General features: G+C 42.8%; 1 protein-coding gene across 1 annotated transcript; it reads right to left on the bottom strand.

Moving 5' to 3' along the window:
* Positions 1-14963: 14963 nt before the first annotated feature.
* Positions 14964-214927, bottom strand: BICC1 (BicC family RNA binding protein 1). The gene is made up of 21 exons (XM_053311857.1): positions 214170-214927; positions 167412-167458; positions 146772-146841; positions 75095-75174; positions 58987-59145; positions 57165-57218; positions 55199-55393; positions 53809-54060; positions 49803-49934; positions 40925-41111; positions 40017-40175; positions 39007-39200; positions 36863-37004; positions 36157-36313; positions 30769-30934; positions 28198-28237; positions 27175-27329; positions 23634-23787; positions 22796-22956; positions 20343-20442; positions 14964-17671 (listed from the first exon to the last, which is right to left on the bottom strand). Exons 1-21 carry the CDS (start codon positions 214747-214749, stop codon positions 17541-17543), a joined length of 3315 nt encoding a protein of 1104 aa, XP_053167832.1. The 5' UTR covers positions 214750-214927; the 3' UTR covers positions 14964-17540.
* Between the last annotated feature and the right edge of the window lie 39833 nt (positions 214928-254760).

The following is a 254760-nucleotide window of genomic DNA, read 5'->3' as shown; positions in this document are numbered from 1 at the left end:
TTGCCCCTCCAAGTCCAAACCACACCCCACCCCAACCCCACCCCAGCCAGCCTTCTCCCAAATTTGCTGCTGCCAAACAGAGTCCAGTTTTCTTTGCTTGCAGTTCCACTTATTCATTTGCTATTATTAATTTGCAGCAATTGTGGTTTCATTGTCTCTGTTCACTTAGTGGCCCCCCTCAGAGTCTGTGTGTTTGGTTCCCCCTCCCACCCACGAGTTTCTTCTTCTTGGTGGTTTTTGGTTTAGAAAAAAAGAGTCTTTCTTTTCATTGTTTTTTTTTAAACTTCTGGCTTGTTTTCTCTTGATATATATTTTGCTCCCCTCCTCCTCCTCCTCCCCCTGCCTGCCCCCCCACCCTCCCTCCTCCCAGACCCTAGCCCAGGCCCAGCTCCTCCCCCCCCACCCCATCCAGCTTTCGCTGCTGCTACCCAGAGTCCAGTTTTCTTTGCTTGCAGTCCCACTTATTTATTTGCTATTATTAATTTGCACCAATTGTGGTTTCATTGTCTCTGTTCACTTAGTGGCCCCCCTCAGAGTCTGTGTTTGGTTCCCCCTCCCCACACCCCCACCCACGAGTTTTTTCTGCTGGTTAGAGTCTTTCTTTTCATTGTTTTTTTTTTTAAACTTCTGGCTTGTGTTCTCTTGATATATATTGCTTTATATATTTTGCTCCCCTCCTCCTCCTCCTCCCCCCTGCCTGCCCCCCCTCCCTCCTCCCAGACCCTAGCCCAGGCCCAGCTCCTCCCCCAACCACCCCATCCAGCCTAATCGCTGCTGCTGCCCGAGTTGTTCCAGTTTCTCCTTTGCTGTTTGTTGTTGCCCCCTCCCCTTCCCCCCAACACCCCTCTGCCACACACTAGCCCCCAACCACACACACCCTCTGCTCCCCCCACCTCTTTTTCTCCTTGCCCCTGACTCTCTCCACTTACCCCAGGCCCCCTGCCACACACTAGCCCCCAACCACACACACCCTCTCTGCTCCCCCCACCCCACCTCTTTTTCTCCTTGCCCCTGACTCTCTCCACTTACCCCAGGCCCCCTGCCACACACTAGCCCCCAACCACACACACCCTCTGCTCCCCCCACCTCTTTTTCTCCTTGCCCCTGACTCTCTCCACTTACCCCAGGCCCCCTGCCACACACTAGCCCCCAACCACACACACCCTCTCTGCTCCCCCCACCCCACCTCTTTTCCTCCTTGCCCCTGACTCTCTCCACTTACCCCAGGCCCCCTGCCACACACTAGCCCCCAACCACACACACCCTCTCTGCTCCCCCCACCCCACCTCTTTTTCTCCTTGCCCCTGACTCTCTCTCCACTTACCCCAGGCCCCCTGCCACACACTAGCCCCCAACCACACACACCCTCTCTGCTCCCCCCACCCCACCTCTTTTTCTCCTTGCCCCTGACTCTCTCCACTTACCCCAGGCCCCCTGCCACACACTAGCCCCCAACCACACACACCCTCTCTGCTCCCCCCACCTCTTTGGACCACTGCTACTGCTGTCCTCCCCCACACCTGAATCCCCCCTCCCTGCTGCGCTGCGCTCCTCCTCTCTCCTCTTTCTCTCTCTCATCTTTCTTTCTCCTCTCTCTCTCTTTCTTTTTTCTCTCTCTCCTCTCTTTCTCTTTGTCCCTGCCCCCCCTCTTTTCTCTCTCTCTTAGTCTTTTCTCTCTCTACTCCCCTTCACTTTCCACCTCCTCTCCCACAGCTGCAGCCACACACAGTAGCCTACCCACCTGGCGGCTGCCATCGGTTTTTCTTTTCTTTTGATAGTTTTTGGTTGATTTTGTCTCTGCTTGGGGGTGAGTTGAGCGACACAAATAGTGTTGTCTCCTCACTTCTGCCCCTCCATCGTTGAACTACCCCGATTGCCTGTGTGCCTCGTGCGGCCGCCCTGCTGTGTCCCAGCCCAGGGTGGCTGGCTGGCGGCGGCGCATCTGTGACCAGCAGTGAGCGGCAGGAGAAGGACCAGAAGAAGAGGGGTTAGTGCGTGTGCTATTGTGCACCTTTTGTTGCCCCTTTCTCTCCCTAGCTGGCGGTTTTAAATAGGGACACCCCTATTTTGAAATGTATTTGGGTGTGGGGAGGAGGGAGGGAACCTTGGAGAGGAGATGTACTGTTGTAACTTGTGTCTTCATGCCCAATAAAGAAATTGCTGCTGTGTGTTGCATTGCATTGCATGCGTCTTGCAGTTGGTTTTTGAACAGGTGCCTTCCAGAGCGCTTCCTTGCCTCTGGGGCAGTCTGAGTGGGGTCCTGGGTTCTGATGCTGCCACTACATGCTGGGCCCATGCCATGCCAGAGTGCTTCCTTGCCTCTGGGGCAGTCTGAGTGGGGTCCTGGGCTCTGATGCTGCCACTACATGCTGGGCCAATACACACATATGATGATGATCATGATGTTCAATCCATGAGGCTGCCATCAAGTGTTTGCTGCTGCTTGCTTGCCATGGCATTGGGCGGGCAGAGTCACAGAGTGGGTGGGTTCAACCTCTGTGTAGGTGTGACTGGGTTCTGGTTTTGGTTGTGTGCAATTTAGAGTCACTAAATAGGCTGCATTGAGTTTGATGCTCCCCCCACAGGAGCATTACTTGAGAACCACCCCCCAGAACCCACACTTTGTGTTCCAGTTCACTAAATAAGGGTTTCCTCCTTTGATCTGCAGGTTCCCAAGCGTTGACTGCGTCCCTCCCCCACCCCCGGTAGGTGCTGTGCCCTCCTCCTCCTCCTCCTCCCCCCTGCCTGCCCCCCCTCCCTCCTCCCAGACCCTAGCCCAGGCCCAGCTCCTCCCCCAACCACCCCATCCAGCCTAATCGCTGCTGCTGCCCGAGTTGTTCCAGTTTCTCCTTTGCTGTTTGTTGTTGCCCCCTCCCCTTCCCCCCAACACCCCTCTGCCACACACTAGCCCCCAACCACACACACCCTCTGCTCCCCCCACCTCCCCCCACAAAAAAGTTAAAAACTTGCCACCCACACCACAACTACTCCACCCAACTGCCCGTGCCACCCTCCCACACCAGGGGTCCACCCTTTAACCCCCTATTTTTTTAAAAAAACCTCCCAGACCCATCTCCCCAATTGGCTTGGTGGTTGACTCCCAAATTCTAAAAGGACACCCTCCCCCTCACTTCAATTGGCTTCCCCCCCCCATATCAAAAAGTCTTCCTTTCCCCCCAATTGGCTTCCTTTTTTTAAAACAAACTTCCCCCCCGCCATCTCCAAATCAGCTGCCTTTTTTTTGGCCCCTAAGCCCCTCCAAATTATTTTTTTGACCCTGTCTGGCCTTCCTCCTAAAGTCTCCCTCCTTCTGACCTAGCAGCATGTCTGAGCGCCGTGTGGCGGGCAGGGCTTGCTCAAGGCTGGCAGGCAGAGGTGGGAGAGGCCAGGTGCGGGGTGCGCCTGCGGCACAGGGAGGGAGAGGATGCGGGGAGCCTGAGGACACCCCAGTTCTCCCCATTGGAGAATTCTTCGCTCCGGCCCCATCTTTGGTGCGCAGGATTCAGTTCCCCCCGCCTGCTGCCGCCAATCGCAGCAGAGGCAGAGGCACCGTTAGGGCTGTGGCGGGTCCCTCCTCGCCGGCGGCACCAGGTGCTGCTGAGGTACCGCCAGTTGTTGTGGTGGAGGAGACTGTGGAGTTGGAAGAGCAGGTAGAGGGCGGTGAGGACCGTGCGGCTGGCAGCGATGCAGCCAGGTTCTCCCTCCCTCTGGGGCCCCTTCCCCCTATCCTTTCGCCGCTCAGTGGGGCCCCCCCTCGTGAAGCCCGACACTCTGGTGGGGAGCGGTCTGGCGAGGTGGTGGAGGAGAGGCCTGCCTCTCCGATGCCAGTTGAGCCGGGCCCTTCCTCCGCTGTGGAGGGCGGAAGGGGCGGGTTGGGTGGCAGCAGTGGGCAGGCAGCAGCGGCCGCCCCCCCCAGGACTGCAGCCACCCCGCGAGAAACGGCCTAGGACGGCGCCCAGGGCACAGGAGGCCAAGGGCAGTGGTGTATGGTGCATTTTGAGGTCCCTCAAGATGCCCCATTCCACGCCCACTGTGTCCACTGCAGGATGCTTGTCAGCCGTGGAAGGGACCCTGCGCACCTGGGTACGACGCCTATGTGGAGACACATAGAGCGTCACCACCCAGGTCTCAGGGGACAGGCTGGCAGCGCTAGTGCCCCTTGTGCATCTGCCACTAGGGCGGGCAGCGGCAGTGTGCCAGCCAGCAGGCAGGCTACACTGCCCGTCCAGAGGTGGACGCAGTCCTCGGGCAGCCAGCGTATTGTTCGCGTGGACCATCATCACCTCACCCGCCTCATAGGGGAGATGATTTCCACCGATGACCAGCCGTTTCAGGTGGTCGAGAACAACGGCTTCCGCCGGATTCTCCAATACCTGGCTCCCGAATACGTCATCCCCTCAAGGACCACGTTCAGCCGGAACGTGGTCCCCTCCCTGTACCGCCGGTGCAGGGAGCTCGTGTCGGCCGAGCTGCGTGCAGCTCCGGCCGGGACAAGCGTGCATTTCACGACTGACCTCTGGACCAGTGTCAGTGGGATGCACGCTTCTTTCCTGGCCCTCACTGCCCACTGGTGGGGACCGGAGAGTGAGGGGACCTCCGCGGGCAATGCTTCCGGGTCCGGCGCGGCTCCCGCTGCACTACGGCACAGGTGGGCCGTCCTGCATGTGGAGACGATGGACACGAGGCACACCGCGGAGGTGGTGGCGGCCGTACTCGACCGCCAGATAGAGGAGTGGATTGGCGGGTGTCCACAGCTCTCCCGCGGCTTCATTGTCACCGACAATGGAGCCAACGTTACCGCCGCTGTCGAGACAGTCATGGACTGTGTGAACATACGGTGTATGGCACACACGCTCCATCTGACCGTCAGGGATGCCCTTGGCCTTAAGGAGCTGAAGGCGTCCCAGGAGAAGGGGGCCCGCCCCATCCCAGCTGCTGTTGCTGCCACGGCCACGCTTGTGGATAAGTCTCGCAAGCTGGCCGCCCACTTCCACCGCAGCGAGAAGTCCAGGAGACTGCTTCGCCAGAAGCAGGATGACCTTGGCCTTCCTCGCCATCTCATCCCTACGGATGTGGAGACGCGGTGGAACTCCACCTTCCTCCTGTTCCAGCGCCTGTTGGAGCAGGAGAGAGCCCTTGTCGCCCTGGCGAGGGACGAGTCCTTGGATGTCTGCGACTTCTCGAACGCAGAGTGGAAGCAGATGTCCGAGGCGGTGTTGGCACTCGAGCCCTTCCAGCTTGCCACGAAGGGCTTGTGTGGCGACACCACTCCCTTGAGCCAGGCGCTGCCCACAGCTGTTGGTCTCGAGAAGCTGATGGGTGGACTCCATATCTCTCTGACCACGCCAGAGGGTCGTGCTCTGGCTGGGAGGCTGAGGTCTGGGGTTGACAAGCGGCTCGTTGATGTGCTGGGAGACAGGGAGGAGTATGTCCTCGCTTGTCTCTGTCACCCAGCCCTCAAAGGCAATGCCGTGAGTGCCAACGAATTGCCCAGGTGGAGGGGCATCCTGGTCGAGAAGGTTAGGGAGGAGGAGGCCGCTAGGGCCCACAGAGACCAGGGTGTTGGTAGTGGTGCGGGGGCAGCCCTCGCGGCCCAACCCGCACCCAGCAGCAGCATGGGCGGCCAGCTGGCGTCAGCTTCCCCTCCCTCTTCCCAGTCCAGCAGCGTGGCATCCCAGGCGGCGCCATCGCAGCAGCCACTTGCTACCGACTCGAGATCCACCCAGTGGTTTCAGCGGTTCTGCTATGGCGCCATGCCTGGTATGTGGGAGGCTCGACCTGCCAGGCCCCCCTCCAGTGCTGAGCAATGCGTTGCGCAGTACTTGGAGGAGCCTGTGGAGGGAGACGGCGTGGACTGCGCACAGTTCTGGGCGAGCCGCCGCCAAGTCTGGCCGGACCTGGCGGTGGTGGCTGTGCGCCTCCTCTCCTGCCCCCCAACCAGTGTCCAGAGCGAGCGGGTGTTTTCACGTGCCGGGGACGTGGTGACACCCTCTCGCTCCCGCTTGGACCCTGGTCTGGTGGAGCAGCTGGTCTTCCTTAAGGTGAACCTCCCCCTGTTGGGCTACCCCAAGCTGGAGTTTGAGCCGGGCGAGTGATTACCGTGGGTTGCTGAGTGTAGATTGTATGATAGCTAATGAGATTTCCAATGAGACACCATGAATCCACTCTCATTTGCTATCACAGAATCCACACTCACTCAGAACACCTCAGAAAAACAACAGAACCATCACTCCTATCTCTACGGGGATTGCTGGGAGGGACTGAGGGCATTTTTGCCATGGCCCCGGACCCACTTTGGGGGTGCTGCCACCCCACAGAGGTGGGTCTGGGGCAGCCCCAAACCCCCATTCTAGCCAATGGAAAAAAAATTTTCTTCAAAAATTCACCAATAATACTAGGAGCCACCAATTGCCTTGGGATTTTTGGGGTGGAGGACACCCATGGGTGGCTACCACCCACCCCAGCTTTTTTGCCCCTAAGGGCTCCACATTGTGAGTTATGGGCAAAAATTAATGTTTTTAAAAAATTGTAAAATATCAGAGGAAGGTCCAATCGACTTGAAATTTGGGTGGCAGGTAGAACACAATGTCCCCTTCAAAACCAGCCACTTTTTTTGATCTGAACCGGTTTGGTTTGGATCCGAACCGGTTCGAAACCGGACCGGACCGGGGGGGTGGTCCAGGAAAACCAAAACCGAACCATCCCGGTCCGGTCCGGACCCGGTTCGGACCCGAACCAAACCGGGAGAACCAGTTTTATGCACATCCCTAAACACAGGTGATGATTTTTCTTTTATCTCTGTCAAAACTGGGCCAGACCCTAACCAGAAATGAGTTAGGATCTGGAATTCTGATCCTGAAGGGCCTGGAAGCTCAGAAGTATAGTCAGCCCTCCTGCTGGTGGGTTCTATCTCTTTAGCATTTAACTGGTTTTCAGGGGTGCCCGTTTCAGATGGCCTGGTTCTTGAAACTGAAATGAAACTCCCTCAATTTCAGTTATCATAAAGTGGACAAGGGCCACTTTATGATAAAGCTCATGTATGCAGCCACAACGTACATTATCTCTCTAGCTCAAAAGATGTCAGACTCGAATTACGAGAGCCAACTTCATCACCTAACAGATCCCCAGGAACGAGAGCAATAATTATTCACTAAAAAACCCATACCTCTGCCATCTGAATTTGACTTCAAACAAACTATTGGACTCTACCTCAGGTAGGCATTACAACTCGAAACAACTGGATACAATTACAGATAATTATCTGTTCTTAAACACATATAAACATGTTTAAATAAATAAATAAATAAATAAATAAATAAATAAATATGGGGTGAATATGGGGACACACTTCTCTTTCTGAGTACTAGGAAGCCCCAGGCTTAAGCATTCTTTCCTAGCCCTTGAAAAGTTGCCCATCAAAAGAGAGATCAAAACTCACTAATGGCTGCTACTGCGGTATAAACAGAAAGTATTAATTTATTATTTTATTTTATTTATTAAGAATTTAATATACAAACAAGAACAGCATCCGAGATTTAAATAAAAACAAAAACAAAAGGGCAAAACGTCTGGCAGAAATTAAATGCCTTCAATAAGGTTTTAAAGGCTAAAAGGGAGAAGGCAGACCAAACTGGGGGAGGGGGATTCCAAAGTGAATCAGCCCCTTTGACCTATACAAAGTGTGGGCTTCCTAGCCCTACAAGTGATTCAAGAATCTGAATAGAATGTAGTAGGAGTTCCACCTACTACATCTGTACAGGCCCCATGGTTTAGGACTTGTGCTCTAATGCTTATTTCCTGAATATCCCTTTGAATATAACACACCTCTTTCAAGGGAAAGCTCTCTCTCTTCGTCTGCTCATTAGGGTCAAACTATTTATGGGGGCTATTCACATACACAGACAGAACCAGGCTAGGAAAGTCCAGCCTGGTTTTGCCAACACGTGTGAACTGCTGGGAGCCGTGTGGCTCTTGTCGGCAGCATGGCAGCAAACCCGGTTAGGTGCCCCATTAGCCAGGGTTTAGGGTGCAAGTGGGCCCCAAACCCGGGCTAATGGATTGTGTGTCAGCGCTGCATGGCATCTACGCACAAGTAGCCTCCTGACCAGCATCAGGAGGCTCCCTATAAATGCACTGTGCACTCATGTGGTCCATTAGGGAAGCTCCAGGTGCCCCTGCTGCTGGCAAGAGCCGGCCATCATCTGTGCGAGTGATCAGCTAGGGATTGCAAGGGAAAGCAGATGGTCTACAGGGAAGGGAACCGTTTCAAGGCTTCCACCCCTCTCCCCTTTTGAGCCCTTTCTCCAGTCAGATCAGAAGCACAATGTGACATGGGAGTTAACCCCATTCCGCCTTGACACAGTCCCAAATTGCAGGGCTGCCCAATCCATTCGCTAGGGTCTAAAGAACACCTGCTCAACTTTGGTCCTCCTGCAGATGTTGGCCTACAACTCCCCATAATCCCTGGCTATTGGCCACTGTAGCTGGGGATTGTGGGGGTTGTCGCCCCAAAACAGCTGTGGGGGGCCTAAGTTGAGAAGGCCTGGTCTAAAGGAAAACAAAGCCCATCACGGCTAAGAATGCTTTTAGTATCGTGCAAAGTTTGGTTCTTACTGATGGATGAGCCCCCACCAGCTCTTGTAATTTGTTTGGTTTTCCTGAGATTTCTCAGATACTTCTTTGAAATAAAAACCAAGTTATTTACATGCCAGCCCATTCATTAACAACTTCACTGGTTTCTCTAGCATCCATAAAAGACTATAGCAAATGGTGAGAGCTTCAGCTTGAGGGCTGACCAAAACTAGAATTTGGATTTAATAACTGGCCTGCCTATTTGGCATTTCATTTGTAAGTCAGTCCATTTGTTAATGCAATAACTCCATTAACCATTCAGAAACTGAAACGACACCTTCAGGGCACAACTTCATGTTTCAATTTCTAGTACCAGTATGACATGTATGTCTATTTTCAAGTGTTGGTAGAAAGAGGCAAAATGCATTGCAACATGACATCACATATTTAAGAGTTAAATATTGGACTGAAATTTGGGGCGTGTTTCTGTGTACACCTGTCTTCCTTTGAAGTTTGAATTCCAGCATGACTTCACCACATCCATTTTCAAAGAAGAGAGGAAAACATAAAACAAATTCAGTATCTTCATTGAACATGGATGCACAGGAGAGAAAGTTGGGTGTCTGCGTGTTCGGGACAATACGTTGCATTACAGTGGCAAGGTCAATACCTGCACCTGTTGTAACACAATACAGTGGCACACAATACAGTGGCGCAACGGGGAAATGCTTGACTAACAAGCAGGTTGCCGGTTCGAATCCCTGCTGGTATGTTTCCCCAGACTATGAGAAACACCTATATCGGGCAGCAACGATACAAGAAGATGCTGAAAGGCATCATCTCATACTGCGTGGGAGGTGGTAATGGTAAACCCCTGCTGTATTCTATCAAAATAAAATCACAGGGCTCTGTGGATACCAGGAGTCAAAATTGACTTGATGGCACACTTTACCTTTATTGCCACTGAAGATGGTGCATGTGCAGCATGTTGTCCTGATCATGTGCACTTCAAGTTAGAACCCCAGCGTGCCCCCTGCATCCCATATGAAGAGGGCCAGGAGCTAGCAAGGCCTCTCAAACATTGTGCTTTACTAGTAGAGCACTGTTTAATGACTTGATTCTCTTCTGTCTTTTCCATCTGTTAGTTTCTGTGAGGTTGCAACAGCCTTTGGCACATGCAGAGCTATTTCCATCACTATTTATTCATCCTTTTCCTAAATAACAGCCTGGGATTGTTTAGTATCTGTGCCAGGGCAGTGTTTTCAAGCTCCGGTAATAAGAGAGGGACTGTTAACCCAGGCAACTTCGTTGACTCACAAAGAAAGTTCCACAACTATCTCTGTGGCTAAATTGCTTCAATTCATGAAAACGAAAAAATTGTAGGAAATCAATTCTCTGCTTCAGTTCAGTTACAAATAATTTGGGAAACGCAGCTTTTTGTGCATTATTCATCGGGTGCAGCATTTCCCAGGGCTGCTGTAAAAAGTCACTTTCAAGTTTCAGTATGGAACTTGCATATACTCACCACAACTTTAATCATTGTTTAGAGATACAAAACTCCAATGGCTACATGGAATTCTTTACATTGATAAAGATACAGAATCCCCACATATTAAGAGGTAGCAGAATATCATAGGGAATATTGGAATTTTGGAGAGAACATGGAGACTCATCACATTTTTCCCATCTTGAAATTATTGGAGACCAAAGTATCCCTCGCTGCTGTATGGCTCTGGAATATGGGGGTATGATATCTTTACTGGTTGGAAGTTAATGCAGGCTAAGGAGTTAAGAGCAATACAGGCCTCCCAACAGGTTTGAACACCTGGCGGTTTGGCCAGTTCAAAGGTGGGCGGGGCTAACTTTAAGGGTGGGGGAAGATACACTCCCCCCCAACTTCCCCTTCGGGAGCTCTGTGTAAAACTGGTCCGGCAGGGTGGCAGCATACCTACCTGCCGCCACATCCTCTCCTCAGACTGGAAGGGACTGGAAGTTACCCACACGCACATGCACATCGGCACAAGTGCGTGCAACTTGCGTTACTTCTGGTCTGAAGAGAGGATGGAGCAGCAGGGAGTTATGCTGCCACCCCGGTTTTACAGGTGGGGGAAACACGGTGGGGTGTATTTAAGTGCACCCTCCCCCACCCTTAAAATTACCACCACCCCCCGCCTTCAAACCGGCACCTGCCGGTTCTTTGCACATCCCTAAAGTCAGCTTTGCAGTTCAGACTAGATCTGGGTTTACTACTAACACACTCCAGGATACTGATTGGACTATTCTGCTATTGGGTGCAGATCACATGCATGACTGAAGACAGCCTTTCAAAAAATTGTATGTAGCAGAAAGACAGATTTAGTGTTTTTTTTCCTGGCTTTCTTAACTTGCAGGAGATGAGCAACCCAATTTGTTTCTCTGGTCTACTTCAGGAATTGCTTTCTTTCTTTGCTATGTAGATAAAATCAGATATTGCAGCGAGACAGCAAGAAATGGCCTTAAAATGCTGAGTAATACCCTGTTATGTCCAACTAAAATATGTACATGGTTATGAGTCATGTGAATTTATATTAGACAAATGAGTCATGTGAATTTATATTAGACAAATTTCCCTTAAGACACTGAAGATTCCTATAATTGCCAAGTGCAGGGTGTGGTTTTTTTTTGGTGCAACAGTACTTAAACATGTAGCTGTGGTATTTGAGGATCTGAGCCATTATATATTCCAATAATAAAGAAGCATGTACCAGATACTTGACACTTCTTGAGAAGTAAAACATATTGGTCAATTTATCAGAAACTATTAAATTATGAAAATCACACAATTATGAACGAGGTGGTAGATTTTCTGAGCACACTTTATATTTGTAAACAGCAGGTCCTAAAGAACTATGCTGTTCTACCAAGGGAATAGTTAACGAGGCCATTCTCATGAGCAGCAGGAAGTGGGCTAAGGGAGCCCAGCCCGATAGGGATGTGCATGGAACCACGGAGGCATGGTCCAGCACTGGGGGGAGTGTGGCTTTAGGGGCGGGGGGGTGTAGTACTTACCCACCCCCCAGCCGTCTTCCCCCTCCGGCGCTGGACTTTTCTAAAATGTTTTTTGGGCGGCAGAGTTCCTCCCTGCCGCCCCTGCCCCTCTCATTCTCTCCTGATTTTACAAGTAGTAAAAGCTGGCAACACGCATGCCCCTGTCGCGGCATGCGTGCACCTGTTGCTGTCGTGCACGCTGCGACGGGCACATGTGTGGTACTAGCTTTTACTACTTGTAAAATCGGGAGACGACGACGGGGGCAGGGGCGGCAGGGAGGAACTCTGTTGCCCCAAAAACATTTTAGCAAAGTCCAGCGCCAGAGGAGGAAGAGTGGCGGGGGGGGGGAGTACTACTCCCCTGCCCTTAAAGCCACACTCCCCCCCCCGCCGAACCGCCAGACTGGCCGAATTCCGGACCAGTCTGGAGGCCTCTTGCATGGCCCTGGACCGGTCCGTGCACACCCCTACAGCCCGGTTCTTGCTGCTCGTGTGCAGCAACGGGAGCCACGCAGGTCCCAGCAGCAGCTCTGCAGCAAGCCTGCTTATGAAGCCTGCCGCTTAACCCAGGTTTCAGGCACAAGAGCACCCAAAAACTGGGTTAAAAGATTGTGTCTTGCCGCAGTCCTGCTCCTCGCTACAGTGACTCACAAGTAGCCTCCAGACCAGGTGGCTACAACAAACCTCCTGGCATCAGGAGGCTTCCTGCAAGCCACAGTGCGGTGCCTTATGGAACTTCTGGGGGCCAGGAGGCCCCCAAACCCCACAGCTGGTAATCTTCTGGCCAGCCAATCCAGCCGCCCAGGGAGGGCTGCCTGATCATCTGTGGGGAGAGTGGGTTAAACCCACTCTCCTCGCAGACCCTGTTTTTGCTCTACACTCAGGTTGTGTGTAGAGCCTTAATTACTGCTCATCACCAGTTTTACGGTAGATAATTTTTACAGTTCTAGTTACTAGTTCTAGACTTTCTGTATAAAATATGAATATTCAGTGAATTGTTTACCGATGCTTCTTTTCCATTCCATGGCTACATCCCTACCCGCCCCCCGCCTTATAATTTCCAATCCCTGGAACGATCCAGGGACCTAGAAGGAACCTGAAGAAAACCCCCATATCTTTTACATAGAAGCTGCATCACGTATGCTATCTCCTGGTTCCTACTGGGTATTCAGTAAGGGATGGGGAGGAATCTGCCAACAATTTCAACACTCCCAACCTGACACCTGAGAGGGACCATGTCAGCCCTCCTAACAATCTCAGTGTTGGGTCTGACTGGAATCTGACATTTCGGGCCAGGAACAGGCCTACCGGGACCTAAAAAACAATGGCTGACATCCTGACTAATGAAGCAGAAGTGTATTTCTCAAGCATATTTAACCCCTTTACACTTTATTCCATAGTGGGAGTCACCAGCAACAGTTATTCTTGCCGATATTGTAAAGAAAGGAAGGTCACTTGACCTTAAAATTCTTTTTTGTTAACACCCTTTGCTCAAACAGCAAGGACACCGGAATATGTATTCACTTTTTGATGCATTCTAACATATTTAACTTTGTTCGTTCATCCTTTGTTACAGCTCATTTCTGATCCCTATTCTGGATCTGCTTATTCTTATATGCTCATTCCTTATGAAGCCGTGTGTGTGCGTGTGTGTGTTTCCATATTGTTTGTAATACTTTGGGACAGCCACCTCTATTATTTCATTCTAGTCCATCCTTTGTACCAACACCCCCTCAAAACCATGCTTCTGACATGTTTAGGAACTACCATTCTATATACAGGGCTTCTCCTTTTCCCAATGTATTTTGCTTTCCACAGAATGTTCTCTAACTCTGCTGAAATCCATCCTTTTGAAGTAAGTTCTCTTTGTTCTTGAAATTGCAACTCCTTCCTTGTCCAAGTTTAAATGTTACTGGTACCATATTCACATTTATATCCGTTTCCAAGATCACTCTAAATAGCAATGTGCAAAGTCAATGAAATGAAAGGGTAAACTTGAATGGGAATAAGTAACCACAAAAATATTTTCAAGTTTTAATTTGGATTTAAAAAGATTTAATGAACCATTAAGATTTGAATTTTCATTCCACAAATCTTTCTGGTTGGTAGTCAAATACTGTGAAGGAAGACAACATCCATTCACATGAGCCAGAAACATGCTGCTGCCTGTGCTCATAAGCAGTAATTTCTGTATTCAAATGCCACCAGAGTTCATCAAGGTGAGATTGTATACCAAGAGGAAATGGTGCGGTATGGGAACCATTTCCTCTTGAGATAGTCCCACCTTGGTGTAACTCCAGGGGAGTTTCTTTTGGCTCTGAAGAGTGATTCATTTGCAGTATTATAAAGAAGCTGTCTTGTAGAGACAGTGGGGTGACCTCAAGGAAAGCACAACTATTGGCAGAACTTGGCCTTATAGACCACCCCCCAAATCAGATGAGAGGACCTGTATGTACACACGAGCACAATAAAACTCTAATGGAACAGTTCCATTTCAGAATGCAGGGGAGACAGCCTGCAGCTGGGGGAGTCAGTCCCCACAAAGATATGTTTGGCTCCTTCCTCGAATGTTCAGCTTTCATTAGAAAAATCACTGGGACTTTTACTTTGAAGAAAGCCATGCAGACATTCTAGCCAATTGTTCAGTAAATAGACTGCAAATAGTTAGCTGTAGAGACACATACAGTACATGTTAAACAGCTTACTACATATTTCTGAACATTTAAGGTTCATATTTAGGGTTTGTGTTGTTTTGTAGCAACTTTGATACCTGTCCCTGTGTACTCTTTGCACAAAGGTTTTGGCTATGAGCATTGTGGTGGGTAACATGTCTGAATACTTCCCCCTCTTCAAAAATTGTGCCCAAGAAAGCTGGCACACTGAGGACAAGACCAGGCTAGAGTTCACCTTTCCCCAGCAGGGAGTTTTTAGGCAGGAGGCCAAGAAGCATTCAGCCATGTGATCCTTCAGCCTGCATTGAGAACTAGTGCAGTTCAAGGCGAATTCTTCCATCCATGTACTTTTTCTGAATATGTAGACTGACCATGAGCTGCTGCCCTTTATGGGTACAACCAACATTTGAACTTACATTGCAAAGGAAGAAAGGAAAGGTGACATTTATCCCAAAGGCACCCCCTTTTACATTCCAAAGGATGATCTGCACTCTTTAGAACCCAGTTCTGTTACCAAGCAGTTAGCCTACCCTTCTGTCAGTGGAGTGAGCCCTGTAAGATGATAGTGATGTTATCAACATCCATCCATTTGCTCTGCTTTGGGGGCAATTACGCCACATTAAGAGAACATGAAATCACATATGGAATGTGTCTATGTAAAAGATGACAGACAACATTTAATAGGCAGTGTAATAAGGGGGTTATATAAATTTATTCTTTTATGTAACATTCGATTAGTTTGGAAAATTCCCATTTTTAAATGTTTAATTCCATCTTTCATTTATTTATTCATCTTTTTAAAAAAATCACTAAAAAGGACCCCCTCCCTCCCAAAAATACAATCTGTATCTGCTCTATATTTACAGATAACTGGTCGCTACAAAGGCACAAAATTTAAAACAAATGTTTCAATAATTTTGTGCATAATACAATAACGACAATACTGAATATTGCATTGCCATATTTCCCTTTTGTGGAATCAAAAGGAGTGAGAAAGTTGTTTTTCCAGTGTGGAGTTTGTGTGTGAGAATGTGCAGCCTCATCTTTATTCTTATATCTGGGAAATTCTTCATTTCATAGACCATAGTAGCTTCCAGGTATAATACTGTCATAACACTTGGCATTTAAGTAAAAACTGAAGGAAATTCAATATGCACAGTTCTGTGAGAGAAGAATGCATACTTTGGGGGAGGGGGGCAACCGAAGCCAAGAGAGATTGCAGGTACTCAAAATAACTCTGGCAAAACATTACACTAAGTTATCTTTGTCTTTTTGTAAAAATTTACATGGGCAGACTGAGGTCCTGATCTGCTAACACAAGTGCTAGTTTCACACATATGAAGAGACTCATACCAAAGGGAGTATTCGTGGTTAAAAAAATTAGTGTTTTTAGTATCAGGACCTCTATATTGTCATATGTGCAGAAGTACCTGTTATGTTTCAAGTCTGAAGTACTTGCGTTCCCAGTTGAACACATAGCTTAATGCAAAGAAAAAAGCCAGCTGCAGTCCTACATGCACGAATCTGGTCCACATCTTTCCAAACACTGGGGAAAGATCAGCGGCATTTGAGACAGTTAACAAATGCTGATATGTAACGTTATTATTGCATCATCTATGCTCTCACACCCTTTAAAATTCCCTTTGTGTGTAAAGTTTTCCTCACCATAGAAAAGAATTATCCACAGAAAGTGTCAAAACTATTTCTCACCCCAGGTTTTGCATATATAAAAAACAACTATGGTAATTGGTTAAGTCTAATGCCTTCGTTAAGAGTGGTTTACATCCACCTTAAAGGGTTTGTACATTGTACATAAATAAGTCATTACAGTACAAGTAATTCACAATATCTGCTATGGGAATGGTTTTTTCCATTTCAATAAATTCATGTTTGGAAACAACATATTGCATCGCAGAGAGGCACTTCATGCTATCCTTCACTTCATAGATTTATACTTAGTCATTTGCAAAAAGACAGAAATAGTATAACCAGATTTCTTAACCTTTCACAGTATAACACAACAACTGTTAGCTCTAGCCATGTGCAACATGGACCCTTTCTGATCATAGTCAATACAGGTTTTGGAAATAGTTCATCTCAAAACTTCTGTAGCTGACAATCACAAACTTAAAGCAACCAAAAAATCCCAGATGTCATTGCAGCTATTTGACTCATGTTGATCTGCAACTGAATGAAGAGTCATGTAAGCAATATCCTTCTCAAAATAAATGCAACAGTGCTGTCTTGTCAAAAGAAATTAATGCGCTGTTTAAAGAAAGTGATGGCCCAGAGTTCTATTATCATGGATTGCTTTCCATTCTCTGTTTTCAACTTTTTAATAGATCCGTCTCATCTCTTATGCACTGTAAGTGTACAGATTCTAAAAATAAGGCATTTACTATAAATAAAGTGTCCTTTAGTGGCAGTATATACTAAAATAGTCCTTTGCTTTGAGACAACCATTAAAATCAGTTTTAGCATTCCAGGCAGCAGCTAAATAGGGTTAACTGATGGCAATAAGGTCCATTTTGGTCTTTCATTGCATCTTTTACAGTGTGCAAACTTAATTGCAAGGATTTCTTACACTGCCTCTCCAAAGCGAAAACAAGGTTGGTCCAACACTAAGAGACCTGATTGTGGAAGACTTTTCTACAGTTGTTTAAGGTGTGTGTATGTGTGTGTGTGTGTGTGTGTGGGAAAGAAATAATCAAAAATTGATTTTCTAGTACCATTTATGGCAAGATTTTTCATCTATTGTGGTAACACACCTGACAAACATTGATTTGTGTCAACAGAATTTTTTTTCCCTTGGAAATTAGAGGAAAAATGATAAAAATTTCCACAGGACAAGAAATCAGAACACGTAAAGTGCAGAAAGACCTAAGCAGTACCAGAAATACCTTCTTCATAAAAAACACATGCTATGCCCCTCTGGCATCCCAGCCCTTCACTGTTCATTTAAAGAAGTAAAAAAAATCAGTGCATACAATATAGTTATAAGTAATAAAATACTAAACAAAGAACCCTATATTATTATTATTGCAAATTCTGTCCAACCTACATGAGTAAAACATAATCCACATTTGGTGTTCAGAAAGACAGACAAGTGCTCTCTCTCTCTCTTTTTGGGCACAACTATTTGTGCAGAAAAGAAGGCTTTGGTCCTTGGTACCTAAACTCCCAAAGTGCAGAGGGTGGTGTGCAGCGATGGCTGTCCACAGGATTGCCATGTCCGTTTGTGCAGTCGACTGTGAGAATCTCCATTTACTGCTACCAGCGGCCACTCACACTAGCAATGTCTGAATGATACTGACGCGGCAGCCTTCCACTAGCGCCACCTTCCAGAAATGAGGCACGGACATTGGCAGGGTCAAACAGTTTTCTTCGGTTTTTATTCAGTTCTAAGTGAAGAAAACAAAAACACTCATTAAAAAAAAGAGAAAAAAATAGCTGTTGCATAGGGACTAAACATTGAATTACAGTCCTAAATGCAAATTCAGCCTTACACAAGGGGAGATTCTAAAATGCAAACTGGATTTCGGTAGGAAAGTAGGCAACTAACGACTTTTTGTTAAGACTCATCTACAGGATAACAAAAGTTATCCTGATGTTGCAGTTCTGGATTAATAGAATATAATTTTTTTAAGTATTGGAAGGGACCTTAGAAATCTTCTAATCCAAACTCTGGCTTAGTGCAGGAAACTGCTAAAGTGTTTTCCATTCACCTGTTAAAAAAGTATTCAAAGGACTTTGAAGAGGAAAACCATAATCATTTCTAGAAGTCCGGAGTTCCTAAATAAACTTCTTCAAGTTAAGACCCGGAGGACATATAATCAATTGCCTGAGGGGTTCTACATGCTCTTGGCCCATAAGCCATTACAGGGCATTACTGAGAGCTAGTGCAGGGCAGTGAGCAAGAGTCAGGAAGCCCCTGGTTCAAATCTCACCTCCACCATGTAGAGAGAAGTCACTCTCAACTTTCCCATCAGCAATATAGAGTTTATATTGCCTTGCAAGAGTAGTGATGAGGATTACAGAGAATGTATTTGAAGACCTTGAAGGTCTTCTCTGTTGTTACCCCCAGGCTCTGGAATGCTCTCTCCCAGTGGGTGTCTGTTCTCTGGTGTCGATGGCTGCTTTTAAGAAACGACTGAGCACACTTTGGCTGCATTTGCACGTAACATGAAACTGGAGATTGACAAACCTGCAGTTTCAATTTTAAACTGTAAATTGCATCACAGACGTTCATCCAACTGCAGTCGGACAACCTCCGGTTTCAGGAGAGGGGAGCCCCTCTCTCTTCCTGATCCACTGAGGCCAAACCCAGCAAGCTACGCAGTGTTTGTGTTGCCAGACTGTGAGTAAAACATCAGCACATCACCAGAGCACTGCCTTTGGCCACAATCTTAAATGGACGTGCTGAGTGCAATAGTACCTTTTCAGAACTGTCTGCCCGCAATGGAAAAATCATTTAAATTCCTTTAAATGCCATGCTACGCCAGAGCTCCTTCTGACAGCGATAGCACTGTGCTCTCTTAAGAGCCCCACAACAAAACATGTTCTACATCAGCATGATTTCGCGGGGAGGGGAAGGTCTGGGGGGCACTATTTCCCTGTTACTCAGGAAAGGAAAGGGAACATGATGATTTCCTAGAGGGAGATATGTATATGAAGGAGGGCAAAGGATCCTGGAGGGTTTGCCCTGCTGTGAACTAAGATGCTCTTGCGAGAGCTCATCCTGGCAAAGCAGTCCATGCAGACCAAGTCACACCTCCCCCTCCCTTGGCAGCTTGCGGCCAGCAGATTAGTAGTCTCATGAGGGGGCCAGAGTACTAGAAAGGACCATAGGGTAGAACACCCTCACTCTCCTGTCAGACTGCACGCTCATGAGTTGAGCTGAGCCAACAAAGGGGGCCCCATTTGCGTGGGGCCCCCACTCTCTCTGGTAAATGATAGACCCCCTCCTCCCCTTGGAAGCCTTGCATGGACCCAAAGGAGATTGTGGCACTCCATGTATCAGAGCCTAGCTGTGTGTGTGGATGGGGAACACTGGGTGTGGGACGGATCTTTACTCTCATTCAAAATTCCTGGGTTTGGGTTGGTGTTGTGCTGTATATGCAGATCTGCCACTGGAGGAAATCACGGGAGAGGGGAGCTCTGGGGCCCATGAAAGGGTAGACAAGTTCAAGTGGGCGGCAGAGGGCACGCTTTGACAGGGTCCTGGTGGTGGTCGCCAAGACAAGGAGAGCATTGGCAGGGTACCTGTCAGTGTTGGCAGTCCTGTTCCGCGTCCCTGTTGCTGGGCAACTGCTTTGTTGGATTAGGGACAGGAGGGGCAGGGCAAGTGTTCAGAGAGGCAGCCAGCGAGAAGCACCACAGCCATGGAGCGTGCACGACCCCGGGCAGCTCTGTGCCGCCATCTCTACTCTGCTTTTTGTAAACCTCCTTGGGATAGTTTTATGAAAGGCGGTATATAAATCAATAAAATTAATTAATTAATAATGTAAGTGTTATGCCTAAACACTACTTGTAAAAAAAGTTGCCTGATTAGTTAAAGTACATTGTTTAAAATTACTTATAGAAACTACATATGGCAAGTAATGTCCTAAGACATTACTAAGCCATCTTATTTATTTATTATTTCTCTATGTAAACCACCCTGAGCCATTTTTGGAAGGGCACCATAGAAATTAATTAATTAATAAATTAATAATAGAGGTGCCTTCAGAGGCACCTGTGGCAACTTAAAACACAAAATATGCTTTTCTTCAAAATGATTGTTTTAGTCATATGCAAATTTATGCAGATTTAATTACTCAACTATAGTCCATTTGTTTAAGCAACTAAGTATTGTATGCATGTGAAAATTACACATGCACACACACTTGATAAAATTGTACTAAGTGAATGAGAAAGTGTGTATGCACTTACTGTCAGATTCATTAAACAAAATAAAAACCCATTTGATTAATCAACTAAAATTTCTTCAGGTGGGTGACAGCCTTAATTGTTTTAATTCTGCCAATCAAGGAAAAGAAGGGTCAAAATATACAGAATTGCTGTTTGATTAACCTGAGATTGCAAGCAGCATTTTCCTTCGTGCACCAAAAGTAGTAATCCCAAGTTCTTTCAGATCCTGATCTGTGAGGGTAAGGAATGTCTGAAGATCAATCTAGAAAAAGCACAAAGAGCATATTCTCTAACAATTCAAAACATGAGTTTCACACCAAAATTCAACATACAAATTTTGCACAACATGGGTATGGTATAGATAACTTCACTGAAGCAACTGAAATTTGAATCTTCCAAACCACATTTTTTAAAATCATAAAAAAGATATCAGAAAAAGAAAAAGGTAGAGGGTTCTTGCTGCAAACTTCTAGTGCCTATAGTACTCAAATCAAGAGAATGATTTACAACAGGAAAATATTATTAATGTTTCCTCACTACGAAAATATCTGCTTGGAAATATCTACCTCTGCTAACTGAGCAAAGAGGCACCTTTCAATGTGGTGATTCTCTTTATTTAACAGGGGGAGAGTAACTGGCCCTATCCACCCCCAGCACAGTACATCCAGTGACTGTTGCTGGTGTCTATCTTGTTTTTCCTCTTAGATTGTGAGCCCTTTGGAGACAGGGATCCATCTTATTTATTTGTTGTTTCTCTGTATAAACTGCCCTGAGCCACTTTTGGAAGGGCGGTATAGAAATCAAACAAACAAACAAAGTAAGTAAGTAAATAATTAAATAATTCAAAAAGAGCTGTGAAGGAGATCTTACTATATACCTGTAGTGGCCAAGCACTGCTTGTGTGGTATAGTAACCATATAGATGGAAGAGTTTACTTAAACCTCATGTGTTGTGGGAACAGCCAGAAGAGTTATAGGAATGGTACTGACAGAAGTATTTGTAAAGGAAGCCTAAGTGATGGGAAAACAGGCTAAGAGTTGAAAGGCCTCAGGGTTTATTAACTAGGATCTAAAAATCACGTTCTATCACCCTCCCTCACAGCAGAGACCCTCAGTGTAAAAATAAACAATCACCATAGGTGAAGTGGCCCTGAGGTTGCCAGGCAAGGAAAGGCATATGCCCAAATACCTCAGCTCAAAACCAACTGCCAAGCAGTATTGATGTTACTGAGCTAAATGGGCGATTGGTCTGATTTTTTAAGGTTGCCATTTCAGAAAATGGCAAACCTTTAAGAGGGCAGAGCACAGAAGCAGATGCAATTCTCATGGCCAAATGAATTCTTTTAGCCAAGTACAATGCTCACTTTAAAGGCATTTTCACAGCAGACCTTTAAAGGGGCTCTTGCTGTGAACTTGCACTGTCTAAAGTGCTCATCTGCATTACAAATGTCTCTCCTCCACTTCATCTTCCACATCAACAAAGACTCAAAAGCAATGTAAACTCCAGGTGCAAAAACGCTTTAAAACAAACCAGTTCAGTTTATTAAACCTGTGAATTAGATCTTAAGTTAATGAATAGCATAGCCCTAACCATAACTTGATGTTCCAACATAAGTGCAAGATATCCAGATGCCTACAGCTACTGGTGTGCTTCTGAAATGCTTCAGATTCTTTAATGAGTACACTGTAGTTAGAGAGCTCCTTTCCAGGCCTCAGAATCAAGACAGTTAAAAATAAAAATCCACATTTACCACATCATGTTAGAAGTTTTTAGCCCTCAGGTGCACATGGAAGCACATCCAAATGCCTGACGTACAGTGCCAGGTTGCAGCACAAGGTACATAGTTGCAATCTGGTTGCATAATTTGATGGTTGCTGGCTCATTAGTATACTTTCTACCATGTATTAGATTTGCAAATTAAAATGCTTTTTGCCGGTCCACATGTCCATGGGAATGCAGGCTAGAGGCAACCAGTTCAGGATGCTGGGTATGTGAATGTGCTGCAGTACTTCACACTGAAGCTATAGATTTGGATTGTAGCCCATGCTAAGCGTGTCTCCTTCTCAAGCAGTTGAATTCTGCTCTCAACAGCACATTCTATGCTTTTTCGACAGAGCTGCAACATACACATAACCCAGGTTTTGCCTCTGGATTGTTGAGCTGAGAAGGCAGGAAGCACTGCAGTATGAGAAGAGGCAGAACAGGAATATAGGCCTGACCCTCTGCCATAAAGAGGCCCTCATGGTTTGGGATTCTGAGGCACCACAGCCCATCAGTGGATTGTGCCACTCACAACTCGTGCCTCCCACACACAGGTTGGCTATCCATGCACTTCAGTCAGCAGGTATCAAAACAGGATCAGGAACAAAACAAAAAGAAGTTTGGGGAGTGCAGACCCCAGGGAAGCCCAGATTGGCTTCTGTCAAGCACAGTGCTTTAAAAACATTCAGGTCTGAAAGCTGGCTAATTCCTACATTCAAGGAATGAATCTGTGGTCTTCATAGAATAGTCAATGGAAGTATGGCAGATGGTAGCAATTGAGTGATTTAGTTTGGAACATAATCAAAACATTCTAGCAGGAACAACAACAAAAAATGCCTTTTCCAGACACTGACCTCTTGTTGCTGGAATATGTCTGTGTATTTGCCCAAACCCAGTTTGCTGAACAGCTCAGGCAGGTCAGATCCCTTAAATAGACTGTTCAAGTTACAGCCGTTGCTTCCTGTCAGTGAGGAGATGCAGTCCATGTAATTGCTGCTGCTGAGATAATGTTCAGCTGGAAGTTCAGAGAGGAAGCATCTTTGAGTTTCCCATCAGTTTGCATTTCACTTTAAAGAAAGATTCTACTGAACTACTTGAATGGTGCACAAGCCACCTCGATGAGCAGATTTTTAATTTTTTCTCCATATGAAATGATCTAGCTGCAATGTTCACAGTTTATTCAATGTATACAAAAAGGAATCACCGCAACAGGCTAGCCATGGCAAGGGAGACACTATGCCACGAAACCTCAGAAATCTGGGGCCGCAGCCGAAATGCATAAAGTTCCCCTCCCACCTCTAGCATGCACTTCAACTTTCTTTGTGCTATGATGCCATGATGTCAAGACAGCAGCAACTGATGATGTAATGTGGGGTTGTGAAACACTCAACATCATGACACCAAGGCACAACATTTTCAGCATATGGTTCTGCCCTAGTATTCTCTCTATCTCCAGACTAAGTCCCAATGAAATTAATAGAATTTAAGTTATGATTTGTCTCATTGAATTCAATGGTGCTTAGTTATGTCCAGATGCTAGTCTGGCTGTTGCCCAATAACGATAATAAGTTGAACCAATTAACAAATTTCTAGACTGGGAGTATCTCTAGACTTCGAATATTTGATCCAAATCAAAAGTATTATATTAGAAAAGCTATGCCAGAATTAAAGAGAGACTCAGCATGCCATTACCTGATTTGTTTTGCTTCCGTTTAGGGCTGCCAATGGACGAGACGAAGTCACTGGGAGCTGTAGGGCCAATGCCATTATGATCTCTCCAGTTATCAGAATCACTCCCACTTCCCAGGTGTTCCCGGCTGTTGGACCGCGAGAGAGACAGTGAACCCTAGAAGATAGATCATGAAGGGGGAAAAGTGTCATGAACACTGAGGAAGCATCAACCTTATGTTAACCTTTTCACTTACAAATGGTAATGTGAACCATTCCATAGTGTCCTCTTTACTGGAGAGCACACTGATATAGGCCAGTAGCCAGCTCAGAGAGGCAGCCATTTCCAGGGGGTGGAGGAAGATGGGGTACTGTTCTTCCTGGATATCCCCGCTTGAGACTGCAGTTTTCAATACTCCCCCCGAGTAGGGAAAAACCATCTTCGTATGTAGAATACTAGCACATTAAGACGACTCCTAAGCTGGAATCCTTCCCCTGAGATGCCTATAACAATACATAGGCATGCATATTGTTACACATGGGAGAGCACCAGTATTCCCTCTAAGGCATGCACACTCACACGTTTTTTGGTGTCTGCTCAGTTAATTTTAGATCCAGCTCAGGTTCAAGCAGGAAGGCCCCACCTGTGAATGCAAATGTGCACGCACACACTGCCTTGATACTGCTCTCCAGAACAAAATTCATTCCGCAAACGGATGAAAAACATTAGAGGGAACACTGGAGAGCACCCAGGTCTGTAGTCTGAAATTATACAGTTTACTAGAGACTGCACGATGTACTGTTTCTACACATGCATTGGCTCTGAGCCCTAATTAAAAGCAAACTAACAAGGTGGTGTCCTTGCTACATACGTAGGAGTGCACAGAAGCTCGGTGCCAGTAAGCTCTAAGCTTCTGCAACCTCCTGCATGTGTACCAGGGACATCACCTCGTTTATTTGTTATGCAATAAACCTAGCTGCACTGATTATTTGCTTCAAAATTTGCATATGCAATGTAGATGTTACTTTAACATGTTACTTTACAATGTTTCAGTATCGGTATTCAGACATTTTAAAAAGGCTGTACTTGCATACACTCACTCACTGGCTCCTCTTCACTGCACATGGATATGCCTCTTTGGATGAACACTAGCATATCCATGTGTGGTGCAGAGGAGGCTGTGAGTGATGGGCTGGGGTGGGCTGTACAGCCTTTTAAAAGTAACATCTGAATAGGGCTAGTCTCTCACGCTTTCGTTCCCCTAGCTGCTTCTACTGCTCCTTCTCTGTGCCACTCTTCATTGTCTTCACGGGCCCTGGGCTGTCATTTTGTAGATGAAGTAATGGATGCTCACAATGGTCACCCCGGCTAATTATATTAAATGGCAGTAAGGGCATACGAGGCAGTGAACAATGCGGGCAAGAAGAAAAACAGCACAGACAAGCACCAGCAGCCATGGACCCAAAGTGTGCCAAAAAGCAGGTGTTCGCAAGTGTCAATCACTGCTAAAAAGACATGCTTTTTGACACTTACAAGAAAGTAAGGAAGTGGTTCTGGAAGTAGTCCTATAGTAATTCAAATCCCAGTAGACACGTGCCCTTTGGATGCTTGGTGTACTGCCATTTACTCGTTATGTATTCACTACTTTCTAATAGGTCTATGAACAGTTTGTGTAAAACATAGCTTAAATTTAAAATGCCGGCTATTGAGAAGTATGCCTCAGATTTGCACCCTCATCCCTACCCTTTTCCCAGGGTAGGCAATAAATCCGAGTACAAGTTACATTGAGCAAAGATCTAATGACACGTAAGTCATCATTTAGACTTTTGCTTTTTAATGAGTAAAACTATTTTTAAAGGGTAGAACTATTTAAGTAAACTATATGGCTGACTTAAGGCTTCTAGAAATTGCAATTCATGTGCAGTAAGGTTTGCATTCCTAATTCTGGAAAACAAGATGTGGAGTAAAGAGACTGTGCCAAGTGATGTCTCCAGTGAGCATCATTTAAACATTAGTTTCCATAAATAAGAGACTGTCTCAAAATGTTTGTTATTAAGGAAAGGCACTCACCAACCACTTCAAAAGTTAATTTATGGGAGTGTGTTCTTACAATTAATCATCATCACCACCACCACCACCACCTGACAATGCCTTTGTTTGATCAACCTAAACCTTGACTTGGAAGTGAATACCACTCCTCTTACCTAGTTTATAACCATCAATTGGTTTTGTGATCCCACCCACAAGGGCTCTCAGTTTACTGGTAAGTCCCTGGCAAGTCATTTTGGAATCAGTGATGTAACGTACCGTGACAGGAGTGCTTTCTAATACCAATGGAAGTTCTGAAAATTGCCCAATATAAGCAGGAAAACAAAGGGATTCATGATTTTTATTTTTCCCACATGTGTCAAGCATAGCAAAAACAATGAGCACTGGAGTCTCTGAAGAAATAGTTTACACAGCAAAGAGCCCGGGCTGTGGTTTGTTTCTGGGCTACAGCCAAGTGACTCAGACACAGAAAACATTTTTAGTCTCCCAATAAACTCCTATGAAAAAGGATGCAAAAATAAAAGACCTGGAAGATAATGCAAAACACACCAGACTGCGTATCTGGTATAGTGTATATATACGTGAAACAACATACACAAAACTAAACCGGTTCCTAAGGAAAATCCATTTTATCATTTGTATCCCATCCAAAGATGTGCAGATGGTTTACAGAAAGCCTATATCCCATTTAATGCAATATTTTCACTTGGCAAGAGGAAAGGAATTCATAAGCAGCTTGTGCCATGGTTTAATAATCATAATTGCTCTCTGTAATCTGTTAAGCAAACAATATGGCATCATCCTATCAGCAGTCTCTGCACTCTGTCACTGTGCCACTGGTAACACACTCTGCCCACACCTCCTTTTTCCAGTCTGAATGACAGCAGAACACAGATTTGTTTTTTATCCATGATGCAAAGTTGTCAGAGTCTTTTCCCTTCACCTTAGAAATCACAAGGCCTTGAACCTCTTCAGGCTTTTAGTAATTGATTATGTAAACATATCCTTTACATTAAATAGCTAAATGGACTATGTCTTGGTCAGCAAACCATGACTAATCATCGATATCTTCCATAAAAACCAGATCATCATGTTTAGAAGACTTTTGCCTACTAATTGCTTGGGATAATTAAAAAAAAATCACCATAATTTTCACTAAGTCATCTGGCGGGTCACAGAGTGATGTCCTAGAATAATCTTGGATTGATCCAGCATGACTCATCGTATTCTTTTATATCCATATGCTCACATTTTCCTAGCCCTTGCATGATGTTGAGATTCTTTATAAAGATTGAACATTTCTGCTGAACAGGTGTGAAGAACTCACTAAGATGAGCAAAGACTCCCTACATTAACTATGAAGGAGTGAAACCTAGAGCATTAAGGAACAGGCTATGCTACAACAAAATGCTCTAGCAGGACTCGAATTTCAGTCCCACAAATCTGTTTTGTGTCCAAGATTCAGGAGAACAGCTGCAAGGAATGCATTTTAAAAACTACATCACACTAACATACCTCGTAAGTCGTTGACATAGATGGTTTATATGATACATGATTAGCTCGTCTTAATTCCTTGATTGTTTCAGCTGGCATTGATTTGGAGAAACCAAGTCCACTCCAGGTGTTTGTTGGTGTTCTCACTTCAGTAACAACTGGCTTTTTTAACATAGCTTAAAGACAAAAAGGGACACCTTTTTGTAAGCAATAATCCTACATGCTGCTGGACAAAAATAAACATCTTTCTAGGATCCTTCAACTGCATGCAGGATACTAGTAGCTCACGTACATCCACAAAACCTTGCTCTCAGCATTTGCTTCCTCCCACCTGCAGCTGAATTAAGTCACAACCAGACCTCTAGGGGCCAGTTTCTGTATTTGTGATTAGTACACATGTGATTCCCACCACACATACAAGAGAACATGCAATGTGCGGTATTTGATTTCTGTGATCTTCCCTCCAATGGTTTTAGATGGGGAATGGTCACACATGCATTCTGAATGCATACATGAACCACAAATCAGCTTTAACCTCTTATGTGTAGTGATATGGGATGTATGAACCCTTGCATTGCTGCCTCCTGTGCTTATAGGACACTTGGTCTCCAAGTCTGAACTAGCTCCCTGAGACATATAGAACAGTAGATATTCTAGGCAATATACTAGAGGAAAACCTTTTTGGCAGAATATAAGATCTGTATTTTTTAAAAACAAAGTGACAATTGAAAGTATAGTAGAAATGGAAGGGGAGGAACAGGTCGCCCCTTTCATCCATTTACTCCAAGGAGAGTATCGCTGGTTGGGAGAATGGCCCGAGATGCCAAGGTTCAAATTTACAGTGTTCTCTTACATAAAATGTGACAGCAGATCCAATGCTTTTATACACATAGAAGTTTGGATTGCAAGGCATGTTGTCTAAGATACAGATTCTTCATTTTAGCAACATAGCCAAGTCTTGGGGCAAAGAAGGAAGCAGAAACTCCCTTTCATTGCTCTGTTAACAAACAAATATATGCTACAAGTCAGAGTTGTCCCACATACCTTTGGTTGCTAATAGCTTCTTCTGTTCATAGTCAAATGCCTAAACATGAAACACATAGAAGGCACCTTAATCATTGCTCTAGCTAAATGTCATGCCAATACTCTACTCTCCAAGCCACAAAGATTTTGATCATGGTCCATGAGTTTGTCTAGGAGGAACACTAAGCGCTTTACAACAATGTGCCAGCAGTCAAATGAAAATTTTATATACTTATAACTGCCATGGAGAACTAGGTAATTAGGGCTGTAAATACCATTAGCAACAACTGCAACCTACTGTCTTAAAATACAATCCTTTCCCCCAGATTATTTAAAGTTTTAGGCGACAGTTTCCACTAGAACAGCAAAGCTTAGAAAGCTGATCTTCTGTATATGTATTAGGGTGATACAATTGTTGCCAACTTTGTGGCGGATCTCATACTGCTCCAGGAACACGGAAAAAGATCTACCCACTGAGTTTTGCTTTACAATGTGCCTACATAACATGCAAGTTGGGAGAAGAGTTGCTTGCATGTTAATAAGCATACTGCAAAGCAAAACCACAAGGGTGAACTGTTTAAAATGTTCCTCCTGATACTATGTGGGAGCAAACCTCCATGTTATTTTATTGTTGTGAAAGGCCACTTGAAAGGATTCCAAATTTAAAATTCTCTTCCAGCACTCAGATGCACCTCATGTTGAATGTATGTGGTAAAGAGCATCACCATCAGCCCTGAACAATAGTGACAAGAGTCTCAGTGGTATGGAGCATGGGCAAACCTGTTATCTACCAATGCTTTGTTTCCTCCATCATTCTGCACATTCAGTTTTCGGGCCAGATTCTACGGTTTTTGTACAATCAAGAGGTAAAGCTTATCCAGGACTATATAGCTTCAGACCTCAGGTGGGATGGACATATTTGAATGCCCCCTGCCTCTGAAAACCATTTTCCTGCACATGGAAAACTGGCATATCAGGAAGAAAGTTAAGGTGAACCCTTCTCTCTGATGTGCTGCTTTTTCCTTGATCAGTGAAATGGACACAATTCCATTTACTTTGTGGGATTACTCCTACCTTTTATGGCCATCTACTTTGAGTTGTCTAATGATGATAAGTGAGCGGGGTGGGGGTGGGCAGTACTTGAGTTTTTCACTGGAGCTTGTTATTCCAAGAATCCTGTCTCCTCAAGCCTGGGGGGCCAGAGGTAGTAATGTGGATGGAACCAGCTGGCCTAGTTCGGTTTGAGTCGAGACCAGACTCGAACCCAACTGGGCCAGTTCAGCCTGGCACCCTGTTGGTTGGTTTCGGGGAGGGGGTTCATGAACGTCTTACTGTGCTCAATTTTTTAAAAAAATGTTTACTCCCCTCTGGCGAGTTGCTGGAGGCAGTGTGTGTGTGTGTGGAGTCCTCGGAGGTTCCCCCTCCCACCTCTGGCCGGTTTGGCCGGCTCTTCGTCCATTCGGACGCTCTTCGGCTGGTTTTTGGACTTCTTCCAGTGGCGTGGCTGCCATTTTGGAGGCTGCCCGACTGTGCACTGTGCCTCTGTGTGGCCCGGGCGAAGAGCCAGCCGAACCGGCTGAAGGGGGGAGGGGGAACCTCCATGGACCCACCCGCCACCTCCAGCAACTCCCTGGAGAAGAGTAAAAGTAATTTTAAAAAGATACAGTAAAATGTTCACTAAGCCTCTGAACATTCAAGGGGTGTTCGGTTCGAGGTCAGACTGAACAGGGGGTGGTTCAGTTCGACCCGGATGGTTGAACCGAACCGATTCGATGTCAAGCTGGTTTGCACATCCCTAGTCAGAGGACACAGCTCCCAGAGAGATAAGTATCCTATGCTTTTCATTAATTATACTTGCAGATGGCCTGATAAATTACTTGCTACAGAGAAAAACCCCAAGTCTGAGAAATTCAAGGCAGTTACTGCTACTAGACATAAAAGTCCTGCTGGATTAGGTCGAGGCTCATCCAGTTCTGCATTCTGCCTCAAGCAGTGGCCAGTCAGGTGAATCAAACTCACAAGTGGGGAAAAGGATGAAATAGACGTTTCTAGACTGGCACTGATTACCATACAGAAACTGGTTCTAGGGATGGCCATTTATCTTTTTGGAGAATCACACTCAGCAGTGATCCAGGGACCAGAAGTGTACTGTGTCAGAAACCAGTGGACAGGCTCTCAAATGGAACCATTTGGCAACAAAAGCATCACCATTATGTACTGGTCAAAAGGTGGGCTAGTACATAAATAAACAAAATAGATATAGCATTTTAAATGTGCAATGTCTCTGTGAAACGTCTTAAGGAGAGAGAAAAAACACCTTATGAACAGGCAAACTTATGTTTGTTTTAGAGGCTGGACCTCACCCCCTGGCTCATTCCAGGGTACTGGATGTGATTTTTAATCCTACTGCTGGTTTTGGTGGGTTATTCTTGTGGCTGTATTGTCCACAAGAAAATATAAGTTTTATTAGATGTTTTGTACACTGCTTTGAGGGGTGTGTGTGTGTGTGTTTTACACACAAAACACAGTTTGTATTTAGATTTAGAAAAACTATCATTGCAACTTAAACCTTACTGAATATATGCGCAGTACCTGCATATTGATATATGAAGACGGTGGGGCAAGGCGTGCTCTTTCAGAATTCTGCTGGGCAGCTGCAGCTCTTTCAGCGGCTCGCTCGCTTCCAGGTGCTTTCTTATCTGTTACTGGGCTCTCCGAAGCACTCAGCTCAGAATCTGACAGCAATCTCTCTGCGGTGCTATAAAAGGGAAAGGATTATTCCCCCCTCCTCAGCATACACAGAGAACCTACTTTTTTTTTTTTTTAGGCTTATAGGAAAATAGAATATTCAGCAACAGGACAGAATGACACTCATCTTAGCCTTCTTCAGATATTTGGTGGGGTGGTGGAGGAATGCAGATGACTCAGAGTCATCTCACATACCGTAATAGGACTTAAGAGAACTTTGAAGAACTTTGAAGGGCCCCTCGCTCACACACACACACACACACACACACACACACACACACACACACACACACCATAATATATAGTCATGTGACTTGCCTCTGGAGGGCCCCTCGAGGCGTGGGGGCCCCCAGGCAGCAGCCTCTCCTTGCCTAATAGTAGTTACGCCCCTGATACAGAGACTTGTGGACATTGAATACCAAAATGAAATTGATATGGTATTGGAGGCTATGAGAGGGTGTTTTGCAAGTATACATGGAAGCCTGCCAGCTATTTAGCAGCATTAACCTTGATATGTTCTGTTACACTGCTCTTTCTATAGGGATTGTTGTAACGAACTGATAACTCACTGTCCCTCCAGTGGCTGTTGCTGGTGTCAATCTTAAGTTTCTTTTTAGATTTTTATTTATTAATTTTATTTCTCTATGTAAACCGCTTTGAGAACTTTGGTTGAAGAACAGTATATAAATATTCATTATATACTGTATATATTTATTTTACTGAACTTCTCTGGTCAAGAAGATGAATTTTATGTTATGCTCTTTCTTCTCCAAGATAGGGCTGGGAATGATTCCTGCCTGCAACCTTGGAGAAGCCGCTGCCAGTCTGAAGACAATACTGAGCTAGATAGACCAATGGCCTGACTCAGTATATGGCAGTTTCCTATGTTCCTATGTCACATAAGAAATCTGGCATCACCTATAACACGGCAAAATTTTGAGTGCTGGCTGTCAAGATTCGGCAGCAACAGCCGTTTAGATCAATATATTTAATAGCCATGATTAAATGTTTGCCTTATGGTGGTAATTAAATGTAAATGGTTTCCTCCCTTTTGTAACTGTATTTTATGTATCTGGCCTTTGATAATAGTAAATGATAAATACATACAAAGTGGGGAATGTTATACTCTAGTACAGGATCACAGGAGCATGCTCTACCCCAGTGCTGACACACTCAGAAACCTCACCCCGATGCTGAAAATAGTTACAAGATGTGTCTAGGATCACACATGGCTTTCACTCCATGGGTAAAGACTTCCCTGTACTTCAGGATGTGCAACCTAATTCTAAAATAAGGTTCTGGTCATCATTAACCACAGATAGATTAATCAGATTAATGGAACATGTGGGAAAGAGAAGGCATTTGGGAGGAATTAGTGGCAAATATTTAATGAAAAAGTACACTGATTTCACCAGTCTAAGAACACCATCCCCTGCTCTAGAAGGTATGTCAAAAGATACTGCTCCTTAGTACCTTCTGTGCTTTCATCTGTATGCAAAGACCCTATTGCAACATCTACACTGACTTCCCACTTGTTTCTGGGCATAATCCAGGGTGCTGGTTAATACCGCTAAAGCCCTAAATGGATTAGGACTTGACTACTTAATGTACTGCCTGTTTCCATATGTGAACAAGCCTACTTGCACCACTAAAGATCCCAAGCAGCATTTTTGCCCCAGTTCCACCATTATCATAAGTGTGATTGGTGGGGAGCTGGATAGGATCTTTTTGGTGGTGGCACTTAGACTATGCAACCAGAGGCGTATCTAGGGAAAATAGCGCCTAGGGCAAGCACTGAAATTGCGCCCCTGTCCAAATTTTACCATAATATCAGCTCAAAAATTCAAGTCAAGCCCATTAATTAACAAATATTTTAATTAACAAATCATGGCACTACATGAAAATTGTAACTGCACCTTCCTTGCTTTCACTGATGCAAAACTGTTTACTCAAAAGTAAGTCCCATTATGTTCAAGAGGGCTTACTCCAAAGTAAGCATGTGTAGGATTGCAGCATTAGACAGCAATCCTATGAGTGCTTACCTTAAATTATGTGAATTCAATAGGGTTTACTTCCAAGTAAACATGCTTAGACTCGGGCTGCGCTATTGAGAACAAAGCAATGGGATTATAAAAATTCCATTATGACTAACTTTTGCGGGATTGTGTCCAATGAGTATAAGAAACGTTTATCCATCAGCTCTTTTTCAAAACTGCCTAATTTTCAGGTTTTTGCTTTCTTTTCCTTCCTCTGTGTGATGCAGCCACTTTCCGGTTGCACCTCTACTTTCTGGTTGTACTGCTGCCCAAAAGCTTATGCCACAATCAATGCAGCCATTTCCAAGGTGCCACCACACAAGACTCTTTAGGAAGCGAATCCCACTTAACACAGTCAGCTGCCCTGTCCGTGCTAATAATATGTGAGCAGCAGGAGGAGGCAGTGACACTTTAACCAGCGCAGGAGCCAAGCCCTGCTGGTCTCTCTCTTCCTTGACACTTTCCTCTTCCTCTCCCCAACCCACAAAGCTCTTTCTCCATCACTTCTCATCTCTGTCTCAGGCGGGGTCTCCCTCTGCCCATTACACCTCTTGGGGACCCTGGATGGCAGCAAACTACATTTCCAAAACTCCCTTCTGGCAAATTCCCTCTCTTTCCCTACATTGATTCTGCAAGTGGGTATCTTCTGTAATAAATTATAATGATGATGATGGTGATGATGATGAAAGAACAACAACAGTAATTCCCTTCTCCTTTCACTTCTTCAGCAGCAACAGTTGGAGACAGGAAAAGCATTATCAGTACCAACTAGGACACAAAACTATAACGGGTTGGAGAGAAACGCTAGGAGCTGAGAAGCAACGTGGAGGGATAGAGGAAAAACATTTGCCACCAGGACAAGCCTCCCTCCCTTCAAGGCTCAAGCTCAGACATGCAAAAAAAAAAGGGGGGGGGGATGCAGCTTTAAAAGGTCGCATATGGATTAACTCAAAATAAATGCAAAGTGTGCTGCCTCATGAGATGTTAAGCAAGGTGCTAGATGGGGTTGTAAATACTGACACTCAAGGATTAAAGGGGAAGAAAGTGGAGTGCAGGCATATAAAACTTTCCTTTCCCTCCTGTAATGTTTCATTGAAATGCAACCAAACAGGGTCCTCCAGAGGATGTGGACCAGGGCTAATTTCATCTCCGAACAGTGAGGAAAGATGGGGGGAGGGAGTGGTGAAAGAGGGTGGGAGGAAGAGGTCCAGAAAGGGGGAGCAAGATGCATACCCCAAAAAGTTATTCCTTCGGGGTTCAGAACTTGGGAAAGCGCTCAAGCCCCGGAATTGCAAGCAACGGACGAGCAAGCTCGAGTCCCCTGGTCTAAAGGCGTGACATTGGCGGGAGACGGAGCTGCTAGAATTAGCGCCTCTTTCCTTATCTCCTATGTGAGGAGGTTCTTGCGGGGGAGGAGGAAGTGGTGGTAAACAAAGCAGCTGGCAACCAACCCAGAGCAAGAGGAAGCAAGAGGGACCGTGAGGGAGGCAGGCAGGGGGCTTCCGTTTTAAAATGGAAAAGGGGAAAAAAGCAGGGGTATGGGAAACAGAGGGGCTACATGTGGGAAAGAGGATGTTGTTGTTGTTGTTTTAACGAATGTAACTGTGTGTTGTGGGGTGGAAGGAGGAAGAGGAGGAGCTTCCAGAGAAAGAAACGCGTTCAGGGGGGAAATCCAAAGAGAGCTGGAATAAACAAGATTTTTAAAGGGAAGAAAGCTCTCTCCTTCAAGACTTTAGTCCAAGTAAACATCTGCTCTGCTGTTGCGCCCCCCCCCACTCCGCCCTGGCAGCAGGTCTCTGTCCCACCCTGCTTGCTCTTCCAATGCCCATCTCCTCCAACCTCCCGTTTATTCTTAGGCTAAAGTGGGGAAAACGAGCAAAAGAAGCAGGCATGGAAAATATGTTTGCAACAGGGGAGAGGAGATTCCTAGATCTGCTGCACTCGACCCGCCCGGAAATCTGCCCCTCCCTCAGAGAGGTCCCGGGCTTCTGAGCAGGACAGAGGAGGAAGATGGCCCGAAGATCCACATTTACTTCTTTCTTTGCTCAGTTTGCAGGCAGTGTGGTGGAGGGCAATGGGGTGTGTGTGATCGAGTAAGTCAACCAGCCAGCTGTAGCACAGAGATGGACGGAGCATACACGCAGCACGCTAATGCCCAGCAGCAGTTGCAACTTGCTTCCTGCTACTGCTAGTCCCTCCTGACCTAAGTCCCAATGCACGTGGTCATGCTACAGGCATGCGTGTTGCGTGTGCACCCACAAATGACTGGCGGTGTGGGGGGTGAGCAGCCCAATGCCCAATCAGCGGGGGCGAATGCTCTCCCACCCGCCAATGGGAGCGCCCGCCTGCCACCTCACTGAGTGAGTGGGGAGCATGGGGTGAGGGGTGATGCGGGTTAGGGGGTGCCCAGAGACAGTGGCAGCGGCCTGCCCGGCGGCGGCGCCCGCTGGCGGCTTCTTAAATTTTTTGGGGGGGAAAAATTTGGTGGTGGGAGGGGGCGTGGTGGGGCACGGAAATTGCGCCCCCTCAAGTGGCACCTAGGGCACGTGCCCTGGCTGCTCCACCCTGGTTCCGCCCCTGTATGCAACACACTTCTCCCAGAAGGTCTCCTCAGTAGCCATCTTTTGCTTGCCTGTGAAAACACATATTTTAAGACAAGCTTTTAAAGTGATTGATACTTGGGGCTGCTGCTGGACTTTGTTACTTATGCTGGAACTGTGGTTGGTTATATTGTCTGTGCTATTTTATTGCTTTAAAATAATTTATTTTATTGCTTTTTTATTTTATTGCTTTTTTATTTTATTGCTTTTTTATTTTATTGCTTTTAAAAGCGTTCTAGCTGAACAGGGCACAGAGCATCTGAGCCTCTAGTTCTCTTCTCAGCTTTCCTCTCGCCCTCCCTGTCCAATGGCCACCACTTTCCTCTCGACAATCCTGCCTGATGGCCGCCGCTCAGCCATTCTCCTGGCCAGTAGTTTCTCCCCCCCAGCCCCCGTCACTATCCGGCAGCTGCTCACGAACTCTCACGAGAGCTGCCACGTATGGGATTAGCGATGGGTACATATCATACACACACACACACACACACAGAGAGAGAGAGAGAGAGAGAGATTTTTATACATTGCCTTGAGCACAACTATGTAGAAAGGCAATATATAATGGCAATAATACATATATGGTTATAAATTCAACATACTGTAAATATGAGTTTTTGGTGCCTTGCAACAGTTCTACTGTTTGTCTTTTTGCACAGGATTGTTTGGAGGAACTCATCATTTGCTTCAGATCACTTGCATTTGCTGAATGTGAAGGACTTCTTGGCATGCCCACTTCCACAAAAGCATCATTGCAACCTACAAAGAATAGAGGACAACGAAAGAGTGCATATACAGAATGAGCATCCATCAGAGCCAATTTAAAACTAGCAGAAATCATACCACTAGAGGGATTGGTTAGATCACTATCAAGATCCTGTTACAGTACTGAAGTTTAGAAATACACACACACACACACACACACGTACAACCCTGCAGAGACCTACACATGCTTACATGAAATGGTAATATTAGAAGCCACGTGGTTTGTGCTATTACTATTAAAGGGTCACCTTCATAATTCACACACATCATGAAGCCAGTCAAATTGAATTGTAAAGCTCAGTATGAAATCTTCCCTTTCCTAGACTTATTGAGGAATTTATTCAAGAGAAGAATGACAACATATATTATAAGACTCCCTCACTCAATGTGAATATTCACTTCCTCAATATTTAGCATAACATGACTTGGGAGTCCTTGTCTAAGCAGGCAGCCCCTTCTTAAATAAGAAAGATGCTCAGGCTTTTAGCACTGCCCTCCCTGGTGATACAACATTAACACAGAGACTGCTTATTTTGATTATACCTTCACTAGTATTTGCTTTGGTGGCAACTTGTTCAGAAGCACCATGGCTACTCGTCTGCCTGGATGAATCATTGTGGTTTGGACTCAACACATTTTCACCAAGTGACGCGGCAGATAGTGCAGTATACTTCATAGCTGAGGCCTGGAAGAGTTACAAGAATGTTTAATCATAATCTTTGGCTTTAAGCCTTTTTATTGAAAAAACTAAGAATGAAAGCAGTTGTGCATCACAAGTCCATTTTTATTTTCAAGTAGCAACAAGCCTATTAGGAGAGGGTAGGGAGAAACCATAGAGAAATCCCAGTGGGTTGTACTGCTCACCCTATGCACTGAAATGTCTGTGAGTAAAGATCAGATAGTCCAGTGTTAGGAACCGATTTTGCTCCCACACAGATCAGTGACCCAAGAGTACAACATTTTACTTCCAGCTCCACAGGAAAAAATGGTGGCATTCATTCATATGGGGAAAATTATTTACTCTGGGACACCATTAAGGTGAAGGCTAAATCTGCCCTTCACTGACATTCCCAACATTCCCTGCTTTGGTCACCGTGATGGAGGACCTATAATGGGAAATGGATGGGGAAGTGCTTCGCTCTTGGCCTGTCGGATCCCTCTACCACATATGATACCATAAACCATAGCAGCCTCCTGGACTGCCTAGAAGGAGTGGGGCTGGGATGTAGTCTTAGATTTGTTGCGGTCCTACCTTGATTGGAGGGTTCAGAGGATTGTTCTGGGGGCCTACTGCTCAACTCATTGGATGTTGGGGTCCCACAGGCATAAATTTTGTCCTTCGTGATGTTTAATAGCTATATGAACCCTATGGGAACATAGGAAGCTGCCATATACTGAGTCAGACCATTGGTCCATCTCGCTCAGTATTGTCTTCACAGACTGGAAGCAGCTTCTCCAAGGTTGCAGGCAGGAATCTCTTCTCAGCCCCATCTTGAAGAAGCCAGGGAAGGAACCTGAAACCTTCTGCTCTTTCCAGAGCAGCTCCATCCCAAGGGGAATAACTACAGTGCTCACACTTCTTGTTTCCCATTCATATGCAACCAGGGTAGACCCTGCTTAGCTAAGGGGACAGATTTAGGCTACAGTGTCACCAGTATCTCATTATGTTAAATGATCCCAGGGAGTTTATCATTGTAAATCAGGGTTCAAAGGCAGGACATGGACCAATAAATGAAGCTCAATCCAGACCAGGCAGAGGAGTCACTGGTCAACAGGAAAGCCAAACTGGGAGAACAGTTCAGCCTGCTCCGGATGGAACTGCACTCACTCAGAGCAGGTGCACAACTGTGTAGGTGTGTTTTTGGGTTGGGGCATTCTCTTGGACTTGGCATTTCTCCTGCATGCCCAAGTGACTGATGTGACCAGAAGTGCTTTTGCACAGCTTCAGCTAGTGTGCCAACTGTGCCCCTTCCTTGAAAATACAAATCTGGCCATGTCTTGATCAAGTCATGTCTGGATTACTATAATGTGTTCTACACACAGCTGCACTTGAAGAATATTTGAAAGCTTCAGGAAGTGAAAAATGCAGTAACCAGACTTTTGTTGGGGACCATATTATCCAAGTCCTGAAAGAGCTATGTTGGCTGCTGGTTTATTTTCAGGTTCAATTCAAGGTGCTGATTATTACCTTTAAAACTCTAAACTGCACAGAGCCTTGTGATGTGAAGGACCTCCTGCTCTGAATTGATTCTACCCACCATACAAAATTGCTCCACATGCTGACTCTAGCAAAAGCTTGGTTGTCATGTGTGCAGGATAGGGCCTTCTTGGAAGTTGCTCCAGGGTATAAAACACTCTCCCTGGGAAGAACTGTTCCCTCCCTTCACTTTCTACCTTCAGAAAAAAGCAAACAACCTTCCTTTTTAACCCAGGCTTTTGCATGGGGGGAGCCCTGCTGGCCTGAGTTTTAACTCAGTTTTTTTCACATATTGACATTTTCCTTAACACAAAGGCCCCAAACAAACAAAAATCAGCTGTGGTTCAGATCCACTGGAATCAACACAACATATTTAGTTGGGAGGAAGTCAAATTCCACTGATTTCAAATAGAACATGAGTGTAACATGCTCTGCATCAGGACCAAACAGGAGCCATCCCATCTCTACCCCACCAGAAGACGACACTGACCTTCACATGACCATTTAAAGAAGGCGGGCTTTTCTTGTTTTCTTGCATGCCATTGACATGAATGTCAACTGGGGTTAAGCCAGGAGGGGGAGATGGTGTATTCTGACTGTAGTTTGGCACTCCTGACAGAAGAATACTGGTTAAAGCAGCTTGGGCAGCAGATGGCATCATCAAGTGGGGAATAGCAGAGAAGCCTGTAAAATCATCATCATCATCATCCAATTACAAAAAGCAACTTTACTGGGAACAGCCTATATTCTGCGACGATATCTATAGTAACAGCAACAACATTGATAATAAAATTCAGCCATCCCAGGTCCTTGGGAAGGACTCGATGTCTGGATAAAACAAACCAGTCAATAACACCTGTCTGACTGTGTAAATAAATAATAATAATTTCTACATCAACACAGTTCCTCCTTTGCTTTGACACACAAAGTATCTGAAACAATGAAAAATCCACAATTCAGACAACATGACTCGACTGGACAGTTATATTAAAATAAAATATAACAGCATTTGTACAAGATTATGAACAAGTGCAACTTTCTTACACTGAGCCGGATCACTGCTCCATCTAACCCAGTTTTGCTTTCTCTGACTGAAAGCATCTCTCTGGGGTTTCAGGGAGATATCTTTCCCACCAACTGCTACCTGAAATTCTTTTACTACTACTAAAGGTAAAGTGTGCCATCGAGTCGATGTCGATGCCTGGCGCCCACAGAACCCTGTGGTTTTTCTTTGGTAGAAGAAACAGGAGTATGTTTACCATTGCCTCCTCCTGAGCAGTATGAGATGATGCTTTTCAGCATCTTCCTATATTGCTGCCGCCCAATATAGATGTTGCCCATAATCTGGGACACATACCAGTGGGGATCCAAACTGTAACCTCATGCTTGCTAGGCAAGTCATTTCCCGCTGCGCCATTAGGTGGCTACTACACATATTTATATATATTGCTCTTCAACAAAATTCTCAAAGTGGTTTACATAGACATACTTTATACTAACCTGTGGCACTTGCATTGGCAATTGAAGATGCCCATAATGTTGGGCTAGGTGTGCCTGAACTTGGACTCTGCAAAGGACTAACAGAACTATTAAGGGCATTCAAGAGAGAATTTGGAGTAGTGGATGTGTTGACAGATAAGGCAGTTGGACCCAGAAGACCTGAAAGACAAGATGACAACATTGCACATGCTTGTACAGAAATGACTGAATGGGTTCTCTCACTCTGGGGCCTTCCAGGGCCAGGAGCACCTCCTGTGACTGGAAAGAGAGCTGTGCTTTCAGAAGGGATCCTCCTGAGAGCAGAGGTCAACGCAAATTTTCTTTCCATTTACAGAAAGGAGCTCTTTGCTATGAAGCACCACAGCACAGCTATGAAGCACCGCAGCACAAAAGCTAAAGATCCAATCCAATGATTTTAAAAAGCCATTTCTTTAAATTATTTCTGCTTTAACACCATATTGGAAGAAGAACTGGAATTCTCAGATGTTCCCAGGATGGCTCCCCTTCATGGGTACTGAAACTAGTTGGAAACTGCACTCCAGCATTCCACCCCCAATACCAGCCTTTAATTTAACTCTAGTAAAATGGAAGCAGCTGCCTGCTTTGGATACTTGTCACCAGCACTTTCCCTTAAAAAAATAAATTAAAAAATCAGAAATCTTACTGACACTTAATTCTTTCTCTTATCATTGTAGGTGTATTACTTCAGTGGTTCCTTCATTGCTGACCTGCTGATAGCTTATTAGACAGCTAAAAACTCTTAGTTCATATCTCTTTTCAGATCTTGAGATGAACACATTTGATTACTTCCATTTCCTTTATATAGGAAATGCATTGTTACAATGTGCATGCTCATTTTTTCAACTCATAAGATTCAGTTTCAAAATATTAAGTAAAATGGCTTGTACCAAGTCCAGTAAGTCCTAGGCCAGCTGAGGACAGGATATCCAATCCAGGACATGAGAGGCCAACAGGACAGGAGACTGTGGATGGGCTTGCTGCTAGGGCGACTCCACTACTTTCAAGGCCCAGGAGACATTTTCGTGCCTCATACATGTTCAAGGCATTTCGCTCAACACTTTTTACAATTACAGACTGTAAAAATGAAAAGAAGGACGTACACAATCATGAGAGTATAATACACATTTCAAACAATTCTATACAGTTGGCAACAATAGGAGGAGATGTTTACAAATCCACTCGTAACCAAATAATCTCCATAAAAAGAGCAGTCAGGACTCTAGAGCAAGCAGCCCCTGTATAACTTGGAATTTTCTGATGAAAGGAAAACCTCCGAAGTATGGGAAGAGCAAAATATATTTTGTTTATTCTTACAGTTACCACATAACGTTCACAGTTTTTGAAACCAAGTTCATGTTTTGTAATACTTCAAAAGACAGAACAAACATTTAGACATAAACCAATTTGTCATGTAAATATTTTTTATAATTGTACTAGGCAATTTGATATCTAGCCTTTTTTATATACACAGGAAAGTGAACTTCCCCACCTTTAATGGTCTGCATCCTACATATCCATTATCAAAAGGGTGTCCCTTAGTTGCTACTTTTCTGTCTGTTCTTCACTCACAAAGCAAGATTTGCCAACAATGAAAAAGTGTCTCAGTACTTGAGCGAAAGTTCCCTTCCTCCCTTCTGTTTTTGGATGAGTAACACCAAACATTGTATATGGTACTCATGACCCTATTTTTCCAAGTTTAGGAACTTTAAGCTCCATATCTTTTCACCCAAGCTTTCTCAGCTTCCTAAAATCTTTGGGTTTTAATCTCTGGTTTATTTTTAAATTGTTATTAAGTTTTTTGTATATGTTTTTAACTGGTTTTATGCTATTGTTAACCACCCAGAGACAAAAGTTTGGGGCTGTGTACAAATTTGATAAATAAATAAATATCCCCTATCCACTGACACACCACACTAGTCTGGTGCAAAGACAACACTGGCTCCCTGAAAATCCATAGTTTGAAAACTGGAAGTCAGCAGCAAGATGACATACCCCCACTTCTTCCTCTCCATCTCTTCCATGGTTTCATGTTACATGTGTATGACAAACTATGGTCAACACAAATCACGGTTCTTCATAAGCCAGAGAGATAGAAATCATAGTTATGAGGAACCTGGTTTATATTGCACAAATAATATAAAATCATGGTTAACCATTAGAAGGGAAAGGGTGGAAATGGAATTGCTCCAGAGTGGGGAAGGCAGGAATGCTGGCTGGCATCCAGTGCAGTAGCCATAGTTTATAGGGAGCTAGTGCTACATCTAAACTGAGCTGCAGAGCCCTGTTGTACCTTTTCCCTCAGATAGAATTTGGAAAACTAATGTCCAGGCCATGATAAAACAATCCAACTTTTAGATAACCTAAATGACTATGCCTCAGAAAAACTGATCGTGAAACCAACTAGAGGAAAGGCTACCTGCATTTAATCCTAAGTGGAACCCAGAAGCTGATGCAAATGTAAATGCTGGAAAACAGATAGGAAAGTGTGTCCACATTATGGGTGTCCCTCATTATTTGTGGGGGTTTTGTTCTAACCTATAATCACGAATAATGAAAGTTTACTGCTATGGGAATCCAGGGGTTAGGTTCCTACATACAAAAAAGGGCTAAAAAAGCAGGAAGAAGACAGAAATAAGAAAAGTAAAGTACTGTACCTTGCTCTCCAGAAATGCTACAATGTCTTTCTTAAGTTATGGTGACCAGAACTGTATGCAACACTCCAAATGTGGCCACACCATATATTTGTATAAAGGCATTACAATATTAGCATTTTTATTTTCAGTCACCTTCCTAATGATCCCCAGCGTGGAATTGGCCTTTTTCACTGCTGCCATGCCATACTTTCAGTGAGCTGTCCACCATGACCCCAAGATCTTTCCCCTAGTCAGTTAGTGACAGCTCAGATCCCAACAGCATATATGTGAAGTTGGGTTTTTTTGCCCCAATATGCATCACCTTAAACTTGCTTAGATTGAACCACATTTACCATTTTGTCACCCAGTTTGGAAAGATCCTTTTGGAGCTCCTCACAATCTGTTTTTGATTTCATTACCCTAAATAATTTAGTGTCACCTGCAAATTTGGCCACTTCGCTGCTTACCTCAACTAGATCATTTATGAACAAATGAAAGAGCACTGGTCCCAGTACAGATTCTTGGGGGACCTCACTTCTTACTTCCCTCCATTGTAAAAACTGTCCATTAATTCTTACCCTCTGTTTCCTGTCCTTCAACCAGTTACTGATCCACACATGAACCAGCCCCCTTATCCCATGATTGCTAAGTTTACTCAAGAGCCTTTGCTGGAGAACTCTGTCAAGCTTTTTGGAAGTCCAAGTATACTATTGTCAACCAGATCACCTTTGTTCACAAGCCTGTTGACACTCTCAAAGAACTCCAAAGGATTAGTGAGGCAAGACTTGCCCCAGCATAAGACATGCCCATTTTCTTTCAGCAAGGCCTGTTCTTCTATAACATAACAATTTTGTCCCCAAGTATGCTTTCCATCTATTTACCCAGCACAGAAGCTAAGCTAACCAGCCTGTAATCTCCTGGATTCCCCCGAATCTCTTTTTGAACATCAGCATTACATTAGCTACTTTCCATTCTTCTGGTACAAAGCTGGATTGTTGCGACAAGTTACATATTCTTTGCTAGGTGATCAATAATTTCACATTTGAGTTACTTCAGAACTCTTGTGTAGATGCCATCTGGCCCTGGCAATTTAATTTTTAGTTTTTCAAGACAGTTTAGAACAAGCTCTCACATCACGTAAAACTGGGCCAGTTCTTCAGCCTCCAAGCCTGAGAAGCTCAGTTTTGGAGGAGGTATATGGTCAGTATCTTCAGTCATGAAGACAGATGCAAGGAACTAATTCAGCTTCTCTGCAATCTCTCTATTCTCCTTAATAATCCTTTTCACATGTACATCATCTAAGGGTCCAACCGCCTCCCTGGCAGGTTTTCTACTTCTGATATATTTAAAGAGATTTTCATTATTCCCCTTAACACATCTAGCTACATGCACCTCAAACTCCCTTTTTGCCTCTTTGCATTTCTTTTTGCTAGCATTTATGTTCCTTTCTGTTCTCTTCATTTGGGCAGGACTTCAATTGTCCAAAGGAATTCTTCCCTGTTATAGCTTCCCTGACTTTACTTGTTAGCCATGCTGGCATCCTCCTGAACTTGGTGGTATCTTTCCTCCTTCTTGGTATACATTCCAACTGAGCTTTGATTATTGTCGTTTGGAATAAGTACCATGCTTACTGGAGCGATTTGATCATAGGAAGCTGTCATATACTGAGTCAGACCATAGGTCCATCTAGCTCAGTATTGTCTACACAGACTGGCAGTGGCTTCTCCAAGGTTGCAGGCAGGAATCTCTCTCAGCCCTATCTTGGAGAAGCCAGGGAGGGAACTTGGAACCTAGATGCTCTTCCCAGAGCGGCTCTATCCCCTCAAGAGAATTTCTTACAGTGCTTACACTTCTAGTCTCCCATTCATATACAACCAGGGTGGACCCTGATTAGCTAAAGGGGCAAGTCATGCTTGCTACCACAAGACCAGCTCTCCTCTCATAGACCCTCCTGGCTTTCCCTTTCAGCTTCTTTTTACCAATCCCCTCATTTTAAAAAAAGTTTTCTTTTCTCAAGCCCAATACATATAAGCTGAATTGTATCACCATATGTTCGCTATTCCCCAATGGTTCTGCAACTCTGTCATCTCGCATCAGGTCCTGGCCACCACTCAGGATTAAGTCCAAGGTCACATTCTCTTTGGTTGGTTCTGTGACCAACTGTTCTACAGCACAGTCATTTAGAAGGTCTAGAAATTTGGCCTCTCTGTCAATACCCAAACATGAATTTGCCCAGTCTATGTGAGGATAATCTAAGTCAGTTATTATTACAGCTCTTTCTCTCTTAGATGCCTCTCTGACTTGCTTCTCCAACTCCAGGTCACTCTCAGTGTTTTGAGCAGAGGGTGATAGAGCATCCCTAGTAACACATTTCCTTCCAGTCCTCATATTGTCACTCATGACAACTCTGGAGGACTCCAGTTATCCTAGGTTTTCTAGCTTGTTGGATTCTATCCCTTCTATAATATACAGTGCTACCTCACTCCCAATCCTCCGTTCCCTTCCTTTCTGTAGAGATTGTATCCAGAAATAAAAGTGCCCCACTGGTTCTCACTGTTCCACCAGGTTTCTGTTATACCCATTATATCTATGTTTTCATTAGCAGCCAAGCACTCCAGCTCATCCACCTTGGCTCGGAGACTTCTGGCATCAGTATATACACACACCTATATGCCAAGTCTCTTACCTTTTGGAGTGTGCTATCTCCCTTACTATCACTTGCCCTTTCTGACCCACTGTCATGTGTTTCTGTCTGCTCAACTCCTGATTCTACTCTGTCCCTTTCTGGTTTATCTGCAACATTTGCACTCTCGCATCTTAGGGGATTTTGCTCGCCGAACCTGTCGGCAGATATGCGAAACTGTGGTTGTTGAAACCACCGGTCATGAGGGCCACCTGTACTATCAAATTCAACATATAAGCAAATGGAAAATTGCCAAGGAAGGCCAACACAGACACATTTGTCTTGAAAAGAGGAACTTAAAAAAAAATGAAGTGACTAGCGAGTAGAAAAGTTGAAGGAAAAGTCAAAAGGGAACTCTTCATAACACATGGAATCTATTTAAAACCACCACAACAGAAGCGCAACTGGAATGTATGCCACAAACAGCGTTCTCTCTAAGGCATGCACACACTCACACATTTTTTGATGTCCACTCGGTTAATTTTAGATCCCGCTCAGGTTGAATCAGGAAGGTCCCACTCTGAATACCTGTGTGCACACACTGCCTTGATACTGCCACCCAGAACAAAACTCATTTCGCACACAGATGAAAAAAAATTAGAGAGAACACTGGCCACAAAGTAGGTGAGGAAGAACCAAGTCCAAGAGGTTGCCAGCATGGCTAACAAGTGGAGTCAAGCAAGCTATAAAAGGTAAGGAAGCTTTCAGAAATTGCAAGTCCTGCACCAATGAGGAGAATTTTTTTTAAAGCTCTGGTAGTAGAAAAGGTGATGTGACATGGGGGGTGGGGGAAAGTGAGAGTATGGTTAGAATAAATAAAACAAAAACGAATAATAAAAATGTATTGAAATATAACAGAAGCAGGAAACATGCCAGGGAGGTGGTTGGACTGATAGATGACAAAGGAATAAAAGGGCTGCTTAAGGAAGATATGGGGACTACAGAAAAGCTGAATGACTTCTCTTTCATCTTCACTATGGAAAACATAGGGCAGACATCTGTGCCTGAACTGACCTTCTCAGGGAGGGAATCTGAATCAAACAGAGGTGACAAAACATGATGTTCTGGGGCATATACAAAAATGAACAATTAAGGAATCACTAAGTATGGATGGCATCCTCTGGAGAGTTTTGAGAGAATTCAAATGTGAGAAGGCTAACCTTCTAGGAAAAAAAATGTAATTTGTCCCTAAACATCAGAATCTGTGCCACAAATTTTTCAAGAGATTCAGAAAAGTATAGGTCAGTTACCTTAACATCTCTCCCAAGTAAACTGCTGAAAGTATAATTAAAGAAAAGTTATTACACATATAGAATAAGCCTTGCTGATGGAGAAACAGCATGACTTTGGCAAAGGTAAGCCCTGCCTCGCTAACCTTTTAAAGTCCTTTGACAGTGTCAACAGGTATGTGACTAGAGTGACACAAAAGCTTTTGACAAGTATACAAAGTCCCTCACCAAAAGCTCCTAAGTAAATGTTGAAGTCATGGGGTAATACAGATCCTTTAACTTTAATACAGGTTCTTTAACAGAAAGCAGAAAGTAGGAATAAATGTACAATTTTCACCATGGAGGGAAGCAAGCGGAATCCTCTAAGGTTCTTAGGATTCTACTCAGATCTGGAGTTAGGGGTAAGTAGCAGGGTAGCCATGTTTGCAAATACCACCATATTCAGGGTGGTTTTGAAACGGTATCTGAAAACGTAAACAGATTGCAAACAGCTCCAAAAAGGTTCTCTCCAAACTGGATGGACAGATAACAAAGGATCAAATGTGGTTCAGCATAAATTAACATAAAGTGAGACACTGGGAGAAAAATCTTAGCTTCATATAAACACTGATTAGGTCTGAGCTGTTGGTGACTAACCAGGAAACACCTTGAGTTATGGTGGGCAGCTAAAGCAGTATCAATAAAAACACTGACCCAGAGTACAGCAGCTGTGAAAGAGGCAAAATCCATGATCATTATGAAAGCAATGGAAAACAACACTGCTAATATTCTGATACTCCTTCTCCTGCTTGTGGGCTTCCCAGAGGCATCTGGTTTGCCACTGTAGGGAATAAGATGCTGAACTGAATAGGCCTTTGAGTCTGACACAGCAGGGCATTTCTTACATCCTTCAAGTTCCCAGTCCCCAACATGGAAACCCTTTAGGAGAGGAAGAAGAATATTTGCTTCCCAGGCAGAGCCAAGGTGAGAGTCTGGGTTTCTGTCTGTACCCGCCCCCACCTACTGCTTGATGTCTGCCCTGTGGGACTAGCAGTATAAGCTCCCTAAATGCCTCCCTGGAGGTGATGATGGGCTGGATGAGGGATAAATATGAGACTGAATCCAGATAAGATGGAGGTACTTATTGTGGAGGGTTGGAACTCGAGATAAGATTTCAATCTGCAGGTTCTTGATGGAATCACACAACCCCAGAAGGAACAGGCATGCAAAATGGGAGGGTTCTGGATCCTAACCTCTCCTTGGTGTCCCAGGTTGAAGCAGTGGCCAGAGGTGCTTTTTATCAGCTTTGGCTGATACACCAGCTGCTTCCATTTCTTGAAATAAAAGACCTCAGAACAGTGGTAAATATGTTGGTAACCTCCAGACTTGACTACTGCAATGCACTCTATGTGGGCCTGCCTTTGTATGTAGTCCAGAAACTGCAGTTGGTACAGAATACAGCAGCCAGGTTAGTCTCTGGATCATATCTGAAAGATCATATTACTTTGTGTTGAAAGAGCTACACTGGCTGCCGATAAGTTCCCAGAAAAAATTCAAGGTGCTGGCTATAACCTATAAAGCCCTAAACAGCTTAGGCCATGGGTATTTAAGGGAACGTTTTCGTCATGACCCCCAACGTCCTTTGAGATCAGCTGGAGAGGCTCATCTACAGTTGCCACCTTCTTGTCTGGTGGCTACTCAGGGACGGGCCTTCTCTGTTGCTGCCCTGAGGCTTTGGAATGAGCTCCCTGCTGAAATAAGAGCCTCCCCATCTTTGACAACTTTTAAATTTTCCTTCCTCAGTTTGATTTCTGTGTGTGTTTCTTGTATCCTTAATACCACACAAACGAATTACAGCCTATGCTCACTTTCTATGGAAGTCTATTTTCTGATACCATAAGATTTACTATGTTACATAGTAAAGCTTTAAAAATAAAGACCGACCAACTTTTCTGTTCTTGACTGGGCTTAGGGCAGATAATGGAACTAAATAGGTAGCCTTATAAAAGCAGTTCAAATATAGCCAACTACAAATTAGTTAAAAGCAGGGTAGTAAGATCATTGGTTCTGCCGTGTTTAGTGCTTGTTCCTATTAATGTACTCTCAAATATTGAAAGATGACAATTTTCTCCCTTCCCCTTATCACTCAAAATCTGTACAGGAAAATAGAATATGTGCTAAATGGAGCCAGCGTGAAATTCACAGAATCCTAGTCATCATAAGCATTCCGCTTTAAATTTGAATGATCTAGGGTGCCTCTGCACAAGACACAAAAGCATAACACTCATACTTCCAGGTATCATGCAGAAAGAGAGGTGATGTATACATCCTCCATGGGAAAATCCATATTGTGTCTAAACAGGGGAGAAGAGCTTTCTCCCCCCTGGAGAATGTGCATTTCTCCTTCCTTTTACATGAGATCCAGAAGTACAGAGGAAGAAGAAAGTCACAACTGCTCTTACCCTGATTTTCATGTCTCTTGCAAACATACCCCAAATCATTCCTGCCCCTTTATGAAAAGGGGATACAAATCACATCAGCATCTTCCTTTATCATGGGGAGGTGGAAAAGTACAGGCTAATTAAGGCATTAGAAATGCAATATTATTTGCAAAGGAGGGAATCTCTTTGGAAGTATTTGAAGGTTCACATTTTATCTCGCTTTACGTTTCAAAGCATAACTGATTGCCAAAGTTTTAGGAGACTGAGGTCTGAGAAACATTGATAATGAGCACATTACTAGATGCTTTAGTTCTGAAAGCTCATACCACACACATTTCCACATATACAGGAAATCAAGCTCCAGTGCCCATGCATTTTTAAAAAGAACAATTATACCTGGAATAATGCCACTGTGACCCACTGTAGATATAACACTAACCATGGCTTACAGATTGGGTGTGAGTCAGAGGATCATGACCTCATTTTCTCTTTTGCATGATCCTTAGTTGCTAGATACAATTGAAAGTATGCATGCCAAGATGAAGGGGTGAGTTTGAACAGAACTTCTAATTGATTAGTAGCCACACTTTCTCAGGGAGCGAGATTCTTCTCTAAAGAGTATAAATTAGCTTCACAGCTCATTTGAAACCAGAACACCCATCATTAAAAATCTTAATAAAAAGCAAGCTTTATTCTCTAATATATACAGTATTTCATCATCAGAAAGTTGGCTTCATTTATTTCTGGGCTATAGAATGAAGACCTGAATTGCCCACAAAAAGGAAAAGGTTTCTTCCAACCTTGCTTGGTTGCTTTGGCTTTGGTTTAATACTAATGAAGACGTCCAGCTGTTCCATTAGCTGAGTTATAAAGTGTGGTTCTACATCAATTTCTTCCTTCATATCAAACATCAGCACAAGAGGAAGGCAACCCTGAAAGATTAAATAGAAGACTCAATATGAAACGTTACTTTTCTACTAGGCAAGTTACACTAACTCAGTGCCTTGTACACAGCATGGTTATCTATAATCTGAAATTTGTGAACAGGTTTTTCACTTGCTTTCTCTCCCATGTTTTGTTCATAGTTTGGAATGCCTGTCCTGCATCACAGACATTAACACCTTCTGGAAATCTTAGTAAATCAACTCAGTGTCTATGCTGAAATCTGGAATGTTTCCCAACTTGTATTTCATATACTTCAAGGGTGTGAGTGGGCAGAAATGCTGCAAATCAGTGACTGACACTTGCTGTCCATTATCTCCTTTGTCACTGTGGGCATCACTGAGGTGGTGTTTTATTTTTTCTTGATTGTACTTAGCAAATGTTCTCTAGATGAGCCCCAGTATCTTTTGACTGTGAAATAAAATGGGGCATACACAGATATGCTTATGAACAGGTGCAACTGTGACTCAACTATGTAATCCTACATAAAGTTCCTTAGTTCAGCTTTGTAGGGAAGGAGCATATTTAGAAGCCAACCCAAATGATCCCATAAATCCATAGTGTCAGCCCTGTTGCTCCAAATGAATTCAAAAGTCTAAGCACAGAATGCTTAACAGAGCAACAAAAAGAGGGCATTACAAGTACAGCACCAGTGATACAAGATGGAATTAATATTTTATTCCTCTTTTCCACACCAAGTAATCAATGTGCCTTAAAATGAACACAAGAAATTTAACAAAATACAACTGAACAAATAAAAAGACACTAAGTAAAACAGAAAGTAGTATAAAACTAGAACTGATCAATGAAAGCTTAAGCACAACAGACTACACATTAAAAGATGATTGGAATAAAAAGATTTTCATCGTTATCTAAGGACAGGCAGTCAGGGAGCCCAGCAGATCTCCACCTGGAGGAAGCTCCACAGTCTTGGTGCTGCCAGTGACAAGCTCTTGTACCACCTGCCTAATTACAGGAGAAACCCTCTGATCAACAGTGCTTCCATCTCTGGATGGAGTTTTTTCACCTACATCCAACTGTGGATGGTTTTCAGGCACCAGTTTGTCCCTTTCACTACCTTGCCAGGATTAGAAAATTGAAACAAGGAGGTAGAGTGATGCATTATCAGCATACTAATGGCACCAGCTCAAACCTCCAGGTGATCTCTCCCAGCAGTTTCATGAGGGTGTTATGCAAAGTATGGGAGGCACTAACCATGACTGTTTAGCTTTGATTTTATCTAGAAGGGCAGGGTGTGAAAGGATCTGCCACCACCAAAAGGTAGAAACCCCCAACCCTTGATTAACAATATCTGGATGGCCAGGAGAACCTCCCCTTGCTCACTTTTATCCAAACCTGGATCCAGATGAGAGTTGTGCATGCATGTTACCCTTGTGCTGTCAGAGCACACAGAAAATGGTGCAAGGTTTGGGAATGGAAGGTGCTCAGCTAAAACAAGGAGTAGCTGAGGGGATGACTCTGGGTCTTCCTGTCCTTCAGTTACCTGCAAAAAGGATTCTTGCATTGCAAAAAGGACCTACCCCATAGCTGTGAATCGATGTCTGGGATGGGGGAGAATGTGGGCATCTATGATGTGTACCTCCCAGCCCAAAGATCCTTTTGAATTTGCTTTGGAGAAGGAGGGAAGGAAAAAGATTGCCTCCTTAATACTGAAACTATTGTGGGGGAGGAATTTGTCTTCAAGGAAGCATGATCCTCTCGAACAGCAAGGGGGTTTGCTGTCCCTCTGAAAACATTTGTGGTTATGCCCTCAGATGTTTACTGAAGTCAAATAATTATCAATACCAACAGTGCAACCATGCTAATAGTGGATACCAAGAAAGGCAGAGGCAGCCAGTACTGAAGGAACCAAGGCTGGCAGCTAAGAGAGGCCAATTTAGGTATTGGGAAGAAGCAAAAATCATTTATCAAACCTGGCTACTACACATATTTGAAAATTCCTTATGTAAATAACAGAACATGCCAATTTCTGAACACTGACACAACTGTGTAAAAACCTGTCCATCATATTTTAGAAACTTAACAAGCAAGTGAATATACATAAAGCAAATTCAACGTCTCCAAAACACCAAGAATTTCACTGTGTTCACATATACAAAATATACATCCACAATAGTTTCAGTACAAATTGAACAATGCCTCCCTAAGCAAGCTGAAGTTTAGGCCATTTTCAGAAGTGACACTTCAACTGATTCTGGCACTTCCTGTATTTATAATTTGAATGAAAATCTAAGTGGGCTAAGAGGTATATCTGATTTTAAAATTGTTCTCTTTACAATTTTACCACCTTAACAATCATGTGGCATACTCCAAAGACTAAAAGGTTTGGTACCACTTGTGAAATTGAACTTGATCAGCTCATCATTGTTTCTCAAACATACTAAGCAATGATGAACAGATGAGCAATGATGAGCATATCAAGTGCAAGGACAATTTCACAAGTGATACCAAACCTTTTAGTCTTTGGAATCCTTAAAGACTATGGTTCTGGATTCTTTTCTTTCTCCGCACTGAATACTAGCAATTGGTTAATATTAGTAATTGCATATTATAGAGAAATGGAACCATGTCTTACCATCCTATTACATGGGTACTCCCCTGCTGCATTGAAAGAAAGAATGGCCACATTAGTTGTTATCAAAGGGATGTATTAACTACAAGTTTCCATGACACAAGCTAGAGCTCACTGTTGCTATTTTAAGATTTCAAGAATTCAACTTTAGAACAAGTTCCCTGTATTGTATTTGCAAGCCTCAAAATGTCGACATTCATGGTTCTGCTTCATAACCACCACCCCCCGCCGGAAACACAGCATTCATGGTGGAACTCAAATTTTGCTATCATACTCCAACATGATAGGTCCATACCAAAACTGATTTCCGCAAACTTTAGCACACTGATATGTGGATTTGCATATTCAAATTCTATCCCCACCCAACACACCAATTTGCTTCAGGTTTATAAAAATTCAGTTAGCTTAAAAATCCAGTTAGTTTATAAAAATCCAGTTAAAGTAAATTCAGTTCATCACACCTGATTTACCCATGAGCCTCTTCACCCTATGGACACGATGAAGCCAAAGTCTCAAGACCCATTGATGTTAAAGGTAAGTATGTGCTTAACTCTCCCATTACAAGAAACAGGGCTTAGAAGTGTTTAACTTTGCCTGGGCCATGTCCATTTTACACTGAAAATATTTTAAGCATACATATAAACATGTAGTGTGTAAATCAGAAACATGTTTGGAAATCAATCAAGCCTAGTTGTCACTGAGGTGCTAAACCCATACCTAGATTCATATGATTTTTAATTTTATTTAGCAATTAAATTTAAATGCTAATTACATTTCACTTTTAAATTTCAGTTTTAATCTTTTTAAAAATGAGTTTACATTAATTGCTACTAATCTGTCAGGATCTAACCCACGGGTTGGCAAACTTGGCCTTCCAGCTATTGTTGAATTACAGTTGTTACAGAATTATTGTTGAATCCCCCCACACCCTTCACTACTGGCCACTGTGGCTGAGGATGATGGGAGTTGTAGTTCAACAGCTGAAGGGCCAAGTTTGACCACCCCTAATTAAAGCTTAGCCTTCCACCTGCACTGTTAGATTTTTACATATAGGCACTTCTTTTGTATGAAGGAGCAATTCAGTCATTGAAAGTCCCCACTTGCAATCTGGAGTGACAACAGCACAGAGGTGTACTATCTCAGTACACTGCCTGATGAGTGTATGCTTGGTGACAAACTCACAGCCCTATTATTCACTTGTATACCAGAGGAGAATCTCCACTTTTTTGTTCTTTCGTACATTTCTACAGTTTTGGTTTTAATTTATTTACCATGAGATACTGTCTGGCAAGACAGACCGACTCAATAGTGCCCTGGAGGTAGACTGTGGATTTCTTCTGTGGATTACTGGGATCAGGGAAATGTATCTGAGCACCGGTTCTCTGCATGATATGTTTGATGTTGCTGCCATTTCGACCCATCATAAAGAGATGATGTTGAGCTGCTATATCCAGCTGTGTGCTTACAGGGATCGCAGAAGCCAAGCTACCAGCTAGGTGCTCCAAAAGCATAGCAGTTCCTTCCTATTAAAAAAAAAAGTTTGAGAAAAGCTTTCATCCGGTTACTCACCATATATTCTGCTTACCAAAATAAATTAGACTTATCCAGAGTAAATGCAAAGTGATGCACAAATGTTAGTGTCTACAGCGTTTTCTAGTGCTTAGAGTACTGGGCTTTGACCAGGAAAATCCAGATTCAAATCCATGCCAATTGATCTTGGGCCAAGCACACACACTCAACCTAATCAACCCAAGCAAGTTTTTATGAGGATAATATGGAGCTAATGCCCATGCACACCAACCCTTTGAAAGGAAGGCTATCCATTTTAAAAAAAAATAATATATATACATGCAATTCAGAGACAAGCAATTTTGACAGTGCCGCAAATGAACTGAACAGGCAAGAACTGCATCTGCCTGACAGAAAGCCATGAAGAAGTCACCAGTGTTAGGCTCTTAAAAGCTTCTCTAAAAAGTCTCTTCACATGCTGAACCAAGTGAACACAACACAACACAAGTTGGGACAATGGGATCATGGCCAGTTGTCCATCCCCAGGCCTGCTTTGCATATATAAGTTGGTCCTTATATGTAATGGATGTGTACACATAAACAATCTAATGTGTCTTTGCTTGAAAGTTTACAGTCTTTACTTAACAGGAATTGGAGTGCAGATCATTACCTACTGAGCCTACAGTTATCACATGCTTTGATCAAAGTGCAGATGCAAATAGAGTTCCATTGGAGGTAGAATGAATGGCTGCAACTCCATTGCCCAAGTGTATATTTATTTTACCACTTAGTCTGGGTTAAACAGCTCACATTTTAATTGAAACATGTGCATGAAAAATTTATCTGTGCTAGGGTGATATAGCACTGAGACATGCAGAGCAACTCAAATTGCAATTTCTGTTTTGCATGACACACATCTTTGAAAGAGTTCACTCTTTCCTCTTATTCACAGACAGCCTGCATTCTGAAAGCATTCGCAAAACCCATCTGCTGGAAACACAGCAACATCTCAAGTAGTTCTCAGGACTGGTTGGGACTGATTATTAGCTGCACAAGCCCAAGCAGATGAAAGGAATACTTAATCCATCTATGCCTTTCATTATAACCACAACAATTTTTCCATTATAACCACAATTTTAACTAAGGTATTACCTTCACAGCACTAGCATTATTCTGAGATCCTCTGATGATGACTGTAGCACCATATGTCCGAGAACGTTGTTTAAAGGACACTGAAATGTTATATGTCTGTGATATATGCTGAATTGTGGGAGAATTGGGATCAGGGATTGGTTGAAGGATTCCAGCTATAGGTAATTCAAACATCAGTACCAAAGGGAGCAGCTCCTAGAACATGATAAAAAGAAAACCATAACAAATGTTCAACACAAATAAGATCATAACCAGCCAGTTATGAGCCTGAGTATCTGGAATACTAAGGCAAGTGGTCTACAGAACCATTTTTTGTGGCCTACCACCACACTTGGCAGTGACCATGTCATACAATCACTGCCAGAAATGGGAAGTCACACTTAGTGAAGCAAGATGTTCAGGCTCTGCTTTTGTTTGGCAAAGCAAAGGTTACTCCAAAATGTGACAGAAGCAAGTACCATAGGGCTGGTATTTCAAATCATAATTGCAAGAGTCCTGCCTAAAAACCCATGCTTTAGAGCAGTTCACATCTCTTCCGGGACATTTATCCAGAGAATATTAGTTCACATGTGAAGAATGGTACCATAAACACACGCTTTAAATAAAACATACAACATGTCTACAACTGCACCCTCCTATCTTCAGTCGGCTGACACAGAGCAAACGGCCAACAAACAGCACTGATATCAGACCTTGCATATGATGCACACCCTCTCATTGTTTTTAAAATTATTGTGAGCTGCCTTGAGATTTTCTTAATGAAAGGTGGGGTATAAATTTAACAACAACAATAAATAAACTGAGGTTACAAGCTTCACTTCAAGCAATTTAAAATGGTTTGAATCTTCCTGACTGTAGCTAAAAAAATAAAGATGTCTTGGCTAGCGGCTCTAGTTCAGGACCCAAGGGCAAAAGGGTAAGCAGACATGCAGATAAAGATTCCAGTGAAGTAGGCACAACTGTACACAAGATGCACCTCTTTAGAGTGACCTTTGGTATGTGGTTAATTTTTTTCTTCTACTGCGTTATTTTTCAAGCAGGGGCCACTTGGGCAAAAACAAACACACACAACCTTTAATATGAGAGTATTTTCTCACCATGCTGTTTGCACAGTGCTGCACCTTTTGAGTGCCGGGGGGCCATTTAAGAGAAATGAAGACCTGCTATGCCTATTCCAAGTAATCTTGGAAGGCACACATGGTGCTCTGGGAGGTGTAGTCCTTCCCAGCACTTTCCCCATATGGCTCTAAGGATGTTTTATTATGCTGCTGCACTGTTGTATTGCTCCCACCCCAATTTTGCAGCTTTGATGTGGTTAGATTTGTTTTATAGTCCTTAACTTGTAAACATTTAACACACTCACTACTAAGTTCTTTAAAATCTAAAAAACCCAATCAATTAAACTAGGTAAGCTGACAATTGGTCCAATGTCATTATATTACAATTAAAGATAGCTGGTTTGTATCTGAGGCAAGTCCCATTAATGGGACTTAAATTAATCTGAATTAACTTATCTCACTTATTTCAGTGGTGTTTAGTCATGATTAACATCTTTAGAATATAATCCACTATTTTTTTCCAATTTTTGTTTTTAACAAAAATGCCTGCAATATCCATATCAAAAGGATTTGTTATGATGAAGCCATGTTTTGTTTCCTTCCCATCTACAATGGCTTGTACTACCCACCTACCTTGGACTGAGGGGGCTGTCGGATTCTATGCAAAGAGCTGATCAGCTATAGTGGTAATTTTAAGCCACCAGTTTGTTTGTAATATCTTAGCTTTAATTTCTTTGGAATAGGCAGGTCAGGTGTGGAGGAACACTGTGCAGATAGCATTTCCTACTGGGAACATTTTGAGGGACTGAAACCCTATCTTTATTTGCATGAGCAGTACACATCCAAGTCCCTAGAATTATATGAGAAACATCACAGCTAGTCTGTAGATTATATTGAGCTTCAGTTACCCGTATTCTGACTCTGGCAGATTCAACACCAGCTGGCTGTCCTGCAATAGACACCTGTGGAAGTTGAAATACAAAATTTACATTCAGACCATGACTGTTCCATTCCGATTTAAGGATAAGATTATGTTTGTACATTTGACACTTAAAAAAAATTATTACACATTCCGATGATCTGATCTCTCATTCTAAAATAAATGTTTAACTTTAAAATTCCGTATACAATGCAAGGTAATCATTAAAACCCTTACTGAAAAATAACCCAGGACTTGAAACAGAAAAATACTGTGTTCAAATAAAAAAAAATTTAAACTTTTTTATGTGCCAAAACAGACAGGACCACAGATACCTTTAAATACTTTAGAACATGATGGGAAAATATATTCTGTAACAGACTGCCATTATATTTGTAGTGATCATGCAACCTGGAACCTTTTGATCATACAGGCAAGTGAGAAAATTGGATGTTATTGTGATAATTCGTTCAATTTTCTTTGTGTATACATAGGAGTCAGGACAATTAAGAAGAAAAGATTGAGTTTATATGTCATGTGTTGCTTCAGGTCTGCACACAGTCCTTACAGTTGATTACTGACAGCCGGTGTATGGTGCACATATAGTACAGCCCTACTGAGACTATGCCACTAGAGAATGCAGGTAGGAGCTTATATGTAGCTGCAATTACTAAAGTGATTATTGCCAGGCAATGTAAATTTAATATAAACCCCTGAAGAGAAAAGAATGGTTGACCAAGATCTAGCAAGCAGTGAAAGTAGAAACAGCAATCAACATTTAGATTCACCTTGTGCCAATCCCTCCTTCCTTCTATAGCTGCCTGTACCTTCCAAAACTATGACCCTGAGGATTTACCTCAAGGATACAGCTTCAGGAGGCACAGGTGGCTGCCGAAGGATTCAGTGATGGTGGCAGGAATTACCAAAAGTCATGCACAATGGAAAACACTAGCAAAACACTAGCAAATTCTAGATGTGAATCAGGGATTTTTCTCCCTTCCCCCTACACCCCCAAACCCAGTCAGTTGTGCTGGCCTGGAACTCCTTCCTCCAGTACTTGTTGAGGGAGGAGGAGTGTTAAACTCACCCAGAGCAGCAAGGTTCTTCCCTGTAGATGCTGGCCACTATTTTTTCCTGGAATTTCCTTCGGAATGATGTTGCATCATCATGTAGTGTTCTGCTGAGGAGCATTCTTGGAAAAAATCGTGGCCAGTCAAAAGTACTACTGCTGTAAAAGAGGCAATGGTGAAAGCTCCCCTTTCACCTCCCACAAGATTTTGAGCTAAACGTTCTGAATTGAGAGCTTTTGGCTCAACCGTACTACACACACATGCACACTTCAAAAGATAGTAAGTTATGAGGACTGTAATTGGCCAAAATTATTTACATACTAGAACACAACTGTGCTTTCCGAAAAGATGACCACATTTTTAATGTTCCATAATACTTCACAGATATGTTCTTGTGTACTTTGAAGCAGGTATGTATTACATAAATTTATAAACTATAACATAGTTGATGCAGGTAAAGCAACAAGTAGAACATTAAAAAAGCCCACACACCTTCTGACTGTGGAAAGCCAGCACAAGAAGGAATGCACTTGGGTAACTTTCTACCTGACCTGGCAATTTTCTCTGCAGAAGGGTTTTACATTTATTCATTCCAAAGTAGGATGACAAGAGAGTTGCACTCCACATGTCCTCCTCAAAGTGCAGCAAAGTCCATTTAAGCAACATTGTTTTAATAATCATAAACCAACACCAGACCAGACTAGACAGACATGACTAAATACAATCTTGGAGAATACTCACTTGATTGCTTTTTTCTGCTTGGTTATTTCTATTCGAATCTGGAAAATGGATGTGGCAGCCTGTTTCCTCCATCACCTTTTTAATATTATTTCCTCCTTTGCCAATCACATGAGAATGCTCTGTATGAGATACATCCATCTTCAGGGTGACTCGATTACTCTGAAAAAGGTCAAAATATTTGTTATTATATTGTTCTCACAGAATTAAAATTTGCCCCTCAGTTTATAAAACAATGGCTTATATACAAGTTTTTGTTCAATTCTGAATGCCATCCTGCTGTAGTTTCATAATCTCCCTTTTTAAAAAACAATTCACAATTTAGCAAGTGAAGCATTGTGCAATAAATGAAAATTGTTTCAATAAAGCATGTGCAAGTTACTGCATATAAATGGTAAATTGATGAAGTGTTTTTTGCAATGGACACTTCAAACTGACAATCAAGATTTCTAGCTCACAAAACCCATCAATATATTTTGTGTCCACTGGTGATGCCCTGAGGACTTGTGATGGTGTATAAATATAGCGAAATCAACTTTCTTTTAAAAGAAGTGACTAGATTCTAGCTTTTCAACGGTGGTGGACTTTTATACAGCAGCTATTGCACACCCAGTCCCCAATAACGACAGGACACGTATAATTTGGAAGAACTAGGGCCACGTTATTAATTCAATTTACAAATAACCTGCAGTGAGGAACATACTAAATAGAGTGCGGGTACCATCCATGTGGGTAAGCCTCATAAGAAGGACTGCCCACAGCAGGGAGAAGGATTGGGTGTTGATTCAGCCTGGCTCCAGGTCCACACATCTTCACCACCAAGAGGTTTATTCTCCTGAGGGGAGGCCAGCCTGCCCCACCCCACCCAGGCCTCAAAACACTGAGTGGTGGGCCAAGCCAGTCTCCAAGAAGGGGCAGATCCCAGCCCAAGGGCCGCAAAACCTGCAAGAACTGTTCATTGGCTTCCTACATGCCTTAATCAGTCCTCCAGTCAAATACCAGTACAAGACAACCTACTCCAACCTTCAAAGTGACTGAACATACTAAACAATGAAACCCTATGAGAATCAGTTAAAAGTAGGTGAAAAAAAGGCCACCCCCAAAGCCAATTGGATGTGACCCAAAAAATTCCTACTTGGCTCCAAAAAGGAGACCAGATAACCCACACTGAAATGGGATGGGCAGGCACCTTGCCCCAAATGGGATGGGCAGGCGCCTTGCCCCAACTGAGCCTGAGCAAAGGGAGCCAGCCACGTATGCAACTGCTCCCCTGCTCCCACTGGCTGGCCACCATCACATGCTGGGAGAACAAAATGGCAGCTCCATGCCCATTGATGAGGCTGGGCACACAACTCCACACCCACACCACCATGATGTGTGGCAGCAAGGAGTGCTCTTACCACCAATAGACACAAAAGGCCCATATCACTAGATATGGTAGCCAGTATGGATACCAGATTGCCAGAAGCATCTAGATGGAGAACCCTGGAGTTGCCACTTTTTTCTAGCCCTGCTCCAGTGCCCTAAACAGCAGTCAGATTGGCAAAACATCTTCTAACATTTACCTCTATGACAGATAAAATATTACTTGTTAACAGACCTCTAGTAAAGACACAAGAGCAGATTAAAAAAGCAAACACCAATCATACTCCTTGTATGCCATGAAGCTAGTGGTTTCCTGCATTCATTACCGAATGAATGTTCAATCACACATGGATATAAAATTTATTTAACTAGAATAATGCCACCTGACCAGTGGGCAAGTGTGCTTTTCTTTAGACTGGTACATCCTGCTTCCAACCCAACTGATTTTGACTTTGAGCGCCTATTAAGCTTCTCCCTGTATCCCATTCAGCCAAAATAACCTGTTCTCTTGAGTTCACTACACAGTTCTTGAATTTGCCTTGGTCTTGGGCAAATATCAGAGTTGTAAATTATATTGAAACCACTTTTAATAACTACAGTTTCAACAAGAGCAGTCCTCTCTTTCAAATAAACAAAGCCACTAGTTGTTGGCACAACCACTGGGCTAAAACAAATCCATAGCATTTTAAAGCCAAATCAAACCATACTGAGTAATGACAAGCAAGCAGTCTGTTCCCAGTGCAATCAGCTTGTATTTCATACCCTTGTATTTGCTAAGCATCTGGCTACTACTTACATAAACGACATTTACATGCCTTCTAGCTCCACATGCGTCTTCTGGATTTTGTTGAGATAAATATTTCACACTTGCCTCTTACTAAACATTCAACATCTAGCTGCTATTTAAGTCACAAATACTGTGTTATACAAGATCCCATAAGAGTAACTGAACTGGATCTGTACCTCCTCACATACTACCCATGCACTTGTGTTGGTTTTTTATTTTTAAGTGTTTGGGTTAATACTTTTAACTTTACATGTTTTAACCAATTAGTACAATAAAATTTTCCTCAAAAATGTCAGCCTTTTCATTATTTCATCTTGCACCTGTACAGATGATTTAAAGAAATTATTCAGAACGACTTTTTCTTAAACCTTTGGTTACATTTTGCAACTGCTAACTGTGATCTTTGCTTCAAATTATTAAATTCTATATACTCCATATTCTCCTTATATTACTGGGTTATCACAAACTAGGGGAGAATGCCTCTTATTCAGCTCAATGAGATCACACACACTGTAATCTTTACATATGGAACTGGAATTAGAATCAGGACTTGGCTCTAGATTTCCCCTTACCGATGGTACAGGTGAGGCCACATTTTCAAATAATCTGGAAACCAATGGTCCTATAATCAAACTTTTTATGGTAAACCCTCCTAGCAGTTTGCATATTTTAAAAAGAAATATTTATCATTAAAACACAAATATTTTACATGCACAATATCAGCAATAGTATTGGTTTTAAGACAGACATCAGATGTTACATACGCTTCTGAAGTTGTTCAGATGTTACATACGCTTCTTGAAGTTGTAGCCTGGGCCTTTGGGTGAGTTATAAAAACTATTTTATGACATATCAAAACTAAATTCTATTTTTTCTTATGTTTGGAATCTGCTGCACTAGGTAAAAGATCAGGTGCTTCTAAGGGCTGTTTTTGCTTAAGTACATAAAGCCAAGGGTCCTACATATCTACAGATTCATTTTTATCAAAAGAGGAGGAACTGATAGGACTTTCAATTAGAGACTTCACAGGGCCTTCTATTAATGATTTCTCATCCTCTATCTGTATTTCCTTTTCTGTTTACAGTGGTGGCTTTTTGACTACCTTTGGTTTATCATCCAGTAGACCGAACATCTGAAAATTCATTTTCTTATATGACTGCTGAGGTCTTTGGCCCTTCTTTATGTTCTTAATATTTTTGATCTTTTTGGACTTGATATTTTTCTTAAGAGACTTCCGACATATGTGAACCTCCTTCTCTATGGGACTAGAATCGCTAAGTTGTTCATTATCCAGTCCTGTCGTGACAGAGTGTTTGCATCTAAGCCCTTCTTTCTTAAAAAAATTCTGCAGTTGTTACAGAGGCGTAACTAGGGAAAACGGCGCCCGGGGCAAGCAGTGAAATTGCGCCCCCCGCCATCGCGCCTCCCCCGCCGCCGCCCCCCCCAGCATACATCTGACTGACACACATGTGTTTTTTCCTCACAACAACCCTGTGAAGTTGGCTTGAATCTCAAACAACAGAATTATGATGCAATGATGATACACACCACATTATACTTAGGTTTTTCCTCACAAGCAACAACCCTGTGGAGTTGGCTTGTATCTCAAACAACAGAATTATGATGCAATGATTGATGATACACACCTCACAAGCAAGAGAATATCTCCAAAGGTCCTGGCATATAACCCCCTCCCCCATTTTTCTTGCCAAACTTTGTGTCTTTAGCAGGATACCACAGGCACTTGTTAAAGCTAACACTGCAGGTTTTTCTGAGATGGAGGTGTTATAGGAGCACTTCAGCGTAAATTCAGATCACAAGGCAAGCTTTCACAGTGCAAAAACGAGCATGCCAGCAAGCAGAACTCATGGTAAAACTCTCTTGAAACACCTTGTAACAATGCACAGGCAGCTATGTTACACTGCTTGAGTCAACTCACACTGCTGTACTACCCAGGCTGTGGGAATTGACTCTCAGTTCCATATACATGCATGCATTTAAGATTGAGTGCCAAAGAATCTTTATGATTGTTTTTCTTTCTTTTGGGGCGGAGAGAGGAGCGTATAATGCAAACATTAATACCTGTTAGGCACCTGAGAACCATAGTTGGGCAGCTAAATAAAAGCCTTCTTTAATATGTTTTCCCCCCCCACATGTGGCTTCTGTAGTTTTTGCAACTCATTCAGTTTCTCACCCTGACACTTGGTCTGCTGCTTCCACCCGCCCGCCGCCGAATCCTTTCTTCTGTGCGGGTGTCCGTGTGTGTCCTCGTCGTCCTGCCTGCGACTGCTGCAGTGCAGCCCCAGCAACCAGCCTCAGCCCCAGCCACCTCCGCGACGGCGACCGCGCCACCACGTGCAGGCAAACAGAGGAGGACGGACGCACCGCACGCATGCACAGCGCGACTTGGCACGCCGGCCGAGTCGCGCATGCGTGCATCACTGACTAGAGACCCTCTGGCTGGCAAGCCACTAGAGGGCCTCTTTCTGGCTGTTCTAGACTAAGCGAGCAACGGAGCGAGCAAGCCTCAGCCAAGGGCCAGCACAGTGAGCAGCATGAAAGGCACCCGCCGCCACCAAGCCAGGCCACTGACTGGCCGCCAGCAAAGCAATGTGGGGGGCATGGGTGGCGTGGAAGGGGCCGCTCATGGGGGAGGGGGCGCCGACACGCTCCCTTGACTGCTGCAGCACTGCTGCACTGAGCAGGAGAAAATTGTATTAAATTTTTTTTGTTTTTTAAAAAAATTGGTCATGGCGGCGCCCCCCATGTGACCTGAAAAGATGGCGCCCGGGGCACGTGCCCCCCCTGCCCCCCTATAGTTACGCCTCTGAGTTGTTATCAAAAGTCCACAACACTGAAAAAGTGTCTTAATTGTGTCTGTTAAGTCATACTCTATTTTATAAGCCCTTTCCCCTCTTTAGTGCCTAATATATCCTGAGCCCCAGTGGCCTCATGGTTAATAGTGGTGTCAGAATGAGCACAATGACTGATATCTTTATCCATTTGTTCCTCCAAAATTTTTTGATTCTTCCAATTATCCAACCAACATACATTTTCTGCATGAGCAATTTCTATTGCCAAATCAATAGTTCCTTTGTGGTTCAGGTATTGCTAATCTATGGTCCAAAGACCGATTCAAAACAGACTTGGAAGAGGATTCAGTGTCTGCTTCCTATGCACCCCTTAGAGGGGAAAAGAACAACATTTTAGTTTGTCTTTTCCTTCTCGAAGGCAATTCCCTTTCCAATGGGGGGTGGGGAGATCCCCAGATCCCTATAACCTTGTCTAGTAAGGGCCATTACCTGAACTACCAAAAACCTACTTTTACCAAGCAAACAGATAAAGCAGTCACAGATCTAATGTTGCTGTTAACCACAGGCCATACAACTGGCCAAGAGCCCTTAAACTCATGCCCTTGGCAAGCCAGGTTCTTAAGTAGGTCTCTTGAAGAGGGTGGGAGACAAGCAAACTCAACTAGCAGCCACAGCTGCCACAGATTTCCCAGTGTTCCTTTGCTTCCTGCAACCAATTAGTTTTAATAGTAAGCTGCCTTGTGGAGCCAAAAAGCAAGATATGAATGTAATGAATGAATGAATCAGTCAGTCAGTCTGTCCAGCTCCAGGAAAGTGACTACTATTAAAAAAAAAGTCAAAGCGATACAAGATTGAAGAGGATTCTTCTAGCAGGTTCATTATAGGCAACATTTCAAGTTTTAATCATAGTCAACATCTGTTATAAAAGATTATCTGGAAGACATTTTATATTGGTAACATCATGTTACCATTTAGGCTTAGTATTTTGAAGCACACTACTTCTAGGCAACAAAAGACTTATCTACTCTGTTTATACCTTCCTTCCTTCTTATCAAGAGACATTTGAGGTGGAAGTTAAATTTACTCTTTTAGGTTGAACAAATGGGCTAAGAGCCATACATTTCTATTCAACTAGGTAAAGTACTACATACTACACTTCATTTAGAATGGAAAAGTGATGCACATGATATTTCCTGGTTCTTAATACTAGTTCCATTTGGATTTTTTGCCTTAATTAAAAGTATCTTTTCTTCTCCCAAGGATTTTAACTCAAATATGTTGAAGAATTGTATAAAATCTGCGGAAAAGGGAACACATAATGAAAGGAACGCTGAGAATTGATTTTTCTTTATGTGCACTCTTATTTTCAGTAGACCAACATAGATAACTTGTTACATCTTTTAGGGTTTTTTGTGTGTGGGCACGCATTTTTATGACTTCAGACCTTCCTTTTTCGTATTGCGATTTCTCCACCAACAAACAGGGGCGTATCTAGGGTGGGGCAGGCAGGGCACGTGCCCCGGGCGCCACTTGAAGGGAGCACCATTTTTTAAATCAATTTTTTTTAAAAAATGGCTGCCGAAAACAAAATGGCCACCGTGCATGCTCAAATGGCCATGCCAGGCCTTGCAGAGGCCAATTGAGCATGAGCGGTGGCCATTTTGTTTTCAGTGGTAATTTTTTTAAAAAAATTTAAATGGCCACCGCACATGCTCAAATGGTCCCTGCGATGCCCTCAGCCCAGGACGGGCTGCAGCAGTGAATTAAGAGGCCAGTGGGGGGAGAGGGAACCTTTGCAGACACTCCCCCCCATGGCCTTTAGGAAGCCCCCCAAAGGGGCTACAGGTAAACAATTTTTTTTTAATTTAATATAATATAAGTCACTGTACACATATTCAGTTCGGCACTATGTACAGAGAATCAGGGCTTGTGAATACTGAGCTGAAGCTTATGAGTTAGGATTGTATTCATTTGCTCTTACTTTGCTTCTTGTGATAAGTGAGTTAAATGTGATGTCTTAATCATATGGCTATTAATGGTGAGTTTGTCTTTGAATCAGTGTGAAATCCTTAGTATTAAGACCCACTGGGAGTTTCTTGCTCTCTTTCTCTCTGAAATACTATCTTTCTGAAATACTAGAATATATTCCGAGCAGTGATACAGTTTACTCTCCATATCATTTAATTATTTTCAGAGTATCTGGGAAAAGTCAAATTCTCCATTTATTTTTAAAACGTATATAATAAAGATGCTACAATGCATAGTAGGGAATTAGACAGGCACTTCTGTTTAGTTTTCCAAGTACACCTCCACATAGTCTTTGGGTATTTCATGAGCCCCAGCATACTGAAATTTGTAGTTTCCCAGCATTTTTTGGTCTGGCTACGTCCACTGCTAAATAGTTTTTGAAATATTAAAAGGTTAACAAGCTTGACTTGTATTTTTCAGCTGATATTATGGTAAAATTATCTGAAAGATAATTATCTGAAGCTAGCAGGATTATCTGAAGCTAGCAGGAGTTTACATAAGCCTGGTTCTGGTTTTTATTAAGCCGTGGTGGGTTATTCTGGGGAGATGTGTCTGGGAGAGCAAAAAAGTGGGTCTGGAGTGGGGGCGGCAATATCACGGGTAGTGGGCAGAGGGAGGTATGGCGGTGGGAGTTGGGCAGGCCGTTACAGGGGAAATCGGTCCAGGCAATTGAGGCCTGTTCCTTTTTCCGGCCCTTCTCCCAACCCTCTGACCCTAGGGAGCTCTGAGAACACTCCCTCGAGGATTAGGGTGCTGCTGCTGAATGCCAGGTCAGTTAACGCAAAAACATCTCTCATCCATGATCTGATCGTGGATGAGCATGCTGACCTGGTATGTGTGACGGAGACCTGGTTGGATGCGCTGGGCGGGATTGGTCTCTCTCAGCTTTGTCCTCCAAGTTTCCAGATCGTGCAGCAGCCCCACCTCGAGGGTCGGGGAGGATGCGTTGCAGTCATCTTTTGAGAGACTCTCCCCGTTTCCAGGTGCCCGGTCAGGCAATCTCAGAATTTCGAGTGTTTGTCCTTGAGGGTGGGCCTCCGAGATAGGCTGAGGATTCTGTTGGTGTACCGACCACCCAGCTGCACTTCAGTCTCCCTACCTGAGCTGGCGGGGGTGGTCTCGGAGGTGGCCTTGGGTTCCCCCAGGCTTATTGTTTTGGGGGATTTCAATGTCCACGCTGAGGCCCCCCTAGTGTGTGCAGCTCAGGATTTCATGGCCTCCATGGCAACCATGGGCCTGTCTCAATTGGTATCGGGCCCTACCCACATGGCGGGACACACTCTGGATCTGGTTTTTGCCGACCGGGAAATAAATGATCTGGAGGTGGGGGAATTTGAGACCACTCCCTTGTCATGGACAGATCATCACCTGGTGGGGTTTAGTTTGACTGCTCCGTCTGCCCTCTGCAGGGGTGGTGGGCCGATTAAGATGGTTGGGCCCTGGAGGCTTATGGATCCGCTTGGATTTCAGACGGCCCTCGGGGAGTTTCCAATGTCCAGAGCTGGTGACCCTGTTGAGGCCTTGATTGATCTCTGGAATGGAGAGATGGCCCGGGCTGTTGACACGGTTGCTCCTAAACGCCCTCTCTGGCTTGGTGGAGCCCGTTCTGCTCCTTGGTTTTCCTCGGAGCTTAGGGTGATGAAGCAACTCGGGCGACGGCTGGAGCGATGCTGGAGGAAGAGTCGTCACGAATCCAACCGAACATGGGCTAGAGCCCATTTTAGGGACTACGCCGTGGCGGTGGGGGCGGTGATGAAATGCTTTTTCTCTGCCTCCATTGTGTCTGCTCAATGCAGACAAACAGCTGTTTCGTGTGGTGAAAACTTTGCTCGACACATCCCCCCAGACAATGGGGGAGGAGTCATCTACAGCTCTTTGTGATTGGTTTGCCTGTCGCTTTGCAGATAAAGTTGCTTGCATCTGTGCTGACCTGGACTCCAGAGTTTTGGCAGTTCCGGCAGACGTGCCTTTGGTACCATCTGGTCCCGTTGTGTTGGATTCTTTTCAGTTGGTGCGGCCTGAGGATGTGGACAAGATCCTGGGCAGTGTGCGGGCGGCTTCGTGCGCTCTTGACCCTTGCCCTTCCTGGCTAATAAAAGCTGCCAGGGAGGGGACAGGCAGATGGATGGAGGTGATCATTAATGCTTCATTAAGGGAGGGCAAGATGCCATCGTGCCTCAAGGAGGCGGTGGTAAGACCACTATTAAAAAAGCCCTCCCTTGATCCCTCCAACCTAGACAATTACAGACCTTAGTCTAACCTTCCCTATTTGGGCAAGGTGATGGAGCGTGTGGTGGCGTCCCAGCTGCAGAGGGTCTTGGATGATACGGATTATCTGGACCCTTTTCAATCTGGCTTCCGCCCCGGGTATGGGACTGAGACTGCCTTGGTCGCTCTAGTGGATGACCTACGCCGGGAACTAGACAGGGGGAGTGCGTCCCTGTTGGTTCTGCTGGACCTCTCGGCGGCGTTCAATACCATCGACCATGGTATCCTTCTGGGCCGCCTCTCAAGTATGGGAATCGGAGGCACTGCGTTGCAGTGGTTCCGGTCCTTTCTTGAGGGAAGGGTCCAGAAGGTGGTGCTGGGGGACTACTGCTAGGCCCTGTGGCCGTTGGCCTGTGGGGTCCCGCAGGGATCGGTCTTGTCCCCCATGCTGTTTAACATCTACATGAAGCTGCTGGGAGAGATCATCTGGGGATTTGGACTGAGTTGTCAGCAATATGCGGATGACACTCAGCTCTATCTCTCCTTGTCATCTGATCCTAGGGAGGCGGTGGATGTCCTGAATCGGGGGCTAGAGGCCGTGATGGGTTGGATGTGGGCTAACAAACTGAAATTGAATCCGGATAAGATGGAGGTACTGTTGGTCAGTAGGAGAGCCAATCGGGATGAGGAGATTTTACCGGTTCTGGATGGGGTTGCACTCCCCTTGAAGGAGCGAGTACGCAGCTTGGGGGTACTACTGGATCCGGCTCTGCTTTTGGAAGCTCAGGTGGAGGCGGTGGCCAGGGGTTCCCTTTGCACGGCTTCGGCTGGTGTGCCAGCTGCGTCCCTTTCTCGAGAAGGCAGATCTGGTCACGGTTACCCACGCCTTAGTCACGTCGTGGCTGGATTACTGTAACGTGCTCTACGTGGGGCTGCCCTTGAAGAGTATCCGGAAACTGCAGCTAGTGCAAAACGCGGCAGTGAGGGTGTTATCCAGAGCTGCCCGTTGGGAACATATCACCCCCATTTTGAAAGAGCTGCACTAGCTGCCGGTTCGTTTCCGGGTCCAATTCAAGGTGCTGGTTTTGACCTTTAAAGCCCTTAACGGTTTGGGCCCGGGGTATTTGAGGGACCACCTGCTCCCAGGGGTTGCTGCCCGCTTGACAAGGACATCTGAGGGGGCCCTGCTCCGGGTGCCGACAATGAAGGAGGCCCGGCTTTCGTGCACTTGGGACAGGGCCTTCTCTGTTGCTGCCCCTAGACTCTGGAATGCTCTCCCAGTGGCCATTCATTCCTCAGACTCCATCACGGCTTTTAGAAAGCTTTTAAAGACTTGGCTTTTTACCCAGCCTTTTACATAATTGTTTTTACTGTGGCTTCTCTGTGTTTTTATCTGTTATCTGTTGTCTTGTTTTTATGCCTGTTTTATATGTTTTTAGCTTGATGTTTTTATTGCTTCATATTTTTATTGCTTTTATTGTATGTTTTAATTTTTGTAAACTGCCTTGGGGTTTTCTTTTAATGAAAGGCGGTATAGAAATGTAAAAATAAATAATAAATAAATAAATGAAAGATGGGTGTCAGATGTGTGGACAGGGGGCACAATTTCAGTGCTTGCCCTAGGTGCTATTTTCCCTAGATACGCCTCTGCCAACAAAGCTGTGATATTAAGGCTGAAAGTACCATAAACCCTACAGGAAAAACATAAATCATATGCCCTGAAATACAGGCAAACCTTGTTAATCATGGAGCCATCATCATGGTTTCGTATATCCACGGTTGGGTAATTGCCACCCAACCTTAGTATACATGGAAAAATCCAGCAATTAAAGTGTTAAGACTTGCATATCCGTGGATCAGGGATGGGTGGTAATGACCTCTGAAGTAATTTCCACCAGCCATTTTAAGAGCAGGAGCCATTTTGTAGTTCATTTTTGTGACAAAAAGAAAAAAAATGTGATTTTTCACAGAAAATGTGTGATTTTGGACTTTGGGGGGCATTGCTGTACAGCTGGGGATATAAAGGGCATGGTAGGGCACTCCCCCCATTTAATGCCCCATTATCTGTGATTTTGCTATCCACACCCCCTGCCCCCACGGAATGGAGCGCCCACAAATAATGGGGTTCTCTTGTACAACAATCCTATTGGGGAAATATGCTGGGTCTTTGCCTGGCCACTCCATGCTTAAGCAAAGGAGAAGCTACACTTTTCAAGATAAGTGTTTTCCATTTTTATCAACAGGCATTTGAATTTTTTGTAGGACTTTTCCTTTCAGAATTTACTTTGTATGTGCATTCTGCTAAAGTGATTAATATTAATCAGTCTTCAAGTTACACCCAAGAAGATTTTAAAACAGTTACCATTGCTGAAGCTAGATACATTCCCCAACCAATTAGTGTCATTACAGCTACCTGATACCTACTATATTTTCCAGAGGTGGCAATGCATAAAACAAGCCAGCCGGTGGTACTTCAGTAGAATTAGCCTCAACAAATACCAAAACTTGGCCTAAGAGGGACCCAAAACAGACTGCTGACCCTCCAAAACATCAAGTACTTTAAAGAGAGACAACTTTCATCTATTTAATCCTGCACTGACAAAGCAATGCACTATAGAACTATGTCAGCATTGTGCATAGGAGGACCTAGTCACCGGGCAAAGTTAATAATTAATGCTTTCAGGACCCCAACCATGCTCCAACTCTAGTGCAACAGAAGCCATAAAACACTGCTGTACCAAGTGATTACCACTTGCTATTTATTTACTGTTACATTTACACACAGACACCTTTTATACAATCTCAAGGCTACTTCCAATAGAAATATCAGAATAATAAAAGCCAATAGAAACATTTAAACAAGCTCTTAACAAGGTTTATAAGAGACTGTATGTGGTTGTGGTCAAGATGGATCACCAACAGCCCCAAAGCAAATACATGTCCAGCGGAGTTGTTCAGGGTTGTGAGGGGATTAGTTTCTCCCACCCCCCCGAACCAGAATTTGGTGTCATCAGTGACCCGCTGTGATGTGTTTAAAGAGTTTTTCGCAGATAAAATCTCTCGGATTTGGGCCAACCTAGATGGAGACACCACAATTAATTTGATGTCTGAGCTGGAGGTGCCCAACAACTCCTCTTATGTGATTTGACTGGATTGGTTTCAGTTTGTGACTCCTGAGGATATGGACAAGCTGCTTTGAGTGGTGAGGCCTACCACTGGTTCTCTTGACCCTTGTCCAACATGGCTTGTTCGATCTAACAGGGAGGTTGTTGTAAACAGCCTGCTGGAAATCATAAATGCTTCTCTGAGGGAGGGCAGGATGCCTCCTTGTCTTAAGGAGGCAAGCATTAGACCTCTTCTAAAGAAGCCTGCATTAGATCCCTTGGAGTTGAGCAATTATAGGCCTGTCTCCAACCTCCTATGGCTGGGCAAGGTAATTGAGAGGGTGGTGGCCTCTCAGTTCCAGGTGGTCTTGGAGGAAACCGATTATCTAGACCCATTTCAAACTGGTTTTTGGGCGGGCTATGGGGTAGAGACTGCTTTGGTCGGCCTGATGGATGATCTCCAATTGGCAATTGACAGAGGAAGTGTGACTCTGTTGGTCCTTTTGGATCTCTCAGCGGCTTTCGATACTATCGACCATAGTATCCTTCTGGAACGTCTGAGGGGGTTGGGGGTGGGAGGCACTGTTTTACAGTGGTTCCACTCCTACTTCTCGGACAGATTCCAGATGGTGTCAATTGGAGACTGTTGCTCTTCAAAATCTGAGCTTAAGTAAGATGTCCTTCAAGGTTCCGTACTCTCTCCACTGCTTTTTAACATCTACATGAAACTGCTGGGAGAGATCATCAGGGGATTTGGAGCTGGGTGTTACCAGTACACTGCTGACACCCAGATCTACTTCTCCATGTCAACTTCTTCAGGAGATGGCATATCCTCCCTAAATGCCTTCCTGGAAGCAGTAATGGGCTGGATGAGGGAGAATAAACTGAAGCTGAATCCAGATAAGATGGAGGTACTTATTGTGCGGGGTCAGAACTCTAGAGACGATTTTGATCTGCCTGTACTAGATGGGGTCACACTTCCCCAAAAGGAACAGGTTCGCAGTCTGGGAGTACTTCTGGATTCACACCACTCCCTGGTTTCTCAGGTTGAGGCGGTGGCCAGGGGTGCTTTCTATCAGCTCCGGCTGATACGCCAGCTGTGCCCGTTTCTCGAGATCAATGACCCCCAAACAGTGGTACATCTGTTGGTGACCTCCAGACTTGACTTTTGTAATGCGTTCTACGTGGGGCTGCCTTTATACGTAGTCCGGAAACTTCAGTTGATTCAAAATGCGGCAGCCAGGTTGGTCTCTGGGTCATCTCGGAGGGACCATGTTCCTCCTTTACTGACGGAGTTACACTGGCTGCCAATAGGTTCCCGGACAAAATACAAAGTGCTACTTATAACTTACAAAGCCCTAAACGGCTTAGGCCCTGGATATCTAAAAGCGTCTTCTTCATTATGAGCCCGCTACCCATTGAGGTCATCTGAGGGGGTCCGTCTCCAGTTACTGCCAACTCGTTTGGTGGCTACACAGAGATGGGCCTTCTCGGTTGCTGCCCCAAGATTGTGGAATGTGCTCCCTGCTGAGATACGATCCTCCCCATCTCTGGCAATTTTCAAAAAACACCTGAAAACCCATCTTTTCACCCAAGCTTTCTCAGCTTCCTAAATTTGGTTTTTTTTAAATATCTGGTTTATTTTAACATTAAGACCCTGATTTTGGGATTTTAATCACTGTAATTGTTTAATTGTTGTTTTAAAATGTTTTTAAATTGTTAATTGTTATATTGTTTTTTAATTTGTTTTAGCTCTTTATTTTTTTAGTGGTTTGTTTTAATTGTAAGCCGCCCTGAGCCATTTTGGAAGGGTGGTATGCAAATCAAATTAATTTATTAATAATAATAATAATAATAATAATAATAATAATAATAAAGAGCAGCATGCATGTAGTTATTTGAGCATAAGTGGAGACTCTGGCATTAAATAGTAATTTCTATGCTTGGGATAGGCTCCCAAACTGTATGACCAACACAAGAGCCTTACAATATATATACTGGACAAATAATCTGTATATGTAAAGCAAGGAGTTATCCCTAGACTGAGGAGAGTGATCACTGAACTCTGAAGTACGTAGAGAACCATTATGGACTTTTATGTTCCCACCACTGAAGATGGTCCTAGTGTTCTACTCTGAATCTGTTTAGAGGTGGCAGTGCAGAAAACTTGCTAGCCTTTTGGGCTAGGTTTTTTTTTTGCACTACAGCAGCTAGCCAGAGCTTCATGTGTCTGATTTTCTTCTCTCACTTTCCACCAGCAGTATTTAAGTGGCTGCATTTCACTGTGTTAGGCTTCAGGCATTGAGCCAACACAAAGCTGTAACTATGTCATTCTGCCAAGCCTGCTGTTCTGACTAAGCCAATACCTGGCTTTTGAATTAACACTATGATAAGCTTTCCGACCTGGAATCATTCAACATTACAGAGTATACATGTTACTAAAGATGGATCCATCCATCTTATTTATTTACTTATTATTTCTCTATGTAAACCACCCTGAGCCATTTTTGGAAGGGTATAGAAATGGAAGGTATAGAAATCAAATAAATAAATAAATAGATAAGCCTGTACTACATATCATAGAGCCACCTAATGGCACAGCAGGAAATGACTTGACTAGCAAGCCAGAGGTTGCCAGTTTGAATGCCTGCTGGTATGTTTCCAAGACTATGGAAAACACCTATATCAGGCAGCAGCAATATAGGAAGATGCTGAAAGGCATCATCTCTTACTGCACAGGAGAAGGCAATGGTAAACCCCTCCTGTATTCTACCAAAGACAACCACAGGGCTCTGTGGTCGCGAGCAGTCGACAGCAACTCGATGGCACACTTTACCTTTACAATTTACTACATACTAGCTTAACCCATGCAGAGCATCTGTGTGCTAGTCCTTGATTGCTTCACCCCCTGCCACAGCCCCTCTCCCTATCTGCATATGGAAGCCCCACTGTCCAGTCACCACGGTGCTACTGCTCTCACAGGCTCCTCCTTCCTATCTGCATATGGAATCCTCACTGCCCAATCACCATGGTGCTTCTACTCTCAAAGACTCCTTCTCCCTATCTGCATATAGAATTTCCACGGCCCAATCACATGGTGCTTCTGCTCGCGAACTCCCGTGAGAGCTGCCACGCACAGGGTTAGCCACAGGTACACCTTAGAAAATTATAGCAAGGCATGCAAATATGCTAGGATGTTTTATAGAGTGGATCAAAGAAGGCACTTGCTCTAAGGTGCTCATCCTGGATAGAGTTGCAAAATGGGCATCCTAGGAGGCCACTTTGCAACTCTATCCAGGATGAGCACCTTAGAGCAAGTGCCTTCTTTGATCCACTCTATAAAACATCCTAGCACATCTGCATGCCTTGCTTTTACAACTCATAGTGGGATTTTCCCATGGAAGCATAACAATGCAAGATATAGAATTCCATGTTAGCTGCTGCAGTGCGGACAGTGGCTTATACCAAAGAAGCTAAATGATCATTTCACAATCACCTCCCTCAAATTATTCAAAGTAGTTCCAGAGCTCCTGTTAGGTGCTCCTATTGACTTATATTACAGCATGTAAAACTGAACTACTTAAAATGACTTGAAAGCATATCAAATTTAAGATGGAAATAACCACTGGCTGTATTATCCATGTAAATGCTAAAATTTCTATGAAAATGTTTGCTTTTTAAATGTAACCTAAGAAGGTTCAGGAACTCGTAATGTGCTGATGTATTCAGCACTGCTGTGTCTCAACAATCAAAAGTCTGATACTTTGAATTCTGATCCAAAGCTGCATAGCTGATTTTCATCTTACTTTTGTATCCAAGACAGACATGATCTTCTCTTTAGCTTCTTTAACGTTTTCCTTTTCCCCAGAGACTTTAATATGGGGATCTTGAAAAAAAGAAAGACAGAAAGATTACTTTGCTGAATGGGCTATATAAATAGTCCAGTTACCCATTCACTCTTACACAAGCTTTGAATTAACACCCTGCTTAGGAGACTTCTCTCAGTGTTAACATGCATAACTTTATATACGCTATATAACATATGCATAAGAAAGGCATACATTTCTCTAGAGAGCAACCCAGAAGTTAGTAATGAACTTGTTTAATACACCATCCACATCGACTTCTCAAAGGTTTCTGAATTTATCAGGGAACATATCCATAAATTATGGGACTCTGTTTTAATGAAATTCCAAGTTATATATTAACACTTTGGAAATGTAACACTGCTTACTGCCAAGCACAACAGATTCACAGTGCATATCAAAGGAACATGCGAGGTAACAAAAGCCATATTCAGGGAAATAACTTCACAAAGAAACTTAGAATAAACTCACAACCAATATTGCACATAACTTTACAAAATTTATTAACGCATACATTTTATTCTCCTTTTTGTAGCTCATACATGTAGATGTTTGCAATTTGTTGCCAGAAAAAAAAAAAGTTTGCGCACACACCCACACAAGTTTACAAAATCTTCCCTACCTAGGTAGCATGTCAGTTCAATATTCTATTACCATCTTGATAAGATCAAAATGTAAACAAAATTTACTACCCACAGTTACACCAAAGGCATTTAATTATAGGAAGGACAGCAGCAAAAGAAAAAAGTGCATCCAACAACAAGTGTCAAAGAACATGTGGAAAAGCTCAACAGCCAAGTCAATATCTCTTACACAGTTGCAGAATGCAAAATATAGTTGATAATAAAAAAAGCAACGTAGTAGTCTTTTGGACAAATGTCTGAAACAGAAACTAAAAAGACTGTAGCTGGGCAACTTCACAGTTTTAAAGAAACTAAAACCTTCATGGCTGGAAGCCCTATTTGCCTCCTGTCTGATCCAGCCCCTCATTGCAGCTTTCATTTGGGCAAACAATACCAGTTCATTCCCCACCTCACTGAAGGATTTACAAGTGAGTTTCTCCTGACCCCTTCTCACAACATGGTGTCTGTGCCCTCACTGCAATACCTGCACTGGCTAATAGAATGAGGTGACAACCAATGTATATTTTATTTATTTTCCTTGAGGGGAAAACTGAATCCCCTTTCCAAATAGGCTAACTGGTACTGCCTTGGACAGCCACTTTAGACAGTAGGCTGCTTAAATAGGTGGGCTTGTTGGACAGCTCTACCTCTCTCACACAAGAGCAAACAACTATTTATCGATATCCTATTTGCATAACAGTTAAGAATAATTTATTGCAATAGTTTACAATGATGCAGTTAAACAAGTTATCCCCCGCCCCAACCTAAAGCTTCTGTTGTAATTAATGCATTATTCTGTTTGATTGGTCAATAGAACACTTATTTTGAGCTAAGTGACCAATGGTATTTAAATGCACACCTAATTTTCTCAAGATTTTACCCTCTGACCAGATACATATGATCTATGGCAGGGGTAGGTATTGTGGCTGGAGATGATAGGAGTAGTGGTTCAACACCACCTAGAGAGCCAAGGTTGCCAACTACCCCCTGATCTATGGGATCTTGGCAACCTTGTGTATGAATTCTACTTAAAGGTAGTAATATAGGACTCATTCAGTTTTCTGCGGCTCTAGAAGACAGCTCAAAAATTTAGGAGCCAGACATTTTTCAGGCCTCAAGGTTTCAGAAATCTAGTTTAAATGGATAACCTTCTCTCCCTTCCTTGACCATAGCTGCATGCCCATGAGTTTAATTAGTTCATAGTCTTCATTCATTAATTGTTTCTATCTTTCCCATAATTTTATGAGTATCCATTAAATTACATCTCGATTAGTTTTCTTGTTTGTTTGCGTGGCCAGTCAGCAATGCCATCCCTCCATGGGGAGAGCGGACAGACTTGCTGCTAGCAATGCCTTCTGCTCCATAGTGGGGGCAGGCTCCCCACTCCTGCTCACATCTGTCCATTGCCTGTCCAGGCAATGGGTGGACATGACTAGGAGAAGAAGCAACTCCCACCTGCCTTGATTGCTGGCTTCTGCTCACATCTGTCCATCACCCAACTGATGTATCACACTTTAAATTTTCAGGTGCCATGGTGAGCTGATGCCAAGGATTTTTCAAGCGTTCTAGTAAATAATACACACTAGCCTAGTATGGTGCATTTATGACAAGACTGCTCATGTTGTCCAACTATGCTCCACTATGGACATTAGTTCACATTAAGCAATAATTTACACTACCATTGCTAAGAAAGTGAACTTGCAGAGTTAATAGGCAGAGGTGAACATTTTAAAGGTTTTTGGCAAATCCTAATCAAGACAGAATGCATATGCTGCTGGATTGTCACACATAATACAGTAACAGGACAAAAGCAAGGGACTACTTCCTGAAAGTACTTTTTCAAAGTTCTTCTGGCAAGATTGTCCTCTTGTTAAATAGATATGAAACAAAACATCAGCTAACAAATATTTAGCAACTATACACAACACAGAATGACAGCACCATCTGGTGTTTTTATACATCACAGCAGTTATGCACTTATTTCCATATAGCTACATTCTGGTTTGAGTTCAGCAGCCTCACGCCTTGCTTGCACCGAAGCCATGCACTTTGGGGACATGACACTGCTTCAGGAGATCCAGCTCTACCTACCTAGGCGGAACACTAAGCAAAGTGCAGTAAGTTTTACAACAGGAGAACCTGTTTAGAAGACAGCTTTTGCAACTAAACTGTAGTTGCCCAACTAACCCACTCGACTGAGTGTCTCACATCACAGCACTCTCAACAATCTGAAATTACCTGAGGAGGTTCTTTATATCTCCTACAAAATGTGTAACAATTTAAACAAACTTTTCACAATATTTTAGCTAACTGCTTTTAGGGCTCATATGGGCATGCTCTTCTAGAACCACAAAGCAATTTGAAGAGTAGAGCCAAACTGTATACAGCCACATCTCTTACTGCTGTCAAAAGATTTCAGTTTTCAAAGTACAGTATTTCTCATATTCAGCTGTATATTTAAAAGTTATGTTTGTAAAGGAATCTTATTATATGAATGCTGTGTGCTGCTTTGGGGATTAACCAAAATTAAATACAGTATAAAATAAGCTACAATGCAATTTTTAATGCTTGTATTGCTGCGTTGGCTTGAAACGGGATATTCATCCAATTTACTTACTTTCCCCAAACACCAATGTCAAAAGGAAAGAGGGTGGTCTGTTCAGTCTAACTGGGTTGAATCTTCCCGGATATTTTATTTGTGGCATTTATATGTTGGAGGAAGGGTGGTGAAATTTGTTCTCAGACTTCTCCTATTGTGGGAACTCATTCTCTCCAGGCACAAGGAGAGATGGTCAGTCGGTTTTGACTCCTGGCAACCACATAGCCCTGTGGTTGTCTTTGGTAGAATACAGGAGGGATTTACCATTGCCTCCTCCCAGCAGTATGAGATGCCTTTCAGCATCTTCCTATATTGCTGCTGCCTGATATAGGTGTACCAGCGAGGATTCAAACCGGCAACCTCTCGCTTGATCATCAAGCATTTTCTCGCTGAGTTTGTGGTAGCAGCATGAATTGTCCCATTTGCTAAGAAGGGTTTGCCCTGGTTTGCATTTGAATGGGAGACTGCATCTGTGAGCACTGTAAGATATCCGCCTTCAGGGATGGAGCCACTCTGGGAAGAGCAGAAGTTGCAAGGGAGTAACAGCAGGAAAGAGGGCATGCCCTCAACTCTTGCCTGTGGCTTCCGGCGGCATCTGGTGGGCCACTGTATGAAACAGGATGCTGGACTAGATGGGCCTTGGGCCTGATCCAACAGGGCTGTTCTTATGTTCTTATAAAGGCTCCAAGTTCCCTCCCTGGCATCTCCAAGATAGGGTTGAGAGAGACTCCTGCCTGCAACCTTGGGTAAGCTGCTGCCAGTCTGTGAAGACAATACTGAGCTAGATGGACCAATGGTCTGACTCAGTATATGGCCGCTTCCTATGTTCCTATCTAAGTTTTAAACAGATAATACAGATGACGACAGCAAGCAGTCAGGCTAGCTAGCCGATTAAAATCCTCTGGCAAGAACAGAGAAATTGTTGGATTATGGTAATAGATCTCAGGTGCTTGCTAATGAAAGCAGGAGACCTGATAAAGTTAATGTTTTCTAAGCACTCCTCCCTAAAAAATGTGAGATGACCAGGCCCACATTCAATTATTTTAGATTTCAAATAGAGGATGAAGATTAAGCTTGTCAAAAAGATGCAGTTTTCTGCTCTTAGCTATAATCAAGATCAAAATGTCAAAATATCAAAAAAGATTGGAGAACTGTCACTACTGTACATGTAGGGCCAGCAATATGATGATTGCTTAATTAGCAACAGAAACAGTAAGAATAATCAGAAGCAGAGAGTGGGATGCAAGTACTTAGCACTATCAAACACCAACAAGACAGCAACTTGGCATGCCTAACTTATTTAAATGCATGATTATATGTTCAGAATTGCCCATTGCCTAACACTAAAAAACTTAAATGCCCAATTGCTGACAGAAGTAATGAGACTAATTGAACTAGACATTTAATTTGCAAACATAACTTTGTTCTTTTCTTTTTAGTGAGAGTATGGAATGCAAGTGATCTGAATTTTTTAGGATCATGAAGACAAAATCACAAGACTAAGTGTGAGGAAAATAAACACACTGTTTGCAGTGTGCTGGTCAATGAAGCACACAAGTAATTGTGTGGAAGCATTTTAAAATCAAGTGCAATTTTTGGCAAATCACAGCACCAAAACAGATAACTGTTTCAGTGCTTTAGAGAGAATCCGGCGAATTATAGACCTATAAGTCTATTAAATGTTATTAGAAAATTATATGCAAAACACCTTTGTATGAAATTATGTCACTGGAGACGTTATTGGAAGAAGAACAGGCAGGATTTAGAAACCATCGTTGAGCTATGGATCATTGTTTTATATTACACTATCTGACAGATAAAAATGTACACTAATTGAAGTCTCCTTTATATGCTGCCTTTGTCGATTTTAAGATGGCATTTGACTCAATCTCCAGAGATTTATTCTGGGTGAAATTATTCTCGCTCTCAATAGACAAGAGACTTCTCTTGTTAATTTATAAATTATATCAAAACTCTTCTGTTCGAGTGAGACTTAACTCAACTGCCATCTTTCTAAACTAATCCAATCATCGAAAGGAGGAAGACAGCGGTGTGTTCTCGCACCCACCTTGTTTAATATTTATATCAATGATTTTATTAAAAGAATGCAGCAACTTGACATTCATGCTCCTTAATTGGGGAAATTACCTATATTAATGTATGCCGACGATGCTGTAATTCTTGCGCAATCGAGAGGTGGCCTAAATAGAGCTTTGGCAGATTTAGTAAGTTATTGCCAAACTGAAAATTTGGAAATTAACTATTCTAAAATGAAAATAGTGAGATTCAGCTCCAAATGTAAGAACTTTAGATGGGTAATAAATGGTCAGCAGATAGAACAACAGACCCAATATAAATATCTGGGTGTGACTTTTCGTTATAATGGCTCCTTACCTTCACATGTTAAGATGACCGCCGATTCTGCTAAGTGTTCCTTGTCTGCTATTTTGAGATTTTTTTGCTCGCTGGGTGGTTTTCATGTACCAACTGCCATCACATTATTTGTAGTGCAACCAATTGCGGAGATGTTGTATGGGGCTCAATTAGGCCCGTTTAAAGATAGTATGATCCTTGAAAGGATTCAAACGTCCTTTCTAAGATCTTTATTTGATGCATCTAGAAGTACACCTAATCCAGTGATTCACCAAGAAGCAGGTCTAATTAAAATTGAAGCAAGGGTCTGGATGTCAGCTATTAATGAATGGCTAAAAATTCACCTTAATCCAATGGGACTTATACTTAAGTTCCTATCAATTGATCCACAACCTAGATGGTCGCTTACCAATCTGGAGAAATTTACCACCATGGGCTTAAATCCTCTTGCTCTACTAGAATTAGGATTTGTTGGTGCAAAAAAGGCAGTACGTCAAAGAATTGAAGATATTGAACTGCAAGCTGAAAGGGCTCTTTTGCCTAGTTATTATTTACCACTAAAAATGAGAGAAGGATTTGTCCCAGATGGCTACTTTTATTCTATATCTGTTAACAAATATACGTGGGCCTTTTTGAGAGCGCACCATAATGCAATTCCTTCAGCTCTTTTAGTAGGGAGATATCAGCATCTCCCTGTTCAAGACAGAAAATGCCCTTATGGTGATATAGAAACTAGAAAACATATTTTGCTCCACTGTAAGCTCTATCATGAGGTTAGACAATGATTGATTTCCCTGTTGATACACAGTGGGGAGTGGGGGTGTCATCTGATGAGGCTCTTGTAAAATTTCTTCTGTTGGATTTGGATGAAGTAGTATCTTATGTTACAGCTTAATTCTGTTATATTATTATTAGTTGCAGAAGATCTATGTACTTATAAATTGTATGTTTTATTGTTCATTAGGTTTTATGCTGTATGTCTTGGTCCATGACCGTAAATTTAATAAAGTAAAAGTAAGTAACTGTTTCAGCATTATTTGAAGCTGCTTTCCTCAAAGAGATTAGGACCTGAATATAGTAGGAAATTATTAGAACACAAAAATATTTCCAGCAAAGCTAATGTGGATCTAATGAGATAAGCCCAGTTGTCGAAGTAGGATACATGTAGGGAATCTAGTTATATGCTCTCGAGCAGTGTTCCCTCCAAGTTGTGCGCACACTCACAAGTTTTTCTATGTCCACTCAGTTAATTTTAGATCCCGCTCAAGTTGAGTCAGGAAGGCCCCATTCTGAATGCAAGTGCACACATACTGTCTTGATACTGCCACTCAGAACAAAATTCATTCTGCACACAGATGGAAAAAATTAGAGAAAACACTGCTCTTGAGAAGTTGTTTTAGAATGTCAGAGCATGCAAGTGTGGGTACAGTGGATCAAGGAGCTATGGATTCAAGTTACTTTACATAATGGTGAATAAAGGCTCAGTTTAGACAAAAACACCAGGGTGGGGGAAAAGAACAATGACACAGCATCAAAAAGAAAAGGCGGGTGGTGGAGTGTCCCAAAGATGCTGTATGTTAAAAATCAGTTAAAAATCCTATTGCCTGATGCATTTTGGGATTACGAGAGCTCTTCTTCAGTGACAACTGTATAGTATGATATCTTCCTCTGAAGACTGTATCCCACATCAGCAGAAATGCAATCCCCAAAGCAAGCAAGCTAAGGGAGAAACATATGTCCCCCTTGCACATCAAGATACAAAAGCTGTGCTTACATCTATAGCCCATGCAGTTTTCCCTTTCATCTCTTGCTCTGGAATAAAAAATGGGGAAGTGAGTTATGCTTTCCCCTTCATCATATTGTTGCAATGTCTAATGTATTCTGAATGTTAATCAACTGTAGTGATGATGGTATATTTGCTACAGTGCTCCATAAATAACCCCTTTCCTTATCACATAGCCAAAGGGTGTTCTGTGGCAAATACTGACCCCTCTCCTCCAACTCCCTGAAGGCAGTGCTTCTTTTCAGTATTGGATGACCCAACTGGTGACCTGGAAGCCAAAATTGTTTTCTACAAGTAAATTTTATCTGACACCGTGTGTGTAGTAAAAGGTGTTATATGTATGAAAAATGTTTAAACGTTGAGAGATTCTACATATTAACTAAACATCTCTTAAGAGTCTGGTACAGAGTGATCCACTCAACAGCTACTTGGAAATTTTGCTACAGTTCCTGACCACTCAGTGAAGTGGTTGGATTGTGCAGCCAGAACATACTTTTGGCTCCTGCACCTATGTCTGGAGAATAGATTGGCCCTTGAGGATACAGATGTTAGTGCTCTCTGAATGTACTTAATACAAAGCGACAGCAACTTAAGACGTGTTCAGGGCAGTCTTTGTAGGGCTCTCCCAATTAGATGCACACAGAACACATAAGAGTAATATTACAATGCTCTTTCAGTAAATCTGTGCTGATGAAAAAAAGTCCAACAGGCTTGAGCACATCTGAGCAATCAGTGCTATTTCATATTAAAACACTGTTTTATGTAAAAACAGTGGGCAGCTTCCAGACTAAGTCATGACTAAGCAGCATTGAAATTGATGAGACAATTTAGTCATGAAGAACTTGGTTTTAATGGTGCTTAGTCATAACTTAGTCTGGATGTTGCCCACTATAGGTTAGTACAACCAAACTGAATCTAATCTAATTCTGAAGGCTGGATAAAGGTTCAAGTCAGAGAGGAGACTGCATTCTAATGATGTTAAATTATCTGATAACATTAAGATTATTTGCAGAACAGGCCAAATGCAGGGTACTGTGATCAGGAATCCTATCTGACACTAACTTTCAAATGGAAGCATACATCAGCTGTAGTCAGCAAAATTTATAGTCAAGTGGCTACTAAATTTGTATGAGGACTAACAGCTGTTATGGCCACCTAATGGTGCAGTGGGGAAATGACTTGACTAGCAAGCCAGAGGTTGCCGGTTCAAATCCCCGCTGGTATGTTTCCCAGACTATGGGAAATACCTATATAGGGCAGCAGTCATATAGGAAGATGCTGAAAGGCATCATCTCATACTGCACGGGAGATGGCAATGGCAAACCCTTCCTGTATTCTACCAAAGACAACCACAAAGCTCTGTGGTTGCCAGGAGTCAACATCGACTTGATGGCACACTTTACCTTAACAGCTGTTATAGAAAGCACTGGAACTACAAGAGGATGTTTACAGGGGGGAAATGATCTCCAGAAAGAACAGATTTCAGAACTGCTAACTGTTTGAACATGATAGCAAAAAGAGCAGTTCATCCTATTATGTACAACCTTTAGTAGAAATAGTTTGTTATATGAACACAACCACAATACACACAATACCCCTCAACTTCTTATCAAAGTTTATTGTGCTTTTTATGAAGCATTCCATTAGAAACATTCAGTTCTGTTTCTAAAAGATTTTGGCAAATGTTGCTACCAGCTAGCAGCCAAATACCTTAACATCTTTGTTCCAAGAGATTTATTACTTTTTGGCTCAACAAGTTTAAGATCGTCCAATAAATTCAGATGACAAGAACTGCTGCAGCAATAACATTAGTTGCCTCAAGGCATGAAAGCAAAACTTTTTCCATACAAAGATTCATTAGTGTTAAACAATTTATTGAAGAGGACGACACTTGGGTCTTGAAACCTTGCTATGGTCACAACAGGGATCATAGCATGAGCTTTGAGAGAACAGAGCACAAATACCCTTCTAAAGTGACATTAGGTTTTGATTTATCAGAGTGATTTCAAATGTTGCTTCCAGCATACTCATCTGGGAGAAAGAATATGCTCGATGCATCAAAATCATAACCAGATTTTGTTTAAGGTGCTCACATTCATATAGCTCTGAGATACAGTGTAAGTGCATGGATATGTGATGCTGTTAAAAAATGTGAAGAGACTCTGAAAGTTAGTAGCTCTAGGTTTATCTGGATTGTCAGAGAAACTAACAAGCAACACTGTGTTCATTTTAATATTTGAGTGGTTACTTTTGCAGAAAGTGGTGATATTGGATGTGTGTCACCAGTGAGAAAACAGGATCAGCCTTTCTGAGGCTGAATAAGAGCTAGTAAGTTAGTGAAACCAGAGGGCAGGTAACATCCAAACGTAGAGTCTGAAATAAAAGGACAGGGTAATTTTTCCTTTTTCATTATATGCTTCCTAGTTTAACAGTGTCATTCCTACACTATACTTTTTAAAAAGCTTACATTTAAATGCAATTACCACAAAATAATTAAGTGCTTCAAAGCACTGAGGCATTTAGAATCTGGCATCATCTTAAGAGCATAATGTTCAAATATGCTTAGTAATCACTATTGACAGTGGAATTCATACTATTAATGTTTCATGGCGCAAGGGCAATTAGATCATAAATAGCCATGTTGGAATAGCTACAATTCTGATGAAGACAAATCCTATAGGGACAGATCTACTAAGGGTCATCTCCAAAAATGACTTTCCAAATTCATTCACAAACCTAACTCAATATTTTTCAAGTATGGTGAACCTAAGACGTGCACACACATTTGCATAGATGTCAGCAGCTGTTTATATACTGGAATGTCAAATCTTCACAACAGTGCCACAGGTTCACATATTACATTTAATGTGTCGCTATTACTAGGCCCTTCTAGGCTTAAGTGGACTTTTCAGTGGCATATTGGCATCTACTGAGCTAATGCATTTGTTCTACTGAATTACTGCAAAGGCATGAAACAAGTGGATTCTCTGCTATCTGAATTGAGCCTGACCAATTCCTATAGTGGAAAGCTATCAAGTATTCAAGAAATTTGGTGGGTCAAGGATTTATGTAGGATGCTGTGACCATAAGATCCCCCCTGTTATCACACTTCAATCAGCCTAACATTATTAGGCACAAAGTAATTTAAAACTTCAAATACAGACATGGAAGTGTGCACTAATTTTGGGTTGGAACAGATGAAGCAGAAATGAGGATGACAGAGCAGAGGCAAAAGCAATAATGTTCAGACTATCAAAGTCCGTTTCCTTCACAAGCAGTATTTAAACACACTTAAAGGAAACACAAAGCAGAAGAGAACTCAGCAATCCTCCCTCTACTTTTTGCTGGTATCTTGAATAGCAGGTTGTTTTATCTTTGCTGGAGCAAAGAGTACTTTGCTTTTCTGGGAACTTTTGAAATTAAGCATTGCTAGACACCCTTTTAAAAAAGATTCTCATTTTTAGGAGCGTAACATGGATGCCAGACTATTGTGGTTTTACCTTTCCAACAACATTCCTCAGTATGATTAAGCACTTGGTGGATAGTGTTAGGAAGACTTAGAAACCATGCATTTGAAACATTTTAGGCTTTGCTTCCTTGTTTTGGATGTGTTCTACCTTCTTCTTTTCCATTCCAAAACTCAGCAAATGATTGAGTTAGAAATGTTAAGAAAAACTTGCATCTTCAGAGTTATAGTATCAGCAGACTGCATCAAAGGGCCCGAGTCTGAAGTAGTTTGATGCCTACCTGTGCTACAACAGAAATGGCAAAGCATGTTGAAGGTGGTGTGTACATTGGTAGTAATGGTGATGAATCTGTCAGATTTGTCACACACACAAATAACAAAAACAATGTCTTTAAGCAATACAGTATACATTTTTGTGCCAGAATTCTACTATACTATATCCTATTAGTGTCATAGCATATGTGATGAAAAACAGAAATAAGCAGCTAAATTACATTTGCTGCATACACTACAACTGGCAGAGTGGCTTATTCAAAGCCTTTGGGACTTTAGTTCCAAGCAAAGAACATGTGCTTCAGATCAAGAATGTCAGAAACAGGGCTTGTCGCCAGACCCAGTCTGTAGACCAGGTCAACACTTCAGCCCCTTTAATTCTTTTAGTTTTGCTTCTCTCCCACGTTCCTGGCAGATCTGCAGCATGAGATGGAGATCTAGTAAGATCGCTCTCCACCGGCTCAAAGGAGGAGGAGGAGAACCTGGCATACCTGACACCTTAAACTTGCAACACTGTTCGTCATCCCATGCAGCATTCTTCCTTACAAGCCTTGACACCAGTGACACCACTTCAAACATTTCCATCTGGGGTACCTACCTTGATTAATGCATTTTGCTACATGCAGCTTCTGCCAAATATTGAGTAATTTAAAAGGAGTTCTGCATGCTTGGGATATTTTTCTTACATTTAAGCAATATGGTTAAGATTTTTTTGCAGTCTGCTAGCTGCATTTGATAATCTTTCATTCTCTCCAGTGTTGCATAGCTTCTCCAAACTGAGAATAAATGACGTTAATTTCTGAAATAAAAGAGGTCTAGAATTCTAGCGAGAAACAGGCAATAAGCAGGTTTCAATGTAATACGCATTAGTCATCAACAAATTTAAATTTCTTAGAAATGCTGGTTTTACTGTGAAGGCTTCTTTTTCACAGTTGAGGAGACCATCCTTAACACTGGTTTGTGTACTGAGCATGCTCCAACAGACAGTAGGGGTGTGCACAGAACAGGGTGGTACGGTTTGGCTTGAGTCTGAACTGGACCCAAACCGGACTAGTCCAGTTCGGTCCGGCACCCCCTCAAACCCTTCCCTGGTTCGATTTTTTAAAAAAACCTACCCTCATTGGGGAAGTTTTTCGAGGTGGGGGTGGGGTGGGGGTTCAGCAGAGGTTCCCCCTCCCCATGCCGGCCTCCTTTATTCCATTAATTAGTCATGCCAGGCCATGCAGAGGCCTATTGTGCAGGTGTGGTGGCCTCCAAAATGGCCACTGCGCTGAGGAAGAAAGGCCAAAAACCAGCTGAAGAGCGGCCAAATGGTGGGGGTAAGTTTTAAAAAAACACCACCTCACAACCGCCCGGGGTGGTGGTTCGAGGTCAGACTGAACAGGGGATGGTTTGGTTCTATGTCAAATCTGTTTGCACATCCCTAACAGACAGGAGCTGACCTTTTGAACTGTAGACATGGCTGGCTTCCTGCCTAGATGGCAGCAAATCCCCAGTTCCGGGACTTTTGTGCCAAACAAGAACACAAAAAAACCAACAGCAAATATCAAATATATACTGAACAGACAAACCCCAAATGAAACGGGTAATGCTAGAAACAATGGGGCAAAAGAAAACAGCAGGGAATAGAACTGAGGGGGATAGAACTGAAGCCCAGGCGAAAACGGAATTTGTGGTGGCCGCTTTGGTGACAGTGGCTGCTGCTGTGTGACTCTTTAAAAGTAACAAATCAGATTTAGGTTCTTTCGGGGTTCTCAGTTGTCCCCCCGCCCCCAACCACCACCACCCCAGACACCAGTTGGGCTTCTGGAGCGTCTACTGAAGAGGCTGCTATAAGAGAAAAAACATCCTGAGCAGGATATATAGCTTCCTAGCAGAACTGTTTAAATGTTTCATTGATGCAGGAGCAGACCACTCAGCCAATATAACCTCCTTAGACAATTTGGGAAAAGGCACTACCGACGTTTGGCCTGAGGAGGAGGAAGAAACATTTTGGTCCAGGGAAAACAATTGCAAAGGAGAGTCCACAGGTGCCACATCATTAATTGCACATCTGGCTTTGGCAGGAAGGACCTCAAAATCTGAAGAATCAAACCAGTGCATAGGTGCTGGCAAGGTGGAAGGAGCAGCCTCACCTGAAAGTTCTCCCTCCTCTTTATCAGAGGACACATTATTATTGCTCAGAGTTGTTTAGTACAGGTATATCAGACTGAGAGTCCTCAGATTGATTGATAGGAACAACTGGCACGGTATTAGCTGGGACTGAGCTGTAATAATTTGACTGGCATTAGGAAGGACTGGAGTGGAGGCAGGGATGGTGGTGGTGGGGTCTTAGAAGACGGAGAAACAGCCCTGGGTGGAATGCGCTCTGAAGAGAAGAAGGAGAAGGGAGCCCTGTTGCATTTTCTGCATCTTTGCCACTTCATGTCAGGAACAAGTAGCCCCCTTTCTGAGACAGGAATGTCCCTCCTTGCAGGGCTGGAAGCAGGGGAGGATGACCAGTCCGGATGGGTTGGAGTCCTGGGAACCAAGGGGTGCGGTGGGGTGGGGGAGGTGGATCTGCGGAAGCAGGAATCTCAGCAGGGGGGTGCTGGAGAAAGGAGGCATGGTTTTCATAATAGCACAGCACTACCTAGGAATGAAATCTCCCAGCCATTCAGCAACATCGGGAGGAAAAGGATCCTTGTTGTGCAAGGGCACCCTACTCATGCTCTCTGTAGGTAGACTTGGGCCCGCGGACACCCCTGGAGATAAATTCTCCTCTGCCAGAGTAAGGTTTGTGAGAGGCTGCGGCAGATGCGGAGAGGCCGGCTGGACCAGCACCTGAGAGGCTACCAGGACCGAGCTATCAGGCTGATCTTGTGGCAGTAGGAGCAGAGAGTCTGTCTCCTGCTCAAGAGGGAGTCATTGCTTAGTTGGTGGAACTGATGGCAAGGGCTTCGTAACTGGAACTGGCTGCCCCAATGGCGGGGGAGAGGTAGGCGGAACAATAGCGAGTACCACAAGAGCTGCTTCTTGTGCCGCAGGGACAGGCACCATAATGGGGCCACCAGAGGGAGGCGGGAACTCAATAACCTCTGATGTGGGTGGCAAATGGCGAGGAGAGCACTCCTTGCAAACCGCCTGCATTAAGAGGTGTCCATTGAGCCGGGAGAGGACTTGTGGCACTTGCAAGACTTGGGCACTGCCCTTCTTGGTCTCTTCTGCATGGCATGTCTTTTTAGTGTCTTTTTTGTGCACTTTTTGTCTTTCTCCAAGCACGGAGCAGAGACAGCCAGAAGGTTAAGTGTGGAGCGGTCCTGGCACCGAGAGTGAGAGTGAGGTTGCTGTAACTCCAGTTGCACATGTGAGGAAGAACCTCCCCAAGTATCAAGGCATGGACTCTCAGAGAGGGAGCCCTCCTGTGTGGAGTTTACAGCACTTATAGTGCCAATAAGTGGCTGTAAACTCTCCTCTGTGGACAACAGAAAGCAAACACCAAACAAACCTTATAAATGCCAATGAGCCATATTGAGAAAGGAAAAAAATGGTTTAGATTCAATTTATAAAAAACAAAAATTCAAACAGGTGACTTGCTCCCCCTTCTGGCACACTATTAAGGGTGTGGGGGAAAGGAAAGAAAGAAAAAGTTAGCCACAGAAAAATGGCAAGGAGCCAGGAGCTCCTTGGTAGCCCAGTGTTCTGGAGCAAGTCAGGACGGGAACTGAGGATTTGCCGCCTTCTGGGCAGGAAGTTAGCCACACCTAAAGTTCAAAAGGTCAGATCCTGTCTATTGGAGCATGGTCAGTATACAACCCAGTGTTAAGTATGGCCTCCTCAACTATGGAAAAACTGAGGTTCTCTGTTCCCTGAACATGATCATGGTTATGTGTGACAAAGTGACCCCTTGAGGCCAAGGCCCACTTCACATGCTACACAATGGCAACCATTGGCAATCATGTGTACATGGGGAAGGAATTGTAGCCAGTCCCTGTTTCCTGGCACATGCCTCTCTTTGAAGAGCATGTGCACACAACAACTATATTACATATTAAAGTTTTACAGATATACACCACACTTTGTTATGAACATGTGGTATATTATTAATTAATAATAATTATTATTATTCTTTCTTGTTTACATAGTCAGACAGGTGTTATTGACTAGTTTGTTTTATCCAGACATTGAGTTCTTCCCAAGGACCTGGGATGCCAGAATTTTATTGTCAATGTTGTTGCTGATGTTATAGATATCATTGCAGAATATAGGCTGTTCCCAGTAAAGCTGCTTTTTGTAATTGGCTAATGGTGATTTCTGTGGCCCCTATGGTGTTGAGGTGCTCTTCAAGGTCTTTTAGAATTGCACCCAGGGCGCCAATGACCACTGGGATTATTTGGGTCTTTTTCTGCCACAGCCTTTCAATTTCAATTTGTAGATCTTTGTATTTGGTGATTTTTTCTATTTCTTTTTCTTCTATTCTGCTATCCCCTGGTATTGCTATGTCGATTATTTTGACTTGTTTTTCTTTCTTCTCAACTACAGTTATATCTGGTGTATTGTGTGGCAGATGTTTGTCTGTTTGTAGTCGGAAGTCCCATAATATTTTTACATCTTCATTTTCTTCAACTTTTTCAATGTTATGGTCCCACCAATTTTTGGCTACAGGTAGCTTGTATTTTTTGCAGATGTCCCACAAGAAAGAACAAGTCAAGAACCGAGCAGAAAAATGGAAAAATAAACCCCTGCATGGTCAATATTTGCACAATATAAGTGGAAAATCAGACATCACCAAGACCTGGCAATGGCTTAAGAATGGTTACTTGAAGAAAGAAACAGAGGGTTTAATACTGGTTGTGCAAGAACAGTCACTAAGAACAAATGCAATAAGAGCAAAAGTAGAAAAAGTAGAAAAGTCAACAACAAACAGCAAGTGCCGCCTTTGTAAAGAAGCAGATGAAACAGTGGACCACCTAATCAGCTGTAAAAAGATCGCACAGACTGACTACAAACAAAGGCATGACAAGATAGCAGGGATGATACACTGGAACATCTGCAAAAAATTATTATTGTTGTTGTTATTATTATTACAATTATATCCAGCTCTTCCTCCAAAGAGCCCAGAGCAGTGTACTACATACTTGAGTTCTCCTCACAACAACCCTGTGAAGTAAGTTAGGCTGAGAGAGAAATGACTGGCCCAGAGTCACTCAGCTAGTATCATGGCTGAATGGGGATTTGAACTCGGGTCTCCCCGGTCCTAGTCCAGCACCCTAACCACTACACCACACTGGCTCTTTATATAAAGATTGCTTATATGAAGTTGCTCTAAGCAGTTTGTTGTGTCAAGTTTTTTGTAAGCATGTGATACAATGATCTACTTTGCATGAGTTAAAGAGGACAGTGGCAATCAGGTCAGGTGCTATCACACTCTTAACAAGCTTCCTAGTTTTCATCATCCATAATGTGACTTGAAGCACGATGCAGTGTAATAGGTCTTAGCATTGTGATTTCACTCAAATTAAATCTAGGATGCCATGTCTTACATAAACTTGCTCTATAACCAAACAAAAAATCTATTTTCTCTATTGTTTCCTCCTTATTTGTCTGTGGTATCAACCAATCATCTTTATTATGGTCAAAGACCAGCACTTTGTCTGTGGTAGTTTTCCTTTATGCGAGGCTTGACCTGTAAAGGTCCTCTTTCTGTTAACTAATTATGTGAGGTGGAAAGCATCATGTTATTCCAGATCTCCCTATATAGCCTAGGGTGCTTGAAATTCAACTCTATGCTTCCTTTTAGAGCATCTGAAGAGTATATATTCAGAAGTTGCACATCCTCCCGACTTAGGCCAATGTATGTTAAGTCCTGGAGTTCTTGAACAAGGACCCACTCCAGTGGGTTTCCCTAAAAAGGTGCCATATGGTCTTTTCACTTTCCAGTTGTGGATGATTGATGAGGAGGCACCTTTCCCATTGCACATCTGGATAAGAATTGGCAATTATCTCAAGTGAGAGAGATGTTTGCATTGTCTCTGTTTTATCTAAGACTATCCTGTGATGTTTGTATATCTTGTTTATATAGTGGTTGGTGGGCACTGGAGCGGGGCGGGGTGGGGGGGACAGGGGAGAACCTGATCTCTGAGGCAGAAGCCTACCCACGCCCTTCCTCCATGCCAGCAGGCTTGGGTTTTACCCAAGGTAGAATGATGGTCCAAAGAGAGTCTTCACTTTCAGAAGTTTTTGTAAAGCAAGATTTCACAACATGTGGCAAGTTTCAAGACTCTAGGACCAACCAGTGGTTGGTTTTTTTGGTGGTGTTGGTTTTTTTTTAAAAACTCCCCATTCACTTTTGGATGACAAAAAAATCCTATCCCATTTTGCTAATTCCAAAATTAATTTTGATATTTTGCAATTAATTCTGACTTTACCAAACTGATTAAAAAAAATCAGATTTGGATTTTACCGATTTTGGCTAAAATCCAAATTTGCAAAACCCAATTTGCACCAGCCTAATAAATGACCTATTTCCAGCAGCAAGTGTACTGGAGTACCTGTAAAGGACAGCAAACAGAAATATTTATGTTACTATTCTATTACATTTGAGCGAATGCTATCTTAATTTTCTGCTTAAGGCACCATAAACAAATTGGGCCATTTATGGTCACTTCTAATGCATCAGACTTATTTATTTATTTCATTGCTATACGGCCCTATCCATCCAAAGGATCTGAGTGGTGTACAACAACCAAAAACAAACTATTAAAACAATTACCTTAACACAATATTAAAACAAATTTAAACACCATTCAACATCAGTTTAAAAACATTTAAGAACAATTAAAAAACTTTGGAAGGTCAGGCCAAGCAAAGAGGTTTTCAGACTTGCCTTGTCTGCATTAATGCATGGAAACCTACATAGGCACATTGAAGTATAAAACCATCACTCTTAGGGCAGTGTCTGGCTGAAAAGAACCAATTTTTTTACTTCAAGTTGCTGTACTACAATGAAGCAAGACAAATGAATAATCATTTATTACTTTTTAACAAAAAGTTTACAAAGCAGTTCACATAGAGGGGGGAAAAAGTCTCTGTCCCCAGAAGTGCTCAAAAGTTAAAAAGAAACATAGACACCAACAGCCAGTGGGAGGAAAACTATGCCAGGCTTTATAAGGATAGTTCTCCTCCTGCTAAGGCAGGGCACCATCTTTTTTTTATCTGCTGGTTCTGCTTGTGGCAAAAGGGGCAACGGGACTGCAGACCTACGTTACAGTGGGGTATCGGGGCCTGGGATTTCCACAGCTTTTGCTTACTGTTTGTGAGTGCACACAGTTCAGGCTAGTGTTTCAGTGACCTGTTGGGGGTATTTAATTATAGATCGTGGGGGCTTGATGGTTTGGGAAATCTGTTTAGGAAACTATTTAGGTGGTTTGCTGGGGGTTTCCGGTCAGGTTGTCAGGCTGATTTTTAAAGAACGTTTGGAGAGTGAGGTGTGGGTGTTCAACAAGTTGTGTATGAATACGGGGAACGTATATCTCTCTCAGTTCTGTTCCCCTGGTTTCCAGAGTCTGCAGAAGGTCCGCCTTGAGGAATAGGGAAGAGGGGTTGCAGGGTGAGACCATCTCCCTATCCAAGTGCCTGTTTAGTCAGTTTCAGAGTTCTGAGTGTGTGTTCCTCAGTTTGGACCTTCAGACAAGCATAGGGATTCTGAAAGTGTACTAGGGGACTTCAGTCTCCCCTCCTGAGCTGGCAGGGGTGATCTTAGAGGTGGCATTGGATTTCCCAAGGCTTACTGACTTGGAGGCTTCAATGTCCACTCTCAGTCCTTAGAGGGAGCAGCTCAGGATTTCATGAGTGCCATAACCAGCGTAATCTCAGGATATCTTGTTCTAGTCAGGTAGCAGGGATGACTTAGTTTTTGTTAGCTGGGATGCTGGTGATCTGGAGGTGGAAAGTTTATGTTAACTCCCTCATTATTGACAGATCACTGGACCGCTTAGAACCATCTGATACTATTGACCATCTTATATATGGCAAATATTTATATACCAGTTCCCAAAATGGTTTACATAGAGAAATAAAAAATAAAATAAAAAGTCTTTGTAGACTACCTATCAGAGATGGGGATTGGAAGACTTAGTCTTGAACTGGTTCTGGTCCTATATTGAGAGTAGGTTCCAGTAGGTGATTACTACTCAGCCTCTTGGCTACTGGCTTATGGGGTTTTGCAGTGTTCGAGTCAATGGCCCATGTTATTAAGTATCTACATGGAACTGCTGGGAGAAGTTGTCCATAAATTTGGTCTGAAGTGCCACCAGATCAGATGATGGAGAAATGAAGAACTCCATCTGATCTCAGAGTCAGTGAAGGCTCTTAACCAAGGATTGGAAGAGCATAATACTCAGGTCTTTAAAAATGCATGTGCTGCCTGTTTGTTTCCAGATCCAATTTACAGTGCGGTCGATTACCTTTTAAGCCCCCAAGTATTTGAAGGACTGTGTTTGCCCCACCACACAAGATCAGTGGATGGGAGTCCGCTCCATATGTCAACATCAAGCCATGCATATGAGGTAGAGCCTTCTCTGTTATTGCACTCAGATTATGGAATACTCTCCCCATGGCTGTTTGCTCCTTCCCAATCTTGTCTGCCTTTTGGCAGCAAACAGCAGCTTTTGTTCTCCCACTTTCTCCTCTTGACAAGTATCAGCTGTGGAAGTCCAATCTGGATTTGGAGAAGAGAGCTGGTCTTGTGGTAGCAAGCATGACTTGTCCCCATAGCTAAGCAGGGTCTGCCCTGGTTGCATATGAATGGGAGACTTGATGTGTGAGCACTGCAAGATATTCCCCTCAGGGGATGAAGCTGCTCTTCCCCTCAGGGGAAGAGCAGAAGGTTTCAAGTTCCCTCCCTGGCATCTCCAAGATAGGGCTGAGAGAGATTCCTGCCTGCAACCTTGGAGAAGCTGCTGCCAGTCTGTGAAGACAATACTGAGCTAGACAGACCAATGGTCTGACTCAGTATATGGCAGTTTCCTATGTTCCTATGATTTGGATTCTAATGGGGGTAGGCACCCATCCACTACTGTGGGTCTTGATTGGGGGCAGAGTATGATACAGATGCTATTCATTGTAAAAAAGCAAACATGGAAGCACTACGCATGCACTTCCTGTAAAGCGGAGTTTGATCCCGAGAGTCCATGATTATTCCATCATCTCATCCCATTGTAAATTTGCTCTCTTCAGCCCAAGATTGCTCTCACACTAGGAATGATAGCATGATGCTTCAGTATGCCTACACAGGTATTCATGTATTAGTGCAAAGACACACTTCCTGTGTTGTTTCATTTGATCCTCAACTTACTGTTCATGACTCATCTGCTCTGACTGAAAAGGTGAAACTAATTTTTGCTTCTAGCATACATTCACTCCCAAACACTTCCATAAGTTGCAAAAAAAGATTGCTTCATTCACCAACTAATCATGGATGAACAAATAACTTAGTAACTTATTAGTAACTAAAAAAAATTAGTAACTTAGTAAAACAGGAAGCAACATATATAGTATATATTTCAGGTAATAAAAATATGTAGTGTTTTTGTATACAATTTAGATTCCTGCATCTAAGCATATCTTGTGATATCACAATATGTTCTTTTCATTCAAAAATATTTCCATGGGAAAGTAATGTTCTCCTCCTATGGATTTAATTTATGAGGGTAATTTTAACTATGTCCATGTTCTGTATGAATTCCCCCTTCTTGTATTGTGTGTATTTCTGAGGTGGGTGGGTGAGAGAAAGAAAAATGAAGAAAGAAAGGGTACATGAAACCCCAAGGAAGTATGGAGCCATTTATGGTAATTGGCAGGGGCCAGTCTATAGATGTTGATAAAAAGAGCAAAGTGTCAAATTTCTAGTCTCCTGGGATTTGAAGATGGGACAGTCAGTAGCTCACTGAAGGAAAATGTTATCCTCTCAAATCTAATTCGCACATGCCTCTAAACATAGCAAGGCACTAACATCTAACAGCATGGTACAAGTTTTGCTCCAGAAGTCCATACTGTACCCTGTCTTGATGCAGTGCACATCAAGGAAAACAAAATTGAACACCAAACTGGTTGCCAGGATATTTGCTGGATATTGTACTGCAAGTTAGATCATGTTTGGTACATTGATGCTTTTCATTGCTTTGTGGAACATCTGTTTCTTGTTCTCTGCATATATTAGCTGCCTCCATATTAGAAATACTCCTATATCAGGTTATTCTGAGGAAGTGGGCTGCTCTTGGGGATCTATGTATTTGGCTTTGTTTCCATCTTTCTAAGTCCACACCTCTTCTGCTTTTTAAAATTTATATTTGTGAAAAGACAGAAATACACGTACATGTCAGATCATGTTAAATGGTTAGATCATTCACTCCTCGCCAGTTTATCTTCTGTTAGCAGCTAATTACCCTTGGCTACTATATTGGTGAAGATTTCCATTTTGCCTTCAGGAGCTAATAAAGACATTAGTGGCTTTCAAATTTTAAAGGAGACCAACCAAAGTGATCAACCTAGGGCCTGTTTCAGTTCACTGAAACAGTGAACTGTTATAGCATCCCATATGAACCTATCTGGGCTTTGAGATCAGCTTCCCAGTCTCTGCACTCAGGCCCACCACCATTATCACAGAATTGCTTGTGTGTGACCACAGATGACCTTTTCTGTGGTGGCAAGACCACAGCTATGTGAACACTCTCCCTAGGGATATCTTCCAGCCCCTTCTTTGGCAATGTTCCAAACAGCCCCGAAGGCCCGTTTTTGGGGGAAGCTTTTGGTTTAGCCTGCTTTAATTTCTCTTTATAGTACTATAGTTAGCTGAATGTCCTCTTTTACCGGGTTTTATTGTTTTGGGGTTGTTGGGTGTTTGGTTTTTTTTGTTTAGTTTGTATGCTTTTAATTGGTTTATTGGGATATTAGTGTTACAATTTTTTTAATTGAATGTATTCATTTGTTGATCCAGGACAGGCTGCAACTAACCTATAATACCATAGACTAGGTAATGATGTGCTGGACTCAGAGCACAGAACCCTTGATTCAAATACAATCTCAACTACTCGACTTACAGAGTGACCTTAAACTTGTCATATTTTAGTCTAACTTCCCCCATATTTGCTAAGAGGAACAATAAATAATCCCTTGGAGGGAGGTAATAAATGTGATATGATAGTTGATCTTTTCTTCTTAATGAAGATTATAGCCCTCACATGAGTTAACTGAGGCCTGTTCTCATGCTCTCAAATTCCTACCCTGTGAATTATCAGCTTGGCTTGTGGAAATTCTATGAATCACCTTTAAAATAACACTTTAGCTAGAGTAGCTACATTAAAGCATCAAATACAAGAAAATGATCAGGACAAGTCATATATGATTTACCATGTGATTCTTTGAATCTTTTAGAAAAGGACAAACAAAATAAAATTTCTTAGCCTGACTCAGCCTCAAAAGGGAAGCATTTGCATCACCTAAGACTGCAGTTTGAATCCCCGCTTGTACTATATCAGGCAGCAGAGATATAGGAATAAGCTGAAAGGCATCATCTCATACTGTGTGGGAGGAGGCAATGGTAAACCTCTCCTGTATTCTACCTGTGATGTATGTTTTACTTTAAATGGAATCGTTGGGAGGTGTGCTCTTCTAGCACACCTGTAGATCATGAAAGATACTTAAGGAGCTTGCCTTTGGGGAGAGGCAGGCTTTAGCATCTCTGGAGGCCTTATGTGGCTAGCCTGTGTTGTCTTTGTCACCTCTCCTTCTTAGTAATAAAACTGTCTTCCATAAATATGGATTCTTGTGTGTTGGACTCTCTGCTACAACTTAGGGCACAGCCCAACATTACATGGTGTCAAAAGAATGGATTTATTTCGACCCCTGCGACCACTTGTCCTGCAAGGTAATTTGGCTGAGAACTGGAAGCGATGGGTTCAATCTTTCTGTTGGTATTTGACGGCAGCTGGACTGGATAAAGTAGCAAGTGAGCGAAAGATAGCTATTCTCCTGAATTGTGTAGGAGAGGAAGCAGTATTGATTTACAATACGTTTGTTTTTTTCTGGCAGTGAGCCAGATGATGTGGAGGAGGTGCTGGAACAGTTTAGAATATATTGTACTCCCAGAAAGAATGCTATATTTGAACGTTATTCGTTTTGGAACTATCCCTGGAAACATGGAGATATCATAGATCAATTTGTGATTGAACTGAAATTAAAGGCAAACAGTTGTGAATTTGGCTCTGTATGCAAGGAGTTGATTAGAGACAAGATTGTTTTTACTGCAACAGAGAAGTTAAAGGAGAGACTTTTGAGAGAACCAGACCTGACTCTTGAGAAAGCAGTGCAAATATGCCAAGTACGTAGCTGAAGGAACAGCGACCCAGCTGCAAACCATGGCAGACTGCTCCAAGCAAGTATATGAAATGTCTATGGCAAAGAAGGATTATGAAGAAAAGCCCGTTCAGACACTTGGACATAAGAAGTCACCTTCTGGATACAGACATGATGGTGCAAGGAATAAAGAATGCTCTCAGTATGGCATAATTCATAAGCCTCAAAGGTGTCCAGCTTTTGGAAAGACTTGTTACAAGTGTGGAAAGAAAAACCATTTTGCTAACATGTGTGTCTTAATGCCAATGAGTTATAATAGAGGACAACAAAAACATCAAGTGCATAATTTAGAGTTGCATAGTCTGTTTTTAGGATAGTTGTCTCAGAATATAATGGAATCTGCTAATAGTCGAGCCCCAGGATGGTATGCAGATGTGAATTTAAGAGGGCTTATAGTAAAGTTTAAGCTGGAGACAGGAGCTGAAGCAAATGTGTTGCCATTTAAAATATTTAATGAGTTATCAGGTCAGAAGGTATTAACCAAAAGTGAAACAACTCTTGTTGCCTATGGGGGAGTACAGATAAAGCCGCTGGGCACTATTGTTATTCCAGTGTATACGGGAAAGAGAGAAGTGAAATTATTGTTTTATGTGACTGATATATCAACCCTTCCATTGCTAAGTAGGGAGGCTTGTGAGACTCTGGATTTGGTTCGTCGTGTTGATGTTATAAGATCAGTTGAATTTGTATCATGTGAACAGTTGTTTACATTGTATTCTGATGTTTTTGAAGGTCTTGGTGAATTTGAAGGTCCTTATCGTATACATGTTGATACAACAATTCCCCCAGTGATACATGGCTGTAGGAAGGTACCATTTGTAATACAAGACAGGCTAAAAGAGACTCTAGAACAAATGGAAAATGCAGGGGTGATAACTAAAGTTGTGGGACCTACAGACTGGGTAAATAGCCTAGTTATCACAGAAAAGAAAAATGGGAAGTTGCGTATATGTCTTGACCCATGTGATTTAAATAAGGCAATTCGCAGGCAGCATTATACAATTCCGACGATAGATGATGTATTGGGTCAGTTAGCTGGAATGAATTTTTTTACAATTGTGGATGAAAAGGATGGTTATTGGCAGATGAAATTAGATGAACCCTCATCACGTTTGTGTACATTTAATACACCATGGGGAAGATTGTTTTAATCGCTTGCCATTTGGACTTAAATCTTCCAGTGATGTGTTTCAACAAAAAAATGAAGAGACTTTCGGACATATGAAAGGAGTATATATGACTGCTGATGACATGATCATAGCAGCTAGAACCTCTGAGGAGCACGATCAGATTTTGCATCAGGTAATGGGGACAGCAAGGGCAAAGAACATTAAATTTAATAAGGAGAAGATCCAGTTTAAAGTTGATTCAGTGAAGTATATGGGACATATAGTAACAGCTCAGGGGGTTAAAGCAGACGAAGAGAAAGTGAAGGCTATTCGTGAGATGTCACCCCCATGTGATAGACAAGGCATCCTTAGGTTTCTAGGATCTGTCCAATATTTGTCAAAATATATTCCTAGGGAGGTGGAATTGACTGCCCCTCTGAGAAATTTGTTGAAAAAGAATGTGTTATTTCAGTGGATGCCAGAACACCAGAAGGCTTTTGAAGTAGTTAAACAGCAGTTGTGTCAGGCACCTTTACTTCAATATTTTGATGTCAAAAAATCAGTAGTTGTGCAGGCAGATGCGTCAAAAGATGGTCTGGGAGCATGTTTGCTTCAAGAAGGCAAACCAGTGACTTATGCTTCTAGATCTCTTAGTTTATCAGAACAGAATTATGCACAAATAGAGAAAGAATTGCTGGCTGTGTTATATGCTATGAGAAAATTTCATCAATATGTATTTGGTAAAGTTGTTTTAGTCCAGACTGATCATAAGCCACTGGAGGTAATATTTAAAAAATCGATTGGAAGTGCTCCTGCTCGTTTGCAGCGTATGTTATTACAGCTTCAAAGATACCAGCTTGATATAGTATATACCCTGGGTAGACAGATGTATCTTGCAGATACGTTGTCGAGGGCTGCAGTAAATCCACCTAAGAATGATGAAGAACAAGTAGAGGGGTAGAGAGTTATACACAAGCTGAGTGCGGTAGCTATGCATTCAGAAGGAGTATCTGCTATACAGGAGGCAACAAGTCATGATAGTCAGCTCCAGACAGTAGTGGCTCTTATAAGACAAGGGTGGCCACAATATATGAAAGATGTACCTCTCCTTGCAAAGCCATTTTGGCCTATGAAGGACTTGATGCGCTATGGAGGATGGTATTATTTACAGGTGAAACTCGGAAAATTAGAATATCGTGCAAAAGTCCATTAATTTCAGTAATGCAAATTAAAAGGTGAAACTGATATATGAGACAGACGCATTACATGCAAAGCGAGATAAGTCAAGCCTTAATTTGTTATAATTGTGATGATCATGGCGTACAGCTCATGAAAACCCCAAATCCACAATCCCAGAAAATTAGAATATTACATGGAACCAAGAAGACAAGGATTGTAGAATAGAACAATATCGGACCTCTGAAAAGTATAAGCATGCATATGTATTCAGTACTTGGTTTGGGCCCCTTTTGCAGCAATTACTGCCTCAATGCGGCGTGGCATGGATGCTATCAGCCTGTGGCACTGATGAGGTATTATGGAAGACCAGGATGCTTCATTAGCGGCCTTCAGCTCTTCTGCATTGTTTGCTCTCATGTCTCTCATCCTTCTCTTGGCAATGCCCCATAGATTCTCTATGGGGTCAGGTCAGGTGAGTTTGCTGGCCAATCAAGCACAGTACACTGTATACTTTTCAGAGGTCCGATATTGTTCTATTCTACAATCCTTGTCTTCTTGGTTCCATGTAATATTCTAATTTTCTGGGATTGTGGATTTGGGGTTTTCATGAGCTGTACTCCATGATCATCACAATTATAACAAATTAAGGCTTGACTTATCTCGCTTTGCATGTAATGCGTCTGTCTCATATATCAGTTTCACCTTTTAATTTGCATTACTGAAATTAATGGACTTTTGCACGATATTCTAATTTTCCGAGTTTCACCTGTATGTAGATGAAAGGGTAGTTATTCCATTGTCCAAGAGGCGAGAAATTCTTCTTCAGTTGCATGAGTCACATCAAGGTGTCCAAAGGACTAGAGCTAGGGCAAAAGAAATAATGTATTGGCCTGGGATGGGCAATGATATTGAAACAACGGTGGGAAACTGTTCAATATGTGCGCATTATGCATCCAGAAACCAAAAAGAGCCACTTATACCACATGAGATTCCTGAATTACCGTGGGGGAAAGTTGGTATAGATATTTTTGAATATGGTTCCTTACCATTTCTTTTGGTGGTGGACTACTATTCAAAGTATCCAGAGGTGTTGAGTTTGCCAGTTAAGATGGCAGGAGCGGTGATTACTAGATTGAAAGCAGTGTTTGCTCGCCATGGGATTCCAAGGAGAATTGTGAGTGACAATATGCCATTTACTGGTTGTGAGTTTAGGCAATTTGCTCAGGAATGGGGTTTTGAACAGTGTTTCAATAGTCCAGGATATCCCCAGTCTAATGGGATGGCAGAGAGAGCAATTCGCTCTATAAAGCAACTCATTAGAAAGGCAGAAGATGCCCAGTTAGATTTATATATGGCATTGCTAGAATATCGGAATACACCTGTCACAGGCATGGAGTATTCACAAGCCCAGATGCTAATGGGCAGAATGTTGAGAAGTAAACTCCCGGTGACTACTGATTTATTATGCCCAAAGATACCTTCTGGGATCTATGAAGGTTTACAGAGAGTTCAGAAGAGGCAAAAATACTTTTATGATCGGACTGCAAAGTCTCTTAAGCCCCTGCAAGAAGGAGATGAATTATGGGTAGAGAATAAAGAAGGGTGGTTTCCTGTGGTGGTAACAAAGAATGGTGATCAACCCTGTACATATCGGGTGATGACGTCCGAGGGACGTAGTTATTGGCAAAATAGGCGGAAGTTAAGGTATCGCAGGAGGAATGAAGAAGAAAATGACATGAGGGAGGATATCGTACAGAGCATGCCTATAGTTACACAGCATGATCAGTTGTCAAACATGTCTAATGGGAGTATGGAAGAGGTCAAGTCAAAAAATGATGTAGTAGATGAGACACGAGTTGTTCAATCTGAGGAAAGGAGTCCTAGGTACATAACATCATATGGCAGGCGTGTCTTCTCGCCAGAAAGACATATACCTGGATAATTGTTTTATTTTTTGTGTCTTTCTTTTAATGTGTATACATTTGTATTCATGAATTGTATTCATGATTTTAATTGTATTTTTGTTTTATTTCTTTTATTTTTGTGAGAAGGGAGATGTGATGTATGTTTTACTTTAAATGGAATTGTTGGGAGGTGTGCTCTTCTAGCACACCTGTAGATCATGAAAGATACTTAAGGAGCTTGCCTTTGGGGAGAGGCAGGCTTTAGCATCTCTGGAGGCCTTATGTGGCTGGCCTGTGTTGTCTTCGTCACCTCTCCTTCTCAGTAATAAAACTGTCTTCCATAAATACGGATTCTTGTGTGTTGGACTCTCTGCTACAACTTAGGGCACAGCCCAACATTACACTACCAAAGAAAACCACAGGGCTCTGTAGGTGCCAGGAGTCGAAATCAACTTGATGGCACACTTTACCTTAAGACACATTTTTATACTACCCCATACCTAGGTCCCTAAATCGCACAAACTGATAAGGTATAGAGCGGTACCTCACAAAAATATCTGATACGGTTGGGTTCATTTGGGCACTGACATTTAAGAAGATGTGAAGCTCAATCAGGCCATCTAGTCCAGGACTGTCTAAGACTACTCCAACTGTCTGGAGCATTCCAAGCTCTCACCAGGAAGCCCCTTCTAGTCTTGCTACCCAAAATTCCAAGTGGATATATCAGGCACTGAACCTGGGATATTATATATGCAAAGTGCATACTGAAGCACTGAACTCACTTTCTATTAATTTATTATTCAAATTTAATACTCAAGTGACATGCAACTATCTTCAAGTGATACTCCGCTTGAATATAGGAGAACACCTGATATATAGTTGGACCAGTATAATACACTCCCAAACATACCCCAAGTCCAGGCCACTGGAGCTTTATCAGTCATAATGGGCAACTTGAATCATATCCACAGAGGCAACAAGTGCAAATGCATAAAAATTGGTGACATATTCCCTCCTGCCAACTCCCAACAGGAAGTTGGTAGTAGTATTTGGCAATTATATATTTGAAGGTAGACTCAGATAAAAGCTTTACTCAGCCATTTTATTTTTGTGTTCTGATAGAAATTGATTGACTATGCCTAGGGAACTTTCACTTAAAAAAAAAAAAAGATCAACACAAACATTGCAGCCTGTTTTAAACCATAAAACCAAACAAAAAGCTATTTCTCACACAGACGCATATTGTACACTTTGTTTCTCAATTACAGAGTAGTCTAACAAAAAGCAGATGTAGTTTCTAATGTTAAGGACTCAAAACATACCGTAATTCATGTGGCATTCTAAACAATAAATATGTTGGCAGGAAAACATGCTCCACAAATCTTCATCTGAGCAAAGATAAGTACTAATGGCCTTAATGACACTAAGTAAAATATTTAGGATTTATAAGGGGCACTTAGAATCATGATTTAAAAATACTGTGATGCATGTATTTGCAGGCCAATCTTAAGAAGAGAGAGCGCAAAATATGTGGAAAGCAACTGTTTGGAGCCACAATGACTAGAGTACAGATTCCTTCTGTTTACCCACAAAGCCAGTAACCAAACATAAGCCACATTTTTCTCCTTTCCCCCAGCATTATGCTGTAACCTTGACACGAAGGACCACCCATTTAAGAGAGGTCCCTCTGGTTTCCAGTAGTTCAGGCTAAACTTTGGAACATCTACTATTGGCAAGTTAAGAGTAAAAATAAAATACAGGCTATTTGGGGCTTCAGACAGATGATAAAACAGAGACGTCCACATTATATAATTGATTGAAAGACAAGTGAACTTGATTGGGTGTAGATACGCTTCCTGGGATGAAATGAAGAAGAGTGGACGGATGACCTAAGATGAGGAATGGAATAAAGTTAATTGTGATGGTGAGATATTAGTTTATGCAACCTTCTGTTCCTCCCAGAGTCTACATTTCCTATCTTCCTATCTCAATCAATTCATACTCTAGAATTCAGCTTCTTCTCAAGATCTTCTCTCTCTCCCTTACAGAATCTCTCCTCAGAATTTTATCTCGGTTGCCCTATGGCAACCCCTCAGGGCCCAAAAACACAACACACTCCAAACCACAGTCCCGTCCAGAGGGTTTTACACACACACACACACACACACACACACACACACACACACACACACACACGGTTACACTTGGGCTGGAAAACAGGATAATTGGCTTAGCTAGGTTAACTGTTTATATTTTTTAATAGACAAAAACAAGGAGAAACATATTAATATCATTTGCCATATCAGAGTGACTGGGAGAAGCAGCTTTAACTCACTATTGTAAAGGTTCTGAACATTTTAAGAATTTCTTAATGAGTTATTGGGAAAGTTGTCTTAGAACTTGGTACTTGGTGAAGAATAGGTTTCTATAATTTCACATTTTATAACCACCTGTTTTAAGTTGCTTGCAGTTTTGGAGAATTTCCCCCCCAACTGTCAGAAGTTAGCAAATGCAACTGGCATTTCCTTAAGGCAAGTTGTTCCAGTAATAAACCTTTTAATATACTGCATATATGCAAGTCCTTCTGAAGTTTTTTCTCCCTCTCACCCCCAAAGTTAAAGTAAGCAGGCACTGCTTAGACATTCCATACCTCCTGGGACATGCATGTTTTCTAATGTCTGTGGTATTCAAGGCCCACGAGCCCATCCTACTCCAATCATCTTTGCTGCATAGACATTGCTCCACTACTGCTGGAAGCCACCCCAGATCAGCTACTTATGACCTCAGAAGAGAAGACATATGTCAATGAATTGCTACTAAGGATCAGTTGCTGTGGCAGTGGAATGTCCCCCAAACAAGAGCAGTTTGTCGTCTTAAAATCAAACTGTGAAGCAGTGCTCAAAGGAGTTGTCCCCTTTCTCTTGTCTGACATGACTCATCTGATGTGAGTACTACTGTGAATTCAAATAGATCAACGCCAATAAGGTTTGAAGGGCCAGAAAATAAATATTTAGAAATCAAAACAAATAAAATGTTCCTAGTGGCACTAGGAAATGAGATGCATGCATTCAGGCTCTAACTTCCCCTCACTGGCTTTTAGTTATGCGACTACAATGTGTGAATGTTGCAAAGTCATGTGAATAACTTAACAAGGGCGTCGTCAGATATTACTTACAAAATCTCAAGCAGGTAAAGGTTTGTGTGTATGCACAGCCTTGCTCCTCACTGTGAGGGCAAGTAGCATCTGATCCAAGCTGCATCATATTTATATGAATGCAGTATCTTTCTAACATTTATGGAAACATCTTGGTTCTTTCTGGGGACAGAATGGAAGATGCCATATTCAAATTCAAACAAACAGTGCAGCCCACATCACATGGTATTCTCTAGCCCCACAGTCTCCCCAGTGAAGAGTGAGACATGCTTGCATCTTACGTTATGTCTCAAGAAACAGGCTCAAATGTTCAAGCTAGAATTCTAGGCCCATTGGTGTGAGTGGGCATGTCTCGTGTGCTTGTCTGCATACTGTAATCAGAACAACAATAATTTCATGAACATGCAATTTAGGAAATAAAGTTAACAACAACAACAACAAAACCAGGCATCACTAACTTTCAGGTAACAAAACTAACAAGCAGCCACTAGGATGATTAGGGATGTGCGGAACAGTTTGGGTACAGAACGATCTTCACCTGAATGAGGCCGTTTTGGGCAATTTGTACATGAAACAAATTGCCCAAATTTCGGATCCAAACGTTTTGTTGTTTTGGACCTCCATTTTGTGGTGATCTCCGTGTAGTCTCCATTTTGTTTGGTTTTTAGTTGAATTTCCCACCTTTAGATCAGTGAACAAAAGCATGGGATGATCTGCTGACAACTGTCTCCTTGTTCTCGATTGGCTTTTTTGGCTCTTGCCACTCCTGACTGACCCCACATTGGCCAGGGGAAGGGTTGAAGAAGTGGAAAGGGTGGGGGCAGTTCAAGGAGGGATTTTCAATCAGAATTAGAGGCAGCAGTGTTGTGTGCTATTTAGAAGAAGTGTGCTATTTAGAGGCAGCAGCCATCATTCTGCCTTTCTGCCTTTTGGGAGAAGAGAGAGAGAGAGAGAGAGAGAGAGCGCTTTACCTTGCCAGGCCACGCCCATGCCTATTACCTTCTGCCTTGCCAGCCTGAGCCCATCTTGCCTTGCCACCCAGCCTGCCTGGCCCTGCTGGCTACTACTGCATGCCAGCCCGGGAATGGATTATCTGCTGAATTCCTGAGATAATTTCTTTTTTCACCCCCTTGAGAGAATCACTGCCTGTCTGTGCCTGTGTCTGTGCCAGCCACCAGCCCCTGTGGCCACTGGCCACCTGTCCAGCCCCCACTTTCCCCCAGATTTTCCATGATTTTGCCCCAGCCATCCCTCTTAGGCCCCCAAATCTGAAGACTGAAGAAAGGGAAGAAGTCAAGAAGAAGATTGAAGAAGAAAGAGTAGACTCATCAGAGACCAGACCATAGAAGTGGTCTTCAATGTGGGTGAAGCCTTAGACTGAGTGAGTAGTACCCATTTAACACACACACACACACACCATACACACACACGTCTCTGGAATTGTGTATCCTTGGTTTTTCCCCGTTTGGAGGGAGGTTTGGAGTTGCAATTGAATTAAAAAAGTTGTGTGCTAATTAGAAGAAGTTTAAACAGGGGTTCTGTGTGGGAGGGATACCCGTTAGCTAGTACTAGTAGGTGGTTAGAAGGGTAGCATAGACTAGTGGTCTTAAAAAACAATTGTCTTTTCCCCCTTTCCAAAGATTTTTTTTGGGGGGGGGCATTTTTAAAGAATGGAAGCCTGTCCTCCAGCCCTCTGTGCCCATAATATATCAGTATTAATATTCTCTGCCCACAGCCTACAGGCTCTGAGTGGGCAGAAAGGAACAGACTCTAGCCTTCTCCTTGTGCCCATTTACCCCCCAACCCCGCAGCATTCTGAGGCCATGGCAAAAATTAACCCTAAACCCACTAAACCTTTTGCAGAGCACACACAGAGGTATATTATGCTTCCCCCTTACATAATCTCAAGTCTAGCAGAGTGTGTGTGTAATCTATCTATCTATCTATCTATCTATCTATCTAATGCAATTCAAATGCCTTGAATGGTTTGTTACATTTACATTTAATATCCCGCTCTTCCTCCAAGGAACCCAGAGCGGTGTACTACATACTTAAGTTTCTCCTCATAACAACCTTGTGAAGTAGGTTAGGCTGAGAGAGAAGTGACCGGCCAGGTGTCACCCAGCAAGTATCATGGCTGAATGGGGATTTGAACTTGGGTCTCCCTGGTCCTAGTCCAGCATTCTAACCACTACACCACACTGGCTCTGTTGTTGTGCCTGTATTTTGGGGACCTCATGGATGCGCACAGGACATGTTCTCTCTCTCTCTGTGTGGACTTCTTTGCAATGAAGATTGGGTCATATTGTGACTTCTAGAATCATCAAAATTTTTATTCAAACTAGATTGCTTGCATCTACAATAGGTTGTGCTGGTGCCACAGGCATCTGTTGCAGAAATGTCAAAAAATGCGCAAAAAAATTGTGTGCCATTGTTGTCATCATCACTCTTACTTGAGTAGGTGGGATGAGGACCAAACCTTGCTGTTCCATTGGCAGAATGTTGAAGCTTAAAGATGCACAAACTTCACAAATTCTTTTAAAACTATCTCTTTGCCCAATTCCTTTGAGATCTGGATGGTAGCAGGCACCCATTGGGGCACTACCGCCGAACTCACTCTTCCGCCCCTGAAGCCCCAAAGATGTGCCAACTTGAAAAATTCTTTTTAAAAAATCAGCCCTTTGCCCAATTCCTTTGAAATCTGGGTGGTAGCTTCCTTGCACCCATTGGGTACTACCACCCACTACAACCCACCCTGGGCCACCCTGGTGCCACCCCCCTGGGGAGTTATAACTAAGGCTGCTGGAATCCCCATTATTCCCTATGGGAAAAATCTTAAAGACGTGTAAACTTCAAAAATCATTTTAAAAATACCCCTTTGCCCAATTCCTTTGAAATATGGGTAGTAGCTTCCTTGCACCCATTGGACACTACCACCCATCACACCCCACTCTGGGCCACCCTGGTGCCCCCACCATGTGGAGCTATAAGGTTGCTGGAATGCCCATTATTCCCTATGGGAAAAATCTTAAAGATGAGTAAACTTCAAAAATTCTTTTAAAACCACCCCTTTGCTCAATTTCCTTGAAATTTGGCTGGTAGCTTCCACCCATTGGGCACTACCACCTCCCACTCTTTTGGCCCTGGGACCCTTTTAAAATCTAAATCAATTCAGAAAATTCGGGTACAAATCGAATCTAGGGTGATGGGGGGGGGCAGATTCAGACCCAAAACAAATCGGGGGTGTTTTGATTTGGGTACAAATCAAAATGAAAAAATCAATTTGTGCACATCCCTAAGGATGATTACCTCAACTGTTATGTGAATTTCTCTCTTTCAAAAAAGAGCTGGAGATTGAACACATAACTAATACATTACATTGTTTTGGACTGAAATCAAAATAACATGCCATATATGCAGAAATCTCCTTCCACTGACAAAGCAGCTAGTTACTTTTCAGCTAGTTTGTTTTAACTGTAAAAGGAGGATATAATATCCTGGCAAACAAGACTGCAAGTGCATTTCCACAAAAAATGTTTTATTCCCCACTCACACAGCACAAGAGACAAAAAGAGCTGACTTAGGATAAGTTCGTACTCTTTCTACCAAACTAATGAAGCCCAAATGGGACAAAACTAAGAAAAAGCAAATTTATGGAATAATGCCTGTAGGGGTCGTTCTATGTTATGACAGAGGACTACCAAACAGTATCCAAAAACCTGTTGCACACACACAAGCAGTTTGGCCTAACAGATTCTCTATGTTCCTCATGCTGGAAAACTACCTGAGCCAAGGCATTTGTGATAGAGAAGTGCAAGCATTTTGTTTCATGTATGCAGACATCTGGATTGCAGCCACTTATGCTAAACAACTGCTTACTACATACAACTGCTCATTGCTAAGGGTGCTAGCAATGGTGCTGCAAGAGCAAAAGTAATACCATTATTCTATACGACCAGAGTCTAGTTATCACAAGCAGGAAACAAGGCAACAAACCTATGTCTATGCTTTATCACTTCAGGTAGCATCTCATGTGCCTGAATAAAAAAATCTTTCTACACAGAAGCATGAAAGACAGCTAGAACCCTTAACTACATCTACTTTTATATGAAGAGAGCATTTTCTCAGCATGGAGAAATGCTTCATTACATGAGCTCCCACTTGCTGCCTGAAGTGGTACAGTAGAGCCACCTCAGCTGTCTGATAGGGATGTGCAAACATGTTTGAATTTGAGGCTGTTCAAATGTTCAAACTTGAACCAAACAGGGAATTGAATTGGCAATGCCAGTCTGAGTTCGAACCAAACTGAGCCTAGCTCTATTTGAACCAGTTTTAAGGTCCGAGCCTCCAAAAACCCCAAAGCAATCAGACACACCTGTGATTTTTAATGATTTTTGGAAAAACAAATTGCATTTTTCCCATAGGGTATAATGGGGACTCCAACTGGCACATTATTCCCTATGCAGAGCACCTAGGGGCACAAAACCAGGGTGGGTAGTAGGCACCCAGGGGTGCCCTACCACCCACGGAACCCCAAAGCAATCAGACACTCCTGTGATTTTAAATTATTTTTTGAAGATTTTTCATTTTTTTGCATTTCCCCCCATAGGGAATAATGGGGATTCGGGGATGCCCAAACTGCCCCCCTTGGTGGGGTGCCTGGGCACCAAAGTGGGTTTCGGTGCATGGCAGGTATGGCCACAACTCCCCCGAGGAGTCCCAAGCTCGTGGGGTTCATGCTTAATTTATATATATATATATAAAGGTATTAGCCTGTTTAATTTATATATATATAATTTATATATATATATTATATATAAATTATATATAATATAATTAATTTAATTTATATATATATATATATATAATTTATAATTATAAATTATTTAATTTATAAATAAATATAAATAATTTAATTTATATATATATATAAAGGTATTAGCCTGTTTCAATGCAATGAATAGGAGTCGTTCTCCCATTCATAAGTAGAACAGTGTGTGACCTTAACTGCTGTGAACTCTGAACTCAGAGCTCACAGCAATTAAAGTCACACACTGTTTATTGCATTGAAACAGGCTAAAATCTTTTTTAAAAGTTATAAAAAATAAACCATAAAGCCCACTGGCTTGGGGCTCCCAGGGCGAGTTGTGGCCATACCTGCCTTGCACCCGAATCCACTTTGGTGCCCAGGCACCCCCCAGGCGGGCTGTTAGGGCATCCTCAAACCCCCAATATTTCCCATGGGGAAAATGCAGAAAAATAATATTTTTTAAAAAATCATTAAATATCACAGGAGGGTCCGAATGCTTTGGGGTTCAGTGGGTGGTAGGCACCAGTTCAAGTCCCCATTATAACCTATGTAGAACCTTTTAGAACCAAATTGAGTTGGGTACCAATTTGAATCAAACCACGTTTTTTGACGGGGGGATGTTTTCAAGCAAAACCAAAACTAAACCTATCCACCCTGGTTCAAATTCAACCAAACAGGCCAAACCAGTTTTGTGCACATCCCTACTGTCTAACAGAACTAGACCCAGGTCCTTATGGGAACCAACACACACATTTGGATGCTCCGTTCCCATGATTGTCCAACTGCGCTTTTGGGGGATTTTGCATAAACTGTGTTTGCCAAAACAAGGACAAGCACTTTCATGACTAAAACTGCTGACAAGAACATTCACCGGAACAGTTTTCCACTTTAAGCTGTCTTAATATAAATTAAGTACTCCATTTTGCCTCACACATTGCTTCATGCATATTCCAACCTTTTCCTCAATGAGGTTTGCACAACACCTTTTACAACATGGAAAGAGGACAATCCACTAGGATAGTGAACAAGTAAAGCATTGACCAGCAGAGTGAGAAAGAATGTCAACAAAACCTGGGGACAGACCCCTGAATCTCATGAGTAACTACATAATGCATACAAATGTGTTTTCTTAACAATGCTCTAATGCCTTCAGATTCTGTTTGGGGGAGCAGGATGCTTAGAGTAGACAAACAGCAGGGGGCTTCCCTACTTGTCCATTGTAAGCAGCCTCTCCCCTACTGAAGGATTTCAAATATCTATATATATAATCCTCCTGGGTGTGCCTTTCGAACGTGCGTCCCAGCAGCCCAGCTGATTGGCTGGGCTGCGGGGGCGCCTGATTGGTCCTGGCGCACCCAGGAGAATTAACTGGCTCGGCCCGCCAGCGGCAGGGGCACGTATTTTTTTATTAAACAATATTTATATCCCTCCCTTCCAATACACTGCTGCTTGGGGAAGGACACAACATTAATAAAATAGATACAATGCAAAGTAAAAGATAAATAAAATTAAGCAAGTTAAAAGACCAGGCTAAAGCCACATTTAAGATGACATTTTAAAAGTTTCAAATTAAGAAAATGAAGATCTAAAAATGGAGAACTAAAAAACCTACCGAATATAAGCAGCACATAAAAAATTAAAAGACCTCTTTAGAAAGATGTGTTTTGAATTGTTCTTTTTTAAAACACTGAGGGAGGACGCATGAAGCAGCTCTTTGGGGCGGGCATTCCAAATCAATGCCCTGTCTCTAGTCCCTGCCAACTGGATCTCTGTTAGTGGCAGGACTTCAGAATCTGAGTGGAGGGCCCTGGCAAGTTCGGAACATAGGAAGCAGCCATATACTGAGTCAGACCATTATCCATCTAGCTCAGTATTGTCTACACAGACTGGCAGAGGCTTCTCCAAGGTTGCAGGCAGGAGTCTCTCTCAGCCCTATCTTGGAGAAGCCAGGGAGGGAACTTGGAACCTTCTGCTCTTCCCAGAATGTCACCATCCCCTAAGGGATCTTACAGTGCTCACACATGTAGTCTACCAATCATATGCAATCCGGGCGGACCCTGCTTAACTAATGGGACAAGGCATGCTGCCCCAAGACATGTAGAGCTTTGAAGGTCAAGACCCAGCACTTTGAATCTAGCCCAGAAGTGGACTGCTAACCAATGAAGCTGCCACAGGATAGGAGTAACATTCATGAAGTTACTTGCACCCATGAGAATCCTAGCAGCAGTGTGCTGGAGCAACTGAAGCTTCTGAACCATCTTCAAAGACAGCCCTACATAGAGTGGATTGCAATGGTCCAATCTGGAGGTCACCAAAGCATGAGCGACTGAGGTCAGGCTCAACTTATCCAAGTTGAGTCGTAGCTGGTAAAAAGCACCTCTCCACACCGCCACTACCTGTGCCTCCAAGGACAGTGTTCCGGTTCAGAAACACCCCAAAGCTACAGACTTTGTCTTTAAGGGAAGTGTGACCCAGTACAAGACCTCACTACTTGGATGGTCAGTTTTACCAACCCAGAGAACTTCCATCTTATATGGATTAAGTTTCAGCTTGTTTGCCCCCATTCAGTCCAGAACAGCCTCCAAACCCCGCTCAGAGCATCCATTGCCTCCATGGTGTCTGCCTACTTTAAAAGATAGGTAGAACTGGGTGTCATCAGTATATTCATGGCACCGCAGCCCACATCCATATATGACTTCTCCTAGAGGTTTCATGTAGATGTTAAAGAGCATGGGGGACAGAAACAGAATAGATCCCTGTTGTACCCCATAGGCCAAAGGTCAAGGGGTGGAGCAGGCATGTCCCAGCATTGCCCTCTGCATACAGCCCTCCAGATAGGAGCAGAGCCACCATATAACTGTGCCCCCAAGTTCCAACCCGGAATGATGACCCAGAAGGATACCATAATCGCAAGTATCAAAAGCTGCTGAGAGGTCCAGGAGAAATCAACAAGGTCATATTCCCTCTGACAATCTCCTGGCATACATCATCCATCAGAGTGACTGTGATGAGACGGATATAGGAGTTGGTAATTGAATACATGAGGGTTGTTGTTGTTATTGTTATTATTATTACATTTTATATCCCGCCCTCCTCCAAATGCCGGGAGGAGGGGTTTAGATTTGTTAGGCACTGGGATACATTTTGGGGAAAGCAAGGCCTGTACAAAAGGGACGGGCTGCACTTGAACCAAGATGGAACCAGACTGCTGGTGCTTAAAATCAAAAAGGTTGCAGAGCAGCTTTTAAAATGACACCTGGGGAACAGCTGATGGGAGCTGGGCAGTATCCTGTGTGGCAAAAGCCATCCTTTAAAGTGTGAGGGTGCAATGAATTCAGATAAAACAGAAGGGGACAGTGCAGAGCCGCATAAATAGCAGACAGGAGCCTGTGCCAGCAGGTCAAAGAGTCAAAAGAGTAGAACACATCAGGTGAGAGACTCAGCGTATGGGTGCTTATATGCCAATGGCAGAAGCCTCCGAGCCAAGATGGGTGAGCTGGAGTGCTTGGTTGCTAATGCAAAAATAGATATAGTGGGCTATAGGCTAGAGAGCTGAGTCAGATAAAAGTGAAAAGTTTTCTTTTCTAAACTGAAAAGTGAAAAGTTTTCTTTTCTAAACTGTCTGGAAAAACCGAAAGCTAACAAATCACCAGGGCCGGATGGCATCCATCCAAGAGTCCTCAAAGAACTCAAATGTCAAATTGTCGACGTCCTTGCTAAAATATATAACTTATCCCTGAAATCGGGCTCTATACCAGAGAACTGGAGAGTAGCAAATGTAACACTGATTTTCAAAAAGGGATCCAGGGGTGGTACGGGAAATTACAGGCTGATTTGCCTAACATCCGTTCCAGGCAAGCTGATGGAAAGCATCCTCAAGGATAAAATTGTAAAGCACAAAAAAGAACAGGCCCTCCTGGGAGAGAACCAGCATGGCTTCCGCAAAGGTAAATCTTGCCTCACAAACCTTTTGGAGTTCTTTGAGAGTGTCAACAAGTGTGTGGATCAAGGTGATCCAGTTGACATAGTATACCTGGACTTCCTAAAAGCTTTTGACAAAGTTCCTCATCAAAGACTCCTGAGGAAACTTAGCAGTCATGGGATAAGGGGACGTGTCCGTATGTGGATTGCTAACTGGTTGAAAGACAGGAAACAGAGGGTAGGTATAAATGGAGAGTTTTCACAATGGAGGAAAGTAAGAAGTGGGATCCCCCAGGGATCTGTACTGGGACTGGTGCTTTTTAATTTATTCATAAATGATCTAGAAGCAGGGGTAATCAGCGAGGTGGCCAGATTTGCAGATGATACCAAACTCTTCCAGGTAGTGAAATCCAAAACGGATTGTGAGGAGCTCCAAAAGGATCTCTCTAGACTGGGGGAGTAGGCGACAAAGTGGCAAATGCGGTTCAATGTTAGCAAGTGTATGGTGATGCACACTGGGACGAAAACACCCAACTTCAAGTATATGCTGATGGGATCTGAGCTGTCGGTGAGTGAACAGGAGAGGGATCTTGGGGTCGTGGTGGACAGCTCATTGAAAATGTTGACTCAATGTGTGGCAGCTGTGAAAAAGGCCAATTCCATGCTAGGGATCATTAGGAAGAGGATTGAAAATAAAACAGCTAATATTATAATGCCCTTATACAAAACTATGGTGCGACCACACCTGGAGTACTGCATACAATTCTGGTCACCACATCTTAAAAAGAGTTCGGGTCAGGGGCCTGGAGCACCTTCCTTATGATGCAAGACTACAACACATGGGGCTTCTTAGTTTAGAAAAAAGACAACTGCAGGGAGACATGATAGAGGTCTATAAAATCATGCAATGTTGTGGAGAAAGTGGATAGAGAGAAATTCTTCTCCCTCTCACACAACACTAGAACCAGGGGTCACTCCATGAAGTTGATTGCCAGGAGGTCTAGGACCAACTAACGGAAGTACTTTTTCATACAACGCGTGATCCACTTGTGGAACTCTCTGCCACAGGATGTGGTGACAACCAACAGCCTGGATGGCTTTAAGAAGGGGTTTGGATGACTTCATGGAGGAGAGGTCTATCAATGGCTACCAGTCGGAGGGCTGTGGGCCACCTCCAGCCTCAAAGGCAGGATGCCTCTGAGTACCAGTTGCAGGGGAGTAATGGCAGGAGAGAGGGCATGCCCTCAACTCCTGCCTGTGGCTTCCAGAGGCATCTGGTGGGCCACTGTGTGAAACAGGATGCTGGACTAGATGGGTCTTGGGCCTAATCCCGCAGGGCTGTTCTTATGTTCTTAAGGAGCCCAGAGCGGTGTACTACATACTTAAGTTTCTCCTCACAACAACCTCACAACAAGTAGGTTAGGCTGAGAGAGAAGTGACTGGCCCAAAGTCACCCAGGAAGTATTATGGCTGAACAGAGATTTGAATTCGGGTCTCCCCAGTCCTAGTCCAGCATTTTAACCACTATACCACCCTAGTAACCAGGCACAGAAGGTTCAGAGGAGGAGGGATTTTTAAAAAGGCAGTTGAGAAAAAGATAAGAGAGAGAGAGAGAGTTGGATTTAGTTGCATGGAAGTAGGTGGTGTTTTGAGCTGGGGGTTTAGGGTTTGGGGTGTGTTCTGAACAGGAAGATTGTTTGGTGGCGGGGTGGAACTTGAAGGGTGAATGTGTGGAGGCTGGAGAAACAGTAGTGTTCTGGGCAGCTCCTAGGAACAGACAAGAAGGTCTGGAGGAATTCACTAAGTTTACAAAGCCAAGTTTAAGTACCTCTGTTCCAGTTATCTCACAGTACCTCTAGTTCCAGTTATCTCACCTCCCTATATGTTACATTTCATCCAGAACAGCTGATGTACATAGTAACTTAGTAAATAAGCTTGTGTGCCCTGCTTTGCAGAGATCTTTATTCTAATCTGTAAATAATAACCTTATTGCTTTTCATTTTATACCTCAGGTTTTGTTTCATTTTATATCCTGACTATATAGGCCTATCCTGCACTAGCAAGACTACGCTGCCAAAGGTGTTAAGTACCGAGAGTAGGGGAACAAGAATTTATATGGTGGCAGTGAGGGAAAGCTGAATGAATTCCCAGAACCTGAGGACTAAACTGTCATAGAACAATAAAAACAAATCACCTCCCTGGAATTGAGAGAGGCATCAGGGAGGGACCCTGACAGTGACCAAGGCAGTTTCTGTCTGTATCCAGGCCTGAAGCTTGTCTGGAAGGGATCTAAGCAAACAGATTCATCCAGGGCTGTCTGGAACTGAGACCACCAAGCTCTCCAACACCTTGCCCAAGAAGGAGAGATTAGAAACAGGCCTAAAGTTATTTAAATCATCTGAGTCTAATGAGGGCCTTTTTAGGAGGGGCCTAATGACTGCCTCCTTCAGTTGAGGGGGCACCACCCCATGCTTCATTCACCACCCCCACCACCCATGGACCCAATCCCTCCGAAGCAGCCTTCACCAACCATAAAGGGCAAGGGTCGAGCACACATGTGGTAGGCCTTCAGCCTTCCAAGCAGTTTGTCCACCTCCTCAGACAAAACAGTCAGAAAACCATCCAATATAACAGGACAAAATGGTGTATCGATAACATCCAGCTCTGGTGCCGCAAAAACCTTAGCATCCAAGTCAGAACAGATATGAGTGATTTTATCTACAAAATGTAATATAAATTGATCACAGCGGGCTGCTGAGGGTTGTGCTTGATGGTCTTTGGGGCGGTGATGGTTGGCAGCAGCACCAGAGCTGTCAACCACTTTTTGAAGCCCAAGGAACCACCCTCTGGGAGGGATTCCAAAGGGAGGGACCTCTGGAATGGAGCTGAGAGGGGCTGTTTAAAAGGGAAAACTTTCATAACAGATGTTCAGATAGGGTCTGAATTGGGAATAGAGGGGCTCCAGGAAGGGACTGGGTAGGACAGGATCTGAATCTATAGATGTAAGATGATCAAACTGTGGTTACCTCAGTTATATTATTAACCTATCTGCTCTAAATACACTGTGTAGAACTTCTGCCAGTGGTTGAAGTCTGTGTGTCACAACCTTACATCATTAACTACATACACTTAGCCAAGCCTTGCAGTTTTTGTTAAAGCAACATTACGAGTGTAAAGCCCTACTTTGGCAGAGAGAGAAGTCATTAAGCTTGTTGCACTCAGACTTGGCATTTTTTAAAGTTTAAAGTTCATTTTTTGTCAAGTGTGTTGTACTTTCTTCTCACACAACCCTCAGCTACTCTACTGGGATAATTCAGGGTAAAAATCTAGCCAGGAAGAGGTTGGTGGCGGCAGTGAAAGCTAGAAAAAGAGAAAGGGATAGGAACTTATTCCTCCAAAACAGCAGCCCAAATAGTTATGTGTGTTAACCTCACTAGTTTTAGTTCACTGCCTCATGGGCAGTGACCAGGCTGGGGAGTGGGGTGCCGCTCATGACAGGGGCCTTCACATAGGAGGCTCTAGACACTCGAAAATGCTCCACTGGATATTGAGCAGATGAGATGGTGGCGGCAAGGTAAGATTTCTTTGCTACCATCACCGGCACAGAATAGACCCTAGTATGGGCTCTAGCCTTTGCTAGCTAGGCACATTCGTTCTGAGTTTTCCACCATCTACCAGCCTGCTTCATTGTCCACAACTCACCTATATACCAAGGAGTTGCTTGGACTCGATGCGTCAGGAGAGGACGCCTAGGCACAACCATGTCAATCGCCTGACCCATCTCCTCATACCAGAGCAAGACCAGGGAATTAACACGATCATCCACACTCTCAGGAGGCAAATCCCCCAGGCTATTAGAAATCCATTAGGATCCATAAACCTCCGAGGGTGGACCATCCTAACTGGTCTCCCACCCCTGAAGGGGTGTATTGGGTTCAGCATCCAACCAATCTTCATCAGATAACGATCCATCCATGACAACAGTATTAAGGCCTCCTGGACTATCCATGGAGCACCACCGTCCACTGTTGACCCAAAGACTAAGTCGAACATATAGCCTGCCATATGTGTAGGACCAGAAATTAGTTGAGACAAGCCCATGGTCATCACGGAGGACATGAAGTCCTGAGCTGCACCACAGAAGGCAGCCTTAGCATTGATGTTAAAGTCCCCCAAGACTAACAACCTCAGGGTCCTCAATGCCACATCTGAGATGACCTCAAGCAGCTCAGACAGGGAGACTGTCAGACAGCAGGGTGGGTGGTATACAAACAGAATCTCAATTTTGTCTCACGCCCAGCACTGCATGCAGGCACTCAAACTGGCCAAAATGGTGGACAGTGCATCTGGTGAGCAGGACGGTCTCCTGATGAACCAGGGCAACCCCACCTCCCCCATCTTGGCTGATGCTGCACCAAGAAACCTGGTGGGCACAGCTGGGAGAAATTTATTTAACATATTTGTATACTGCCCAAAACTTAAGTCTCTGGGCAGTTTTCAATAAAACAATACAAATTACAACAAGTTAAAAGGTTAAACATCATAATAATTTATGGTTAAAATTATTAAAACCAACTATTAAAACAGCATCTAGATGGTGAGGCTCCTATTTCAACAGGGGATGCATTCCAAATCCTCAGGGCAGAAACTGAGAAGGCCAGTCCGAATAGCCACCAGACAAGCCAGTGTCAACTGCAGATGAAGAAGACATTGTCTTAAATACCCAGGACCAATGCTGTTTAGGATTTACAGGTTATAACCAGCACCTTGTATTGTGTCTGGAAACTTATCGGGACCCAGTGTAGCTCTTTCAAGCCAGGAGTGATGCAGTCTCTTCTGGATGACCCAGAGACCAACTTTGCTGCCACATTCTGGACAACGTACAAAGGTAGTCCTACAGAGAGTGCATTGTAGTAGTCAGTCTGGAGGTTACCAGCAGATGTATCACCATTCTGAGGTCATTTATCTCAAGAAACTGATGCTTCCCTCCCTCATCCACCACGTCAGCGTGTTCATCCAGGGTAACCTCCTGGATGACTCTGGTCTTTGCATGTTGCACAAATGTATGTTGCCCTCGTGGGCATTCTCAAGCAGACAGATCTACATGATAAGAATGAAACATAAGAGGCAATAAATATTGCACTAAGTGCCATTGTCTTGAAGATGTAGTTTTGTGCCATCATCAATGCGCCTGATTACTTTTTAGTTCTTGCCACTGCAAGAACAGTATTATTCCTAACAAAATCTGTATGAGCCTCAAATATTTGGAATTAGACCAAGAACAAGTCTGGCACTGATACTGCTTCATGTATTGAGATCAGCAGGAATGACACTAGTGAAAGTGACTGAAGTAGCATCAAAGTTACATCTGAGATATGAAATGTAATATTGCTCAGTATTCAGTGTCATATTTCATGCACATGGAGCACTAATACTTCTGCTTTGTGAGGAGTTAACATATGGAAGCTATTAGCTTCAGTTGTGTGCTCTCAAGTGAAGTAGAGCTCAGTGGTACACTTCAGAGCTTATGAGCATGCCAAAAGCTAGTTTATTTTATCAAGTACTAAGGGACTATACCAGCCATCTATATTATATGCTGCTTGCTCCACCACCAGCCATATAATTAGTTCTGTATGTGTGAGGCCAGACAAAGCAAACCAATGGTAGAGGCTCTCTAGACTTGATGCTAATTTGGTTGTTCTAGTAAATCTTTCAGTTCTGCAGTTTATGCTCTCCTCCTCCCACCACCACTTTGGCCTTTTGTATATGCTGTTTTTGAAACTCAGGTTTTTCTTTAAAGATGGGATAAAAGCATTTATATTTTATTTTAGCTGCTAGGTTGCCTCCTGTAGTAGGAGAAAAGTAGGATTTTTTGTTGTTGTTGAAAAAATAAAATTGGGGGGGGGGGGGCATCCAAGCTCAAGCAAGACTTCCACAGAAGGGTATTTATGGGTTTGCTCAACAACTCTTTTCCTATGGTTTGTCTTCTGGAACTTAACACAGGAAACCACCTCATACTTTAGGCAGACCATTGGTCCATCCAGCTCAGTATTGCCTACACTGACGTTCAACTATTTGAATAAGTTTTTACTTATACTCTGAATAGCAAAATTTTATTTATTCATTCATTCACTCACTCACTCACACACACAGAGTCAGTGTTATTGACTGGTTTGTTTTATCCAGACATCGAGTCCTTCCCAAGGACCTGGGATGGCTGAACTTTATTGTTAATGTTGTTGCTGTTGTTATAGATATCATCGCAGAATATAGGCTGTTCTCAGTAAAGTTGCTTTTTGCAATTGGCCAATGGTGATTTCTGTGGCCCCTATGGTATTGAGGTGCTCTTCAAGGTATTTTGGAACTGCACCCAGGGTGCCAATTACCACTGGGATTATTTTGGTCTTTTTCTGCCACAGCCTTTCAATTTCCATTTGTAGATCTTTGTATTTTGTGATTTCACCCCCCATTTCTTTTCTGCTATCTGCTATTATTTTCTGCTATTCTGCTATCCCCTGGTATTGCTATGTCAATTATTTTAACTTGTTTTTCTTTCTTCTCAACTACAGTTATATCTGGTGTATTGTGTGGCAGATGTTTGTCTCTTTGTAATCGGAAGTCCCATAATATTTTTACATCTTCATTTTCTTCAACCTTTTCAATTTTATGGTGCCACCAATTTTTGGCTACAGCTAGCTTGAATTTTTTGCAGATGTTCCAGTGTATCATCCTTGCTACCTTGTCATGCCTTTGTTTGTAGTCAGTGCGATCTTTTTACAACAGCTGATTAGGTGGTCCACTGTTTCATCTGCTTCTTTACAAAGGCGGCACTTGCAGTTTATTGTTGACTTTTCTACTTTTGCTCTTATTGCATTTGTTCTTAGTGCCTGTTCTTGTGCAGCCAGTATTAAACCCTCTGTTTCTTTCTTCAAGTAACCATTCTTAAGCCATTGCCAGGTCTTGGTGATGTCTGATTTTCCACTTATATTGTGCAAATATTGACCATGCAGGGGCTTATTTTTCCATTTTTCTGCTCGGTTCTTCGCTTGTTCTTTCTTGTAGGCCTGCTTTCTTTCATTGGTGTTGAATAGTTTTGCATTATTGACCATTTGAAGTGCATCTTCTTCACTGTCCTTTATATATTCTGCAAAGCCTCTTTTCTCCTTCTCTACTGTTTGATGGATTTGAAGCATTCCTCTTCCACATGAGCTGCGAGGGAGGTAATGCCTATCGACATCACTGCGGGGGTGCAGAGCATGATTGATGGTCATAATTTTCCTGGTCTTACGATCTAGCGTCTCTAGATCTGCCTGGGTCCAGTCTATTATTCTTGCAGTGTATCTGATAACAGGTATAGCCCAGGTATTTATGGCTTGTATGGTGTTCCTGCCATTGAGTTTGGACTTTAGGATTTTTCTAACTCTCCTGAGGAATTCACTTCCCTTTTTTTTTTTTAACTTCAGTGTGTGCGATGTTATCAGCCTGGAGAATGCCCAAGTATTTGTAATGTTCTTTCTCTTCCAGGTTCTTGATGTTGCTTCCATTGGGCAGTTCTATTCCTTCTGTTTTTCTTATTTTCCCTCTGTTCATTATTAATGCAGCACACTTGTCTAGTCCAAACTCCATTGCTATATCGCTACTGAATATACAGACAGTGTTTAGCAGTGATTCAATTTCTGACTGGGACTTTCCATACAACTTCAGATCGTCCATGTATTAATAATAATAATAATAATAATAATAATAATAATAATAATAATAATAATTAATTTACATAGTCAGACAGGTGTTATTGACTGGTTTGTTTTATCCAGACATCAAGTCCTTCCCAAGGACCTGGGATGGCTTAATTTTATTGTCAGTGTTGTTGCTGCTGTTAAAGATTATTATTATTTCTTGTTTACACAGTCAGACAGGTGTTATTGACTGGTTTGTTTTATACAGACATCGAGTCCTTCCCAAGGACCTGGGATGGCTGGATTTTATCATCAATACTGTTGGTTATTATAGATATTGTCGCAAAATATATGCTGTTCCCAGTAAAGCTGCTTTTTGTAAATTGACTGGTGGTGGTGGTTGTTGTTGTTGTTGTTGTTATTATTATTATTTACATTTTATATCCCACTCTTCCTCCAAGGAGCTCAGAGCAGTGTAGTACATACTTAAGTTTCTCCTCACAACCACCCTGTGAAGTAAGTTAGGCTGAGAGAGAAGTGACTGGCCCAGAGACACCCAGCAAGTATCATGGCTGAATGGGGGATTTGAACTCGGGTCTCCCCGGTCCTAGTCCAGCACTCTAACCACTACACCACACTGGACCTATTAAAACACTGCAAGGCAGAAGAGGTAGGATAACAAGAAGTTCTGGTAAGAACTAATCTGCCTACTGGATAAGACCATGTATGCAGAGGGGTGCAGGGTCATCTCCCCTGCAAGTTTCATTTGGCCTGGTACTAACCTCTCTCCCTTCCCCGCTACATGGTATTGAACATGAAGAGAAAACCAGCATGGAAAGCATACTGGAAGGGTTGGCCTAATCCTAAGAGAGGAATTTAGCCCATTTCTGAATAAGTTTGAAAGTCAAATTTCATTAATAAGATAGACAATCTTAATTCTCTAAGACGTGTCGCTTGGGAATGCACGGGGATGTGTGACAACCTATTGCGAGAGTTTCATGCTGAAAAGAAGCAGCGGGCTGGCAGGCCAAGGGAAAAGCTCAGGGAGGGGGAGGCTAGCCAGAACGGCAGGTATGGCGCCGTGTGTGTTTACGGGGGAAACAGCAGTGGTGGCTGGGTTGGCCAGAGCCGCAGATGATCAGAGACCATGGTGGTGGGGGGGGGAGCCCCAGAGAGAGACCATGGTGGGGGGAACCCGAGAGAGAAACCGTGGTCGTGATGGTGGTGGTGGGGGAGCCCGAGAGAGAGTCCGTGGTGGTGGTGGTGGTGGGGGAGCCCGAGAGAGAGTCCGTGGTGGTGGTGGTGGGAGCCCGAGAGAGAGACCGTGGTGGTGGTGGTGGTGGTGGGAGCCCGAGAGAGAGACCGTGGTGGTGGTGGTGGTGGTGGGAGCCCGAGAGAGAGACCGTGGTGGTGGTGGTGGTGGTGGGAGCCCGAGAGAGAGACCGTGGTGGTGGTGGTGGTGGTGGGAGCCCGAGAGAGAGACCGTGGTGGTGGTGGTGGTGGTGGGAGCCCGAGAGAGAGACCGTGGTGGTGGTGGTGGTGGTGGGAGCCCGAGAGAGAGACCGTGGTGGTGGTGGTGGTGGTGGGAGCCCGAGAGAGAGACCGTGGTGGTGGTGGTGGTGGTGGGAGCCCGAGAGAGAGACCGTGGTGGTGGTGGTGGTGGTGGGAGCCCGAGAGAGAGACCGTGGTGGTGGTGGTGGTGGTGGGAGCCCGAGAGAGAGACCGTGGTGGTGGTGGTGGTGGTGGGAGCCCGAGAGAGAGACCGTGGTGGTGGTGGTGGTGGGAGCCCGAGAGAGAGACCGTGGTGGTGGTGGTGGTGGGAGCCCGAGAGAGAGACCGTGGTGGTGGTGGTGGTGGGAGCCCGAGAGAGAGAGGGGTGGTGGGGGAGACCGAGGTAGAGAGGGGTGGTGGGGGAGACCGAGGTAGAGAGGGGTGGTGGGGGAGACCGAGGTAGAGAGGGGTGGTGGGGGAGACCGAGGTAGAGAGGGGTGGGGGGGGAGACCGAGATAGAGAGGGGTGGTGGGGGAGACCGAGAGAGTGAGGTGCGGGGGGAGAGAGAGGTGGGGGGATGCCACAGGCTCAGTGCACTACCACACAGATGCTCTGTGCCGGGTCAGCTAGTTCAAGATTAAAGTGAATTTATATGAGCATTTTATGTGGTTATTTCATAATAACCAGAGATATATGATCCTGAGGAATAATTTGCCCCTACCAAATGGGCAAAGAGGCATCTTTCAAAGTGATGGTTCTCTTGTATTTGGGAGGGTGAGAGCAACAGTCCCTATTGAATCCTGCATAGCATCCCTCCAGTGGCTGGCTGTTGCTGGTATCTCCCTTGTGCTTCTTCTTAGACTGTGAACCCCTTTGCGACAGATACTCTCTTCTCATTCCCTATCTATATAAACTGCTTAGATAACTTTTGGCGGGTTGAAAAACAGATACAGATTACGTGTTGGAGATGGAGTTCCAGTGCATCGACCTTTTGCACCAACTATCCTAATGACCACTAGGGGCACTGAGAGTAGAGGTTGCTAGTGATGGTCTCCTTACCTGTCCCTGCTTGCCTCTGCTCTATGAATCTTTCCTTGACTCCTCAGGTACTTCCTGTAGTGAGTCAGTCCTCTTCCTTTCCTCCTAGAGAGAAGGTGGAAACATCTTTCTCTCTCATTATGTAGCTGATAGATAGGATAGGTCTTTCCTATCCCAAATGTTTTTCACTAATAAACCTATTTAGTTTAGACTCTGCAGTGATCTCCATGTGTGTTACTTAAATAGCTGCAACAACTAAACTCTGCACTCTGTAACTGGAGTGGTAGTAATCACAAACCCCAATATTAAGAATACTTCTGTATAACAACCATAACCACATGTGGTCTGAAAGTGGGGAGACTGGCTCCTGCTTTCTCAAAATGGTTCCCCTGTATTTGGTGTGCACACATGAACTCATTGCTTCCTCTTCCCACCCTTGCCTAAATGCTTCTTTAACCCTTCTCTTTCACCCCTTAGCCTTTCCTTGGGGTCCTGTTTTTCAGTCTTTTGCCTGCTCTGATCACATCCTTCATCAGCAATGTCATCTGGTCTCTCTCTTTCCAAGCTCCACTGCTCAGCCTCAATGTGACATCACTGCTGTCCAGCCAATCACTGTAAGAGGCTTTGAAATCAACTCCACCAACCACCAAAAAATCCCCAGAGTTGCTGCAGCCACTTCTCCAGTCTCAAACCTCTTCTGTGGCATCAGTTCTACCAGCAGCCAATCCACCTGGCTGCATCAGAGGTACAGGTGAGGCCCCTTCCAGCGGCTTGGATAAGGCCAATTCTATTTGGTTCCCAGAACTATCTCATGCACTAGCCCAAGTATCTGAATCTACTTATTTTTCTGTGCCCCCTTTCTCCTTTTTATAATGGGTCATTTAAGTTGTAAACCACTAATTTTGGACCACCTTAGGTGCACTGGAAGAAAGGCAGTATATAAACCTCCTAAGAGCTTATGGACATAAACCGAATGTCCCTTGGCTTAGAGTTTATAGCAGAGGCATGGATATGCTTTTATACCTAAGGTGAGGAGACAAAGATTGTTTTCCCATGTAAATATTTATAGCCTACTGGCCATAATATTTGAACTGGTCCTCCAATTTGCTTGGAGGCAATAAGTACTATCATGTATCGAAATTTGGTGAAAGCTGGCTCCAAAATGCCAAAAATACAGAATTTTAGAATTTCTCCCTATGTAAGCAACCTAAAATTATCTTGAATCACATGTCTTTATATTCTAATCCTCTTCTTTATACCAAAAAATGAAAATCAACAGTAGACTTTATGCTTTTGTCGTCTAAAAAACAACACATTCACTATTGGTAGACTTTGAAATCCCCATTTGAAATCCCCACTACAGTTGTGTGCTCAAATTTGGGCACAAACATCACAGTGCATGGCAAAAATCAACAGCTGGACTTGCTGCTGGTATTAAATATTTAATGTATAGGAAAATCCTGTCTCCCCTAATAATCACCTTTGCCACCCCGCTTCACTACCCCCACCCAACTAGTTGTTCCAGAGTTGCCCAATACAGCTGATATTTCCTAGAAGTTGGGGGTGGGGGTGGGGGGCTGGGAGAGAGAAGCAACATCTGCAGACACTCCAAGGAATGGAATAGATGCAAGAAGTCCAATTAGCAGCTCTTCCTTCCATGTAAGCATGCCTCAGTCTGGGCTCTCATTTGCACAAGAGCTCAGAGAAAGATGAGAAATGAATGAATACATACTTCATGTACTCATAAGAACATAAGAACAGCCCTGCTGGATCAGGCCCATCTAGTCCAACATCCTGTTTGGCCCACCAGATGCAACCAGTACTCAGAGACATCCTGCCTGTGAGGCTGGATGGGGCCTATAGCCTTCTGACTAGTTAGTAGTCATTGATAGACCTCTCCTCCATGAAGTTATCCAAACCCCTCTTAAAGCCATCCAGGTTGTTGGCTGTCACCACATCTTGTGGCAGAGAATTCCACAAGCTGATTAGGTGTTGTGTGAAAAAGTACCTCCGTTTGCTGGTCCTAAATTTCCTGGCAATCAATTTCATGGGATGGCCCCCGGTTCTAGTGTTATGTGAGAGGGAGAAGAATTTTCTCTATCCACTTTCTCCACAAATTGCATGATTTTATAGACCTCTATCATGTCTCCCCACAGTCATCTTTTTTCTAAGCTAAATAGCCCCAAGTGGTGTAGCCTTGCCTCATAAGGAAGGTGGTCTAGGCCTCTGAACATCTTGGTTGCCCTCTTCTGCATCTTTTCCAGTTCTACAATGACATTTTTAAGATGTGTTGACCAGAATTGTACACAGTAATCCAAGTGTGGCCGCACCATAGTTTTGTATAAGGGCATTATAATATTAGCAGTTTTATTTTCAATCCTCTTCCTAATTATACCTAGCGTGGAATTGGCCTTTTTCACAGCTGCCACACATTGAGTCAATACTTTCAACGAGCTGGCCATCACGCCCTCAAGATCCCTCTCCTGGTCAGTCACCGACTGCTCAGATCCCATCAGCATACACTTGAAGTTTGGGGGTTTTCGTCCCAATGTGAATCACCGTACACTTGCTAACATTGAACCGCATTTGCCTCTTTGTCGCCTACTCCCCCAGTCTAGAGAGATCCTTTTGGAGCTCCTCACAATCCGTTTTGGATTTCACTACCTGGAAGAGTTTGGTATCATCTGCAAATATGGCTATCTCGCTGCTTACCCCTACTTCTAGATCATTTATGAATAAATTAAAAAGCACTGGTCCCAGTACAGATCCCTGGGGGATCCCACTTCTAACTTCCCTCCATTGTGAAAACTCTCCATTTATACCTACCCTCTGTTTCCTGTCCTTCAACCAGTTACCAATCCACACATGTACTTGTCCCCTTATCCCATGACTGCTAAGTTTCCTCAGGAGTCTTTGATGAGGAGCTTTGTCAAAAGCTTTTTGGAAGTCCAGATATACGATGTCAACTGGATCACCTTCATCCACACACTTGTTGACACTCTCAAAGAACTCCAAAAGTTTGGTGAGGCAAGATTTACCTTTGCAGAAGCCATGCTGGTTCTCTCCCTGTAGGGCCTGTTCTTCTATGTGCTTTACAATTTTACTAGCAGACCCGGCAAAGATTGTCTGCGCCCTCTTCCCCTGGTATCTCTGACACCCGCCTGGCGCACTTCTCCCCCGCCCTGTGGTTTCTGGCCTGCTTTCAAGTGCCCCCCCTCCTGCTGCCACCCCCTCTTCCTGGCGGCACAGCCGCCCCCTCACCCTGGCGGCTGGGTCCACCTCTGCCTCCTCGTTGCCGCCACCTCCTCGCCACGGCTGGGCCCGCCGCCGCGCCCACCACTGCCTCCCCACTGTGACTAGGCCTGCTGCTGCCACCTCTCCGCCATGGCTGGGTCCGCTGCCACTGCCTCCCCATTGCCGCCTCCGCCTCCCCATCTCTCCCCCCACAGCTTGCTCACTCTCCCCCCCCAGCTCTCCCCATTGGGCGGGCCAGGACCAGGCCATCCTGCCACCTCCTCCCAGCTGGTAGGGCTTTGCCCGCTGTCTGCCCACCTCCTCGCCGCCACCATGATTTCTCCCCACCACCGCCTCCTCTTCCTGACCGGCAGGGCTTCGCCCACCATCCACCCACCTCTTCTGGCCAGAGGAGCTTCTCCTGATGGTCCTCCACCTCTGCATCCTGACTGCTGCCACTATTTCTCTCTGCTTCAATGCTGGAACTCTTGCACGCTCGAGAGCATCTGCGCATTAGTACTTGATTGCTCCCCTCACCTCAGAGATCTCCCCACCCTCACTTGAGCTGAACCCCTCCTCCTCCTCCATCCCATTGCTTCCATCCCCCTCACCTTTCTTGGTCATGGCTGCAGCATTGCTGCAGCCCCCTATCCCCAGAGACCTCCCCACCTTCACCTGAACCCCGCTCCTGCTCCTTCCTCCAGGAGCAGCAGCAGTGGTTGACCGGGCCGTTCCTCGCTGCTGCCACCATGGCCGCTCATTCCCCTCAGGCTGCTGACAGGCCCGGGCCCATCCCTTTCCTGCCTGCCTCCCTCTGACAATGGCCTCGGTAGCCCCAAACGGCAGCAGTGGTTGAATGGGCCCTTCTTTGCTGCTAGTGCTGCCATGGCCACTCATTCCCCTCAGGCTGCTGACAGGCTTCGTCCCGTCCCTTGCCCTCCCTTCTGTCTCTCTTCCTCCTCCCTTCTTTTTCTTTCTCTCTCCTCCATTCGCTCTTCCCCACTCTTTCCGCCCCCCTTCTTGTTTTTTCTCTCCCTCCCTCCCTGAGTTATTTAATTCACACAACGGCATCCTCATTCTCCTGAAGAGGCTCTTTCCTCCCTCACAACCCATCTTTTTGCAGACCCCTGCCTGCTATCCTTTTATATATGTAGATTCCTCTCCTCGACAATCAAGAACATCTTCTGACCAGTAACAGTTGCATTCCAACTGACCTTAACCATCACAGGCTCCTCCTCCTTATCTGCATAGGGAATCCCCACTACATAGGGAATCCCCACTGCCCAATCACCATGGTGCTTCTGCTCTCACAAGCTCCTTCTCCCTATCTGCATATGGAATCCCCACTGCCCAATCAGGTACTTCTGCTTGCAAACTCTGTCAGCCAATTGCCTCCTTTCTACCACGTCCCCACACATGGCCCATCTTGGAGAATTAATAATATAGATATAGATCCTTGAGGATTTCTATCCATTTGCTTGGAATGGACATTAAGCTAACGGGCCTGTAATTTCCCAGATTGCGCCTGGATTCCTTTTTGAAAACCGGTGTTACATTTGCTACTCTCCAGTCCTCTGGTACAGAGCCTGATTGCACTCATCTGATCCTGATCTAATACTCTGGTAGGAACTTCTGTGATTGGAAAAAGGACATTTTTGAGCTCTCCTATTGTGAATTCCCTTCTTATTTAATACTATTCATATAAGTAGGCCATGGTTAAATGCTCAAATAAGAGCCCAACTAAATTGCCACAAATGAGATACTTTTTCACCTACACATTTTCCACATAACGCCCCCCCCCACCAAATAAACAAATGGTAGATGGATTTCAGTTATAAAAATGAAAGGTATTTCTTCATTTCTGCCTAAATGCTTATGAGGCTTTTGCTGGAGTACTGTGTTCAGTTTGGGACAGATTAAGAATCTGGATACAATCCAGGCAGCAAAAATGATTTGAAATCTAGTGCAAATTTGGTAGAATGGTAAGAGTGTTTGCTTTGGAAATGGGAAGCCCAACAACCAATGAAGCTCACTGGGTGGTCTTGGGAGAATTTTAGCCTAACTTACCTGTGGGGTTATTGAACTAAAATGCCTCTCAAGTTCCTTGGAGCAGGGCAAGATAAACAATGAAGCAAGCAGAGAACATAGAAGAGAAGACTGAATAGATTGCATGTGCTTAGTTTTTAAAAAGAAAATGACTGAGGGTGCTACTACACTTTACACAGTAGCGGACAACTGTGGGGAATACGCTAACGCCAATGTTGCCTACAGCAATCTAAAGGTTGGGTGACATACCTGTATAGCCCACTCCTGGTAAATCTTATTTGGTTGCCTGACATGCTTGGGTCTCTTCTGCAGTGTGTAGCTGCAACAATAGCATGGTCCACATAGGGGGGATCCACCCTGAGAGGTTTGGCAGTCTTCCAATACATGAAACATATCTTCTGAAGGGCAGTATTATCCTCCCCAGGTGGATAGGAACCTACTGTTCTCCATCACACGAGACACAACACTGGTTCCAGACTGCATTATGGCTGGACATGAAGAAGAGTCTGTGGGACCAAAACATCTGCCTTGCATGCAGAAAGTTCCAGGTTTAATTCCTGCCATCTCCAGCTAGGGCTGGAAAAGACTTACGCTTGAAACTTTGGGAGAAGCCACAGTCAGTCAGTTTAGACAATACTGAGCTTAATGGATGAAGGGTCTGACTCTGTATAAGGCAGCTCCCAATACTCCTATGAAACTAGTGGTGGCGCACTGGAATAAGGATACCTTTAAGAAGGATTCCCTTCTGTTGGGAGGAGTAGATTTCATGGCCTGCAAGGACTCCCTCAGTACCATCCTCTGCTGTTCATTATCTTTTCCAAATAAAGTGTTCCCACCCTACTGTCTGTGTGTTATCTCCTTGCTTGCCATGTTTTGTCTGCTTCCCCTACCAACCATATGTTCCATTCCCACATAAATGCAGCTCCTCCTGGGCTAAGCACTTCCTTCCACACCCACTGCCGGAGCTTGGGTTCAGACTGTAAAGCTCTGGTAGGTTTCCTTACTGGCCAAACCACACTTCCACAGCCAACATGCAGAGGGACAAAAATGCAGGTTATATCAGATACAGCAAAGCGCATTTATAGAAGAAAAAAATGAGTCATTGCCTTACAATAAAACATCTGCTTGTGATAATCTTGTTTAGGACTATGGATTTAGTTCCATGTTTTGGCTGTCTTTACCAGGGTAACTCATCCTATAGGCGTTTGGCCAGCCAGACTTAGGCATAATAGCATACTAAACGGTTTTTAATTAAAATGTTTTCATTGTTTAAAACCAGACATGAAAACATTCATAAAGTATTGCTTATTCCTTTTTGATGACTAGATAAATGATAATTTGGGAAGCACTAATAGAGAAGTGGAGAAGCGATCTTGAGGGCATTTATGGCACTCATTTTGAACTTGGATGCATAACACACAAACACCATGTCAGTTGGGAAACTTTTAAAATATTTGGAAGTGGTGATCTGACACACACACACACACACACACACACACACACACCCCTTGGTCACAACTGAACCCAGCTCTTATAACCATATACAAGATGTCAAACTTGAAGCAAACACATAAAAATATAGTTGCTGGGATAACACATTCTCAGATCTTATGTTACAGGAAATTGAGTGTAAAATACTCTTCATGTTCACCTATGGGAAAACAATCATAATTTAGAAACTCTTACTTGTGACTAGGGGAACAAAACTTTGGGAAGTCCAAACTCCAACATTTACCTCAGTGACTATAACTTCATATGCAGGAAACCTACTATTTTCTGAAAACAGCAAATATGAAGTGCTAGATTTTAAAAAATCAATTGTGGATATGAGGGCGTTATAGACATGGGAGTCTTGCAGGTCCTGCATAAATTTCCCAAGTCAACAATGGACATTGTTTAAAATCTTTGGACACACACAATTGAATTGAATTTTATTGTGGTCAGTAGCCAGCTGTTAATACGCTAAAATCACACAGAATACAAGCAAAATATGTAGTCTGTGTGAATTCAATATACATTGAACTATCATAGATTTATTGCTTTTAGTTAGCTGTTGCAGGATACTACAGGCTGTGGCACAGAACCTAGCCACATTATATATGATACTAGCTGAACCTGCACAGAGCATATGTGTGCTAGGACTTTGTTGCTCTCCTCGCCCACTTAGATTGGCTTAGATTATCCTCTCACCCAATTGGTCTTGCCCCCGCTAACCCTGCACGATGATTATCAATCTAGTTGGATACAGACAATTGAGGCCAAAATGGCTATCTTGGGCCTCTCCCCCCAGTCTTTGCTTAGCATTTGTTATGATCAGGCAAACGCAACCATCAAGCAGTGCATTGCAGACATTGAGCGACAAACTGATCTCAGCAGAGTTCCAAAATTTTACATCAGTGACGGGCTCAGATATTCTGCTTCTCCTGCAGCATATCTCAATCAACTGGAGACCCTAAACCATAGAAGGGTGTTCACTTTGGCTCGCTGCCATGGCCTCCTCTCAGCAGTGCTATAAGGCCGCTTTAGAAGGATCCCTTTCGCAGAGAGCCTGGCTCAGGACAGATAGAAACTACTGAGCATGTCCTTCTATACTGCTCGTTCTATAAAGATATCCGTGCCTCACTTATCTTCCCATTGTTGAACAAATATCCGGGTCATCCAAGCCAATTCTATGGATTCCTGCTACTCTCCGATTCTAAGCCTGCCATTACATTAAGAGTGTTGCCAGGTTTTGTGTGGCTGTAATTGGCATCAGTCAGAGGTTGACGGGCTGTGAGCCCTTTTAGCCCCAATCTCAATCCCGGTGACTCTTGATAGACTTCATATTTGCTCACATCTCCTTTTTCTTTGATTGTATTGTTCTTAATGCCTTTTTAATTTTTGCTTTTATTGCCTTTTGTTATTTTTAAACTGGTTTGCTCAGTTTTATTAATATTTTATGGCCCCTATTGATCATTTTCTCAGTTTTTAAAATCCTTTAAAATAGAAATAGTATTAGTTAATTATCCTTTTTAAAAAGCTTTTTTGCCCTTTAAGTATTAAAGGATATATATGTGATTATTTTATCTATTTTATACACATAATCATTCTTACTTTTGGACTTTTTATGAATTTTTTCTAAAATCCGTAATTACTATCAGTCCCTTTAACACTAATCTGTATATGAAATTTTATGCTGGTCTTTGATCATAATAAAGGTTGATTGATTGATTGATTGATTGATAACTGTGTGGGCAGGGCTTGCCACGTACACCACCTTAGTGACACAGGAAGCTGCCATATACTGAGACAGACCATAGGCCCATCTAGCTCAGTATTGTCTACCCAGACTGGCAGTGGCTTCTCCAAGGCTGCAGGCAGGAGTCTCTCTCAGCCCTATCTTGGAGATGACAGGGAGGGAACTTGGAACCTTCTGCTCTTCCCAGAGTAGCTCCATCCCCTAAGGGGAATATCTTACAGTGCTGCTCACACATCAAGTCTCCCATTCAAATGTAGCCAGGGCAGACCCTGCTTAGCTAAGGGGACAAGTCATGCTTGCTGCCACAAGACCAGCTCTCCTCTCCTATAAATACACTAGTATATATAGTGCATTATATATATACTAGCTGGGCAGAGAGCATCTGTGCCTCTAGTTCTCCCCCCTCCTTCCTGCCCGCCTCTGCCATTTTCTTCCCCACCCACCCCTGTCACCACTTTCTTCCCCCACCTGCTGCCATTTTCTCCTCCCCGCCATCATTCCTGCCTCACCCGCAAGTCTGTCCACCGGTGTCACCACTTTCCTCTCCACCTGCCCACAGCTCACTCGTGAACTCTCACGAGAGCTGCCACACATGGGATTAGTGACGGGTATGCCTGAGGGATAGACAGATGGTGGGATTCTGATCTAAGAGGAGGAGAGAGACAGTTCCATAGATCTGCCTGGTGAATTCTCTACAAGGGGCAAAATAAAAGTTTAACCAATGTCTTAGTAAGAATAATAATACATAAGAACATGACCCACATGAGTATAGCTTCGCATATGACGTGGCAGCAAACTTGGTTTTATACTTCGTACACTCAGTCAATTTAAGTTCCCCCTTGACAGTACCCTGCATTGTTTCAAGTTTATGTTTGAAGAGGGATACCTTTTCAAAAAGCCAAAATCATCATTGCTAGCACAGCATCAGGGATGCAAGCTGAATTTTGACTCTGAACTCTAAGTTGCGGGATTGTAGCCTTCTACCTCTGGGTGTTCTCCTTCCTCCATTCCTCAAATATAGATAGAAAATGAGAGAATGCCACTGGGGGTGGGAAGCACTCCAGCCTTTGCAGCTCCAATTCAACTCTTTAGTTTTATACATTGTGCCACTCTTAAACAGCTGCAGACATGGCTCTAGAGGTCACTCCCAGTCAGCAAGGAATAACCAACAGAACTGCACATCCTTTTTCCATCTCACTTTTTCCTTCTTTGGGCAAATCTACGTCCAAATGAAAGCCATGAATGAAATCTGCTTGATGCAAAATCCCACACCAAAGCTGACTGAATACCTATGAGTAGTTCAGTCGTCATGGGGACCAATGAGGAAACACATCTAAATGCCAAGAATCACACACACACACAATGCTTAGTGAACAGCTGTAAAAATCAGATTTATGTTTTATACCTTGGGAACCAAAAACTTAAGAAAATGCTTTTTTAAACAAAATTCTGCTGACAAAAGTGTACAGGCCTCAAGCAGCAACCTTGATTTCTCCTTCCATTAGTGGGTTCTGACACCAGAACATACCAAGCAAGAGGACTCAGCTGCTTAGCAGGTAGCTATGGAAACTAAGAGACACATGGTAAGCATGCAGTAAAAGCACACGAGATAAGACTGTAGCCACGCAATTTAGACTGTTTTCACAGCTGCTGTCTCCTTGTTTTGTTTCATTTCTGGTCAAAGTAGTAAGCAATGCCCTTCCTTTCTAAGCGACTTGGAAAATATACAGCCTGAACACAAAGAGGATAAACATTCATAAACACAAAGTAATGAGATCATCTCACATGCACGGAAACCCAAAAGTTGCTTATTGAGCGCATGTGATGTTATCTCTCTGAATGTTTCATGTGGAGAGCAGAAAAAAGCATCTTGTAAGATTACCATCCTACAATCTGTGTACTGCCCCATGCATACCACATTACTAATTTGCTTGTCCACTAACCTTAGATTGTTCCCAAAGGAACTTTGCTATCAAAAGTACTCTTGATATGGTAGCTATTCAGCATTTCTTTACCAACGTGAGTAACCGTACCCCTTCAGTGCTACAAGTTTTTGTTCCAAGCCTATTATTATTATTACTAGTATTTTTAAGCCCGTTATGATAACGGGCGCTAGCTTTCTATCCCGTCTTTTCTGTCTCTCTCTCTCTCTCTCTCTTTCTGTCTCTTTTTTTCCCCCTTGTCTCCTCTCTCTCCCTATTTTGTTGTTGTTGTTGTTGTCTCTGTTTTTGTTCTTCTCCCTTATTTTGCTTTTACTTTTTGGGTGTGTGTGTGTGTGGATGAATAACGGCCAAAATGGCCCATGAGAAGGTCGCCGCCCCCGCCTATCGCCCTCCCGTGCACCCAGCTGCTGGAGCCCACCTTACCCGCTCCAGCCCGAAGGAGAAGAGAGGAACTCGGGAACAGAGCTACTCTCTGTGTTAAGCTGCTGCCCATACTGTCGCAATGGACGCAATAGGCGTCCTTTGCGTACATAGCGGCAGTTTGAGCAGTGACTTAGCACAGAGAGGAGCTCTGCTCGTGAGCTCCTCTCTTTTCCCTCGGGCTGGAGCGGGTAAGGTGGTCTTCGGCAGCTGGGTGGGCGGGAGGGCAATAGGCGGGGGCGGCGACCTTCTCATGGGCCATTTTGGCCATTAATCTTTTTTGGGGGGGAGCGAGGAAGGTGATTTTGGGCAGCTGGGAGGGCGGGTGAGCAGGCGGCGGCAGCGGCTGTGAGCGGGCGGGGGCCTCGTTGGCGGCTTCGCTGCCACCTCGCCCAGCTTCATTTTGGGCAGCTGGGAGGGCGGGTGAGCAGCTGGGGGCAGCGGCTGTGAGCGGGCGGGGGCCTCGTTGGTGGCTTCGCCGCCACCTCGCCCAGCTTCCCTGTCCCCCGTCTCGGTCTTCCCCCACCGCCATTGCCCTCGCCTTTTTCAGGGCGGCCGCTTCTGGTTGCCTCGGCCTCCTATCGCCGTGCTGCAGCTCATAGCCGAGGCGGCGGCTCTGCCGCCGCCTCGGCCAGTTTCCCCCGCCGCCACACACCGGCTAATGGCCGTCCGTGGCTGTGGGACACTGGTATCTGCGGTCCTGTCTCCCTTGGGCTCTTCTGGGCCTGCGCTTCGCGCAGGCCCAGAACAGCCCAGGGAGGCAGGGACGCAGATCCCCAACGTTCCAAAGCCATGGCCACTCACTTAGCCTTTTATTATATAGGATTATTTTACACAGTCAGACAGGTGTTATTGACTGGTTTGTTTTATCCAGACATCGAGTCCTTCCCAAGGACCTGGGATGCCAGAATTTTATTGTCAATGTTGTTGCTGTTATAGGTATCTTCGCAGAATATAGGCTGTTCCCAGTAAAGCTGCTTTTTGTAATTGGCTGATGGTGATTTCTGTGGCCCATATGGTGTTGAGGTGCTCTTCAAGGTCTTTTGGAACTGCACCCAGGGCGCCAATTACCACTGGGATTATTTTGGTTTTTTTCTGCCACAGCCTTTCAATTTCAATTTGTAGATCTTTGTATTTGGTGATTTTTTTCTATTTCTTTTTCTTCTATTCTGCTATCCCCTGGTATTGCTATGTCGATTATTTTGACTTGTTTTTCTTTCTTCTCAACTACAGTTATATCTGGTGTATTGTGTGGCAGATGTTTGTCTGTTTGTAGTAGGAAGTCCCATAATATTTTTACATCTTCATTTTCTTCAACTTTTTCAATTTTATGGTCCCACCAATTTTTGGCTACAGCTAGCTTGTATTTTTTGCAGATGTTCCAGTGTATCATCCCTGCTACCTTGTCATGCCTTTGTTTGTAGTCAGTCTGTGCGATCTTTTTACAACAGCTGATTAGGTGGTCCACTGTTTCATCTGCTTCTTTACAAAGGCGGCACTTGCTGTTTGTTGTGGATTTTTCTACTTTTTCTCTTATTGCATATGTTCTTAGTTCCTGTTCTTGCGCAGCCAGTATTAAACCCTCTGTTTCTTTCTTCAAGCAACCATTCTTAAGCCATTGCCAGGTCTTGGTGATGTCTGATTTTCCACTTATATTGTGCAAATATTGACCATGCAGGGGCTTATTTTTCCATTTTTCTGCTCGGTTCTTGCCTTGTTCTTTCTTGTAGGCCTGCTTTCTTTCATTGGTGTTGAATAGTTTTGCGTTATTGACCATTTGAAGTGCATCTTCTTCACTGTCCTTGATATATTCTTCAAGGCCTCTTTTCTCCTCCTCTACTGTTTGATGGACTTGCAGCATTCCTCTTCCACCTGAGCTGTGAGGGAGGTATAGCCTATCGACATCACTGCGGGGGTGCAGAGCATGATTGATGGTCATTATTTTCCTGATTTTACGATCCAGCGTCTCTAGCTCTGCCTGCATCCAGTCTATTATTCCTGCAGTGTATCTGATAACAGGTATAGCCCAGGTGTTTATGGCTTGTATGGTGTTCCCGCCATTGAGTTTGGACTTGAGGATTTTTCTAACTCTCCTGATGTATTCACTTCCAATTTTTCTTTTAACTTCAGTGTGTGCAATGTTATCAGCCTGGAGAATGCCCAAGTATTTGTAATGTTCTTTCTCTTCCAGGTTCTTGACCTTGCTTCCATTGGGCAGTTCTATTCCTTCTGTTTTTCTTATTTTCCCTCTGTTCATTATTAATGCAGCACACTTGTCTAGTCCAAACTCCATTGCTATATCGCTACTGAATATACGGACAGTGTTTAGCAGTGATTCGATTTCTGACTGGGACTTTCCATACAACTTCAGATCGTCCATGTTCAGCAAATGGTTGATTTTACTGGATGCTTTAGATGTTTGGGTATCCAAGGCCTTTTCTGTTTATTATTTGTGAAAGTGGAGTCATGGTGATTACAAACAACAGAGGGATAGTGAGTCCCCTTGGAAAATGCCTCTTCTAATGCTAACCTGTCCAAGTGTCTCACCATTGATTGTTAACTGTGTACTCCACATGCTCATTGCTTTTTTTATAAATATCTGAATGTTTTTGCTGACACCAGTTGTTTCTAAACATTTTAGTATTCTTGTGTGAGGTAATGAATCAAAGGCTTTCTTGTAGTCAATCCATGCAACACTTAGATTTGTTTTTCTTCTCTTGCAGTTTTCTAAAATCATTTTGTCAATCAGCAGCTGGTCTTTTGTGCCTCTGGTGTTTGGGCAATTTCCTTTCTGTTCAACTGGAAGCTGTTTGTTAGTTAATAAGTGTTGCATCACTTCATCTGCTATTATTCCAGTTAATAATTTGAACATGGTTGGCAGGCAGGTGATCGGTCTATAATTACTTGGAACTGCACCTTTTGCTGGGTCTTTCATGATGAGATGAGTTTTCCCAGTTGTTAGCCATTGTTCAACATCACCGCCTTGCAAAATGTGATTGAACTGTTTTGATAGTTTTTTATGAAGGCTTGTTAGGTGTTTAAGCCAAAAGCCATGCAGTTCTTCTTCTTCATCATCATCATCATCATCATCTTATTATTATTATTATTATTATTATTATTATTATTATTATTATTATTATTATTTCAATTTCTATACTGCCCTTCCAAAAATGGCTCAGGGCGATTTACACAGAAAAATAATAAATAAATAAGATGGATCCCTGTCCCCAAAAGGCTCACAATTTAAAAAGAAACATGGGTCAGACACCAGCAACAGTCACTGGAACTCCATTTTTATATGGTACTCTTATATGGTACTCCACTTTTATATGGTATTAACTCCACTTTTATATGGTACTCAAGTTTGGATTACGGGTTTTAACTCCAGAGTCATAAAAGTTCAGTTGGGCTTCCTGAACACAAAATTGTTGGTATGCCTAAGTTGTATGGCAACTGCAATCCTGTGATTAGAGGCAGGCTCAGGTTCTGTAGAAGCCAGGACTTGGACTCCAACATTGATGCTTTGACAGCGCATAATGTTCTCCTACTCTTCACAACTACTTATTGTTCAGTCAAATCAGCAAGTTATCTTATGGATAACGATGCTTAATTCTAATCCACATTTCACCTTTATGGATTTGACCATGCTAAATCCTGTATTGTCTAGCGTACTAAAGTTAAGATGTAATTTCTAAAACTTTGTAAGCAGCATGCAAGACCTGTTTCACCTTTGTGATTCAATTTGCATCACATTTCACCTACTCTGAAACCAAATACCTGCAAATGTTTAGTATCTTTATTTATAGGAGGGAATATACTCTTGCACATTTATTTGTCAAATTTTAAGGTTTAACTTCAGGGTTGCTGGATGGGAGATTCAGAGGGACACCTTACTCTGACCGAATTTGTCCTTGTGGTTCAGAATAAATTGAAATACAAAGTCATGTCTTGCTTTTCTGTAGTATTTGTACAGACCTACTGATAAGTCTAAATTTAATATCTGATTATTATGTATCCTGGAAGATCACCTGATTATGTCAACTTCTCTTAGATAACAAGAAAGCTATCATAGCTAAATTCCTGCTAATACCTATGAGGACTTCAGCCTAAGTTCTAAGTGATCAAATGTAATCATTCTGGGTATTTTGATGTATATCCAGTTTGCTTGTTTTATGTATGTTTAGTGAGTTACTGTCTTCTTATATATATAGCTTACATTATGTTTTGCTATGTTTTGTAATTTAGCATTGTTCTCTTTATTAAAGTCTCCTGTCTGGATTAAAAAGCTTTCAGTTATTCTCTCACTCACTAAATTTAAAAGGGATTTTCATCTCTCTCCATCATACATTACTGAGGGTTGGTATGTACAATATGGCTCTTACTCCACATAAGGAATCCCATTTTAAAAAATCTGGCACATGTTTACATGATACACATGTTAATGTAAGAATGTGAAATGGTTCTCAGATATAATCTCCAGCTATTTCCATCATCATGGTAGCAGTCACACCCCAATATTCTCCTCCACACACAAAGTTAAATGGGATTGTTGAGTCTGCTTTGAGAAAAGGGTACCATGAGTCCTGAATAAAATCAGAAACAGCTGTGGTTACATGGAAAATAATTAGAAATATTTCTATGGGGCAGCAGCTCCCCACAGCCACCATGAGATCCCACATGGACTGGCTCCATTACATGGGCTGTCACCATACCTGCCCAAGCAGCTTTCTCAGTTTGAAACCCACTCACTACATAAGAGCTAAAGGTCCGAGAGCACAGCCAACAGGGATAGCAAACAGGACTTTGGAGTTTTGCAAGAGTTTAGAGGGAAGTGTGTGGGGGAGCCTAGAACAAGTCCCTGTGATCACAAGGAGCCCGGTGGAGAAGAGAAGGTAAGAACAAATCCCTTCCTCATTTAAGTACTGATCCCTCCCTCATATTCTTGAGAAAGTCCGTTTGGACAATTAAATAGCTGACCATTACAGCTGAGACCTATCCTTCTAATAAACTATTTCTAAATACTGTAAACAGCCACAACCAGTATGAAGACAGAAAGTCAGCAGGGGAGGGGGCACTTCCCAGTGTGCTGCACAGAGTGCCAGATGTATGACTATTTGCTCCATGGGCAGAAGTTATGGGTGTGTGTTCGGTGCATGGAGCTCCTGGCTCTCAGGGAACAAATGCATTCCCTTGAGACCAAGGTGGCGGATTTGGAGAAGCTCAGAGAGGCATGCAGAAGAGACCTTCAGGGACGTGGTAGAGGCATCCCACTCCAGGGCTGATAGCTCCTCTGCTGTCAGGGAGAATGAAGGTCTTGGGGAAGGAGGACATCAGTCTGAGGAAGAAGGCAATGCTCCTTTAGAAGGGACCCCCTTCCATGGAAGATGAGCCCATATCCTCCCACACAGGGGATACTCCTCTGGGGGGTGGAAGCCTCCTTGTAGTGGGTAATTCGATCATTAGAGATATAGAGAGATGGGTTTGTGACCCACGTGTTGACTGCATGGTGACTTGCCTGACTGGTGCGAAGGTTGTGGACATCACACAGCATCTAGATAGGCTCTTAGGCAGTGCTGGAGGAAAGAAGACAGTTGTCGTGGTGCATGTCAGCACCAACAATGTGGGGGAATGTAGTTGGGAGGTCCTGGAAGCCAAATTTAAGCTGACAGGTAGAGTGCTGAAGTCCAAGACCCCCAAGGTAGCATTCTCAGAAATGCTACCTGTTCCACGTGCAGGTACAGTGAGACAGGCAGAGCTGAGGGGTTTCAATGTGTGGATGAGACATTGGTGCCAGAAGGAGGGGTTTAGATTTGTTAGGCACTGGGATACATGTTGGGGCAAGCAAGGCCTGTACAAAAGGGACAGGCTGCACTTGAACCAAGATGGAACATGACTGCTGTTGCTTAAAATCCAAAAGTTGCACAGCAGCTTTTAAAATGACACCTGGGGAAAAGCTGATAGGAGCTGGATAGTATCTGGTTAGGCAAATGCCACCCTTTAAAGTGCGAGGGTGCAAAAGATGCAGATAAAATAGAAGTGGACAGAGCAGAGCTACATAAAGAGCAGACAAAGCTGTGCCAGCAAGTCAAAGAGTCAAAAGAAAGATAGGTGGGAGGGGTGCCTTGGAGGTGGAGTAGCACTGTATGTTAAAGAAGGGATAGAATCTAACAAGGTAGAAAACCTTTGAGGACCTGAGTCCTCCACAGAAACCCTGTGGGTGACAACACAAGGTCTGAAAGGAAATGTGCTACTGGGGAAGTGTTATCGCCCTCCGGATCAAAACGCTGACAGTGACTGCGAGTTGCAGGAGGAAATCAGGGAGCGGTCAAGGAGAGGCAGGGCAGTAATAATGGGTGACTTCAATTACCCACACATACTGGGTCAATTCACAATCAGGTAATGACAAAGCAGTCAAATTTCTAGATACGCTGAATGATTGTGCCCTAGCACAGTTGGTCATGGAACCAACCAGAGAGAAGGCGACCTTGGATTTAATTCTGAGTGACACCCAGGACCTGGTGCGTGATGTCAGTGTCATTGACCTTTTAGGGAACAGTGACCATAGTGTGATCAAATTCAGCATAAATGCAGGGAGAGAATCACCAAGGAAGTCTAACACAGACACTTTGAATTTCAGAAGAGGAAGTTTCTCCAAAATGAGGAATATGGTGAAAAGCTGAAAGGGAAAATCAGGAGAGTCATTTTGCTCCAGAATGCGTGGAGTTTACTCAAAACCACAATACTAGAAGCCCAGTTAGATTGCATATCCAAAAGGTGGAAAGGTACCGCTAAGTCTAGGAAAATGCCAGCAGGGCTAACAAATAATGTCAAGGAAGCCATAAAAGGGAAGAAGACTTCCTACCGAAATTGGAAGGCCTGTCCAAATGAAGAGAACAGAAAAGAACACAAACTCTGGCAAAAGAAATGCAAGGTGACAATAAGGGAGGCAAAAAGAGAATTTGAGGAACATTTAGCTAAAAGCATCAAGGGGAATAACATAAACTTCTTTAAATACATCAGAAGCAGGAAACCTGCCAGGAAGGTGGTTGAACCTTTCAACAATGAGGGAGTAAAAAGGATTATTAAGGAGGATATGGAGGTTGCAGAGAAGCTAAATGAGTTCTATGCATCCGTCTTCACGGCAAAGGATACTGGGCATATACCTGTTCCTGAACCAGGCTTTTCGGGGATGGAGGCTACAGAACTGAATCAGGTAGAAGTGACAAGAGAGGATGCTCTAAACTGGAAAAATGGAAAATTAGCAAATTGCCAGGGCCAGATGGCATCCATCAAGGAGCCCACAAAGAACTCAAATGTGAAATTGACGACCTCCTTGGTAAAATATACAACTTATCTGTACCGGAGAATGGGAAAGTAGCTAATTTAAAACCAAAAAGGGATCTGGGGCAATCCGGGAAATTACAGGCCAGGTGAAACTCTTTCGGGTAGTGAAATCCAAAACGGATTGTTAGGAGCTCCAAAAGGATCTTTCCAAACTGGGTGAGTGGGCAATAAAATGGCAAATGTAGTTCAATGTTGGCATGTGTAAAGTGATGCACATTGGAACGAAAAACCCCAACTTCAAGTATACGCTGATGGGGTCTGAGCTGTCAGTGACTGACCAGGAGAGGGATCTGGGGGTAGTGGTGGACAGCTCGTTGAAAGTGTTGACTCAATGTGCAGCAGCTGTGAGAAAGGCCAATTCCATGCTAGGGATCATTAGGAAGGGGATTGAAAATAAAACTGCTAATATTATAATGCCCTTATACAAAACTATGGTGCGGCTACACTTGGATTACTGTGTACAATTCTGGTCACCACATTTTAAAAAAGGACATTGTAGAACTGGAAAAGGTGCAGAAGAGGGCAACCAAGATGGTCAGGGGCCTAGGCCACCTTCCTTATGAGGCAAGTAAACACTGTGCTTATATTTGCCAAATGTTTATAAAACTTTTAAACAGCCCACTGATGAGCACTAAGCCCAATGTTTCAACATACTTAAGCAGGTAGCAAGAAGTTAAGCAGGTTTAAATATAAGTCGGATAGTAAGCCGATCTGCAGATGGAGGGCCCACACACACCCTAGCAGTCAGCAGAACTACAAAAGGAAACCATTTGTTTACAAACTGTTGGACTTCATAAACACAGGAAACAATAGAGAAAATGCAAGCCAAAGTAAATGAACAACAGAAATTCAAACTCATATTTCAGAGTCTAAGGAGACAGAAATGGAATAACTGTGGCAAAAGGCTACTTGCCATAAAGAAGAGCAAAAACCTTAGTTAATCCAATCTTTTTCTCAACATGCTTGACCTTTAATTATGCAAGCTATTTCCCATCATTCAGGGAACTGAAGCTAAATCTGAGAGAATTCTAACAAACAATACTGCTGGAAGCCATCATAACTCTATTAGAGGGGGAGAAATGAGGAGGCAGAAGGGCTCACTCAGGGATAGGGAACTGCCATCTCCCTCATATATGGCTCCTTACCCCCATACATTTTCCTGCAGAGGTATTTAATTGCCACGATGCCAGACCAAGCAAAGCATACAGCCAAAAACGAGGTGAGGGCCTCTGAGAACATGTGGCTTGTGAGGCAGGGTGAATATAAACATGTGCATGAGAGAGGGGGCAAGAAACTATTTGGCACTGTCAGAGAAAAGTTGAACTGACTACTGAGTGAAAACTGGATTAGTTGTGTTAAATGGTGATCCCCTACTCCCAACTAGCATTGACTGTTAAACCTGACTTCCATCCAAGTTTGACGATACAGCACATTTTCAAATCTAATCCACTTTTCATAACGCCATGACTCATTCTGTGTTTTTTATTCCCAGATATATTCCACAAGCCCTGACTATGCTATGAAGACTGAGTTGCAACATCACCATGCTTTCACGTATTTATAGTAAGATGCAGCCTCGTACGGAAAAACCAAGATTTCTGAAAGCAAAGCTATTGCTTAAGCCCATCCAGCTATTTCCTTATTTTTTTTTAAACTGAACTGTGCTCAAGTTGCCAAATTCTTTGGAAAGTTTTATTTTACATAACTGGATTCGGTAAATGCTAGTCCCTAAGGTGGACAAAGCCTTTGACATTTAAAAATAAAGCATCATCCAACTGAAAGGCCCATGTTTAAAGCCAGAGATTCTTAACAGTGTAATAGTTTAAAGTAAACCACCGGCAGCAAAAACATAGAATTGTTCATTTTAGAGCCTCTCTGCAAAAACAAAGAGCCTCTCAAAACTCTTTAAGTTACTATACAAACATATGTGGGGGCGGGGGGGAATTGAATGAATTTCACATTTGTATCTCAACAGATTGGGAGACATTTTGTAAACATTGTTAAATTCTTTAACTTTTGATGCATAAACTCTCCTTCAGAATTTTGTCTATTTGAGTGTGTCCTTAACTGGGGTGGTGGTGGGGAGGATATTGTCTTTTCTATCCTTTGTCAAAATATACTAAGGCTGTGGCCTGAATAAACAAGGGCCCAATGTATGACCTTTAACTCAGATAAGTCTCTATATTAAGAGGTTTTTTAATGTAAAGTTTTTTAGATTGTGTCTGCATTTTTGCAGGCTGTCATCTTAAAAGGATTCTTTCCTCTGCAAAAGTGACATCTGCTATCCACGGTTTTCATACATATTTGTACTTATACAAATATTACAGGTTTCTCTGTGACTGGAAAGAGCTTCCATTCACTGAACACAAGGTTAGGATTCTACCCAACAATCTCTAAACATACATGTGAATAATAAAGACTCAAGTCTTTTCTGATCCCAGCTGAAAATAAAATGCAACAATTTCACCTTAGCATTTGTTTCATGTATGCTTAAATGAATTTAGAAGCATCTATTGAAAATAATCTTTCAAAACTAATAAAAAATATATTTTAATAAAGTTTTAAAATACTACCAAGTTTATCCAAAAGCTTGAATTTCATGCTGATTAATCAAGACCTATTGCATTCTACAGCATTTACACTGTGTGAAAATATGGAAGTATACATTCACTCATTCCTAGCATGAAAGCTATTTAAGTGCATGAAAAATTACTACAAGAGTCTTTTTATGCAAGTTTGAACAAAAAGAGTCTGCTATTTAGAATGGTCCACCACTGTATCTTCAATTTCCTTTTCAAGAAGCCATATGAAAAATGTAAACAAAATTAAAAAACATGAAGATATTTCTGCTGGAAAGAGTTGCTTAGATTCTGTGGTACAATTTCAGAGATTAACGAATCAGTGGATAGATACACATCTATTTGTATTTAAAGTAATATGAAAACATGATTCTTAGTCTGCAGCTAAAGATACCACCAGCCAAGCAATTTACTAGATAAAGATTGGCACCTGGAAAACATTGTCTGAACAGGACCAAAGACTTGCTCATATGCTGGCAATCAGGAGGCATAAGTAGGAGTTATACATCACACACATGTCATACTTCCTAGTGTTAAGAAAGAAGTGTTGCACAATACCACACCTGCATTCAAGTGGTAGCCATACCAAAATACTGATGCCCCAATAGCCCCTACAATGTATTTACAATGAGCAACTTCCACAAAGGTCAAATTTTCAAAGTATTCAAAACAAATCATGTGTTGAAATTTGCTCATCTTGGATGAATTTTTTTATTGGACAAGTTGGGATTTTCTTGTTTTCATTTTTACACAAACTGGCACACATTACCTTATGTTAATTTCATTCTGTTCTAATCTTCACACAGGCTACTGACCTAATGTGAGCCACAGAAATAGTAATACTCCACACAGATATCCAAAAATGCAGAATTTGCAGAATTTGTAGGTCCTACGACAGGTGAAGGCAAAGCACAGAAGAAGCCAGAACAGTAATTCACAGCATTCAGGCAGAAGGAATTGAGAATACACTATAAATCTGTCATGAAAGTGTATTCAAATGACCATAACCAACACATTTTACCTTTCTTTGATTTTGCACCAATCTTCAGCTTAGATGGCCAAGCAATCTGGGTGTTTGTTTCTTCCATAATCTGTTAAAAGGACAAACATGCTCAGTATAAATATTTATTGATACAATGGTTTCTAGTTTTCAAAGCACTTCACGTTAATTTTCTTGTAATTTTTACAAGATAATTGTAAGGATGGATAATTGTAAGGATGCGGATGGCCTCAATTATGAGAGCAATGAATGAACCACTGAGAGATCTTAAAGGCCAAGCTGAAGACAGATAATCCTGGAGAGAATCTATCCCTGTGGTCGCTAAGAGTCGGCACCGACTTGAAGGGATTTAATCAATCAGTCCTTACCAACAACTCTTTGTGGTAAGCAAGTATTATTCCTATCTGGCAGTTGGAGAGTCTTGGCTGAGAGGGAGTGGCTTGCCTAAGGCTACCTTACAAGTTCACTGCAGAGATGAGATTTGTAAAAGGGAAGATCTGATTAATAAGACAGTTTTTTACATTTGGTAGAAGCAGCACTCATATCTGGACATTTGGCTCTTACCAATTTCAAATTACCAAACAATGCCATAAAATCAGATTTTGAAATCTGACCTAATGCAAGCCTTTTTCAAATTATGTGCAGTATCCAGACTATTCTGATTTCCCAGAAGTACCTTTTATTCACCCCAAGGGTGGTGGTGGTTTGCTGATCCCTCCCTTTCCCCTGCAGCTGCTGCGTCTCCTTCAAAAAATCTGCTCTTAGGGGTCCCCTACTTCTCAGAGACAAACTTTTAAGAGGCATAGGGAGAAGGAAGAGGTGATTAGCAAAAATTGCTTTCCTTCCTCCATGTGAGCAGAACGTACTTCCATGAACCAAGAACTAGTAGGGATGCTGCCCATATCTACAAAGGTTTGAGACATTAGATTTTAACTCGTTCATTTCTTTTTCCATATTAAGCATTTCAAAACAGTATTTGCTTCCTATATTTGAAGAAGTCATCTTCCCCTATTTTCTCAAAAGCTACTATTCTGATCACTTCAAATTATGTTGCTAAATTTATTTTACCCTACTCTTCCTTCAAGAAGCTTGGGGGAAACTTATATTGTCCCCAAAGTACCCAGTCCCCAGCCTGTTGAGCTTCAGCAAAAGGACAGTTTTCAGGCCATTCTCAAATTCCAAGAGTTACTATTTCTCTAAAGACAGAATTCAGTGAAGCAAAGGAAACCAACCAGTGTTTCCTATAACAGGGATTCCCAAATGTTGTCAACTAAAACTCCCATAATCCCCAGCCAAAGCTTTGCATTGCAGCTGGGGATGCTGGGAGTTGTAGTGAACAACATCTGGGAATCTCTCTTAGAAGGAACACTGAAACCAACACACTGGAATACTTCCTTATAATCTTAAGAAGCTTTGCTTTTTAAAAAACCAAACATTTTTAGTCCTTTGAATACAAAGGTTGAAGGGTCAAGTCAAAAGAAAGGTCATGTAGCTCCTGATGCATTGAGATCTTTTGGCCCATCTCTTTGATGGGATAGATCTTGTGCATAACCACCTCACTATGATACTTGTATCATATTACAAAACTGGTTATCTGCTGTCTTCCAGAACTCAATGCATCTTCATTATTAGATTTCATCTTCATGCTATTATCAGTGTAACTGAACATGCTTTCTCCAAGACTGGCACATTTCCCAACCACCACAACATACCCTACAAGAATGCCACCTTCCTGAGCTTGGGCTTCAGATGTTTAAACCAGTGTAGGCATGCAGCCATGTGCCAGTGTTAAGATTCATCTTCCTCATACTTTTTACAAAGTACCTTGCACCCAACATTTACTAAAATTTAACCCCAAGAGGTTCCCAAGAACAATCCACAAGTACCTAAAGCAGCAATTACCATGATGCATGAGAACTCCGAGTGTGCCATGAGAAATTAAGTAAAGGCTCCTGTGAACTTTCAGCAGAGCAAGTTGTTTGACATGTGTCTACACAGGATTCACTGTTTTGTCCTTGTCTCCTTTCAGCCAACTCTGCTGGAGTAGGTAGTTCTCTATAGCATGTGTGCTTGATCAAATTACCCCAGCACAGAAGTGTGATGTAAGTGCCCTTCTATTCCAAGCAGCTTTCTGTTGAGTCCCTGCTTTGGGCTTGCCTCCTTCCAAATCAGGAGAGATATTCAGCTGTTGTTACTGGAGATTACTGTTGTCAAGGCCAAGCTCCTTTTTCAAGCACATATTCTCCAGTTTAATTCAGAACACAGTGTGCCTTAACTATCCAATATTGGGGAACAACAAAAAATCCCATTTCAAGAACAGCACAATATATGACTGTAGTTACAATTAAAGCAACTTCAGGTGCATTCTTTACTGGTTCCTTCAGCAGAAGCTTTGAAAGACAAATATAAATACAATAAATATTTATATACCGCTTTTCAACAAAAGTTTCCAAAGCAGTTTACATAGATAAAAATAAATAAAATGGCTCCCTGTCCCCAAAGAGCTCACAGTCTAAAAAAGAAACATAAGATAGACACCAGCAACAGCCACTGGAGGGATGCTGTGCTGGGGGGATAGGGCCAGTTACGATCCCACTGCTAAATGAGAACTACCACTTTTAAAAGGTGCCTCTTTTGGTTCAGTTAGCAGGAGCTTTGAAAGATTCTGAAAGACAAACCTAAAAATCCCCAAGCTGATGTTCCTGCCTCTGGCTTTTAAGCCACTATTTCCAGAGCAAGTTGTCATGTGAAAACTGAGAAATGTCATTCAGGGCTCAGTAAAACTTCACTTTATATGGGTTTCAGCAGACATGGGACAATAAAATTTATCTGGAAGATACTTCCAAATGAGTGAAATTCTACTACTGACATGCACCTATTCAATAATTCCAAAAACCAGATGTGAAAATCAATCCAGTAAAGGTATTAGCTAAAATGCTGAATTGCTCAACATGCTCTACTTAGAGTTTTTTCCTCTGTAAGAGACAGAAGCACACAAACATCTCAATTTTCAAAGTGTTTTTCTCAGATTAATCACTCTTCTGAAGAGGTTATAGTTTTGCAGATTAAAGCCTTCTTTACCTGTGCTCAAATGGCATATTTGTCATCTCTGCTATGGCTGCTTCTATGCCAGTTGGGACCCACTTAGAGGCTACAGCCTATGTGTTTCTTCTAAAGTCACATTTAGCATAGTACATAAGTAACATCTTCCAATAGACTGGGTTCCATTTGTGTAACTAGCCATGCTGTTAGAGGATCTATATGTCAAGCTTTACAGGGACACCAACTAACTTGGGAGGCAGTAGCAAGTTAATTACATCACTCAAACACTTGCAGGTTGTGGTTCTGAGTTCATACATCCCTATCAAGATTATGATGGCTATTTTACACATACAAGCCTTCAGTGGACATGTATGCATCAACTCCTTTCTAGGTACACACTCCTTTTATATGTAACTTGAGTGGCATAGTTGAGATAACCTCTCTGGTTGTTCCCACATTACAGAGAGGCTGTATAAAGAGTTACACAGAACACAGCAGAAATACACTCCACTACCATATTTCTTGCCCAGACAGTTGATTTCAACTGAGCACTTCACTAAATCCTACTCTATAAGCAACCTTCACAGATTCACTGCCAGTCAGTAATCTTAACTACACCTGAATATGCCTTCTCAATTTCATCCAGTCATTTAGGATAGTCATATTAAAAGTAATGCAATTCACTTGTTTTTCGCTATGTGGGTGCAGGGCGCAACTCTACCAGCAAGTCAGCAACAACAGAAGTGTTATTCTTAACCAAATACACTGCAGAATATCTACAATATGCCCAACAGAAGTTACCAATACAATCTAAGTAATATGAGTCTTGGGATTAATTAGATCAAAATTATATATATTGCTCTGCCGGATTCTTCATCTGTCTAGACCAGGTTGCACAATTTTGGCCTTCCAGCTTTGAACTTCTATAATCCCCAGCCACAGTGGTTAATAATTAGAGATGATGGGAATGGTAGTCCAACATAGCTTTTAGAAAGCTGGATAAAACTTGGCTTTTTACCCAGGCTTTTACATAATCGTTTTACTGCTGCTTCTATGTGTTTTTATTTGTACTGTTTTTATGCCTGTTTTTAATATGTTTTTATATTTTTTAGCTTGATGTTTTTATTGTCTTTTTATTGTACGTTTTTAACTTTTGTGAACCGCCTTGGGGTTGTCTTTTAACGAAAGGCGGTATAGAAATGCAACAATAAAGAAAGAAAGAAATTATTTAGGAGATCTGAAACAGCAGAGCCCTGGTCTAGGACTGACCATTGTTATGTTATTTCTATAATCTTAACTACAATCATTTCAGATATTAATGTATTTTAATGACTCCTTCCTTCTACACTCATCTTTTTCTATTTATTCTTATATCTCACATACCTCACAGTTATCACATCTCAATAGGACAGCTACTGCTTCTCTCTCCAAGATTCCAAAAGGCATTTCTACCACTGTGTGCAATACTGCCACTTATACCAATCCAGTGAAAGAAGTTATATTTCCCCAGTCAAAAAAATACCAGCTTATAATCCTAGGTAATAGGACTCTGAATATAAATCTTTTATATGGAAACATTCAAATTAAAACAAACCAGTACACCACTAATTAACACACATTAAAAAACTAACCCACAGATCATTCCATCACACACCCACATGTGTAGAACAGCCACCACAACCACACAGCTTTCATATAACCCCTAAACTCAGTGCTTTTCAAAAAGGCAGTTCACAGGTTAAGCTGCAAATCACAGTGATGCACATACATGCATTAAAAAAGAATCTCATGCAAAAGAGCTTTTTAAAAAAGGCACTAACTTCATTCTGAACTTTGAGTACATTTTAATGAGACAGTGCTATTTACTGTGCCTGTTTCTGATGTACTGACGAGAGTGAATCATTTTTAATGGTTCATAGAGTACACTGCTATGCAGGAAATGAGATAAATAAAAATGATTTTCTTAAGTAGATCCAAAACTCCTATATTCTATAGGAATATAGCTATTCCGCTTTTAAAAAAACCAGATTCAAATTAACTTTCAGGATGGATGTGCTTAAGGTGGATTACATTTTATACATGTGATTCTCTGTATTAAAAATAAATCGAATATATATATATATATATATATATATATATATATATATATATATATAGTTGGAAATCTGACCTAGCTTAGAACTATGTGCACACTAAATATAATTATTACTAGTTCTTTGGGAAAGTATCTTGGATTCCACATAAGGTCTTCATCCTTTACAATCTTAAAGAATGAAAAATGGGAACAAGTGTATGAACAGATGCAACTGATCTCACCCCAAAGCTGCAGCTCACTTGAGTTTAATACCAGCACTCAAGCATTTTGATCTCAATTTAGAAGCAACACACACCATGATCTAGTTTTGCTGCTTTCCTTAGACATACAACAAAATGTTAATTGTCATTTTTGGTGGAATCCACAAGTTTGAAGTACCAGGTATAGGAGAAAAATTGTATTTATACACACACACACACACGTATATGTGTGTATATGTATACACAAACACACATAGAATTGGTATATATTAATAGCAAGTTATATCCACAAAACATACTATTGAATTCCATATTTTCTCTACACACAAATCAATTTTTGATGGAACTAAGACAAATATGCACTAGGGCACATTCTTACTTGACCACTAATCCCTCCCCTCCTCCTGCTTTCAGCAGCTTTACCTTTCTTCCTCCCCCTTTCCGCTTCTGGCACTCTGTTTACTGCTTTTCTTTCAGAATTTTGACAATATTCTCATGCTCTGATTGGACACTGGGAACCTGCCACAATTAAAACGGGCTTATGGTGTCACCCTTACAGCTTGAACAAATGCTACTGCAGCTGGCTTAACAAGCAGCTGCTTGCACACATGGGATATCTTTGGTGGGGGGATCTCGTGAAATACTAGCTCCTCCTCCATGTTTTACAAAAGGTGGCAAGAAATGGTGTTAACCAAAGAAAATTACACCTTATCTTATTAGTTCTCTCCATCAGACAATCTGCACCAGCTTGTATGTGACAAGCCAATTTTAACATGAAAATTCTACAACATGATCTACTTCATCCATGCCAACTTCAGGTGAGAATGTAAGACAACAGCAAGGATTTCTTTCAGAAACTCATGGCTATGCAACTTAACATTCTGAATAAAGTTAACAAAGTAAGCAATGAGAATTTACTCTTCAGAACAAGTAATTTTCAACTTGTGTTCCCCACTTGGAAGCTTATTGTGGCTCCTCTATGAGAACTTCAATAATGGATGGAACGCTTCCTCCTAGCAGACAGCATTCTAACCTTTACTGATTTTATTCTACAGTGCACACCAAGAGATAACTGTGAGTTTCCTAGATCATACATGACAATGGTAATGCCCAAAGAACCTAGCCACTGGCTTGTGCGAGTCACGTGTGTGCCCTCCAATATGCCCCAGAATTTTCTACACCACCAGGGGTCCCATAACAAGCAAATTGATGCAGAAAGTGTTCCTTGATTCAGCATAGCATAGTGGTTAGAGTGCTGGACTAGGACAGAGAAGACTCGAGTTCAAATCCCCATTCAACCATGAAACTCACTGGGTGACTCTGGGCCAGTCGTGTATCTCTCAGGCTAACCTACCTGAGAGGTTGTTAAAGGATAAAAATAACCATATACACCGCTCTGAGCTCCTTGGAGGAAGAGTGGGATATAAATGTAAAAAATAAAAATAAATAAATAATTTCAGAATTATAGTTTAGAAAAGTATGTTTTAATGACTATTCCCCAGTCCTAATTTCTTAAGAATATTTTCTGGCCAAATTTCAATCTTAAAACCTTTGCTGTGCACACAACAAACACTCCAACAGCTACCAAAGTAGAATATCTGTTATAGGAGGGAGCTAAGGACAAAATTAGATGTGTTAACACTTTTGACATTTTCCCTGCTAATGGAGCAAAGAGTCACCTTTTAAAAGTGGTGATTCTCTTTATTTAGCAGGAGGAGAGCAATTGGCCCTATCTACCCCCAGCACAGTGTCCTTTCTCCCCTAAAAAGTAGTCTTACAGATTTCAATCAGAAGTTGAGAAGTCTATACACACACACACACACACACACACACACACGCACGCACACACACACACGCACACACACACACACTCACACTTTTCCTTTCCTGCCATATGTCCACATGGGATCACAAGCACATTCCTGCCCACTCTTCCTCTCACATGTGAACCCCTTCCCTGCTTTCCATTGTGTTTGTCATTGTTAACCCTATTAAAAATGTGCCTAGGTTCAATCAGGATTCTGAAAGGGAGTTTAGGGTTTACTTCAGCCATACCCAAAAATGGTCCGATGTAAACAAAAAACCAGGGCAGAAGGGATGGTAGGAATTAGCATGCAAGGGAGATGGGTGCAAGCATATCATCCTATGAACCCTTGTCAAACCCCATCCAAGGTTGTTGGGTGGATAGCTTCCCTTTTCTAAAATTTCACCGGCTTACATCTGGACTAGCAGTGTGCACATACAGCAGTGTGAGTTCCTGAATACTGCTGCACTCCCCCCTTGAGCAGGGGAAAGGGCGATCTTTGTCAATCTCCTCCTCCTTCTCAAACCCACTGTGCGTCACCAAACTATGTCCCCACAGTTGTGTACTACAGTACACTTGAACTTGAACTGCTGCACGTGCTTCTCATTTTATTGTTACAGTCAAAGACCAGTGCTTCTCTGGATGTCCAGCACTGTTTCATAAAATTAATTAAAAAGGAATGGATGCCAATTTTAAGGTTGTATTTTTTCCCCTCTGGTGATTATTAGGGGTGTGGAAACAGGTTTGATGTCAAACAGGTTCGACTTTGAAAATGTTTGGTTCAACGGTCTGGTGTTGAATCGAACACCCCCTAGTTCGGTACTGGACTGAACCCATCTACCCCACTGCCATTTGGGGGTTTCGCCAACAAGATTTTTTAAAAGTAGTACTTATTCCCTGTGGGGGCTTCTCCAAGGCTGCTGGAGGTGTGTGTGTGTCTCTCTGGAGGTTCCCCCCTCCCGCCACCGGCCTCTGCTACACTGCCAGTCACCCTGTCTGGGTGGTCTTCAGCCCATTCCAGACCTCACCCTCCATTTTAGAGGCCCATTGGGCATGTGCAGCGGCCTCCAAAATGGTCACTGCAACAGGGGTGAGGCTTGGAATGGGCTGAAGACCACCTGAACAGTATGATTGGCAGCATAGCAGAGGCCAGCCGGGGGGGGAGGAGGAACCTCCAGAGACCCCCCGTGGCTTCAAAGAAGCCCCTGGAGAGAGTAAGTACTAAAACCATTTTTTAACAGGTTTTAACAAGAGAATCCCACTGGACCAAACTAAACTGGGGGGATTTGAGGGAGTGCCAGACTGAACTGGCCTGGTCCAGTTCAGACCTGAACTGAACCGGGCTAGCTGTTTTGGTGCACAACCCTAGTGATTATACTCAGGAATAAGACCCCACAAGCTCCTCCAGAAATGCATAATAATGAACATTTCCTCACCCCAGAGTTGAAGTTTAGCACTTAGCAGCACAAGCTCATGGCCTCTCTGGTTGGTTGGCCAGAGGCAGCACAAAATTAAATCCATTTAAAAAAATAAAACACTCAAAGGATTGTGTGAGAATCATTAAGTGAGAGGAGAGTCAATTTCCAATGGGTAATTAAAATCAATTTTTAATTTCAATTGAATTTTTAATTACAATCTAAATGAAATACAGTACTGTAATTATCAAAATTTTTAAAAACTGAAATTTTAATAAAAATTTCATCAAAATTTAAATTAAAGTGCTAATTAGCTTATGAAGTTTAATAAAGCCTCTGATCAGCCCCTCCCCTAAAGAGTGTGGTGACCTCCAGGGATCAGCCAACCAGCACCAGGTGAGTGGGACCTAGAGACCCATGAGGCAGGAAGATAGGGGTTTCTTTGTTCAGAAGCAGCTAGGCTGGAAGTGAGAGATGACGGGTAGAAGGCTTAGTGAGGAGCAATGGAGTTTTGCTGCCTCATGGTCAAAAGCTAGTCTGGAGAATTCTCTCATGGAAGGAGATCTGCCGATCTTTGAGAGATAGGATTTCAGGAAGCTTGACTCACATCACATTTCGGGTGAGTTCAATGTGGGGAGGAAGCCAGGGCTTCTGGAAATTTAGCCTAGGGAACAGTTTGTGCTAGACTTTTATTTTCCTTTCATGTGCTCTGTATATCTTTGCAACTAGTCTATTGTCATTTTACCTAGAATGTAACTGAACTAAGAAAGCAATAGCCTGCGCCCATCCACCCAGCTAGGGCACTGAAAGAGTCTATGTAGATTTTAGAGGTGTTTCTGTATTTTCTTACATCCATACTCTTTGCTACTGGGTAACCATTATTTTTAAAGAGTGCCGCTCCAATATCAGCTGGAGTGCTTTTCTTGAAGTATTCCTGCAATTGCTGAATGGTTCTTTTACCTGTAACTAAAAGCTGAGAAAGCCTCAGACGGAAAAAGCATGTAGTATTTTGAATAAAGTTTATTTCTCTCCTTTTGTTCTTTGCATTTTACATGCCTCTGAGTGGATTTCTAATGCAAAAAAGGGGATTTTACTCTGGTGCAACACATGTCTCAAGTTTGATTGTTCAGCAGCTCTACCAGGTTTCTCACCACGTGTATGCTGCACGTGATGGTTTTTTTTTTATTCTTCCAACAGTAAAGAGAAGGAGAGTCTCCCTGGAATTCCACCCAAATCGGGTGTGTGTTTAAACTCTAATAATTGATGGCAGCGAATAAGCTAATAAGTACCTTTGTGGGTGAAAGCATAGAGGGGATCATTCAGCATTTTTCTTCTCCTCACGTGGGCTGGCTCTAAGACAAAGGCTAGATTAAATACACTACATGAGGGAAGCACAATACTGCAAGAGGCTCCACAGGAATGGCTCAAAAAAGGCTCCTAATGGCTCCCTAAGGATAGCAAATGCTACCCAAAATGGCTTTTAGAAGCACAAGAAACTAATCACGAAGATCAAAGTACACCATCTTCCTCCAAACTCCTTTCACAACCCATGAGTACATGCAGCAAGAGCACAACCATGCAAGGGCAGAAATGAGCTGCCGAAAACTGTGGATATGCGAAACCAGATAACAAGATAGGGTATATATTGCCCAACTGCAGATATGCAAATCTGCTTGTAATGAAACTGTGGATAATGAGGGCCACCTGTCTATTTTTCAGGAAAACAATGCAAGTTTCCATGCAAATGAGTGGCACTTTGCATGGCAATTTTTTCCAGAAAATTTTCCACTCCAATTTTTCCAGAAAACCATATCTCTTGTTACATCTCTACAACTGTGTTTGGGAGGTCAAGCTTCACAGAGGTACCCACAGAGGGCAGTTTGGGGCACTACAATCAGGTTTTAACTTGTAGGGTAAGCAAATTATCATATCCAAGCGAGTTCCTAATTCATAGTTCTAGCAAACTGGACTTGGCACAATACTTTATATGAAAATGATTAGCATTTAGTTTAACTCCGAAAGGAGTCATTAGTGATTCTTGCTCAGCATTCAACAAGTCAGATTTTATCCAGTACAATCATTTCAACACATCCTGTGTTAAGCAGTTTATGTTTTATAAACTCAAAGAAAGCCCAGAGATTGTTAATAAACCTAGTGTTTTCAGACTTCGTTAATTTACATCCCTAAATATAAAGTTGGCTTTAAAAAAGACTATGCAAAAAAATTGCCAAGACGCTTTCCAAATTGAAGTCTGATATTTTTATAATCTGTCAACATAATGTAGGGTTCTGTAGACTCCACAGACCTCAGAGATGTAATCTCTGCATGTTCCATTGCAAACAATCTTGGCTGAATCCCCACCTCTCACAGCATGCACAATGTGTGAGATTAAATGGACAGGAATACTCATTGAACTCCTTACAGCCGAAAGATTGAATAGTTAAGGCATACATATGTACAAAAGAATGCACATCAGTGCCTGAACACACACTTTCCATGAATATCAGAGACTCACTCCTATTCCAGTGTCACACCACCACTATGTAAAATATATATTATATTAGGCCTCTGCAGTTGGATATATCTGATAGAGATGTCGGGTCCAATATCAGTGATATCAAATCTATCAGGAATAATTTCAATCTGATTTAGGGAAGCCAATATTGGATTGAAATGATCAGAATCCCCTCTGGAAATAGTGTAAATTTTAAAATTATTGGGAAATTGGAAGACATTTTTTGGCAGAAATGCAAAATGGCATCTGTAAATACTTTCTGTAGTGTGAGCAATTCCTCACCCCACCCCTATTGGGTAGATAGCAGCCACAATTATTGTTTTGAGAGCTCTTTTGTTTGACAATGTGTCCTTGCACATCCACTCTATTGCAAAATGAAGAAAACAAAGAGATACAACCTTTTGAAGCAATGGGTACTCAAGGACACCTTGTTAAACCAAAGAGAGAGAGCTGTCTATGGGGAAAATAAGAGTGGGGGGGGGAGAATACAAACTCAGCAGAGTTTTGGCAGAGAATAATGGCTGATCAGAGAGCTCTGAAACGTAGCACACCGATGGTGGAGGATGGCAAGATTCTATTTAATTTGTAGTCAGTCAGTCCAGCCATTGATTTTTCATGACGCTTTAAAAACTAAGCGGTTCTCTGATGCAACGTCATTTCTTGACTCAATTCTTGGATGTTCATGCAATTTTGACTTGATTTTTTTAAAAAAACATGAATTGTTCAATTTATTTCAAATTAAATACACAGAGTCCTGCCACCCTTCACTAGCTGTGTGCCAAATTTCAGAGCTCTCTGTCAAACCATTACTGCGTTTTGATTCCCCTCCACTCCATATTTGGCTAACTAGGTGTCTGTGCATCACAGCTACTTCAAGAGGATTTATCTCATTTTCTTCAATCTGCATTTGTGTGGATGGGCAGGGACACCTTGTCAAACAAAAAAGCTTAGAACAACAATTGTGGCTGCTGCATTCATTCAGAAGATGAATTTTTCCAAGTTATTGGATTTCTAATTGGAAACTGGATACCAATATTTTTCAAGGTCCCCGTCAGATTATGACATTTGTAATACTGGATCTAATCCAATATTTTAAGGCATGTACATGCCTAGTATATACAACTGGGGGCTTGTATGAACTGGCTAAGTGGTGCAATTTGTCTATCCCAATTCTAAAAAATGCATGTATTCTGCTTTATTCAAATAGTCAGTTTGGAATTATCACTTGAACTGGAAAGGACCTGCTGCCTGCATTATGTGTTATAACAAAAGCCAACCACATCATTGAACAAACTAAATGTGCCACTTGCAAAAGTGCTGCCTTCAGTTCATTCATATGATGGAGTTTTTCTCTCACTTTTTGTCACAATAAACCAGAATAAGTCTTAAGCACTGCAGCACTCTAGGAACAAGACACCACAGGCAAAAAAGGGACAGCCTTCCAGAGTATACCCCTCTATTATGTGCCACTCCAAGGTCTGTTCTCAACCATTCCACAACAAACCTGGGTTTGCCACCAAGTGCATTCAACAGGAAGCGGCAGCTAATCTGAGTTCTCAAATTAGTATACTTCTATGATATACATGTTTGCAAACATTTGTTCAAAGTCCCACTATGTTTTTTACTGAACTTTTTAATGCCTTGTAAGAGTTGAGTCCCAACGAAAGCTCTTCCCACACTCTGAACATTTAAGTGGTTTCTCACCTGTGTGAATTCTTTGATGATCTCCAAGATGTATGCTCCAAGTGTAGGTCTTCCTACACACCAAGCATTTCCTACTGTGTGAATTTTTTCATGGGACTTTGAACAAATATATGGGACTTTTTTCCAAGTGTATAAAGATTTGTAAGAAGGATTCATCCATCATTTCTAGCCACCTTCATTTCTTTAACCCTTGTGGGTTAAAGAAACAAAATGGACTAAGATATATCCTGCTATTTATTGCACAGTAACCCAAAATAAGTATTTATTGCACAGTAACCCATCCACATTCTTTATGAGTCTCATTGCCAAACATGTGCCCCCTGTGAAACAGTTTCCAGTTCGGAAAAATTGTTGAGCTCAGCCATGGTCATTGTTGCCTGAAGTCACAGGATCATTTTTCCTCCTCATGCTTTCCAACTTTGTATACTTTTTTCTCCACAGACCTGGCTCTCTATTTCACATGAGAAAAAGGTTAACACAGATTGAAGGAAACTGGATGCCTTGATCAACCTACTCAAGGCTAGGAGGATATTCCCATGTGCTTTCTTCAGCAATACTATTACATACACTACCAAGAGGAAGCTTGCCAAAAACGAATTCCTTCTTCCTTCCATTCCATTAATGTGTAGTGCAAGTGCAACTACCCAGGTCATGACATTTTATATGCTACCTTTCCTCAAAGGAGTTTAGGAGAGTGTACACCCCCATCTCCATTTCACCCTCACAACCACCCTATCAAGTCTGTTGGGCTTAAAAAGAAGCAACTCACTCAAGGACACCCAGTGAGTTTTGTGGCTGAGTAAGAATTTGAACCAAGGTTTCTAGTCTGAAACTAACCACATTTTCTCAGCTTTCCCCACCCTCATCAGCAGTAGTCATATATAGAGCTGGTGCTAGACAAGGGAGGAAAAGGTAGGGTCCCAATTCTTCTCAATTCTGTGGTGCAACAGATAGAGCGCAGCACTTCAGGCTGTCTCCAGTGTTGGGCACAACATATCTCAGTGGAACTGAATGGTCTAGCTAATGTACGAGGAAAGGGATAATCAGTCAGGGGTGCATGAACACGCTTGGGGTACTTTAAAGCCTCATGGGGGTACATGGCACACAAGGTGAGATAGAGGGGGGTACAGGTGGCATATGCCCTGGACCCCTCATTGTTTCCTTCCTGAATGACACATACATGAGTAACAATACAGAGCCTTTGATTGTATTAGTCTGTCTCATAACCAATGTTTAAGAATGAGAGTGAGAGTATGGCTGTTGTCCATAAGAAAACAATCTTCCTTACCAGGGCCCCTGTGAGTCAGTTGACTTATATTGAGTGTGTATTTTTGAGGCTGGGAACTAGGGATAGATTGGGGATTCTGTTGGTGTACCATCCACCCTGCTGCCCAACTAACTTCAATATCCACTTTAAGGCTGGCTTGTCTGGTGTGGCTCAGGAGTTCATAGCAGCCATGACAACTATGTACCTATCCCAATTAGTTTCTGAACCAACTCATGCTGTGAGCCACACACTCCATTTGATCTTTTGTTTGGATCGGGGTGTGTTCCATAGGTGGGAGATCCAGTGGTTTCCCTACTGTTATGGACGGACCACTACATAAAAACATCCCTGTCGGATCAGGCCCAAGGCCCATCTAGTCCAGGATCCTGTTTCATACAGTGGCCCACCAGATGCTGCTGGAAGCCTACAGGTAGGAGTTGAGGACAAGCCCTCTCTCCTGTTGTTGCTCCCATGCAATTAGTATTCAGAGGCATCTTGCCTGTGAGGCTGGCCTATAGCCCTCCGATTAGTAGCCGTTCATAGACCTCTCCTCCATGAAGTTATCCAAACCCCTCTTAAAGCCATCCAGGTTGTTGGCTGTCACCACATCCTGTGGCAGAGAATTCCACAAGCTGATTATGCATTGTGTGAAATTTCTTGGCAATCAATTTCATGGGATGACCCCTGGTTCTAGTATTATGTGCGGGAGAAAAAAATTATCTATTCACTTTCTCCACACCATGCATTATTTTATAGACCTCTATCATGTCTCCCCGCAGTCATCTTTTTTCTAAACGAAAAAGCCCCAGGTGTTGTAGCCTTGCCTCATAAGAAAGGTGCTCCAGGTCCCTGATCATCTTGGTTGCCCTCTTCTGCACCTTTCCCAGTTCTACAATGTCCTTTTTTAGATGTGGTGACCAGAATTGTACACAGTACTCCAAGTGTGGCCACACCACTGTTTTGTATAACGGAATCATAATATTTTCTCTCTCAATTTTTTTCAGTTTTATTTTCAATCCCCTTCCTAATGATCCCTAGCATGGAATTGGCCTTTTTCACAGCTGCCGCACATTGAGTCAACACTTTCAACGAGCTGTCCATCACGAACCCAAGATCCCTCTCCTGGTCAGTCACCGACAGCTCAGATCCCATCAGCATATACTTGAATATCCCATCAGCATATACTTGATCCCATCCCATTACTGCTAAGTTTTTTCAAGAGTCTTTGATGAGGAACTTTGTTGAAAGCTTTTTGGACGTCCAAGTATAATATGCTAACCCGATCACCTTTATCCACATGCTTTTAGACACTCTCAAAGAACTCCAAAAATTGTGTGAGGTTACCTTTGCAGAAGCCATGCTGGTTCTCTCCCAGCAGAGCCTGTTTTTCTATGTGCTTAACAATTTTATTCTTGAGAATACTTTCTATCAATTTGCCTGGAACAGACATTAAAAGCTAACCAGCCTACAATTTCCCAGTTCCCCCCTAGATCCCTTTTTGAAAATCGGTGGTACATTTGCTGCTTTCCAGTCCTCCAGCACAGAGCCTGATTGTAGGGATAAGTTATGTATTTTTGCAAGCAGATCAGCAATTGACTTCTTTAAGGATTCTTGGATGGATGCCATCTGGCCCTGGCAGTTTGCTAATTTGATTTTTCCTGACAATTTAGATCATCATCTTGTCACTTCTATCTGACTCAGTTCTTTAGCCTCCTTCCCCGAAAAGCCTGGTTTAGGAACAGGTACAGGTGAAACTCGGAAAATTAGAATATCGTGCAAAAGTCCATTAATTTCAGTAATGCAAATTAAAAGGTGAAACTGATATATGAGACAGACGCATTACATGCAAAGCGAGATAAGTCAAGCCTTAATTTGTTATAATTGTGATGATCATGGCGTACAGCTCATGAAAACCCCAAATCCACAATCTCAGAAAATTAGAATATTACATGGAACCAAGAAGACAAGGATTGAAGAATAGAACAATATCGGACCTCTGAAAAGTATAAGCATGCATATGTATTCAGTACTTGGTTTGGGCCCCTTTTGCAGCAATTACTGCCTCAATGCGGCGTGGCATGGATGCTATCAGCCTGTGGCACTGATGAGGTATTATGGAAGACCAGGATTCTTCATTAGCGGCCTTCAGCAATTCTGCATTATTTGGTCTCATGTCTCTCATCCTTCTCTTGGCAATGCCCCATAGATTCTCTATGGGGTCAGGTCAGGAGAGTTTGCTGGCCAGTCAAGCACAGTACACTGTATACTTTTCAGAGGTCCGATATTGTTCTATTCTTCAATCCTTGTCTTCTTGGTTCCATGTAATATTCTAATTTTCTGGGATTGTGGATTTGGGGTTTTCATGAGCTGTACGCCATGATCATCACAATTATAACAAATTAAGGCTTGACTTATCTCGCTTTGCATGTAATGCGTCTGTCTCATATATCAGTTTCACCTTTTAATTTGCATTACTGAGATTAATGGACTTTTGCACAATATTCTAATTTTCTGAGTTTCACCTGTATATGCTCAGTATCCTCTGCCGTGAAGACAGATGCAAATAACTCATTCGGCTTCTCTGCAACCTCCATATCCTCCTTAACAATCCTTTTCACTCCCTCACTGTCTAATGGTCCAACCACCTTCCTAGCAGGTTTCCTGCTTCTGATGTATTTAATGAGGTTTTTGTTATTCCCTTTGTTCCTCAAACTCTCTCCCCCCACCCTTATTGTCACCTTGCATTTCTTTTGCCAGAGTTTGTGTCCCTTTCTGTTCTCTTCATTTGGACAGCCTTCCAATTTCAGAAGGAAGTCTTCTTCCCTTTTATGGCTTCCTTGACTTTACCTATTAGCCATGTTAGCATACTCCTGGACTTAGTGGTACCTTTCCTCCTTTTGGGTATGCATTCTAACTGGGCTAATATTGTGGTGTTGAGTAACCTCCATGAATTCTGGAGCAAAGTGATTCTCCTGATTTTCCCTTTCAGTTTTCTCTTCACCATACTCCTCATTTTGGAGAACCTTCCTCTTCTGAAATTCAAAGTGTCTGTGTTAGACTTCCTTGGTGATTCTCTCCCGCATGTATGCTGAATTTGATCGCACTATGGTCACTGTTTCCTAAAGGATCCATGACACTGAAATCACACACCAGGTCCTGAGTGACACTCAGGATTAAGTCCAGTTCACCTTCTCTCTGGTTGGTTCCATGACCAACCGTTCCAGGGCACAATCATTCAGCGTATCTAGAAATCTGACCTCTTTGACCTGACTGAATTTACCTAGTCTATGTGTGGGTAATTGAAGTCAACCATTATTACTGTCCTGCCTCTCCTTCATGCCTCCTTGATTTCCTTCTGCAACTTCCAGTCACTGTCAGCATTTTGATCCTGAGGGTGACAGCAAATCCCCAGTAGCATATTCCCTTTCAGGCCTTGTATTGTCACCCACTGAGTTTCTGTGGAGGACTCCTGTCCACTAAGGTTTTCTACCTTGTTAGATTCTATCTCTTCTTTAACATACAGTGCTACTTCACCTCCAAGTCACCCCTCCCTGTCCTTTCTATAGAGTTTATATCCAGGGATAACAATGTCCCACTGGTTCTCACTGTTCCACCATGTTTCTGTTATGCCCAATATATCCATTTCTGTGTTAGCAACCAAGCACTCCAGCTCACCCATCTTGGTTTAGCACAGCTTCTGGCATTGGCATCTAAGAACCCATATGCTGAATTTCTTACCTGGTGTATGCTATTTTTCTTTTGGTTCTTTTATTTCTTTGACCAGCTAGCACAGCCTTCTGTCTGCTCTTTATGTGATTCTACTCTGTCCCCTTCTGTTTTATCTGAATCCTTTACACGCTCACACCTTATGGGATGGCATTTGCAGAATCTACTGTCCAGCTCTTGTTGGCTATTCCCCAGGTGTCATTTTAAATGCTGCTCTGTGACCTTTTTGATTTTCAGTGCCAGCTGTCTTATTCCATCTTGGTTCAAGTGTGGCCCGTCACTTTTATAAAAGCTTCGCTTCCCCCAAAATGTATCCCAGTGCCTAATAAATCTAAACCCCTCCTCCCAGCACTAATGTCTCATCCATGCATCGAGACCACTCACCTCTGCCTGTCTCACTGAACCTGCATGTGCAATAGGTAGCATTCTTAGAAATGAGGGTCCTGGACTTCAATATGCTACCTATCAGCTTAAATTTGGCTTCCAGGACCTCCCGATTACATTTCCCCACATCATTGGTGTCTAAGTGCACCACGACAGCTGTCTCCTCCCCAGCACTGCCTAACAGCCTATCTAGACACTGTGTGATGTCCGCAACCTTCTCATCAAGCAGGCAAGTCACCGTGTGGTCAACACACGGGTCACAGACCCATATATCTATACCTCTAATGACTGAATCACCCACTACAAGGCATCCCCCCACCCCCAGAGGAGTATCCTTTGTGCAAGAGGACTACCGGGTTAATGTTGGCTTCACAGCCAGAACCCATCCCTGCAAGGTTGGTGGACCAATTAAGATGGTCCACCCGAGAAGGCTGCTGGATCCTGTAGGATTTCAAAAGCCTTGGAGCATTTTAAAGTTGTTGCTGCCAGTGATTCTGTTGATGTCCTGGTGGGAAACTGGAATAGGCAACTCATCAGGGCTGTAGGAACGATTCGTCTTAAGCATCCCTTCTGACCTGCTTCAAAAATAGCACCTTGGTATACAGAGGAGTTGCGGGGGCTGAAGAAGCAGGGTAGGGTAGGCAGCTGGAACGCAAGTAGAGAAGAACTTGGCTAAAATTTGACAGGATACAGCATAGGACCCATTTGAAGGTTTATGCAGCAGTGGCGTGTGCGGCAAAACCACGATTTTGGTCTGCACCCATTGCAACTACATGTTTGTGTTCAGCAGAGCTACTCTAGGTTGTGAGGAGTTTAATTTCTGCTCCTAGAGACTGATACAAAACAGAACAAACTTTGTTCTGCTGTGATGCTTTTAATGGGTTCTTTGCTGATAAAATTTCCTGCATTTGGGCCAAATGACTCCACTATTTCTGCAAAGTCTATGAAGACTTTGTCCAACAATCCCTCTTGCAGTATTAGATTGGTTCAGTTACAATTGTGATTCCTGAGGGTGTGGACAACCTGCTTAGGATGGTGTGGCCTACTACTTGTTCTCTGGATCCTTGCCTGACTTGGCTGCTTCTGCCTAGATTGTTAGAGGTGGCCTAGTTAATATCATAAATGCATTGCTGAGGGAGGATAGGGTGCCTCCTTGTTTGAAGGAGGCAATGGTTAGACCGCTTCTTAAGATGACTTCCCTGGATCAGTTAGCAATCGATAGTTATAGGCCAGTCCCCAATCTCCCATGGTTGGGCAAGGCGACTGAGAAGGTGGTGGCCAAACAGCTCCAGGTGGTTTTGGAGGAAACTGATTATCTAGACCCATTTCAAACTGGCTTTAGAGCTGGCTATAGGGGATGGGGGCACTGCTTTGCAGTGTTCCACTCCTATCTCTCGGGTAGATTGCAGATGGTGTATGTTAGCTACAGATGTTCCTCAAAACAGGAACTGTTATATGGAGTCCCTCAGGGCTCAAAGCTCAATGTGATAAGAAATCCCACCCCCCACCCTCATAGCAGTGGATGGAGGAAGGTTCTTGATGTTTTCTAGCACATATGGGGAAGGAAAAGAGTCTATGGCAACCACATACTATGACTGACAAGCCAAGTAAAATTTTGTGGGCCCTGTCCAAATGTTTTTTAATCTACTGCTACAAAATTGAAGCTGTACTTTTGTTTAAGTGAACCTTTAATTTCATTTATCAACTTCTTTATCCTTAGTTTGGGCGGGGGGGGGAGGTGGATGCCTTAGAAATCATTGTGGAAAAGGGATGGGAAAATAGACTGTTACAGGTAAGTTTTACACCCTTCCCCATCTTCCAAGATCAGACAGAGAGGCCACGTGAACTCGTTCTCTCAGACACAAAGTTGGTTAGGATGTGAACAGGGCCTTTTTTGTTGTGGCATTCACTCTTTGGAAAGCCTTACTCACACAAATCCACCCAGCTACACCTTCCTTGTTCTCTTCCACCTTTTTTCAGCAAACTCTCAGTTGCGATCAAGCATATTTTATTCTGCTTCAATGGACAGTACTTCTCATCCTGTTCATACCCTCCTCAGCATGTCTCATGCATGTTTGTTCTTGCATCTCATACACATATTGATGTACTGATAAGCTAGGCACACCATTCCTTTATGTCAATGGCCAATTAGAACTCAATGCTCAGGAATTCACCTTAATGAGTCACAGAAATTTAAGATGATGTTTTGTAACACGAGAATACTCTCCATTCATTAACTGTCAGGCTGAAGACATAAATGGTCATGCTCTGATCCAGGTCTGGAGCATGTGTTCACCCTGTGGTCCCTGAACTCAGTTGCTGAAACTAGAGCAAAGGCTTGAGCTCAAACTTGAAGCAGAGTAGGTGGAGGCCACTTGCTCTATTGGCCAGGCAAGGGCAGAATGTCAAGCTCACATCTTAGAGTCTTTGACAGATGGAGCAATGCACATTTCCAAATTTACCCATATTACATGCTAAAGACATGTCTGAGTAGTAAAATATTTCTTACCTTCTGAAAAAAGTCTTCCCCACTTTTTCCTTTTCCTTCAGCAGCAGCTGTAAATAAAATGGCAGACAGTTTAACATACATAGCACATCTCCTATAATGTAGCATATTTGCTCATGTATTCATTTATCCCAGCTCAGGGCAATCCTGGCTATGTTTCTCTGGATATTTTCCCCAAAAGCACTTAAAGCACCATTATCCCCATCTTATCAGCAATCCAAGACCAGCCTATTAATGCTGATAGTTTCCCGGCAAAAAAACTATTTCATTTGTGGTGATAAGAGCTAGTAGTTATTGCCCTGCACAGAACAGATTTGTCAAGTACAATATATATGCTAACCAATCTCCTTCATACAAAATATGAATACAAGGCACTGGATGCTTACTCAAGACAACACTTGTCCCTATTTACTTGCATTTAATGTAGAGGAAACGCCTTTCCACAAAATCAATGCACTGTCAAGGAGAAGCTGTTACTATTGTAATAGTGTTTAGCAGGCATACTGCAATGTAATGTGTAGATTTAATGTTGTATTTACTGGAATTACAAAGGAGAATGAGGGAGAAGAGAATTCACACTGTTATTCAGTCCAATTTCACTGTTTATTCAAACCCAGGAAACACGCTGACTTCCCTACCCCAACCGATCTTCTGATATAGATGTCACATGGGCATTTATTTATTTAACAAATTTTTATACTGGCCAAAAAATGTGTGTCTGGGTGGTTTACAACAAAGCAGAACAAAAACAGAAAAAGTTAAAACATTAGATTTAAAAGTATTTTAATTGGTTTTAAATGGTTTTAATAGTTTATGAATTGTTTTTAATATTGTTTTTAGCATTGTGTTTGAATTGTATGTTTTATGTCTTTTTAAAAAGTTGTACACTGCCCAGAGCCTCTGGATGGGGCGGTTTATAAATTAAATTAAAATGAATGAATGAATCAATCAATAAATAGTTAGATTTAAAGATCTTGACTACTAGCCAGCATTTCTTTATATATTCTTTTTGAAACACTTCAGGATCAGGACCATTTTCCTAAAATGCTGCTTTCAGCAAGCCCAGGAGCTTAGACACCACCTATCCCCCTTTGAACAGCAAAATCCCATGCAATATCAGTCTGCTTCACACAGTCTATTCCCCTTAGCTTCAACCATTGCTTGCTATATAGGGAGTTGCTATTCAACACACAGAACTAGTTCCAGAGTTCCATGTATCCCAGCCTAGGGCCAGATGTAATCTAATATTTTACTTAAGCATTTACAATTAAAGTATGTCAGGTTTTGAACTTCCATGAATGGGTAAAACCAAGGGTGTCTATATTCAAGAGCAAAAGTTGCTTATTACTCAGAGAGCACTCTTATTCAGCCTTAAAGATATAATTTCTTAAACTCTTGTAACTGCAGTTTTAACATGACATTAAATCTACACATATTCCATTTTATTTATTTATTTATTAAATTTTTGTACTGCTTTTCATTAAAACAATCTTAAGGTAGTTTACAACACATTTAACACAACATAAAATCATAAAAACTACACAATAAGAATTAAAATACATAAATACAAATCTAATTAAAAGTGTTTTTTTTAAAAAAGATGTACAATATAACCATAAGATACAAAGCAGCAGCTATAGGGACAGTCATAAATGCTTAGGTAAAAAGCCAAGGTTTCACACACTTTCTAAAAACTGTGGTTGAAATTGAAGAGCGGATGGCCACTAGGAGAGCATTCCAGAGTCTGGGGGCAAGAACTGAGAAGGCCCGGTCCCACGTGCATGACAAGCCTCCCTTACTGACAGCACCCGGAGCAGAGCCTCCCCACCCCAGATGACCACGCCAAGTGGAGAGTAACCTTTGGGAGCAGGTATCCAAGGGGAGTGCAACCGCATCCAGAACCGGTAGGATCTGCTCATCCCGACTGGCTCTCTTACTGATCAATGGTACCTCCATCTTGCCTGGATTCAATCTCAGTTTGTTAGCTCACATCCAACCCATGACAGCCCCCAGCTCCCGATTCAGGACATCCACCGCCTCCCTAGAATCAGGTAACAAGGAGAGATAGAGCTGAGCGTCATCTGCATACTGCTGACAACTCAGTCCAAGTCACAGGATGACCTCTTCCAGCCATTTCATGGAGCCATTTCATTTTCATGGAGCCAAGCAACAGTGTTCCAGCACCACCTTCGGGATTCTTCCCCCAAGCAAGGACTCAAGCCACTCCAAAGCAGTGCCTCCAATCCCTATACTCAAGAAGCAGTCCAGAAGGATGCCATGGTTGATGGTATCAAAAGCCGCCAAGAGGTCCAGCAGAACCAACAGGGATGCACTCTCCCTGTCGAGTCCCTGGCGTAGATCATCCACTAAAGTGACCAAGGCAGTTTCAGTCCCATATCCAGAATGGAAGCCAGATTGAAAAGTCTAGACAATCCATTTCAATCAAAACCCTCCATGCAAGTATTCTTAGTAAAGAACTGCTCTGTTCACTGGCCAGCAAGGATTACACCAATGATCAAAGCTAGGACTAAAAACATTTACCAGCAAGGTGGTAAATACACTCCAGCGAATACTAAGCTAAACATGAAACTGATGTTATATATGCTGCAAGGTAGAGCTGTAATTTCCCCCTTTTCAGTTATTATTATTATTATTATTATTATTACATTTATATCCTGCTCTTCCTCCAAGGAGCCCAGAGTGGTGTACTACATACTTGAGTTTCTCTTTCACAACAACCCTGTGAAGTAGGTTAGGCTGAGGGAGAAGTGAATGGCCCAGAGTCACCCAGCTAGTACCATGGCTGAATGGGGATTTGAACCTGGGTCTCCCCGGTCCTAGTTCAGCACTCTAATCACTACACCACGCTGGCTCTCGCCATGGTGCCATGGCCACCTTTAATCATGGTCACTAGGGATATGCAAATTGATTCATGGCTGAAACAATTTGACTTGAATCTGATCAATTCGAGCGATTTGACCTTGAATCAAGTCACCCATGGGGGCACTGTCCAGAACTGAATCACCAAAGATCCGAGCTTGAATTGATTCAGGCATTCAAGTTGCCATTTGGCCTCAAAAATGCCAGCCCTCTGAGCTTCTCTGCCACTCAGATTGGTTCCTTTGCACTATCTCATGATTGACTGGTGATCTCCGTTGCTTCTTGGTGTGGATTCTTGGTTTGAAGTAACTTCTTCATAGGTATTTCCTATTCTTCATAGTTATTTCCCATGAAGAAGTTATTTCACAACCGAGAATCTGCAATGCATAAAAATTGCTAAAAAAATCACTCCTTTACCTGATTCCTTCAGGGGTTGGGTGGTAGTTTGCACCCATGGGGCCCTACTACTCAACCCACACTGGTGCCCCTTAGACCTTAAAAATTAGGCTGAATCTATTTGAATTCAAATTGACCCCAGATTCAAGGCAGCAGGTTCGAGCTCAAATTGAACTGCAAAAATTGATTTATGCACATCCCTAATGGTCACTGACTTGAGGAATAGGGGCAGGCAAGACCTACATAGTGCTGGACACACATCTGGGTTTTCGAAACACCAGTATTGAGGTTTTTAGGTACAGAGATAAATTGGGACTTTCTAACCTTGCTCAGAAGTTATTTTTCTCTCAAAAACATTTTACCTCCTCCCCAACCAAAGATGACGGCAAACCCAGAAACTAGTTTATCTGAAGGCCCTAGTAAACCAATAATGATTTTTAAAAACATTTTATTCTGCTCAAAGGAATAGGAAAAGTGTTCCATCTGCATCAGATTATTCAATATTAAATAACTGCAGAACAGAAGCACTTATTTGATTCAGATCCACTGAGCTGCATCTAGTTTTTTGGATGGAGCAGTGCAAAGAGTTAACCTATACTCATAGGTCAACAGGATTTGATTTGTTCTTCCATGAAGTGCCCAAGACTAAATAAAGCAGCTTAGGGCCAAACTAAGTATTACAGGGGAGGCACCTAACAGACTCTCAACATTTTCTTAAGAACATGAGAAGTTGTTGAAGAAGGCTGTCATTTGAGCTGAAAAATAGTAGAGAGGGCACTACTTAGCTCTTTCCCTCCCAGATGTTTTTCCAATCAAGATCCCCACCACTAAGGATTTTTTGTTGTTGTTTTTTTACCTGCAAGGAAAAATACAGGAAGCAAATAAAAAAGACAGGCAACTTTTCAGAACCATGCACACAAAGTCTTAAGGTTTAAATAAGTTTAACAAGTTGTTCTAGTAACAACTAATCAGCCTACTTTCCTTTCACTATCTGTACATCTGGACTAAATTTGGTGCAAATCGAGGCCCACAAGTTAGATATCTTGCAGCTCAAATGCTCATGTGTCCGCCATCTTGGACTGGGGTGGATGCCATCATTACAAACTGCACCACTGAGGCGTCCCTGTGTGTCACTCACTACAGCTGTTTCAAATCAGTTAGACAGTGCTCAAGATAGCCCACTGGCAGCTCAAGAATGCACTCGTCCACCGTCTTAGATGGGGTAGATGACATCACAAACTACACCATTGAAGTATCCCTATGTTTCCCTTCAGCTGCAGCAAGTTTGGATCAAATCTGTTAAGCGGTTCACAAGCTAGCCCATTTGTGCCTCAAAAGTTTACGTGTCCGCCATCTTGGATTGGAGTGGATGACAATCACAAACTATGCCATTGAGGTGTTATGTGGCACCCATTGCAACTGTACTTAATTTAGTTTAAATTGGTTAGACAGTCCGCAAATTAGCCTGCTTGCGCCTCAGATGTTCACATGACCACCATTTTGAATTGGAATGGATGACATCATCACACACCACACCATTTGGGCATCCCTATGTTTCCCTACAGCTGTGGCAAATTTGGTTCAAATCGGTTAGGTGGTTCATAAGCTAGCCCACTTGCGCCTTAAAAGTTTATGCATCTGTCATCTTGGATTGGGATGGATGACATAATCACAAACTATGCCGTTGAGGTGTCCCTATGTGTCCCTACAACTGTAACTGATTTGGTTCATATTGGTCCAGGCATAGCGAAGTTGATGGGGGGACACACAGATGGGCAGGCGGGCGAGCGGACCAACGGACACACACACACTGCCAGGAGATCTCATAAGCCTACTGGAAAGCTTGCATATCTGAAGCTGTGTAGCAGTATGTTGAGCAGAAACACAAATGTTCAACTGAATAGATATCTCCCTAGCTAGCGGGAAGAGGTTGTTCTAGATGGGTTCAGACAGCACACAGACCCATAGTTTAGTTTAACTAAAATTTATTGTTTCTCCCCAAGTATTTCAGTTCATCTACTTGGCTTCCTGGAACAAACTTCTGAGATACAGCGTGGGATTTTTTTAAAAAACGGTTTCTTTTTAAACTGTATTTAAAAAGTCACACATGCCAAATCAGATTACAATCTATTCAGGCAATCAGGAAAATTAGCAGGCAATCTCCTTTTTGAGGGGGGTGGGATCAAATGTTATGCCAAAGGAGTAATTTGAAAGAGAGCATTTAAGAAAAAAATCCCAATTCAATTTTTTCTGGAAAACTCTTATCTCTGCTACTAGATGACTATTATAGAGCCCGAGCCACCCTACAGAGGTCGGCTTGTGTTACAAAAAATACCCTTCTGGCTCCAGGGCCACTGTCTGGTAAACAGAGCAGCTGACGAGAATATAGGAGTTGGTGATACCTGGCCTAAGTCAACTACAGTACACTTTTTCCTCTCCATTAAACACATGAAATCTCTTGTTAGCTTCTGAAATGTTAACAGACGATCATTCTTCTGTTATATGTTTGTAAAACCATCAGACCTTTCCTAAGAAAGAAGTCTATTCTATATAAAACTACAGGTGTGTTGAAAACTGTATCTATTTCTATTTAAATATATATGTCAAGCAATTTGTATTTTCAGCTTTACTTTTGTGGTTTCCACAGTTATCAGGCAATATTACATTTCATACACTCCTCATTTTCAGTCAATATGAGGCTGCAAATGTTTTATCCAAAACAAACAGCACAAAGTTGAAACAGGTGTTAACTGTTATAGAATCCGTGAACCTCAAGGTTTTGTCTACATAACCATGAGAAAGTACTGTTGAAAGTTCTCAAGAGCTGATTTTTTAAAAGAGATCTTGAAACTCTACTCAAATGTTACTTTAATTCAAGTTTACTGTAGCAGTCTTTAGTGCATTTCAAGGAGAAGATCTGACACCAAGGAAAATTTTGTTTAAATGCAGAATCTTTTCAGTTTCTCACAAATGCCACATATATTTGAACTCAATTCTTAATAATCAAGCATTTTCTCACAGTGCTAATGGACTGCAACCCACACTTCAGGGACACCTTCCAAATGAGGTTAGGTTGGCACTTTTGATGTCTCTATGAACATTTCTTCTCATTGAGATTGAGGCAGTAGTACTAGTATCACAGAAAGATAAAACAATAGTGGCCAGTGCCATCAATTCCAGGGTGGTGCCAATGGCGGTGGGCAAATACCTTTCAAAAATGATTAATGTTGCCACCACCAGCACTAAGGTGGTGGGGAAGCCTGGAAGGCCAATGCAGAATCCCACCACCCAGCTGGCCTCCGCACATGTGTGATCAGCACAGCAGTGGGGGTGGTGCGGCCTTCCCATGTAATGCTGCATCTGCTTCCCACAGAATGCCAAATGCCGAGCTGAGGCAACATTTGTCATTTTTGAAAGGTATTTTCCCCCACCATTGGCTCCCCCCCCAAAAAAACCACACCAGAAATGGCATCACTGGTCACCACTGTGACTCTAGTCTATTTCTATCTCTATGAGGCATCATTCCCCATGCTTTCCAATGGGAGAGTTTCCCCACATTTTCCAAGATTTCAAGGGGGTTTTATGGGGATTTTAATGTGTTGGTAGTCTGGGTGAGGTCTAGAACCTACCTATGAAAACAGCATGTTTCTATCTCTTATGGTTTGGTCTGGGAGTTTCATGTCAGTCAGTGAGGCTCAAGCAGCAAAAGACAGATAGAACAGGGAGGCATTAGGTCCCAGTTCATTTATATGTAGGTTATTTCAAACAATTGATTAGTGTATGTACTAGCCATCTACACTAGTTTCCTTATATGGACTTTCCCAAGCTCATTCTCATTATCAAAATCTCTCCACTTGACAATGAGGAAATGAAGTCATTGTTGAGACAACAAGATCAAAAGCACAAGAGAAAACCAGACTGGTGAGTGAAGTTCTATTTTCACAGCTGTTCGTGTACAGACATTTGGAAAAATGACCATTATCAGTTCTTGTAATGGCTCCAGGAGAAGTTAACACTGTAAGCAAGCATCTCTCACAACTGAGATGACTACTAGCAACACAAACCTGTAAAATAAGAAGTGGGGGTGGGGGAGTGGGGAGGCAATAAAACAGATTTCTAGCTAACTCTTGAGTATTGTGTTCTACTGGATATGAAACTTGAAGGAAATGTAGAGTTATCTGACTGTTAGGTATTCCAATTCTAAGGTCAACCATTGCAAAAGGAAAGCTCAAGGAATTCAAAGGGGGAAAGACATGAATAAAAGGAAAAATAGAAGAGTTGATTCTAAACCAAGACAAGCCTAAGAGTTGTTTTGCCTCTTGGGAAAGGCTTGATCAGTTATTTTCATGTGAGTTACTAGATTTTTTCATTCTTTATCATTCAGCTCCTTCCCCAGAGATTCTAGAAATTAGATCTCCAAGTGGGAGGGTGAAGGTATCATGCCCCTAGTGTATTTGCACAGCTATTACAATTATTTATACATTCTTTTTATTAAAAAAAAAGCTCTCAAAGTGGTTTACATAGAAAACACCCCCCACCCCACAATTTATATACCACCCAGACACATAAGTTTTGGGTGGTATATAAATGTATTAAATAAATAAATAAATATAAAAAGAATAAGGTGGTTCCCAGTCCTAAAGGGCTCACAGTCTAAGATGACAATACTACAGTATTATAAAGTATACAGCATAAAGTTGTCAGTCCAGTCTTCAGCAATGTGTAACAGTGGTATGTGTGCACTTTCTGAACTAATTCTTGGTATGAGAATTCATTGTTACATGTACCTCTATTTTCATCAATGAAATGTTACAAGTATGGGCTTGGCACATCTGCTTTGATAATCTGGAATAATGTGCTCTGTTTACTGCTTCCCATTTGTGACAAGCTTGTGGCCAGAGTTGTACATCACACTGCCCAGGCTGCTTAGCCACACCCACCTACATATTCACAGTCAAGTCCTGATTTTCACTGGTAAAATATTGGAGCGAATGGAGTATATAGAGACATGTGTAATGCAGATAATTGAAGCTTCAAGTGCCCATCTCTTTCTCACAAAAAAATCTAAATCTGTCAAATCCAAACAGTTAGCAAGCAAGCATCTGAACCAAAGAAGCAAAAACCTCTCCCCTCATATTCCACTGTCTATAACATGACTGATTGGTTGGTTAGTTGGTTGGTTAAGTGCCATCAAGTTGGTTTCGACTCTTAGCGACCACATAGATAGATTCTCTCCAGGATAATCTGTCTTCAGTTTGGCCTTTAAGGTTGCAGTGGTGCATTCACTGCTGTCGTAATAGAGTCCATCCACCTTGCTACTAGTCCAGGGGTGTAGTAAGGTTGGAGTGGGCCCAGAGACAAGATTTTTAAAATGGCCCCTCTCACTGAAGCTCAGCTCATGAAGTAAAAAAATCTTTAATTTTTATTTATTTATTTATTTATATAATGTATGTGCCACAATAGAACATAATCCTAAATTACTTTTTTAAAGGTTTTGTAAACTGTGGACGATGCAAGTCATTTAATGGTACTAGAGAAAGACATGCTGTTCTGGTAGTTCCAGGTCTTAACACTCACATCAACTTCGGAGGATGAATACAACTGAAGGAAGCCTGGGCGGGTGCGTGGCTGGTGGAGTCAGTCATGTGACTTGCCTCTGGGCCCCCCCCCCCACCAAGGCAGTCTCCCCTTGCCCTATTATAGTTACACCCCTGCACTAGTCATCCTCTTCTCTTTCCTTCAACTTTTCCCAGTATTATGGACGTCTGAATGGAGCTTGGACATTCACATAATGTATCCAAAGTATGATAGTTTAAGCCTGGTCATTTGTGCCTCGAGTTAAAATTCTGGATTGATTTGTTCCATGATCTATTTGTTTGTACTATCATATAATACCTTGGTTTATTGGTGGGTTAGCTATAACTAATGAGGCCCCTTTACAAGTGACTCAAGCACCGAGTGGGATAAGTTTCAGATATTCTTTGCTATGCAGGGATGCAGTTGTGTTAAGTACAGCTACATCCCCTCAAACAGAGTAAAGCAACAGTTAGGTGCTAGAAGCATGGTGGCGATTGAAGCAGTAGTCCAAATGCCTACAAACTAGCTTCTATCAGCAATGGGGCCATGCTCTCACTGGTGGATCATCTGCTTTGCATGTATAAGGTGCTAGGTTCAACCCCTGGCATCCTCAGGTAACGTTGGGAAAGACTCCTGCCTAAAACCTTGGAGAACTGCTGCCAAAGTATAGACAATACTGAGCTAGATGGACCAATGGTCTGACCTGGTATAAGGTAGCTTCCCATGTTCCTGTTTGTGAATGAGCAAGCATCCCCACACCCACCCACCCTTTTCAGTGCTTGCTCAATACCATATAAACCTTGCAGATTTGGCTGCAGCATTCACATATATTCAAACAAAGGCAAGAATGCCAATTCATTAAGCCTTCACAGCAGTTGGCATATTCTCTCTCCAGATATGTACAGCATCGGATTTAACCTCTCTGTCCTTTCCTGGTATAAATTTTTATTTTGCTTAGAACAATATGCATTTCATTCAAGTGAAGTGATCAAGTACATACATATTTTTCCGTGTAAGCACCATGTATTTTATAGGATTTCTAGTTATAAGGTGACAAACCATTTATTTTGCCAGTTTTCATCTAATGTATTAAAATGGATTAATGATTTTGTGATAATCTTAAAACAAGTTACCTCAATAAAATCAATCAAATTTAAATCAGACACTAAGGTGAGACAAAGCCATTTTTCTCCACTCACTATTGTCAAAGTCATATTCATCATATTTCAAGGATAGAACTATTTTGAGTTCAAATAATTACAACTCAGTCCTCCCAAAGGGCTTCCTGTCATTCTTGAATTAAAAATACTGAAGTCCTGAAAAACGTCTAAAGAAAACCAGTTAATTTTAAACAAACCTTTCCCCATGCAAGAATAATCAGCTATGCAAAGAATGAAGACATGATGCACTCCTTGGGTTAAGAAAACTAATTTAATGCTACAGATTGTTTATACTGTGACTATAGAATATAAGCTTCCAGAAGTAACGAGTCAGATTCTGGATCCAGCTCTTCCAGGAGGATCTGTTTACCACTGGGATTTGAACAATGTTTGTAAACAAGTCTGAATACTGTTAACATTTCCAGATGAAGTGTTGCCAGGTGAAATGGTCAAGTTTTGTTTTAATCCAAGTTACAATGTTTAAAATAAGGGACAGCTAGCTATTTGGATTTAAACAGTTCCAGTATACTGGATTTAACAGTTGCTGCTGACCACAGTTCACACAAAAACAGCTTACATGGCCTAGACACACATTTCAGCCTAAAGCTTGTGGAAAATCTGCTTGAACACCCAATTAAAGTCTTCCTTGAGGTTTATGTATTTTACAAATATTGCTCCTTGCCCATACAGCTAAAGTTTACAGACAGAATCGAATGAACAGTGCAACTAAATTCCACATGCTTGAGAGAGCTTTTGGAGAGCACAAAGCAGTCCCCCTTGACACATGGCAAATCATTGTTGAAAATGAAGGGCAGGGGCCCATACACATTTTGAAACTGATGGACCAGTGTGTAATGCATCTTTTCGTCTGAGGAGAAGTAGGTGTGCAGCTTATCCTTGGTGGTATGCTGCGTTTTGAGACAATCACTGCTTTCAAGTACCTCCTAAGCCCAGTGCAACATCAGGGAAGAGTGTCTATTCCACCCCCCACCCCCAAGTCTGGAGTAAGGCAAAGGCTCATCCCCAACGCACACTGGGGTTTAGAGGTACCCAGAAGCAACCAGTTTTCCTTCAGTCAATCAGTCTTTATTGATACAGTCACAGACCAGTAAATAGTCCAGAACAGGTCAAACAAAAGAAAACAAATGAATAAACATAATACAGCAGCACAGTTGGAACTATACCTTACAGTATCTACCTATACTATACAGAGTAAATGTGAACCCCTTTCGCTACTAGAGGCTGCTATGTGGAAGCTAGTATTTGTTGCCAGTTTTTGCTAGCAATCAAACAGAACTTAGTGACATTTAGGGCAACCAGCTGCTTTTAAAGCACTTCTGAAGCGCAGTAAGAAATTTGGAGTGAACCTGACCGGAAAAACAGAGAATGCCACCATCAGCTGTGACCAGGGCCAGCCAAGATATGTGGAGCCCTGTTAACAGAACACACTCCGATATAGCCTTAAATGTAACTGGTCTTAATACTGGGAAAACATGGATCCAAATTAACAATTGCTTCTGCATTCCAGTGCCATCATTAATCATTTATTTATTTATTTATTAAAACATTTTTATACTGCCCAAAACTTACGTCTCTGGGCGGTTTACAACAGAATAAAAACAAAGCAAAACATTCGTTAAGCCAAAAATGGGGGGGGGGGTTTACACACACATTACAACAATTTAAAATTTTTTAAATGATATTTTAAAACTGCATTAAACCATTAAAACCATTGAAACAACAATAATTAAAAGCCTGGGTGAAGAAATGTGTTTTTAAAGACTTTTTAAAAGCTGTCAGATTAAAAGCTGACCCCTGTATTATGGGGCCCTGAAATAGGCAAACCAAAAAGGCCTTGATTATTCTTGTCAATTTCCACAAATCTTAGAGAAGGAAACAATAAAAATAGTTTCACAGTGCGGGGGGACAGAAGCATATGCTATTCCACACATTATATTGGGGGAGGGGGACTCAGCCAATTCTGGCTCCCTCTGTAGGTATGTTTGCATCATTTTTGGTGTACACTTCATATTAGCTACGCACCTTAAGAACAAATGTGTGAAGCTTTCTAATCATGTATGACACATGCTTAGAGTTTGGCTGATTCATTTGATTTTGAAGTTATGTTTTTCCTTATTTAGTCTCCATATGTTCAGTATTCAGAAAAGTATATCCACGTTTTTATCAAATACCTGTATCCGGCAATACAGGAGAGGGGTGTGTGTGTGTGTGTGTGTGTGTGTGTGTGTGTGTGTGTGTGTGTGTGAGAGAGAGAGAGAGAGAGAGAGATGCCCAAGAAAAACACATTGTGCACAGTCTCCAAAAACTGAAACAAATACAAAATCACAATTGCTTGGAATGCTGCCTTCTCACTTCTTCTGTCCCAGGATTTCAGCCAAGGAACATTTTATTTATGCATATGCAAATTGTATATATTCACACATACACAAAGCAGCAACTAATAATTAACCACTAAAATTATAGAAGACCAGTCAAATTAAAATAGCATAAAACCATTAAAAGTACATCTGTGTACTTTCTTTATTATGTACATGACAATATGCATGCATTCTACTTCATGTCCCCCTAAAACGTGGACTATATTAGCAGACCTCAAAAGCAACTCCATGCAAGACAATTTCCAGGCTGATCCAATTCTGTCCTTAAACCACAGAATATTAAAGTGAATGGAGACCAAATGAATGTCATATTCATTTGACACCTGATAACTTGGCAAAGAGGCACCCTTTAACGTGGTGATTATCTTTATTTAGAAGGGGGAGAGTAACTGGCCCTATCCACCCCCAGCACAGTACCCTCCAGTGACTGTTGCTGGTGTCTATCTTATCTTTCTTTTTAGATTGTGAGCCCTTCAGGGACAGGGATCCATCTTATTTATTATTTCTCTGTGTAAACTGTCCTGAGTCATTTTTGGAAGGGCAGTATAGAAATGAAATGAAATGAAAATCAATCAATCAATCATAAAATAAAAATGTTGCCAGGGTGCAAATAATGCTGGTTGCTTTGGAAGACCCTCTCCAGATCTAGAAAAACATTTTTTGGCCTTTGTGCTGAGCACCGCAACATCGCACTGTATCACCTGGGCCAAATGCAAAATAAGTTGCAGAACCCTGCCCATAAAGTCACCTTATGTAAGCAAATGCTCAACTGAATCCATCTATCATTTCAGCAAAGGCAAGGAATAAAACAGGAAACTTGAAAAAATACTGACGCCACCAATCACATCTAGCACAACTTTGCTCCAACTTATGTACAATATCTTCTGTTACTTTACAACTATGGACCCAGGGCATAGTCTGAGGGTACATGATATAGCCACCATGCTGAAGCTAAGCAGGTCTAGATCTGGTCAGTGCCTGGATGGGTGAATGCCTGGAAACTCATGTATGCTACCCTGAGTTCTGTAATGGAACCATGGAAGAACACAAAGAACAAATCATTAGTAATAGACAGTTGATGAGAATGTGTACTTCCATCTCAACAACAGCACAGACAGGAACTGAAATTCCCACCAACATGCAGTGTGGTTAGCAAAGCACTCCCAGATGTGCCTAAGATTCTCATCTGGATCTACAAACCATCCACACATACAGAATGCCTGCTATGAGTGATCTCTCTTTCCTGGAGTAGGGTACATATTTCGGCAGGAAAATATTCCATCTCAAAAGTACTATGATGCAGAAGCACAGTTAGGCAGATTTTTGCTTAGTAGTATAGCACAAAGTATCTAGTACCTTCGAACACATTTTATACTCATACGCCCTTTTGTGTATACTTCGAACTTTTCATGGTGTGTCAGATGTTTAGAGAATGAGATAGCATAGCATGTGACTTCAAATGCAGCAAGTTTTATATTTCCTACTAAATATGCCTCTAGCAAAATATTCTCCATGTGTTTCAGTGCTTTGCTCAAAGCCTCTTGCCAAATGGCCTGTTCTCTTTACAGAGCCATAGGAATTGCACTAATTTGGAAGGAATGTCAGGTCCCAACAGGAAAAGCCAATGCTACTTTTTACCACCTTGGATACCGCTATACACGTTTGCTGCCAGTGTGCATTCTTCGGACAAATCAGTTAAGTAGAACCAGCTCTGTGTGCTTGAGTTAAATGCTCTTCCAAGATTTACTGCCAGCTCTCTACTTATGCCCTTTCATTAGAGCTTAGGCTTCCTTCTCACCCTTTCCCTTTGAGTGGGGACAATCTAACAACTGAGACACACCACACACACCCATGTGTGTGAATTCAACTGAATTCTACTTGCTCTCCTTTCTCATTACTCCAAATACCAGCTATTCATCCTGAAGACATTTTAGTGCATGAGCCAGATAATCTAAGTGGCACAACACTCTAGTTCACACTGATCAGAGTCAGCCTGGAATAAGTGCTTAGCAAATTTCATCGAAATGATGAAGAGCTGTACCAGAGTAGTATGCTCTCTTACTTAACTCCTCCTACCCATTTTAATGGGTCACATTCAAGAGAATTTCAATAGTACAAATGCCCCATGGATGAGTTCTGTCCATCTCTCATTCTGCACAATCAAAATGTATTGCCTCACCTTGCATCATAGCAGGTCTGTTTCTGTACTGGATGACCAAAGTACACCTAGAACAAAATATTTCTAATTTCTATGCCACTTTTCAGCAATAGGAGTTCCCACCATGGTTCATAATACAATTTAATTTCAAGGCTACATACAATTTAATTGCTACAAGCATGCAGCTCTAAACTTTTTTGTTCTATGCATTTTGGACACCAATAGCATGCTAAAGAGAGCACTATGACTACCCTATACATCGTCAAAGCCAAGTTCAAGTTTTTTTGGGTTTTATGTATCAAAGACTGTAACTTGAAAGGGGCATGAAAAGCAATATGGAGCTAATGTAGATTGAGGATCCAATATTATACCGAGAGCTGAACTATGTTTAGAAAGGTATGAAAGGTCTAATTGGAAACATCCTAGATTTTCTAGAGGCTTGGAAAAAGACATCAGCACACAATTTTTGCAAAAACTTTGGTGCTGGTGAACTTTCCAACAGCTGGAAGCAATACCATATTAATCATGTTATAAAATTCTAGAAAATGAACAAATGTGGATTGTTTCAGAGATGGCATTTTACTAACTTCACCTTTTGGATGCAAACTATGAAGTAGTTTGTGAATGTGAAGCCCAAATCCATGGCAGTTATAGCTCAAATCACTTTTGAAGAATTCTCTCATTTTCTCTTCCAGTATATTTTAAAGTAAAGAAAGATTGAAGGTGGAACTAAGTGTTCATCAACAAACATGAGATATCTAATCCTGGGAAGAGATTTGCAGTGGAGAAGTGGCTGGCAGGCAGGCAAGTGTGTTTAATCCTTCCGACTATTTTTTAATAACTCCTCCCCCAGCCCAATTCCAAGATCAGGTTCTTGGTCAAGTTGAGGGGCAAGGGTTGGGATACCAAAGAAAAGCAATGGGCTGGGGAAGTGGTAACCACTCTCCTTTAAATCTACCACTTCTGCTCTGCAAATACCACACCCCTTTCTCCCTCTCATGGAACTGGGTATACTTTTTTTTTGCTGCCAAAGTCTAGTTCTGACTTAACAAGCACCTTAAAATCCAAGCTCAAATGTCTTAAATATTCAGACTTATTTGAAGGAATGAAAGACTGCAGAAAGAGGGACAATGACCACATGTCTAATTTTAAAATTAAAAAATGTTTTAATTAATCCCATGAATTTGTAAATTTACACTCTAGAAGAGAAAAACTAGAGGCTGCACATCTCTGCATAGCTCCCTATGACAAAACCCTCCTTGGGAGTTAGTTACCCTTATGGAAAACAAATGGAAAAGATGGAAAATGCAAGGTTTCAGTGCAATACTCTGCTTCCCAAGAGCCCCTGGTGGCGCAGTGGTAAAACTGCCGCCCTGTAACCAGAAGGTTACAAGTTCGATCCTGACCAGGGGCTCAAGGTTGACTCAGCCTTCCATCCTTCTGAGGTCGGTAAAATGAGTACCCAGAATGTTGGGGGCAATATGCTAAAATCATTGTAAACCGCTTAGAGAGCTCCGGCTATAGAGCGGTATATAAATGTAAGTGCTATTGCTATTGCTATTAATGAAATTGCGAATGGAGGAGGAAAACCTTTAAATCTGATTCAAGCCATCATCACTACTGCTCCTATAATGTGCATAAGACCTCTCAGCTGGGTGACAGAGCACAGAAATGCCACGATTTTCAAATATGCAAAAGCAATAGAACGGCTGAATGGTACAACAATCAAAGCTACTATATAATGTATCAGCACAACTTGAATTAAGGAGGGTAGAGAAAGAATTGCAACAGATCTTCAAAGATGAGTGAAACCTACTGATTCTGGCCTGAAAATAGTACTTGTTTATTGGATTATTTTCCAGATATCCAATTATGACACAGTTTTCATTAGATTATATGGAAATAAAAACCTAAGCAATCCAGAGCAATACATTTTACAAGGCAATAAAAATTCAGAATTACTACGACACTGTCCTCTTCTTGACTCTTGTGAAACTGAAGACAAAATGAGTAAAAACATGTATCCGCAAAAAAAGTGTTGAAATAGTTGCATACCAGTTGCTCTTCATTCCTCAAAGCCGAACTAAACCATCCTCAAGGACTATAGATAGTTTTATTCTGTTGGCTGTTCTCAAGAGTCAGGAAGATTCATTTTTCCTAATGCAGACCCAGATCTCTGCACTGACCACACTGAGAGTGGACTTTGTGCTAAATTCCATCTAAAAATTACAGCCCTGCTCCAACCAAGTTTTAGGACTTATTCTATTTAAAAAGTTTAAATTTGCAACAGATTGAAAATTACATGCACATGCACACACATGGCTACATTCAAAATCAAGCACAGCATTAAGAATCTTGCATAGAGAAAGCACAGTAGAATTAAAATTAGTACACTCATGACAAAATGAGCTCTTTGAAATATAACCTGGGGGAGACAGGCAGAGGGTTAATCCACCAGCAGAATGAACTCAGCACAAGAGTGCAGGCATTACTGTTTTACAGTGAACAGTGGTAGCAATGCAGTTCAAAACACTGGAAAACGTAACTTTAGCGAAAGGAAACAAAAGGATCTTTACTGACCACTAGTGGCAAGCAATTCTGGTTTAGATTACTACTAGAAGACAGTAGATTGAACAACTAGTGGTGACATTATTTGTGGCACAGCAGGGAAATGCTTGACTAACAAGAAGAAGGTTGCCGGTTCGAATCCCCGCTGGTACTATATCAGGCAACTGCGATATATGAAGATGCTGAAGGGCATAATCTTATACTGCACAGGAGAAGGCAATGGTAAACCCCTCCTGTATTCTACCAAAGAAAACCATAATGCTCTGTGGGCGCCAGGCATCAAAATTGATTCGACAGCACACTAGTAAAGTGTACCGTCAAGTCAATTTCTACTCCTGGCACCCACAGAACCCTGTGGTTTTCTTTTGGTAGAATACAGGAGGGATTTACCATTGCCTCCTCCCATGCAGTATGAGATGATGCCTTTCAGCATCTTCCTATATCGCTGCTGCCCGATATAGTACCAGTGGGGATTCGAACCGGCAACCTTCTGCTTGTTAGTCAAGCATTCCTCCACTGCACCATTTGGTTACTAGCCCCTTCAATTTTGGCTAATAATTTCCTGCAACTTTCATATCTAAACACACTGCAGGAAAGGAGAAAAATTAAAGAAGTTTTACATTTGAGTGCTAACATAAAAGTTATTGACACTGCTACATGCTTGCTTTTATCAAAAAATGAATCAGATTAGGTTAATGCCAGATGACACTATGCCACTATTCTAAAGCACACAGGTTGGGTGTTTGGGGTGTTTTGCGCTTAGCTATTAACAATGCATGAACATCTAAAAAATGCTTCAGCCTGCCACATCCTCTAGTATTCTTAAGCAACAGTATGAAAACAAGAATATTTAGTTAATGGATTTCATATGTTTTAAATGTACTTGACACACTTTGGGAGCAAGTTAAAATCTGCATCAGTTGTAGAAATGTCCTCTTTGCAAGCGATTTTGGTGGACTCAGTTCATTCCAGCTTTGAACAATCAAGCTTTTCTTTGCTGCCACCCTCCTGAAATAGAAATCTAGTTTTGCCCGAGGCAATGAAAAGTCTAACAGAAGTCTGTTTATATACCCTCAAGTACCATATTAACAACTTTGACATCCTTTGTTTGATTGGCTCCCTTTCAGAGCATCCTCAAGGCCATCCTAAGATCACTGCACCACATTAATTTGATAGCATATTATCCCAGGGTTTGGACTGCAGACAACTGACTGCAATCCAACAAGAACAGTATCTATATACTATTCTCAAAAGTGCTGACCTTTTGGACTTGGAGTGTCTACAGGCAAGCAAGATGTACTGGCAGACTCAAGATGACATGCAGAAATGATGCTGTTCAAAAAATCTGAAGGAAAAAATCAAAGGGGGTTAACAAAACCCCAACTTCCTCCATGATAGTCAATGGGATGCAAGGTTTGTGTATCAGTTAGCCGTTACACAGGAGGCTGCCTTATACTGAGACAGACCCTTGGTCCTAACTCTGCATTGTCTACATAACTGGCAGCACCTCTCCAGAGTTTCAGGCAGGAGTCTTCCCCAGCTCTACCTAGAACCTTCTGAATGCAAAGCAGTTCCTCGTCCAGTGAACCACAGTCCCCTCTCCAAAACAGACAAGCAGGTGCACAGAAGTAATGAGAGTGTGGGGAGGGGGAGGGGAAAGAGGGCTTTAACAAAAAAGTAAAGGTAAAGTGTGCCATGGAGTTGATTTTGACTCCTGGCTACCACAGATCCCTGTGGTTGTCTTTGGTAGAATACAGGAAGGGTTTACCATTGCCTCCGCCCACGCAGTATAAGATGATGCCTTTCAGCATCTTCCTATATCGCTGCTGCCCGATATACTGTAGGTATTCAAACCGGCAACCTTCTGCTTGTTAGTCAAGCATTTCCCTGCTGTGCCACAAAGGAGCAAGAAGTTTATCCACTTGGAACACTCCCTTAAGACAGTCACAGGCTCTTCTGTTCCTGAGGGAGGATGTGTCAAATTCTTATTTTCTCACCATTTCTCAGCTTTGTGTTTCTGAAGGGAAAGGGCTTTGAAAAGGAGCTGGGAAGCACCAGCCCACTCCCAACAAGTCACCCAGAAAATACAAAAGACAGAAGTTACATATGAAGTCTTTATTTAAAATACATATATCCCATCCACTCAATGCACTACTGCTCAAAGTGTATATGAAGTAACCCCATATTAAGTTAGAGCAGGCAACACAGTCTTTGTTGCTAACTTTTGTTTTTCCCCGACGCTCATGCACAGGCTCAGGTAACACTTGCACACCAGGGATATTATGGTAACATTTTGTTGCAGGTCCTTTCTTGTAGACCAATACTGGCAGGTAACTGATAAAGTCAAAAAAAGCCTTTGTTTTAATGGCAGCCTACTTTTCTTTTTACATCCAACAGTGGCAGGATGCAGAAGTCATGGTCCTATTCCTTTTTTTCTTTTCCCTTTTTCTTTTTTAGGAGCAGCAGGCTAGGGGTGTGCACCAACCGCGGTCCTAATTTGGACCACTCTGCAGTCTGGCAAACCAGTTCTGCATGGCAGTTTGAGGTGGCACCAGGGTGGGGGGCAGTAGTGAGCAGAAGTAAAGGTGCCGGCATGACCGCCGCTCCATGCCGGTTCCTGAAGCAGCAGCACTTCCCCCAGTAACCTACGTCACTGCGTGCAGGCAGTACCACTGAAGCAATAAGCTGCTTTGAGCAGTGGTCACACTGGTAAGGACCTGCACCTTTACTTCTAAAGGAGCTGTTCACTGATGCCTCCCCCCCAGCACTGCCTCGAACTGCTGGACTAGGCCAAATTCAGACCACAGCCTGTACACACCCCTACGAGAGGAACCCCTTGCCCTGCAACGTCTGCCCTTTGCCCTCCTAGCTAAGCCACATAGCCTTGCTTCTTTTACTGGCCATGTGCTGTAACTACAATCTCCAACAATAATATAATGGCTCGATTCAAGTTGTCACAACCAGTGATGCTCTGACCCCTGGACTTCGGGATCGAAGTCCAGAGCCTCCATGCCCCCTGAGGGCCCCCAAATCCTCATTAGCCTGCCCTAGGTGGTGCAGTTAGGTCACCGCTGGCCTGCACTGTGCTGGGCAGCCAAGTGTGATTGTGACCTGTGCTGGGTGCTTTAGAAAAAGAGGAGGGAGTGGGGAAAGAACTATTTGGGTTAAGAATAGGAGGAGGATGCTTAACTTGCAGTGGGGGGCGGGACCTTCCAGCAAGGCTGCGGGTGCGTCTCCAAACCTACCTAGGTGCAACTCTGGTCACAACACTGCCAATCCTGCACATGTTTTGCAAAACCATTTCAACCCCTGGTCTGGAGGCAATTCCTGCACCACTTGAGCTAAGGTTTGCCAATTTCAGATGTTACACCAAACTCTGGTTATGCAAATCAGGAAAGGAAGGAGGGAATCCAGGGGCGGGGTAGAGGAACACCACCACAAACTAAACATGGTTTGGAAGTTTAGGAACATGATGTCTGAATTCAGCCAATGTTCAGAAAGAAGCATGAGACACATATGCGCACAGACAACAGCACAGATTCTAAGTGCTCACAAGTCAGAATTTTCACTAAGCAAATTGTGTGATTCTCTTTTCTAGTAAGCCAGTGCATTAAATTGACTAGTCATTTGGCCAAGCTTTCTCCACTGGTGAAATTCCAATCCTATGACCAACAAACATGAACCTCCCAATATTAGTTAATATAGTTGCTCAAGCTTCCAATATTCAAAGACAGCTTCTCATATACAAATCATGAAGGGTTTCTTAGCAGTGATTTCAGTATTAGCAGACATGGAAATGAGGTCTGCAAAGAGCTCTAGGATTAGAACATTCTGTTAGCACCACAATTACAATGTTTTAGGTATTGTGCAAACTCAAATTCCTGGTTTTAAAAAGTCAACACATTCCATTTGTTGCCTTTCAATGGAACAATATGAAGAAATCTAAAAGCCATTTCCACAAAAAAGGGAGCATTAAGAATGCTTTTCTGGTGGAAATTGCTTTTTTCCCTTTACAGTTTATATTGTTTCTTTGAAACAAGTACAATATTACAAACATCAATTGGTTCTGCATAAAATGCTCACAAACTAAAATGGACTGTACACTTAGATGCCAAATAAAGTGTATTCTGTGTGTAATTAAAGACAGACTGTGCTAAATTCAAGAATTCTGGAAGTAAGAACTCAAGGCCAAGATCTTAAAACTTAAGTCACTATTCATTAGCAAAAGGTCTAGTACCTGGGTCCTGGAGGTTCATAGACTGGCTAGGAAAGCCTCTGCAAGGTAAGCAGGAACCCCATTACTCAGCCCAGAGCAAACCAATGCCATCTCCTGCTGAAGTGAGTGCTATTGTCCCACGGCCACCATTCACACATGGCAGGACTTCATGGAACAAAAGCCAACAGTGGTTCAGAAACTACTAACAGATACAGCTGCACCACAGCAGCACGTAAGCCAACAAATACGAACAGTTGCCCCTTTTGCTTTTTCAGAAGACCAGAGATATAAGTAGGGCTGTGTGTACCTACTGCGAATCCACACAGCAAGACACAGGCTGTGTTAACAGGCACAAAATTCAGATTCCTGAGAATCATGGTTCTTAACATGTTTTTGGCCACCGTGGCTATGAAGATATGCCTGAAAGCACGTGGGTAATGCTTGCTCCAGACTCAGAAGCCAAACAAGGTGCTGTACAAATTTTTTCAGCTGCTAGGGACCAGATCTTTTCAACCCTCTAAAACACAAAGTTGCTTTACAGAAAGGGTCCTCCTTTGCATCAAGCAAGAACTTATGTTTTGGAGGAAAGGTCAGTGTACTTCAGGCTTATAGACTTCTTCCCTAGTTTGCCAAAATGTCCCAAATCAGACATTCTGTTTATCGCTAAGTGGGTATTGCCAACATTTGCCCAGCTGGTCAACCAACACAACTCCTGGAAAGGGAGATTAAGGGCAAAATCAGCATGTGTGTGAGAGAAGGAGAGACTAATCAGGACCATGCTGCAAGGTGGGGGGTGGGAAGACTGCAAGCCAATGAACTCTTCCCCAAACCCCATGGTCCCAACAAAAATGGCACCCTCAATGCAGCTATTAGGCCCAGAAGGAAAGCTTCCACTGGTACCTACTGAAGATTTCCTTCCAGATTTAATAGCTTTGGGGATACAATTGTCATCAGGACTGCAATGGGAGAGGGTTAAATATCCCCTCCCCAGATGTTATCAGCTTCCCTCCCCATACACACTGCTGCTATTTACCTGGGTGCTGGGGAGGAGAGAACATGGAATGGACTATGTGTTAAGATAATGTGAACTTTGTCCCTAAATGAATTTGAAAATTTAATAAAAGCAAATTTGCTAAGGCTGCCTGAGCAAGTCAAGCAACTCTCAGGCAGAGATGAAACTTCCATTTTTCAATCCATATGCAAGTCATTGGTTTTTATGATCTTATTTCTAAATCTCTACCTACACTGTAAAATGATAAATGACTTTCTCCACAGATCTTTTCAATAGCACGTTAAGGCATCACCCCAGTTTTAGATAAACCAGACGTACAATATCCAGAGAATCATACACAATCTTTCAATTAGGATGTTAACTAGTAATCAATAAGGCACATCACAGGTTTTTTAAAATAAATTAATAATAATAATAATAATAATAATAATAATAATAATAATAATAATAATAAAGCAAACCGGATGTACTGTATTATTTGTAAAGCATGTCTTAAGCATTTCTTCGTTCAACCAAAAACACTAACTTAAACATACTGCACTTTCACATAGGATTGGGCATTTGACCCATTTTTTTTAAAAAAAAAGCAAGATTATTCTGACTAGTCAAATACTAACACTTTTTATTAGAATACACACATCAAAAGGTTTGAGACATATGTTAATTATAAACATAAATCCATCAACTAGTATAAAACATTGAAAATAATGTGAATTATAATTCATTATTTAGTAAGATTGCTATTGATAGCTGATTGTGTTCCTGTTTAGATCTGCTTGTAGTTCTGTCAGGTGACAAGCTGGAGCAGCTTTGCTGTCATGTTGGGGGCAACAGCCCGCATTTTTGCCCTTGCTAACCAATGACATCATGTTAATCTTTGCAAATGGTAAGCTACCACCTACACAGTAGCACTCTTGACCAAGTATTTGAGCACCAAATAGGCAGTCAACTGACACTATCTGACTGCTCAATATGCCAACCCAACTTTCAAGATATGTTGATTTGTACATAAAGTGGATCTGGAAGCTGACAATATCAGATCTACTCCTTTTTTCCATCTGTTTCTCAAATCAAAGACTATCAAACTTAGCTTTCACTGACCACAGGAACGTCATTAAGCCAAAATCATTTTTTAAATACCAAATATAAACCTGTATGTTACTTCTCACATATACAGCAACCCAGACATAGTGTACCATTCTTCAGCATGCTTGTCAATAGCCACTCGCCTGCAGTGAATAAACCTCTCCTCAAAGTGAACATACAGGAAACCTTTATAGCAGTTGAGGGAGGGCTGATTTTACAAATGGCTAGCAAGAATGCATAGGCTAGTAAACACTTCACGCAGACTAATTTACGAGGCAAATTGAATATTAGAGCAGCCTACATGAATGAAGCACATGCATACTTTCTTCATGGTATTCCAGCATCATTTTGGGCTTCAAATCACACATGTGGGTGACTGAAATAGGTTGTGACCAATCAATAGATTATGGGAGGCTAGCAGACATATACTACTAACATCCAGCAAATCCATTTTGCTCAGGTGACTGACAGGACCTACATGACATGAAAGCAGATCCCAGATTTAAGAAAAAGCAACTTGAAGAGGCTATTCTCACGATGTGGGGAAACCAGCCTAAGCAAGCCCAGCCCTGTTTCCCCACATTGTTAGAACCACCAAGCTCATGGGTGAGCCCAGTGGCTCAACAGTGGCTAGCCCGCCAAAGTAGCCCTCCTCTAAAATGAGGTTAGCGGAGCGAACACTTCACTAACCTCGTTTTTTCAATCGTGAGATGCTGGGCACAGCTCTGCACCAATTCATGAGTAGACCCCCAATCTGGAGACTGCAGCAAGCCTCCCAGCATTGTGGGGTCCCCCCGATGCCCCACATACTCACACAGAGCATGCTGGGACTTCTGGGGGCCAGATGGCCCCCGATCCCCACCATACCTACCAGCTCCGTGGTAGAGCTGATAATCATATGGGTGGCTGATCGCCCACAGATGGCTAGATGCTCATGTGTGCGGAGGGTGGGCTTGACCCGCTCTCACTGCCAAATCCCATCTGGCTCTCCACACGGCTTGTGTCGAGAGCCTCAACAAGTCTTTGTAAAACATACTAAAGGAAAATTCATTCAAACACAATCTCTTAGCTAACCATGCAGCTGAAACAGAGAGTGGTACCAATATCATAATAGGTACAGCTGGTAGAGAAACTTTGATTACTCAGATAAGGGCTTAAAATTGGGAAACTGGCGTTTAGAGCTAAAGAAATGAATTCTGACAGAACAAAATTATGTTGGGCCCCTTCCAAAAGCATGGAACATAGTGCTTTAGGATTCACAAGAACTAGGCACTTGTTGCTTTGGAGAAAATAGATTTTTTTAAATAGAAATAGACTTGCCACAATTACTCATTTGCTTTGCTTTTTGTACACTTATGATCTTCAAGAAATTACCCGTATTTCTGAGCCAAGACTAGACAGAGGAAGTCATCCAAAAGGAATGTTGAAGCACATTAAATACATGTTAAAATGAGGTTATTCTGATGGGAACTGTAGTTTTATGCTACTACAAAGGCCATAATTACTAAACTCTTGTTTTAAATTTAGCTAAATGTCTGTTAGCAGCAGTAGTTTTGGAGTAAAACACTGAACTGACCCCCTTTCTCTTTCAAGCACATATTGCCTTCACTGACAGGGAATTTCTGATTTCACAGTGAATAACTGAGAGGCATTTTCAAACTTCTTCCTAATGAGCCTCTCTAAAAGTCGAGGGAAAGAAGAGGAGTTGGTTCAGCCAAAGTAACTGAACACAATGTAAGCCAGAGAGCCACTGATACACTTCACAGGAACAAAGCTCTAAATTCAGACATGCATCTTTCTGCACTGTAACCTAGCAAATGAGTAGATATTGCTCAGGAAGAGGAATTCTGTCTAAAGATTCCCACTGATCTTTAATTTATCATTACATTTAAGTTGATTTCCCAAAACGTTGGCCATGCAGTGTACAAAAACACACTCAAACATTATTGATCAAATCTCTAAAATTTAAGAACATAGAAAGAAAACCACAATGGAGTCTGGCCAGTATGCTCAAATCACCTAGAAGCCTTAGAAGAGATGTGAGTTTTATGGAATATTCTGAATTGGACAAGTTTCTTTAATTTTTTTTCCTTGTTTGCATCAAACTTGCATTATTTTCCCCTCAGAAAGTTTGCAGATTTTCCTGGTGCTCTAAATATATTGTGATTTGACTTGACATGTTATTTGACCTATTTATTTAGGGTTTAACACCCGCCCCCCAACACCTACCATGTTAATTTCCTATGCTGTATCTCAGATTTTCAAGTAGCTCAACTGAAATATTTTATCGGGGGAGGATCAATCAAAACACTTAATGTAGTTTAAGTGTTATACCAAAGAAGATTCAAAGTTCTAGTTGGAAAATTTATTTATTGGAATACTAATAATTCAATGAAGAATATATGCACTATCACCTGAAAAACATTAATTATAACTGACATTGCCAAACTAGCCCAATCTTACATTGGCATCCATTAATTGTTAACTAATGAATGTTATGAAAAAGTGGCAAACATCCAGACTAGCATTGCACACATGCAGTTTCATGAGTTCCAGACTATACCTGCACTGATGCTTGAGCAGGGGGAGGGCCAATTTTTTTAATTGCCCTACTACTACAGAAACAACTGTTTCCCATGCCCTAACACAAGGATTCACAACCCTGAGTCCTCCAATGTTATTATTTACCTTATTTATATACCACCTGATACATGCATCTCTAGGCAGTGTACACAATCCTAATATACAACAGGATAAAAGCAATTAACAATTTCACACAAAAATTAAAAAGTTTAAAGTTAATTAAAAGCCTGAGAAAGCAGGTGTGCCTTTTTTTTTAATGCAATCAGAGATAGAGAAGCTCTTATTTTGACAGGAAGCATATTCCAGAGCCCTGGGGCAGCCATAGAGATAGCCAGATGGGGATGGTGGGAGTGGTAGTCCATCATCTGGGGACCCAAGGTTTATAACTCATGCTCCAACAGATCTCACCTCACAGGAGAAAAGGACTGAGCAGCATCTCTTTTGACTAACTGAGGTAACAAAGATTCAGAGAAAGCTAAAGTCTCCCGGGCCTAGGTCATTTAAGACTTTAAGGCAGTCACCAGCACTATAAAATAGGCCCAAAGGTATTATGTAACCAGTGGTAGGCTGCACATTTTAACAGCTGCCCATCCATAAGTAAGTTTAACAAGGTCAAGCGAGAAACCATACAAGACTTACTCATTCCACAACCACTGAGCTGTAGTCTCAAGAGTAGAGTCCAAGGCAGGTCTGTACACAGGGGTATAAGGCCAAGGCATGAAACGTTCTGATTGCATCACATCAGGCCACTGATCCAAATAGTTCTGAATTTGCGTCCAAAAGCACAATTCCACCCTCACCCCAATATCCATCTCTGCCATCACGGCAAGCCTGTTATATTACTACATCTGCCTATGTTGAGAGCAACAGAAGCACTATCTGTAGCTAAAAATCTAGCCAATTATTTCCAAAGTTAAGACAGACCTCCCAAGTGGGTCATGAAGTTTATGGTAACATGTATAGAGTCAGACAAACACCCAAATGGTGTGTGGCTTTGAATTAAAGGGTGAACGAGTTGCAAGAAAAGTCCACCAGCCCTTCTGGGACTTCTTTTGCAAAAAACCAAAAATGTTTGGGAAACAGGACTGTTTAAAACTTCAGTTCCAAATATTTGTGGTTAGAGTAGTATTTATCCATCACAAACAAGACTTTCAAAAGCTACTGGTGAGGAAAGAATACATAATCAACAGTAAAGTCTTATACGTGAAAACATTCTTTACCTGTGTGCTTTTAAATGCCTTTTGGAATTCTGTGTCAAGAAGAGTTTCACAGAGTCCTTATTTATTCTCCACCAGAAATGTAAATTACTGTTAACATAGTAGCCAGGTGCACAGTATCTTCAGAATGTATCTCACCACGCTAAGCATTTTTCTGTAACAAGATGATTCAATGCCTCACATACTGTGCTCATATTTGAACCAAACATTTCACTTTTTACCTGAAGACATTAAGTTGCAAGTATGTTTCACTGCCTACCTCCCAGGTGAGTTAAACTATGTTGCTTGCGGAGGTGCAATAAGGAAGCTATTAAAAATACAAAGCTGAAAGCCTGTAATACCTCTCGAGTCCATTTGAATGGACAAGCACCCCAACGTCAGTTACACTGTGCCATAGGTTTTCCCATTTTGAAGTTAGGTTTTTTTCCCCCCTGGTTCCAAACCTAACAAACCAATGTTCACCTTTTTTGATCTGGTTCCTATTCACTGCCATTATTCCCCTGATCTTTCCAGTATGCTTATGAGATCACCTGGCATTCTCTGTGTGTGTCCGTGCGTCCCTCCCATCAACTTCACAATGCCTGGACCAATATGAACCAAATTGGGTACAGTTGTAGGGACACCTCAATGATGTAGTTTGTGATGTCATGCACCCTGATCCAAGATGGCGGACGTGTAAAGATTTGGGGCTCAGGTGGGCTAACTTGTGAACCACCTAACCGATTTGAACCAAATTTGCTACAGCTGTAGGGACACATAGGGATGCCCTAATGGCATGGTGTGTGATGATGTCATCCACTTCAGTTCAAGATGGCGACTGCGTGAACATCTGAGGCACAAGAGGGCTAATTGGAGGATTGTCTAACCAATTTAGGAACTGTTGCAGTGACATACAGGGACACCTTAACGGTGTAGTTTGTGATGTCATCCACCCCAATCCAAGATCGTGGTCATGTGAACTTTTCAGGTGCAAGTGCACTAACTTGAGGACAGTCTAACTGAATTGAACCAAATTTGCTATAGCTGTAAGGAAACATAGTGATGCCCCAATGGTGTAGTTTGTGGTGATGTCATCCACCCCGATCCAAGATGGCAGAAGCATGAACATTTGAGGTGCAGAACTAACTTGTGGACCTCCATTTGAATGAAATTTAGTCCAGTTGTAGAGACAGTGAGAGGAAAGAAGGCTGATTAATTCTTACTAGAACTTGTTATATTTATTGGAACTATTACTTCCTGGCAATAGCTACATGGATTACCCCAAACAACTGGGTATCACTACATAACTTTGCTATGTACCAAATCTGATTTGGCTGATACCACTAAAAAGCCAATTCAGAGAGGTCAGAACTACCTAGATCAGGGCTGCTAAACTTCATTCCTCCTGTAGATGTTGGCCTACAACCTCCACAATCCCTGGCTATTGGCCACTGTGGCTGGGGATTATGGGAGTTGTAGTCCAAAAACAGCTGGGGGGACTAAGTTGAGCAGACCTGGCCTAGATTGTCACATGCTTTCAAACCTTTTATTTAAAATATTTATACTCTACCCCTTCAGTACTCTACTGCTTGGAGCAGCTTACATTAATAAAATAGATACAACATAATATAAAAAATTAATGTTAAAAACCCAAGCCAAAACCACAGTTAAACCAACAAGTTTGAAAATCAAAATTAAAGGTTATCAGTAAAAAGCTAAATACTAAAAAAACCTACCAGGCAAAAGCAGAGGATAGGTGATACAAGAAGTAACCCAGTCCCAAGCCATGTAAGGCTTTAAAGGTTAAGACCAGCACCTTGAATCTAGCCTGTAAGCAGAATGGTAGCCAGTGAAGCTGATGCAGGATGGGTGTAGCACTCATGAAGCAACTTGTGCCACGAGCATCCTAGCAGCAGCATTCTGGACCAACTGAAGCTTCCAAATATTCTTCAAGGGCAGCTCCATGTAGAACGCATTGTAGTAGTCCAATCTGGGTAACCAAAGCAAGATTGACTGAGGTCAGGTCCAACTTCTTCAAGGAAGTTCACAGCTAGTGTACCAGCCGTAGCTGGTAAAAAGCACTCCTGCACATCGCTGCCACCTGTGCCTCCAAGGACAGCATCAGGTCCAGAAGCACCCTAAAGTTGCAGACTGTGTCTTTCAGGGGGAGTGTGACCCCGTCCAACACCAGATTTACCTCATTCCTTGGATGATCAATTTTACCAATCCAGAGTACTTCTGTCTTATCTGGATTAAGTTTCAGCTTTTTTGCCCCCATCCAGTTCTGAACAGCCTCCAAAGCCCAGTTCAGAAGATCTACTGCCTCCCTGAAGTCTGCTGACTTATGAGATATGTTGATCTGGGTGTTATGCACATATTGATGACACCGCAGCCCACACCCATGGATGACCTCCCCCAGTGGTTTCAGGTAGATGTTAAACAACTCAGGATAGAATGGATCCCTGCAGCACCACAAAGGCCAAAAGCCAAGAGATGGAGCAGGCATCCTTCAGCAGCACCTTCTGAAGTGCTACAACCCTCCAGGAATGGCGCCACCATATCACGGAGCCCCCAAGTCCCAATCCAGGATGACCCAGAAGGATACCATGGTTGATGGTATCAAAAGTGGTTGAGAGGTCCAGGAGAATCTGAGTCATACTTCCCGTGTCTATCTCATGGTGCAGGTCTTCCACCAGGGCGACCAAGGCAGTTTGTTCCATATTTAGGCAGGAAACCATACTGGAAAGGATCTAGGTTATCAGATTCATCCTTTTGCAAAAAGAGGGGACACTTTTCAAAACTGTCAGAGGCATCTGAGAAAAGCATCAGGTAACTAAAGGTGCTACTTTTGCTCAGTCTTTTAAACAACTATCTGGATAACATTTGAGAGCTTTACAAAGGCAACTAACAACAAAATAGGAATTACTACTGGAAGAATCCATACCTTATATTGCACTTCAGTCCTCCCCTCTGATCACCTGAAATCTTAAGTCTGAGCTAGTCACTATCGTCACCTTGGGGATGCCACCCATATGACAAGTACTCATCTATCCCGACTGTGATAGTTGTGTGCAGTCTTAGACATTACTGCAAGGGTGGGGGAGCTGCCATGTGGATACTGTTTTTGTGGTATTCCCAAGGCAGGAATAATAAATTGCCCATCTTTAAGACTTCAAGTAGTCTGAGGGCAAGGCATATGATGCATTGCCATAGCATTGTGAGTTTTTTTGTTTGTTTTTTGCCCAAGGCAACAGTGACATGCAGATAGGATGTTAAAGTTCAATGAAATGATATTGCATCATAAGATGAGCATTCCTAAACATTATGAAAAGGTGAATGAGAACACAATTTGCAGATGCTTAATATGTAGCTCAGTTCTTAAGCAGCCACTTCTACAGCTTCTTTCAATCACAGTCTACAAACTTTCAAGCACATATCTGCAACTATAATTCTAGGAACTTTTAATGGCACTTTTAGTGGGGAAGCAACCTGCCTAGAGAGCAGGAGGCTGTTGGTTCGAATCCCTGCTGGTGTGTTTCCCAGAATATGGGAAACTCCTATATCAGGCAGCAGCAATATAGCAAAGTGCTGAAAGGCATCGTTTATTTATTTTTATTTTTTTAGAGACATTTAATATACCGCCCACTCCTAAGACTCCGGGCAGTGCACAACAACATGCAAACAGGCAACATTAAAAATTACATTACACTTATAATTAAAAATTAATTTAAAAAACTAAAGTAAGTACCAAAGAACAGAAAAATGAACTACAGGGCAAAAGCCTGGTGAAAATGAGAAGTCTTCAATAGGGATTTGAAGATCTGTAAGGAAGGGGCTAGCTGGATCTGTAGTGGGGAGAGAGTTCCAAAGCAGCAGGGCAGCAACCAAAAAGGCCCTTTCACGGGTCCTAGAGCCCCGAACATCTCAGAAATCAGGGACCGACAGAAGGGCCATCTGAGATGGCCCTCCTACTGCGCAGGAGATGGCAATGGTAAACCCCTCCTGTATTCTACCAAAGACGACCACATAGCTCTGTGGTTGCCAGGAAACAACACCAGCTCAACAGCCAAACCTTTCCTCCTTTCCTTAGATGAAAGTGAGATTTTCAGGAAGGTGAATGTTGTGAATTGTTTACACTCTGGTTGGTATGTGTGCACGCACACACATACACACTTTCATTTTAGCTTTGTTTTCATAAAATACAGCCAGAATCATTGTGATCCAGAATCAATCCAGAGCCTCTGGATGGGGGCTGTTTATAAATATAATAAAATCAATCAATCAATCAATACATACATACATACATACATACAGTTGTTCAATTCCTTTTTCCTGTGCAATGGACAATCTCCTCACAGCTGAATTCAAATATGTTTATAATTCACATGCAATTTGGGGTGAACTTTTGGAACAACACTGCTAACTGAGTTCTCCCCCAGTTCATGATATTGGCAGAAGTGTTGATGGTGTCATTATTGCATTGCCCTCTGAGCAATGTAGCTTGGGTTTTACTTACCTGAACCCACTCTACTCCACCAACCATGGCAGAAGGTCACCTGAAAATTCAATTGGACACACCCCTACACACCCCCATCTCCCAAACTGGGTTTCAGATCTGAACGGGGAAATAAATTACAAAAAACATTTACAAGTAAATCAAGAGAACTGACTCACGGCCAAGAAAATTCATAGCTACAGTAAGTTATTTTCATAGGGAATCTGGTCATGTAGTTCACACCAGTCAATGCAAGTTACATCAAGGGTAAGGGGTTAACAAAAAATGTTTACATATGCAATAATGTAGCAGCTGGATTTGGTCAACTGATCATTGTCAGTTCCATTGAACCTGAAGACTGTACAGTTCATGGATCCAACTAGTTCATGGACCCAATGCACATTCAGATATCTGGTGCAGAAATTGTCATTCTAAGAAGGGGGAAGTGAGCAGGAACATGCACAGTGTCCATGAAGAATACATACCCCACTTTTCCCACTGATCTTAATCTTTACATTTATTGTTAACACTTCATGTACAAGTTTTTCCCCTATACCAATACCAACACCAACAAGAGCTAGAGATAGGACCAACATCTACAGAAGGCTGAGAATAGTCCCTATTCGGTCCCTATGTAGTCCTCAAATGAGCCTATAGTACCTCAAACTGTTTTCTTCCCCTTCCAATTGTACACCACCTTCCTGTCACTACTTAATAGTCCATACCTTCCTCCACTCCATTCTTCTCACCTTACAAAAAAGGGTCCAATCCAAACTTCTAGCAAAATACTAGGTACATTTGCATATGTTGTTCTCACTGCTAAACCAACTTCCTTGGTGCAGAATACACAGAGCCCCCATTACACATACCCTAACATTAAAATATAGAGTTCTGAAGATATTTCAGTTTTCTAGTTTGTGTTGAATTATACACTGGCATGTTTATTCACTAAACAGTCAGGCTTTAAATCAGGCTATCCACAATAACCAGTTCACAGGACATATTTTCCAATGATAGGTAAAGATTATAATGTAACCATCAAGAATGTGCAAGCCAGCAGTACTTGGACCAAAACATGCATGCCAAACCAAGATAGCCTGTTATACTACTAAGGAAACATTGATATTTGAGAAAGTGGTATTATTACAATAGTTAACAATGGAATGCAGGAACATTTTGAAGACTACAGTTCCCACAAATCCATTCCATAGATTTATTTTTCTATAGGAAAGCCTAATCAGCAAGTCTGGCACTTGAAAGCCCAAGTAGAAACTGAAACGTTTCCTGCTATGCACACATGAAACACCAAATGTAAATGCTATTAAAGATGTCCCAGTTACTACAAAATCCAGACTGCTAACCTGAAACTTCAGTACTTTGGTTTGCTATGTAAAGAACTGCATAGCTACATTAAAAACCTAGACACAGACTTGGATCCTTTTAGTGGTTTTATTATTACCAAAGAGTATTTACACAGAAAAGCATGAACTTCCTGCTTTGCACACCTACCTATTCCAGCAGAGCCAGAATTTAATCCTTGTTCTGAACACTGACTTCATTTCAACTGTTGGAAATGGTTTGTCATCTGTGGCAACCACTTTCATGTCAGTTATAAAAAAACTGAATGTGTATAGAAAACTACAATCCAGCTGTTGTAGAATAGATTTTGTTATTTTCTCGTTATTTCATTAACTCACAGCTTTTAAGGAACAAATATTCAAATTAGAAGCACTGAAGGCTCAGAAACTATGGGAATAAATACCCACTTCTATCTGAAGATGTCAGTGTCACAATAAAGATGCATTTTATGTATAAAATGGAGCACTAATATTACTGTCTCTTTACATACAGAGACCATTTCCATTTCCATTTCCACATGAATACAAGATATCACTAGTGTTATTAGTTGCTACTTATGAGTGCTGGAACTGGTGTTTTCCACATGCCTTGGGTAAGAATTCCCATGTTGCCAATAGAATATTAATATGCCTATCAATACAGTATTTCACAATGCCTATCAATACAGTATTTCACAATACAGTATTTCACAGCAGAGTTGCCCAAACAGTGCTAGTCTCTCCCCAAACTGATCTGATGTATTGAGCTTATAGTACAAGACCAAAGAAAGACGTCTCAAGTGCAACCAAGTCTCCATTTCTAAATGTAGCAACAGTGAAATTCAGGCTACAGCTTACAAAATAATAATAATAATAATAATAATAATAATAAAATTAAATGTATCATTCTGCTTCTTGACCACCACAAGAAGTCAAGAAAAATGAAGCCAGTGTCTCAGGAAGACTAAATTTAATGATTTAAATCACTAAGGAAAATTCTATTTGGTCATTATTTTCTAGTAAAAGTGCATTCCTGTTTATGATATTAGGGCCATGCACAACTATAGATGTCAGGATCAGGTCTGAACTGATCTTACCTGATCCCGCAAATGTCAGTTCAGGATCCTATGGGCCCTTCAGAATGTCGGAATCGGGCTTGAGTATATTCCCAAGCAACCTTTAACTTAATTTTAAAGATGCTTACGGTGAACAGAACCACAGGGGAAGTGACCTATTAGGCTCTGAGAATTGCTGGGAAAGTGATATAACACCAGAGAATTGCAGGGGGAAATTCAGAAATCAGCTGCTTTTTAACTGTTAAATTTTAAAATAGGCTTTAATAGTAAAAGGGAGAAATAGATGAATGGGATTGACTGGCTGGCAGGCAGAGGGCAGAAGATTTTTTTCCCCCAGCTGCAATCATGGGGAGAGAAATAAGCAAACTCCTGCCACCATTTGGGACTCTGAAAAGCTCCAATTTTCCCTGAACAGGATCAGAAAACCCCAACCTGAACTTGAATTCTCTACGTTGGGATATCCTTGACACCCTCTGACCTGATCGATGTCAGACCTGGTCCAACTTCCCTGATCTGAACTTATACATTATCTGATATAATCCTAATATATATACTCAGAAATGGATGTAGACTTTGTCTTTAGAAGTTAGGTACACACTATACATTATAAAGCAATTATTTGTTCTGAACATTTTTCAGACTAATTTTCATCAAAAATACGATCTGATTTGATACGATCTGGTCATTTTATTTAGAACCAAAGTAGATACACACTTGCATGTTCAAACATGTTCTTTTCAGTATCTTCAAAGCAGGAGCATTTCTCATTTAGCAGTTTCATTTAGATAACCAGACCTTGCATTTCTTTGTTGCACTATTTGCATTTGCATACATGTCTATCTTATCCACAGATCCACAGTACAGGAACCATTAAAATATTCATCATTGTGGTCTCTTATAGCCTGCTATGATACGTATTTGCCTTCTACAGGTGGACCCCATTTTCCATGTTTCCGTGTATCTGTGGTTGGGAAATATACACCCAAACTCAATATTCACTGTTTAGGATCTTGCGTATCTGCGGCTTGCGGCATGCAGATCCCGCCATATATGATCATGCTCTGTGGGTAGAGAGAGGAATTTGGAAGAGGATGGAGAAATGATTTGGTGTACATTTATGTGTTTCCCCCTGTAAAAACCCTATTTTAGGAGCTCTTGGCAGCCTTGGGTAGACTTTGGTATCCTCAAGGAGCCACTGGAGAGCCTTTTGGAGCCATAGCTCTTGAGGTGCACGTGTGGAATCTTCCCCAAGCCTGTGGGAGCCCTTTGGAGGATTCAGTGCTGATGAGATGGGCAGGTTCTGGATGCCATCCCGCTCCATCAGCAAGGAAGAATGAACTGCTCCAGTTTCCAAAGCAGCCAAGGACTGCCTCTCTCTGCTGGTGCGTGGCACTGATGCAGGGGACTGTGTGGTCAAGCCCATGCTCCTGTACTGAGCACGGAGCCTCCATGCCCTGAAAGGGAAGAATAAAGCCAACTTCTCTTCTGGAGAGCCAAGAGGAGAGAGTGGGTGACCACAGTGGTTTTCTCTGACTGGGTGAACAACTGCATCCTGCATGAGGTGCAGAGTTATCTGGTCTCCAAGAACCTGGCCTTCAGAATCGTCCTGCTGCTTGACAACATCCCTGGCCATCCTGAGGCCCTGCAGTTTGCACACTTGAACCTGCAGATCACTTTCTTGCCACTCAACACCACCTCATTGATCCAGCCAATGGACCCAGGTCTGATAGAGATCTTCAAGTCCTATCATATTTGCCACACCTTCAGGAAGCTGCTGGATCTCATGAAGGCTGAGCCCTCTGTCAACGCTTGCTGGAGGAGCTACAGCATTATGGACTGCATAGAGAACATAGCAGCATCACTTTCAGAAATCAAGCCACACATGGCATGCAATGTGGAAGAAGTTGTGGCTTGGGGCAGGGGTGTTCCCTCAAGGGTGCGGGAGAGTGCACTTACCCCTCTGGTGCTTTGTTGTATCAACTGAGCGCCAGCGGGGAAAATGCAGCAGGAGGGATAAGTGCACCCTCCCCCACCCTTAAGGGAGCACTCCCACTGCCTCTGGAATGGTTCTGGGCACATCCCTATTGTTAACTCCAGCAGTGGAACGAAAGAACTCCACTACTTTTTCAGTTTGATTTTTGCCACTGCAGACCAGAGACTGGAAAGAAAGAGATGGAGTGCTGCAAATTCCAGCAATGGAATGAAACAACGCTGTGTGTGTTTTCCTTAATTTAAACCAATTTTGTGCTGCCTCTTTGACCAACCTACCAACCAACCAGGCCAGGGTGCTGCTAAGTGTTAGTCTTCAACTGTGGGGTGGGGAAGCTTCACAATTATACATTACTGGAGGAGCTGGGGACCACTGCTGGAGCACCCGGAGAGTGGCAAAGCTGAGGTGGCCAAGGTATAGTGCTGTGCTCCAGCTTTTTATTTATATGTATATACTTCCCAGCACCCAGAAAAATTCCTGTAGTTGCCCATGCATGAGCACAACCCTTTTGCTCACACAATGAGCTCTACTGAAGATTTGGATGATACTCATTAAGTACACTGGCTGTAGATTTTGCAGTGTTCAAAAAACTCATGAGTTGCATAAATATGGTACCCCTCCCCCCAGGAATTATAAAGTCTAAACAATGCAGAGTCACACTGCTCCTCAACAGTTAAGCAACACTTAGCATAATATACATGTTTTTGAACCTTCCTAAATGAAAAATTTAAAATACAAACTAGTTAGACTTTAAACTGATTACAGGAGGGAAAGCAAATGTTGTCAAGTCTTGTCCCCTCCTCCCACCCATCACCCCCCAAAAAGATTTAGAAGCATCTAAGTGTTCTACACTCTTTTCAGATGCTCAGTTTCAGGAAACACAAACACACATAGGAAGCTAGCTGTCTTATACCAAGTCAGACCATTGGTCCATCTCGCTTAGTATTGTCTACACAGATGGGCAGCAGCTTTTCCAAGTTTACAGGTAGGCATCTCTCAGCCCTATCTGGAGATGTCAGGGAGGAAACCTTCTGCATGCAACCATGCAGATGTTCTTCCAAGAGTGGCCCCATCCCACAAGGGGATTATCTTACAGTGCACTCACATGTAGTCTCCTATTCAAATGCAAACCAGGGAAGGCCCTGCTTAGCAAAGGGGACAATTCATGCTTGCTACCACAAGATCAGCACTTCTCCCTGACACAAGCTTCTCTTGACAACAATTCAAAGCTACAGATGTTCAAAAACAAGGAGTGATAGAAAGCAAGTTTTATAATGCTGCCTTTAACTGCCATCTCTTTCCTACTATACCTGTAATTGGAAATTACCACTACTACATCATTTCAGTAGAAATGAGTATCAGTTTCAAAGAAAGTTGTCTACATCTGCACTGGGAGAGAAAAAACCTATATACCTGAAAGCAGTGGAAGCTTTATTCCCCCCCCCCCCCCCGCAAGACCTGGAGTAACTTTTATGAATTATCTTGCTATCTTACACTCGAATCCCAAACTATACATGCCGTTTCCTTCTAGCATGCCAGTACCAACTGTGGTAAGTTACTGAAGTATCACAGACAAGTAATTCAGCACCAAATTATTGCTCAAAAAGTACAACTCCTAAAGCAGTTGGGGCAGCTCCAGTAGTAAACGAGCAGTAAATCCACAAGGGTACCCATAATTTGCTGTTCACAGCAGATTGTAAGTTATGCCACAGAAGTAAAATATGGGACATGGGCTGTTTGTGGCCTGTAAGACACAACACTGACAGATTCCCATTTTAATTATTTGACCTTCCACCTTCATTCAAGTAAACTTGATAATATGTGGCAAGTTAAAAAGGTAAAGTTGTGCCGTCAAGTCGATTTTGACTCCTGGCGCCCACAGAGCCCTGTGGTTGTCTTTGGTAGAACATAGGAGGGGTTACCATTGCCATCACCCACACAGTATGAGATAATGCCTGTCAGCATCTTCCTGTATTGCTGCTGCCCGTGGCTGGTGGCAAGTTAGGCACCTCAAATTGATTGTGTCTTAAAACTCAAGGATTCTATATTTACACAGCAAAATTTCCCACCAGCACACATCGCTTACTCCAGGTTTTCTCATTTAATAGTTCAATGCTAGCACTAGTCTGGAATAAATGCAAATAAGTCTCCTGCAGCTTGGACTCCATCATGTTCATAAAGTGAAACACAGATTATATTAGTTGAATTACATTCCACTGTGCAATTATGTATATCCATTGTGGTCCTCCAGCTCACAACACAGTTGCAATGAAATCTGCCATGTCAAGCAAATTACTCATCCCTGTCATAGGGGGTCAGGTTTTACTGGACAGTTGGCCATTTCCCCCGCCCCCTCTTGGAAAAACACACAGTGGTACATCATGCTCCAGTAACCCACATTTGTGGAATGATTAAGTTTTCACTTGATGGGTTATAATGTCAGAGGATAATATCCTTATGAACACAATCTAAACAAGGAAGATTAACTGGAGCTCACATTTAACAACTCTGATTTCATGCATAAAGAGCCCAGTTCTAAGTATGTTTAGTAGGAAGCAGGGGTGGCCCTTCCATGAGGCATGGTGAAATGGTCACTTCAATCAACAGATTGGGGCACGAGTGAGGGGCAAGATGCCTTTCTGTCCCCTGCTTTCCCAAAAGGGAGGGGGGGAAGAAGAGTATGCACAAGGGGTCAGCATTTGACACCCTGCCTCAGGCACACCGAGGTCTTGAGCGGCCCCAGGTAGGAAGTAAGCCCCATTGACCTCAAGGAAATTTAGTTCCATGTACATGTTCATAGGACTGCAGTCTTAATGACATTTCAAGCTGTTTGTCTGACACAAACATTAATAGCAGTATCTGTGAGGAAAATAAAACCCTTTTACATCAATTTTACATCATTTACCTCTCAGTTATATTTTAAGCCCAATTAAAGTGTGTTAGAATTTTTTTTTAACCTTTCTCCCCTTTGGGGGAGTTCCTTGGGGTGGCAGGAGGTGGGGTCCGCAGAGGTTCCCCCTCCCCCCGTTGACCTCCGTAATCACCCACTCCGGCCGTTTCTGTCTCTGTAATTTGGTGTGGCAGCCAAAATGGCAGCTGCCGTGCATGCGCAGATGGTCTCTGCGAGGCCTTGGGCCATGCCAGCCCTCACAGAGGACATTTGCACATGCAAGGCAGCCTCCATTTTGGCCGCCACAACAAATTACGGAGGCCCGAATGGGCCAAAAAAATGGCTGAAACAGCTAGAGGGGGTGATTATGGAGGCCAGCAGGGGGAGGGGAACCTTCATGGACACGCCACCCCGCCACCCCAAGGAACTCCCCCAAAGGGGAGAAAGGTAAAAACAAAATGTTTTTCACTTTAAAATCAATCACGAACCCCCTCAAACCATCGGGGGGAGGGGGTTGGTCCAAGGTCGGACCAAACGGGGGTAGGATTCGGTTCAACCCCAAACCGTCGAACCAAACCAGTTTGACATCAAACTGGTTTGGGGTTGAACCTGTTTGCACAGCCCTAAGAGATATTTACTCAACCTTTCCTTCTCTGATGTACAAGATAACTTCCAAAAAGCTTCTGACAAAGTTCCCCACCAAAGGCTCTTGAGCAAACTTAGCAGTCATGGAATAAGTGGACAGGTTCATGTGTGGATTGGTAACTGGTTGAAGGACAAGAATCAGAGGACAGGAATAAGTGGACAGTTTTCACAATGGAGGGAAGTAATAATTAGGGTCCCCCAGGAATCTGCACTGGGACTACTGCTCTTTAGCTTGTTCATAAATGATCTAGAAGTTGAGATAAGCAGTGAAGTGGCCAAATTTGCAGATGACACTAAACTATTTAGGATAGTGAAATCTAAAACAAATTGCGAGGAGCTCCAAAAGGATCTTTCCAAACTGGGTGAGTGGGCAACAAAATGGCAAACGTGGCTCAATTTAAGCAAGTGTAAAGTGATGCACATTGAGGCAAAACACCCACATATACAGGAGAACCTCATAGGAACATAGGAAGCTGCCATATACTGAGTCAGACCATTGGTCTATCTAGCTCAGTATTGTCTTCACAGACTGGCAGCGGCTTCTCCAAGGTTGCAGGCAGGAATCTCTTTCAGCCCTATCTTGGAGAAGCCAGGGAGGGAACTTGAAACCTTCTGCTCTTCCCAGAGCAGCTCCATCTTGAGGGGAATATCTTACAGTGCTTACACTTCTAGTCTCCCATTCATATGCAACCAGGTCAGACCCTGCTTAGCTAAGGGGACAAGTCATGCTTGCTACCACAAGACCAGCTCTCCTCTCTTGAGATAACGAGATTAACCTCATTAATCATGGATTCAGTACTCGCAATGCCGCATATCTGTGGTCAGGGAATGGACACCCGACCTCGGTACAAATACGGGGGAGAGGGTTAAACCTGCCTACGTGCATGTCGGAGGTGGCTGGAAAGGACAGCAGAGATCCTTTTTGGCCACCTATTTTACTTTGGGAGCCATTTTATTTTGCGGGGGGAAATCACATGCAATTTTCAGCCAAAAAACCACTGATGGGATCTGAGCCATCAATGACTGACCAGGAGAGAGATCTTGGGGTCACGGTGGACAGTTCGTCACAAGTATCGACTCTGTGGGGCAGCTGTGAAAAAGGTGAATTCCATGCTCGGGATCATTAGGAAGGGCATTTAAAATAAGAATGTGAATATTATAATATACAAATCTATAGTGTGGCCACATTTGGAGTACTGCATACATTCTGGTCACCATATCTTGAGGACATTGTGGAACTGGAAAAGATGCAGAAGAAGTTAACCAAGATGGTCAGGGGCCTGGAGCACCATCTTTTTGAGGCTAGGCTACAGCATCTGGGATTTTTTAGTTTGGAAAAGAAGCAACTATGGGGAGACATGACAGAGGTGTATAAAATTATGCATGGAGTAGAGAGAGTGGACAGAGAAATCTTTCTCCCTCTCTCAACACTAGAACCAGGGGTTATTCCATGAAACCTATGGCCGGGACATGTAGGACCAACGAAAGGAAGTACTAGTTCACATAGCACATAATTAATCTATGGAATTCTCTGCCATGAGATATGGTGATGGCCATGAGAGATGGTGCCATGAGATATGGTGAAGGCCACTAGCTTGGAAGGCTTTAAAAGAGGTTTAAATGACAAATTTGTGGAAGACGGGTCTATTAATGGCTACTAGTCTTGATGGCCATAGGCCACCTCCAGCCTCAGAGGCATGATGCCTCTAAATACCAGTTGCAGGGGAGCAACAGCAGGAGTGACTGCATGCCCTCACCTCTTGCCTGTGGGCTTCCAGTGGCATCTGGTGGGCCACTGTGTGAAACAGGATGCTGGGCTAGATGGGCCTTGGGCCTGATCCAGCTGGGCTGTTCTATGTTCTTTTGCTACCATCAAGCTGTTTTCCTTGGGCGTGGTTCAACGCCTCTCTAGAAATTTATGTAGAAAATAACACTTGGCTCTGGCATCACCAGTCTGAACCCAACTGGGGAATGGAAGAGGGTAGATGCTGACATGGGAGAAGATTAAGTCATTGAATAACCCATGTGATTTCTCTTTACAGGTAGCACTAAAGCAGCTCCCATACTGTTCCAGTAACATATAGGTCAAACATTAGTTCTAAAGGCATTCACATTAGCAGCAAGTAGGTACTCCTGGCTGAGAAACCTGAAAACTTAATATGTGAACAGAAAAATAGTACACTAATGTGAGTATGCAGGGATAATACACAGCTACATCTGCCCTGTCTAATTCCTTCCCTCTATGGGCCAATTCATGACTTTCTGCATGTCTGATATGAGGCAATGGGCATGCAGCCCAATACAATCTTGAAGGAGACTAGAGGCAGAATATAGGATTAATTGTGGCTACAAGATGCAGCACAGCAGCCCTCCAGTCTATCGTATGTTTATTTTTCAGAATGTGAGCCCTCTGGGACAGGGAACCGCTTTGGAAACTTTTGTTGAAAAGCAGCATATAAATATTTGTTGTATTTGTATGACAATAGTAAAGCCAGAATGTGAACAAATCTAGAGTGGGGTATGTATGACAGCTTATAACACTTCCTTTCACTAAGTATGTGAAAATAAGTCTTTGGCAATAAAGCAAGCAAGCTGAATTTGTAGTTAGCACTCTAGAAGGCACATGATCACTGTCTAAATGGGATACCTGTGTGATGGGTACAGGCAACCATTAAGCGTGCATATGGTCACTTAAATTGCTCAGCTATACAGTTGGAAAAGATACCCTAATGTGAGCTATCACACACACAGAGGTAGCTTAACTGTCTATACTGCATCAACCTGTCACATAATGTTGTATTGTGCAGATATGTGGCAATATTACTTGTTGTATGGGTGGTCCTCACAGGGGTGGGGAACCTTGGCACTCCAGCTGTTGTTGAACTACAACTCCCATCATCCCCAGTGGCTGGGGATGGTGGGAGTTGTAGTTCAAAAACAGCTGGAGTGCCAAGGTTCCCCACCCCTGTCCTATAACATAGTACTGTAAAAAGAAACTTATCACATAAGCCCCATTAACTGGACAAAGGAGCATCTTCTACAGTGGTGGTTGTCATATTTAGTAGGGGAAGAGCAAATGGCCTACTTAACACAGAACAGCATCCCTCCAGTGGCTGTTGCTGCTGTCTACCTTGTATTGCTTAGACTGTGAGCCCCTCAGAGACAGGGAACCATCTTATACTTTTTTTCTGTGTAAACTTCTTGGAGAATTTTGAAATGTGGAATATTTAATAAGGTGAAATGGCAATACTAAATCTGTGTTATGAATATCTTATGTTGCCTTTTAGACTGCGAGTCACCTGGGGAAAGAACAACATCCTATATACAGCATTGAGAACTTTTGCTGGAAAGTGGTATAAGTATTCATAATAGTCCCCTTTCATTCTTCATTCCTGATCAACCACATGTGCAAACATTTCTTATCAATGATATTGCTATGCTTTTAGGGTTTAAAGGCATCTTCAAATTTAATGTTATATTATAGCACTTACAGTAACTATTGTGAACTTTCTGCTCAGTTGCATACCAAAATCCCTCTATCAGCACAACAAAATATTATCTGCTTAAAGATTAACCTACCCCCAGGAGACTGAATCTAATTTGAAACAAATTCCAAACATTATAGTCAGCCATACCAACTGCTTTCCTACTACCCACAATTCACTAATATGTGATCAAAGCTATGATATGGCTATTTGAATAAAACACTCAGAAACTTGTTACACACAGTGGCAACACAGCCATGCTCGTATCTATGCAACGTAAACATTTTAAACTGTTTGTTTAAAGCAGCAAAATGGATGCAGGGTGATTCTCAAAAAAGTGATGGGGGGGGTGTTATTGGCCTGCATAGTGACTGATAAGACCTACAAAACATTTCTTACACAAGAGGAGTGTTTGCAAGTTCAGTCTAGATGTTTTGCCATTATGAAGGCATGAAGATAAAACACAAGATATATTGTTTATTACTTAGTTACAGTGGCCCAATTATTATTTTTAAAAAAGCTTTAACCAGTGTTCCCTTTAACAAGGATTCCCAGATGGTGTTGACTACAACTCCCATAATCCCCAAGTAAAGGCTATTGCAGCTGGGGATGCTGGGAGCTGTAGTCAACATCATCTGGGAATCCCTGTTAGAGGAAACACTGCTTTATACAAGTGGTGAAGTCTGATTATTAAGTTAAAATATATTTAAGAATACATGCATGGTGATAGGGAGAATGTAGTAAAAAGAAATGATTATGACATCAGGTTTTCTATATATCCCCCCGTAAAATAAGTGTTAGATGTGGCATTTTTGGTGCAAAGTCATCACACAACTTAACAGCTGTCAGGCTGGATCAAACCAAATGTCCATCCAGTGCTGCACTCCATTATCTCCTTGAGTGGTAAACCAGATGCCTCTGAGAAACTCACAAGCAGGGCATGAAGGAAACAGCTCTATGCTGTGTATCACCACACCAGGTATGCACAGGTAAACTGCCCCTGAACCTTAAAGTTCTATTCAACTATCCTAGCAAAAAGCTATAAACAGACTTATCATCCACAATCACATTTGTTCGACTTAACATGCTTCACCCTCTCCAATATTATCAAGTTATTTGCTTTGTTGAAAGAACAGATCTGTAAATAAAACTCAATCTCCATTAAAAGCTTGACTAGTTATACAACTGCTGTGCATATCCAATTATTTCTAATCTACACATCCGCCTTTGTAACCACCCCTTGTAAATATTTTATCAAAAACTGTTTACTTAACTTCCAGCAAGAGTAACATAATTCAAAACAGAACACAATTTAAAACATTCCTTCACAATCATGGGCAACTATCAGGTCACATTTGAAGCAAACCCTCAAATGTTTCCTATCATGAGCGTCTAAGTTTTTTTTTTTTTTTAAAGAACTAAAGCAGTTCTTTCCAATCTACATTCCATATTATATTAAACTCGGCAACACAACACTAATTTACCCTGTACCACTGGGCTTTCTTCTGTATCGAAGACTACATAATTATAGAACAGTGATTTCCAAATTGTGCTCTGCAAAACTCAGTACCAAGATTATCAGTAGTTCCACAATGAGAACACCAGTAACAGGACAAGCTGCCTAAAAGACAACATCCAGGTCACTTCCAGTCTTTAACCCAAAACTGCAGAGATTCTAGGATGAAATTTGCCAGGAGCAGATGATGCTTCCAAAAACGCAAATACTGCAGACATTCTAAGAGTGTAATTGATGTGAGATTCATCTCCATGCTACAATAAGCCCCAGTCAAACAGAATTTGTAGCGCTTCAAACCCTATTTTGACCATACGGAATTGTAGTGGGATAAAGTAAATCCATTACCATGAGCAATGATGATTCTGTTTCATACCAAAAACTTTGTACAGGGTAACAAACTAGGTTCAGGAAGGCTCAGCAGTACCCACTGCTCTAATGTGGCCCAGAATCCTCTGCAACATCCACAAGTTCCACAGTAAGTGTGAAAAGGATTCCTAAAAAACTTGCAACATTTTTTATCTTAGAAGATTTAAAGTACAAGACATCTTGGTTATCTGTATATCTAATTATAGGTTTGCATGTCCGATTCTATCAACTCAGTTACTTTAGAAGTGTGGCTTTCGGTAATGTCTACAATCCTCTTTTATATGTTACATGTTATGATAACCATATCAATTTTCTAATCTACAGTGCCAGATGGGTTCATACTACGTTTCCTTCTGAAGAGGCTGCCAGTTGATCTATGACTTACACAATCACTTTGTAACTTTTGATGATCTCTCATACTGTGAAGAGTATTTACTTCAGAGTGCAAATTGCATTACAGGCTGATAAGCAGAGCAAAGATGCTGCTTGCAAGGCCTGCAGCCCTGAAACTCTGTGAAGAAATATTTTGTTCCTGTCAACTATTAAAACACTTGAAAATGGGGGGCGGGGGGGCAGGAGGCTAACTAGAGATTCATTTGGCACAATGCTCCTTTTGCACAATGCTAACTTTTGGACAGATCTTCAAACAAAGCCTGGTGCAACCAACACTTCCAGCCCCTAAAAAGGAGAGACTGCAAACATCAATATCTGTAGAGAAGAGAGTTTATCCACATCTGGGATTGGATGTATTTGGGTAACAATATGGGAGAGGAAATAGGGAGCTTCTTTCAGAGCCAGCATATTTAAGTGTGTGCTCTACAGCCTATTTCCAGCATTGTGTTTTAGCTTGCACTTTTGAGCAGGAAAAGAAAGTAAGAGAAAACACTGAACTTGAAGCATCAACCAACTGCAGTCACCTTCCCCAGAACAGAGAAAAAATACACTCTGGCTTAAAATGGGATAGAAAGGAAAATCTAGACTGCAAATTCTATCTCCAAGAGGTACAGAATATAACGGACCACGTAGCTCGAGATCCGATCCCCATTCCCTAGAGCTATCCTGTTCCACGTGTCAAAGCTAGTTATGCATCGATGACTCTTGCTGAGCTCCCCTTTTCTTTCCCCGCAAACTTGCCCGGAATCTTTTGCGTCAAGAAGGGTGAACTCCAGGACACCCCATCCCCACACACAAGTATTTGCTAACTGTCTTCCCAGAAGTTCTCAGAAGGGGGCCGAGGGGGGAGGGAGGAGCAGTCAGACCCTAGCAAAATGCCAAGACAAGACACTAGGAGCAGCAACTTCTAAACACTAAGTCAATGGAATAGGTTTTCCTCAGAACTGGGAAAGGGGTCCTGTACACCCATTGTCTTTCTCGACTCCCAAAAGAGCTTCTTCTGAGGCAGCCCTGAGACAACGCCGAAAGTCAACTGTCCAGAAGTGAACTCTCTCACTCCAGGGGTAGCACAGTTGTCTGCATCATCCATCCTGCCACGTGGTGAGGAGGATTCTGACCGCCCATTCCGTCCAAATGCCAGCTCAAGCCATCGTCTACATGGGCTCAGAGAGCTACCACAGCCCTCTTTTGAAAAAGAGGAGAAACGCGTTGCAAGGCAGACGAGGAGAAGGTCTCCGTCTGCCCCAACGCCTTCAGTCTCTCACAGGGTCCAGCAAGGGCTGCCCCGAACTGTCTGCCCTGCTGCCCCGCTTCCCTTCGCCGCCCCCTGCGCTCACCTTGCAGCATGGCCTCCAGTTTCTTCCTGTCCACGCGGAACCTCTCTTCGCCCCACTCGGGGCTGGCGGAGTGGGCGCGGGCGGGGCCGGCCGAGGAGGAGCAGTCGTCGTCGGGCAAGGGCGAGTCAGCGCTGCGCTCGCTGTTGGAGCCGGGGTCCGAGAGCGGGTAGCCCTGGGGGGCCGCCATCCCTCCGCCAGCAGTTGCTCCGCCGCCGAGCTGTCCAGAGCCCCACTCCCCCGCGGCGGCGGCGGCGACCACCGCCCCGTTGCCCTCAGCCGCCTCCTCCCCGCAGCAGCAATAACAGCAGCCGCCGTCACCTCTTCCTTCTCCTCCTCCTCCTCCTCGAGAGGCTATCTGGCCCCACAGCCGCCCGCCCCCGGCTTCATCCCAGCCCGCCAGAGCCTCGGCGGGGGCTCCTCCGGCGCCTGCCTCTGCCTCCAGTTCGGGCTCCCCGCCGAGCGCGCGGCTGTTGCTGCAGCCGCTGCCGCTTCTCTCGCAGAGCGCTTGTCCCGGGCCGGCTGCAGCTCTGCTGCGCCCCCATCCCGCCCGCAATCCGTACAGCATCCCCGCCTCCTCCATTGGAAAGCGAGAGGCGCGCGCCGCCGAAGAGGGGAGGGATATCCTCGGAGAAGGGGGCGGGCCAAGGCAGACGATTAGGCGGCGAGGGTCTGTTCGCAAAAATACAGGACAATCTCCTCTCCCCGCTGTCACTGCATGACGTGTCTTGTCAGGAACTCGAAAGACTCCGCCCAGTTTAATCGCCTCACCACCACCCCGCGCAGGCACGCTTTTAACCCAGTCTGTCTGTGGGCCGAACTCTGCAGTGACTCACGAAAGCAGCGGGTTCAGTGGCAAAGGGTGATCTTGGCTGTAGCAGTGAGTTGATCCATAATGAACACGGATAGCAACTCGAGATGCTTTGGTGCTTTGACTCAACTTGCCCGCTACTGATCACTCAAGTTGCAATTCTAACGACTTTTATTAGGGAGTAAGGCCCCTTCGACATAGTGAAGTTTACTTCTGAGTAAACATGTATGTTGTGCTGTTAGTTTGCATGAGCAAGATACAGGCCTGCCTGGGTAGTCTTTATTAGGTGTCTCTCCCCTGACCTTTGCAGAGCACAAGCATTCCTTGGCAGATGCTCAGGGGTTTCTCAACAGAGCAGTCAATGTGGAAAGTGTTCCCTGCAGGTATTATCATTTAAAATGACTGCATTAGCACAGTCTCTCTGTAGGAATTATGGAAAACACTCCTACTATGGATCCTATTCAATTAGAAGAAAATGTGACTGGATTCAATAAAGGCTTAACTAGTGGTTATATGCAAAACCTAAATACATCCACTTAAGGAGAGGATGATTTGGAGCTGAGAGGTGTGTGTGTGAGTGCTGTTCACACATTACATTGTAAGTGAGTACAGGTGTCTATATGTACATGTCTTTGTGTGGATGACTGTATGTACCTGTGTTCATTTTAGAAGTAAACCCTAGTAAAGCCCCCTCAAGTGCAGAATACAGATAGGAAGTATACTGCTGTACATGCAGTTAAACAAAATGTGTAAAACCAACAACACTGTACACTCAGTACAGATTTGTTTGTGTGTAGACCATATGCAGATTGTATGGGTGTTTAACATATAAATGGAGCTACTGTTTGCTCCAAATCCTCCTCAAAGCCACTTCCCCAAGAAGGTTCTCAATCCATGCCTGTGAGGGTGAACATGTATTTGGAAACCTGCAGAGGATTTGGAGCGAAGAAGTAGTGGTTGGGAAAATTGTTCCTTTCCTCATTTTCTGTTCCAAACTGTGTTTTCTTCAAGTGGCTTTCCTGGATACAAAGACTGTTGAGGTTTGCATATAGTGTGCAGTTAGGCCTTAACACTTGCACCAAGGCAAGTGTGCGTAAGGAGGAGTAGGCCTTAATCTCTCAGGACAAACCTGACTCTTAACCAAGACTCTGGGTGTGGGAGCAGGGGAGAGCAGAGAACTGCACACCCTCTCCAAGGCCTAATTTGGGCCAGGACTTAACTCCAGAACCTGTTTACAGCGTCAGGACTCAGTCGTCCTAAGACATATGAAATCCTAGAGATTGGGAGCCCTGCCCTTTCTTGTGCTTTTTCCTGTGTAAACTGCTTTGAGAACTTGTAAAGTGGTATATACATATTCATAATGAAATCATCATCATAATCATCAAGTAACTGTGAGAATGTGCAGGGTGTTGTCACACTCAGGTTTAAACTTGGTGCATCAGTTCCTGAGCCAGCCCCACTCACATTCTGCTCCCTCTCCTGGCATCCCTTTCTCCCAATCACATGAGGGAGGAGGAATTCCTCTAAACTGCCCCTTACATTCAGTGAAGCAGTATGTTGGGGGGTGGTTCAGAGACAGCCCCCCCCCCCCAATTGGGAGAAGGAACAGTCAGGAATATAGCTATAATTGAACGGATGGGTTCAAAGAACCCGGGGGGGGGGCAGCTCCACCCAGTCCTATCTTCTTCATTATCTCTCTCACTCCAAGGGGCCTCCAGAGAGAGGAGCAAACAGGGTCCCCCTCACCCCTAGCTACACCCTGGGAACAGAGCTCCAGGAGTGGGAGTGAAATGTGCTCATTCACATCCCTAATTGCATGTGGGCATGACCAGATCTGATGTATATTCAGAACTGACTCCCCATTATGTGGAGTTCCATGATTTTCCCCTCCGTTTTTATTTTTAAGCCAAAGTAGCCTGGGCAGGATGCCTCTGAGCAGACAGGGACAGGCTGTTTAACCCTTTGTCCGCCAATCCTTTTCCAACTCAAAATCACACACACACACACACAAGCTGTTTTTTCACCTATAGGGGAAGAGAAGGGGGACACCAACTTTCACACTGTGAGTGAAAAAGCAACTTTGAGAGGACATTTGAGCTGAAAAAGAAGCAGAGAAGGAAGGATTAGGAAGGGTTGAGTCTCATATGTCTTTCCTTTGCTTGGGCTCACAGTCTGCTCAGATGGTTTTTGATTTAATACAAAAACACAGAGGAAAGCATTGCAGAATTCTTTGCAACATGTAATTTCAGCCTTTCTAACTATAACCTCATACATTTTGTGATGGAAATGGATGATATATTTTAAAGGAATTCATTAATGTTTTGTGACAGTGATGAATGTTGGTAAAATTCTCTCTCCTGCAGAATTTCATACCTGACAAATGCTTCCACTTTTTAAAGGTCTGGGAATCCTGGTCAAAGGGCCTGACTTCCTTTGAAGCAATTAACTCATTACTACAAGATGTTATAATGACCACTAGGTGTAGTAGCTCTTTAAAATAACCATTTTCTGCTGTTTAACTTTGAATGTTGAACAGCAGGCCTTTGAACCTTGCTCCTTTTCTACAAGATTTCAATTACCATCCCACAGTCTCACCCCATTATCTGTAGCAGAAGGATAACAATATTGGCCTACTTTGCAGGGCTATTGTGAGGATTATCCAAATAACATGAAAAATGATGTAAAGATGTAAAGTATGCTGTATATACTGATATACTGTAGAGTATGGTATACATACCAGCATTGTATCAGATATTATGATGTAAATAATGATTTTTACTGGAAATAACCCATATAAATCCATTCATGAACTCATGTATTTTTTAAATTTTATTCTCGGCGCAAATAAATTCCTTAATGATGGGATCTTATATTGGCAAGGAACTCAGCATCTTTTTACACAAATCTGTATATAATTTGTAGTAGTAATTTATATTACTATTACATTTTACTTACACTATTATATAATATTAACATTCTTATACTGGTTTAATAGTTATTCATCTTGCAATGGGAAGTGGGTGCTGGGTGCTTAAATATATCTTGGCCACTTCTTCCTTTCCCTGCCTCCTCCCACAAGGCCTATTCCGAGAAGGGAACCAGTAGAAATCTCTCAAGTCCTCCTCCTACTCACTGGTGAAAATGTGTGGGCACAGACAGGTACAGAGTTCAGGCATAAGCCTTAGAGGCACAACTATAAGCTTTACAAATGCCAAAGCACTTCCTCAGAGAAGGTGGAGGCAGGGCTTAGTTTTTAGTTTTTGTCTTTTTAAGGAGAGGTGCTAGAAATCAGGTTCAGAGTGCTGCCCCTTGCCCGGGATGGAAGTTGTGTTTCTTTATTGTAACTCTGTGGAGACACTGCAATTGCTCATTGGTAAAGGCACTCTAAGTATGTGCTCAGTTTCCCCCCATTCTATAATATTACAGCATCTCTGTTATTTGAAGGAAGGGCTATGACCACAGATGGGAGGAGCAATACTAAATGGGCATGGTCTAATGAGAACAGGTGGGGCTACAAGACCAACCAGACCCACAAGATAGGTTTTGTGCTTACACTCTGCTTTTATATCAGCTGGCTGCTCAGAGATTATGGGAGATTCTTTCTCAGATGCTCCTTTCTTTCAGCTTTCCCCACTATTTTCTCACTTGTCTCCACAATACTGTTAATAAGGCCATACAAACCATGCATACCCTGTAGTCTCCTGTGCCAGCATCCTATCAGGAAGGATCCTGTGCCATTGTCCTGCCTGCAAGTCCCATGAGACTGCTGCCAGAAACTATTAGAAGAGCCACTACTTGGATGCTATCATCAAGCCATTTCTCTCTTCCACCCATATGCCCTCTCATGGTGAATCAGCCCATCACATCATATCAAAGCTTGTGTTGTGTGCAGCATAGTGTTTCTCTCATGTATTTTATTGAAGACATAAAATACCAAGTGCATGGCTTAGTTTAGGTTACACTTAAATGAAATAAAAAGCCACATGCTTTATGGACAGAACAACATGACATGTGCAGACAACTGGAAGAAAATAAGGGGAAATCGGCAGATAGTGGTCCAAGTGCTTCGGGAGAATATTGGTTGGTGTTGACTTTGGCATATGCAACCTGGTTATTTTTTGTGTGTGGCTAGTAGTTTTGATCAAAGCAAAGAATAACAAGAGCTTTCTCATTCTGCTTTATTTCTTTATCCTCAGCTATAATGATTTTGGCTTCTCTGTGGTCTCAGAACCCCAAGCTGAATGAAAGACAAATTTCTTCCCAATCCCAAACATGGAATAGGTAAAATGATATCTTATATTGGAGCCAGTGCTGTTGATGCAGGACCGTCAAAGCCTACCCAATCTTCCTCCAAAGGGGGATTTTATAAGCACATTAGCAGTAACCAACCCTGCCTGAGATTCCTTCTCTGTGATCAGCCATAAGGAGGAAAATTCATTTCTGAACCTTGACCACTGACAGAAATACTATTGAGGCTTCAGATTGTGGCCATGATCTTATTCAAGCCAGGGACTCCTGTTCTTTTCTATAGAAGATACATTTTGGCATGTATGCAGCACCTCTGCTTGTGCAGAGCTTCCTTTCTTATAAGACAAGGGAAAGGGGCTGTGAGAACTTTTAGCATTACAGTCTTAATCTCCTCATTCCGTGTTATTTAGTGGTGGCAACAAAGAGGGTCTCCCAAACCCATTAAGAACTGGCTGAAATACTACTGAAGTTCAGGCCTAGTTAATAACTGGCGTGTTCCAATATCAGCCCTCCCTTTTGTTGCCCCCTTCCCTTTACCACCCAAATGCCCCATGCTGGTGGTGGCAGGAACAAAAGGGATTAGCAATAGGACTTCCACCAGGCCCCAACCGTAATTAGACCCTGTCAGAGAAGAAGAGCAGGTCCTTACTGCACATGCTGGCACCCTGAGGAGTCATCACCCTTTGAGGGATAGTCAGAGATAATCCCCCAGATAACATCATGCACCTGATGATGTGTGACACAACAAAACCTCCATGCCTGCCAGGCCTGCTCAACTTTGGGCCCCCAGCTGTATTTGGACTACAATTCCCATAATCACCAGCCACAGTGGCCAATAGCTAGGAATTATGGGCGTTGTAGGCCAACATCTGCAGGAGGGCCGAAGTTGAGCAGCCCTGTACACCCACAAAGTTCCAGATTCCCCTTCCTCCCACATTGCCCTTGGGATCTCAGGAGCAGCAGCAATTATGAGTCCCTGTAGAAACCTGAGGCTGGCAGCACAGCACCTGTTCGGCTACCTGAGGCCTGCACTCCTTAGGCTACCCAAGGCCTACACTCCCTTCTTGGGAGCAAGAGGTAAGCACAAGTGCTTGTTTTGAATCAGGACACAGCTGAGATCCAGGAAGGAGCAAAGTAGTCAGCGTCACTATAAAACCCCAGTGTCTGCTTGCTAACTGCTGATGCAACAGGTCTGTGTGGAAGTTTTCTTGTGGTTTGAACAGCTCTCCTAGTCCTGGTCTTGAGACCAAACTCTGTGTTCCTGTTGTTTATACCCCTCTCGGGAATAGGGGAAATTGATAGTTAAGTCCTAGATGCTGCTGTGGTAGGCTTTGGAAAATAATGGGAAATGTAATTCCCAGAGTTCCTACTTCTCTACTAAAGACATTAGGAAACATGTAGTTACTTTCCCCACAATTCCTGATGCTTGGGATGATGTCATAGTCATGCATAATACCATCTTGGGCATCAGTAATTATCAGGGTTACAGGAACAATGGTAACTGTAATTCCCATGTTCATTCATACTGACTACTATTATTACCATGAATATTTATATACACTGTTCTTCAACCAAAGTTCTCAAAACATTTTATACAGAAAAATAAATAATGCATAAATAAATAAGATGGTCCCCTATCCATAAAGGGCTCACAATCTAAAAAGAAACTAAGCTAGATACCACCAGCAGCCCCTGGACGGATGCTGTGCTGGAGTTGGTTAGGGCCAGTTGTCCCCTGGCCCCCTGCTAAATATAAGAAAATCACCACTTTAAAAGGTGTCTCTTTGCTCAGTTGGCAGGGGATACCTAGGACTATGTGTGCCAGGTGGCAAGGTCCCCTAATGGGGCTTCTACTGCAAACCCTCCCGACTGCCATCATAGATCAGTCTTGGGAAGGGGTGTGGGTTCCCAAATAACCTCAGAAGTGTTTTTCCAGGGGGTGTGTGTGTGTGAGCATGTTATTTTTCCCGAGACCCTTCTGAATTTGTGCTTGGTGGTCACCCCAGCGCCAATCTTATTCCTGTCTAATTTGGGTTTAAAATTAAAGCCCATACTTTTACATACTTAACTGGGAACAAATTCTATTACGCTCAGTGGGACTTACCTTCTGAGTTGGATAGCAGTGGGCTGCAACACAATTTAAAATAATGAGGCATTTCTGTTCACAACATATAAATAGGAATGAATATGCCACAATGGTGAAATTAAATGTATTGGTTTTTCTAGAGTATTGAGGTCTAATTTGTTCGTTTTAGCTGAAATGTACACAATAGCTGTCTATTTCACTGCCTGGGTGTTTGGAACTATTTTCTCTGGCTTAGACTTTATGCTTTATACCATATAATCTGTACCTCATTAAATGTAAGGCATATGGGTCTCTCCCTCACCACATGTGGGTGGGTATGCTGAGGGCAAAGAGGCAGCTAGGAATGTAAATCATGCAACCAAATATGGGCCCATCAGTTAGGCCTTCTTGATTTTACTCTGCATGATGAATTTGAAGCTAATTTTGCTGGCTCTTGAAATGGGTAGCAAAAAAAAAAAGGGGAGAGATTTCCACTTATCACAGATATATAAGTACTGTAACTCAGTAGTAAGACTCAGTGGTAGGTGGTAAATAAGTAGTACAACATGTTAAAAGCATGCACTTTCTCAGAGCCTCTGAAGATAAATCAGATAAGTTTTGTGTCAGAAAATTATTGATCATTGGCTGCATTTGCATGTAACACGAAACTGGAGGTGAAGGGGCCTCTTATTTTGGAAACTCTATGTCCGAATGTGGGCAACCACAGTTTAGGAAAGAAATGAACCCATGGTTTCCCTCCTTGAACGGCCTTTTGTACCTTTGGTTTGTAGTGAGGTATGCCGCCTGGACCTCTGGTTCCACTTTGCCAATGTTAAGTCTGAATGCTGGTACCACAGTTTCCCCTTCTACAACCGGAGTTGAGTGAGAAAGGTAGCTCTGGCTGTTATTGGCTACTGAGGCTGTCCTTCATTAAAGAAGGAAGCCCCAGCAGCCAGTTTCCCCTCCTCTCTGCAGTCAGTGAGACTGCAGAGAGGGAGTGCTCCATTTCATCAGAATGTGGGCGGGGGGCAGAATCATGGGTCCATTGGACCCATAGTTCCACGTTACATCTGAAGGCAGCCATTGTCTCCTCATACTAAGTCTTGTGGTCATTCCCAAACCTACCCCTCCTCCCAAACTCCCATCTCCTTCTCCTCCAATATCACATTAATTCTATAACAGTTTTTTCATATGTTCAAGATATCAAGTAAAACCTGCAGTTATGTGAATACCATAATAGGCTCACACAAATTGTAACTGACAATGCTGAACACAGCTCACAGCCATGTATGATGGCCTACCAGGGACTTAATAAACCTGTTCTCATGCTTTTATGAGTATCCTCTGGAAACTGATGGTAGCTGTAGAATTAACTTCAGCAGAATGAGAATTGTTCTTCATGCTGTGGTTTGGAAATCCAAGTGAGGTTGCTTTATTGATAAGGACAATTCAGCTGAATAGGTCAGTGAGCTCACACAGGTCTCAAAACCTGGCAGGACCCAAAGACCAACAACACAGCAAAGCTTTTCTCATGATCGGTGAGAAGAGCTTCTTGGTGGTCTGCAGGGAGAGAGGGTTTGCCTGACCCTCTCTCCAGACGGTAACTTACTCTTTGCTGGATGGGTGGATCCCCTGCCCCAACGAGTGGCAGCTCTCCTGCAGCTCTCCTATGCCTTGGCCAGCCGCTCCGGGCGTTGGGTGCAGGGAAGCACCGCTGCATGGCACCCCAACCCCTGTAGCCCCAATAATGCACCACACAAGTACACAGATAATTACTGGGATTCCCCTCCCCCTCGAGTGTGCCCGCCGCAGCTGCAAGCAGCCATGGCAGACACATGATCAATTAAATGCATTTAAGTGAGTGCTCACTCCCTTGACCTCATTTAACTAGGAGGCTATATAGACAGGTTTGCCACTGTATGGCCACTAGGTTCACATGAGCGTGAAAAAACAGGCTGGGTTCCCTTAGCCCAGTTTTGCATGCTCGTGTGAATAGCCTCAGCAAATCATACTCTCTTATCCAGTAAAAAGAGGAAGTTACATGTTTGACTTAGTTTATCATTCCAAACAGCTGGAAATTACATGTGTACTTCAAGAACAAGGAAGTTGCATCAACAGATCATTGCAACTCTGCATGATAGAATGTTCTGGACATGGTTTTGTAAAGTGCAGCTGCCCTTAGTTTGCTAAAACATTATTTAAATCTTTACGGACTTTTTCCAAATCTATTTTGAAACCCCAAGCCAGCTATTTCCTTCCTGCAGTGCTAAGCCTGTTGTCTTGTTTTCTCCTTGCAAAACAGCTCTTGCATCAAGCTAACAAAATGGCTTTGGTATTGTCAAGCAAGCGAAACGACTCCCACAGTAGGTATACACTCCTCCCCCACACACTCCCCCCCACACACATACCCACACTTCAGTGGTACCCCGAGTGCTCATTTGCTTATTCCTATGTAATGGTTTCCATTCCTAATGTGGCAAAAAATAAATAAATCTGCATTTAGGGGTCAGCATTCCAATGGGGGCAAAACACAAGAATTAGAAGACATCTGTAGAGAGCATCATCCTCCACTGAGAGGAATCTCATGGAGAGAGATGATCCCTCCCCCAGTGATCTCTGAAATACACAAGCCTTCTGTACACACTACCACCACCATAATAATGACAGACATTTCACTAGTACATGAATAATATTAACTAGGAATGATATTGCCATCTTGCATCAAGTCAGGAGATGATGATTACTGTAGGCCTTTGTATAGCTTAATGATTGCTTAATGACCATTGTTCTCGGAGCCAAAAGAGCAGGTCAAGGTGGCTACCAAAAGTGGATATGTGTGCTTGGAGAGAAAGATAGCAATCTGAATATAGTCAGGGATGCAATTCAGAGCCAGGACTAAATAGCAGTATTGTGTACTGTCCCTCCACCTCATGAGCACATGCTCCTTTCTCCCCAGTCCATGCAGAGTTAGAAGTAATCTTCTTCTTCCAGTTCTGAATAGACAAAAGCAGGGATTGCTCATTTCCAAACCAAATGATCCTGATTTATTCTAACCAGGATCTGAATAAACCAGGATCTGAATTTGACATTGAATCCTGGGTTCAAATCTCAGTTTATTTTAGCACTCTGGTTAGGATCAGCCAGGATCACATGGTTCATATGAAATGAGTGGTCCTAGCTTGTGCCTGACCAGAATCAGATACTGCCAACTCTGAAGTAGATACTGAAGTAGATACTGCCCCACTCCCCTGTCACATGGACAGGGGAGTGGGGAATGTGCACTCCTGAGGCTCCTGAGGCTCAGGGATGTGGTGCAAAGCCAGGGTTTAATCCTGGTTTTTGTTACATCCAAACAGCCCACTGACTAAGAAATAAGTCTGAGAACTTTTTTAACTAGCTTGCAAGAAGCAGCCTTACAATATTGCTGTTGCATTTACATAAGAACATAAGAAAAGTCCTGCTGGATCAGGTACAAGGCCCATCCAGTTTAGCATCCTGTTTCACACAGTGGCTCACCAGATGCCTTCAAGGAGCGCACAGGCAAGAGGTATGTGCATGCCCTCTCTCCTGCTGTTGCTCCCCTACAACTGGTATTGAGAGGCATCTTGCCTCTGAGGCTGGAGATGGCACACAGCCATCAGACTAGTAGCCATTGATAGACCTGTCCTCCATGAATCTGTCTAAACCCCTTTTAAAGCCATCCAGGCTGGTGGCCATCACCGCATGCATCCCATGGCAAGGAATTCCATAGATTAATTATGCACTGTGTGAAAAAGTACTTCTGCCTGTCGGTCCTAAATTTCCTGTCCTTCAGTTTCATGGGATGACCCCTGGTTCTAGTGTTGTGAGAGAGGGAGAAAAATCTCTCTCTGTCTACCCTCTCCACTCCATGCATAATTGTATACACTTTGATCATGTCTCCCCTTAGTCACCTCTTTTCCAAGGTAAAGAGGCCCAGATGCTGTAGCCTAGCCTCATAAGGAAGGTGCTCCAGGCCCCTGATCACCTTGGTTGCCCTCTTCTGCACCTTTTCTAGTTCTACAATATCCTTCTTAAGATAGGGTGACCAAAGCTGTACGCAGTACTCCAGATGTGGCCGCACCATAGATTTGTATAAGGGCATTGTAATATTCGCATTTTTACTTTCAATCTCCCTCCTAATGATTCATAGCATGGAATTAGCTTTTTTCACAGCTGCCATGCACTGAGATGACAATTTCAATGAGCTGTCCACCACAACCGCAAGATCTCTCTGCTGGTCAGTCACCGACAGCTCAGATTCCATCAGCGTATATGTGAAGTTGTTGGTTTTTGCCCCAATGTGCATCACTTTACACTTGCTTACATTGAATCACATATGCCATTTTCCCCCCAATCCTCCAGTTTGGTGAGATCTTTTTGGAGCTCCTCACAATCTTTTGTGGATTTCACTACCCTAAATAGTTTGGTGTCATCTGCAAATTTGGCCACTTCGCTGGTCACCCAAACTTCTCGATCGTTTATGAACAATTTAAAGAGCACTAGTCCCAGTACCAATCCCTGGGGGGACCCCACTTCCTACCTACCTCCATTGTGAAAACTGTCCATTTATTCCTACTCTCTGTTTCCTGTCCTTCAACCAGTTACTGATCCACACATGAACCTGTCCCCTTATTCCATGACTGCTAAGTTTACTCAAGAGCCTTTGGTAGGGAACTTTATCAAAAGCTTTTTGGAAGTCCAAGTATACTATGTCAACCGGATCACCTTTATCCATATGTCTGTTCGCACTCTCAAAGAATTCCAAAAGCTTAGTGAGGCAAGACTTTCCCTTGCAGAAGCCATGCTGGTTATCCTTCAACAAGGCCTTTTCTTCTACAGGTATATGCTTAACAATTTTGTCCTTAAGTATGCTTTCCATCCATTTACTCGGCACCGAAGTTAAGATGACCGGCCTGTAATTTCCCGGAAACCTCCCCCACCCCACCGGCCTGGATCCCTTCTTGAGAATTGGAGTCATATTGGCTACTTTCCAGTCCTCTGGTACAGAGCCTGATTGTAGGGACAAGTTATATATTTTTGTGAGGAGATCAGCATTTTCACATTTGAGTTCCTTCAGAACTCTTGGGTGGATGCCATCTGGCCCTGGCGATTTGTTAATTTTTACCTTTTCAGGACAGTTTAGAATATCTTCCCTTGTCACCTCAAATTCACACAGTTCATCAGCCACTACACCTGAAAAACTCAGTTCTGGAGAGTGTATATGGTCAGTATCCTCCGTCGTAAAGACAGATGCAAAGAACTCCTTCAGCTTCTCTGCAATCTCCTTATCCTCCTTAATAATCCCTTTCACACCCTCATCATCTAAGGGTCCAACTGCCTCCCTGGCAGGTTTTCTACTTCTGATATATTTAAAGAAGTTTTTGTTATTCCCCTTGACACTTCTAGCTATATGCTCCTCAAACCCTCTCTTTGCATCCCTTATTGTGTCCTTGCATTTCTTTTGCCAGAGTTTATATTCCTTCCTGTTCTCTTCATTTGGGCAGGACTTCCAATTTCTGAAAGAAGCTTTCCCCCCTTTTATAGCTTCCCTGACTCTACTTGTTAGCCATGCTGGCATCCTCCTGAACTTGGTGGTACCTTTCCTCCTCCTTAGGATACATTCCAACTGTGTTTCTAGTACTGTGGTTTTAAATAAATTCCATGCTTTCTGGAATGATTTGACCCTCCTGACTTTCCCTTTCAACTTCTTTCTTACCAGTCCCATCATTTTTGAGAAGTTTACTCTTCTGAAGTCCAATGCATCTGTGTTGGACTTCCTTGACAATTCTCCACTCGCATATAAGCTGAATTGAATCACACTATGGTCACTACTACCCAATGGTTCTGCAACTCGGACATCTTGCAACAGGTCCTGGGCACCACACAGGATTAAATCCAAAGTTGCCATCCCTCTGGTTGGTTCTGCGACTAACTGTTCTAAGGGACAGTCATTTAGCACAGCTAGATATTTGGACTCTCTGTCATTACCTGAATGTGAATTCACCCAGACTATGTGTAGGTAGTTGAAATCACCCATTATTACTGCCCTGTCTCTCTTTGACACCTCTCTTATTTGTTTCTCCAACTCCAGGTCACTTTCAGCACTTTGATCTGGAGGGCGATAACATGTCCCTAGTAACACATTTCCTTTCAGTCCTCATTATCTAGACCCATTTCAAACTGGTTTTCGGGTGGGCTATGGGGTGGACACTGCCTTGGTTGGCCTGATGGATGATCTCCAATTGGGAATTGACAGAGAAGTGTGACTCTGTTGGTCCTTTTGGACCTCTCGGCAGCTTTTGACACTATTGACCATAGTATCCTTCTGGAGCGTCTTTTGTTACATTGCGGGTGGGATACATTTGGAGGTTATGAATACTCCTTAGTTAGATATTTTACCATTGTTAATTAGAATCTTATTCCTTTATTTTATTTATATTTGCTATATTGACATTGTTATTTGTATTCTGTATGTTCTCTTTTCTGGTCAATGACTGTAATGAAATAAAATTGAACTGAGCGTCTGAGGGGGTTGGGGGTGGGAGGCACTGTTTCACAGTGGTTCCGCTCCTACCTCTCGGACAGATTCCAGATGGTGTCAACTGGAGGTTGTTGCTCTTCAAAATCTGAGCTTAAGTATGGTGTCCCTCAAGGCTCCATACTCTCTCCAATGCTTTTTAACATCTACATGAAACCGCTGGGAGAGATCATCAGGGGATTTGGAGCTGGGTGTTATCAGTACGCTGACACCCAGATCTACTTCTCCATGTCAACTTCTTCAGGAGCTGGCAAATCCTCCCTAAATGCCTGCCTGGAAGCAGTAATGGTCTGGATGAGGGAGAATAAACTGAAGCTGAATCCAGATAAGACGAAGGTACTTATTGTGCGGGGTCAGAACTCCAGAGACAATTTTGATCTACCTGTTCTAGATGGGGTCACACTTCCCCAAAAGGAACAGGTTCGCAGTCTGGGAGTACTCCTGGATCCACACCTCTCCTTGGTTTCTCAGTTTGGCATTGGCCGGGGTGCTTTCTGTCAGCTTCGGCTGATGTGCCAGTTGCGCCCGTTTCTCGAGATCAGTGACCTCAAAACAGTGGTACATTTGTTGGTAACCTCCAGACTTGACTTCTGTAATTTGCTCTACATGGGGCTGCCTTTGCATGTAGTCTGGAAACTTCAGTTAGTTCAGAATGTGGCAGCCAGGCTGGTTTCTGGGTCATCTTGGAGAGACCACATTACTCCTTTGTTGATGGAGTTACACTGGCTGCCGATAGGTTTCCAGGCAAAATACAAAGTGCTAGTTATAACTTATAAAGCCCTAAACAGCTTAGGTCCTGGGTATTTAAGAGAGTGTCTTCTTCACTACGAACCCCACCGCCCATTGAGGTCATCTGAGGAGGTCCGTCTCCAGTTACCGCCAACTCGTTTGGTGGTCACACAGAGACGGGCCTTCTCAGTTTCTGCCCCAAGATTGTGGAATGCGCTCCCTGCTGAATTACAATCCTCCCCATCTCTGGCTATTTTTTAAAAAAACATTTGAAAACCCTTTTTTTTACCCAAGCCTTCTCAGGTTTTTAATTAAAAAATATTGTTTGTTAATTTTATGGTTTGTAAATTATTGTATTGTTTTAATTTTTATGTGTGTTATACGTTTAACGGTTTTAACTTTTTATGTGTTTTAATGTTGTTAGCTGCCCAGAGACATAAGTTTGGGCGGGGTATAGATTAAACAAACAAACAAACAAACAAACAAACAAACAAACAAACAAATAAAGTTACCCATAATGATTCTGTGGCGGACTCTGGTCCACCTAGATTTTCTAGCTTATTGGAATCTCTCTCTTCTTTGATATATAGTGCCACTCCTCCCTCAACCCTCCCCTCCCTGTCCCTTCTATAGAGTTTGTATCCAGGAATAATTGTGTCCCACTGGTTCTCACCATCCCACCAAGTTTCTGTTACATCCACTATATCTATGTTTTCATTAGTAACCAAGTACTCCAACTCGCCCATCTTGGCTCAGAGGCTTCTGGCATTGGTATACAGACACCTATACACCGGGTCCCTCACCTCGTGTTGGCATGTGCTATCTCCTTTACCATCATTTGACCTATTTGGCAAGCTGTCCTGTGTTTCCTTCTGCTCAACTCCTGGCTGTCACCTTCTGGTTTATCCGAAACATGTTCACCCTCACACCTTAGGGGATTTTGCTGGCTGAAACAGATACCACCCTGTTCCTGCCAGCAATCCCGCAGGCATCATTTTAAAAGCTGCTCTGCGACCTTCTTTTTTTTTTTAGCGCCAGCAGTCTGATTCCATTTTGGTTCAAGTGGAGCCCGTCCTTTTTGTACAGGCTTCGCTTTCCCCAAAATGTATCCCAGTGCCTAACGAATCTAAACCCCGCTCCCGGCACTACCATCTCATCCACGCATTCAGACCCCTCAGCTCCGCCTGTTTCGCTGTCCCTGAGCATGGAACAGGTAGCACTTCAGAGAACACTACCCTGGGGGTCTTGGTATTTGGGAGCACTGGTACTACTTTACCAATTAGTGTTGTCTGTCTGGGTGTTTGCCTTCTCCCCGCTGCTCAGCTTACATATTTGTAAATAAACAGATACTACAAAAATGCCCCATTTTTTTCTTACTCACAAGAAAATAAATGCTGTAAAAGACTACTTTGGAATATTCTACTGCTTTGGGAAGAAGCAGGTGGAAAACATTGTCCTGCCTTGATTCGTATCGTGCTATGGTCTGTAGATTTAATGATGCAATGAAAGAGAGAACAGTTCAAAAGTTCCTCATACCACTGAATTCCTGTGACATCATTTAAAACACAAAGCAAAAAACCAAGATTAAATAAGTAACTTCACTTGGTTGACCCTTGGGAAAGGTCTTTTAATGATTAACTGAAACAGCAAGAGGGTATTCTACTGCTTCTGCTGAAAGAACAAGACATGCAAACATATTTAATTAGTATTTCCTTGCATTTCCTCATAATAAATCAAATGTTTTTAATAGTTGGAGACCAAGGAGACCTGGGTTCAAATCTCTGCTCAGTCATAAAGTTCACTGGGGCTTTGGTGAGCTCCCCTCTCATTCACTCTTGGGCTAAAATAAAATAAAATAGGGTAATGCATTTCCATGTCCTCCATCCTGAGTTCAGTGGAGGAAGGGTGGGATACAAATGTGAATAATAATGCATCTGCTTTGCTGTGTTTCCACAACTTGTGAAGCACCAAACAGAACACAGCCCACCAACCTCCAAAGGGCTTGATAAATTTCTGGTCAATACCTGTCAGGCCCTAATACATGGCTAGTAGGCTGTGTTTGGCTTGGTGCATCACAAGTTGTACAGTTCTACTACAGGTTGGGGGCAGCTCCAGGTTTCACAGGTCTCTTGGCAACTGCCCCCTTTGGACCCTTTCCTACCTGGGAGGACCTGAGAGAGTTGCTCTGCTGACCCCACATGAAGACAGTGGTGGGGTGGTCTCAGAGATGGTCTCAGCAATAAGCAGTAGGCCCTTGACAGCTGCCCAGTAATGTTGACCCTAATGCATAGGTTATAGTTTATGCAACAAGAAACTGGGTAGTGGCTAGCATCCTTCATGTACTACTGTGGCTGAAGAGATCTCAGTTAAAGCAGCAGTGGTGCTTGTGTGTGTGTGGTGGGGAATGAATTCCTCTTCCCTTCCCTTGAGTCCTCTGTGTCATCTGAAAACATGTCCCTGACCAACATGACCAACTTATACCCCAATGCCAAACCAATTGGGTTGCATCCACACTTTTGTGAATGGAACAAATGCCAAGGATTTCTCCCACCTCCTCCTACCCACTGCAGCCCCCTCAGTCCCCTGAAACATTGTCCCTCTGGGTTGGGAAATCTTCAGGGATGAAGTGGGATGTGGCATGATGGGTCGGCCTGGGAGAAGGGAATCCCCAGAAACTGGCAGATACCCCTTCTGAGGAAACCCAGGTTTCCAGGGTTTCATATCGTTCAATACAGACCCCCATGCCACACACCACAGTTTCCAATGGTACCCCAACCCTTAGGAGAAGCTTTTCAAGGAACTCAGATCTGCTGTGGGGAGGAGAGGTGGGGAGAATGCCTAGCACAAGCTTTGTTCTGTTCATGCAAGTTTAGATAGGGCTGTAATTCAGTGGTAGAGCATCTGCTTTGTGCGCAGACGGTCCGAGCTTCACTCCCTAGCATTTCCAGGTAGTGCTTGCAAAGACTCCTGCCTGAAAGCTTGGGGAGCCACTGCCAGTCAGTGCAGACAGTACTGAACTTGATGGACCAATGGTCTGACTCAGTATTAGGCAGCTTTCTGTGAAGCTCATCTCATGATCAGTGAGAAGAGCTCCTCCGAGGTCTGCAGGGAGAGTGGTTTTGCCTGACCCTCCCTGCAGATGAGCACTCACCCTTCACTGGGCAGGTAGATCGCCTGCCCATATGAGCAACAGATCTCCTGCAGTCCACCCGCAGCTCTCCTGGCAGCTCTGAGGGTTGGGTGCAGGGAAGCGCTACATAACACACACACCCCGAGCCCCAATAATGCACTGAGCAAGTGCGCAGTGCATTACTGGGATCTCCCCACCCCCAAGTGTGCCCACCATGGCTGCAAGTAGCCACGGCAGACACATGATCAATTAAATGAGGTCAAGAGAGCTCTTGCTCCCTTAATCTCATTTAAGCAAGAGGCTACATAAATGGGTTTGCTGCCATGTAGTAGGAGTGTGCACAGAACCAGCTCGTTCGGTTTGAGTCTGGACCGGCCCTGAACCGGCCTGGGCCTGTTCGGTCCGGCACCCCCTTGGTTTGGTTCAGGGGAGTTTGCAAACTTTTTAAAAAACTTACACCCTCCAGGGGAGTTGTTGAAGGCAGTGGGAGAGGGGTGTCTGCAGAGGTTCCCCCTCCCCCTGCTGGACTCCCTTGATGCTTATACTGGCTGGCCAACTGGCTAACCATCTCTTTGGCCCATTCGGGACTTCCCCCTCCGTCGCTGTGGCCATTTTGGAGGCTGCTGTACCTGCACAATTGGCCTCTGTATGGCCTGGGTCATTAAAAAAAAGAAAGTGTCCTTGAACCCCTCAAACAGTCAGGGGGTGTTTGGTCCGGGGTCGGACCAAACAGGGGATGGTTCAGTTTGACCCTGAACAGTCGAACGTGTTTGAAGTCAAACCTGTTTGCACATCCCTACCGAGTAGACACCAGGATTGAGCGCGATCCTGGTGCTTCACATGAGTAAGCAAAACCAGCTGGGCTCCCTTAGCCTGGTTTTGCTTGCTCGAGTGAATAGCGTCTACGTTTCCTATGTTGGATGTAATCTAGTGAAAAGCACCCAAATGGTGGATATGTTTAAAAAAAAAAATCCAAACTTTGGATCATGTGTGACTCCCCACCACACAGTTTGTTCTAATTAAACACATTATTTTTGTGCTATTTTGAATGCTGTTGTGAATACATCAAATACCAAGACTGTGTGAACATTCAATAACTAAGAGCTCTAATGAGTTTTCAATGGAATATATGGTGGACTTTAAAAATACAAACTTGAAGATGCAAAACAATAAGTAACCACTTAGAGTTCCCTGTTTCCTGGTGTCCCATCACATTTGTAATTAGGCAGCATTCCTCTAGCTACATTCCTTTTCATATAAGCAGACTGCTATGCTAATGTGATTCCTGAGCTATGAGAAAATGTTTCCCTTGGTTTACAGGTAGGTTAATATTGGAAATTCCAGTGGAGGTTGCAAGATATCACTGTTTGTTCTGATAAGGAGCAAAACATTTGCCTTTATCATATTCAGTAGGACTCTATGATCATGACTGTTTTTCATCTTATTTATTCTCTGTCATTGATATTATTTCATTTTAAGGAAGCAATCATCATTTTACAAATCTGCATATTATTATTATTATTATTATTACATTTATATCCCGCTCTTCCTCCAAGGGGCCCAGAGCGGTGTACTACATACTTGAGTTTCTCTTTCACAACAACCCTGTGAAGTAGGTTAGGCTGAGAGAGAAGTGACTGGCCCAGAGTCACCCAGCTAGTTTCATGGCTGAATGGGGATTTGAACTCGGGTCTCACCGGTCCTAGTCCAGCACTCTAACCACTATACCACGCTGGCTCTCATATTAGAAGTAACTATAATTTTCAGTGTTACGATTGGTTATAACTGAAACCTGAGATGTGTATGCTCTTTCTTAAAAAGCAAAACTCATTTCAAGTTAGAAATTAATATATGTTAATAGTTTTACAAAAATACTTTGGAAGCAAATGTTCATGACTTGTGGCCCTCCAAATTCAAAGCAGTGCATCTGCCATGTAGGACAGCTCACCTAGCCCTCAAATCCAATTTCCTGCTTAAGACTGAAAAACCGGGGGGAGGGGTTTGTTTGTTTGTTTGTTTGTTTGTTTAAATTTTCTTATATACCACCTCCTCCAAAGACTCTAGGCGGTGTCAGATAAAGCCACACATCACATAGTTGGTCAGCTGTGTTCAAGATGGTGGGCCATCATCTGTGCAGACTTCTTCTCCTCTAGAGAACAAGGGAAATTGAATATTTCACAAATCAAAAAGCAGAGAAGATGATAAATATTTATATTGCCAGGTAATCTATGTGCAGCACTGGCTCCAGGTTCCAGGGGTCCCTCAGCATAGTGACCTCCATGTGCCCTCTTTTGTCTTGGATGGGCCCCAAGGGAGCCACCACCACATGAAGCCTATGGGCAGAGAGGTGGTCTGAGGGATCAGCAGTGGGCCTTTCTGAGGGCCCTGGGCCGTCAGAAGCTGTCCAACAGTGTCAACCTCTGATGCCAGCCTTGGGTGTGTGAGTGTGAACATGTGTGATGGGTGAGTTGTTAGGTGCTAGCTCTGAAAGTCATAAGCATTATTTATTTATTTAAAACATGTATACTAATGAAGGGAAATTCCACTATCCCCTTTTACCTAGTTGTGTCACCTACTTAAGCCCTAAAGGTCACAAGTTTCTGTACCCTACTGTTACAGGGCCCCCTTTCCTGGAAACAATACTCTGCCCTTCCTGACTAGAGATAAGCACCTGTTGACTATACCTTGCCCTGCCTGACTAGGGATAAGCACAGCTAAAGCTGATTGGTGCGTTATTGCTGGTTTCTGCCTTGTAATTGATTCACCTTGTCTACCAATGGCTAGGCTTTCTTCTGTTTGTACTAGTATGATTGGTGTATACCATGAAACTTTGGCAACTGATAGACTCTGTACTCAATCCTATAGCCTGTATGTAAACATCATAGAAGACCCTTGCCCAGTGCCTCAGTGTGTCCTCTTGGAAGAGAGACACCTGGCATGTTGTGATCAATAAGTGCTTGGACCTGATGGACGGTGATGGCCTCTGCTCATTAAATGAACCCAGAATTCCTGGAACTTCTCCATCAATAGCCCACCTTTCTTGTTTCCCTGGGCCTGCACAACATAAGGCCCAGGGACTGGATCCTGCCCTTGGGGACTTTTCTACTGGCCTGCAGATAGGAATATCCAGCAGCAACAGCAGGAGCCATGAAGAGCTCCTGCTGATGAGCACCAGCAGCTTAATGCAGTTGGCCGCTTGAGACCAGTTTCCGTCTGCCCCTGGGCTGGAGCCCACTGACACCATCCCTCTTTCCACCAACTCAAACCTTCTGCCCCCTCACTTTGAATAATATTTTAAAGAATTAATTGTAATGTATCAATGTGTGAAAATTGACCTTGCCACCCTTCCCCACTCATGGTTGGCTCCAGCCCACCAAGCATTTGAGTTGTGCACCCCTGTGTTAGAGCAACTCAAGACAACTCTCAATCAATCAATCAATCAATCAATCAATCTTTATTGTTATGGTCTAAGACCAGCCAACAAAAGAAAATACAGAAGGGGCTTGCAATAAGAATGTAATAATAAAGCAAAATTATCATAAAGGTATAACAACAAATATAGATGATCATATGAAACATGCAAAAATTAGCAGAAGCCAACAGATCTGGAAAACCAGGGAGCCAAAATATGAAAAGTACAATACTAGCATACTTGAACTTTATCAGTACAATCCAGACCACGAAGCACTAGGAAGCAATGGAGATCAGGGCTTGTTGAATAAACAACACAGTCAACTGTTGGGGTGAACTGAGAAGCAGGAACCGGTGGGGGGGGGGGAATGGAATGCTAACAGACTGCAGTTACTACTACTACTACTACTACTACTACTACTACTACTACTACTACTATAAGGAAACGTAAGGGTTACAAATTTTTGACAGATGCTTTGAATGCTAATGGAATAAGTTTTAGATTGGAAATACCTGAAGGGGTCTCCTTTTTTTACAAGGGCAAGAAGAATAGGTTCACAGAACTCCTTAAAGCTCAAGAATTTTGGTGAAAATACAAAAAAAAAATTATCTTCTGAGCAGCCAGCCCCCTCAACACATAATTCTAATTAGACCAAATGGATTACAAGATAGCTTCATGGAACATTAATGGGTTAAATACCAAAATAAAAAGAAATAAAGTTTTTCATTTTCTCAAGAAACAAAATTTGGACATTGTATGTTTACAGGAGACACACATTAGAAAAAAAGATAGAAAATTTTTGGTTAATAAGGCTTTAGGACAAGAATTTGTTTCCTCTGATAAGGAAAAAAAAAGAGGGCTAGTATTTTATGTTAAACAACAATTTGAACCTAAGTTGATTTTTAAAGATGAAGAAGGCAGGCTGCTAGCCTTGGAAATTTTAATTTCTGGAATTAAAACGGTGATAATTTGAATTTATGCACCTAATGAAAAGAAAGTTGAATTTTATAATTACTTAGAACAGAAGATGGCTGAGTTATCGAATGTTAACTTGATTATTTTGGGAGATTTTAATGGTGTTGTCTCTACATCTTTGGATAGAAAATCCGACATACCGGAAAGGAACCTACAAGGCAAGCTTCCTAAAGCGTTTTTTGATTTAGCAGAACATATGGATCTTTATGATTTGTGGAGAATTAAAAATTCAAATGCAAAAGAATACACTTACTTCTCTGAAAGATATCAATCTCGTTCAAGGATAGATATGGTCTGGACATCAAAATCTATTACGCCATGTATAAAAAGAATGGATATTTTGCCCAGAACTTTTTCATATCATAACCCAATTTGTTTTACATGGAAGAAGAAAGGAACGGTTTCTTTTCGCTGGAGATTGAATGAGTACCTGCTGAAAAAATCAGATGTTGTGGAGAAAGCTAAAAAGAAGGTAAAGGACTATTTTGAGCTGAATTTAAATCAAGGAATGGACAACAAAATAGTCTGGGATGCAGGAAAAGCGGTTATGAGAGGTTTCTTTATACAGAAAAATGCATACTTTAAAAAGCAAAGAGGACTGGAAAAAGAGACATTATTGATGCAGATTTCTAAAAAAGAAAGATAATTACTATGGGCCAAGGATAAGAAGACGATTACTCAAGCTATCAAAATGCTTCAACAACAACTTTCTGTGCTAGTAGTAAATGAAGTTGAACGGAACTTAAAATATGTTAAGCAAATGTCATTTGAATTCGCAAATAAACCAGGCAAGTTGCTGGCTTGGAAAATTAGAACTGAAAAAACAAACAAACTATATATCTAAAATACTTACAAAAATGGGCTTTCTTATGACGGTAAGGAAATAAGAGGAGAATTTTTTAGATACTATTCAGAATTATATAAGGGAAATATAGTAGAGGATATAAAAATTGAACAATTTCTTAAAAACAAAAATATCCCAAAACTTTCTAAGGAACATATAGAAATTATGAATGCTCCGATAACAATAATAGAAGTAACAGAAGCAATAAATCAAAGTAAGGCCAATAAGGCACCAGGACCAGATGGGCTATCAGCTTTGTACTATAAATCATTTAAAGATCAAATTCTACAGCCTTTGCAATGGACTATGAATGACATTTTGCAAAGAGGGATTATGCCGGAGTCTTGGAAGTATGCCAATATTGCAGTAATCCCAAAACCGGATCAAGATTTAACGCAAGTCAAAAATTACAGGCCAATCTAACTTTTGAATAATGATTATAAACTCTTCGCCGCCATTTTGGCAAGAAGAATGAAGGCTATATTAAGACTCTTTATTCATGAGGATCAAGCTGGCTTTTTGCCAAAGAGACAATTAAGAGATAATGTGAGAACAGTTTTGAATGTATTGGAGTATTATGAAAAACACAATGATAAACAGTTGACTATGATCTTTCTGGATGCAGAGAAAGCTTTTGATAACCTTTCCTGGCAGTTCATGTGGAGGTTATTAGATGCAATGGGCGTTGGTAATAATTTTACTAGGGCTATCAAGGCAATTTATTCAGAGCAATATGCTAAGATTATTGTAAATGGGGAATTATCAGACAATTGTAAAATACAAAAAGGAACTAGACAAGGATGTCCACTTTCCCCATTACTTTTTATATTAGTACTGGAAGTGCTCTGTAGAAATATTAGAGAACATGATCAATTACAAGGCCTGAAAATTGGGAAACAATAGTATAAACTAAGAGCCTTTGCGGATGATGTTGTGGTTTTTTTTAGAAAATCAATTGGACAAGATCGGAAGACTTTTGGAAAAAATACAACAATTTGGCCAATTGGCGGGGTTTTATATAAACAAGATTAAAACGAAGGTGTTGACTAAAAATATGGATCAGAAATCTAAGGATAGATTCTTGGAAATAAGTGAATTTAAAGTGGAGAAGAAAATTAAATATCTGGGTGTTTGGCTGACAAATAATAACTCTTTGTTGTTCTCAAATAATTATATTAAAACATGGAATACAGTAAAAACTGACTTACAGTACATAGTTGGTCTAATATGAATTTATCTTTAATGGGCAGAATTTCAGTGGTGAAAATGAATGTCTTACCCAAAATGTTGTTTCTCTTCCAGACTATTCCTATAATTAATACTTTAACTTGTTTTAAGCAATGGCAGAAGGATATAACTAAATTCGTTTGGCAAGGGAAAAGACCAATAATTAATTTTAAAAACTTAACAGACGCAAAAGAAAGAGGTGGTCTTACCCTACCAGACTTAAGGTTGTATTTTGATGCTGTTTGTTTGACGTGGTTAAAAGATTGGATGAGATTAAGAAATTCTAGAATACTTGATCTGGAGGGATTTTACAGAAGGTTTGGATGGCACTCCTATTTGTGGTATGACAAAAGTAAAGTACATAAAGATTTTCTTAACCACTATATAAGAAGGAGTTTAATGAGAGTTTGAGTAAAATATAAAAAATGGTTGGAACCTAAAACTCCGCTATGGTTATCCCCGATTGAAGCTTTAGTATGTAAAGAGGTAAATATGCAGTCACAATGGGGTACTTATAGGGATTTGTTATGTTTTCAAGAAAAGGACTGTAAGTTAAAAAGTTTAATTGAAGTACAAATTTGGGTCAGTAATTGGTTTCAGTACCATCAGTTAAATGAAGTTTATAAGAAAGATCTTAATGTTGGATTTGAGGATCAGACGTCGAGATTTGAGAAGGAACTGTGTGAAAATGACGAAAAATTAGTTTCCAAAATGTATAAGCTCTTGCTTATGGAGGAGACAAGGGATGAAGTGGTTAAAACGACTGTGGTAAAATGGGCTCAAGATGTGGGTTATAATATAGAAATGGCAGCCTGGGGAAAATTATGGAAAACAGATTTAAAGTTCACTGCATGTTATCTTTTTAAAGAAAATTATTATAAAATGATGTATAGGTGGTATTTGATGCCTAAAAAATTGGCATTAATGTATAAAAATGTTTCAAACAAATGCTGGAAATGTGGACACTCTGAAGGAACCTTTTTTCATATGTGGTGGTCTTGTAGGAAGGCTAAGGCCTTTTGGGACATGATATATAATGAGTTAAAGAAAAAATTTTAAATGACATTTCCTAAGAAGCCAGAATCCTTCCTGCTGGGAATAATGCAAGGAGTGTTTTCTGCAACCAATTTAACATTTTTTATGTACGCTACTACGGTGGCCAGAATAATATATGCGCAGAAATTGAAGAGTAATGAACTGCCTTCAAAAGAAGATTGGCTGATAAAAATTTTGGAATATGCGGAGATGGCAAAACTCACAGTACTGATAAGAGATCAAAATTTGGAATGTTTTAAAGAAGATTGGAAACCATTTTTATTATACTTAAAGAACTATTTCCCTAATATTGATTTTACAACAGGGTTTGAAATTTAGTAATAATAGCAGGTTGGGTAGATCAAAATCAAGTTTGTAAGGTTTAAGATATATGTTTTGAATTACTATTATAGCAAGGATTAATTCTACAGTTGGTGATTCACGAGGAGGTGTGAGCGGGAAGTCAATATTTGTTTAATGTGATGTGAATGTTAAGATATTGTTAAAATCAATAAAAATTTAAACGTGAAAAAAAAAGGGAACTGTTTATTCATCTAGATTTGATTTCTAGATGTTGTTCAGACTGCTGTCTGTAAACAGCTTGCTGAAGTTTGAAGTTTGTGCTTTTGTTTTCTTTATACATTTTAATACATTGTATACATTATACATTATAATTCTTTATACATTTTATACAGTTTGTGATTTTGTTTTCTTTATACATTTTATACAATGTTTTAATTGTTTTTAATGATTTCTGTTTTTAATTGTAAACCGCCCTGAGCCATTTCGGAAGGGCAGTATAAAAAGTGAATAAATAAAATAATAAATACATTACTGCTATTCACAAGGGCCTATTGTCAAGATTCAGGTGGGGACTTGTGTCTGTCTTGCTCAATGTGTCATAGCCCCTGCTCACTGAGTAGTAACTGAGTCACTATTGTGAGTGGGAGCTGTGATAGCCTGGGTCATGACATATAGCTTTCAGAGCTAACCTTAACCTTAACCTTAACCTTAACCTTAACCTTAACTTAACTTAACTTAACTTAACTTAACTTAACTTAACTTAACTTAACTTAACTTCAACTCAACTCAACTCAACTCAACTCAACTCAACTCAACTCAACTCAACCTTAACACTTTGTGCAATTCTCTGCAATTATATTACACCATGTGGTCGTTCTCATGACTGGGTGGACAGGGCAGTGGGCAGGCAGTGGGGAAGACTGCAGAATCCCACCTTCTCCTCAGACAATCTCCAAGGACCATCTGGGTGTATAGATTGCATACCCAGACTGTCCGCTGCTGCCCCAGGGAACGTAGAGGCACAGGGGCTGGGACACATTGTCCCAACCCCCAGAAATCCCACCATAAGAGCATGGTGCATTGTGGGGATCCCACCATCAACGGGCAGGCACCTGTCGGTGCTTCAGTTGTCACTGGTGGCACTGGCATACAGTCAAGGAAACATGGCCAAGGGAGTGCTCACTCCCTTAAGCTCATTTATGAGGCGGGCTCCCTTGGTGGATTTGCTGCCGACAGGGCTGTCCTTAGGGCATGGCAAGCAGGGCGACCACCCCAGGCCCCGCTCTTTTAACCCCATTAGAATTAATTGGAAGAGGGCCCTGCACTGGCTAATTTGCCCTGAGCCCTGCACCCCACCAGGGCTCTCAAAGGACAGCCCTGGCTGCCGAGGTGCTGCCGGAAGCTACGTGCCTCCCGGTGGGTCTTACAGAGAACAGTGAGAACAGCTTCCTTGTCATTATATGTTACATAGCACAGTATATTGTGTCACAATATTTGCAAGAGCCTTTCTAAGCAATAAATTGTACCAACTTCAATGCTGATTTCCATGGGGAATGTAGCTGCCAGAGGTGCTCCTAGGTAATTTTGGAGCCTGGACCTAAAGTCCTTGGGCCCCTGGCTGCAAGTTAAGCATCATTTTTTAACACGTAGGTTCTTAAGGGCACAAACCACACCACCCAGGATAGACTAAAGAGGATTTGGGCGCCCTCAGGAGGTATGGAGACTCTGGACTTCAGCCCCGAAGTCCAGGGGTAAGAGCACTTCTGGTTGCTGCAGGTATAAAAGACATTCCTGCCATTCCAACACTTTCCCCCAGAAATAGCTCTCTAATCAATGGAAAAGTTAGAATTAAAAAAAACACTCCTTTTTTGCTGTGTTGAATGTGGGAGGAGTTTTTGTGCAAATTAGATTAGCTTTTAAATGCTGTCAACGGGTTTCTGCATGAAACATAGGTGGGGCAATTATCGATGCAGTAAGCAATCTGATTAGACTCTAATGCCAAGGTTCCCTGTGCTCTGTCAAGTTACCAATTTACTTCTTCTTATCCCCAAAGATCAAACTTGGACCAGGAAATTTCCAAGAGATGGGATGGCGAGGGGTGGGTTCGAGGAAGCTGCCAGCAGCAACAGCAGCTTCTATTCTCCCCACTGCTCTGCTTGACTCTCCCCAGCAGGCAGCCACAGTGGGCAGAAAGAGGGGTGGTACTGTGGTGGATGCTTGAGTGTTTACACAGCCTGCAGTCACTTGGATAAAATTAAGTGCGCAAGTCCACCGATCCTACCGCAACAAACCCTCTCCTCTAGAAAGGCACACAAAGCCCTTTTTTTCCTGTTAACACTGAGACTGGACAAATCCAATAATTCCTGAGGACATGGCAATAATGTATTGGTTTATGGCAGTGCTGGCCCATGATATTTTACTGCCTGAAGCATAACATAAAATGGTGTTCTGGTCCCCTTCTGTATATCTTAAAAATAAATAAAGAAATCACACTCCCAATTGCTTCCTTCTTTCAAACCCCTTCCCCTTTCTTTGGGATGAGAACAAGCAACATTGTGCCATTTCACCTTCTTCCTCCACAAACCATCCATGAGTGTGTGTGTGTTTGCTGTGCCACCATGGAGAACTCTGCCACCTGGGGTAACCTGCTCCATCCTTCTTCATGGTATGCCTGATCCGCTGGGTACTAGCCTTCCATTTTTTGCAATGATAGCATGGCACAAACAGGCTCTTACGCCTTTCTTAACAAAGTTCCCAAATGATATTTTCCTGTCTTTTCTGTTCACTGCAAAATGGGGATTGTAAAAATCATATGTGCCTGGGGCGTAACTATAATAGGGCAAGGGGAGACAGTTGTCTGGGGGCCCATTGCCTTGGGGGCACATAGATAGATAGATAGATATGCTTTTGTTACTACTATTCAGCCTCATTTAAGATTTCTTTACTTCATGAGCTGAGCTTCAGTGAGGTGGGGGGCCCATTTTAAAATCTTGTCTCTGGGCCCACTACAACCTTGCTATGTCCTTGTATGTAACTAAAGGAAGAACAGAAACAGAGCCTTGCAGAAAATCTTTTCACTTAAATCAGTTTTATCAGAATCCATCTTATACTGCTGAATCTGTTTTTGATGTAAGACCTGGCACCCAACAGGATGATTTTTGTTTAAGTGATATAAGCACACACAGATGGGAAAGTTATGATGTCAGAATGGGCATTGTTGCCATGTGGTCTCATGGCAAAGAGTGGTCCTGGAGTTCATTACAACAATTTGGTGGAGAGAAGGATTGAATATTTTTAACTTATAAACATTGTGCGTAAGTTATTAGATGTGGCTTATTGTGTAACATACCATATCAGTGAATGAGTTGAAGCACAGCAAGCTAATGAATTCCAGAAACTCTTCACACCTTGGCCCAGCTCAAACATCTTGCCAAAGCATAGTTAAGGAAGCTGAATTATGGTTTGGTGTGACATCTGAATTGACAAACCATCTCTCTCTCTCTCTCTCTCTCTCTCTCTCTCTCTCTCTCTCTCTGTGTATGTATGTGTGTGTGGCAGCTCTCACGAGAGTTTGTGAGCAAGCTGCTGGCAGGGGGAGCGGAAAGTGCAGCTGCCAGTGGACAAAATAACAAATATAGTTAAGACAAAATATTTTGGAAACCAGAGTTGCTTCAGTAAAACTTGGTCCATCGGAGTTGGCTGCTACTTGACATGCTAAATGCATGCATTACTGTGCTGTTAACATGGTTGGTGGTATGCAGTAATTATGTAGAAGAGCCCTGTGGCTGTTTTTAACATACTAGTTGATTGTGACATGGGGAACCAAAGAGCTTTTGTATATCTTTGAAGCAGAGCACAGTGTGTTCATTGAAAAGAATCATTAACTTTTTGCAAAATATGGCACAAATCAGCTATAATTTAAAAATGTGACTCCACATGCATATGTAAGCAGAATGATCTTGCTTTCACCAATGGCAGGAGAAAGGGTCACATGCCCTCATGAAGCTCCATCTGTCAGTGCACAACCTCATGTGGCATTGGCGATAGACATGTATAATCATTAATCATGCTGTAAATAAACCTAAAGTCAAATCAAAGTCAGTATTTAATCACAGACAACAGGAATGTGTAGGTTTGATTTGTGGAGGTTAGCAGATGGAAGTGTCATGGTTTCATACTCCTATTCTGATGAGGGCTCTGAATTCTCACGATCGCCAAAAAGCAGGCTAAGGGAGCCTAGCCCACTTTTTGGTGAGCGTGAGAACCACAGGGCTCGCAGGTGAGCCCAGTGTCCTCAAAGCGGGTAACCCGCTTAACTAGCCCTCCCCTTAGATGAGGTTAGCAGAGCGAGCGCTCCGCTAACCCCATCGTTTCGATTGTGTGTTGCCGCGGTCCGGTTCCGCGCTGCAACAACACACAAGGAGACCCCAACCGGGAGGCTGAGACAAGCCTCCCAACCCTGGGGGTCTCTCCAGGATGCCCCGTGCACTTGCACGGGGCATCCTGGAACTTCAGGGGGCCGCACAGCCCACGATCCCTGCAGCTCTCACTGGCTCCATGATGGAGCCCGCAGTCGTGTGGGCGGCCAATCCGGCCACCCTGGGCTGCAGCCTGGATCATCTGCAGGGAGAGCAGATCAAGCCCGCTCTCCCCGCAGAACCCCCTCCTGCGAGTCTCACCGATCGTGAGACTCACCTCTCTGTGTGCAGCCCCACGTAGCTCATTAGACTAAGATTAGTCCTACTTTCAGAACATGAAGTTCTAGGTGCAAACCTGGGAGTCTCTGTTAAGTAAATAAAGCTAAAGTGCTCTGTGTGTCTCTGTACTCTTTTGCACGTGGCCCATATACCTAAGACATTGGGGATTGGGCCACCCTAATGACATGCTGTGGTGATCAGCCCTCCCCTACTCTAAAGAATGAACCAGAAGTGAACCCTGTCCTGTCTATCAGGCAGTGACCTCTAGGGATCAGCCATTCAGCACACAGTGACCGGGACCTAGAGGGTCTGGCGGCAGGAAGTGAAGGGGGTCTGTTCTCAGAAGGAGCCAGGAGGGTGACGAGAGAAGATGGGGAGCATGCTTTGTGAGCTCCAGCAATGAAGTCTTACTACCTTATGGCCAACAGCCAGCCTGGAGACTTCTTTCATAGAAGGATATCTGCAGATCCTTGAGAGACAGGATTTCAGGAAGCTTGAATTCTCTCCTGGAGTTTGGGGTGAGTTCATGGAGAAAGGAAGCCAAAGGTTTTTGGCTTTGGAAAGACTTAAACAGGGAATAGTGTGATAGCTAGCCTGCGTGAGACTATTTACTTTCCTTTTGTGCTTTGCAAGTCCTTACTCCCGGTATATTGTGCTTTATTTTGTAATGTAACCTCCTAAGAAACTCTAGCCTGAGCCCTTTTTCTCCAGCCAGGGGGCTGTAGAAGTCTCTGTACCCTGTAAAGGTGCTTTTAAAGGTTCCTTGCAACTGGGGGTGCTTTCTGAATTATCCTTGCAACTGAGTAACCATGATTTTTAAAGTGTGCCACTCCAAATACCAGCTGGAGTGTTCTTTGGAAGTAATCTTGTAAGGTACTGAGTATTTCTTTTTACCTGTAACTCAAAGCTGAGAGATCCTCAGACTGAAGCAGTCTGTAGGATTTTGAATAAAGCTTTTTTCTTTTTGTTCTTTATATGCCACCTGCCTCTGAGTGGATTTTTAACTCAGAAAAAAAGGTGTTTTACCCTGGTGTAAACATGCCTCAATTGTAATTGTTCAGCAACCTACCATGTTTGCTCTTCACATGTAGACTGCACATGGAAGGTTTTCTATATTTTTCCATTGGTAAATGAAGGAGAGTTTCCCTGGAATTTCATCCACACCAGGGATGGATTAAACTCTGTTAAAAGTGGGCATGGTGGCAGCAATTACCAAGAAATGGTTAAGTTTGTTGAGCAAACATGGAGAGAATGAATCAGCATTTTACTTTCCCCCATGTGGACTTGCCTTGAGACAAAGGCTGGGCTTAAATCTGCTATTCACTACACATGCTGTCACATTACAAACATAACATAAGAGCCCCTGGTGGCGCAGTGGTAAAACTGCCGCCCTGTAACCAGAAGGTTACAAGTTCGATCCTGACCAGGGGCTCAAGGTTGACTCAGCCTTCCATCCTTCCGAGGTCGGTAAAATGAGTACCCAGAATGTTGGGGGCAATATGCTAAATCATTGTAAACTGCTTAGAGAGCTCCGGCTATAGAGCGGTATATAAATGTAAGTGCTATTGCTATTGCTATTGCTATTGCTATAACATAGGAAGAAATTCCTGTTCAGAAATTGTGTTTTGTCATGCATCGGTTGTAATGTAATGTAATGGTTTGTGATTTGTTTTCCTTGGCATCTTCCATCTCTAAGTGTTTAAAGAAATACTTTTCAGATACATTCTCTGAAACACACTGTTTTGGTATGGGAGCCTGTGATATATGGATCTGGACTAATACAGTATCATGTAATCGTATTCATTAAATATTAAGATGAGGAAACTGAAAAAGCTCTGAGTCTTAGCTTTTTAACAAAACTGGCTTTTGCAGAATCTTTTGGTCTTGTGGTAGCAAGCATGAATTGTCTCCTTTGCTAAGCAGGAGCTGTTTTGGTTTGCATTTGGATGGAAGACTACATGTGAATGCTGTAAGACAGATGGGACCATCGCTCAGTGGAAGAGCATCTGCATGCTTGCATGTACAAGATCCCAGGTTCACTCTCAGGCTGAGAAAGACTCCTGCCTGAAACCTTGTAGAACTGCTGCCAGTCAGTGTAGACACTAATGAGCTAGAATCAGGCCTGCTCAACTTAGGCCCTCCAGCTGTTTTTGGACTACAACTCCCATAATCCCCAGCCACAGTAGCCAATAGCCAGGAATTATGGGAGTTGTAGGCCAACATTGGCAGGAGGGCCGAAGTTGAGCAGGCCTGATAGATGAACCAATGGGACTGTGACCATTGAGGACTGCGCCCAGGACTGTGCCCTGCTCTCCTACTCTGGCTAGGCGCTCCTCCTCTTTACCTGATGAAGATTGTATGAACAAATCTAATATGTTAATCACCCCTGGAAGTTCTCCACTGCTCCTATTGTGTTCACTGTATAAAGCCACTTCCTCTGTTCCTATGTTTTGAGTTTTTTTTAAATAGATGAAAATACTCAGTTAATGCTGAATCATGATGAACACACATATTTTGGCTTCCACAGGTGTCTCTCTGTGTCATGGAGGAAGACCACCTATCTTTGTTGAACAGAGAATATGACTCCTCCCAACTTAGAGATGCTGCTGTATTTTATATTAGCTGACGTTTGACAATGGAGCTGCAGTTTCAGTTATGATGGAAGCACTCTAAACCAGACCAAAGACTCACTGGAATCTAGTATGTTTCAGTACAGTTCCAAAAATTATAAATTTAATTGTAAACCACCCTGAGCCATTTTGGAAGGGCGGTATACAAATCAAATCAAATAAATAAATAAATAATAAAATAAAAAGCTTTGATATTGTAGGGCATGCTACATTGGTACCTATGTGGCATGAAGATGTCATCATACACATCACTGTAGGAGACCAAGGAAAATTACAGCATATCTACAATGTCATTTACATCATCCTGAACCACCAAAAATCTGCCAGATTTTGCTGCCAGATTTTGAGTTATTCAGTGTCGACATAGCAGAATGAATTGTGAGAGGGGATAGAAGTTAGCTAGATATCTGGATGAAAAATCTGGATCTGCCAACTCATTTTTCCGCAGCAGAAACATGTGGTTCTACCCACTTCCTTTGAGACAGAAATCCTCTACCCCCTAGACAACTCTCAGGAATCTCTGGTATTGGCATGACAAGAGGCAGTTGTCTTATGATCATAATCACATCAAACTCTTCAATTCTGAATTACATGCTTTGCTGAAAAACTGTATGTATTGCATCTAATCACATTAGATTTAAAAAGACATGGACACTGAGCATACAAAGCTGCCTTATACTGCATCTGAACTTCAGTCCATCCAGTCTGGTAGTGTCCACTCTGACTGGCAGTAGTTTTCTAAACCTTCGGGTAACGGTTTCCCCATGCCCTGACACCTGAAATCTTTTCGCTGGAGATGTCAGGGATTGAGGCTTGACCTTGATGCATGCAAAAGCATGAATCAGTGGTCATGAGAACCCCCAAATCCTGGTAGGAGGATGGAAGAATGAGCATGTGGGAGGTGGGAGCCAAGTTAGACAGCACTTCTGGCCTTGTAAAATGCTGGGGAGAGAATTGGGTAGGGCACGCCTGTCCAAGCCAGCTCCAGCCTTGCACATGATCTCTCTCCCATCCTCCTACATTGATTTTGGAGTTCTCATGACTGCAGATCGGGACCACGCCCTGCTCTCCTACTCTGGCTGGGCACTCCTCCTCTTAACCTGATGAAGATTGTATGAACAAATCTAATATGTTAATCATCCCTGGAAGTTCTCCACTGCTCCTATTGTGTTCACTTATCTATTTCAGGGATGCACAACTTTGGCCCTCCATCTGGTTTTGGACTACAGTTCCCATAATCCCTGACCACAGTGGCCAGAAGCCAGGGGTTGTGGGAGTTGTAGTAGGCCAACATTTGCAGGAGGGCCAAAGTTGTGCAGCCCTAGTCTATATTCTGCTTAAGGATGCTAATCAAGGACCCTTCCCCCCTAATTTTTAATCCTTTTGTCAAAGAGGTCATAACTGATAGCAGTTTGGAACATGTTCATCTCCTTATGTAAGCGTTTGGCCTGTGCTCATTGTCCGACACTGTTGACAAATGAAGTGAAAAAGCTGTTGCAGGAGTTTTGTGACACTGGAGAATGAACGTTACCTCTAATAGTTTATGATGGCTTGAGATCAGCATTGGTCAGATGCCGAAAAATTCCGACTTCCTCTTGAAAGCACATTCAGCACAGTGGGATGCATTTGTCTGGACGTGATATATAAATGGTCTCCATACTTTATTTACACTTGAAATTTGCTGCGATTCCTGTCATTTCAAACTGCATACGCCCACACAACTCTGGTTACTTGGTATCCGTCTTGACTGGAATCTTTCAGGGGTAATTGGGCTGGTATGCCATCTTTTGTTGATAATTGGAAAGTTTTTGGATCCAGCACAAGAACTTAAAATTCCCTTTGCGTAGCTATATGTTTTAGAAGTTATTGCAACAGCAATTTTCAGGTCATTTGTCGAGCAGGAATTCGAGAAGAAACATATGGCTCCCACTTATGTCTTGCCTTACTATTCTTGAGAGTATTATTTCATAAACAGAAAAGGAGGTCATTAGCTGGTAAATTATTCATAAATCTAGCTGGAAAAGAACCACATCTACACAAGGATTACTGGAGAGGGAAAACCGACTTTATTTTATTAGACGATGTTCAGAAATGAGCAGGCTCAGATGGATTTCTTTCTCAGCAGCAAGGCAAGCAGCAGAATGCTAGAAGGCAATTTCTCTTACAGAAATGGGAAGCTGCATAGGGAAGTAGTCACACACACACATTTTACACTGAGTAAGGCTTACAAAACTGCAGTAAAGTGCAGTAAAACTGCATTGGACCTGTAGAAGCCAATAAAACCAGTTCCTCTTAGCTTTGTAAATTTGGGAATAATCAGGACTGAGCCAAAACTTATTGACATTCCAATTTTATGAATGTTTAAGAATACCTCCTGTTTTCAATGATTTTTGACACTCATTGCAAACATATTTATGTATTACATTTTAATCCTGATCTTTCTCCAAATAGCTCAGGGCAGTGTGCATGATTTCTCTCCATTTTATTCTCATAACAATCCTACGAGTTGGGTCAGACTGAGAGATGGTAACTTGCCCAAGGTAATCCAGTGAGTTACATGGCTGAGCAAGGGCTTGAACCCAGATCTTATGGGTCTGAGTTCAGTATTCTGTGCCACATTGGCTCTCACCTCATTTGCTCTCTGTGTAGACCTATAGCCTGAGGGAGTCTAGGGGGAGTCTAACCTGCCCCCCCTTTTTCTCTACCCCTTAGTCTGCCCCCCATTTTTCTCTGTCCCTGAATTTGTTAGTTTTGCAAACAAATCATTTTTAAATAATGGTGAGTTCCTTGAATAGTGCCTTTAAAAGGCCAGATAAGCTGCCCTCCCTGCTTTTTTTGGCAATACCCCCTAAAACTTCGAGCTGGCTACAGGCCTGTCTCTGTGCTGTTTAACTGAATTGGATGTGATGACCAATATGATTCTGTCGATGGTATCATGGCATTATGTCATATGACAATTATAGCTGTGATGAAGTCATAGCTGCCCATAAATACAGTCTCAGTGGGTGACATATCACATAGCATGAACACCATGGGAACTGCTGTGTGCTCGTAAAACTACATTGACACAATTGTGCAAGAGTGCTCTTGCACAAAGTCTGTGCTCAGAAGAACACTTGCAGGACACTGTGTAGTATGCCAGCCAGTGAGGGCAAATAAGGCTAAGGACTGGGAAGGCATCCCTGAATGTCATGTTTGTCCCTGGAACTTGCTGGAGACCTCAGGGGGTTGAGGGATCTAAGAACAGCCTCAAATGTAGCCAGTTTCCATGCTTCTTCTTCTTGAAGCACTACAAGCTGGGGTGTCAAATTTTTACGGAATCACTGGTTAGTTTATGACAGGGCTATAGAATTTTTGCTCTCCTCCTGTTGTTGGACAACAATTCCCATCATCCCTGACTATAGGCCATTGTAGCTGAGGATGATGGGATTTGTAGTACAACAGTTGATGGAGGGCCAAAGTTATGCAGCCATGGTTTAGATGACCAACAGTCTAATTTTCAGTTTCCTCTATACATATTGTGTTTTGCCTTGGCACCCTGATTAAAGGTATCACTACTCGAATTAAAGAGGAAAAGCTAGGAGTGCCCTTAATAAAATTCATAAGCCAAGCCCCTGCTCTGTACCTATGTCACACCCCCAGCTGTGTTCCTCAGGGTGCTGTATAAATTATGCATGTATAGAAAGATGAACAAAAATAGGGAGGCATTAAGTGAACCAGGAGCAATGACCTCCTATTCCTGTTTAACTGAACTGAAATGGCAGAAGAACTGTGTCCTCAAGAGCTTTGTTTTCTGGTGACTACTTGTGACCAAAAAGGGAAACATCTCCCAATGTTGGGCTCACCCAAAGAACCCACCAAGGAAGGGCTATCAAGTGAGATTTGGGGTGGATGGCACAAGATGGCAGTGACACACAGTGGATGATTCCTTTCATTCATCAAGCTCCTCTTAACAAATGAAATGTCTGCAGCAGTCTGCCTGCTTGCCATGACAGAAATACAATTCACAGAGATCTTCTTGTTCTGATATGAATCTGTCCTCCTGGCCCTCCATTAATTCCATACAGAATTTTTCAGAAATTTGTCCTTTGCTTTTATGTCCCCCATTCTGGGCACTCAGACAGTGGCCAGCTAGACCCAAGCATTTCTTTTGCAGCAGAAGTGGTGCCACTCCTCCAGCCCAAATAAGACATAGTTAAGCTCTTCTCTGGATAGTTCTTGAGGGCCATGTAAGATGGAATCCCCTACCTCATCCTATCCTGTTCCATCCCCTGTTGATATTCAAGGATGTCAACACCTTCTTGACCATGCTCATCTTGGGGCCAGGGTTCTTTTGGTTCCTGACATTGCTCCAGATATAAGGCAAGTTTGAAAGCAGGTAGTGAGGCTGTTCCTCTTGGCTGAAAAGTTGCCTTGGTCACTGTAGATACTCTAAGACAGCTGGGCCTTGGGATGGCAGGAGACAATTGACAGGAAGGAGTATCTGACTAAACCAAGTGTGTGTGGTGGGGGTGGGTGGGCACTGGGCGGGCGGGCAGGCAGCTAAAGAGAGATCCTTTCTGGGGAGGAACATAGCTTGGTCTGAGAAAAGCAATCAGTGCATAGCTAGTGTCCTCCGCAGTCAGGTCTGCAGTCAGAGAGAGAAATGATGGAAAGATCGAAATGGAGACATGAGGGTCCTTGAATGGAGGTGGGAGAGCAAATAATGGTTCCCCAGTTGCCTTCTAAAACAGTAGCTGAATGGGTCATCACAGAAGTGGGAGAGCTAGCGCCCCCCCCCCCATATTTCTGAAGCACTGAAGGCCAGTCTGTCAAGTCACTCTAGGCCCCATCCTTGAAAGACTAAGATGGGGCATTATATCATGTCCCAGGCCAGGGTTGGCTGGGTTCCAGGGAGCACAGGGTCAGAGGTGCAAGGAGCTCAAGCCAAAGCAGGAGGCCAGCAGGAAACAAGGCCAAGCACTATTTCTCAGAGCAGGTTCAGAACTTGAAGAGCTCCAAGTGCAGCAGCCTGAGGCTGTGTGGAGGACACATCCAGGGTCATGAGAATGCTGCTTCTCCAAGGAGTAATTCTTGATGGAGCCTTGAAGTAGTTCTGCTCCTTGACTCCTGTCTCTAGCTCCACCTTCTCTTCTGCACAAGTTGTCAGAATTTAAAGGTCAGTGCCCTGTTGTGCAGGCGCTGGCTTTGGTGAGGTTTCAAGGCCTCACCCACAGCAGCAAGGAGTGATTCTCAAGGAGTGATTCTCACTCTTCAAGGAGTGAACCTTGAGCAGTCCTGTGCTTCCGCTATGGACTGGACTCACTACACCTGGCAAGGTGTCACTCAAAAAGTTTCCTTTGTTCTCCTTAGCACTTAGATGGATGGACCAAACTAGGCTGCCCAGTGACATCAGAGTAAGTTAGTAACAGGTACTAGAAGGACTAAGGCACCTTTGCCTGCCCATCTGTCCAGGTCCATTGTGACAGATCAGCCAAAGGCATAAAGAGAGGTGGGGTAGGCAGAAAAAATTGAGGTAAGAAACGATGGTGGCAGTGCAAGTCCAACAGAAGATGTTCCAGAAATACTCAAAGATCTGCTTTGTAAAATTTGTTACAGTGAAATATTGTGCACATCTATGACATGTGTACAATGGAAACTCAGATCATAGCCTTTTAAAAACATATATAACATTTATTTGTTTACAAGCAAAGTGATACTAGCAACCCTAACACCCACTGCTTACAAGTGTGTTTACTGGTAAACTACAGAACAGATCTGGAAAATAACAAAAACAAGTTACTTTCCTGGTCCCTTTATAAGGTAATGAGAAAGATAAGGAATTTAAGGATGTTGCAAAGGAGATGTGTGTTTTTGTAAAAAAAGTTATTTCTCAACCTTTGGAAAAGAATGTTCAGTATGTTTTGATTGATCCATTCTATTATCACACATTTTATGAATACCTTGTTTAACCAGGAGTTTAAAACATCCAAGCAAATAAAAGGCAACATCCGTGAGGTGATGAAAGGCTTATCCAAACAGCAAGTATATTAATCTTCTGACTCAAAGCTATGAGTATAAAATGATACATAATTAACATGTGGATGTTCTCATTTATCAGTTATATTCACTTCAGCAATCTGAGTGAAATGTTAACCTGGCACAGCCTAAGGAGATGGTAACTACCCCCATTTGTTATTCCATTATTTTGTAGTGCACTCACATAAACAGAGCTTATATTAAGCACCCCTCATGATATTTCTCCAAAATCTGAACCTGGACAATGTTCCAGATGGGGCACAAGAGGGGCATAACCGCTGAAAAGGCCCTCTCAACAGTAGCTTCTTGCTTAACTTCAGAAGGCAGGAGTACACAAGAGAAGGGCCTCCAATGAAGATATTAATGTGTGAGAAGATGCATATGATAAAATGTGGTCCTTCAGGCACCCAGATTCCAATTCATAAAGGACTTCAAACTGGTATTCATCAGCACTTCAAATTGTGATTAGAAACAAACCAGCAGCAAGTGGAGATTTAATAGCTAATAGCACATATACCTTAGAGCAGGGATTCCCAACCTGTGCCACTCCAGATGTTGCTGAACTACAACTCCCATCATCTCCAGCCACAAAAATGGAAGTTGTAGTTCATCAGCATCTGGAGTACCACTTGTTGGGAACTGTCTTAGAGCAGGGGTGTGCACAAATTAAATTTCGTGATTCGATTAGAGGTTGAATCAAATCACAAAACCATCAGATTGATTTGTAGAGAACAGACAATGAATCACCTTGAATCACCCGAGTTGCTTTGGGTGATTTGAATGCCATTTTGAGGCCTACTTTGCTGGGAAAACTGGCCTCAAAATGGCAATTATTTCCAGGGAGGGCTGGTCTACCAATTGGGTTCAGTGGGTAGACCAGTCCGCTGAGGTGGGCAGACACGTGAAGTCTGGAGTAGAGGGCTGGTTTACCCACTGACCCCAATTGGTAGACCAGCTTTCTCAAGAAAAATGGGCATAAATAGCACCATTTTTTTTCTGGGAGAGCTGGTCTACCAATTGGGGTCAACAGGTAGATCAGCCCTCTGCTCCAGACTTCATGCGCCTGCCTGCTTCAGAGGACTGGTCTAACTTCCAACTCCAATTGCTAGACCAGCTCTCCCTGGAAAAAAGTGCCATTGTGAGGCCTGTTTTTCCAGTAAAGCGGGCCTCAAAATGGCACTCAAATCACCCAAATCAATTCGAGTTGAATTGGGGATGATTTGTTTCAACACCGAGTTGGGCCCTCTATTTTGAGGGCGATTTGGTTCAAGGTTGAATCTGCAAATTGCTCCTGATTCAGCCCAAATTGATTCAGCCTTGAATCAAATTGCACATCCCAATCTTAGAGCGTTCAAAGCACTCATCATATGTCATCTCAGTAATCCTGCTCCTTACAACAACTCTGTAAGGCAAGCCAACTTTATTACCCTCCTATTGCATATAGAGGAGAAGGGTTTGAGACTGGACTGATGAAAACTACCTAGTGAGTTAATTAATGATAAGGCAAGAGTTCAGCCACAGATTTCTGGACAGGCTGATCAGCCAATGTGCTACATGAGCTCTCAGCTCCAAGTGTGCTCTTGTTGCATTTTAGCCTTTATCTACACTCCCAAGGAAAGATCTGAAGCCTTGCTGCTGGGGTAGAACTCACATATACCTTCTCTGAAGTTTGTTTTGTGACTAGTCTGCTTCAGCTTCAGTGCAGGTTCCTGTTGGCAAGAGGCTTATTAGAGATAGAACATGGCAGGAACATGCTGTGGGGGGGAGCAGTGTCAATAATCAGTGATGTCACAGAAACTATCCAGTGGGTGCTCAAGATATAACTGCAATTCAGAAAGCGTTCCAAAAATCAAGTCTTGCTAACTGGGAAAGCATTCTTTCCCCAGCTACTATATACTGTAGTGTGAATGC

This window comes from Hemicordylus capensis, chromosome 3 (assembly GCF_027244095.1).
Source record: "Hemicordylus capensis ecotype Gifberg chromosome 3, rHemCap1.1.pri, whole genome shotgun sequence".
Taxonomy (NCBI): Eukaryota; Metazoa; Chordata; class Lepidosauria; order Squamata; family Cordylidae; genus Hemicordylus; species Hemicordylus capensis.
This window is presented reverse-complemented; position numbering and strand designations above follow the sequence as displayed.

Coding starts and splice junctions, on each gene's coding strand:
- BICC1 (XM_053311857.1), bottom strand. CDS start 214,749: ATGGAGGAGGCGGGGATGCTGTACGGATTGCGGGCGGGATGGGGGCGC. Junction 37,005..39,006: donor CTTTAAATGGTCATGTGAAG/GTCAGTGTCGTC, acceptor TAACTCTTCCAG/GCCTCAGCTATGAAGTATAC. Junction 22,957..23,633: donor ACGGAAGCAAAACAAATCAG/GTAATGGCATGC, acceptor CTGAACTTCCAG/CTGAACATTATCTCAGCAGC.